At 37.8% G+C, this 288,358-nt stretch overlaps 1 pseudogene; it reads right to left on the bottom strand.

Moving 5' to 3' along the window:
• Positions 1 to 59,399: 59,399 nt before the first annotated feature.
• On the bottom strand, positions 59,400 to 257,787 carry LOC149749218 (uncharacterized; annotated as a pseudogene).
• Positions 257,788 to 288,358: the final 30,571 nt, after the last annotated feature.

The following is a 288,358-nucleotide window of genomic DNA, read 5'->3' as shown; positions in this document are numbered from 1 at the left end:
TTTTCTTTCACCAGAAAGACGTTAAGTGTTACAAGGGAGTCACTTCACACCCGAACTCTGCTGCCTGGAAGGTAAAAGGGAGTGGAGGCAGCCAATCAGCGGCCCGGGATGGCGATTTCCGCCCCCATAGCCCGCCCATGCGCTGACGTCAGGGAACTCCGGATTTCCTGGCGACGAGTCAGGCGGTCGGAGCACTGTCACATCCAGACAGCCGACTGGACCCGATACCCAGCCCATCCCGGTCCAACAAGTCAAGACCAAGGGCCCTGGAGCTCAGCCCGCGCCTCGCCGCCTGTCTGCCTCCTGCGGTTCGCCTCCTGCGGTTCGCCTCCTGCGGTTCGCCTCCTGCGGTTCGCCTCCTGTGCGCATGTGCCAAGGCCACCCGTCCATTCAACTTATTTCTGACCCATGTGGCGCAAGGGCCCACAGCGAAGAAGGTGAGTACGATTTTTTATCAAACTTCCCTCCTCAGCCTGCTCTTGGACTGTCCACTGTTTGAACAAGGGAGGGGAAATTAGAGAAAAAGAGACAAAGTCTTAGTACTGGTTTAGTTCTCCCTTGCCTAATATTGCTGGTTAGCCATGTCCGTCGTTTTAAAAAGTGTCCAGATATTTGCAGTGATTGGAATGGATTTCTAGCTCTTTAGAGGCAGTTTGCACTTGCATGTACACACGTACATGTGTGCGCACACACACACAAAGTTGTGCTCTACACAGTTTCCACAGACATCTCTAACTTCTTAACATGTCCTTCCTCACTGCACCAAAAGCTCCCACTGTCCCTCTCAGATGGGTCACATCCCCCATACCACTTAGCCCTCAGGAGTCTTGTGCGTACTTGCTTTGCTAAACGGTTGACGTACCAGCTGCCCCGTACAACTGTACTATGTCCTTACCTTGCTAACTCAGATGACTCCAATCCATTGTCTTCTTTCAGATTGAGAAGCAGTTTGCAGTCTCTCCAAATTCCAAGAGATACCCATCAAGCTCAGTCAAAACTCTCACTTTATTTCAGTTCTGTGCAACAATAGGACCTACCGTTCCACGGGGTTGGGGCTCATGAGTGATGCCAATCTCTCTATTTTGTCCTATTCCTCTATGGTTGTTTCTTTTTGGAGCATTTGAGAGACAGTTTGAAGGGAAGGGAAAATGCCATTATACCCTACGTTTGAGACATTTGACTAACCGTCTCAAAGTTGCTCTTTTTTTTTTTTTTTTTTCTCAAAGTTGCTCTTTAATCCACTTTTGACTTCACTTAAGTGGGTTAGAGGTGGTGGTGGAGGGCGTTAATAGTTAGCTGCTGGACCTGTTCTACTCTTTTCGCTGAACCTCCATGGATGGGTCTAGCATCTCTCTTTAGAATGTGCAGTTATTTATAACCCATTGTTCTAAGTTTTGGGGCTTCAGCCAAAATTCTAAGACAGGAAGAGTCCTATTCAAATTCCTGTCATATATATATATACAGAGAGAGAGGAGGGGAGAGAGACACAAAGTTGATTTTATATTGCTTATGCAGTGCTTTCTAACTTTTTAAAACTTATAATTATATCCTGTGCATTTAATCATGTCATTATATTTTGGAAGTGTTTCATATTATTTCATCTAATAAAAGTGTCATAATTTATTTCCCTTTTTAATCGTTTAAAGTGTTGTTTTTTTCCATTTGACTATAACAGTAATATATACTCATTAAAGATATTTAGAAAATACAAAAAAGTACCAAGAAGACAACAAGACCATTTGTAATCCCATGAAAAAGAACTACCTACAGTTTTGTATGTTCCCTTCTAGGTTTTCTTTCCCTGAATAGGTATAGCTATATATATGGATATATAGAGGCAGTTGTGTCTATGTGTGTATATATGCATATATCTACATATATGCATTTTTAATCTCATTAATACTTTGTATTATCATACATCTGCATTTAAAAATGAATGAGGCTTCTACTGTATACAGTTTTATATCCTGTTTTCACTTTCAATTATATTTTAATCTTTCTTCATATTCGAGGTATTTTAAAAACCTTACTTTTTATTACCATAAAATCACATGCATTAGTTACAGAGAATTTAGAAGATATAGATTAGCAAAAAAGAAAGTAGTCACAGTATTAACTTTTTGGTATTTATCCATTCTGAATCTATCAAACAGCTTTTAGGTAGAAATGAGGTCACAATAATATGAATAGTGAAATCTCACTAGCTCTTCTGCAGAGCTCTCTCTCCTGTTCCCACCCTGTCCAGTTATTTATGGGCGTTCCCCACCTTAGAATGCTAGTCATTCTGCTTCTGCTGCTCCTTCATCTGTTGATAGAAGCTGTATTGAGATGAGAGAACCTCTTGGGTGGGTGTGGTGTCAGCTGCATGCTCTAGTCCCCAGAACCACGACTTTTTGCCCACCTGGGAGCTCAGTCCAGTTTGTTTTACTGAGCTCCTTCTCTCCCTCTGATTCTCTCCGGGGACCTCATAGTTCTGCCCTGAAATCTGTCCTTTGTACTATTATCCGTCCACCTCCCATGGTCTGAGAGTTATGTCTGTGTGTATGTGCAATTTAATTGTAGATACAATTCAAAAAAACATACCCTTCCCCAGGGGGTGCTTCAGCCCTGCTGTAATTCATTAGAGTTGTTAAGAGGGAAGCTGACACTGGCAGTACATGGTTACACACACACACACGCTTTTATAATTATGAGATAATTTTTATAAAATACGTGATATTCTATACCATGTGCTTTTCTGGGTGTGTTTATCATGAAATATTTTATGTATTTAAATATTTTTATCTGCATATGTATGTGTACATAGTGGTTTTAAAGATGGGTCAATGGATTCTTAGACACTCCTCTACTCAAGAGGTACAGCTTAATTACCCTACCCTTGAATGTGGGCTGAACTCAGTGACTTGCTCCTAGTGGAAGGACATCACTTGTCATATTAGATTATAACAGACTGTGCATCCATCTCAAATGCTCCCCCCCACTCTCTCAAATCTGACTCAGAGAAACTGGAGAGAATAAAAATGATTATTGTTTTAAGCTGCTTAAGTTTGGGGTAATTTGTTATGCAGTAATAGATAACTAACACAGGATAGATACATGATAGATAGATAGATAGATAGATGATAGACATATAAAGAACATATAAAATACAAACCTGTGACCTAGCACTTAGCTTGCACATGCTTTGCCACTCGGTGTATCCTGAATAATTTTGTAAGTCTTTAAGTTTTATCCTATAATATCATTTAAAAATGATTGCTAGCATTCTATGGTATAAATATAATTCCCTTTACCCTAATACCAAAGTTTGGTTATTTAATTAATTTCTAGTTATTCATAATTAACAATCCTGTGATGAACTATACAACTGTATAGTCAAGATTCTTAATTGCAAGCAACAGAAACTTTTTCTTGCTGATTTAAACAGAAAAAGGAGTTATTAAAAAGGTATTAGACCTAAAATGACTTCAAAATAAAAAGTAAAAAAAAAAACCCTGAAAAACAAAAGAAAACAAAAGATATTAGGAAATGGACAAACAATGTACTGTATAGCGCTATGGAGTATAAACAGCTGCAGAACGCATCCAAATAAAACCATAGAAACTGTCCAGTGAGGAGAATGAAGTCATCTCAAAACCTTAAATGCTGATCCAATACCAGCAACACTCACTGGTTCTGCTGGCACGACTGCCATACTTGCCCTAGGAATTCTCCTTGTTTCAGCTGCCACAGTTACCTGGGAGGATTCTCTTGGTATCTGCTTCTTTTTGATACTGACTCCTGAGTCTGGAGTTGATGAGTGTGACTGGTGGAGCCTTTGTCACAGGCCCATGTCCTCCAAGGGAGAAGGGAAAAATGAGAACTTGGGAATTTTAGTTTCTATACTGGGAGATAGGTTGGATCTCGCAGTGAGAAGGGGGATTAGATACTGAGAAGTGAAAAAGAGTGCCAAACATGCCCTGAAATCCACGTTGGCGCGTGCAACATTGACTTGACCTCTTCCTCCAATAGTTAAAAATATTTTCCCTCCAACTTAATGCAGCTAACCTTCATGTTTCCAAAATGCATTCTCTTCCTCCCCCAAAGGGGAACACTACAAGTCTCATTCCTTACTGCATCCTGACAAATCCATTTTTCTTCTAGTTGATTTATAATCCATTGTAATCCTGTGGGGCACATTGAAAAGTTGTTCAGCACCAATACATCCTCTACAAAATAGAGGGAGGAAAGGGTAGGAAAGAAGAGAGAAGTTAATTAAATATACAAACACAGAGGAGGAAGAAAACAGGACATTGTTGCAGTCCTCTTTTTGTAACTGGTCATGAGGCTGAAAGTTGGCAGTTAAGACTTTTCTCTTCCATTGCTCATTTCATGTATCTTATAAAAAATTTAGCCAATACCTCAAATGTTCAAGGTTCTTTACCTGATGTGGTGTCCCAAACCTTCATTCTTGAGAAATCTAAGCCTTTGGTTGTCTTTCCTACATAGATGGCCATGGTCTCCCAATTAATTTCATCAATTAACAAATAAGACCAGGAAGCACCCCAGGGCATTCTTTGAGTTCTGTCAATATTTCTTACTTTCCTAATTATTGTGCTGCAGCAATTCTAATCCCTCTTGACAGTCAGGATCAATCTCAAAAGTCAACAGCTGGGTGGTATTGTCAGTTTACCAATTAATGACTCCATTGTTGTATCTTCTGAAGCATTCCTACTTTGGTTACTAGCACAACCAAACCAACAACACCCGGAGTTTCATGGATGGAAAGCTAAATTTTGAGAATGCCTGTATTTTGCGCGGGGCCTTTTGAAATCTAGGATTTCTTTTCCCTGTTTCGTCAGTTGATCATAAACACCTCTCCATGATAGCTGAGGCAAAAATAAAAGTAGGGATTAGTAATGTGGCTCCAAAAACTTGTGCCTTCAGAACCTAATCAAGTCCAGTTCTATATATCCATTTCCATTTGATGGTGGAGCACTTTGGGGCATACCTGACTTCATAGACAAGTGGATTAATACACAAATTCATAACGTGACATTGCATGTCCCATGGTCACATGTTTAGTTGTAGCCTCGTACCAGAGACAAACCAGGAACTATTCAAAATAAGCACAGACACTTGAGAAAAGGGTAGCAACTTTGCGCACAGATTTCTGCTGTTGTTCTCCTATAGGGGCTGGCCGCCAACTTAACCATTAGATTTCCTGGGTATAAGAACAAGGTAGTGAAGCTACTTCTAGAAGTGTCTGGTCAGCTGAAGAGCCTTCTTTTCCTATGGGTTCTTACTTGAAACTGGCACCCTTTAATATGTCTCGTAAATGCTCAGATGGCATACTCAAAAGTGGTTATGTTTTCTCTCCTAAAACAAAAATGGCCCAAGTGTCATGCCCTTTTGTAGTGGATATAAAATATTTTACCTTATTATCTACTTTGTTTGGGAGAGCCCATGTTGCCCTGGAAACACCTTTTAGATAAGTTAATATTAGGCTTCTGTATTTTTGTGCCTTTATCTCATATTTTCTGGCAAATGTGTATTTTAGCCAGGTATATTTTACCTAGGTGTCTTATTATTTCCCATGAACCAGAATAATGTCTGTCAGATGGTGAGTCAATCCACTTCTCTAAAGGGAGTCCAGATTATCTCTTATCAAGACTCATAGATATGGGATTTCCCATATATAGGAGTCTCAGAAAGGTGACAAATGTCTACTATAATAATGAATGATTCCCATTAGGTACGAATTTGCAGTCAAGTACGATTAACAACTCAGAGTACTTACTGATTTGAATAAGCCTGAGCAATACAGGTACACTTGATAACCAGGCTCTTAAAAAGGAAGATCATTAATTAAGTGCATCTTTCAAACATAAAACCCCATGGACTTCTAGTTACTTTTTATGATACCTTGAGTCTATGGCAAGACATCCTTCAAAATTTTTGATTTGTGTTGTTTTGATGTGGAAAAATGTGAATGTTTCTTCAAGGACAGATTCAAATTTTCTGAACAACACTAGGCTCCCGTGGTCATTTGTCCTGGGGACAAAATGGATTAATGAGTTTAGACCAGGTTGGGCAAGAGTCACCCACTACACTGAATCTATCATGCTTTTCTTCCCTTTTTAATAACAGAAAAGGGGATGGTTCCTATGTGATTAACTTCTTGTCTGTGCAGAGGTGGGGAAATATTACCAAATTGTTAGTTTGTCCATACTTTATAAGAAATTCCCTGCTTACTTTTTCCTGTTTATTCAACAAATCCTCCATCCTGTTCTTGTTTGCCCAACCCAGTCATTTGGAATTTCTTTATCTCTTTTCATACACATTTCCCACAAGACATACCAAGGGTAATTACATAAGCATAGCTTTTAATTATTAAGAGAGAACACTTAGGGAATGCCATATTTAAAACATTTTTAATTCCAATTAAGTGAAAATTTTACTACAGGACACAGGTATTTCAAGTTATGAGGAATATCTGATGGGTGAGTATTAGATCACTTTATATTATGCTTATAAGATACATACTGCACATGTCTATGATTATTTTTATAAGTGAAATTTCTGGGTCAAAGGGGGTACATGTTCATAAGGGGTTGGAATAAACTTGGCCCCAAGAAAAAGAATTAATTTATAACTCTACCAATAAGTGTAAAAAGAGCTTATTTCTTCATACCTTGGCTAAACTTAGATATTACAAATAAACACAGTCTTTGACAATTTGTTAGATAATAGGTGTTATCTCCTTTTAAAAAATGCACAAATCACGTATTTTTATAGGTTTCTTATGTCATTTTTTAAATTGAAATTTTTGTCTTATTGATTTCAAAGAACTTTTTATATATTAAGGATATTAAGCATGTACTTGTCATTTATAGCTAAAACATTTTCTCCAGTTTTTAATGTGGTTCTAGTTAGAAGAAATACAAGTATTAAGTATATATACCAATACAAGTATTGGTAAATATATTTATATTTTCCTTATTTTTTTTGCCTAGATAAATTGATAGCATGCCTAGAAAGTATTTATGCTAAATTTGTATAAATGTTCTCCTATAATTTCTAATAAAACATTTTGTTTATTGCTTCAATTTAAATCTTTATCCAATCTGTAATGTGTTCTGGGGTATATCTCGGGGGTACTGATCCAATCTTTTTCCTCAACAATAAGATACTCAATTTATTAGATAAACTGTCCTTTCTTCCCTGATTTAATGCACTATCTTATCCCACACTAAATTCTTAAGTGTGCTGGTACTTGGCCTGTATGTGGACACACTTTCTTGTTCCCATTGTTTGGTTTGATTCTGTGCCTCTACAATGTTTTGATTATTGCAGATTTTTAAACATTTTATACATTTTATTCAGTTTTTAGTTTGACTTTATTTGGTAAGAACATATTGTTTTCAAATGAAGTTATTTTCTATATTTTCTAAATTATTCAATTTGTCAAAACTATTTAATCAGGAGTTTTATTCCTAAGACATTCCTATAAAGTTGTTTTGAATTCACATTATATCCCTAATTTAAGTTGTTATTTATGACATTTGTATTCATCTCCAAAACTATATTAGTCACAGTTTTATAGTTTTAACAATGTTTAACTGGTTTCAAAGCACTATGTTGTCTTAGTAGATAACATATTCTATATTTTACAGGTCTTTGTTTTGATTCCCTTTTTAGTGAGTTCAGATTAGACCTGGACTATTTTGTTTTCCATGGATCCATCAGTAATATCCTTTATTAGCTCATATAGACACACATGTGAACATAAACACACATAAGTATATATCTAAAGCTCTATTCCTGTTGCTAGTATATAAGTTGATATTTTAGCTGGGTATAGATTTGGGGGGAGATACAAAATTTTTTTCCTTAAAAATATCTGTAGATGTTACTTTTTAGCATAATTCTTAATTTTAATTTATTATTCAGATGGCTCTAGAATACTGCTTATTTTGTCCCAGAGGACTGTGTTTTGGTATTTGACCTGTTGCATATCTTAGATATCACTTTGTTATTAGATTATCACTTTGTTATTCTCATGTAAAATGACTATTTTGATATGTTTATACTTATTAATTACTCCATTGTCTTTCATATTCTGTGTTCCTGAGTATATATCTGGGACTTTCCTAATTTCTTTTTATGAAGCATACTATTTTTCTGCCTATATATTTATTCTTTGTTTTTATAATTAAAAATTTTCTTCAACAGGGTTTAGGTAGTTGGCATCTTTTCAGTGAAACTCCCTGCAGCATGTAGTTATAAACAGCAGTCCAGAGTACTCATTGTGCTTGCATTGCAGTTTCAAAAGGTTTTCTACAGTTACAGCCTTGATTTTTTTCTTCTGTTTTAATGTTTTGGTTTTTTCTTGGTATTTTTGTTTTGGAGTCACTACATGGTGGGTTATTTTTCAGTTTTCTATGTCTCATCAATGATTTGATTTTTCTGTGCTCTTCATTATACTCTATACTGATTTTAATACAGATTTTAATTATTCTGTTGAAATGCTATTTTTATCCCATCATTCCCTTATTTCATCCAACTGAAAGCTTATACCTGGACCTTCTCTCTATTCCACACTTCAGTCATGTTCAGTTTTATTTCAATTTGATGTATATCATTTCATTTGTTTCTCTAATTTAATAGAGTACGTGCTTTCAGGAAATTTCTGATAACGTCAAATGATGCTTTCTTATAACTGTAAGTCTTCTGCCCCTTGAGTGTATCTTTTCCTTTTTGCCTTGTGTAGAATCTCTTCAAATTTTCTATTATTTAAAATTTATAATTACCCATTGTTGAATAAAACAGATTAACTCAAGCCCAATGTTTGTCATTAAGCCACTTAGCTAGTTGTGTTTAGATGTTTCTTGTTAGATCTTAAGCTAGTATTTGGATGATGTGCACAATTATAAGCTGAATTTTGGAGGGCTGTGATAACTTGGGTAGCGTCAGCTCTGTTAGACTGTAGAGGAATCTCTTACTGCTGTGGCAAGCTTATGGAAGGTAATTTTTCCTGAATAACTTGAGGCATTATATGTTTCTTCCTCTGTTAGGGGAAGTGCATTTAAAACTTCAGTCCCCTGAACTGCTCTGAGAGTTGTTATTGTCCCTTTCACTCTTGGTTCTGGCCTCGTATCCCAATGTGCCATTACCCCTTCACTTTATTTGTTTATTTATTTATTTTTAAAATTTTTATTGGAGTATAGTTGGTTTACAGTGTTGTGTTTCAGGCGTACAGCAAAGTGAGTCAGTTATACATATACATATATCCACTCTTTTTTAGGTTCTTTTCCCATATAGGTCATTACAGAGTATTGAGTAGAGTTCCCTGCGCTATGCAGTAGATCCTTATTAGTATCTATTTTATATATAGTATTGTGTATATGGGATTGACATATACCCCTTCACTTTAAATCTGACAGTTGTTACACATTACTGAAATTGTTGTTCATTAATAGGAGAAAAGTAGGAACGATTAGTGTGAGAGAAGGATGAGCAGAAGGGAGGAATTCTCTTGAGTGCTAGTAAGGAAATTTGATGTGAACATCGATTAATACTCAAAATATTACTGCTGCAACTTTGCAGCTCTGTCTGTAGTGTGAGGGTAGGTACAGTGTTCTCAGAAGAGAGAACATGTATATAGGCCAATAGGTGGGAGAGCCCGGGACTGTAAGCAGGTTGTATGAATGGACTGCATATAGAAAAGGATGAGAAGGGATGAGGTCGAGGAGGAGGCCAAAGTATTCATCACTGTATATACCTGCCTGTGGAGTTTAACTTTATCTTGAAGGATGTGTTAGAATGTTTAAAGCAGGTGTGTGACATGTTGGGACAGAAAGATCTCTTTGGCAATAATTTGATTGGAGCAGGAGGAGACTTCTGATTCAGAGAGCACATAGAAGTCATTGCAATGGTCCAGGCAAGAAAAAGGTAACATTCCGGAGGGAAGATGAAAGACTTTGTGATTGGAGTAGAAGGCAAGGAAAAGGGAGGAATCTAGAAGGATTCTTACGCAGTTGGTTCATGTTACAGGGTCAATGAGTATGGCATTCACTACAATAAACTGATTTGTTAGAGCTGCAGTATGGTGTGGTAATGAATTCAGCTTTGGAATTTCATTAGTGATTTCAGATAGACAATTTTCTACATAGGCAATGATCATTTCAACTTTAGTGGAACAAACAAACCGAAAATGTTTCCAAGGATAAAATGAACTAAGTTTTTAGCATGTATGTACTGCCTATTTAAACCATTTGGATTGTAGTATGTCGCTGTTAAGGCCAATAAAAGGGAGAAAATAACCGGCAAGATCAGTATTCAAATCAGGGTTGAGTTGGCAGCATGCGGGAGTGAGAAGGAGCTTAGCTTTGGAAGACAGGAAATTAATACCCTTGCGGAGTTCACTCATTAACAGTGGGATTTGGGGCAAGGCACTTAGTCATTTGGTTCCGCAGTTCCCTATCTGTAAAAGATAATATCATCTTTCAAATTATTTCAGAGTCTTAAGATTTGAACTAGATAACTGATATGAAATTGCTGCCATATGCTAGTTTCATATCTGTAATGGTGAGAAACAAAATATTAGATATTTATTGGAAATTTGCATCAGGGCAGACATTTTCTGGCAGATTACCCTGTGATGTAAGTAAGACTAGGCTTCTGTGCATTTTAATGCTACCTTTGATAAAAGAATATATTTAATTCATTTTTTTAACATAATAGTTTGGAGACTAGGACATTGCAAATGTAAATTATGACACATTAAAAATAAAATAAAGTTAAATAGCAGTACTTAGCACCAGAGAGGATATTTTTTGCAGTTTTTTAAATTAGCATTTTCCTTTATTAAAAATACAAGGAGAGAGAAAAGAAAATAGTTTTGCATTCAATATTAATATAATTTTCAACTCCTGGCTATGATTACATCATAAATATCACAGCCAAACTTCTTATAGAACGATATACAGAGCATTTCATATTCTTTCAAACAAGTTCACATAATTAAGAAAGTGTTTTTCAAATGAAATAGAATTATCTCGGTTACTCTGCTGTATTTACATATGTCTTTCATGAAGAGCTATTTGGCAGTAAATCTAGCTGTTCTTTAAATAAGCATACCAAAATACTTCTTCAGAGTCTAAAGTTCTGCTAAGAGGAAAAAAATCCACACCAATTTTGCCTCTGAAAAGATATTATCACTGCTCTTTTTGTTGGTCTAGAGACAAAATATTGGAGAAAATGGAATTTTACCAAAAACAAGTTAGGAATTCTCTTCTACAGAATCTTATCCTACAGTTTTTTATAAACCAATAAAAATTAATAGATTATAAAAAAAATCCCTACTTATTTACTCAAAGTATTTTGGAATAAAGAAACTGATAATTATTTACCTAGTTTCAATCCGGGGTAAGCTCTCCTTGGGCAGAAGTCCAAATGAAAGGCTTAACCATTGCAAATTGTTTTTGTCATATGAAGCCCTACACATTCAAAATGCAAAACATACAGGCCCCACATCTGATTGGTAGGTGTAATTAGCTAGTGTCCATTCAGTACTGTGGGTTTCATTACCAAGTTTAAATTTTGGGGTGGGTTATCCTTCAGAGATTCTATTTCAATTCTTTTGTAAAAAAAAAAAAAAAAAAAGATATTTTAACCGTTGAATGGTTCTGAGAGTCACCAGCTTATATCTGAGTGTCATGGACATTCCTTTTGATTCCAGGGAATTAGCGTTGTGATTGGTTTAGAGCTGGTCTTGCAGTTAGGATGCTTGGGTTTGAATCCTGGCTTGGCCTCATATTAACTATGTGACTTGAAACGCATTGCCTTCCTTTGCTGTGCCTTAGTTTCCCTAATTATAAAATGGGCAAATCTCATAGCTGTTGAGAGCATTATATTAGTAAATATATAAAGTGTTCCTGACACCTAGTTAGTGCTCAGTGATTAAAAACTATTGTTGTTATTATCAACTCAGAAAGAATTGTTATCATAATATGAAGATGATAAACAATGAAAAGGAAAAGATTAGGCTCTTTAACTGGTGCCCTTGACAGGGACTTGGGGAGGGAGGAATACATCATTGATAGGCTCTGCCAAACGATTCCTCCTCTTCCTAGTGCTTGGGATCAGTCTTGGAAAACCAAGAGGTGGGGGAGTGTATCACTATATCCCTAAAATGCTGGCGACCTAACTGGAACCTTCAGTTCTTTTCTTATTGGTAAAATTCATTCCCAAATAAATCCCTCCTCTCCTTTTCCCTGCCCCCGCAAACTAGCAAAACCCACATGCCTCATTTGAGAAATACATGTGCCAAGTTTGAAATTTTAAAATTCAAACTCCTTTAATTTTTTTGCATACACATAAATTCTGGCAAATTTCAATGCTGGTTAAAAAAACACGTTTTTGCTTGTTGGAATGCTATTATTGCTCCAAACGATTGAACAGATTTCTTCAGCCTTTCGAAATGAAATTCATTTCTGAGAAGACAGTAAGGATGAAGAATTTCTTCCTCAAGGGTCATGCTGGGGGAAGCTTAGAAAGTACTGTGCTGGTGCACATAGCACACAGAAAAAGTTTCCTCTCATCCATAACTGGTTATTTTATATGTTTCTCTTTTTCCAAACTCCTCGTGAGAACAACATAGCCTTGACAAAATGAAGGATGAGTTTCAGTTTCAACCTGTAATCCTCACATAACCCATTATGATGGATAGTTTTGTTGTCAAGTTGGGTAGGCTATATTACCCACTTTTCAATCACGTGCTCATCTAGGTGTTGCTATGAAGTTATTTTGTAGACGTGGTTAATATCTGCAATCAGTTGACTTTAAGTAGAGTATCCTTGATAATGTGGGTGGGGCTTATCTAATTGGTTGAAAGGCCTAAGAGCAAAACCGGGGTGTCCCTGAAGAAGAAATTCCGTGTGAGATCTGCTGTGTCAGCTCCTGCCCCAGAGTTTCCAGCCTATAGGCCTGCCCTACTAATTTTTGAACTTTGCCCAATCAGACCCCCTCATCTCATAAGACAATTCCTTGAAATAAACAGATCTCTCTCTCTCTCTCTCTCTCTCTCTCTCTCTATCTCTGGTTCTGTCTCTCTGGTGGAACCCTGACTGATAAACTCTTCCTCTCAATTGTGATATAAAATGTAAAGTACCAGTTTCACTGGCCCAAAACTTTTTACTTCAATTGCTTAAACAACACTTTATTTTCAAAAGTATTTGAGCATCTGACTGTTTTTTAACTTTTTCTTGAAATATTTCACACACACACACATATACACACAGACGGAGAGCACAAATCAAATTGAACGCATTTGTGTACCCAAAATGCAGATCAAGAAGCAACATAATCTGTACACAAGAGGATGCCTTGGTGCTCCTTACCATCATGCCACACACACACACACACCCAACATTTGTTGAAAGATGGATCCTTACGAAATGAAGCCAGGACTCTAAAGTTCCTGTGTACACTCTCGTAAGTACTGTTTCCTCTAGCCAGAAATCTCCAGGTGCCTGTAATAGCATCCCCTCTCTTAGTCAGTCTGAGCACACTCAATCCCATTCCTCACTTGGAGGGCATTACTCAGATCTAAATATACATATTCCCTAAATCCCTTAGGTTATAAAAAAATTTCACGGCATTTGGTTTAGTGGCATGAAAAAAGAAGTGGATCAGGGGGATGGAAAACCCTTTTTAAAATAGCTTGGCCATCCTAGCTCTCAGTGTGGTAATGAGAACAAAATCAGATTAAGCTGGCTTTTGAGGATTTCCACATTGATAAAATGTATGTATTTACATCACACTTATATAGGTTCCCGTCTTATCTCTGCTAATATACCACAGACTCCTTAAAGGAAAAAAACCTCTCTTCACAATAGAGGTTAGTGATGCCCCCATACTGCCTAGGGCAGGTGCTCAGTCAATACCTGTTACATGGATTAAAAATGATAACTTTTCATTCACTTTTTAGTATAGACCCATTAAAATTATAGCAAATTATGAGGTTTTGAGGGTGACTATTGTTTATCCTCCAAAAGAGATTTAGATTTCCTGACCATTGACTGATCTTCTAAAGCAGGAATGAGCTGAACAAATTAAGTAAAGCCTTGATAGGCCGATCCCTGGGATGCTGCAGAGTATTCTGTTTTTTTCATCTTGAGAAACAGAAGAGCACCAGAAATAATCAAGGGGACTGACTGGTTTCCTCATAGAAAATGATCAAAGAGGTCATGAAAGAACTATGGCAAAAGACGTGAACAAATCCTATAGAATTCTTGATCTCATTTCTTCCTTTAATTATCAACCTTTCCAGCAAAACTCCTTGAAAGGCTTATCCATTCTGCTTGGATCTAAATTCTCCTCCCCTTGCTCCCCCAAACCCTCCCCATCCTACCTTTTGCCTGCACCAAACCTACCAAAACTCACCTCCAGGGGCCACACTTCTCAGACCTCCTGTGACTTAACCATTTGACAAAACTGACCACTCCCTCTTTTGTGGAGTTCTTGGCTTGGCTTCTAGGACTCACTCTTCGGAAGCTCCTCTGCCTGCTGCTTCTTGGCGTTTGTGCTGATCCTCCCCCACGGCTCTCAGACACCTGGTTTCCAGAACCAGGGCTTGCCTCTTCTCCTGTCTGTCTACATCATCTCTTCAGTCTCACTGCCTGCGACACCTTCTGTATGTTGATGATTCTCAAACTTAGAGTCTCAGGCTCCCCTCTGCCAAGACTCCCAGTTCCAGCTGCCAGGTCAACGTGTTTAATGGATCTCTAGTACGCGTATCAACACTAACGAGTCCAAACCGACCTCTGTCTTCTCCCGGAACTTCCCCTGATCTTTCACCTCAAACTTGTTTCTCCTGTTTTTCTTCTGATCTCAGACTCAGGCCAGAACCTCCTCTTTAATTTCTCTCTTTCACATGCTGCATCCGATTTATCAGCAAATCCTATGGCTGCATCTTAAAAATGTTTTCAGGACTTAACTGTATCTCACCTGTTCCACTGCTAAGGTCATCTCTCACTTAGATGATTGCAATTGTCTCCTGACAACATAGCCTTTCTGCTTCTTGCCTGCCTCTGGTCTTTTCTCAATAGAGCAGCCAGAGCGATCCTGCTCAGAAGTAAATCAGATCATGTTACTCCTCTGAAAAACCCTCCCTTGGCTTTCCAACACTCTCAGAGCAAAAAGCTAGAGTCCTTGTCTAGGCCTGTAAGAGCCAACATGATCTGGTGACCTCATTTCTTACTACTCTTTTTTCTCCTTCTGGTTGTACTGGCCTTCTTGCCATGTGGTCAAGATTTCTGCATTTGCTGTTTCCTCTGCCTGAAACACCCTACCTCAGATAGCACTCCCTCACTTCCATCAAATGAGCATCTCGGGGAGACTTTCCATCTCTATCATATTTGAAATTGCAGCCACCTCCACATTCTTTGTCTCACTTTCCTGCTTAGTTTTTGTCCAAAGTACTTATGAACATGTGACATATTACATATTTTGCTTACTTAAGATGCAGAATGAATGTTTCAGGAAGGCAGGGATTTAAAAAAATTTTTTGGTTGTTGTTCTCCAATAAGTCCTATCACCTAGAATTTTAAGTACTCAAATTATTTGATGAATGATTATGCCTATTCCTTTCTCTTCCCTCCTCTCCCCCCCTCCCCTCTCCTCTTTTCCTCTTTTATCTTGTCTCCTCTTTTCTGTCTAGATTTATTCTTTTGATGATCTCACCAGCTACACAGCTTTAGTTACCACAAGAAGTATAATCCCAAACTTAAAAAAAATATATTGCAATATAAAATATATTTAGAGCCATCTGCTCCTATTGAGAAAAAGAGCTAGACAACATAGAAATAAAATGTTGTTTCAAATAGTTGGTAATTACCATATGGGACTTATTTCTGCTACCAATGACTTTACTCAGTATCTCATCATTTTTGCTTGGATTATTAGCCTCTTAGTTGTTATCTGTAACTTATGTGTGGGTATCTCCACCCTTTTTTTCACATAGTCATCAGTGTAATCATATCACACACATTGAAATATATTTCACTGGTCTCCCGGCGGGGAGAGGAGGATACAAGTGATAATGATGACAAAGGTGTAGAATCAAGTATTTTGAAACTGGATGAGCTTGTTCTTTCCCTCAAAGTCAAATACATGTTTTCTATATGAGTTAACTAACCATAAGGAGACATTCTGAAGAATGCCTGTATTATGTGTGTACATAATATTTCCACTGCTTGAAAGACACTTCTTATTTGAATCAGAAGGCCTATATTGCAACTAGAACTTTTAAACATTTCATTCTTTTGAAGAAAGTGGAAATAAAACTGAAACCCATCCTGAGGATCATGCCGTGTTCCTATAACTCTGTGGATTTTTGGTAATCATTGGGCCCCTGTTTGGGTTTGGGCGGCATCTTCTTTGCTAAGAAAGTCATCAACGAAACCCATTTTAGACAGATCCATGTCTTTGTTAAGTTACACGGCATTTTAGTGGTGCAGTACATGGATCACGTTTCTTGAAGGAAACACAAAAGTAGAAGTGTTTTCCAAATCTTTCTGTACTTGAGTGACATTCTTCACTGGCCCAAACTTCTTTGGCTAATTGATTCTCCAAACAAGACCTCAGCCAACCTTCAGAGCAGCTGTTTCTGGAATAATGGAGACTGGCAAGGGAGGGAATAACTGTGGCTTTAACAGGCATGCATTCACTCTCCACCACATTCTAAATTGCCTTCTCTGAAAGGGTTGTTTTGATGACCAAATGCATCTTGTTTTCTCTTGGTTAAAAAAAAAAAAAAGAAAAAAGAAAGAAAATACAGCCCTATTTTTCAGACCATGATAACACAAAGCAGTCACTGGAAAACTTGGCAAGAGTGAGTCGAGTTCCTAATAGGCTGGCCACTGTGACTTGGGATATTTTTCTGAGAAACCCAGTAAAGCCCATTTCATTTTGGAATAGATTCCTTTCCCCCAGTGGCACTCCAGAAGCCTCACTGTCTGTTTCAGTTCTAAATCCCCAGCCTTGTCACAGACTCTGGGCTATAACTGACTTCTGGCAACTTATGATCAAACCTAAAGGCATTTAGGGAGTGAATTGTACCATTTGTTGAACAAGTAAAAGTCTCTGATACTTGGGGCTGAAATTAAAATGTCATTTAGTAAATGAGTATGTTAATCTCATAAGAGGAAATAACAGGAATCTCATAACAGGAAATCTCATAAGAGGGATAACCAGTGTCTTACTTAAAACCCGGGAATTTTAGAGCTGGAAAGTAACTTAGTGATCATTTAGTTTAACTCTTGTTTTCACCGGTAAGGAAGCTGAGGCCAAGGGAAATTAGGTAGCTGGCTTAAGGTCACACCTGGCTTAAATAGAAGGTCAGTCACCTAGTTCCCTCCAAGTCCCTATTTCGTGACCCACAATTCTATTCTCACTCTAGTTGGCTTTTGTGAAAGAGCAATATCAGAAGCCAGACCAAAGGTCTTAGTTGATTATTTTCCTTTGTTGACAGTTTTCTTTTCACTAGCAGGGTAGGGAAAGGGGGGCTTGGGGTAGGGGCAATTGAGAAAGTTGAGAGACATCTGAGACAATATTATTTAGAGGTGTTACTGTTGCAGGCTGAGTGAAAAAGGATGGTGATGAAATTATCTTTCCTGGAAATGATTACAAATAGGTAAAAACCTTTTGGGGTCTAATAGTAGAAGGCACGAGGGTGTTTTTGACTGCTGTTTTTAGGCAGTGTGTTTGGACACACTGGGTAACCGTCAAGAGGTCCTGGGTGTGTCATAATATTCTGGATTTTCAGTTATTTTTGGTTATAGGACAGCCACTATCAGGAAAGCACGAACCTGAAAAACAAAGTTAGAAGACCCTTTGGAAAGCCCGTATAGACTGAATTTATCGTTTATGTCTGAGACACTGAAGTTTTGTAGAAAAACTTGCTAGGAAGTGAGGAGAATATTTTTGTAGTCTTATACTTTCAGAGTTGTTTGCTGGAGTCAGTCTATTAAAATGGGCCCGGTGGAGAATGGATGCTTCCAGAACTACTGCAGTATGCTATCGAAGGTCCTGGGGACCACAGAAATGTATTAGGATTTGAGTTTCCCTATAGTTGGCAATGAGACTGGCTCTGTACCAGGACTATATGTTGCTTCTAGAATAAACAGTTTTTTCCCTAACTAATCCTGAACATTCACATTTGATTATGTTATATTCATATCTTAATTATCAGGATATCAAGAGTGTCTGCCACATGGTAGACTTTTCAAATGAATGTGAAAGGATTATGAATTTAGATTTAATTCAGAGAGGGACAGGGAACCAATGAAAGGTTTTAACTTGGGCGTGGTCATGTTCTGGCTGGACAACCTCTGCCTGCTCTCTGGATCCTATCACCCAGAGGTTCATGGGAGTCACTTGTTCCTATATTTCTTTCCATAGGGTTTGGGGGAAAAAAAGCAGATCACCCATCAGGCAATCAAATAATGATCAACAATCTTCTGTGGTGGCCTAAGACTAGTGTTTTGATGTATGTAAATTAAGGACAAGCATTTGTCTGTACCCAGCTTTTTGTGAAATACTTGGCATCCATACATATGGAAGACCCCAGATGTTCCATGTAAGAAATTCAAATTAGAGTTTCTATTAAATTTTATTTTAAACTGAAGATTTATTTGAAAAGAGACAAGAGAACCTGACTTCTAAGTACTTTCACAAGCTGTATATAAAGTATAAATTGATTCGTTGTTTACTACTTTGAGCAATTCTTCCTTACTGACTGATTATACTAATATGATTATTTGGAAATACCTTGGCTCCAGTATGTTAGTTTTGGTGACTGTGAATGATTTCATATATCATATAAATGTAGGAGACAACATACATAATTTATATCACATAATGTAAGTGAATTCAGCATTTAAAGAGTTGATTTGTTGGCACATCTGATCTCACTGGAAGGAAGTGCTGATAAAGGTAGAAGGGTTTTCAAAGCAGAGAGGTATCAAGTTCAGTAACACCTCATTACCTGCAAGTGCTTTGTCTGCAGGGAGGAGAAATTAATGATATCTCCACATCTTGCAACATTTGTCTTCATAGTTCAGCAGCACAAAGATCCTGTTTCTATACTAAAATTTTCTGTAAAAGCATTTTTTCCCGGGCCCCAATTTTTAACCTTCTGTTAGTGGGACTCATTTTAAAAATTCAAAATTAGTGGAGTCATGTTGAAACATTGCCAGTTCTACATGGTACAAAAGGTTGGCTATGGAGGAATATAGATGGAGGGGATTGAGCGAGCAGAGTCTACTGGGCTGGGTAAGGAGGCAGGTGGATGGGAGTGGTTGCTAGGAATACAAATGTTTTTTGAAAAAAAGCAAAATATTCTGTCTAGTAAATCTAATGATTTATGTACTGCAGCAACTAAACAAATGTGGTGCTGAGCTTTTCTATCCTTGGAAAACTTCTGAAATACCTAAGGGTGTCAAAAAAATTGTAGATGAGGAGCATCCTTCTTATTTTTTTTTTTAATTAACTAGAACTTTAAAAAAACTAAACAAGTATTATATGGTTAGACAAGAGAGTAAACCAGCACAGCTTTTTGGATTTTTCCCCCAGATGAACCCCCAAATTCCAGAGAAGATGCAGGGAGATTTATGGAACTTGTAGGTAGCGTCAGACACCAAAATAAAATCTTCAAGAAACCTATGCAGAGGCAGAAGATAGTTGGGTCTTGGTGTGAAGGTGAAAAATGTAGGCCTGGTGGGACAGAGAATCGGGATTGGCTGAGAAAGAGCTCTCTGGTTATGCCCTTTACAGGTCTTCATGTTGCCTTGGGCAAGTCGCTGTCCTGCCTTGTTCTATCTGTGGGACAGGAGAGCCGCCATGCCAGCCAGGCACAGGGAGACATCAAGGTCATGACAGTGCTTGGGCTGGGCAGCTGAGGAGCACTTTCTCTTTGCCCCACCAGCCTATCTACCCAGTGAGTGTGGCAACCAAAGAAGAGCTACAGCAGTTATGCAGTTAATTTCAAAACTTTGACTGAAGAGGGGAATCATACAAATTGATGGGTGTACCTCAAATACACTTATTAATTAAAAATATACACAGGTACATTTATTAACCAATCTAATCATACAAGGTGAAGGCTTTTCCTTTGAGTATAGGTTTCCAGGTTAAAGTTCTATCATCTTTCTTGCATCAACCACACTCCTGTGAATAACTGTCATTTCAATATTTGATTCTTTAAATTGAAATTAAAATTGTAAAACGCTTGACAAGCAATCTGGAAGAGACTCCTAGATTTTAGTGATAATTCCACATTATTAAAAATAGTTATATTACCTGTATTTACTTTGTGTGGATTATTTTTGAAAAAAACAGAATTATTGATTTCTTTTCCCCCAATTTTTTAATAGGAATAAGTTTTTTTTCCTTTTGTCATTTGTACTTCATTAATTTATATCATATTTAACTTAATTATGTTCAGTAATAACAGCAACTGACATATATAGGTTTGGGGACAAATCAAACTAATCTGAGTCATTGTACTCAATTGGTGAGAGTAGCACTTCATGGGCATTAGAGTAGCCTACTAGTTTTGAGCATTAAGCATGCTGTTACCTTTTCAGAGGAAATAGATGGAGTCAATTTGTTTCAGGTGTTTGTTTAAATAGATGTTGCCTTTTATATTAGCCAAGGTATATCTGCTTGTCCCAAGGTAATAAAAGATGAATGCATAGGAAAAAAATAACAAGGCTAATGTGGAGAGCAAGCATTATTTTAAAAAAAGGCAACACACAGAACAACCTATAACAGAAGAAATGAAAATAGAGTATATAAAATAAAAATATAGAAAATAAGCTTAATAAATATCCTGAGAGGGATGGGAAAGAATAGTAAATACAGGAAAAAGGGTTGTATAAAATAAACAAATGGGGATCTTTGATATAAAATATTTAATTGTCAATGTAAAACAAAAGATGATTTGAATAATTGAATGTGTACAGGCAAATGATTAATACAATGTAGAGACTTAAAGCATTAATAAAGAATGAAGAGATGGTAGAATGAGAAAAGTTAACAAATGTGGAAGATAAAATTTCCACATATATCAGAAGGAAAGAAGAATAAATAAAGGGGAGAATACTTGAAAAATAATGACCATTTTTTCCCTAGAAATAAAGCAAGTTATAAAACTTCAGATAGAAAAGGCACTGAGAGTGCTAAGCAGAAAAGATGTGAAAAAACTCCCTACATATTACCATAAAACACAAAGACAAACTTAACGTTTCCAGAGAAACACAGCAGATCACCTACAAAGTAATAAGTAGTAAGTCTGATATCAGACTTCTCAACAGGATTATTGGAAACAGGAGCAGTATCTTGAAGGAAAGGAATTTTGAATATTAGACTTCTACAGGCAAATAAACTATTATTTAAATATTAAGATGAAATAAGCATATCCTCAGACATGTACAGATTTAGGTGGTTCACCTCGTGGGGACACTTTAAAAAACCCTTAGAATGCATTCTTTGATAAGAAGAGAGGTGAACCTGGAAGTGATGATACATGGAAAATAAGGACAAGTTTATTATCATAAAAGTAAGCAACACAAAAAAATGTATAGCCACAACAATCTAAAAATAAAATTCTAGTTAACAGTAGGATAATGAGTATGTTATTGGGAATAGGTCAGAGGTAGGTGTGAGGTTGTAGAAGTTTTTCTCTTATTTGTGGCTAAGACATTGTTACTTATAAACGTCAGCAGAACTGAGGGGAAAAAAACTTCATGAGTTTTATATAATGAGTGCCCACCAGAAGAATAAAAATAGGATGTATAACTGTTAAAATAGCAGAAGAAAATGTAATTAGCCAATGGAAAGTAATAAAATAGAAAAAATAAATGAAGTAAAATTATTGTAAAATAAATATAAAATAAGATGACACAAATAAGACCTAATATATCAGTAATTATGATAAATATACATCGGTTAAAATCACCATTCACCATTCAAAAGCAAAGATTCAGGTTAATTTATCTAGTAATATATTGCCTAAAAATAAATTAAAACAATAAGGTATATAAAGTTTGAATATAAAGAAATGTAAAGGTGAATATGAATGAAAAGAAAGTTGGGTAGCAGTTTTAGAAATGGCAAATATAATTTAAGGGCTAAAACGTAAAAGGAAGTAAGAGGGATGTTATATGCAGAAGATAAAATAATCATAAATATGTATGCATTTATTAATATAGCCTCAAACTACAAAAAGCAACAAAATACAAAATAAAAATATGTTACATCAGTAATTGTAGCTGGATAATTTAACTGATAGATCCAGAAGGGGAAAAAAGTAGCATAGAAGATTGAAATAATAGTATCATATTGTATGTGAATTTACATATATACATATAATTTTTTGCCCCCAAAAGAGAATACATTGTTTTTTTAGCATACATGACACATTCACAAAAATCGACTGAATACTAATTCAAAAATTAAGCTCAATGCATTCCAGAGAGTTAATACTGTATATATTATATATAGAGAAGAATAAAATTTAAAATTTATAACAAAAAGATAGCTAAAATATTTTGTGTATTTGAAACTGTAAACATAGTTTATACATAATTCTTGACGCAAGAAGAAAATCATTTGGAGAATTATTAATTACATAGCTATGAAAAGAGCACATATCAAGATTTGTGGGATGCAGTTAAATCATTACCAAAAGTAACTTCTGACATTAGATATATTTATCAAAAAGCAAACAACAATGGCAACAAAGAAATAAAAGCAAAGGAGCTAAATATTCAACTAAAGCAGTTTGAAAATGAGCATTAAAATAAATCCAAAGAAACAAAAAAGAAAGGAGCCGACAAGGGAAGAAATCAATAAAATGGAAAATAGCAAAAACAATACCACCATAAAAGGTATAAAAAGAAAACACAATTTTTTAAAAAAGCTTGATAAAATATGTTGTGAAGCCAGTCAGGAGAAATGGAGATAAGTTACAAATTTAGAAGGTGGAAAATAACTAGTAGAAACAAAATTTAAAAGATTGGGAAACAGTGTTCAGAACACTGAACTATGAATTATGAACACTGACTTACGTCAATAATTCAGAAAGCCTAGATAAAATATACATAAAATATGTGAATTTATGATTTTCATGTGTAATTTAAACATTTTATGCTTTTTTTTTTAACTTAAAGGGATGTTTGCATTGGTTGGACAAGCCAAAGAATTTGTTCACTTTGACCCAAGACCATGGTAATTTGCCAAGCCTGCTTTTGGGAGAAAAGTAGTTCAGCCTTAGGGTCTTATCCCTAATCTCTCAGGGTTTACAAGAGAAGACAGATGGCCTTACTATGTTAAAACAGCTCCTAGTTAAATACTGTATCCAGACGATACTCACCAATGCTGGTAAATAAATAGGAAAATGAATTATATAATTATGGAACAAATCACAAACAAAGCCCCACTGTCCTTGATGACCAAGGACTCATCATCAGGGAGGCAATGTTAACTGAGAATAACCCAATCATATATGGTCATTTCATGCTTAGGGGACTCTAGGTGTTTTATTAATTACTAACTAGACTCAGTAGAGTGTGTCTGGGTTCTTCGAGCTTGAAAGTGGTTTTCTGATATTCTGTGGGACCATGCTTCCCTGGATCCACCTCATCCTTTGGTCACATGGTTTATTCCATTGTTTCAAGCCCTCTAGCTTTGATACTCAGAGTTCCAAGTGACTTTCTGCTGGTATCAGTAACTTGGATTGACTACTGAGGGATTCCGTCTCTCTGTGGAGGTGGCAGAATTTATGATTTTCTCAGTGAGTACTTTTTTATGGTCCAGAGAGCTGAAGGGAATATCTTACACCAGAGTAAAATGGTAACATTTCAGAAAAAGATTGGTGTATAGTACTTCTTTTTTGCATTGTTCAGAAGCAAAAGAAAGCTTTATTCTTGGATCAGAGAATGGAGAGGTTCGAGCTGGTGCTCTAGAGTACATGCTCTCTCCACAAAGGCCCTCGCTGGGGCTGCTTTGTAGGGATCTAGTTAGCAGGGAGGGGAGGGGGCGGGGTTCTCACAGGTCAGGTGGGGCTGCGCTGCTCGTGTTCCATCTCGCGGTGCCACTGTGGGCGCAGCGTCTCTGCATATGGCCCACCACTGCCATCTTGGATCATAGTGCTTCTGCACACGGCCCACCACCGCCATCTTGGATTGCAGTGCTTTTGCACATGGCCTGCTGCCACCATCTTGTATCACAGTGCTTCTGCACACGCCCCGCCAAGCGGAGGTGTTAGCACAAAAGTGTCGCACCAGGAGCTCTGGTCAAGGGCCAGACCTCTGCATGCAGTCTTCTCAGACGGGAGGTGCACCCAGTCGCATCTCAGATGGGACTTGGGTGGAGTCAGAGCAGAGTGGCCAGATGGAGAAAGATTTCTTAAAATGTACCATTCCTCTCCCTTCCCCAAAAAGCTCCATGTCATAGGTTCATGAGCACTTCTCACCTTTAGAGAGTACAGCTGAAGTACCATTTCCACTTTCCTAAGATGGGGCCAAGAAAAGCTCTAAAATGATGTAGCTATTTGTATTCGACCCTTTGCTGTTCAGTTAGACCAGTGCAATTGCAAGGGCAAGAAATGATGCATACTATGGCTAAATGCAATATGCTTCCACAGAAATGCCTCAAATCTGATATTAATCACAAACTTTTTATTGATACCCCGGTTGAGTTTGCAGACTGGTAATACAAAGAGCGGGTCAGTTGTGAGTCTTGTCAGCACTGTGCTGGTGACAGACTTTGTTATATGTAAAAAGAAAAATCAGCTTTAGAACATTTCAAATGTGTTGGCTGAACAGACATAAACAAAAAGATTGGCATCCTTGTAGCTGTATCTTATGTATTCAAAAGCCCCTTTCCATCCATGGGGGAAAAAAAAAAACAGAGTTCATTATGTATTTATGAAAAACAAAATTACCTATTCATAAAAATCAAAAGCAATATGTTTTGCGTATATCAATGGGTAAAATTAATACAATTTTTCCTATAATAGTTCATTTGCTCTGACATGATTTTGAATATTGGAACAAAATGTCAAGAGTTATAAATTGAAATAAGAGATAAAATTCTTCAGGTAAATTATTTTCTCTATAGAGTCATAGGAATCAATTATTTCTTATTCATGGAAATGTTAGCACTTCTGATTTTTACAGAACAGGTAGTGATGGAAAAGGCAGCTTCCTACTAATGAGACAGCACTTGGTAGGATTATTCAATTTCCAAACTTGCTGCTGCTACCAAAGCTGTTAATTGGTATCAGCTATGACAGCTTGTGGTGTGACTGGACTCTTGTTCAACAAAAATAATCATTAGCTGCTAATGACTTTAAATCACTGTGAACAAGGCAGAGATTGACCCTGTGACCTAAGTGTTCCAGGGGATACTCAGAAGTTATGTGGTTTCCTGTAATGGATAAAGCTGGGTGTCTGGATTGAGAGCTAAACTTTTTTTTCTTAGTCACAGAAATAATTTCTTTGAACAAGTAATGTATGATATTGGGGTCTCAATTTACTTAATTAAAAAAATGAATGTTTAATCTGATGTATATTTTGTGTATAAAATTAGTGCCATACAAAAAATCCACACAGGAAATAAATGAAGTACTTCTTGCAGATTTTGTTTGCACCTTTGTAAGCTTTAGGAAATGTCACTTTTATTTTTCTTTCCATAGTGATTACTATGGTTCTTTCCCATAATCTCTAGATAATGGGTCACTTAAGATACGCTTGGCTGAAAGTGGAATGAATCAAAGGAAAATTAAAAAATGACTCCCTTAAGGCATTTTGAAAGATTAAAAAAATGATGAGTTGGTGATGTAGGTTTTTCTATATTTTAGATATATTTAATATCTTGTATAACAGTTACTGAATTTGTATGTATAACTAAATCTAGAGACAGACCTGTAAGAATGACCTTAAACAATACCAGAATTAAATAGAACAGAGATTTGATTTAACAAGATGAAAGTTTCTACTATAGCATAAGGAATATAAGAAATAAGAATGTAAGAACTATAGAAGTGTAATAATAACTAAAATATTTGAGACCCCCCCCCAATGGTATTGTTAAATAACTTATTATAGCACTACTCCATGCTTTAACTTCTAAACAGACTATCAGAGCATATGAATTGGCATAGGGGTAGGAGCAAGAGTCTTGGGTTCCATTTTTATTTTATTTGCTACTCGTTGCATAACAGCATCTGAAACAGTCAGTGCACAGAACCCCTCAGAGATGGGTGATTATTGCCCCTCTACCAATGGTGACACTGAAGACACAGGGTTGTCACCATACTTGTCAATAGCCAATGAATGGTGACAACATTCACCATTCACCAAATGGTGACAAAAAAATTCCAAAATGGAATTTTGCTTTTAGACAGGCACAATTGCTACTTTCCTGTGCTAAGATTCCCTATAAATTTGTATGCATTTCAAGAGATTATCATATATGGGATTGGTTTAACAATTATTAGTCTCAAGTGGAAAGATAATGTGGAACAAATAAAAACTGGAATGACTTGGAAATTTGCCTGGTTTCTTTTGGAATGACAGCTTAAGGAGGGTTAGAGACGGAGAATAGGAATTCTTAGGTTTTCCATGATTTTGGTTTCCTCGGATGAAGGTGAGGTTTAGAATTTTTATGGTAACGTTCAGTGTGTGTTCTCAGTGTGTGTTTTATTCTAACGGGCTCAACCAAGTTGTAACTTTTCTATACCACCTGGGTAAATTCTACTTACAGGAAGGAGATGCTGAATATAGTAGTAAAAACTTATATTTATTGGTTGTCTGCCATGTCCCAAAAATTCAGCTAGGTACTTTCACATATATTATCTCGTTTTCACAAACACAGTCCAAATTGATGGAGAAATTAAAAGTCAAATGTAAATGCATCTCAACTCTCACGAAGCATGGGGCTGGTTCTTGGCAAAGTTGTCGCTGTTTATCTTTGGTCTTTCCAGTCTCCCTTTTACTACATCCTTTCCTAAATCCTTGCCCCATGAATACCTGCTCTAAAGAAAGAATATGATATTGGCCATTTGCATCTTATGAATATTTAAGCAACATTAAAGACAAAAGCCCAAGAAGTTTTAACTCTAATATATAAATAAGAACGATAGCTTATTTTAGGATAAAGCCCCTGGTGCTTCTGAATTTACAAGAATCTGGAATTCTCTGAGATACTGAGAATAACAGAACTTAAGATTGCTACTGGGCCTGTGAAAAGAAATCATAGTTTCCTTGGTTGGGGGTAAAATGACGGAATCATGATCCCAGAAAAGTTCTGCAGACGTACTTTATTATTATTACAAGCTCCAGGACCCAAAGTGTAAATGTCTAAGATAGTGGGAAGTCAAAGAGCAAAAACACTTTCAGAAGTTTTCCTTTTTCATGAAGAAATTCTAAATATATGTGTTCTTGAGTGTGTGTGCATGTGGTTGTGTGTGTGTGTGTTCTCATGTCTGTATGCCCACGTCTGTGAGCTTGTGCCTGTACACTGGTGTGCATGTATATGATTTATCAGAAGATAAATTTATCACATACGATACAGAAGACCATGCTAGTTGTTACTGAGTGATAATACCCCAACAAAACAAATAAATTTTATTAAGCTTTAGCCCTTCTGTGGATAAATCCACGTCAGGTTAGATTCATACATTCAAATGAAGTTATGGGTGTGAAAGACAGGGGAGGAAAAACAAAGGAAAGAATCATTCTAAAATTGTCAGCTTTAAACCCGGGAAATGTAATCAGAGCCATAAAAGTGTCTAAGGTGTGACAAAGCCGGGAGTCTTAACTGGATAACCAGATGCTTGATAAATCTACCTGGACGCTCTTTCTATCTGTAAATTGAGGATAAACTTTGAAGAGAAACGTGGGTCTCTGGCTGCTTGGATTCTTCTTCTAGGATCAGCACTCTAATCCAGGTCAATTAAAGGAAATTGGCGGAGGTTCTGTGGTGAAAACAAAAGCAGGTTTTTATGCAACGTGTGCTGTAGGTTAAGTAATGGACCGCTGGCTTCTTGGGACAGGATGTACCACTGGATGTGTGCTGGGTTCATTACAGAGAGAGCTTGAAGCATCCACCAGGGTTACAATCAACAGTTATTAAATCCATTTCTGACTTAAGCCTGCTAAGGTTCATCACAGGCCTTCTTCCTGAAGGGACCTGATTCTCCTGCCGTGAAGGTATGGTGCGACTTGCAAAGCTTCTCTCGGTATAATAACAGTACCCTCTTTTCATTATTGTCTTTTTTTCTAAGGCTGGGCATTTTTCCCATCTGGTTCTTATTTGGCTCTTGAGAAATCAAATCCCGTCCTGGCTCTCTGTATATCACCCTAACGTTTTTGTGTTTTGTTATTATTATTTAATATTTATGGATGTGACATCATAATCATTGTGTGCCCTTTTCCAATTTCCTTAACCTCATTTTGACAGTCTGTACCCACAGGGCTGCAGATGCTCTATGAAACAAACAAAAAAAAGGTGCAGCTTTCAGAGAGCACTTCGGTGAGATATCTTAGTGAGTTGCTAATTAGCATGTTTTCTCTGTATCCTGTTGGACGGTCTCAATCTTGCTTTCAACCCTTCTGCAGTAGGTGTTATTTTTTTGTCTCTTAAGACCACACCATCAAATTTCACTTAACGTAACTACCTCTGGAGAGAAAATAGTCATTTTCCAGTAATTAAATGGGGCTATTTCATTGCTGATTTACTATCTGGTAAAACCTCAGAAATTTCTTAAGCATTATTCTAGAATCTAGCCCACAAGAAGTGTTATCACAGATACTTAAAGTTTTGTGGTGAACCTAATGAGATCTAACGATAATTTTGGTGATACTGTATTAAAAATCCCTGCAGTATAATTAAGCCCCACCATCCTGCTTTTAATTGAGGGGAGGAAATTCTGAACTGTAACAGCAACATCTGCAACCACTTTATGAAAGTGTTAAGACAGCAAAGCCAAAACAGATACAGATTACTATTATGTAAATTTAAAATTTACACACACATCCACATATGCACACATCCGCAATAATATACACATGTGCCGCAGATGAGACTTTGCTTTGAAATGGAGATATGTTAGTGAAATTTACATCTACCTTACCATCAAGTCTTATATATAAATCAGCACCTTCTCCACTACCCCCTCTTCTTTACTCCCATTTCCTCTGCTACACAGGTCCATGGGAACCCACCGATCATCAGTATTCTCGCCTCTGATTGGTTTGTTCCTCCAGCTACTATTTCCTTTGACATTGGAAGTCCTGCCCTGTCTCTGCCATAATTCCTGGAACTTCTTTTCCCTGTGTTTGAAGTCACATGGCTATAAAACCTGCTATAGGGAGTGCTAGGGCAGCAGTAACTCCACCTACCCTTAAGTCCAAACCATTAGACATGGAACTAGCTTCTGAGAGCTGGTTCCCTCCTATACCCTTGCACAAGAAATATATGCTCCATAAAAGCTAGAGATGTGTTCTGCCTTGGATCCACTAGGTCTCCAGAGGTTTTAATCTGTTGGTGAAAAAAGTAAAATAATAAAAATCTCTGGATATCATTTTTAACTGAAAATTTTGAGATAAATGTAGATTCACAGGCAGTTATAAGAAATAATACAGAGATATCCCTTGTACACTTTGCCCAGTTTCCCCCAACGGTAACATTTGTAAAACTACAGTATAATATTACAATTAGGGTATTGATATTGATATAAGCCACCAATCTTTGTCAGATTTCCTTAGTTTTATTTATACTTATGCCTGTGCATTAAGTTCTATACAATTGATCACCTGCACAGGTTTGCATATCCATCCATGGTCAAGATATTGACTCTTGTTGTCCTTTTATAATCATACCCACCTCCCTCCTTCCTCCTGATACCCTATCCCTAACTCCTGGCAGCCACTAAACCATCCTCCACTTCTAAAATTTTGTCCTTTCAAAATGTTATATAAATAGAATGATACAATATGAAACTTTTGACGACTGAGAATTTTTTTTTTTCCACTCAGTATTCCCTGGAGATTCATCTAAATGGTGGTGTATCAAGAATTTGTTCCTTTTCATTTCTGAGTATATCATAGTATGTATGTACTATAGTTTATTTATTGAAGAACATCTGGGCTGACTTTAATTTTGGCTGTTACAAATAAAGCTGCTATGAAAATTTGTGTAAAGGTTTTTGTGTTAACATATGTTTACATTTCTCTGGAATAAAAGCCCAGTGATGCAGTTACTGGCTTGTATGGTAGATGCATCTTGAGTTTTTAAAGAAGCTGTCAAGTTGTGTTCTAGAGGGGCCAGACCATCTTACCAGCCATGTATGAGTGATCCCATTTCTCCAGTTTCATCGTATCCTTGCCAGCATGTGGTTTTGTCAACTAATTTTTATTTTAGCCTTTCTCATAGGTGTATAATGATATTTCATTGTGGCATTAATTTACATTTCGCTAGTGGCTATTGATATTGAATATCTTCTCTTGTGTTTATTTGCCATCTGTATTCCCTCTTCAGTGAAATGTCTGTTAATGTATTTTGCCCATTTTCTAGTTAGACTGTTTGTTTTTTTACTGTTGAGTTTTGGAACTTCTTTACATATTCTAGATACTAGTTCTTTGTTGGATATGTCATTTGCAGATCTTTTCTCCCAGTCCGTAGCTTGTCTTTTCAACCTCTTCATATGTACTTTCACAGAGCAAAAGTTTTAAATTTCTGGACATCATTTTAACAATGCCATGAACAAGGCCTTAGGGAAAACATTGGTGTCTGTTATTTAAAGACCATCATTATGATGTAAATTAAACTGCAAGTCTATAGAAACCATAGTCCCATATCTAGTTCAGTATACAAATAATAATAGCCAGGGGCAAAATACAATATTTGAGAGCCTGTTGTGATAAGTAACTCAATGAATTCATTTATTCCTTCAATAAATAATTATTAAGTGAGTCTTATGTGTTAGGCCCTATGCTGGTGTCACGCACTGGCAATTTAAATCGTGAGAATGTATAACCAAAGCTGAGGTGAGAACTCCAAAGTAATGGGATATTGCGTGATGAGAGTATTTACCAGAGGAGCTGAAATTCCTTTTAGGAAATAATGCCTGGGTTGAGAGCTGAAGAAGGAGTAAGAGTTAACTGTGTAAGGAGTGGAAGAGAAGGATTGGCAGTGGGGCTGAGAGATGGGGAGATGGATTCGAAGGGGGCACCAGGAGCGCAGAGACCCTATGATGGGAGGGAGCACGGAGAGCTGAGGAATGAGAAAGAAGGGCAGCTGTAGGGTGTGGAGAGTGCGAGGAAAGTGAGACAAGATGGGGCTGGACTTTGGTCTCTATTCCGAGGACTATTCAAAGCCTTGATAATACTGACGAGGGAGAAGTGAGCAATGAGATCAAACCTGCATTCGGAACATAATACCCTGAATGTTGTATAGAATGAAGAATGGGGGGAGCAAGCATGGACTATGGGCTCAAAGTTAAGAGGCTTCTGTGGTTGGCCGGGTGAATGTTAGTGGTGGTTTGAGCTGAGATATTTACAGTGTGCTCTTGGTAAAGTTTTCTAAGATTTTACGGTCAACCTCGGACAGAGAAATGCAGGCAAGATTTGGACTGCATTTGTCCTTAGAATTGGGTGGACTGCTTTTGAACACACAGTGAAAGGACCACTGCTGGAACAGTTCCTTTAAGAAAAGACAAAGACTATTTACCTGCCCTTGGGGGCTGAACCTAGAATCCCCAGTGCTTTGGCCACTAAGAGCTGAGGTGACACGTATTCCAATCAATTTTGTGACGCTTCCCTTCAACCATCCCTAGACCATTTTGTAGATCTAGGGCCCCAAACACAAATGTCCTGAGTAGCTCTCCTAAGACCTAGTCATAAGAAAAGCAGTATGCTAAAAAAAAAAAAAAAAAAAAAAAAAAAATGGAGAAATGGTAAGAAAACCTAAGACAATAAGAGAAAAGGAAGGGAGCCAGGGAAAATATAAAAAATCTGTGACAAATAGGAATGAGGAAAAAAAGGTGTACATGCAGGGAGTGCCGCCCATGATCGGTTGGCATTTCCTCACCAACAGAGGTTCCCACGTGTGTTGTTCCCTTTCTCCAGCCATGATTGATGGCAGGGTTGCTATTTTGTGGAAGAAGAGTGTGGCAGCCCATAGAGCCAAATTGGAGCCATCTATGGGGGAGTCTTAGTTGCTGGACAAGGTCCATGATAAAAAGCAGCAATTATGTTACAGAAGCCACTGGAGGGATGGGGCAGGAGTGGGTGTAGGTACATCTTTAACATAAACCAAGGGCAGAATTTTACTCTAAATTCAGAGTCAGGTTTCCAAGTCTACTTGAAACATTTGGTGTCTGTGCTTGTTTATACTTGGCAAATCATAGTTTCCTCTGTGTGTGTGTTTTAATAAAGAGCTTGAAGAAAAAAGAAATACCTCTGAAGCTTTTGGATGACAAATAGACCTTACAAAACATTTTTTAATAATCTAAGTGTACTGATTGAAAAGCATATAGATGGAAGTTCTCAAAATATTAAGCAAAAGAAAAATATGTAACGAGCACAAATACATTGCTCATATCAAACATTTCAGAATTTTTCTGATTAATATGCAGAAGGTCCCTGCCCCAGATGTGTTTACCTGTCTCAAGGTTAAAAGAAAAGGAAAGGACCTCTCTATGATCTAAGAGACAAATGAAATCTAATTTACTTTGGATATACGTTAATAAACATGTATCCAGGAGGTCAATTTAGTTCTGGTAGTTTAGTCAGTGCTAAGCGTAGTTGCGCACAGAGAAACTGTCTGGTTTACTCAGTAAGTTCAGGTAAACTACTTTTGATATTGTTGGCCTTTAGGAAAGCTACTTTTTCTTTTCCCCATTATTCTTTCAGCAACCATATTCACATTCTAATTCTAGCATATGAGAAAGATAGGCCATGCTGGTGGTCTGGGCTTTGGGGCAGTAGGGGCAGCTGGAATCAAGAGAAAAGAAGTGCAGAAATGCTCAGGACAGCATTTAAGAAGTAATTGCAGTCATGAATGCTGACTCAGGCAGTGTCAGTGCAGATTTGCCTCCATGAAAATGACCCCTCCTTTTTTATGCCTGGAAAATTAAGGAAGATGCTTACTTTCCACCTAAGAGAACCACATTTTGCGCACTTCCTTTTTATATTCTACTGAGGCAGATTCAGTTGGAAACTGTGCCCTGAAAGGCATCCACAGACTAGTATTGGCCAAGTGGTTACACACATTAGCTATTCCATCTGCAAACTGTTGCCAGACCAGATTCTCTCTTTTGTCCCTTTGAATGAAAGAAAGAGAAAAATATCTGAAAGATAGGAAAATCTCAGGAAAAAACGTATGAACCAGTTAGATTTTTGTACTTCATCTCACCCATCTCCTTGATACAATATTAGATTAGAAATGATTTTATTGTTTGAACTCAGAGTGCTTTTCTCACAATACTGTTTCACATTAGGAATTCTAGTCTATTTTGTGAAAAGTCATCTCATCAGGGGGAATTTTCTGATAGCACAGGATCCTCTGTTTCTTGGTTGCTCCCGAATTTTCAAAAATGTGTTGCCCAAAGAGAGAGGTGAATAAAGTTGCCTGAGGGAGAATTTATCCATATTGAAGAACTCCGTGGATAAAGGATCCTGAGAGTAGATGCTGTATGCAGTTGGAAATCACTCTGAAGAGCCTGAAGAAAATCATGGCCACATTCACTGACATAGAATGCCAACTCTGTGGGACAATGAGGAAGGGATAGAAAGGCTCGGGGGAGTAACTATACTAGGTAAGGCTGGAAAAATCTGCCTGATGTCTGTGTTTTAAAGGAAGTCCCAAAGGACTCTGCATTTATCAAAGCAGTAAAGAATGCTTTGTTGCTAGGCACCAACATCATGGAGAAGCTCCGTGGTGGCTGTCATGGTAGGAGTTGCCTTAACAGAACTAGACTCTCTGACAGCAAGGAAGAATGACTGGATCCTAAAATAATAGACTATAATTATTAAATGTCAGAAGTCAGTTGGGCACACCTCCTGTAATGAGCAGCGAGCCTGGAGTGGTAGCTCAGAGAATTGAGATGCAGAGAGCTCTGGAGATGGTTAATCGAATATGGCATCTCTATAGTCAAGATAGAAGATAGAAGGGAAGCCTGCAAAAGAATCGCTCAATCTCCACAACGAAAATCAACCAAGAGTAGATCATCCATAGGCTAGATAACTTCCCTAATAAATGTCAAAATCCCTTACCATTTTTCTGGCTCTGAGCCAGATTACCAATCCATAACCCACTTACCATGGGAGAGACAAGATCCCTGGAAGGAAGGACTCAGCAAGAAGATGACAAGTATATATGATAATAAATTCCCTAGTTTTTCCACAAAGGAACCTATGGGCATTTACTTAGCAACCATATACTGAGGAAAGGGGAATACTCACGCATTGTTTAAGAGTGGAGGAAAAGATAATAAAGTCCTGGCCCAGGTTTGGCTCCAGGGGTCCAGAGACCCACCCAAAGATTATTTCCCCAGTCCCCAAAATATAATCGAATGTAGCAGGAAGATCCCACATTTGTGCCTAAGCCTAAGCCTGTGGGTAAGAGCAATCATACGAGCAAAGTAAAAGCCTTGGAAACAGTCGCTCAGCCTTATCTTTACTTCCTGGGACTGAATTTCTCATTCTCCCAGCTTCTGGGGTTGTTGAGGCCAACAGTGCAAAGCTGAGTTTCCTTCTCTTCATTAATTGGGTCACATCTCCTTCCCAGGAGAGCCTGAATCTAGTGGTTCATGAGGAGAATAGAAAGGCTAGCTCCTTCGCTCAATTTCTGACAACTGTGCTGTCAACACTCCCAGCTCCAGAGCTCCCCATGAGGTTGGCTGAGGTCCTTGTGGTAGCCACTTTCTCTCTCTGCCCAGTCCTACTTCTTTTACCCTCTCACAGGTGGTAATGCCAAGGTATTCCCCTATAAACTTCGTGCTTGCAAACCTCAGTCCTCTAAGAGTCTGCTTTCCAGGGACCTGACCAGCAACATCATCCTTTCCCTTTTCAAAATAAAAGAATTATGGGACTTGCCCAGAAAAATAAACTCATCAGTTTATACCTAACACAAAGGTGTTAGGTATACTAACCGATCATTTGTCGGTGACCTTCTTAATGTGAAAATTACCTTAATTTGGTGAAATAAATGAATGAGATGATTCTTTTGTTTGGGTTTAGCCTAGTGTTCCTGTCAGAATTTAACATCAAAAGATTCAAAGTATAGAGGTAGTTCTTCCTTTGGAGAGAGATGTTTACCTGCCTTCCATTGCTGGGGAATTCAGATCTGCCTTGAGCTACCATGAAATAGAAAGGAATCTCCGTACTCTCTTGGATTATTACATGCAAAATGGTGAGAACCTTTGTTGAAATCCTCCAAACCTGAAATGAATGCTTCTTTTCTCCCTTCTCTACAGTAATTAAATTATTATTTTTATAATAGTAAATCAGGGACAATTTTACCTCTCATTTGGATTTTTGCAGTTAGCTTCTATTTTAAACCTTAGGGTCTAGATTGGCTTATATTTATTGCTTTTAGAAGGCTTTACAACAACTATAACCTAAAGTGTGTAACTATATCCTAAAGGTTGTAAAACCTCAGATAAATGGGGAAAGATATTAATGTTTACTGAATATCTACAATGTGTCTGCCATGACGCTTGGCTTGTCCATATGCATTATTTCATTTAATCTTCACAACCATCATGTACTTTAATTATTATTCCCATTATATAAAAAAGTGAGAGGTAAGGTGACTTGACAAAAAAGTCAGCTCATGAACTGAATAATCAAGGTTAGAACCCAGGTTCTAAATACAAGTTTAAAGCTCATTCCACAGCTAATTTGACTGTGCTTTATGACTAAAGCCCATTTCCTCTTCCTGGCATTTTTTAAGGTCTTAAAAATTATATCATGCTACCTGTACTATTGTGACTTTACAGAAAATTACACTATGTTAAAATTTTATTTCATTTTCCAAAAATCACAGAGAAATCTGTGAGATAATTCAGAAAAGATATCCCATTTTTTTTTGCTCTGAAAGCAGTAGACTATATCATCATTCTTTTTAATTCTTTGGTCTGAATTTGGAAAATGTTTCACTTGTACATAATGAGAATTTTATATTTAAAATATAATTAATTGTGGCTCATGTATGTAAGCATGTGTAAGTTTGTGCTTGTGTGTGTATTTAATTTGTGTGACATATATTATTGCCTCCTGGAAGTGAATTAATGACTATTAGCATGGTTTAGAAATATTTGATGTATTTTGGGAATGATTCTCTACCTAATTCCCCAGTGGATTTAAAGGATACCAGGTGATGGGATAAAGCAATGGTTTCCCTAAATGGATATGAAAGCAATGACACTGACTCTCCCAGATACTGATAATACAGGGGGATGTGTTCTCTGTACCTTAGATATAGTTGACCCTACTAATAATTGTGTCAAAGGAAAACCTTTAGGAAGTAAATCCTTCTGCTTTATCATTTTAGTTACAAGAAACCCTTCTGAGAGAGCTAACAGAGTATTATAATAGCCTAGCATAGCATAGATAGGAGATAAATAAGTGATGCTAGAAACTATTGAGAAGTACTTGAATGTGTCTCCTTAAGTCAAGAGCAGAATTTGTGAGCAACACACATCTCAGTCTTCTTTCTACTCTAGAGAAGAAAACAAGGGAGTGCAGTATATCATTGATGTCAGTACAGTCAGAGCAGTTCTTATTGGTTCAAGGTCTGGAGCAGTGACTCAAGGGTTTATCAGACTGTTGTTCATCTCAGAGCATATTCTGCTTGTTGTTACTAATGCTTCATTTTGGTATCTTGGGGTCGGTGTGTTTCCCTGTGGGAAAACCCTGGGCTGCCCAATAGAGTCTATTTTGACACTGACTCCAGAGGGTTAAAAAAGAATCCAATTCTGTACTCATACAAATGGTTAATCTTACTTAACACTGCAGTAGTTCTGTAGGCGCAGAACCTTTGGTTTAGTTACTAAAGCAAACACTGCATATTATATCCAATGAAAGCCCTGATGTCCTGCAGTTAAACTATTGGAGTGATAAGAATTCGTCCTTTTGTGTTTACTTTATAATTTCTAAGGTGTGTTTCATTCTGTGTCTTGAATGTTTAATATAACTAATTGCTTCTTGCTCTGGAAATGAGCTTGTTCTTTGATAAATTGTTCAAGGGTTCAGGCATGTAAATCGAAAAGATTTAGATTCTTTACACTGTATAGAGCATACAGGTTGATGAAGGGAACCTTACTATTACATGCCAAACAGGTTCTTCAACATTATGTATTTCCAGAAAGGTTGCTGAAAATTAACATAGACTTTGGGAAGTTAACCTCCTCTCATTGCAGGGTTTTTGTTTGTTTTAATCTGGAAACAGTTGAGTCATTGTTGAACAAGTGAAAAAAGTCATAAAGGTTTACTTTACATATAATGCACACACACACACACACACACACATACAACAAGCTATTAAATATTATATATTTTCTGAAGCATGTGTGAAGGCTAAGGGTAGACATTGAAATAACTGTAGATGGTGGTGGGAGGGGGGATAAAGCAACAGTGCCACCAATTACCTCTACCAGCTCTGTCATCCTATTATGTAATTCATAGAGATATGTGGATATAACTTTATAGATCAGCTTTGGTTTATCTGTAGAGACAGGTGTTATCATCTGAATTGAATACAATACATCATACATTCATAAAAGCCAGATGGATGACACTCCCTGTAGGGGGCTTAGTGCCTGTCTATAAAGGCCAGATGGGTGCCGCTTCACAGAAAGGTTTATATTGGTCAGCTGTGGCTACCCTCCAGAGAGTAATGAAATGCTCTCATTCTCCAAAGAGTTTTTCCACTCTTTGCCCTCCATTATTATTGTCTTCAGAACCTTTCAGGACTGAGCCTTAGCATTGATAGAATCATATGCATCCTATGTTGAAAGACAGTTGTGCTTTTGGTAGTGCATAAGAAAGATAAGGCACCCAGTAACCACTTGAGCCAAAGAAAATAAACCAGTCAGATTGTAAGACGATTTTATGCTGGCTTTTTCTTTCACTTATAAATGGCTTTGAGGCCTATAGATGTAGCTAAAAATACATCCAAATGTATAAGAGACTTCTTTGATGGAAAACACCCAAAATCTTGTCTCTTCACTTGTATTAACACACAGGATTCCAAAACCTTGTGATGAGTGAAAATCAAGCCAGTGCTGAATGGAGACTGAATTGACGTTCCATCGCTATGTGGTTTCCTCATAAAACATTTATTTTTGTGACTTGTTTTCTTTGCTGACTTGGTGACTGAATTGGTCATGCTTTGTTTCTTCAATTTTCAGTCTTATAAATAGTTTGCTTATGATATATTATGATTTTTTAAAATCCTAGATTTACAACAGACTCTTTAAGTTCAAGAGAGAGACATCTTAAGGCTTCATAAATATTCAAATTTATAAATATCACAATAACAAATTATTTTCCCCATGAAACTTTTCATATTCTAAGACCCGTGACTTTCTTAGATCATTTCGCATTCTCTTTCATTTCTGCCACTAGCACTTCCCTCTCATTTGAGGATGATTTTTTCACAGGGAAACAAAATTTGTGTCACCTTCTGATTTTCATTGTGTACATGGCAACAAGTAGGGAATAACAGATCTTCCAGCTTGCAGCATGTTCAACCCAAATTCTTCAAGGTTACTCACTGTTGGTGAAGCTATGGATGTTATATTTGTTAATGCTATGCTAACCATGTTATGTAACCCAATATACTTGTACATGATAAAGGTCTTAAGGCTTTGGAGATACAAGGGTGTTTAATGGGGGCGAGCAGAGGAAAGAAGCATTTCAATAAAGGAGAGGGAAAGCGTGAATCTTTCTCCATCCTTGGGGTCTTTACTGCCTTCAGTTTTCTCCAGGTATTTCAACATAGCTTCTTTCCACACAAACCTTGAGAAACATTGAGCTAAACAATGAATAGAAGATTCCCTCAACTTTCAGATGTCTGGGGCCAAGGGTTCAGAGGGGATACACTTGGATTGTTCAGTGAGGAGGCTCAGAGGAAAGAGAGCCATAATGCATAATCAGTTCACACTGCTCATGGGCCAGCAAGCCAAAGAGGTGGTTGGTCATATATGCCACCACATTTGGCTCTTCCAGTTTTCAAAGCAGTAGAGTTTCTTTGCGGGTATCATGGGGTTGTTGAAGAGTGAATGTGGCTCTATTGCTACCCCCCATCAGGAAGCAGAACCTATGACCCGAGCAGTAATTCCTCAGGAGTACTGAGTCTACTGTGGTCTAAAGCATGAAGGACTTGAGCCCCAGCACTGCCATGTTGGCAGAACACAGTTTATCTTAGTGCACAGGGTAAACAGTAGAATGGGATGAGATCTCCGAGAGTCTGGGAATATGATCTCCTTAAATATCTTTCACAGTTAGAAAAAAAAGCATTGTGAAATATTAGAAATTGCCATATACACTATTATAGACATTATTTTCCAAACAAAAGGAGTCAGCTTTATAGATAAAACAGTATGTCTTTTAAGATCTTTTGTAAAAAGTGTTGTTACTGATCACATAAATATCTGTAGCTATTACAATCTAGTTGCTCTGGGAAATTTTATAATTAATAGTAAGTTCTTAATTGGAATGATAAAATTTTCCCTGTTACATTTAATATTACTTTTAATGAGACTACTGTTTCTAAAACTTATAACAGACTGGGATACTCTGGAAAGGGCTCAGAGTTATGTAATAAGAGGATTTAAAATGAAGTTCAGGAGGAATTGAAACTAGGCTTTTGTGTTTGTTTTTTGTTTTGTTTTGTTTTAGTTTGATGAAGAGAAACTGTGATTATATTAATACTCATTATTCAAATATCTGGATAAAAATGATACTATTTTGAAACCATAATAATATTTTGTCTGTAATAATCTGGATATTTAGGTCCCCAAGTAGACATATAAAACATGGTTCTAAAGTCCAAGACCTATAGAGGTAATTATTATAATAGCAATAGGCACTTTTTTCTTGCTTGATTTGCCTGGGTTTTTACTTCTCTAGACTGTACATAAACATGAGGAAAGTCAGTACTCATTTTTTTTGCCAATTCTTATTTGATCTTTACTGGATTTTAATCACACAGTCAGAACAAAATTAAACAAATTTTAAGGGCTTACATTTGGTTTACACATTTCTAGACTTTTCCTAATGTTCTAAATAATTATTGCTAGTTTACTTTTGTAACTGAAGCAGATGTATGGCATTGATAGTAATACAAAAGGAATGTTTTAATTTATTCATTAGAATGTTTATGGCTTCTTCAAGGCTGATACCTAAGTGTAAGCTAAGGCAGTGATCTGTTAATTAGTTTCTATTTTCAAGGTAGAGCTGCTGTGGATATTTAAATCAGATTTAACTGAAAGAGAAATTTCTCTGACTAAATCAAAACATTATAACATTTTAGTGAAGTTTAGATTTTGTTTCAGTTTCCAAACTTGCAAATGAGTTTCCCCAAGCATGAAAGGCAGAAGATGAGAAGGTTGGGAAGACCGCAGTCAGTGTAAAGTGAAGCCTAATCCCTGACTTCTGTATAACCACCCCATTCCATTTCAATCTTTATTTCCAAAGTCTGATCAGGATTTCTTTTGTTGTCATCTACAACTAAAAACATTGAACTGATAACAAACAACAGTTAAGTTTTTCTTCCGGTAGTTGGACGGCAGATAACCCATTTTGACTTAAGAGAATGGAGGGGAACTTGAGGATGGAACCAAGGCAATTCCTTTTCCACAGTTTTGTTCCAAGAATATCAGTCAAGACTGAACTTGAATGAGAAGTCCCGGACAACATTGGCACTTTCCAAGGTGGACACAGCAAATGGTCCCTAATAGGGTCAGTCACTCACTCTCTGACCAGATCTGGCCTAGATCGCCTTAACCAGCAGTGCAGAGAGGGGATGAAAGAAAATTTAGGTTAAATCTCTCCAGTATACCTATAGCAGTTTTCTCTTTTGTCTTTGGTAGACTGACAGCTGTAATTAAATTCAAGTTGGTGTTACCTTTTGTACTACTCCTTTCTCAAGGAAAGCTCCTTAGTAAGCAGGGTGTGGTGAAAGACAATTCAAGATACAGTATGCACTTCTGAATGTTCCCTGGCCATACAACAGTTTTCTGTAATGTGTGCTCCATTTCTTGTCAATCTTAGTATTTAACACTTTTCTTTAGACTGAAAATGAATGCTTTGTTGGTGGTTTAATAGAACTTGTAATTTAAATCTTTTAAATTGATAGGAAAAACATAGCAGATAAGAACTTAGTTATTGGAGAATCAAAATATAACAGAGGAGAGATGACATTGAGCCATAACAGATGCAAGTGTCCATCAATAATACTCATTAAATATGACCTTGGAAAACACTAGTGACTTCTAATTGTATGCTAACAAGTGGAATGATACAAGAGTCAAGAGGAGTCCTGCATTGCAAAACCACCCCCCAAAATTTTACAATATGAGTAAAATGGGTCTAAATTTTCAATACATCCTCATTAGAGACCTTACAGGTATGATGGCTTTATAAAACTAGTTCAAAATAACATGGAAGAGGGCTTCCCTGGTGGTGCAGTAGTTGAGAGTCCCGACTGCTAATGCAGGGGACACGGGTTCGGGCCCCAGTCCGGGAAGATCCCACATGCCGCAGAGCGGCTGGGCCCGTGAGCCATGGCCGCTGAACCTGTGCCTCTGGAGCCTGTGCTCTGCAATGGGAGAGGCCACAACAGTGAGAGGCCCGCGTACAGTAAAACAAACAAACAAAACAAAAAAAAAACCCCAAAATAAAACTCCCCTTAAAGAAAATATAAGTGAGAAGTGCTGATTGAAGCATATGAGACCCATGAGTTTTGCTTTAAAGTTTGTTAAATTACCACCACTCTAAAACTGAAGGTGTTTTCCTCATTTCTTAATGACTGAGCCTTCAACGGCTACTGAGAAAATTGGGATATAGCCAACATTTGAAGCTAATATCCAAGAAGACACAGTTGTCCTCCCAGGTGCCCTCTGGGGCCGCTGTAGTCAGCAGAACAGTGAGCTGAGGTGATGGCTGTGGGAAGTCTGGCCCTGTGTGTCATAACAGTGGGTCAGACCCAGGCACTGGTGTCAGAGAGCCTGGGTTCAAATCCTGGTTTTGCCTCAAGGAGGGTGACTCAGGGAAAGTTACCTAGTCGCTCTCTGACCCTGTTTCCTTGTTTATAAAATAGGCAAATAATATCTGTTGTTGTGAGGATTAACAGCATAGTAAGTAAACTGACAACCATAATGCTTGGCACACATAGGCGTTCAGTAAGTGGAAATAATCAGCTACTTTGTGTGTACGCTTAATAAAGCTACTGTTCGTTATATTCAATGTGAGACTCTTGAGAGGAAGCTTCCTGTGGGTGACAGTGTTGGTTTCCATCCCCTTATTTACCATATATTATTCTTGTAAACATGCATTGTGGGTGACTTCAACTCTGTGAGCTTCAGTTTTTCCATCTGTCAAATGAGCATATTTTATACCTACCTATACGCTTTTATTGGGAGCATAAATGATTTAACATGTATATGTATGAAGTACCTAGTATGTTGTTTGACATATAGTAGGAGTCAACTCAATGACAGTTACTGCTGTTACAATTATTATAATTCAGAATTCATCTCATATAATAAATAAATAATTCACTGTTTAGGGTCTGTCTTTTCTCCATAGCCTCTTCCTATAAAGAAGAATAGGGGGTCGTGATATCAGACCTTCAAGACGGCAGAGGAGTAAGACGTGGAGATCACCTTCCTCCCCACAAATACATCAAAAATACATCTACATGTGGAACAACTCCTACAGAACACCTACCGAATGCTGGCAGAAGACCTCAGACTTCCCAAAAGGCAAGAAACTCCTCACGTACCTGGGTAGAACAAAACAAAAAAGAAAAAACAAAGACAAAAGAATAGGGACAGGACCTGCACCTCTGGACGGGAGCTGTGAAGGAGGAAAAGTTTCTACATACTAGGAAGCCCCTTCACTGGTGGTGGGAGGAGAAGTTTCGGAGCCATGGAAGAGAGCGCAGCAACAGGGGTGCAGAGGGCAAAGCGGAAAGATTCCCACACAGAGGATCAGTGCCAACCAGCACTCACCAGGCCGAGAGGCTTGTCTGCTCACCTGCTGGGGTGGGTGGGGGTTGGGAGCTGAGGCTCGAGCTTCAGAAGTCAGACCCCAGGGAGAGGACTGTGTGAACAGCCTGAAGGGGGCTAGTGCACCACAGCTAGCCGGGAGCGAGTCCGGGAAAATGTCTGGAACTGCCTAAGAGGCAAGAGACCACTTTTTGGGGTGTGCAAGGAGAGGGGATTCACAGCACCACCTAAATGAGCTCCAGAGATGGGGGTAAAGTAAAAATGTCACTGTTTGCAGATGACATGATAGTATACATAGAGAATCCTAAAGATGCTACCAGAAAACTACTAGAGATAATAAATGAATTTGGTAAAGTAGCAGGACACAAAATTAATGCACAGAAATCTCTTGCATTCCCTACAGTAATGATGAAAAATCTGAAAGAGAAATTAAGGAAACACTCCCATTTACCATTGTAACAAAAAGGATAAAATATCTAGGAATAAAATACCTTCTCTTCTACCTCAGGAGACAACAGACCTGTATGCAGAAAACTATAAGACACTGATGAAAGAAATTAAAGATGATAGAAACAGGTGGAGAGATATACCATGTTCTTGGACTGGAAGAATGAACATTAGGAAAATGACTATACTACCCAAAGCAATCTAGTGTTTCAATGCCATCCCTATCAAACTATCAATGGCATTTTTCACAGAACTAGAACAAAAAATTTCACAGTTTATATGGAAACACAAAAGACCCCGAATAGTCGAAGCAATCTTGAGAAAGAAAAATGGAGCTGGAGGAATCAGGCTCCCTGACTTCAGACTATACAATAAAGCTACAGTAATCAAGACAGTGTGGTATTGGCACAAATAGAGAAATATAGATAAATGGAACAGGATAGAATGGCCTAGATAAACCTGTGCGCATGTGGTCACCTTATCTTTGAGAAAGGAGGCAAGAATATCCAGTGGAGAAAAGGCAGCCTCTTCAGTAAGTGGTGCTGGGAAAACTGGACAGCTACATGTAAAAGAATGAAATTAGAACACTCCCTAACGCCATACACAAAAATAAAATCAAAATGGATTAATGACCTAAATTTAAGGCCAGACGTTATAAAACTCTTAGAGGAAAACATAGAACACTCTATGACATAACTCACAGCAAGATCCTTTTTGACCCACCTCCTTGAGAAATGGAAATAAAAGCAAAAATAAACAAATGGGATGTAATGAAACTTAACAGCTTTTGCACAGTAAAGGAAACCGAAAACGACAAAAACACAACCCTCTGAATGAGAGAAAAAATTTGCAAATGAAGCACCTGACAAAAGATTAATCTACAAAAAATATACAAGTAGCTTATGTAGCTCAATATCAAAAAAACCAAACAGGGCTTCCCTGGTGGCGCAGTGGTTGAGAGTCCGCCTGCCGATGCAGGGGACACGGGTTCATGCCCCATTCCGGAAAGATTCCACGTGCCGCAGAGCGGCTAGGCCCGGGAGCCATGGCCGCTGGGCCTGCGCGTCCAGAACCTGTGCTCTGCAACGGGAGAGGCCACAAAAAAAAAACCCCACCCAATCCAAAAATGGGCAGAAGACCTAAACAGACATTTCTCCAAAGAAGATGTACAGATTGCCAACAGACACATGAAAGAATGCCCAACATCACTAATAATTAGAGAAATGAAAATCAAGACTATAATGAGGTATCACCTCATGCTGGTCAGAATGGCCAGTATCAAAAAATCTAGAAATAATAAAAGCTGGAAAAGGGTGCGGTGAAAAGGGAACCCTCCTGCACACTGGTGTGTGTGTAAATTGATTCAGCCACTATGGAGATCAGTATGGAGGTTCCTTAAAAATCTAAAAATAGAACTACCCTACGACCCAGCAATTCCACTACTGGGCATACACCCTGAGAAAACCGTAATTCAAAAAGAGTCATGTACCACAACATTCATTGCTGCTCTATTTATAATAGCCAGGACATGGAATCGACCTAAATGTCCATCAACAGATGAATGGGTAAAGAAGATGTGGCACATATATATAATGGAATATTTCTCAGCCATAAAAAGAAACAAAATTGAGTTATCTGTAGTGAGGTGGATGGGCCTAGTGATTGTCATACAGAGTGAAGTAAGTCAGAAAGAGAAAAACAAATACTGTATGCTAACACATATATATGGATCTTAAAAAAAAAAAGGGTTCTGAAGAACCCAGGGGCAGGACAGGAATAAAGGCACAGACATAAGAGAATGGACATGAGGACACGGAGAGGGGGGAAGTGTAATCTGGGACAAAGTGAGAAAGTGGCATGGACATATATACACTACCAAATGTAAGATAGATAGCTTGTAGGAAGCAGCCGCATAGCACAGGGAGATCAGCTCGGTGCTTTGTGTCCACCTAGAGGGGTGGGATTGGGAGGGTGAGAGAGAGAAGCAAGAGGGAGGAGATATGGGGATATGTGTATATGTATAGCTGATTCATTTTGTTATATGGCAGAAATTAAGACAACACTGTAAAGCAATTATACTCCAAGAAAGTTGTTAAAAAAAAATAGTGGGTCATGAACAAATTAGCTATATCTGTGAATTTATTATTTCTCTATTTCAATCATTACTAGAGTTGTCTGATAACATCAGTACTGCCATGAACATTGTACTCTGTGGTGGGCTAAACACCAGTTTGAAAAGATGCCACTCTGACTCACAGATGCTGTGATAGTGGGAAGGGAGAGTGGAAGCTCCCATATTTTGGAGCACCAGCTATCTCCCAAACACTCTACTGGTTTGCTTTACACATAGTTAATCACCAGCACAATCCTATGGGTAGGCACTCTTATCATTCCCAGTTTACTGATGCTTGGGGAGTTTATGTAACTTCCTCAAGGCTATAGAGCTGGTCCTAGTCTGTGACCAAGCCGAGAACCCAGATTATCTGGCGCCAAAGCCCTTGTCTTTCAGCTATTCCCCACTAAGTCCCTGTGTGAGAATAGAAGTCACATCTCTAGTTCTGCCTGGGCCATAAACTCAGTTTGTGACCTTGAACACATCATATACATTTCCAGGCCTCAGTTTCCTTATCTCTAAAATGAGATGGTTGTCTCTTCTGAAATTTGACTTCACTTCAGATCTACAGTTCTGTTCATATTGATTAGAATGAAAGTACATAATAATGATGAGAAATGTGTCTGTGGCCGGAAGGGGTGGTGGTCAGATATTGTTGGAGAGAGGGGAGGTACGCACCCCTGCCTTTCATCCTTGCCCCTGTAGTGGAAGGTACACGTGCCCTCAGACAGCTGACAAGTGATGCTTTTCAAACATAAGCTGGATCATATCACTGCAGTATGTTTCCATCTGACTCCAAGCAAAAGGTCCTTGCAGTGGCCTATCAGCTCTGCCTGCTCTTCCTGTCGCCCCTTTGTCTCTCTGAACTCACCACAGACTCTGGCCCTTGCTCACTCCACTCCACCAGGTTGGCCTTCTTGCTGCTCCCGGAACACATCATGCACGCTCCTGGCTCAGGCCATCTTACCTGCTGCTTCACCTCACTGGGCAGCCTCAAGACTGGGCCCCTCATCCCCTCGGGGTCTTTGATGCTATGGCACTTGCCCCATAGGGGCTTCCTGGACCACTTGTTTAAAATCACAGACCCCTTCTCCATCACTCCCAATACCACCCCATGTTTCATTGTCTTTATAGCACTTATACCATCTAATACAAGACACTTTGATTTCTTTATTGGTATCAATTGGCTATCTCCCCTCCTGTAGAGTGGGGAAAGATTTTGTCTCTGTTGGTCATTGCAAGGCATAGATCCCCTATGCCTTGAACGATCCTAGCACATATTTGAATGAATGAAAATCAACATTAGAAAAATATAGAATAAAGCCATATAGCATTATATATTTTTATTTATATATAAATTATATATAATATAACTATATATAATTATACATATGGCGTATAGAAATAATTTTAAAATTCATATTAATTTTTCAATATGATATAATATCTACCTTAATTTACTAACAATCTGTAATGTATATCCAAATTTGGGGGGGAAAGATGAAAGGCTTTTTAGAAGCATGCCAAATTAAGAATTTTCTGCAGATTTCACTTTTTCTAGCAACGATGCTCAAAACTAATTATAATTTATGTGCAAATAACTGCTTAAAATTCTGAGTTTACATATTCTGTGGAAGCTGTATATCGTGGCCATCAAAATCGTTAAAACATCTTCAAACTAATTAACATATATTATAGATGAACTTCATATTACAAAAAGAAAAAGTCATCAAAATTTTGGGGGGTTAAATTGCATTGAAATTATCTTGATTTGTTCCAAAACCAGTACTGGGAAGCTGCCTCGTTATGATTTCTAGTAGAATTTCTGACTGTTTTAAAAACCACTGCATCTCAAACTTTAGTATGTAGATTAATCACCCCAGGACCTATTAAAATGCAGATTCTATTGTAAGTCAAAAGGTCTGGGGCAGAACCTGAGATTTTCCAACCTAGAAGGCATAAAGGTGATACTGATGCTGGTCCTCAGACCATCTGAAGCAGAGGCAAATTTCCAGTAAATCTGTCTTCTTTTAATATTACCATTATGAGGTCAACTGAACTTGAAATAGAGACATTCTCTACAGAAGCAGCTTCATTGAGACATTGACCAACTGTTGTCATTTAGTGCTGGAATGAAAGACACACTTGCTGTTACAGACATCACATCAGCTGGGAGAGGACTGATTCACAGGCTTTAGGTGTATCTGACACCTAAAGAGATGTAGTGAGGCATCCTCACTCTAGAACTGATTTCATTGCCATATCCTAGCCTCAAACAGGGTTTTCAAAACTCTAATATTTAAAAACCGATTCTCTTATTTTCTAATGACACAGCAGAGAGGGGAAGAGAACTGAATACTTTAATCCCTAAAATATGCAGTGAAATTGAATAAGGGGCTGGGGCGGGGAAGAACAACCCCAGATTTAATTTTTAACACAACAGGCTTAGAAATTGCACAGAAAATAACACAGGCTTGCCTCTTTTTGCCATTGCTTTCATTCAGCACAGCTCAGAGAACCTTGGGGAAGAGGGTGTATTCAAGTGACTTCACACACGTAAGGCTCAGTTTTGCAGGTGGAGTGTAGCACAAGGGTGGAGTGACCCATATTGCTGCAGTAATTCTGTTGGATCAGCATCGGCCCTTGGGCTCCTCCCTGGAAGGAGTTCTGTTTATTTGAAGTGGTCATACCAAAACTTCTTTGGTAGTGGTTATTGTCAGCACCCAGAAACCTATTCTCAACTTGACTCTGGATTGACGGGAAAATTTGAGTGGATAGCAGGGTAAGATTTGTCTTTCTGTATCCAGGAAGCAACATTACTGGCATTCTGAAGGGTGCATTAATTCAAATGTACCTCCAAACTACTCTGAAACTTTGTGAAAAGAAGAGGTTTTGTTTTTTGTTTTAATTCAGTTGGGAACACTTTAATCAAATTACTCTATGTCTTGACTTCCTCCTAATTTCTAGAACATGCTTTTGAGCTAATCACAAGCAAGGTCCAGACCAAGCCATTATGGTAAAGAGAAGTAAGATATAATTTCCCTACCTGCTTTGAGGTTGGGTGGCACAAAAATCATCCTGAATTCCTCTCTTCACTGAACTGTGCAGTCTCAAATTCCTCCCTTCTCTCTGCCCAGAGAAGAGAGGGTGATGGTCTCCATTTTCTAATGTAGCCGAGATGACATTCAACACCTTGGGAACTTCCTCTGAGAACAAAATAACCTCAGCCTTTCTCACCTCCCCAGTCATGAAACCAACTCCTCAGTTTAGAGGATACCTAAGATCTTACTTTTCTTTGGTCTCTTAAGCAACGTCAGAGGTTGAGACAAATTAGTTCCTCTGTATTTTCACATGCGACACTAACCAAGTCACAAACTTTTTGCCCAGTAAAGCCAATCATGGGTCAGTGTTAAACATTACACTGTTTATATGTTTCTTCAAACAGTTTTATTTTACTAGGGTCATAACAAGTAAGCCAATATTGCCTTTGTTCTTATCCATCTTCTCTTGAGTACATAGGTTTTCTATTTGTTAAATTTTCTTAAATGTAAAGAACCAGGATTGGAGGATGATTTATGATTTTGATACACTAAACAATGTTACTACTTTGTTACAGAATTTTTCTTCTGAGTTTGGTCAAATAGTAATAGTAACAATATTAATAATAATAGTTAATACTTATGTAGCAGTTATGATGTACCAAGCATTGTATGGACTTTCAGTTTATTAATGCATTTAAACTTTAAAACCTCTCTATAATGCAGATACTATTTTAAATCCACTTTCTAGATGAGGAAGCTGAGTCACAGAGAGGTTGAGTAACTAGTCCAAGGTCATGCAGCTAGTCCTAGTATTAGAGCTACAATTTGAATTAGGCAACCTAGCACTTTAGTCCATGCTCTTAACCTCTGAGTTATAACATTTTTTCACCAACTAAATAAGACTCATATACTAGAACTATTGCTAGTTTCTATTAAATTACTTTATTCTTTCTTGAGTCCTATTTGGGTATATCAGTTCTGTGATTAGGCGATTATAGAGTGATTTTTCAGATATACCAACTGCCTTATCTCTTTTGTTTTTTTTTAAGGTTTAATTTTATTTTTTTTTTGGCTGCATTAGGTCTTCATTGCTGTGCACAGGCTTTCTCTAGTCGTGGCTAGTCGGAGCTACTCTTCGTTGCAGTGCACAGGCTTCTCCTTGTGGTGGCTTGTCTTGCTGCGGAGCATGGGCTCTAGGCGCGTGGGCTCAGTAGTTGTGGCTGGCGGGCTGTAGAGTGCAGGCTTGGTAGTTGTGGCGCACGGACTTAGTTGCTCATGGCATGTGGGATGTTCCCCGACCAGGGATCAAACCCATGTCCCCTGCATTGGAAGGTGGATTCTTATCCACTGCGCCACCAGGGAAATCCTGCCTTATCTTTTTGATAAGATTAGCCTTTGGTGTTGATGTTGTCTCAGATTTTCCCCTTAATTCTTAATTTAATAAAAAAGTCTCAGTGAAAATATTTCTGTTTCTTACTTGCTAACAGATTTCAAGACAATGCAATGAAAAATATAGTGATCTTAAAGACAACCATGAAAAATTTATCCAGGTATATTTTAGCATTTGAAAAAAATAGTCAAATCATGCAAAAATGGGCAAGATGTCAATTAAAGACAATTGCTTTACAAGTCTTAGAAGTAATTTGTGTATCAGAAATCCTACTTTCTGTTTACAGGAGGGCAGTGAGCACGCAAGCCTCATATGACTTAGGGATATATTTGCTTAATAACTTACAAGATCCAGCGCCAGTCCTGTCTGTTGCTATGTAGATGATGAATTTTAATAAATGTGTTCAGGGTCATCAGATCACATCTGCAAAGAGATTTAGAGAATATCTTCTATAGAGTGTGGAAGAAAGTTGCAAACGTTTCTGGTTACGAAAAAGCTAATTTTTTGTGGAGATTTTACTTCATCTTTCTGCCCTTTCATCTTTAACTATTTACAATTATATAATCAATTCTTTTGTCATTAAATTATCTTTCAAACCTACTACGTATATCTTAGGATGTAAGTGGCTACCATTGGATGACAGCTATGTTTGATTTCACTTCTTCGCCTTGACTTTCTTTCAATTCATTTTCATCAAGGCAACATATTGAATGAATGTATTTTTCAAAACAGTAGTTGTTGAATTCTGGTGTGTGTGTGTGTGTGTATGTGTGTGTACTACATTTAGGAACAAACTTCCGTTTCAGGGTGGACGCTTGGCATTGCAAGTTTCAGTCAGAATTATTTTTTACGACCTAGTTATCAACCCACAAAGACATGGCCTTATAATGTAAGTGGTGACATAACCTTTACGCATACCCAGCTATAAATCAAGGCGCTATAAAACATCATATTTGAAAAGTCAAGCTAGGTAAAATACTGAGTTAATGTTCGTTGGGAGGAAGAGAACACTCAACTAGTTAAATGCTTCCAGTTTCAGTTTTGGATGAAATATAGGCCCTTTTGTATCTTCGGTAACAAAACCAAATGTAAAATGGTTCTCATATATGAGTGAAATGAATGTCAAAAAAGACTCTTTATGAGAAAAAAAAGGCACTTCAATTAGGGCTTTACTGTTTTCCAATCCAAAATCAAATCTATGAATGCCATTGAGTTACTTCCCTAAGGAATTAAATTTCAGTCTTACAAGTTTTGCTGGAGGTTGAAAAGGGACTCAGTCCTCCCTGAGTGCTGAGGAAGGCCAAAGAGCACTAGAAGTCAAGTGGGATATTATGCCAGCAAAATTCTCATTGAGCATTTGATGTCATATATCATCCGGCACTGGCTTTTCTATCAGGTCATTTCAGGACAAGGTAGTACTGCAAAAGCAGAACCAACTTAGTGGGTGAATTGCTAACAAGTTTCAGGGGTTTGGCTGGCACTCCAAAGTTTATTTGAGTTAATCTTCATTCTCACTGGCCTGCAGAGCTTGGTGAAAACTGGCTTTTCAGTGAACACTTTCATTGCTTCCTGATGGTACTGGTATCAGAAACAGGCCAAGAAAGTACTCCAGAGGTTTTTATAGGAATAGTTGCTTCAGGTAAGGAAGAACTTTCCGTCAGAAGGTACAGAGACTATCTGTTTATTATTTATTTGCGACACATGGCAACTGGACTCCTGTTTACTAAAGCCAGTCTTATTGGTGTGCTGATGACTTATTTCTGGGGATTATTTGGAATTTACACTTTCTACAGTAGGTTCCAAAGAATTCTCATTGATTGATTCAACAGATAGAAGTTACCAACAGATAAAATCAATTCTATCTGTGAAACTGTAGAAATTCTAGTTGTAGTTTTGGATCTAATAGATGATGATTGAACTGAGAAAGTGTTCGGCTAAATAGAAAACACCATATTTTTCTGAATTTTAAGGCCTTAGTGTTAAAAGACATTATGAATTGTATCATGTTCCTCACATTGCTATATATTCTGTCTCACAATTTGCAGTGAAAACACTTGGATTCTTTCCTGAAGATCATCTGTATATACTTACAAAATTCTGTTTATGCTTTAGTGATGTTATGGAAAACCTCTATTCCGTTTAGACCACTCTGAGTAAGTGTGCCACTTTTGATTGTGTTTTGTTTGGGGTTTCGATTGTACATCTAAAAATAATACCTGAGCGGGAAGGGAAGAACCAACTTGGTTAATGGCAGGACAAATAGAATCACCCCTATTTGTTGGGCTTTCTTCAGAGATAGATTTGAGAACACAGTTTAATCCTGAAGACTAGGTGAGGCCTCTAGCTTCCTCTGAAGGAAGTTCCACATCCCACGGCTCTCAACCCTGCGATGTGACAAAGGCCGATCTGCTGTACCTCCCTGTGCCGGGGGAAGTGGGAAAGGCAGCACGGGCAGCCCCCTTTCTACTCTCGGCTCCTTTCACGCTGGCCTAGGCTGCTTAGCCCACTGCCAGGCTTGACTTCCTGGTGTGTCCGGAAAGGGAGCAAGGACTTCTGAAGCAAAAATTTAACGAGACAGTGGGAATGACCTGCTCTAAGTGCATACAGGAAGTGAAGGAAGGAAGCAGTACACGCCAGGTCTTTCTCAAGCTACAGTAACACTACCCTCTGTTAAAATGGGCGCCAGAGATGTCAGCCTCTGTCCAATCAGATTGGAACGTTCTCCTTCCATGGGGCGGTGGGAGGGGCTAAAGCATGGGCCGCTGTCTCCTCTTCTTGGAGGAGGGGAGGGGGAAATGTTCCTGTAACCCAACAACACACATCCCTCCTGACAGTGGAATCCTTTGCATAATTTCCAAACCAAGTCACTCTCAGAACTTTCTTGAGTACCCTCAGAAGCTGGACATTGCCCCCAGCAGCCCGTTGTGTTTCATGATCCTGGTAGTAAGCTCTCATATGAAGCCCAACCTACCCCGTGTCTTCCACCATGTGCCAATACTTTACTGAGTTCTTGGAGCAGCAAGGAGCAGGTCTAATCATGCAACTGATTTTCTGTTATTGGAGTCCGTTATCTCTCTGCACAGCCCTGCTCCCCAGACACCACATCTATCCATGAAATCCAAATGCACTCTTAAGAAAGAGAGAACCAGGAAGTATTTTCTGAAAATGCAAGGATACTTAAAATCAGTTTCCTCTTAGGAGCACTCCCCTCCCCCCCCATCACTGTGGAGGGGAAGTTCCGGTGGGAAAGGTGGCCTCGATTGGCAGGACACCTGGAGCACGGTGGGGAATGGGCGGTGGCTCTCCTCTCCCTAAACAGCAGTGAGGGTTCCTGCCACCCCCCACCTCCAACCGCATGTCTCCTTTTGCCTCTGCTCTCAAAACTGAAATGCTGCACAGTCGGGAGGGCTGGTGCAGAGTTAAGACACGTAGAGCCAAGAAAATAAAGAGTCAGATGTCCCAGCAGCTTTCAGTGCGTCCTGATTCTCACCACCCCCAGAGCAACCATGAAAGTAGGAGGGACCAGATGAAGACATTTAAAAATTGGTTCTGCTCCACAGTGATCCGGAGCAGGCTGGGGCTCGGCTGCTTTGAGGTGGCTTGAGAGGCTCCTCTCTGGTGTCAGAACATTCACGTGGCAGCTCGCCTCCCTTTGCAACCTCTCTGACTCACCCTAACCTTGAGGTAGGAAGACTGAAACTTTTTCTTATTTATTTATTTATTTTTAACACATTGAACGTACAATTGACTGAAACCAAATTCCGTGGAAATCCAACACACATATATATTCAGCATAGCCATGGCCGACTTCTGGTCTTGAGCACGGATCCATGATGGAGGGAAGTGTGTGGGTGTTTGTGTCGGATTCGTGCCATTCATTGGGTTTACAGCGAGATCTGCGTAAGTGAGCTAAGAATTCCATTTCTCTTATACGTTACGAGGGGAGAAAGGAAGTGCACTTATGGTGCAGTGTTCAAAAACAAACAAAAGGAAACAAAACAAAACCCCCTACAATGTAAAGGCCCACACTTTTTTTTTTTTTAAAAACAGACATTTATGTTTCACAGTTCTAGAGGCCGGAAGTCCAAGATTAAGATGCCAGCATGGTCTGGTTCTTTTTTTTTTTTTTTTTTAAGCATCTTTACTGGAGTATAATTGCTTTACAATGGTGTGTTAGCTTCTGCTTTATAACAAAGTGAATCAGCTATACGTATACACATATCCCCATATCCCCTCCCTTTTGCATCTCCCTCCCCCGCCATCCCACCCCTCTAGGTGGTCACAAAGCACTGAGCTGATCTCCCTGTGCTATGCGGCTGCTTCCCACTAGCTATCTATTTTACATTTGGTAAAAATATAACTACCATATGACCCAGCAATCCCACTACTGGGCATATACCCTGAGAAAACCATAATTCAAAGAGAGTCATGTACCACAATGTTCATTGCAGCTCTCTTTACAATAGTCAGGGCCCACACTTTTAAAACTGTGTACCAGCTGCTGGAGAGTGGGTTATATGAACTCGGACTTTTCTCCGAGGTGGGTCTGAGATGACATGAACTTATATTGCTGCAGGGTTGCCTATGTAACAACCATTTTGTTGGGGAGTGCCCCCCTGAGTGCTTGCATGACTACTAAAAAACATTCATAGAAAAGAACAAGTATGACATGAAATGTGTAGGAAGCAAACTTACTCTTTAGCCACCTGCCTGTGACTTGGCAAAATGTGAGCCCCTGGAATCACCTTGTAGAAATCGAAGATCTTCCAAGTTCTTTAGTAACCTTGGGAATTCATTAAGAGCGTCAGGGTCTGTCACAAGGTAAGTGTTGAGTGGCTAAGGTTGAAGGAGCAGTAGATTAAACTTCCTTTATTTGTTTCTCATTACACCATACAAACGTCTGTGTCCCTGACCAAATATATTAAGACAAAAAATAAAAGAGGAAACTCTAAGTAATGATTGATAACATGCCAAGCAACTTCAGAACTTTGTTGACATTTGCTCTCTTGAATTGTATCCTAATGACTATATAACATGTACCTCTAAAGTAATGTAACTGAAAACACACAAACAAAAGACCCTCGCAACATACAAGAAAAACTAAATATGTGTTATTTCCTTTGGGGCAGTCATTTTGGAAGGCTAGTACTTAACCTGATAATTCTGAAATTATTCAAAATCAGTTTTCTACAGTCTCTCTGCAAGATCTATAGTTCCATGTACATTACTTTGAATGTCTTATCGTGGGCCTTACAGTCTGGCATATACATTGTGTCTAGCATCCTCCTTTTATGGAGAAACTTGATCTGGAAAGTTCAAGTGATTTGTCCAGAGTCACATAAAGCTGGGATTAGAACCAAGATCTGTTTTTCAGGTTAGCATTTTTGCCACAACTTCCTTCTGCCTTTTTCCTTTGTGGGTGGACCTAATTTCTTGAAAAAAAAAAAAAAAGTGTAACTTATTCAAAGCCAAGTCTAGTGCATAAGATGGATGATCAACTCAGTGCAATGCAGCAAATATTCATTGGACACCTACTATATACAAGGCCTCCTGACAAGTGCTGCAAAGGATACAAGAGATTTTAAGGCATAGGGCGTGACCTTAAATTAACTGTAATAGGAGGATCAAAAAAAATGAGCTGTGATTACAGTAGAATTGAGAGTAGTTTCCTTGAGTTCCTGATTTTGAATCATATGCCTTCAATCAATAGGTTTAGATTTATGAAGCCAACAGAGAAAGCCCCTACTTTGGTTAAGTAGCTATTTGTTGTGACCTTCTTTCAAATTCACAGTGACAGGATTGGAATGAACAAAATTGTTAGCTTATGAAAATCATTTTGAGTCTTTAAAATGAAAATGGGACCTAACATTTTAGGTAAGGGTGCAATTATTATTTTCTGTAAAAAACTGTTAGAATTTTCAGAATATTTGTGTACTGCCAAGTTGCTATGTGGATACTTTTGGGGAAAAGAAATCAACACATCCAATCTGTGGTGACAGACCTTTAATCAATACTGTGCTATTCTAGAGTCTTTCAAATATGGTCAGCACTTAATTCTGCTGCTTTTTAAAATGCTGAAATAAAGATAATAAATACCTTGTTAATCTACTCTGTCTCAATGAATTTGTATTATGGTGACATAACTAGCCTAGAAACGTAAGTTCATCATCTATATCTTTTCCTATTGTTTATGTAATAAAACAAATACCTTTTTATAAGAATATCTTACTATTATCATCAATAGAGTTTTGAGTTGGTTTTCTAGTAATAATTTTCACTTGGGAGATTTACACTTGTGAACATACATTAGATGTCTGGCACATTTTATAAATTATTAATTGCTTTATTTATATGTTTAATCCTCATAATGACTTCCTGAGATAAGTATTACTAACTCAGTAAGGAAATTAAGGCTCAGAGAGACTAAATAAGTTACCTAAGTTCATGGAATGAGAAAGCAACTGTGCTAAGATTCAAACCCAGATCTGTGGGTTGCTAAGCTGTGTTCTTTTTATTGCATTATCTGTACATGCTTCTTTAAATCAGAGTGCTATGTGACCTTCCCCTATTATAATCAAGGACATACACTGCAAGATGTCTGGCCTTGGGGGAGGAGAGAGTTGGGAATAAATTGTTGAGAAAGAAATAGTAATTGGTTAGGTGATGTATGAACTCCCAAATCTAGCCCTTGCCCTACCACACTCGCCTGAAAGAACTCTGATGGATGTATACGCACAGAAGATCAGGTCTGTCACTTTACTAACATCTGTGCTTTTTGCACATGTCAGCTTTGTGCATTTCCTTGGGGATCTAAGCTGGACTTTGTGGAGAACCTCTAAACTCTTGCTTAGACCAGGTGCTGCCCAAATTGCCTCCTTTTCCCTCTGCCTCTCTCTGGTTCCTGATTGGCTTCCTGATTGGAAATGGAGTAGAGAGGAAGACACTTGTTCTTCAGTGAGGACAAGGCCTGATTCTATTTTACCATGCCCGGAGGAAGCACACCCAAAGAGACAGGTGTTTTTGTTCTTTCTGAAAAAAAAGTCCTAGAGCCCTGTGTGCCCCAATCCTTACCTTCTGGCGCACTCAAATTTTAACCCCTGTCCAACCTTGTGATAATTATTAGCCCAGGGACCAATGTCCTTATCTCTTGAAACTTCTGTAGTGGATGGATTAAGGATAGTGGAAATGGAGATAGGCTAGTACAGAGGCGGGTAGGGAAGCTGTTAGTTTCCCTTAGCTATCAGGGAGCAGTATGCATTGATTTCATGGACACACCCAACTCACGATGCTGTCCTTACTCATCGAGTGCACTCATCCGAGTTAGGTAGCCTCAATCTATTTAACATTAGGTGAAATCATTTCAATAAAGACAAGGATAAAAGAAATGTTCAAGAGTCACATCTGACCATATCCTTTATGCATTGTAATGGAAATGACATGCAATTTGAGATTGAGTATCTTCAGAGAAGTCACTCACAAAACACCTGAAACAAATATTTTCTAAATATGTGGCTAATGGATACAGTAATTATGACAATTCTGACTCTTTTGTTCCCAAACCTATCACTAAGGTTATGCCAAACTCCTAAACACACATATCAAAACTTACTGAATAACCTGTAAGGATAGTTTCCAATCTATATTGTATAAACAAGGCTTTACATGCATGTGGTTCTATGAAGCTAGGCCCATCTTTACCATGTATTACCCTAGTCAGACTACATGGATAAGTATAGGTAAACAGTATTAAACAAGTCTTGATAATCTGAGATAATTCTGGAATAAAACACCCATCTGAGCCCCAAGAAATAAATATAACACTTTATCACCACATATATAGTTTTTCTTGCTCCTTATATTTGACTTCCTGTTGGTATAATATTCAAGAGTGTGTTTGATATTTTTATTTTGTAAAATCTAAGTGTGGCATATACTATTACTTGGCTGTCCAAAAGCTATAGCCTCTCTCTGGCTAACAAAATCCCAAGTTTTTTTTTTAAGTAGGCCATGTACCATCTCCAGGAAATGAATCATGATTGGACCAGTTTTGACAATCCTTCCTGCTTCATCAGATTCTTGCTTTCCCAGGCTTCCTTGCACTGAGAGATGCCACAGGACAAGTTCTGGCCAACGAGGCACAAAGGGAATTCCAAGGGGCTATTTTTCCCCTTCTCTAATTAAGAAAATAGTAGCCTTCTTCCACCTGCTGCCTTCTTCCTCCTTGTGTGAGATACTGAAATGAGGATGTGATTCCTCAAACTATACTAGTTGTCTTGCATTCATAGGGTAACAAGCCTGAGGATGAAAGTCTACACACTGTGGATGGCAGAGCAGGAGAGCAGAGCTGCTGCATTCAACATGGAACTATAACCCTCCAGGAAAAGAGATGGTCCCTGTTAGTGAGATTGGGGGTATAGACAATGGCGATACACTTAACATATGCCATATAGAGGATGCCTAAGGGACTAAGAGAATGAATGTGGGATACCCATCTCAGAATTCCAAAAGGTGGAGTAGGCAGATCAGGAGTTATTCAGACCAAGGTTGGTAGAAAAATCCTGTAAGGAAAGGAATTCACTAGAAAGACAGCACGTACAAAGGCAGAGCAATGGCAGAGAACATGGCCTGATTGCTGAATACTGGCAGGTAGTTTAGGAAAGATGGAGCAACAAATGCCAGAGCATCAATGGTGAGGTTAGAGAGGGGGATAACAGCCTGATCCTAAAACAACTTTTATGCTAGACTGAGGATTTTGCACTTTATTCTGATATTTTACATTATATATTATATTCTAGAAGTTCCAGAATTTGGAGACAAAGAGATATGTTGGGATGAAGGAGAACATGAAGAATGTAATGACTTTTTAATCGTCTAATAAAGTGTGCAGACTTCATTGACTACGTCTTATTTAGAGCTAGTGATGTCCTAGGAGAAGGTCCTGCTGGAATCAGTGGGAAATTTTCATACAAAAAGATTAGAGGCTCATGCCTCTGGATATGAAACCCATGAAGTGGATTCTTACACTAAAGTGTCCAATACAAGCCAAGAGCAGGGCTTTTCTGAGAAACAGCAGCTTCCCTCTAGATCCAGGCAAGTTTCACAGTGTGTGACAGGCATCTAACAAGAAGGCTCTTCTGGCTCCCCTTGGGTGCTGACTCTGTTCTCAAGGGCCATATATAAGCAGGAATAGCGTAACCGCAGGAATGCCTTCTGATAACAGTAGAGTAGGCTGCTGCATTCATGAGCCATGGCTGAAGTCTCCCGATCCACTGCCAAGCTGTAGAAAAAGAGTCCAATAGGTCAAATCTGAAGTCGTAAGCTATGTGGGTTGGCCGCTCTTAGGGAGTGAGCAGTGGTACATGCCCGTGAGTGTGTTTATGAGAGGTGCGGACAGGGAGAGATCAGGAGCCAGCTAGAGCAGAGGCACAGATCCTTCCCATAGGTAGGTTTGTGGCACTACAGTGCCTGGCCTCCCACCCTGCAGGAAATACCACCCCTGCATCAGAGGTGGAGCCTGCCAGAAGCCTGCCTTTGCCTTCTAGGACTTTGCCTCCAGCATCTGAAAGAGTTGTGGCCAAGCTGCTCACGATGCACCTGGGCTCTCCAAGCTCTTTGCCCTCCGCTCCATCCTCCTCCCACCACTTCTCTAAAACCAAAGTACCTACAGTTCCATGAACCCAGGACTACTTTTCACAGCTGCCCACTTTCCCTGTGGTCTCCTTCCTTTCTTGTCTGCTTGTCAGAATCCTATTTATCTTTCAAACCAGCTCACGAGTCACTTTGTCCAGGAAGGAGAATCCCTCTTCTCCCAGAACCACATTTGCATGATCCTCATGCCACCTTAAATTCCTCTTATCCCGTAAACCGCTTCCCGTAACCCACTGGATTCATATATGTATGTACACACATACGTGTATAAACATATAATGAATTTTTAATTGTGGTTAAGAACAAATATAAAATTTAACATCTTAACCATTTTTAAGTGTACAGTTTAGTAGTGTTAAGTACATTCATATTGTTGGACAACAAATCTCCAGGAATTTTTGTCTTGCAAATCTGAAGCTGCACCCATTAAACAACTCTCTATTTTCCCCTCCCCCCAGGCCCTGGCATCCACCATTCTACTTTTTGTTTCTGTGAATTTGACTACTTTTGATGCATCTTATAAGTGGAATCATACAGTATTTGTCTTTTTGTGACTGGCTAGGGTTTCTTACTTAGCATAATGTCCTCAGGGTTCATCTACGACGTAGCAAGGATGAAAAGGAAGGAAATATGCCACTGTATATATTTACCACATTTTGCTTATCCAGTCATTCATCAATAGCAATTTGGGTTATTTGGTTAGCCATCTCTTGGCTGTTATTAATAATGCTATTATGAACATGAGTGAACAAATATCTCTTTGAGATTCTATTTCAGTTCTTTCAGACATATACCCAGAAGTGGATTGCTTGATCATATGGTAGTACTATATTTAGTTTCCTGAGTAAACATCACACTGGTTTTCATAAAGGCAGCACAACTTTTCATTCCTGCCAACAGTACACAATGGCTTCAATTTCTTCACATTCTCAACAACACTTGTTATTTTCTGTTTGTTTGATAAAGTATAGCTATCCTAATGAGTGTGAGTGATATTATCTTTGTGGTTTTGATTTGTCTTTCTCGGATCGTTATGTTGAACATTTTTTCATAGCTTGTTGGTAATTTTTATATCATCTTTAGAGCAACGTCTATTCAAGTCCTTTGCCCATTTTTGAATTGGGTTGAATTGGGTTGTTTGCTTTTTTGTTGTTCTTGAGTTGTAGAAGTTCTTTGTATATTCTGGATATTAACACATCATCAAATATACAACTTGCAAAGAGCTTTCTCCGATTCCACAGATTGCCTGTTCCCTCTGTTAATTGTGTCCTTTGATGCACAGAAGGTTTAATTTTGATATAGTCCCATTTATCATTTTCAATTTTGTTGTCTGTGCTTTTAGTGACACATCCAAGAAAACATTGCCAAATCCCATGTCACGAAACGCTTCCCCTGTGTTTTCTTCTAGGAGTTTTATGGTTTTAGGTCTTATATTTAGGTCTTTAATTCACTTTTGAGTTAATTTTTGTATAAGGAATAAGGTAAGGATGGAGATTCATTCTTTGGTATGTGGATATCTGGTTTTCCTAACATTTGTTGAAGATACTGTTCTTTCCCATTGAGTGGTCTTGTCACTCTTGTCATATATCATTTGACCATATACATGAGTGTTTATTTCTGGGCTCCCTATTCTGTTCCATTGGTCTGTATGTCTGCCTTTATGCCAGTACCATACTGTTTTGATTACTGTAGGTTTGTAATATGTTTTGAAATCAGGAAGTGTGAGACCTCAAACTTTGTTCTTTTTCAATATTATTTTGGCTATTTGGGGCCCCTCTGAGATTCCATATGGCTTTTAAGATGGGTTTTTCTATTTCTGCCAAAAATGTCATTTAGATAGGTATTGCATTGAATGTGTAGATCACTTTGGTTAGTGTAATGGACTAAATTCTGTCTTCCCAAAATTCATACGTTGAAGTCCTAACCCCCATTGTGACTGAATTTGGAGATAAATTCTTTAAAGAGGTAATTAAGGTTAAATGAGATGATAATGGTGAAGCCCTAACCAAATATGACTAATTCCTTATAAGAAGAAAAAGAAGAAGAGACCCCAGGGATGCATGCTTTAGGAAAAAGACCATTTGAGGACACAGCAAGAAGGTGGCCATCTGCAAGCCAAGGAGAGAGGCCTCAGGAGAAACCAAACCTGCTGACACCTTGATCTTGGATTTCCAGTCTCCAAAACTATGGAAAAATAAATTTTTGTTGTTAAAGTTATGGCAGCCCCACCAAACTGATACAAGTATTATTGACATCTTAACAATATTAAGTCTTCTAATCTATAAACAAGGTCTATCTTTCCATTTATTTGTTTCTTTAATTCTTTCAGCAATGCTTTATAGTTTTTAATATATAAGTCTTTTGCCTCCTTGGTTAAGTTTATTCCAAAGTATTTTATTCTTTTTGATGCTGTTGTAAAAGGACTAATTTTATTAGTTTCCTTTGGGGATTGTTCATTGTTAGTATAAAGAAACAATTGATTTTTGAGTGTAGATTTTGTATTATGCAACTTTGCTGAATTTGTTTATTATTTCTAACAGGTTTTTAAAATATAATCTTTAAGGTTTTCTACATCTAAAAGCATGCCATCTGTGAACAGAGATAATTTCACTGCTTTCTTTCCAATATGGATACCTTTTATTTCTCTTTTTTTTGCTGAATTGCTCTGGCAAGAGCTTCCTGTACTACGTTGAGTAGAAGTGGTGAGAGCAGGCCTTATTTGTGTTTTTACAAGTCTCTCTCACACTAGACTGGAACAAAAGCTCTTAAGAGTAGGGATGAGTCTTATTTATGCCTGTATCTTCAGTGCCTGGCATTGACTAGTATATAGTCAATGTATTTTCCTAGTGAAAATTAAAGAATAAATGAAGTTTGGAGAAAATATAAGCTATTTTGAGATTGCCTTATAAATATCTTTGGAGTGATTTTAGGAATACAAATACAATAATTGCTAAAAATTTCTATAAAATAAAAAAGTTCCTAGTACTTCACCAAAGTGATCGAGTTTAACATCAACAATGATGTCATATTGACAGTACATACCCTGCATATTATGTGATGAGAATGACACTTCACCTCTGTGGTCTTTCTCCTCCAAATCCCAGCCTAATCATGAGAAAAACGGCAGACAAATTCCAGTTGAGGGACATTCTACAGAAGACGTGACCATTGCTCCTCTAAAATGTCAAGATCATCAAAATCAAGGAAAGTCCAAGAAACTGTCACAGCCAAGACGTAAGGAGACATGACAACAAAATATCATAACAACAACAACAACAAAAGGGATCCTGGAACAGAAAAAGGACATTTGGGAAAAACTGAGGAAATCTGAGCAAGGTATAGACTTTATGTTTATAAATATTGGTTCATTAATTGTAAAAATTATGCCATACATATGTAAGGTGTTGGTAAGAGGGGAAACTGGGTGAGGAATCTATGGGAACTGTACAATCTTCAGAACTTTTCTGTAAATCCTAAACGATTCTGAAAAAATCTGTTGAGGGTACAACAATGTACAATGTTGAGTGTTCTTACCTCAATAAAATTAAAAAAAGGGGGTTCAAGTATTGACATGGGCTGTTGGAGCGCAAGAAGATCAGAAAGCTTGAATAGAGAAGACTCTGAATGTAAAGATTTTGGTTATGTTATGGTTATGTTAAATATAACATCAGGTTATGTTTCTTCAAAGGAGCATGGATTTCTACCATCATTCTCACAGGCTCCCTCCTATTCTCTCTCTCTCTCTCTCTCTCACACACACACACACACACACACAAACACAAACACACACACACACCATAATTTGTTTACACAAAAGTGTGTGGAAGGAGCAAACACCATTGGCATGCAAGGACAGAAACAACCAATTGAGGGAGAGAGCAGAGAGCAGAACGAGGCGTGAGGTGAGATAAATAGATTGTTAAGGTGCCGATTCATCTTTCCTCCAACTGGAATGAATAATGATTTAGGTTAGGATACTGGCCTGATTAATCTATTTTTTGTAAATTGAAAAGGTACACATTGATATTTGTATGCAGTGGCACAGGGCAGGAGATCTTTCCTTTGGCCTGGTTGATTCCACTGTAATACAAGCTTGATGAAATCACAGATCTTCTTTCTAGTATACTGATGTAACCTTAATACTTGGCATTGACTATATGCCCAGCATATAGCAGGTACTCAATAAAGGCTTACTCACAAATGAATATATAACAAACATCTGTGTGACACTGTGCTGATGGCAAGAAACTCCATGTATATCAGCATACTTGTGCCTCTCGAGAACTCTTAACCTAGCTCTGTCTGAGTGCAAATGTCATGTTCTTTCAAGGCTGTCCTGTTGATTTAATCCCTTTTGAGTTCTTAGTGCCTTATAAGTAATAGGTATTCTATAAGTTTTGTTCAAGTGAATACCTGCTTTGCATAAATATTATTTCTGAGGATTTAGTAGGTAATTTGCTCAAGCCTTTGTTCATTAACCCAATAACAAGTGTTTGTAGCTATAATATTCTTAAGTATTTCCTCATAATGATGGCCTTACTCTTAGGTTTTGTTTAAAGGCAACAATGAGCCTAATTAACAGTTTTGGCCATATGAATATACTTTCATCTACAGCTGTTCATTTTTTTGAATTATCATACTCAGTCCCTGCTTTATTATAATATGGGTCTTAGCATATATAATAGCCTGCATATAATATATACGCCTAAAATATACATACGTGTGTGTTTATACACATATATGCACGCATATATATGTATATATACATATATAGATGTGTGTATCTATGTGTATATTGTGTGTATGTACATATATATGTACATACACACAATACATAAATAAATAAACTGGCCTTTCATGTCTGACTTTGCAGGACCAGTGGGCTGGCATTCCTTCATGACATTATAAGATTATGAGTTGATTTTGGTTTTTTGCGCTAAAGCATGAAGAATGAGCTTTACACATATAGAGACAATAGACAGAACTGGCATAAAGTCTACATTCTTGGTCTGAAAGATGAACCTGGGGCCACTTTGAGAAAGGAAAAGAGCTAGCTGCAAGCAGAACAGTTTTTAGGAGGGACTGTGAGAGCACAGTCCTGCTTCAGTCCCCACAGACAGAACACTTGCCAGTGGCTCTGGTTCTCCAAAGACTGTGGCTCTGGAGACAATGCATGCCCTTGGCTTGGACCTTGCTGTTTCCATAGAGGGCGTTAGGAACAGGCTGTGTCAAGTTTCCTGGAGGAGGGGGTGGGAACACAGGACCATGAGCAGACATATTCCTAAGTGCTCAGGAGAAACCATCATGAGATGCCTAGATGCCTACTGGAAAGTAGGTTGAGGGAGCACTAGGTCCTACAGTTATGAAGATGGGGGCAAAGAGCTGCTGTAGTTTGGATGGTAATGTTACTAAGACTTCATATAGGAAGGATGCCCAGACTTATTCAGTTTTTATCCATTTGCCTGTTAGTGGATATTTGGGTTGTTTCCAATTTTGGCCTGTTAGAGATAAAGCTGCTATGAAGATTTGTGTCCAAAAAAAAGGGATAGGGCTTCCCTGGTGGCACAGAGGTTGAGAATCCGCCTGCCAATGCATGGGATACAGGTTTGAGCCCTGGTCCGGGAAGATCCCACGTGACGCAGAGCAACTGAGCCTGTGCGCCACAACTACTGAGCCTGTGCTCTAGACCCCACAAGCCACAACTACTGAGCCCACGTGCCACAACTACTGAAGCCTGTGCACCTAGAGCCCACAAGCCACAACTACTGAGCCCATGTGCCAGAACTACTAAAACCCACATGCCTGGAGCCCATGCTCCGCAACAAGAGAAGCCACCGCAATGAGAATTGTGCAATATTTAGGAATAAACCTACCTAAGGAGACAAAAGACCTGTATGCAGAAAATTATAAGACACTGATGAAAGAAATTAAAGATGATACAAATAGATGGAGAGATATAGCATGTTCTTAGATTGGAAGAATCAACATTGTGAAAATGACTCTACTACCCAAAGCAATCTACACATTCAGTGCAATCCCTGTCATTCTACCACTGGCATTTTTCACAGAACTAAAACCAAAAATTTCACGATTTGTATGGAAACACAAAAGACCCCAAATAGCTAAAGCAATCTTGAGAAAGAAATACAGAGCTGGAGGAATCAGGCTCCCTGACTTCAGACTATACTACAAAGCTACAGTAATCAAGACAGTATGGTACTGGCACAAAAACAGAAATATATATCAGTGGAACAGGATAGAAAGCCCAGAGATAAGCCCACGCACATATGGTCACCTTATCTTTGATAAAGGAGACAAGAATATACAGTGGAGAAAAGACAGCCTCTTCAATAAGTGGTGCTGGGAAAACTGGACAACTACATGTAAAAGAAAGAAATTAGAACACTCTCTAACACCATACACAAAAATAAACTCAAAATGGATTAAACACCTAAATGTAAGGCCAGGTACCATCAAACGCTTAGAGGAAAACATAGGCAGATCACTCTATGATGACATAAATCACAGCAAGATCCTCTTTGACCCACCTCCTTGAGAAATGGAAATAAAAACAAAAATAAACAAACGAGACCTAATGAAACTTAAAAGCTTTTGCACAGCAAAGGAAACCATAAATAAGAAAAAAATACAACCCTCAGAATGGGAGAAAATATGTGCAAATGAAGCAACTGACAAAGGATTAATCTACAAAACATACAAGCAACTCATGCAGCACAATATCAAAGAAACAAACAACCCAATCCAAAAATGGGCAGAAGACCTAAATAGACATTTCTCCATAGAAGATATACAGATTGCCAACAAACACATGAAAGAATGCTCAACATCTTTAATCATCAGAGAAGTGCAAATCAAAACTACAATGAGATACCATCTCACACTGGTCAGAATGGCCATCATCAAAAAGTCTACAAACAATAAATGCTGGAGAAGGTGTGGAGAAAAGGGAACCCTCTTGCACTGTTGGTGGGAATGTAAATTGATACAGCCAATATGGAGAACAGTATGGAGGTTCCTTAAAAAGTAAAAATAGAACTACCATACGACGCAGCAATCCCAGTACTGGGTATATACCCTGAGAAAACCATCATTCAAAAAGAGACATGTACGAAAATATTCATTGCAGCTCTATTTATAATAGCCAGGATATGCAAGCAACATAAGTGTCCATTGACAGATGAATGGATAAAGAAGATGTGCCACGTATATACAATGGAATATTACTCAGCCATAAAAAGGAATGAAACTGAGTTATTTGTAGTGAGGTGGATGGACCTAGAGACTGTCATACAGAGTGAAGTAAGTCAGAAAGAGAAAAACAAATTCCATATGCTAACACATATATATGGAATCTAAAAAAAAAAAAAAAGAAAAAGAAATGGTCAGAACAACCTGGGGCAAGACGGGAATAAAGATTCAGACCTACTAGAGAATGGACTTGAGGATACGGGGAGGGGGAAGGGTAACCTGGGACAAAGTGGGAGAGTGGCATGGACATATATACACTACCAAATCTAAAATAGATAGCTAGTGGGAAGCAGCTGCATAGCACTGGGAGATTAGCTCAGTGCTTTGTGGCCACCTAGAGAGGTGGGATAGGGAGGGTGGGAGGGTGGGAGATGCAAGAGGGAAGAGATATGGGGACATATGTATATGTATAACTGATTCACTTTGTTATAAAGCAGAAACTGACACACCATTGTAAAGCAATTATACTCTAAGAAAGATGTTACAAAAAAAAAAATAGTGATGGTTTCTCGTGGTTAGGAGTAGCAAATCTTGCATGGCTCTAACTCTTGTCCTAAAATCTATCTCTCCCTTTCAAGTGGTCATGAGGCAAAGTTATCTTGAATTTGTTTTCTTCCAACACCTTACAACCCGGGTGCTGGGATTGGCTGGTGGTCACTTACAGCCCAGACCAAGGAGTTTGAGAAAGGAAGCTTTTGCTAGAGGCACAGGACCACAAGGGAAAAAGAAAAACAATCAAACGAGGCATTCAGTACATTTAAGAAATTATTTCTTATTATTTTAAAATCCTCTTTGATTTGAAAGTATGTTAGATGGGCTGAGCTTTAGGGAAGTGAAATAGTCTTCAAATCATAGCTTTATGAAGCTTCAAATTTTGCAATGAAAATTTTAGACACTTTAATCAAACCGATTCAATTATCACTAAGCTAAAAGTAACAACTTTAATAATTTTCTGATTAAACGGATTATTTCCAGAGTTCTTTGTTTTGATAAAATATTTCCTTCGTGGCTTCCAATGACTTTTTCCTTTCTAGGCAGAAGTGTTTTGAAATAAAGATCTTTGTCACATCTTTATATAGTTCCCATTGCTTTACACATGGTAGGAACTTGGGGTACGCATCTGCCCCATCTTTGTAAGTCTCACATTGTTTGCGCATGGTAGGAACTCCATAACTAACTGAGAAAATGGCAATGCTTGCCTTATAGACAGCAAAATTCTATTGTAGTTTTCTCTCTTCCTCCCAAATGTTTGATATCTATGTACTTTTGAAATAACATTGAGTTTTGTCAGTGGAAATACAAGGATACAGTTAAACTTTAGAATCGCTGAAGTTTAGCTACTTAATGAGTTGTAAGTAATTGCTTTGAAAATCAAGAATACTTCTTCTGTCACTCGATGTCTAGAATAGGGTAAAGCAGCTTCCATAAGATTTTTTTTAATTCCAGAAATGTAAGGAGACTAAAATAGAGAGAAGCAGCAGTAATGATGGAGCACAAACTTTATTACTTTACCAAGGGAAATTGGATACTAACCTGAAAATAACTGCATCAAAAGTGTGAAAAAAAGTGTACATTGACATTGTTTTATGGTCCTTGGCTGGTTATCTCTGCTCTCCTGCACACAGCGCATTGCCAAGAATATGTTTTACCAAATTTTTTATTTCACTCTCAGGATAGTCCTGGAAGCAAGTTAATCATTATTTCTGGAAGAAACTGAAATTAATATTACTCTTGAGGACCAGAAGAGAGCAGATGAAACCCAGAAAGTATAATGTACTTCTTATGGCTGGGAGTCCAATACCGAAGCAATCGTGTTTTGGCATCTGAAATTAAACCGTATTGTTCTTATTTGTCATAGTATTTTCTCTCCTATGCTGCCTCTATGCCTTGAACAAATGAGGGTGCTCACAGCTGAACTGATTGCTATGGTTACAGGGGATCTGTGTTACATCTCCTGGAAGTAAGATATTCTTCGTACCCTTCTTTTGTGAAGAACAATTCTCTCATGACTGTACCCCTGACTCAGGCTCCCGTTGAAAACACAGGAGGGCTGCTTTAAGGTCCAGGCTCTAGTCCACCCTCTTGCCCCACTCACAAGTGATTTTCACCAGACGACCTGCTAGCTGGGTTTCTGGAGTTTGGAGGTTGGAAGCAGGTTTAGAGTTGCTGATACAAAGGAATCTGTGAGACCTGTAAAGTTATATTTATTATTATAACTTATTTGGTAAGCACTGGTATTGTCATTGGCACCAGACAACTGAGCCTTAAGACTTCCGATGTTGTAATAGCTAGCACTAACAGCGCTGGTACTGACAGAGGGCATGCCTTTCCTGGGCCGTGCCTTTCTCTCCGGGGCTGGATGGGGAGCTGGGTCTTCAGGCTCTGTTGGGTGAAGGGCTGGTCTGCAGTCAGGCTTATTTAGTTGAGTTCATCTCCCTAGTATGGATTGAGAGCCTATTGTATGCCAAGTGCTCTCCTAGGTTCTGGAAATACAAAGATGAATTGGTCTCTTCCCTCTTGGGGAGTTGAGTCAGATGATCGATATCTTTCCGAGGATGAAAGAGTAAGCTATGAAAGACTTCTTTAGATATTTTATTTAGGTTTTCCAAAGAACTTGACTGTGGCTAAGAGCAGATTTTTTTGTTGTTGTTAAGAGAAAGGTTGAAGGTGTGAGAGGTGATGATTGACTCTAGATGTTTCAGTGATCTTAGAGGCTGGAACTAGAATCCTATTGCTTACTCTGTACAGTTTTCTATATATTTTAAACTGTATCTCATGTGTCCTTGTGTCTTCTTTAAGTTCATTTTTCACTATGTTCTCTTTTTATCCTCAGGGCAATATATTTATAGATGATTTTTTAACCCCCCTTTACTCTCTCCCTCGTTTTAAGATAATTCCCTTGGTAATTGCAGCTGTGTTGAAATTGGAACTGAAATAGGGAAGTTCATGTTATAATTCATTACTAATGAGTTCATACTTTGAAGGAGAAAGATATTCATGGCATGAACTAAGCTGACTGGTTCACTCTCTGGAAGGAAGAGGTTTTTTTCTTGGTTGCAAATCCAGCTTTTGGACAAGGGTTGCTGTTTTGTACAAAGCACATTTTAAACCTGATTTTGTTGTTGTGCAGGAAGCGATCCAAGGAAAGCTCAGGGTTTTAGGTAAACTGGTCAGTACCAGATCTTGATGGAGATGTATTCATCCTCTTTCTGTTGTTTTAGAGTGGTTTGGTCAGGCGTTCAGCAAAATGTCAATCTCCAGGCTTGAATATGGGCAGAAAATCTTGCTGTCCTGACAGTAAAAGAAGAGAAGCCATTGAGAACTGGACACATATTTCAACAATGAATTTCAGAAGTCAGAGATTTTTAAAGAGCTATCTGGGAGAATTTTAATAGATGCCAGTTGCTTTCCTTTGCAAAGTGGGATAGTTTTAATTTTGTCCCAGATAACACATTGTTCAGTATTTAGGCTGCTCAGATAGGTTTGCCTCTTTGATTTCAGTAGGGTCCTTCTGCCTTTTCAGTTCATCCTGATATTATTTAGGTTACTTTTCTTTCTGGAAGGATGTGAAAAGGGAAAGTGCAGTGTAAAATTGACCTGCTTTTTTTTTTTTTTTGGTCATTTTAGGCTGCAGTGACTGTGCTTCTGTGTTTGCTTGTGACAGTAATACACCTACTAACTTAGAATTGGACGGGAGCCAGAGTATGAAGGAGGTGCACCCATTCATGGAATGGAGAAAATCTCAATTGCGAGAGATTTGGCTGAATTATTAGAAGTACTTTTTTTTGCAAAACCACTTTGGATTGCAATATTTACAGCCCTAACATTTTACTATGTCAATCTCCTTGTTTATTGAGGATAGTCACTATGAAAGGTGTTAATCAGCTTCAGGAAGGGGAATATTGGGAAGCCTAGTAGGCCTCTTAGGGTTTTACACAGCAGGTAGTTGTGCCTTAGAGACCCCACCTTCACACACACACACATACACACACACACATACACACACACACGCACACGCACACACACACACTACTATCAAGCCTCTTTGAAGCAACCCCATATGAAATTTATTCCTGGCCACATGAACAGGAAGTTACTTGTGGGGATTCACCTCCAAGGAAGCTTTGTAGAGGTTTTCAGCCTCCTTGGAAAATTTTCAGCCTCCTTGGAAAACATTCTCAGGGAGGTTTATGGAAATGATTGACGATTAGGCATGATGACTTGGTGGGTACTGAAGCAACTATGAGGAGACATTTAATGTAAAATGAATAATAATGTAGTGTTTAACTGGTACCAAACGTCAACACAAGAGTAATCCGTATTAAGAGCTTTGAGTTACTTATTACAGCTTCTCAAAATGGGTTCTTGAGCTGTGTCCTAGTTGTATTTTAAAATTAAAACAGAAATAGTGCATCTCTTCTTCCTTATTTCATTGCTCAGGCCGAGAGGACTTAGATGCCTTCTCCAGATATGGAATTCTTTCCAACACTCTGACAAACAAATTGAGGGAGATTTTGGGTTTGTTGTGCTTTGTTGTGCTGGCTGGTCAACCAGCTGTATCCTCAACAGGTTCTGTTAAATATTTTGTTTTTCTCCAGAGATTTTATTTCTGACTCTCGATTTGTAATGTGGATATTGGCTAGGTATCCCACGATTCAGAGTAGGTAGCTGAAATACTCCCAAACAGGAAAAAATGAAAAGGAGTCTGAGCTGTTTTGTTGTTGGTTGGAAAGGAGATTGTTTTATGTTTTCCACCAAACATTTCTCTGCCCTTGTTCCCCCCCTTTCCGCATCCTCAGAGTAACTATGAAGAGTGACTTTCTCTTCATACATTGAAATTTCTGTCTTAAAACTTGATAAAATGTCCATGCAAGCTAGGCTTTTTTCTTCCTCATTCTATGTATTTACTATTTCTTTATTCTTTGCTTTTTGGGGTCCCTTTCCTCTGTAATCATTTATAAAACCAGAATCCCAATTAATTATTAATGGTGTCATTTTGACAAAAGGACAGAGCCTTACGTTTCAGGTAGCTATTCGCAAGTTATTCTTGAGAGCTAAGTCTTCAAGGGATTACATTCATAGAAGAAACATGGTGCTATTAAATGATACTTAGTCTCCAGTCAGTAGGTATAAATTCTAGAATTGGAACTCCCATTCATTAGATGTCTGACAAGGTGGTAAACTTTTCCAGGCCCCCATTTTCTCATTCTGACAAATAAGAATGTTGTACTAGATGTTTTCGCCATTTTTTAAAACCCTAATATTCTATGGTTTGGGAATTTATAATCCACAGATGTTGATTATAGTAATTAAAATTCTCCATCCCTGACCAAAGTATTAACTTTAAATTAGCTAAGATGTTAGAAGTAAACCTCTATGAAAGTATTTTTAATTTAGCTAAACTAGAGCCTTCAAGCATTCCATGTTTAATCATTCAAATTGTAAAAAGCCATTCACTCTCAACTAACAGGAAGACATTTCCAGAAGGGCCGTGGTGGGTAGCATTGACAATGTGTGGACATCTGGAATGAAACCTTTCTACCTTTTCACTGCTTTTCTTCCCTCCCCAGGAATTCCAAAGCCAGCATGCTCTTGAACTTCATATTTCTGGATTGTAGGTATATAGGGAATGGAGTTTAGAGTATGTACTCTTAAATCCCCCATCATCACAAGACCCTTGAAATAGTGTTCATAACAAAAAAAAACCCTCTATATTAAAAAATAGTATTAATAGAGTACTATAGACTTTTTAAAAAAAATATTGTAAATAAAGGAATATTACTAAAATAACTATCAAGGGATGAATGTAAGAGAAATTTTCTATACTTTCTAGAATAAAATCCCTTGAGTGATTACCGTATTGAGGAAAAAGGCTGATTTAGTTAAAAGTTCACAGTCCTATTCAAAAAGTGTTGATTTAGAACCTACCATGTTCCAGGCACTCCAGCAGTTGCTTTATTTTTCATCCAGTTTAATCCCCACAGTGATACTATAAAAAATATTATTATTTTCTTTTCAGATAATGAAAATGAACATCAGTAAGCTAGAGCTTCCTTGCCCAAGGGTTTAAATTGAGTCTCCTGGCTCTTAAGTTTCAAGGAAAAAACATCATCTGAATCCTTTTTTCCCCTAGAAATTAAATTATTCAAGTTCTCATAGTCACTAATAGTATACTAAACAAGTGTTGTGTACGGCAGCGGTCCCCACATTTTTGGGACTGGTTTGGTGGATGACAATTTTTTCTGCAGACGGTGGGGTGGGGGGATGGTTTGGGCCATAATGCGAGCCATGGGGAGCAGCAGATGAAGCTTCGCTTCCTCACCCACCGCTCGCCTCCTGCTGTGCAGCCCAGTTCCTAACAGGCTGCAGACGGGACCAGTAGCAGTCCCGGGGGTTGGGGACCCCTGGTCTATGGGAAGCTTTACACTAAAAAGACAAATGATTCGGAAGTAATGAATCAAAACAGCCAGCTCATGCATTGCAATTACGTAATTTGTATATAAATGGATTCACTTTGGTAAGCATTCTACTTATAGGTTTGCCCATGCCATAGTAATTTGCTTAGCTAGCCCTTTTTTCAAGAGAAAGTGCAAAGGTGAACATCAACCCATGTCTCAGCAATTATCTGATTAATGAAATCCATGTCAATCTGGATTTATCTTCATGCCATTATGGGAATATACTATAATTATTATAGTTATACTCAAAGAGATCAATTTGTCTTGGGTGTTGAAGGTTGTGTAATATTATGTAATCTATGTCTTGGAAAGTGGTAAACATTATAGAAAACACATTTGCCTACTTTTCATAGTTCAAAATAAGTAAGCACATTTGATGTGAAAAGTGGTTTACATCAAAAAGTTAATAAAGCTTTACAATTTTTAATACCTTTTAACACTCAGAGAAAAGAACTAAGTGATCAGTGTTAAAGTTCCTATTTTAACATGCAAAAACATCCAAAAGAATGGGCCTCAGATTGGTTGAGAAGCAAGCCACACTTAAGCCTGTTTGAATGATTAATGAAATCTTTTCAAAGAGAGGGATGTCTTGCTGTATGGTTTCTCTGGGCCCTGCCTGGAGGAAGTAAAGCTTCCTGGAGGGAGTGGTTTCTTAGGAAGATGGATGAGGCTTTCACCAGGACTGTGTCTACTATTCAGCATCTTTTTGACTGCTGGAACTCACATGCTGGGAAAGCCCGGATTCTCTGATGGGAACATGCAATGTCATATGCTCTGTGTCCAGTCAGAGGGGAATGGTCCTTTTCCTTTTATCCTCATGCAGGGAGGCATGGACCAAAACAGTCTTGGGAAAGACCAAGTTGCAATTTAAAAAGCAAAACAGGTACCTAATTAAGCATGAATTAATGGAATCAAATTCATTCATCTGCACATTATAATTGGAGCTTATTTCCCTGCCCTTGAGAACACTGATTTCAAGCAAATTCTAGCCACTGAACAAGACCAGGTCTGCTCTTATCCTTGACTGACTACAACCTGGATTGAAATGAAGCATATCCATCAAAATTCCCCAGCTAAGGGGCTTACCTTTCCATGTTCTCAAATATCTGTCTGATGCTTCATGGAGTGTCTTCTTCATAAAAGTTTGATCCTACACACACACATTTCTCTGTCCCCAAAGACTGTGGAAAACAAAAATGAACCAAGACATCTCTTACTTTCATTGAAACAGGAAAGATAAGAAGGAACACCATACTTTCAGGTTCTTTTCAAGGGAATAAATGAAAGAAACAAAACAAAACACATACCTCTAGGTAAAGTCGTCCTCCTGTTTAAATCTCTGATTATGCCCTTGCTGATCTATCCTATTCCCCAGGAAACACCTGCCTCTCCAGTTGGCCCTCTGTTGGTTAATGACAGTGTGTCAAGGGGAAATAGCATTTCCTCTGTGTTAAAGGTTTCTTTGTTAGAGCTGTATCATATTCAGGCATTTTTCTTTCCTTTCTTTGATGGAGGAAAGATACAGGATGATGAGAAAGCCCTGGCTGACATCACCAGATTACCTTTGAATTATGAAGCCATTCCAGTTGGATCACTAAGGCTTGAATATGCCTTAGGCTCAGAGACATAATTGGAGTTTTCTTTTGCAGTTCCATTTTCCTCTGAAGGGTTACAGAACTAAAGCTAATAGATGGAGAAGGGGTATTCCAGAACATTATATTTAATTTGGTGGGATTGTCCATTTTGTAATAGTCATGTTTCTCAGTCCCTTCACATGCACTTCTTCTTTGGATGCTTCAATAGCTTTTTTTTTTTTTTTTTTTTTCAAAAAAGCACATAATTCTATCATCAAATATACTTTCTTTCCCTGCAATGTCTTTTCCATTTTGGAGTTGTAGAGAATTGTGCTCATTTTTGTTTTTAAACTACATTATCATTGGCTTTTTGGTAATAATACTTACACCTATCTTTTGCAATACAGTAAAATTTTGAATGTGGTTCCCCCTAAATTCTCGAGGACAGTGAAAGTAAAGATTTAAAACCAATAGTCTCCCTTTCATGCCTTTGTTTCCCCAACTTTCAGTTAACATTTGAAGCTTCCCTGCTTATATTTGGTAATCAGATGGCTTGGCCTTTCAACTCTTCTCCCTCTACTATAGATTCTGTGGTTATCGTGATTCCACACCCAGGAATCAGGAATTTTTGTGATGTGAAGCAGTAACTTGACGAAATTCCAAGGGGATGAAAACCCTCAGGAAGAATTAGTGTATGTAGGTTAACACAATGTAACAAATACTTTTTAAAACTGAGGCAAAAATGAGTTATTTTCCTCCAAAACAAATTGAGGCAAAATGGCAAAAGGGTCAAAATACAGAATTCATGACTTGGCCTGGAAAACAAAAAGAAGACCTAAAGACTGAATCTTGGACCTAAACTACTTGGACCAAGATTCAAGCAGTCAGAAGAGCTAAACTGCTTGAATCATGGTTAATTGATTAATTGATTAAATAGTTATGTATTGAATGCCAGGCACTATCCTATCAGGTACTGGTGAAAGCAATAAAAATGACAGCTATGATCCCTGTCCTCATGGAACTTATAGTCTATTGGGGGAACATAGTATTATTCAAGTAAATACAAAAACCAGTTACTTACATACGAGTATGAACAATGCTACAAAGGAAAATAGTGAACTAAGAATGGCTTTCACATTTTTAAATGATTGAAAAACTCAAAAGGATAAGAATGTTCTGTGACATGTAAAAATATATAAAATTTGAAATTTCAGTGTCCATAATTACAGTTTTATTGGAACACAGTCATGCTCGCTTGCTTGTGTATTGTCTAGGGCTACTTTTGCACTACAGTGGCAGAGTTGAGTAGTTGTGACAGAGACCATATGGTATACAGAGCCTAAGATATTTACTACCCGGCCTTTTGTGGAAAACGTTTATAGACCCTTGTTCCAAGGGAATGAGTTTAAAAGTTGATTTGGTTCCCTTGGTAAAGAAAAACATTGGTTGCAGTTCTTATAAAAATAGAGTACCTAGAGGTTGTAAGCCTTATTTCTGTAGAAATTGCAGTTCCAACTGGAACTGAATGAGTGGAAATACAAGAAAATTAAGGGAGTTTGACAGGGAAACCTGGTTTGTTCAGAAGAGAAGCCAAGGCTGTATGTTTGTACTTCTTTAATAAATTTTCTGTTTTTCCCTTAAACTATTCATTTCTAGCTCATAATATATTTGTATCTATTTGATTGAGAATAATTTTGTCTTTTTCTCACTTATCTGGTTCAATTTATAGGAAATAAAATTGGTTGGCAGCTGGTGGATATTACCAGTTTCACTGAATCATTCTTTTATTTAAATATGAATCTGTTTATGCTGTGTGTTTATTTTAATTTAATGAAGGGAAACTATGAGAAGTTGGAGAGAATGATGCAGAAGTGGAGAATAAAATGATGAAGACATCGATTTTGGTCATGGGATTAAGTAACCTCGAGCAAGTTATTTAACCTCTTTTAGCTTTGGTTCCATTACTCTAAAACCAGTATATCAGTACCTCTTTCATATCATTATGAGGATTAGATTAGACAATACATCTAAAATGTCTGGCACAGTGCCTAGTACACAGACATGCACCAAGCAAAGTTTAAACACGTGACTAAAATCTCATCTAGGTTGATTTATAAATTTGAGTTAAATTTGAATTAAAACACTAGATAAAGCATTGATTTATTAAACATGAATAGTAGTGATAAAGGTTTGTGTCCCATACAGGAATCTAAAATATTAGCCACGGAGGTGATTAGTTGTTTAGGTTTAATAACATATGTAAGTTTAATAATGTATATGTTTAACAACGTTCTTCCTGGCTTGGGAGAGAGTAGGCTATAAACGTGAATAACATAAAATTCTTGTTATCAAAGTAACTGATAATCTGGTTGAGGGGAAAAGGTGTGTTCAGGAAAAATAAAGAAACAAACAAAGAAAGGATCATTAAAAGTATAAAACATGGTTTGAATAAGGAATCAAGAAGCTTCAAAATTTCATATTAGACCATTAGTTATACAAAAGGGGCAATTTCAAAAACGTGTCAGAATTATGATTGATTGGAAAAAATTCTTCAGGTTCTGGACCCTGGAAATTACTTTGATAGAGCTGTTTTAAACATTTTCACAGTGGCACAAGTGGTTTTTGGATCATTCTAGCTCTCTTGAACGGAGCCATTTGATCTGTTTCTCCTCTCACATTCTACCTCTTCCTCCTCATCATAATAATAGCTGTCATTTATTAGACTTTTTAAAAGTAGCAGTTAATATTTGCATATTATGTATTCTTTGCAGGACACTGTCTCAAGTGTATTATTTTAATAATCCATATGCATTATTCAACAATCTTCATAACAACTTTATGAGGTAGATACTATCTTTATTCCCATTTTACAGATAGGGAGCCTGAAGCAAAGAGAATTCAAGTATCTTGCCCAAGGTTACAACTTACAAATGGCGGGGCTGGGATGTGAACCCAGGTTGTCTGGCTCTAGACTTTGTGTGCTCTTAATTGCTATGCTACACTGCCTATGACGAAGCCCTATAATTGGCGTTATAATTATCTTCATAAGATCTTCATAAGCACCTGCCAAGATAGAGATTATTATCTTCATTTTCATATGATAAAACTGAAGATTAATTAAATCTTCCAAAGTCACAGCTAGGGCTCAAACCCAGGTTTGGATGAATCTAGTACCTGTTTTCATTACCCAGTACTGTCTCTTATGGCATTTTGGATATCTTCTAAGCAAGACTTTCAACCTGAACAAAAAAAAATCTATATACTATGAATATGTAATATATTTTAGATAGGTGATTTTACTTTTAGGAAGTCTGTTTTTAAACAGATTTCAAAAGTAGATTTTTTTTTGGATAGGAATACATCTAATGCTTGATAACAAAGCCTTTCATTTATAAATACAGGATTGGAAAGGGTACATATTTCTTAGTTTACTCCCAAAGAGAAATACTGAGAACAACAAAAATAAAAGTCATCTTAATGTGTTAAACCACGCTCAACTTAATCTATAGCAATTTTAGAGCAAATGAACTGTTAGGTTTGTTATGATTATACTCTGTTATCTGGTATTAGAATAACACATACAAATAAAGGAAATTAGCATTTACATCACCATATCAAGTCTAACAAATTTATTTACTGCTAAGAGTGTTTTCCATGAAGAACACGGCGTTGGATCAAAAAGATAATTGGGCCAGTGTTCTTGAGTGTTGTATAGATGATATTGAAAAGAAACCTTCATGTAGACTTGAAGCTAATGACCTAGTAAGGTGTGTGCTTTGAGTTTTTTCCAGAGACATTAAGGTTTTTTTTTTTTTAACATGTTTATTGGAGTATAATTGCTTTACAATGGTGTGTTAGTTTCTGCTTTATAACAAAGTGAATCAGTTATACATATACATATGTTCCCACATCTCTTCCCTCTTGCATCTTCCCCCCTCCCACCCTCCCTATCCCACCCCTCTAGGTGGTCACAAAGCACCGAGCTGATCTCCCTGTGCTATGCGGCTGCTTCCCCCTAGCTATCTGTTTTACGTTTGGTAGTGTGTATATGTCCATGCCACTCTCTCACTTTGTCACAACTTACCCTTCCCCCTCCCCGTATCCTCAAGTCCATGCTCTAGTAGGTCTGTGTCTTTATTCCCGTCTTACCCCCCTAGGGGGGTAAGTATAGGTAAGTACCTATACTTCATGACTTTTTTTTTTTTTTCTTAGATTCCATATATATGTGTTAGCATACGGTATTTGTTTTTATCTTCCTGACTTACTTCACTCTAGGTCCATCCACCTCACTACAAATAACTCAATTTCGTTTCGCTGTCTCCATTCTCACTTGGAGGCTCCTGGTGTCACAGACTACCAATTTGTATGACGGCTGCCTGCCACAAAATTATCTGTGGCAAACTGGGTGAAACCAACTGGTCTGCCATATATAATCATCTTCTAGCTTCATGTTTCTTGTCATCATTTTTCTGATGGATCTATGCAATCTAGTCTATCATCCAATTTGGTTTACTCAGCTTGGCTATTTGTGTGATTCTGGATAAATTTTTTGGTCTCAGCCCTTTCTATGCATAAAGTTAAGAAAGCAACATACTTCCTTCACTTATTTTGTGTCTTCGAATAGTAATTTGAATTAACACCCTTTTTTGGTGAATTGTCAGGTAAAAGTGTTACAAAAAGATTTTTTTTTTTTTAAGAAGCCACTGTTCGCCTTGTTCAAATTTGAGCCAACTCAAGTTCTCTTTGGGTAAAAGCCAACTCAAAATATGTCTCAAGTTCCTGACATGAAAGAAGCATAAAAAGGCAGGAAATTTAAGACCACTTAGTGATTTTTAATATCACAAGGAAAAGTTTCATTGATTTTTGGTATCTTTTTCCCTTTAGAAAAATAAATTTTAAATGTTAATAAAGCCCAGGCCAGTCTTCCTTTGAAAATGAAAAAGGAACTGGGGATGCGGTGTTCATTTAATGATGGGTATATGAAAATGACAGCATCTTAGGGAGTGAGGGCAATGATGTAAATATTTTTAAATGAGAATATTAAAGGCTTTTTCCTGACATGCTAAAGGCAACATGTACAGAGAATAGTTAAAATGACTGCAAGTGGGTAAAAAGCTGAACTGGTTTGTTGGAATAAGTATTATTGGGATGTATCTTTGTTTTCCTGATAGGGCTTAAAGAAATGATTGATTAAATATATGTCGTACCTTGGTTTTTGGAAAAAGCTAAACACATTTTTATTTATCAGATGGTTATTTTTCAAAGGCTTTTTATGTGCTTACTCTTCTCTAAAAAATTTTACTTTATCTTCTTTCTTCTCTTCCTAGTTTCACAACTCTGCCATTGGTCTTATTCTCTCAGTCTTCAGCCATCTCAGCTGTTCCTGGTGGACAGAATACTGTGTTGCCCCCCCTTACAACACAACACGTAAGTGTCCAGATTGGAGCTTCAGTTATTCCTAGTTCCTTTCCTAGAGCTTTACAGAGATTGCTGAATGGCCATTTGGGTAGAGTCTCTGAGATCTGTGCTTGTCTGAGCTTATGGGCAATCTCTTATAATGTTAAAGAGGTTAAAACAAATCAAGAAAAAAATTTAATTAAATGTCATCTCTCTATTAAGGAGTAAATGTCTTCCATATTCTCAACTTCTATCTGAAAATTTTTCTTTTTGAATTTGCCTTTAATTTCACAGTACCTAAAAATTCCCTTAAGACCAACTGGTAGTTGTAAAGTTTAATTAAAAAAAAAAAAAGATGATGACATAATCACTCTTTAAAAAAAAAATCAGGGGATATTAAAAGCAAAGTATTTGGTGTACTCTCTGTACAAAATTACAGTCTCACTTTGTCCTGTAATATGTGCCACATCTATCCTTGAGTTGGTATATTCAGTTTTAGGTGGTGCCTAAAACTGATACATGAGGTGCTAACATTGATGAATGAGCTTAAAATTACACTCTAGCCATGGATGAGGGACTCATATAAACCCATTTATGCAGGAGGAAACAGGAAATGGAGAAAAAACTCTACCAGCAGGGGCAGTGCCCTGCATACTCTTGTGCATATTCACAGTTTGTGACTGGAGGAGTGGCCAGATCCAGAAAGGGCTGTTACCTGTTCTCTCATCCCCTCCCTTACAGCAGATTATTTTAAAGGCTTAAACTTGCATTATATATCAAAGCTGCATTAATTGTTAATTCTAGCTGAATAGTTTTCTGCTTGACCCAGGGGTAAGCACATTAGAAGGGAAACGTGGCAGGGTATAAAAAGAAGAGCATCACCATTCTTTTCGTTTACATGGGTGTAATAATTATACACTTTGAGGGGTGAATTGGGCAGAATATTAATATATTCCTCTGTGAGTTCTTTTCAGTTTTCTTATCTCTGTACTAGGTATACTCTTTCACCTTTGCAAAATTCAGTGTGTCATCACCTTTCATCCTTAGCTTTCCTTTGGGATGTAATCATTAGCAGTTGAGGAAACTTTCACACTGTTTTCAAGGTGAAGGGAGTCATTTAAGTAAGCTTAAGCCAAGAAAGTACTCATTTTCACTAAATATTAAAATAAAAGTCATCTCAGTACAAAGGCCTGTGTTTAAAATATTATCAATGAATGTTCATCTGTTAGCTAGAGAGATTCTTCCTGGCATGAATCCAGGCTTGTCTTCATGAGTGAAAAGAGAACATTTTGTATTCTACCTGCCAGGTGAGAATCTGAGTCATACTTTCCAAACTGCTGTTTTTGGAGGCGGGGAGCCAATGAGAAATTTAAACTGTAGCCGTTTTCCTTCTTCATAAAATGCATAAAATATTGACAGAGTGTGTAATATGGATGGTTTTTAGTTTCCAGATCTGGTTATAAAGTTCTAATGAACGATCTAGGAGAACATGAGCTAATTTAGAATGTAATTCTTGGAGGAGTGTGTTATGCCCCAGGGCTTTGGTTTTGGAGAGACCTTTGATAATATTTAGCATTTTTCCATTGCGACTCTTAAGTAGCACAATCTGGGTAGCTTTAAGTTAGGATGTTTCATTTCCTTAAAACAGTTTTTCTCTTATTAGCATTCCCAAGCTTTTTGAATGGTTATAGAATATGATTGGATTAATAAAAGGTTTTCTAGGAGACAGCTCAATTCATTAATAGGATTTTTATTATCAAAATTAGCATTTATAATATTATATTTTGAAACAGTTGATAAATGAGTTAGAGTGTGCATTTTTAGACTAACATTTTGATTACAGTTTTGAAATTGAAAACTCCACATTTTTTGGAGTAATGATGGGTTTGGTGATTCTGTTGCTTAAATTATTTCCTCCTCTTATCCATGCTATAATCAAATTTAACAGTTAAAAATAGTCATATTGTTATTCACCATTATTATGGGGATCTTAGATTCAGTGAACTGTTTAAATATTCACCTTATCCTTCTTGTTTTCCAATGAGGGTGTTTTCCAGTACCACCAAGCAATTAACTGCATTCTGACACCACCTACCCAGAGATAGTGTCAGATCCCACAGGTTAAGGGCTCAGTCCTGTAGCCCTGACCCCTCCCCCACTCCCCTGCCCCAACTTCAGACACTGTCATAAGTCCAGGCTGTCACCTGTGCTTCTGACTGACCAGCTAGATTGCAGGTTCCAAGGACTCTGCCTCCTCGGGGTTGATTAATTTGTTAGAGTGGCTCACAGAACTTAGAGACCACATTTTACTACTAGATTACTGGTTTATTATAAAAGGGTAAAACTCAGGAACAGCCAGATGGAAAAGATGCATAAGGCAAGGTACAGGGAAAGGACGCAGAGCTTCCCTGCCCTCTCCAGGTGCCTTACCCTCCCAGCCCCTCCACATGTTCACCAACCTGGAAGCTCTCTGACTCCTGTCCATTTTGCTTTTTATGGAGGCTTCATTACATAAGCATGGTTGATTAAATCACTGGCCATTGGTGGTGACTGAACTCAATCTCTACTCCCTCTCTCCTACCCAGAGGTGGGGATGGGGGCATGGGGGAGGATTCTAACTCTCTAATGGCAGGGTTGGCTCTACTGATAACCAGCCTCTATCCTTGGGTACTTTCCAAAAGTCACCTCATTAACATAACAGAAGACACTTATGTCCTCATCACAGGAACCAGGATGAAGACCCAATACATATTTCTTAATTTAAATCACAGTGTCCCAAGTACTCTGGCCCACAATTGTTTTCTCCTTTTTAGAAATCTTATTTCAACTCAAACATCACAGTCCAGTAATGATACAAGAATTGTTTTCCATTGACTACATCAACGATAGACAATTTGCTTCAGCTCTGTTCTGTGTTTCTTGCCTTGCTTAAATAAGCTTCTCATTGCCAGTAGCTTTAGACCAAGTATTAGCCTGTCCTTCAAAGACTTCTCTTACATGACCACATGCTACCCTTTGGAACTTCACTCTCCTGACTCTTCCACAGGAAACGTGTAATTTTCACAAAACAATCTAGTCACTGCCCCTACAATACCCGATATACATCTGTACATGAGTACTTCTTTTTTACATTTTCTCTAGCCTTCATTGTCTTTCCTTTCCCTTTATATATACTCATTACCTTATTAAATCCAATTTAAAAATCACTTTTTGCTTTAAGTATCTCCACATGAATTCTGCTTATAGCTCTCTGTCTCTCCTTACTTTGGATTTCAGTAGCACTCACTATTTATTAGATAACATTCACCAGGCAAATACATGAAAACTTTAAATGTATCTTTTTCTTTTCTTGGAGTATAATAAATTTAAGGGCAAAACCTGTCTTATCTGTCTTATTCATATACTGCACATAATACCTGCTCCATAGAAGGCACACACTGTTTGCTGAAAAAGAGTGGAAGGAAGGAAGGAAAGAAAATATAGAGGAAATGAGGGAGGGAGGGAGGGAGAGAGAGAGAGAAAGATTTGTGTCCTGTCCCAATAAGAATGTAAGGTTTTGAAAGATAAGGGCTATGTCTTTGGGTGAAAAGAAACATGAATATGCATTTCAGAATTGGAGATGCTTAAATATTCATTCATTCAATCAGTATCTATTAAGTTACTCCTTTTCTGTATCCATGAGGGATTTTTGCTCTCTGGGATCACAGGAAGAATCGCACAGCTCTTAGCCTCATTCATCGCAACACTCGGGAGAATAACAGTTTCTTCTCACCAAGTTTTTGGGAATATCTGTTAGCTACGTCTTCCATTTCTATATCTGCATAAAAAGAATATTTTTCTTTCATCTACTAAACAGATACTGATTATGGATGGGTCATTGTTACATTAAGAATACAGATAAGTAAAGCCTCAAAATAACCTTAATCTTTCTGTGATGATAAATACCTACTATTTCAGTGCCAGAAAACAGCAATCTAAACCTATTCTGAAGTATACTTATAAAGGATGTATACTCTTACATTAGTGGGCTAGTTGTCTGTGCACTTTCATTCTATATATTTGTTTTTCCTCCACGCCAATGCACAAGAAAGCGGGGCATATATTCACTTTCTTGTTTAATGTCCCCTATTACCAAGGTGGTGATGGATGTCCTAATCAACTCTGCCTGTAAAAAAAAGGGTCAGAGAAGGGGTAGCTTGCTCTGGAGTCTTTTCTGCCAACCCTGTATACCATATCATATCAGTTAGGATACACTCAACAGAATGTAATAAAACCCTTAAGCATTATAGTGACCAGGTTGATTAGCTTAGCCAGCTCAGTGGTCGTTCTTTCCATTTTTCTGCACTGCTGTCCTGTCCAGGTGGGCTAGCTCCTCTCCACATTGCTGAAGCTCCAAACATCATGTCCTATACATCAGTGTCAGAGAAAGATTAAGAACAATTTCTTCCTTTGGCATTAAAAAATATTGAAAATGAAGAGTCTTTTCCCAAAAGTCCTTTAATATTCTTCATGTTTTCTATTAATTTTTTTCCTTCTCCAAATAGAATCTAGGGCCCATGTGGCCAGAGATATTTCTGTTTTGTCTACTTCTCCTTCCCCTTGTGTCTGCCATGTAGCAGGTGCTCAGTAAATGTTTGTGAAATTAATGAATAAATATATGTATACGTCTTATTGGCCAAACTGGATTGCACACGCTTTCCCCAAACCAGTCATAGACAAGGACGATGAGACCCTGTGACTGACTGTGACCCCTCAGAGTTTATCTGAGTTGAATGGGGAAGGGTAAACTCCAGAACCAATCGGGACCCTGGCAGCATGAAAAGGAGGCGAGTGGGTTGGTTATACACATGGTCTGCCCTAAATGTCAGAGCAGGGGATTTTGTGTGGGGGCAGAAGTCAGCATTTGCAGTAGGTTTTCAGTAAAGTAGGGTTAATAGAGAAAGAAGCAAATGTGAGCTAAAAAGTAATAAAAACTTTATCCAACATAGGAAAGAAATGAAACAACATTGGATGCGGTAAGATGGCTGAGTCATGCAGCTTGAGATTGCCCAACTGTTTTTACATCTTTATGTACTCTAAGGCTTTATAATGCCCAATGTAGTGTTGTTTATTTAATTAAACTTTGTGGTAGAACTTTGTTTTGCTTGTCCCATTTTCCAGATATTATTAGGAATGCTTAATCATATCATTAGGAAGTAGTATCCAAAGTTATTGGAGAAATAAACTGTCTCAGATATTTTAGTTTTATTTCTCCACATTAAATTTTATCTTTCTAGATTTAGGTCTGAACATCCAGTAGAAAACTTTAAATTCTGATTCTGCTACCTACTGGATTTGCTGCAACTTGCTAACAGAGATCTTATTTTGGAAATATTTGGACAGTTAACCAACAGTCTTAGGTCTGATGATTGAAATAATCAGCTCTTCCCCAAACTCCATGTCATTGATCTTGTAGTTTTCTGTCATGTGTACCTCCATCATGAAAGGTTTTGCTAAATACTTTCCTGAAAAATGGTAATCAGAGACTTTAGCAAAGTCCAGATACATCAGTCCATCAAAAAAAAAAAAAAAAAGAAGAAAAAGAAGAAACAGATTTTCTCCCTTTGAAATCTGTAGTTCTGTCTAGAGATTTTTGTTTTATTTTCAAATAAAAAATGCTTTTAATAATCAGTCCTGGAATCTTCCTCATGTTTTATAAATACTCCTAGATATAAATTTTCAAAATTTACTTTCTCTTCTTTGAATTTCAAATCTATATTTGTCTGTTTCCTATTATCATGCATTTATTTCATTCTCCATGATTTATCAAAGGCTTAAAATTTGATTCAACAGTCTTGTTTGGTGTTCTTTTAGAATTTTTGGAAAGGTCTCAAACACGTTTCGAAGGGCTAATTTTTATTCCTTACTTTGGGCTTTAGGGCCTTTTCACCAATATTCTGCTTCCAAAAACTTGAGAATTATGTTCCCTGGCAACTAAGATAGAACTTGATAGAAACTGAACAGTTCCAGTCTTATTACCATGCATTAATAGGGTTCTATCACTTCCATCTGAAGATTTCTTCCTTGAATATTCAGAATAAAATAGATGATATCCTGTAGTGATTAGACACATGGGCTTCAGAGTGTGCCTACCTGGATTTGAGCCCTTGTTCTGCCACTTACTGGCACTGTGATCTCTTTGTGTCTGCATATGGGAGTAATAATATTCTTTTCGTAGCACTGTTGTGAAGGTTACATGAAATACCACCCAAAAGGTACTTAGCATAGTGCTGGGCACATTGTAATTGCTCAAAAATTGTACCTAAACTATGATGTTGAAAGAGAGATATGGTATTGAAGCAAGGAGAAATAAAGTTTGGGGGGAGGTTTCCAACATGATAGAAATGCAGTGGTGCTAGGAGATTGAATATTCTGCCAAGGATCAAGGTGTTACTTGCATATGACATTGCATATTTGCTACTTTTGTATATGGCACTTCCTATTAGATTCTACTGCAGTAGTTTAACACTCATGACAAGGGATGAATATAGCCATTTAGAGGGTGTGTAACCCCTAAGGAGCCAGTAAACTTATCTGAGCTTTGACCTTTGCTTCCTGTAAGCACTTGGAAAATGTCAGGTTTTTTTTTTTTTCCCCTGAATCTTACCTCAGATGCCCTTTGGCGTGTCTAATATTTCAGACACTACCCTTTGAGACATGCATTTTTCTCCTTCCAATCATCCCCTCCCTTTATAAACATGGACTTGGATCCTAGCCTGTATCTAAATGGGCTCTCTCCTTGTTGAGAGTGTATTAAGATCCATTGATCTTCACAATCTTGAAGTCATCTGTAGCCCCCTGTGTTAAGGTCCATGCTCTGTGTTGTTTTGTTCCCCTGTAGGACTTTCCCAACTCTGAATTCTGCCTCTTAACCTTGGAGATAGACAGTGAAATCTTTGTCTAGTTCTAGATTGTGTGTTTGTCAGACTTTTTAGGGTAAATGGTAAAAATAAACATGTCAGAATAATTTACGTACAAGGATGTTTATTGCAGCTTTATGTGTGATGGTGAAAAATTGAAAACAGACTAAATGTTTATCAACCAGAGAATGGTTAAATAAATTATGTCACATCCATAAGATGGAATACTAGGTAGACATTAAAATAAATGAGGTATATTTATATATAGTTGTATAAAAATTTTCTATAATGTTGGTTCTATAAGAGCAAGTTGAAGAACATTATGTACAGTATGAGCAGTTCTTTTGTGTATGAACACACACGCATATATATATGTGTGTGTATGTGTGTGCAAAATCAAAAAGGTCTACAAGTATGGCAATTAAGCTCTTAATAGTGGTTATCCTGGAGCAGTGGAGGCTGGGGGCGTGTGAGGAATAAAACTTTCACTTTTATTTAATACACTTCTGTGATGTTTGAATGATTTACAGTGAGCATGAAATCTTATGATAATTAAAATATATAAAACTTATCAAGTAGAAACTGAGTTTTAACTTTATCTGCTTTAATTATGTCACTTATTGATTTTTTAAAAAATTAAAAAATGAGAAATATTTCATATCTATCCCACCTCCCATCCTTAATCCTGGAATCTGATGATAAAAATTAATGTAATGGCCCTGGAATCATAGACTCAATTTGATGCCAATTTACATTTTAATATCCAAGATTAAAATAGTAACTAAACAATTTAATAACTGATGTTATCAATTTGCATTAAATAAAAACTTTTTTAAAGAAAAATAAGGGGAAAATCTTTTCTTACACTATAGTTAAGGTGTTTTTTTTTTAATTTTTGAGTTTTATTTATTTTTTATACAGCAAGTTCTTATTAGTTATCCATTTTATACATGTTAGGGTATATATGTCAATCCCAATCTCCCAATTCATCATACACTATAGTTAAGGTTTAAAGGGATATTTGTTCAAAGGGAAATAGCTCAGAAACCAAATGTATAACAAAGGACTCTGTGTACAAGAAGTAAATTAAATACTGGGATAGGATATGGGGAAAACTAGTGCCTGGCATACCATTGTCAGGCTTACAAATGTTTTTTGTTATTTTAATAAAGGTGATCATGGTTTGCCTAAGGACAAAGACACAGAATATATTAACTCTGTGTGTGTGTGTGTGTGTGTGTGTGTGTGTGTGTGTGTGTGTGTTAGGGGAAAGAAAGAAGGAGGAGAGGGAGGGAAGGAAAGAGAGAGAGGAAGAAGGAGGGAGGGAAGAAGGGAGAGAGAGAGAGAGAAAAGAGAACTAGAGAGAGAGATATTGAGAGAGAATTGTCCTTACCTCTCAAAGTTCACTTCTCCTTGCTTATGACCTGTATTCTGGTGTAAGGTCAGAGAAGTTAAACTCTTAGAAAACCTAGAACATGGAAAATGATAAAAGTTATCAAAAAGTAAAAACCTGAGACTTCCAGCTTCTGGTCTAGCATGTAAGAAGGTTGGATGTTGCCACTCTGTCCTAACAACAAGTAAAAGGCTGAACAAACTGAAAAATTGACAACTCTCCTTAGATCCATAAGAGTAGTGAGATCGCAGGGAAAACTGCTGTTCCCCCCCCAACTGGAGAGACTGACAGGTGAATACAGGGAATCAAGGGTTACCAAAATAGAAACACATGAACTGAAAGCCCCTTGGGAACCAGTGATGGGATAGAGAAACCTAAACTGTAATAAATGTCTCAATGTGGACAACTCTGAGAGTTAAATACCCAGGGGGGCCCAGCCATGGGGAGAGGGCACCCATGCTCTTGTGCGTTCTATTTCCTGGAGCTCTATCAGGTTCTCAGAGTACATACTGCAGAAAAATCCCCTGCGATTCTGGCAGAGGACAGGGAAAAGGAACCATTTTGAAATATGCCAGAGAATTCTGTTCTTCTTAATAAGGTCTGCCATCAGGAGAAACTAGTTAATGAGAGCCTAACCTGCTGCGGTTTAATGAGCACCTAACTGACATGGGGGAAAGAAAATACCACCTCCAGCCCCCTCTAGTCTTCCATGTGGGAGAAGGGAAATATGCAGTGGTCCCCAAGTCTAGCCATCCTTTCCCACCTAAGGGGGATGGGATGGGGAGAACTGAAAAGTACTTGTGAACTTCACAGTCTAGAGGTACAGGCTCACTGAAATATTGGGACTTAATCATGTGAGTACAAGACACTTCCCTTCCCCCTAAACCTTACTGCTGCATTATATTTGTCCCTCAGTAACTGAGGGGGATTGATTCCAGGACCCTCCACAAATCCCAAAATTCTCAGATGCTCAAGTCCCTTATATAAAATGGTGTGTATTTGCATGTAACATATGCACACCTGCACATCCTCCCATATGCTTTAAATCATCTCTAGAGTACTTATAATATTTAATAAAATGTAGATGTGTAAATAGTTGCCAGTGCACAACAAATCCAAGTTTTGCTTTTTACAATTTTCTGGAATTGAAAAAAATTCAATCCAAGTTGATTGCATTGTGGATATGAAACCCATAGATACAAAGGGCTGACTCTATTTAGGACCTATTTATAGCTGTTATTTTTACCCAACACATCATGCCCAGATATCAAGAAAAAATTACAAGATATACTAAAAGGCAAAAAAGACACAATTGAAAGAGAAAGAGCAAACATCAGAACCAGACACAGATATGGCAGTGATGTTGGTATTATCAGACCATGAATTTAAAATATTTATGATAAATATGCTAAAGGTCCTAATGGATAAACTAAACAGCATTCAAGAACAGATGGTAAGTGTAAGCAGAAAGATGGAAAATCTAAGAAAAAACAAAACTGCTAGAGATCAAAACCAACATAACAAAAATGAAGAATGCCTTTGATGGGCTTATTAGTAGAATGGACACAGCTGAGGAAAGACTCTCTGATCTGAGAATATCTCAATAGAAACATTTAAAAATGAAAACCTTAAAAAAAGAGAATAAGCACTGGGAAAAAAACCTGGAATATCCAAAGACTGAAAGATATTTCCAAAAGGTGTGACATATTTGTAAGGGGAATACCAGAAGGAGAAAAAAGAGAGAAAGAAATGGAAAAAATATTTGAAACAATAACGAATGAGAATTTCTCCAAAATTAGTGTCAGACATCAACCCACAGACTCAGGAAGCTCAGAGAACAATAAGTAGGATAAACACAAAGAAAACTGTAGCTAGGCATATCATTTTCAAACTATGGAAAAGATAAAGAAAATATTCCTGGGCTTCCCTGGTGGTGCAGTGGTTGAGAGTCCACCTGCCGATGCAGGGGACATGGGTTCATGCCCTGGTCCAGGAAGATCCCACATGGCATGGAGTGGCTAGGCCCGTGAGTCATGGCCGCTGAGCCTGCACATCCGGAGCCTGTGCTCTGCAACGGGAGAGGCCACAACAGTGAGAGGCCTGCATACCGCAAAAAAAAAAAAAAAAAAATCCTGAAAGAATACAGAGGGGAAGAAACACCTTACCTATAGAGGAAAAAAGCTAAGCATTACATATCTGACTTTTCGTAAAAATCTCATAAGCAAGAATAGAGTGGAATCAAATATCTGGTGTTGGAGATAAAAACAAAACAAAACAAAAAACCAGCAACCTAGAATTCTATACCCCGTGAAATTATCCTTTACAAAAAGGAGAAATACTTTGTCAAACAAAAATTGAAATAATTTTTCACCTGTAGACCTAACCTGTAAGAAATGTTAAAAGAGGTTCTTTAAAGAGAAGAAAAATGATATGGGTCAGAAACTCAGATAAAAAAAGAAAGATCACTGGAGAAGGACTAAGTGAGGGTAAAATAAAACTTTTACTTTTCTCATTCTTAATTTATCTAACAGATAACAGTTTGTTCAAAAATAACCATAGCATTTGACTATGTATGCTTGTGTGTATATGTATGCTTATGTGTAAGTGAAATGAATGAATGACAATGATAGAAGAGACAGGAGGAATTATTTTGTTATTATAAGGCACTTTCATTGCCTGTGAAGTGGTAGAGTGTTATCTGATAGTGGACCTGGATGAATTGTTAATGTATATTGCAAACTCCAGGGCAACCATTAAAAAAAGAAGCATAATTAATATGCTAAAAAGGAGAGAAAATGGAATCATATAAAGTGCTTAATCAAAACCACAAAGAGGAGGAGACCTTCAAGATGGCAGAGGAGTGAGACGTGGAGATCACCTTCCTCCCCACAAATACATGAGAAATACTTCTACATGTGGAACAACTCTTACAGAACACCTACTGAATGTTGGCAGAAGACCTCAGACTTCCCAAAAGGCAAGAAACTCCCCATGTACCTGGGTAGGGCAAAAGAAAAAAAGAAAAAACAGAGACAAAAGAATAGGATGGGACCTGCACCACTAGGAGGGAGCTGTGAAGGAGGAAAAGTTTCCACACACTAGGAAGCGCCTTCACTGGCGGAGACAGGGGTGGTGGTGGGGGAATCTTTGGAGCCACAGAGGGTGCAGAGGGCAAAGCCAGGAGATTCTTGTGCGGAGGATGGGTGCCGACCAGCATTCACCAGTCCGAGAGGTTTGTCTGCTCACCCGCTGGGGCGGGTGGGGGCGGGGAGCTGAGGCTCGGACTTTGGAGGCCAGACGCCAGGGAGAGGACTGGGGTTGGCTGCATGAACACAGCCTGAAGCGGGCTAGTGCACCACAGCTAGAAGGGAGGGAGTCCAGGAAAAAGTCTGGACCTGCTTAAGAGGCAAGAGAGCATTGTTTCGGGGTGTGCAAGGAGAGGGGATTCAGAGCAACGTCTAAACGAGCTCCAGAGACAGGCGCGAGCTGCGACTATCAGCGCAGACCCCAGAGATGGGCATGAAACGCTAAGGCTGCTACTGCTGCCACCAAGAAGCCTGTGTGCGAGCACAGGTCACTATCCACCCCTCCTCTCCTGGGAGCTTGTGCAGTCCACCACAGCCAGGGTCCCATGATCCAGGGACAAATTCCCCAGGAGGACACACGGCACGCCTCAGGCTCTTGCAACGTCATGCCAGCCTCTGCCACCACAGGCTTGCCCCACATTCCGTACCCCTCCCTCCCCCCGCCTGAGTGAGCCAGAGCCCCCAATCAGCTGCTCTTTGAACCCCATCCTGAGTGAAGAACAGACGCCCTCAGGCGACCTACATGCAGAGGCAGGTCCAAATCCAAAGGTGAACCCCAGGAGCTGTGTGAACAAGGAAGAGAAAGGGAAATCTCCCCCAACAGCCTCAGGAGCAGTGAATTAAATCTCCACAAACAACTAGATGTACCCTGCATCTGTGGAATACCTGAATAGACAACAAATCATCCCAAAATTGAGGCTGTGGACTTAGGGAGCAAAGATATATATTTTTTCCTTTTTCTCTTATTGTATGTATGTGTATGCTTCTTTGTGTGATTTTTTTTCTGTATAGCTTTGCTTTTAGCATTTGTCCTACAGTTCTGTCTGTCCGTTTTTTTCTTCTTTAATAATTATTTTTTATTTTAATATTTCTTTTCTTTCCTTTCCTTTCCTTTTCTTTTCTTTCTTTCTTTCTTTCTTTCTTTCCCCTTCCTTCCTTCCTTCCTTCCTTTTTCTTTCTTCCTCCCTTCCTTCCTTTTTTTTCTTTCCTTCTTCCTTCCTTCCTTCCTTCCTTCCTTCCTTCCTTCCTTCCTTCCTTCCTTCCTTTCTTTCTTTCCTTCTTTCTTTCTTTCTTTCTTTCTTTCTCTCTCTCTCTCTCTCTCTCTTTCTTTTTTCCTCTCTTTTCTTCTGAGTGGTGTGGCTGACAGGGTCTTGGTGATCCAGCCAGGTGTCAGGCCTGTGCCTCTGAGGTGGGAGAGCTGAGTTCAGGACATTGGTCCACTAGAGACCTCCCAGCTCCATGTAATATTAAATGGCAAAAGCTCTCCCAGAGATCTCCATCTCAATGCCAAGACCCAGCTCCGCTAAACAACCAGCAAGCTACATTGCTGGACACCCTTTGCCAAACAACTAGCAAGACGGGAACACAACCCCACCCATTACCAGAGAGGCTGCCTAAAATCATACTAAGGTCACAGACACTCCAAAACACACAACTGGACACAGTCCTGTCCACCAGAAAGACAAGATCCAGCCTCATCCTCCAGAACACAGGCACTAGACCCCTCCAAAAGGAAGCCTACACAACACACTGAACCAAACTTAGCCACTGGGGGCAGACACCAAAAACAATGGGAACTATGAACCTGCAGCCTGCAAAAAGGAGACCCAAAACACAGTAAGTTAAGCAAAATGAGAAGACAGAGAAACACAAAGCAGATGAAGGAGCAAGGTAAAAACCCACCAGACCAAAAAAATGAAGAGGAAATAGGCAGTCTACCTGAAAAACAATTCAGAGTAATGATAGTAAAGGTCATCCAAAATCTTGGAAAAAATAAGGAAAATACAAGAAACATTTAACAAAGACCTACAAGAACTAAAGAGCAAACAAACAGTGATGAACATCACAATAAATGAAATTAAAAATTCTCTAGAAGGAATCAATAGCAGAATAACTGAGACAGAAGAACGGATAAGTTCTTATTTAAGTTATTTAAATATACTGTAAAATAAAGACTATTACAAGAGACAAAGAAGGACACTACATAATGATCAAGGGATCAATCCAAGAAGAAAATATAACAATTGTAAAAATTTATGCACCCAACATAGGAGCACCTCAATACATAAGGCAAAGGCTAACAGCCATAAAAGGGGAAATTGACATTAACACAATCATAGTAGGGTATTTGAACACCCCACTTGCACCAATGGACAGATCATCCAAAATGAAAATAAATAAGGAAACACAAGCTTTAAATGACACCTTAAACAGGATGGACTTAATTGATATTTATAGGATATTCCATCCAAAAACAACAGAATACACTTTCTTCTCAAGTGATCATGGAACATTCTCCAGGACAGATCATATCGTGGGTCACAAATCAAGTGTTGGTAAATTTAAGAAAATTGAAATCATATCAAGTATCTTTTCTGACCACAATGCTATGAGACTAGACATAAGTTACAGGAAAAAATCTGTAAAAAATACAAATATGTGGAGGCTAAACAATACACTACTTAATAACCAAGAGATAACTGAAGAAATCAAAGAGGAAATCAAAAAATACCTAGAAACGAATGACAATGAAAACACGACGACCCAAAACCTATGGGATGCAGCAAAAGCAGTTCTAAGAGGGAAGTTTATAGCAATACAATCCTACCTCAAGAAACAAGAAACATCTCAAATAAGCAACCTAACCTTACACCTAAAGCAATTAGAGAAAGAAGAAAAAAAACCCCAAAGTTAGCAGAAAGAAAGAAATCATAAAGATTAGATCAGACATAAATGAAAAAGAAATGAAGGAAAAAATAGGAAAGATCAATAAAACTAAAAGCTGGTTCTTTGAGAAGATAAACAAAATTGATAAGCCATTAGCCAGACTCATCAAGAAAAAAAGGAGAAGTCTCAAATCAACACAATAAGAAATGAAAAAGGAGAAGTAACAACTGACACTGCAGAAATACACAGGATCATGAGAGATTACTACAAGCAACTATATGTTAATAAAATAGACAACTTGGAAGACATGGACAAATTCTTAGAAAAGCACAACCTTCCAAGACTGAACCAGGAAGAAATAGAAAATATGAATAGACCAATCACAAGCACTGAAATTGAAACTGTGATTAAAAATCTTCCATCTTTTGTTTAAAGCCCAGGGCAAGATGGCTTCACAGGTGAATTCTATCAAACATTCAGAGAAGAACTAGCACCTATCCTTCTCAAACTCTTCCAAAATATAGCAGAGGGAGGAAGACTCCCAAACTCATTCTACAAGGCCCCCATCACCCTGATACCAAAACCAGACAAAGGTGTCACAAAGAAAGAAAACTACAGATCAATTTCCCTGATGAACATAGATGCAAAAATCCTCAACAACATACTAGCAAACAGAATCTAACAGCACATTAAAAGGATCATACACCATGATCAAGTGGAGTTTATCCCAGGGATGCAAGGATTCTTCAATATACGCAAATCAATCAATGTGATATACCATATTAACAAACTGAAGGAGAAAAACTATATGATCACCTCAATAGATGCAGAAAAAGCTTTTGACAAAATGCAACACATTTATGATAAAAACCCTCTAGAAAGCAGGCATAGAGGGAACTTACCTCAACGTAATAAAGGCCATATATGACAAACCCACAGCTAACATCATTCTCGATGGTGAAAAACTGAAACCATTTCCACTAAGATCAAGACTAAGTCAAGGTTGCCCACTCTCACCACTATTATTCAACATAGTTTCGGAAGTTTTAGCCAAAGCAATCAGAGAAGAAATAAAAGGAATCCAAATAAGAAAAGAAGTAAAACTGTCACTATTTGCAGATGACATAATACTATACATAGAGAATCCTAATGACGCTACTAGAAAACTACTAGAGCTAATCAATGAATTTGGTAAAGTAGCAGATTACAAAATTAATGCACAGAAATATCTTACATTGCTATACACACGTGATGAAAAATCTGAAAGAGAAATTAAGGAAACACTCTCATTTACCATTGCAACAAAAAATTAAAATACCTAGGAATAAACCTACCTAAGGAGACAAAAGACCTCTATGTAGAAAACTGTAAAACACTGATGAAAGAAATTAAAAATGATACAAACAGATGGAGAGATATACCATGTTCTTAGATTGGAAGAATCAACATTGTGAAAATGACTCTACTACCCAAAACAATCTACAGATTCAATGCAATCCCTATCAAACTACCAATGGCATTTTTCATGGAACTAGAACAAAAAATTTCACAATTTGTATGGTAACACAAAAGACCCCAAATAGCCAAAGCAATCTTGAGAAAGAAGAACGGAGCTGGAGGAGTCAGGCTTCCTGACTTCAGACTATACTACAAAGCTACAGTAATCTAGACAGTATGGTACAGGCACAAAAACAGAAATATAGATCAATGGAACAGGATAGAAAGTCCAGAGATGAACCCAAGCACATATGGTCACCTTGCTTTAGATAAAGGATGCAAGAATATACAATGGAGAAAATAAAGCCTCCTGAATAAGTGGTGCTGGGAAAACTGGACAGCTACATGTAAAAGAATGAAATTAGAACACTCCCTAACACCATACACAAAAATAAACTCAAAATGAGTTAAAGACCTAAATTTAAGGTGGCCAGACACTGTAAAACTCTTAGAGGAAACCATAGGCAGAACACTCTATGACATAAATCACAGCAAGATCCTTTTGGACCCACCTCCTAGAGAAATGGAAATAAAAACAAAAATAAACAAATGGGATCTAATGAAACTAAAAGCTTTTGCACGGCAAAGGAAACCATAAACAAGATGAAAAGACAACCCTCAGAATGGGAGAAAATATGTGCAAATGAAGCAACTGACAAAGGATTAATCTCCAAAATTTACAAGCAGCTCATGCAGCTCAATATCAAAAAAAACAAACAACCCAATCCAAAAATGGGCAGAAGATGTAAATAGACATTTCTCCAAAGAAGACATACAGATTGCTAACAAACACATGAATGGATGCTCAATATCACTAATCCTTAGAGAATTGAAAATCAATACTACAATGAGAAACCATCTCACACCGGTCAGAATGGCCACCATCAAAAACTCTACAAGCAATAAATGCTGGAGAGGGTGTGGAGAAGAGGGAACCCTCTTGCACTGTTGGTGGGAATGTAAATTGATACAGCCACTATGGAGAACAGTATGGAGGTTCCTTAAAAAGCTAATACTAGAACTACCATACAACCCAGAAATCCCACTACTGGGCATATACCCTGAGAAAAGCATAATTCAAAAAGAGTCATGTACCACAGTATTCATTGCAGCTGTATTTACAATAGCCAGGATATCAAAGCAACCTAAGTGTCCATCGACAGATGAATGGATAAAGAAGATGTGGCACATATATACAATGGAATATTACTCGGCCATAAAAAGAAACGAAATTGAGTCGTTTGTAGTGAGGTGGATGGACCTAGAGTCTGTCATACAGAGTGAGGTAAGTGAGAAGGAGAAAAACAAATACCGTATGGTAAAACATATATATGGATTCTAAAAAAAAAAACCCAAAATGGTTATGAAGAACCTAGGGGCCAGACAGGAATAATGATGCAGATGTAGAGAATGGACTTGAGGGCACAGGGAAGGAGAAGGGTAAGCTGGGACAAAGTGAGAGAGTTGCATGGACTAATATATACTACCAAATGTAAAATAGATAGCTAGTGGGAAGAGCCACATAGCACAGGGAGTTCAGCTCGGTGCTTTGTGACCATCTAGAGGGGTGGGATAGGGAGGGTGGGAGGGAGATGCAAGAGGGAGGAGATATGGGGGTATATGTATATGTATAGCTTATTCACTTTGTTATAAAGCAGAAACTAACACACCATTTGAAAGCAATTATACTCCAATAAAGGTATTTAGAAAAAAACACCACAAAGAGCAAATAAAGTGGAAGGCAAAAATAGAAAGAAAAAACAAAGGCAACAAATACAAAACAGTAACAAATATGGTAGATATTCTTCCAGCCCTATCAATAATCACTTTGAACATCAATGGTCTCATTGCACCAAATAAAAGACAGAGATTATCAGAGGGGATCAAAGAACAAGACCCGACTAGGGACTTCCCTGGTGGCCCAGTGGTTAAGACTTCACCTTCCAATGCAGGGGGTGTGGGTTCAATCCCTCGTTGGAGAGGTAAGATACCACAGGCTTCATGGCCAAAAAACCAAAACATAAAACAGAAGCAATATTGTAACAAGTTCAATAAAGACTTGGAAAAAAAAAAAAAAAAGACCTGACCATATGCTGTCTACAAGAAATCCACTTAAAATATAAAGACATATACATTAAAATTAAATGGGTAGAGAAAGGCACTTCATGATACCACTAGCCAAAAGAAAGTAGTAGCTATATTAATTTTAGACTGAGCAGACTTCAGAGTAAGGAAATTATCAGGAATAAAAATAATGCTAAATGGGTCAATTCTATGAGAAGACATAATTATACTTAATGTGTATGTTTCTAACAACAGAGCATCAAACCATAGGGGCAAAAACTGATAGAACTACAAGTTGAAATAGATGAGTCCACTACTATAGTTGGAGTCTTCAATACCCCTCTATTAGAAATGGACCAATTCAGCAAGCAGAAAATCAGTAAATATATAGTTGAACGCAAAACACTGTCAATCAACTAGGCATAATTGACCTCTATAGACTACTTTATCCAACAACAGCAGAATACTCATTTTTTTTCTGAAGCTCACATGGAACATTCACCAAGATAGACCACACCTGGGGCCATAAACACACCTTAACCAATGTAAGAGAATAGCAATCATAGAATGCCTGCTCTCAAACCACAGTGGAATTAAACTAGAAATCAATAGCAGAAAGATAACTGGAAAACCCAAAAATATATGGAGATTAAACAACATACTTCTAAATAGCATAAGAAGAAATCTCAAGATAAATGTTTTAAACTAAATGAAAGGACAACACCAAATTTATGGTGTACAGCAAAAGCAGTGCTTAGAGGGGGAATTTATAACAGTAAATGCATGTATTAGAAAAGAAGAAAAATCTAAAATCAATAATTAAAGTTTCCACCTTAAGAAACTAGAAAAAGAAGAGAAAATTAAATCCAAAATAAGCAGAAGAAAATATATTAGAGCAGAAATTAATGAAACCTAAAACAGGAAATCAATATAGGAAAGCAACAAAACCAAAGGCTTTGAAAAGACCAACAAAACGGATAAGCCTCCTTAGCTGGTCTAAGAAAAAAGGAGAGGACACAAATTGTGTCAGAAATGAAAGCGGGACATCACTACAGATCCCATGGACAATAAAAGAATCATGAAGGAATAGGATGAACGACTCTATGCACACAAAGTTGGTAACTTAGGTGAAATGGACTAATGCCTACCAAGACACAAACTGCCAAAACACAAAGGAGAAGTAGACGATCTGAATAGACATGACTATTAAAGAATCTAATCAATAATTAATAACCTCTGCAACAGAAAGCACCAGGCCCAGCTGGGTTCACTGGTGAATTCTAGCAACCTTTAAGGAAAAAATTGTACCATTTTCCTACATTTTCCTTCAGAAGATTGAAGCTGAGGGAATACTTCCTATAACTCATTCTATGAGGCCAGTATCACCTTAATACCAAAATACAGACAAAAACATAAGAAAACCATGAACCAACGTCTTTCTTAAACATAGATGCAAAAATCCTTGACTAAATATTAGCAAATTGTAATCAGAAATGTACAAAAAGAATTATACACCATGATCAAGTGGGACATAATCAAGGTATGCAAGGCTCTTTCAACATTTGAAAATCAATTTATGTAACTCATCACATCAATAGATTAAAAAAGAAAACTGGGGCTTCCCTGGTGGCGTGGTGGTTGAGAGTCCGCCTGCTGATGCAGGGGACACGGGTTTGTGCCCCAGCCTGGGAGGATCCCACATGCCGCGGAGCGGCTGGGCCCGTGAGCCATGGCCGCTGAGCCTGCGTGTCCGGAGACTGTGCTCCGCAACGGGAGAGGCCACAGCAGTGAGAGGCCCGCATACCGAAAAAAAGAAAAAAAAAAAAAGAAAGAAAACTTACATAGATTATATGAAAAAATGCAGAAAAAGCACATGATAAAATCCAACACCCATTCATGATAAAACCTCTTAATAAACTAGAAATAGAGGGGAACTTCCTTAACTTGATAAAGATATCTACAAAAAAACCCTAATAGCCAACATGGTATTTAATGGGAGAAGCTTGAAGATTTTCCACTAAGATCAGGAACAAGGTAAGGATGTCCTCTCTCACCACTGCTTTTCAATGTCATATTGGTAGTCCTAGATATAGCAACAAGTACATAAAAAGAAATAAAATGTATACAGATTGGGAAGGGATAAATGATACTTTGTTCACAGATGACATGATCATCTACAAAGAAAATCTGAACGAATCAATAAAAAAATTTTCTGGAACTAAAGAGTGATTATAGCAAGATTGCAGGATACAAAGTTAATACATACAAGTCAATCACTTTCCTATACAACAACAATGAACAAGTAAAATTTGAAATTAAAAACTTAACACTATTTAAATTAGCACCCCCCCAAAATGTAATACTTAGTTATAAATCTAACAAAATATGTACATGATCTGTATAAGGAAAACCAAAAACTCTGAAGAAAAATGTCAAAGAGGAACTACAAAATGGAGAGCTATCTCATGTTCATGGATAGGAAGACAATATTGTTAAGATATTAGTTCTTAACAATTTGATCTATAGATTCCATGTAATCCCAATAAAAATCCCAGCCAGTTATTTTGTGAATATCTACAAATGAATTCTAAAGTTTATATGGAGAGGCAAAAGTCCCAGAATAGGCAACACAATATTGAAGGAGAAGAATGAAATTGGAGGACTGACACTACCAGACTTCAGACTTACTATAAAGCTAATCAAGACAGTATGTTATTGGCAAGAGAGACCAGAAATAGAACGATTTAATATAGGTCTCCGGTCTTTGACAAAGGAGCAAAGACAATACAATGCAGCAAAGACAATACAATGCAGCAAAAACAGTACTTTCAACAAATGGTGCTGGAACATCTGGACATTCACATGCAAATAAATGAATTTTAACTTGGACTGTACACTTTTCACAAAAATTAACTCAAAGTAGTCTAAATGTAAAACAGAAAAGTATAAAACTTCTAGAAGATAACCTAGGAGGAAACCTAGATGACCTTGGGTATGGTGATGACATTTTAGGTCCAACACCAAAGGTATGATCCATGAAAGAAATCATTGATAAGCTGGATTTCATTAAAATTAAAAACATCTGCTCTACAAAAGACAATGTCAAGAGAATAAGACAAGCCACAAACTAGGATCAAATATTTGAAAAAGACATATCTGATAAAGGACTGCTATCCAAAATATATAAAAGAATATTAAAACTCAACAATAAGAAAACAACACAATTTATAAATGGGCCAAAGACCTTAACAGATATCTCACCAAAGAAGATATATAGATGGCAAATAAGCACATGAAAAGATGCTCCACATTGTATGTTATCAGGGAAATACAAATTAAAACAGTGAGATACCATTACATACCTATTAAAACAGCCAAAATCCAGAACACTGACATCAAGTGCTGGCGAGGATGTGGAGCAACAGGATCTCTCATTCATTGCTGGTGGGAATGCAAAATGGTCTAGCCACTTTAGAAGACAATTTGGCAATTTCTTACAAATCTGAACATACTCTTGCCATGTTATCCATCAATCACAATGCTTGGTTTTACTCAAAGGATCTGAAAACATACCTCTGCACAAAAGCCTGCACACAGATGTTTATAGCAGCTTTATTTATAATTGTAAAATCTTGGAAGCAACCAGGAAGTCTTTCAGTAGGTGAATGGATTAGTAAGTTGTGGTCCATCCAGACAATAGAATATTATTCAGCACTGAAAAGAAATGAGCTATCAGGCCATGAAAAGACATGGAGAACCATAAATGCATGTTACTGAGTGAAAGAAGCCAGTCTGAAAAGGCTGTATATACTGCAGGATTCCAAAGGTATGACATTCTGGAAAAGGAGAAACTATGGAGACAGTAAAAAGATCAGTGTTTGCCAGAGGTTCGGAGTGGAGGGGGAGAGATGAATAGGTGGAGCACAGAGGATTTTTAGGGCTGTGAAACTCATCAGTATGATACCATACTGGTGGATACAGGTCATTATACACTAGTCCAAATCCATAGCCTGCACAATACCAAGAGAGAACTGTAATGTAAACTATGGACTTTGAGTAATAATAATGTGTCATGTAGGTACATCAGTTATAACAAATGTATCACTCCAGTAGGGGAAGTTGATAATGAGGAGGCCATGCATGTGTGGGAGCTGAAGGTATATGGGAAGTCTCTGTACTTTCTGCTCAAATTTGCTGTGAATCTAAACCTGCCCTAAAAAATAAAGCCTATTTTAAAAAGTATATATCTTGAGGAGAATAGGAAAATTACTTAGTAAGTTATTTTTAATTGAAGAAAAGATAATGGAAAAGTATCTTTAATTATACAGCCTCAGTGAATGGGAGAGATGGAAGGGAGCTTTTAGGTCTTCCAGTCCAAACTTCTATCCATTGAAAAGTGCTTCTATAATATTTTTGATCATCACATTTCTGTTTAAGCATTTCTTGAAGCAGGGAGTTCATTCTTTCATTTTCAGACAGAATATTCCCGAGCATAGACTTGTCCTAGAAAAAAAATAATGCCCACTCCAGTCTCTGACATCAACTAGCAGGATGAATTCTGGCAAGTCATTTAAACTCTCCAGTCCTCATATTCTTCATCAGTATGGTGAGGCAGTTAGTTCAGAGGCCACCAGTGTCCTACAATATCTTTAAAGGACTGTTTGAACTCCTATTCTCCGGGTTTCCTTTGGGGTAGGGATGTGGTGTAGCAGAGCAAGCATGGGTTTTGGAGTGAATGAACCTGGGTGTGACTATTGACTAATATTTTCTGGTTGGGTGACCTTGGACAGATCACCTGATCTCTCAGTCTAACTTCTCATATTCTTAAATTAGAGATAACAGTATCTACCTTGGAGAATTATTCTGAGTACTTATTGAAATAATGCTCTTAAAACACTTAGCATCATAGTAGGCATGTGATAGGTGTTCAGCAAATGTTAATTCCTTCTTCCCTTCTCTCTATTTAAAACAGATGATATGTGAATTAAAATGAAGCAGAAGTCAATACTTATTAGATATAGGACAATTTTTAAAAATATAAATTTGATGATTGGTATTAACTGGGTAAGATTTGTTCAGAGTTGTTTGGATAATTGTGCTTGAATCTAGAAAGACTAGATTATGTTGGAAATTTATCTCTCTTCTCTAATTTACAATTATTGCAATATAGAATGTTAAAAATCATGTCATGGTACACACACATGTTTAACACTAATGGTAATGTGGTGTAATTGTAATGTAAAGCCTTTCTTATGGTCTATTCAAACTACCCTTCTACATGAAACTGTTTCTCAAAACAGTCCTGGAGGAAAGGGATCCCAATTCATCTTTGTACACCCAGCACACAGCACAGTGTTAGGCATATATTGGGATCATTAAATATTCTAAGCTAGTAAGCATTAAATACAATTTACATCTTCAGAAACTTTAGAAGGAATGACTAATTACCATAGTGAACCCATTGACAGAACATATCAATTATTATTTCAGATCAGAAATTGGGGTTCAAAAAGATTAGTAGACTTGCCAAAGTTCAAAAACTGCATTCTTAACAAAATGAAGCTGGTGACTCAGCAACCAACTGAACTACTCAGCTTCCTCTCCCCCTTCAAGGTCCTTGTAATTCAACATAGAACACTGAAACCAGCACAAGGAGAATAAATGAACTCAAGTGTAGGCTATATGGGGAAATAATACAGGTCTAGGTATACTATTAATAAGGAGACAAAACAAACAAAAGTCAAAAATGCTCAGACATAGCAATAGAAGAAAGAAAATTACTTGAGGTTAATTAACATTTTACCAACTAAACTATTTAAAAAAATAGAGTGAGTTGAGTAAAAGAATGAAGAACCAACACTCAGGAACACATAAGAAAAGAACGGAATATAGGGAAAAAGTGAGAGGAAAGAACTCACACTGCTTTCTGAGAAGCAAAAAAGTAGTATTATGGAGCAAAATATCAGGGCTAGTTTCATATCCCATGTAACTTACTGGAAATTCTCCTCCAGAGTTATGCAGCACTATACGGAGCATGGCATTCACCCAGAGATTCCAGACCTCTGAGATATGCTTTTGTACCCATGTCACATTTGTACATTGCTTGTCAAAATTCTTCCATAGGCTGGTGATGAATGAGAATCAAAGCTAAATATAAATAGCCATGTAATACTGCTCATTACATTAAAAAGGCATTTCAGCACAACATTCAAAACCAAAGGAAACTATGTTGGCAAAATTTTTTAAAAATGAACATCTGTAAAATAAAAAAATTTGGCTGCCTTGAAGAAAAATGGTAAAAATTAACTTTCTGTGAATTTCCATGAGACCAGGCTAAAAGAACTGTGTTCTTTGCGGACGCATTGCAAAATTAATTCCTTCATAAGCAGTCTTTAAATCCTCATTGAGAAAGAAATAAATTCCTAATTGTTGAAAAAGAGGAAATAAATGTGGGAAGTAGTAAGTTTGGGGGTAATTACTACTTTTTTATATTAAAAATTTCAATATTATCCAGATGTTTGCACAGTTCCCCAGAGAAAACTGAAGGCAATTTCCTGCCAGGATGGAATAAATTATATGTTGTATATTTAACATTCATTCTGTCATTAAAAAAAAAAATCCCATAAGTTTTCAATAACAGTGAAACATTGTTAATTCTTGGAAGATAGGAAAAGCCACCTGGGGCCTTTTGTAGTTAATTTATTTCACACAGAAGACTCCATTCATGGCTTACCTGACTTCTCTGTAATGCCCTTTTGTGCCCCTTAGGGCAACTTTATCTTGATGGAACTTCCCTTCACCTAATCCAACCAGTCTACATGGACTGGGTAAAGTGTTGGATTCAGATGCTAACTGGAGTCCAACAGCAGAACACTTGGGTAAAATGAGAAGGAAAATGTAGTGACATACAAAGAGTGAAACTCAAATTTCATCCCATGAAGCCCTATTCTTTTTTTTTTTTTAACATCTTTATTGGAGTATAATTGCTTTACAATGGTGTGTTAGTTTCTGCTTTATAACAAAGTGAATCAGTTATACATATACATATGTTCCCATATCTCTTCCCTCTTGCGTCTCCCTCCCTCCCACCCTCCCTATCCCACCCCTCTAGGTAGTCACAAACCACCTAGCTGATGTCCCTGTGCTACGTGGCTGCTTCCTACTAGCTATCCACTTTACGCTTGGTAGTATATATATGTCCATGCCACTCTCTCACCTCGTCACAACCTACCCCTCCCCTCCCCATATCCTCAAGTCCATGAAGCCCTATTCTTTAAAAAGAATTTTAGAAAGTAACTTTATTTTGCAAGCTCGTCTTCATTCTGGTATTAAAACACTGCTTCCAACAATGTGTATGGAATAGATCTAAAGGCCAACACATGACCCTTTTTCCCTCCACACCTCATTAGACTTTCATGAGGTGATAATAAGAGGGGAGAGTGTCCCACATTTTGAGGCAGGGTCAGTTCTTCAAAAGCCCTGTATGAGTAAGAATTAGAATTTGGATAAAAAGATGAAATTAAATAAACATGAGCTACATATCTCTATAGAGAGGGCAAAATTCTCCCAGACTAATCACAGTTGTGATATATATGATACATTTACACCAAACATTTCATGCCTTACTTGCTATAGTTTTGAACAATCTAGTCTCATAATTTATGTCATCTGGTGTATATAATAATGTAATGAAATAGAAAAGATAATATTAAAACAAAGGTAGTGTTAAGATCAATGTGAATCTGTGGAGTCAGTGTCAGGAAAGTGAAGGGACTTGCCTAAGCTCAGCTACCACCTGGTCTGGGACCTGGCATAGAGGTGTGTTGACTATTTAAAGGTTCCATACACCGTGGTGTTTTCTGCAATTCTCTACATGGTGCCTTGAACATAGTAATGTTTGACAAATATTTGTTGAAAAAGTGATGCAACTGGAGAGGCCTGGCTGATGTATGGAGAGTGGCCTTCTGTGAGGGGAGAACAGGTGGGTCAGGGTATGTGGGGGGTTGTGGAGATGGGGGTGAAGATAACAGTTATGAGCCATTTAACAACTGCATTTGTTAAGTTCTTACTATGAGTGAGGATTGGGTGTTTTTTGCTGCCTAACTAGTTATGATATTTAGTGCTTGTAATAGTGCTTGTAAGAAATAAGTATGTACCTTCATTTTAAAGATGAGGAAGTGAGTGGCTCTGAGACTCTAGGACAGATCTCTCCAACGTGAAGACCTAGGCTCTCTTTCATGAGTCCTAGGGTTTCCCTCAAAGAGATTTGCTTAAGCAGAGTGTTAGGAAGTAAACGGGAGAATAGAGTGAGAAAATTACTAGAAATGCCAACATGCCCAAGAGATCCACTCTCCATTGAGTGCAATTTCTGCACCCCTCCAACCCCCGCAGTTACTAGCATACTTCCCTCCTGTCTCCTTCTTTGAAATTTGATGGGGATGCAGAAAGTGTAAGAAAGACAAGAATACAGGTGCACCCCATTCACAAATGGGGGAAAAGGAAGAAAGCTGAAAATGACTGAGTCTTTCCTTATGTTAATAACAAAGTGAGAGGGATTAAAGGAAAGATTTCTGGGCTTTTAGCTGCTATTTGTTCACTTGACAGCTGTAAATGCTTAACCTCAGTTTCTGTCACCTTTAAAACAAATGGAAATAATATCCTTCACATTCATAAATAATATAAATACGGTATGACATTAGAAAAATTATTTATATTAATGACATTTTAAGAAATAATATTTCATGATTACACAGAATAAGCTCAGTGCCTTCAGATATGTAAACAACTGTACATGAAGTTGAAAGAAATGGAGTAAATGATGTGTAGAGCCAACTGAAGTCATAAAAGTATGAAATGTCTTAATCTATATTTGTGCTATCCTGTAAATTCTGGGAGGAGGTTTGCTCCTGGAAAACAAAAAAAAAAAAAAGCAAAACCAAAACATTCAGGGAGTTGCCTGATCTTGACCCACTTCACAAAATAGTACCTTCTAAATATAGTGCATTGAAGTTATACATTTTTCAGATTGAATAAAATTGTAGAATGGCTCCACCAGCATTTGACCCAACAAACCTAATTTCTCATGGAGTTTGCTTTTAATCCCTTCCAATCCCTCCCATTCTGCCTCTGGATGCTCACCTGCCTCTTCCTGTGATTCAGGGGATATAGTGTCGCCATGCAGCACAGGTAAATGGGGACCAAAATTCAGGGAATCGGACATGAGTAAAATGTGATGCCATACCAGAACAAACCCAATTGCAATATTGTTGAAATGTGAAGATACTTTTTACATCTTTATGGAATCAAGCAATACACGGCATGGTACTAGTTTTTATTACTTCTTATTTCTGAATCCCAAGATCTGAAACCATCAGTGCAATGTTAATTTATATGCTAACTTTGAAATAGACCAATAGAATATATTGATATTTATAGATTTTAAAAATTATTTTCTAAGAAACAGTTCAATCAGAGGAGGAGGTATTAACATTTTATTCATTATTTCAGTGCTTTTTGCAGAAATATATGGTAGACTTGGTACTCTATGTTTGCTGTGTAGATTACAAAGCTAATTAACATTTTTACATAATCACATATTGCATCAATGAATTTTAGTTACTCATTTATTCTATGGCTTCACTAAAATCAAAAGATATATATGAATGATTAAAGATATATAAAAATTATATCTTTAATTTAATTTTAATCTATTGAAAAAGAAAGTACATTGTAGGACCTAAATTTATATTGTCATTTAAGCTTCTATTTGTTATGTAAAACTACTTACTCACTATCTATGATGCCATAAAATCCCTGGGATGTTACTCATGTTAGGCATTGGATGTTGGTTTCATGTGACCAAATACTTTACAGGATGGAAACTCATATGTAGTTTCCTTGGTAGCCATTCTAATAGATTTCACGATTACTCATTCTGGCACTGTGTGGCTATAATAAGTAATTCCATGGGAATCCTAATGTAATGCAGTAGCAATTAAAGTCCACTAAGCAGAAAAACGTTCTGGCTGTGTCAGGATACAGAGGTTAGCTGTCCACCATGGGCTTAAAAAAAAGTGTGATGTAAAAATGCAGAGAAAGCACGTGTGTAGAAGGACTTAGAAAGACAAAAGGGACAGGTTTATCTTAAATCTCTTTTCAGAATTTTGATTACTTGATTTCCACATAGAAAATACTGGTGATAACAGCTACCATTTATTGACCACTTATGTGTCTAAGTGTTGTACATAATTATCTTATTGGATTTTAGGAAAAACCCTGAGACAAAGGTATTATAGCGATTATTTTACAGACAGGGAAATGATGCTCAGAGAAGTTAATCAGTTTGTCCACTATCCCACCCTTAGTGAGAGGCAGAGCTGACATTCAAAAAGCAGGCTTTCTGAATCTGAAGTCTTCCTCTGTCCCAAGCAGCTTTACTTCTATGAAGACCATGATTTCCTTGTGCATGTATAGTCCTCATTCAGAAAACCCTATGCTTCTAAATATGTTGGGGACATTTCTTCATGACTTTTGAACACTGGGTGGTAGAAAAATATGATTGCTCTGATTCAAAGGTAGTTAGAAGCACACAGGCCATTAGCCTTGAAAATAAGATCTTTTCCAATCAGGCAGAGAAAGAGCCCAACTCAGGAGTGTGATTTCCGAAGAACAAGAAGACCCTATGTCAAAAGAAATAGACATGTCTATCAAAGCTGAACAATCACCCTACTGCATTTCTTCACTTTCTACAGAAAATTTGGTAGGGTTTTGGGGGAGAAGGGGTGAGGAGAGTAAGCTGGAGATTGAGGATTGAGGAGGTGGGGAGTTGGAGAGATGGGACGAAATTCAAGACTTTAAGCTTCATGTATTACTTCTGAATCATTTGAGAAAATGAACCATGTTTCATTCTACTTCTCTAGCCTCTAACCCAGTGCCTAACATGTTGCTCTTATCCCATTATTTTTTGCTGAGTTGAATAAGAGAGATTTTCAGATCTTTTTATCAGAAAAGATTTAGGAAGAGAAAAAAAAGACAATCTGAAAATCCTAGTGCTTGTGTTAGGGATAAGAGTTAGCCAGTAGGACTTTCAGGATAGGGGGAGAATAAAAAGAGAGTGAAAGTATAGGATACAAAAAGCAGAATAATAAAATAATAGTATAATACAGAGCAAGAATTTGGAGTCAGGTAGAATCTGTCTCTTCCTCTGATAACCAGATAACCATGGAACCTTGTATAAATTATTTAATCTAGGTCTCATTTTCTCATCTCTAAAGTAGGAACTGAGGACTTCTCTGGCGGTCCAGAGGTTAAGATTCTGTACTTCCACTGCAGGGGGCACAGGTTCGATCCCTGTTCGGGGAATTAAGATCCTGCATGTCTTGTAGCGCAGCTGAAAAGTAAAAAAAGAAGAAGTGGGAACTGATAATTTGTTCCATCCATGCATCCATGCATGCATTCATGCTTTCATGCAGTTATTTAGTTGTAGGAATGCGATAATGCATGTAAAGTACATAGTACACTACCTGAAACATAGAAAACACTTAAAAATAATACCTAGTTTTTAACCATAATCCTCACTACATCTCTGTGACATAGGTATTATCTCCATTTTAACAAATTAAATAATGCTTATAGAGAATGATTACCTTTCACAGACTGGCCTTGTAGTCTGCTGAGCTATAGATTATCATACCCATTCATTCATGTAGGTTTAGTTAGCCCTGGTAGAAGTTACTGACAAAAAATTTCAAACTTAGAAATAAACATATTCAAATTTCTATTTTCTGATTCTTGCCTGTTTTATTTCATGGCTATAAATTCTTTCCTTGCCATTTCCCTAGCCAGGTAGAAAGAGGCTTAGACTTTGGCAAGAAACTGGCTCATTACCAGCCCCACGGTATATGAATTTCTCTCCTTGCTTGCCAAGGCATTGGTTGATCCTTTGCTTTATTTGAGGTAGTTTAATTTTTCATTATGACAGGTTTTCATCTCCAATTCTTTATTTAGAGCATGGTTCTCAAAACTTTTTCATTCCATAATCCCTTTGAGGGTTTCCACAACCCTGAAACATACCTTGAACCACTTTGCTATCGAAATAAAAGTGTGTGAGAATAATTCAGCTGTTGGGAGGAGAAGCAGGTGACGTTTTTACTTTTCTGGACACTGAAGAAGGGAAGGAAGCACTCAGGGGAAGGCGGGAAGGGATTGGAATGTAGGGTGGGCAGGAAATCAAGCCTTATGATTCCAGAATAAGAGAAGGAAGGGGTGATGCAGAGGAAGAGGTTTTGCTGCAAATCTAAAGCCACCCTTGCTGAACAGATGTTAGGAATGCTGCAGCTCTGGTCCTGTGACTCCCTCGGAATATCCCTGGGGAAAGACGACATCCGCTTTGAAAAATACTGATTTTAAACAAGCAGCTCTTTCTGCCTTTGTCTCCTTTCCCTGCCTTCCATTCAAAACCTCCCCCTCCCCCCAACTCTCCCTTCTCTCCTCCGCTCTCTGGCCTCCCCTGGCCCTGGTCCTCACACACCCACTCCTACTTGGATAAATCCAGTGATTCAATCTATTCAGTCTATTTTTCTTTGCTTTTTCAAGTGGTCTCACTGAGAGCCCCATAGCCTCCTACAGCTAACTTTGCCCTCCGACACAGAAAAGCCTCCATTACCAATTCAGCTTCCCGTCTTTCATACTGAGTATAGATGAATACCGCTGGGGTTTTTGTCTTTTATTGGTGTGCAAAATTTAGCTCGCAGCAAATCTGAGCTGGCCTTCTCAAAAGAGAAAGTAAAAACTTGCTCTCTTTATTCGTACCTGGCTTTCCCGAACTGATCTAGTTGCAGCCGTTTTTCTAATTTCCTCCTTCAGTTTCAGTGAAAATAAACTACTTCCTGATCTCAGTGCCTGGCCATAGAGTAATGCTATCCTGAGTGAGTAGCTTTAAGAGGAAGTGAACTTTCAGCACTGTTTGCGTATTGGGTAACGTGTGTTTTTTCTCTTTGGGCTGAAGAACTTAATTGACTTTTAAGGGCATCAAGCTCATGTTTTGCCCCCATATAAAGATTGTGAGTCGTCACTGAAGGTTCAACTGCCACCAAGACTAAACACGTTTGCGGCTGGCCCCCTGCCACTTGTTCATTCCAGTATCCTCCCTGATGTCTGGTTCTCATCTGGTCCTTCCTAAGGCCATTTGCTTTGCGATATATCACTGAGATTTCTGTCATTGCTTACTCGATGGTTTCCTCCTCTATCTGCTGCTACGAGCTCATGCTCAGTGATGTAGCTTATGCTACATCATGACGAATCAACATTACTTCCACTTTACTGTCTTTTTATGTCTTTATACAATTTGAAATTTTTTCCTGCTCATTTCAAAACTCTCTGTGGATTTGCCACACGCTCCATTTCTATCTACTTATATCGACTGCTTAAATTTTGTCATTTTCTATACCATCTTTTTCCTCTCTCCTTGAGAGTAAAGCTTACTCTGTCTCTGGGTCTTCCATCTAGGTTGTCTATCCACCTTTTCCCTACTGGAAACAAGATCAAAGCTATTTTTTCTTCTTCAAACTTAACTTTTATCTTTCTTGGACAAACGGAAGGTACAATGTGAGAAACTTATTTTTTGCTCAACGGGTACTCTTTTTTTATTCCTCTTCCTTTCTCTTTTCTGTCTCTTTTTCTCTTCCTTCTTCCTTCAAAATAATTCCTTCTAGCAATTTCCATCCTTATATGTGCACATTAATCTTACAATGTAATCTAACACCTAAACGTAGTTCATCTTATGTTATTTTAAAATCTAAGTTTTTAGCAATGGACAATAAGACATTCAGTATCAGGTGCCTAAGTACAAAATTCTAAATCATCATTAAAAAATAAGAACACAATTTGCCATCTAACAAATTATATCCACTCATTTTCCAGTCACTGAGTTATCCTTAAAAATGACCAATATGCCAAGATTCTAGATGACTTGTTTGGCATAAACTATTCACCTGGGCGAATGGATGATATGTTCTCTAAAATATCAAACCAATACATTATTAAGTGTACCCAGAGGTTCTTTAACAGATTGGCGTAGGTATATAGAATATACAAATCACTCACTTCCCTCTTTACTCCTGAGATGATGCACATTCTTGCTTCTGCCCTTACAAGATTGCAGTAAATGTGCCAAGGGCAGCTTGTGGGTACTTACTGTACTTACTGATGTCCCCATGACATCTGAAGTGACAGCAGAAACAGTAGAGGTTGAATACGCTAGTAAATAATTTTTGGATTGAACTTGTTTGCATTTCCCCATGATAACTGGCTTTAAAATACAGAAAACAAAAAAAGAAAAAGCTCTAAATTTCTTCTACAGGGGTTACCAACCTCTCTAACAGGTTTTCTTTTTTTTTGTTCTGAGCTCCCTTTATTGTGGCGTTAATCATTTCTAAAGCAATGATCACCTTTGGAGAAGAAACCTGGGAAGAGCTGGGGCGTGAAGTCAGATTGAGGTGACAACCCTTTATCTGTATCTGCAGGAATGACTTCACCTCTCTGGCCTCATTTTCTCATAAGTAAAATGAGAATAACAGTTCCTAACTTTCCATCGGAGTTATGGGATTGACGATAACATGAAAACACACAACAGTGTTTGGGAAATGCAAGGTACGAATCACATATTATGTTAGTTCATTAAGTTGGACCGTTTGTTTTGTTCATGAACTGATACCTACATCAACTTTTTAGAGTTAAGCCCAGGCAAATGGAGTAGCACATCCTTTTTGTGATTTCTGGAATCCTGGAGAGGTCCAGAAATGCTCAGAAATCACTTCCTGACATACTGGCCTGATGTCTCTATTTTCACCTTCCATGTGTTCTTTCTTTACCTTTAAGTTCAATTCATTGTTAAAATGTAAACACCATTAGGAGGATGAATACTTTGTTTTATCAGCGATTACCCTTTGATGTGAGTAGACTTATCAGAGACTTTACTGTTCATGGGATTTGATTAGAACAAAGTAAAGAGAAAGAGAAGTTTAAGGTGCTGGAATTCTGGGGCCTGAGGGGTTAGGAAAGAGTTGATGGAGGTGGATTTAAGGAGTAATGCCTTGAGGGATACAGGGATAAAAAGTTCCTCCAAGGTGTCTTCTTCTCACATGCAGCCACTGAATCAAGACATCAGCCTCCCCTTGCCCATCAGAATCACCTCAGTAGTTTTCACAAAATACCAACACAGGCCCCATAGCTCAGAGATTAGGATTTAATTGGTTTCATTTAACTGGTTAGGGAGGGGATCTTCAGTGTTTAAAAGCCCTTTAGGCAGGACAGGAATAAAGATGCAGATGTAGAGAATGGACTTGAGGACACGGGGAGGGGGAAGGGTAAGCTGGGATGAAGTGAGAGAGTGGCATGGACTTATATATACTACCAAATGTAAAATAGCTAGTGGGAAGCAGCTACATAGCACAGGGAGATCAGCTTGGTGCTTTGTGGCCACCTAGAGGGGTGGGATAGGGAGGATGGGAGGGAGACACAAGAGTGAGGGGATATGGGGATATATGTATAGCTGATTCACTTTGTTATACAGCAGAAACTAACACAACATTGTAAAGCAATTATACTCCAATAAAGATGTTAACAAAAGAAATAAATAAATAGATAGATAAATAAATAAATAATAAAAGCCCCTTAGGCAATTCAAATGTTTTGTAGAATTGAAAACCATGGAATTAGAAGAAATAGAGGCACAGGAAACATTTCTACCTAGTTCCCCCTAACCTACCCACAGGTTCTGTTTGAATTAAACCACTGAAAACCCAGTCTCTTTAAAAAGGATTTATTTCTTATTGGTTTAATTATTTTTAAGACCTACTTTAAGAAAAAGTGAATCCACGATATTTATTGAGTCAGTTGCCACATTTTGTTGAAGGACATAAAGTTTTAATAATAACTAAACGATTCTAGGATCAGCTCAGCAATCACCATTGCAAGGTAGAGACTTCTGTATTGTTAGAGTTCTTGCATTTCGTAAACAAGCTTCTTGCTTTTCTCTTCATATCTCAAAGGAAGAGAATCATGTTAGGATTTTCAAGAAATTCCCCAAAATAACTCATTCAGGTAATAACTGTTGTTTATTGCTTTATAATATATAATGCAGCTTTTTATATATCCTAATGACTGGGTAGATTTATTATTATCACCGCCATCATTCCTATCCACAGGTGATAGAGAAAGGGTCAGAGATTCTGACTTCCTCAAGTAACATGGCAATTTAAATGCAGAATTAGAACTTGACCCACAGTTTTGATGTTAAAATTTGCATCCTTTCTACAAATTCATTATTTTGAATTTCATTCTGTGTTTCTAGATGTTTAACTGTATCTTGGTAATTTGGGGGGGGCTTCGACTATTTTCTCTCTACTACCCAGGGATACAAGGATTATAACACATAGAAAATCTCAGAGTTGAAGGTTGTTTTTCCTGTCTCTTTCATTTTAGAACACCAGAAATCAGAGTGTGCTAACAAAAGGGTGACCCTAACTCCTGGTTCAACCATTGATGGTTTTTGTTTATGCATTTGTCCTGGAGTAATTACTAAAGCATTCCCTTCAGTCTCCAAAGGGTCCCAATTAGGACAATAAATTATATAGTCAACCTACCTAATGAGTAGGTATCAAGCTTCTGATCTTTATTTTGTAGAAATAAGTTATTTATTTGGTTGGTTTTTCTTTCCATCAACAGTTTTCATAGTTCCTTTATTCCACCATGTTTTACTTAGAGCTTCACTGAGATTTGAATATATAGAGCATATGGAATAAAGGTGGTGACAATAATAATAGTAATTTGCATTTACTAATCATTGATTTATCTAAGCACCAAGTTACATACTTTAAATCCATTACCTCATTTAATACTTATAAAACCTCGTGAAATGGGTACTAGTGTTGTCCTCATTTAACAGGTAAGCAAACAAAAGTATAGAGATGCTAAAGAACTTGCCCTGGGCTAAGGGTGAGAGTCAGGACTTTAGGTCGCATCAAACTTCAAAGTCTAAGCTCCAAATCAAAACAATAAAATCCATGGCCCTCTCCTCTTACCCATTCTACAAGAACCAGCTTCTTACACAACCACAGAATAATAGTTCTTGTCCCCAATTATTTGCCAGATGAAGTAGGGCATAAAGGAATGTGAGAAAAGGAAAACATATTCAATGTGCTGCTGGAAACTTCAAATCTCCATATACAGTTGAGTCTATAGCAACAGGGATATCTGTAGAGAATATTAAAAAAGTTAGCTTAAAATCTCAACCACTGCTGTCTCGTAGACTAAGTATCCAGAAGATTGATGTCTTACACTTCATCCATGTGATTTAAAATAGCCTGAACCATTTAAAGTCAGTAACTTGGCCAGCAATTTCATAGCTTATAACTTTTGAGTTAATTGAAGCTAGACCTACCTTTGATTATTCACATGGATCTACTATAAGGTAGGGACCAAATTTAGCCAAATATTTGTCACAAGGTTGAAACATTGTAGGTATACAAATATATAGCAGAGAGATGGGATTTTCATTAAACTATTTGCTCTTCAGCAGAAGTGCTAGAAAATGGTGGAAGTTTGAACATTGGAAGTGGAGGGTGGGAACCTCTGAAATTCTGTCTCAGAAGTACTGCCACCTGACAAAGAAAATCAAAATAGTATGACCAAAATGACATAGTAAATCCAAGAGTAATTTACTGCTCAGGCTGATGGACTCTTATCTGGTATTAGGAATTTAGGAATTGCTGAATGTGAACTCCTGCCGTCAGGGAGGCCGGAGTAGTAGTGGTTATGAAAGAAACGTGCTGTTGACCATTTTGCAAAGTTTGAGGCAATATTTTTGGGGAGGGAGTTGGGAAAACTTTCTGAATGTTTAGAGTTGAACAGCAGTTGCAAAGATGAAGGGTGTTCGCTTTGTGGTATAAAAGAATGTGGCTGTATTTGGGAATAATGGGCCATTAGTGTGTCTGTGGTCAAAGGAAGGTGGTTTTTGGGGCTGTGCAGGGGGCCAGGCCAATGGTGGCAGGGTAGAGGATGGTGAGCGTGAAGGGAGCAGTCTCAATAGTAAAAGTATTTGAGGCCAGCACTGAACAATAAGTACTAAAGTGTGGGGAATGGTTGTGACAAGATCCGTATGGTGAACATGAAATGTTCCTGTTGTAGGTGCTAAAGATTCTGAAGAGTTTGGAAAACAAACCAAAGGCATTACTTGAACAGACCTAGATCAAGAGACTTTTTCTAGAGGATGCTGTAGAGGGAGAATATAGAAGAAAGATGAATATGGAAGTGCCTGATACTGGGGACAAAGCAGAGCTATAAACTATATAATTTAGCCCAAATCTAACTCTTCTTTTTACAGAGCTTCTTTTTACAGAGGTGAAATAGAAAGCAGATTTTCTTCCATTCAGCCAAACCAAACACTAATAAAATTGGCCAGCATGAATGCAGAAATAAATCATCCCAAACATGATTAATGTGAACATGGAACAGAGTTTCTGAAAGCAGGTACAAAGTATGTTTTTTCCCACCATCATGTAAACTCTATAACATTTCCATAATTTGAGATTTCAAGAGTAAGGAAACAAATAGCCGTAAATGTTGACTTCTCAGAAGAGCAGTTATTATAGATATATTTGGCCAGAAAACATTTTTTTAAGATTAATTGAAAGTAAAAAAGAGCAATTTTTGAATTTTGGGTTGTTTTTAAAATTTTTAATTGAGATTAATTTTTAGAGCATTTTAAGGTTCACAGTAAAATAGAGGAGAATGTACAGAGATTTCTCATATAACTCCTATTCTCCACCATTGTTACATCACCCACCAGAGTGGTACATTTATTACAATTGATGAACCTACACTGATACATCATTATCACACAAAGTCCATAGATTGTGTTAAAGTTCACTCTTGGTATTGTACATTCCATGTGTTTGGACAAATGTATAATGACAGGTATCCACCATTATAGCATCAAACAGACTAGTTTCACTACCCTAAAAATGCCCTGTTCTCTACCTATTCATTCTTCTCCCCCACTCTCAACCCTTGGTGACACTGATCCTTTTATTATCTCCATAATTTTTCCTTTTCCAGAATGTCATGTAATTGGAAACATACAGTGTATAGTCTCTTTGGATTGACTTCTTTCCCTTAGCAATATGCATTTATATTTCTGCCTTGTCTTTTCATGGCTTGATAGCTCATTTCTTTAGAGCACTGAATAATATTCCATTTTCTGGATGTACCACAGTTTATCCACGATGAAGGACACTGTGGTTGCTTCCAAGTTTTAACAGTTATGAATAAAGCTGCTATAAATATCTGTGCACAAGTGTTTGTGTGAACTTGTTTCCAACTTCTTTCAGTAAATAACAAGGAGCATGATTGCTGGATCACATGGTAAGAGTATGTTTAGTTTATAAGAAACTGCTAAGCTATCTTCCAAAGTGGCTGTACCATTTTGCATTCCCACCAGCAATTAATAAGTGTTCCTGTTGCCCCACACTCTCACCAGCACTTGATGTTGTCAGTGTTCTGGATTTTGGTAATTCTAATAGGTATACAGTAGTATCTTGTTGTTTTAATTTGCATTTCCCTGATGACATATTGATGTGGAGCATTTATTCATATGTTTATTTGCCATTTGTACATCTTATTTAGTAAGGGGTCTGTTAAGGTCTTTGGATCTTTTTTTGTTTGTTTAATTTCAGGGAATTCTGCAGTGGGGAGACCTTGCAGGGATTTACACTCTCCTGGAGTAGGCTTTAAAGAACGGCTGAGGAGTATAGAATTATGAAAGGCCAGCTTTCTCATCTTGGATCAGACAACACTGAGGCAAAGCTTACCCTTCAGGGTTCCCCTGTCGATCAGGCATGCAGAGTGCTTGGCCTCCTCCCTGTGCCTCTCCTGTCCCCCCATCCTTTTTGATATCCCCTGGAAATATACACATCTCTTCCACATAAATCCTTGCTGGGCTCTGCTTCTGGTGTGCCTAACTTAAGATAGTGTGTTACCTGCTTTATTATCCTTTATGTTTTAGCTGTGAATACAGAAGACATGATGCTTTAGCTCAAAGGACTTACTCTCTAGTGATGAAATAGCATGCCCATGTAAGGCAGGGGTGTGTGGAAGCATGTGCTTGTAAATAATGCCCTCAAACTCTGTAGGTGATCTGCTAATTGCCTACATATAGGCCAAGTTTTAGTTATAGGTATGAACTACATTGTATTTTTAACTCCAGGTTACTGATTTTCTCATCTATGAAATGGGAGGGGTATTTATGAAGTCTAAATAAGATAATAAAATTACTTAGAGCTTAGCCTGTGCTTAACACATAGTAATCATTCATTAGCATTTACTAATTTCTTGGGAATTAATTGTATGCGAGCTAAAATGAACAACTTTAAATTAAATCAAACTAAAATGGATTCAAATTATGGCAGCTTACCATTTTATTAAAGTCTGGCTTTGAGTAAGTACTTACATTTTCTAAATGCCTTAGTTATCACTGTCTGTAGCGTGAAAATCCTCAAATCAGAGAAACTCAGTTTGAAACAGACCAATGAGTAGAATGAGTAGATTTATAAGTAGCAGATTTGTAATATAAATTAATTAATATAAATTAATTTTGTTTAAAGATTGAGGTCTTGAAATGAATGATCCACAAAATTTAGTAATTATTAGTGGTAAATCTCAATGTATAGTTTATGGTACCACTCGATAAATTTGAGAGCTACTAGTTAGATATTAGATGCATTGAATTTACCTTTTGTTGTGTTTCTGTCTTAGGGCAATTGGTTAGCTTTATTAACAAAGACATTAATGAGACTAAGTTTACCCATTTGATCTCAGTGTGGGCCAGTAAGCTTTTCTTTGTTTCTTGATCACAGACTGAACTCCTAATCCTTGCCAGTCATTATGTGGATTTAAAATGCTCAAAATGAGAATGCTGATGAAGTTGGTCAGTATGAACACAGCAGTGCAAATTCCAAAAGGCCATTTATATGTGTGTGTGTGCATATGTATTGATATACATGTGTATGTATAATATAGTACATCAAAGTATATCCAAAGTATCCAAGAAGGATTAGGTAAGGATGAGAGTGTTAGCATAGTTATGAAATTCACAATAAACTCATGACAGTGACTAAGGAAGATACTGAAAGTGCATGTATAGCTTTATGTGAGAAGATTCATTTTCTGAAAAAAAGAGTGGTATGATTTTTGCTTCATTTCCCTGGGCCTTAGTTCTACATTTATAAAAAAACAATAGTGGTACCTTTTTCTCATATATTAAATCACGTTATTTGTTTAAGGAGAAATGAGGAGAAAATCTTTTGGGTTCTTTAGAGGAAAGGCACAATATTTAGTTAAATGGGTCTATTAGTTTTATGATTTTCTTCTGAAAACCCTTAAATATACATTAACCAAAAAATAGGAAAGTACATTTTGCCCTGAGATAGCAAATCACAAAGCTAATCAAAGTTGATTTGAGAGTTCCCAAACATAGCTAAAAGAACAATCCATGTAACTCCTTAGTGCCTAAATAGGTTGAGACTAGAAGAACTCAAAGGAACATTCTAGCTGCACGATTTTCTTCTATGATTCTGTGAAGAAATACATTTCACACATACATGGAGTGTGTGTGATTTTACACGTACATGGAGTGCATGTCTCAAGTAGCACTGATTAGTCCTGTCTTCTATAAACGATTCCATTTCTCCTACCTTTTTCCTTCTAATTCAATTAGGTCTTTTTTTTTCATTTTTAATGATGCATTGTTTTTTACTTTTATAAGCAATACATGTTCATTGCAGACAACTAGAAATACAGAAAGCATAAAATAAAAAATAGCAATCACCCATAATCACCACCCCCAGAGATAACCACCATTAGCATGTTGATACATTTCTTCCCAGTGTCTACATATTTTTTTTTTTGTAATTGAAGTGTAATTGACCTACAATACTATGTTAGTTCCAGGTGCACGACACAAGTGATTCAATATTTCTATACATTACAAAATGATCATCATGATAAGTCTACTTACCATCTGTCACCATACAAAGATATTACAATATAATTGACTATATTCCCCATGCTGTATATTTCATCCCTGTGACTCATTTATTTTGTAACTGGAGGTTTGTATCTCTTAATTAAATTAGTTCTTGATCTTCATTGTTGGCCTCCTCTATGTGTTCTTTCATATAGGATTTATAACTTTTCCTATGTTCTGAAACCATATCAAACCAAACTGGTCCATTTGCTAGTAACTTGGAGATTATTTTTAGAAATATTCCACACAGCTTTTTCTAGTATATTTCTTGAGTGCTTAACATTACTTCTCAGGGAGTACCAATACTATGGGAAACATAAAGTTTTATTGTCCTAAATGCAATCAGTAAGGACAAGGTCATAAACAATTAGAGAAAAGGTTTATTGGTCTTTTGAACTTTTCAAAAGTTATGGCACACAAGACAGACTGGGAAAAATGATCAGAGAATTTGGAAAAATCAAACACTGGTTGATGTTGCTCTTGGTCAGGTCAGGAAGCTCCAAATGGAGTGAATATATTGGGTGAAGTAAAAGGATTGACAGGTCACATGCTGCAGAATTCCTCTTGCACTTTTCCTCACCGTATAAGTAAATAACACTCGTATGAAATCTCATACGAGAATATTCAGCTGAATCTCACTTCAAAACAGCTGTCACTTTCAGACAGTTGCTCTCATGTTGGGTGTGGCTGCACCTCTGAGAGAGACCATTTTGAAAGACAAAAATAGTGGCTTCCTCCATTGCTCACTTATTTTCTAAAATCAAGTGTAGAGCTAGAGTAGAAACAAGTTAACCCAGGTAGCATTGCCAGTGCTCTTGACAGTATTGTGAAGGATGGGAAACTCTTCAGCAGAATGCAGAAAGAAAAAATTGGGGCGGGGGGTGTTCTCATTTCTATTATCTTTATTTTTTTTCTAGATTGAAGGGTTTTTTTGAATTTTAATTTAGAGATAGAAACATACTTTCTTCGTTTAGTGGTCTTTCACTGGACACAGCAGCAACCGCAATTGTCAAGTAGCTGGAAGAAATGGTTTCTCAAATAGACGGGAATGTTATTAATTCCCAACATAGAAGTGTGGTAAATTCAATGGTATTAGTTTGTAAATTTGACTTGGTAATGAACCACTAAGGCAAAAAAAGAGTGCCAGAAATTTGCCTTAAATCAATAGCTGATATTGGATACTTGAAACGCCATGACACTTTCACAGAACACTTTAAGTAGATAGTGGAAATAATATTAGTCAATTATATCATAGGACTTGACGAAGAGAGCCACAACTATTGTCTTGAAAATACAGACGTAGAATATAAATCCAGGGAATAAAATCCTTAAAGAGCTTGGAAATAAAGACCTTTTTGTGTTTTGTCTGAAGAACTTAAATTTCAAGGGAGAAAAATCCATGAATCCCCATTTATAGCCCATATTTTCCCAATCCAAATTCTGTTTCTTATCTGGAGCACCCAGTAACTAGGAAAGGGGAATCTTGCTTTCCTAATGAGAAAAAAAATAGAGGTAAGTTTAGACAGGAAAAGAGCCAATAGAAAAAGAAATAGTCAAGAGAGGCATTTGTAACTTTAAGCCAATAGGACTTCATAGAGAAGAGAACTACAAGAGTGGGGGAAAAGTCTACCAATGGCTATTTTAGGATACTTAGTATTTGACCCTACACAATATAATGATGATCAAGATCATTTTTAGTGAAACAAAAATGGTATACTATAAACGTACACATAAAATTACACCTAGAAATATAATTGAGGTTTGTGATATGAAAATTAAATACCTTATAGACTGTAATCTATTATAGTTAGAAAACTAAGATTATATATATATATATATATGTCTTATGATATATGTCATGTACATATTACTTCTACACTTTTAATCAATTAATGGTCCAATTCCCCCACCCTCCACCTATTTTCTTTATTACCCATTACCAGAGGAAATTTAACATCATCATCTAGCATCGAGGGCCTTTGATACTACCTTCTTTGTAGAGTTGAAAGAAAAACATAGCATCTGTCCTCATGGTAGATAAACAAATATACAATAGTAATTTATCCTGTGGGTCATCTTACTGGTGATGACAGCTAAAAGTTCTTGCTTATGTTAGCTTGTTAGAAATATGTATTGGGTTGGCCAAAAAGTTCATTCGTTTTTTTTCCATAAGATGGCTGTAGTCACTAAGTTGTCTTTAACTTCATTCAAAACAGTTTTGTTACATTGCGTGTGACATCTGTCATATCAGCATGCATTTAAAAAAAGACCTCAAAATTGGTGCATTTTTGTGTAGTCATTTTAATATTGGAGATGGAAGAAAAAAAGCAACATTTTCGGCATGTTATGCTTTATTATTTCAAGAAAGGGAAAAATGCAACTGAAACGCAAAAAAAAGATTTGTGCAGTGTATGGAGAGGTGCTGTGACTAATCAAACGTGTCAAAAGTGGTTTGTGAAGTTTTGTGCTGGAGATTTCTCTCTGGATGATGCTCCACGGTCGGGTAGACCAGTTGAAGTTGATAGCGATCAAATCGAGACATTAATTGAGAACAATCAATGTTATACCACGTGGGAGATAGCCGACATACTCAAAATATCCAAATCAAGCACTGAAAATCATTTGCACCAGCTTGGTTATGTCCATTGCGTTGATGTTTTGGGTTCCACATAAGTTAAGCGAAAAAAACCTTCTTGACCGTATTTACACATGTGATTCTCTACTTGAACGTAAAGAAAACGTTCTGTTTTTAAAACAAATTGTGACAGGCGATAAAAAGTTCATACTGTACAATAATGTGGAACGGAAGAGATCGTGGGGCAAGTGAAATGAACCACCACCAACCACACCAAAGGCCGGTCTTTATCCAAAGAAGGTGATGTTGTGTGTATGGTGGGATTGGAAGGGAGTCCTCTATTACTAGCTCCTTCCAGAAAACCAAACGATTAATTCCAACAAGTACTGCTCCCAATTAGACCAGCTGAAAGCAGCACTCGATGAAAAGCGTCCAGAATTAGTCAACAGAAAACGCATAACCTTCTATCAGGATAATACAAGACCACACGTTTCTTTGATGACCAGGCAAAAACTGTTACAGCTTGGCTGGGAAGTTCTGATTCAACCATAGTATTCACCAGACATTGCACCTTCAGATTTCCATTGATTTCGGTCTTTACAAAATTCTCTTAATGGAAGAAATTTCAATTCTCTGGAAGTCTGTAAAATGCAACTGGAACAGTTCTTTGCTCAAAAAGATAAAAAGTTTTGGGAAGATGGAATTACGAAGTTGCCTGAAAAATGGCAGAACGTAGTGGAACAAAACGGTGAATACGTTGTTCAATAAAGTTCTTGGTCAAAATGAACAATTTGTCTTTTACTTTTATGTAAAAACCAAAGGCACTTTTTGGCCAGCCCAATATATCATTGCCATTCAATTAAACAAAGGGAATCCTTGTAGAGGAGATGGGATTGAAGCTGCACGTTGCAGCAAGAAGGAAAGCTATGTGGAAAGCACTGTGACCTAGGAGAGCATGGCTTTGGTAGGAGCATAAACCTGGAGAGGAAGGTGTGCTCAAAGGTGATCTACATAGATTTGGAGTGAAGGTGGAGTGCTCTCAGGCCATGTGTAGATCGCTGCCAGTTTATACTCTTAAAGCATTTTAAGACAAGGAGACGTTGGATTTCAAAGTCTCAGGGAGCACTCCTCTTTTGGTCCCTTGCCCATTTAGCAGTTTGGAGCTGCCATTTGTGCACTAGATAAATTGTGAAATTGAGAGTTCCTTTTATATTTGACTGTTTTATATGTGGTCACTAAGGTAAATGTTTAATAAGCAATCATAGGTCAATTACCGGGGCTGTTTCTTTTTTACATGGATGTAATTGTGAGCTGCTGTGTGAGAAAAACAAAGCATATGCAGAAGATTTCAAAGTGAGTTTTATTGCTTCATTAAAGTTTTTACAGTGTTTTCTCCCAACACTACTAACTCAATGAAATAAAAGGAGAAGCTGCCTTCAAAGAAGGATATAGTCACTTCCTCTCCCCAGGAGTCTTTTTTAAGTGTCTAGTTCTTGTTATCTATTCATGTTTTCTTCAAAAGCTGTAGCCTCTCGCTTTTTATATGTACTGTTTGATATCTGTTAGTGGAACTACATTAAACTAAGGGGTTATTTTGTCCTGGATTAAAACAACAAAAATAGACAAGTGAACTTTCTGGATTTTCAATTCCCATGCCCAACCCCTTCTTCTGATAACAAAGGATGGCATTTTCTCTTGAACAAGTTTGTATGTTTTTCTTTACTCTTTTGCCCCTTATTTCCCAGAATTATCCACATTGGCTGGAGCTTATTTACTGTGGTTAGTTACTGAGTGATTTGGGTTTTCTCTTTACATTTTTCTTTTATTGGAGTCTATTTTTTCTTATTAAAATATGTTCTAGGCCATTTTACTTCCAGCAATACCAGTCATAAGCCATTTTGTTCTTTATTCCACTTCACAAGTGGGCAATGGTAAATGAAGTATCAAAATGCTGTGGTGGCATGCCTGTGACCTTGATTTTGCAGTTAACACGTCACACTTCCTGTCTGAATGTGGACTCCATCACTTTCTCTTGGCTTTTGCATTGCCTGCTTATGTTTTATTTTCTTTGTTTTCCTATTCTTCCTCATTAAGGTCAGGTCCTCTCTATGAAACACCCCGTTGTTGAATACTAAAGGCCTCATAGACCAAGGATCAACCAAACCCTAGGTAACTGTGTAGTTCTCCCATTCTGAAATACATACATAGCTATAAATAACATTAACATATACATAGATGTATACATACATGCATACTAAAGAGTATGTAAATATAGAATTTGTATATCTAGTATCTATCTCCCTACCAACCTGTCTACCTATCTATCATCTATCTATCTATCTATCTATCTATCTATCTATCTATCTAATGTATCTATTATCTATCTTTATCTCTTCAAAAACGAATTCAAATATGAGTATAGTTATCATTTACCTCTAAATGAAGGAGCATTTTTCTTTTTGTGGGGAGGACATTCAAAATCCAAAATGAACTTTTAAAAACCTTGACCTCCCCCTCGAACACCCTTCTAGAGGAGGACTGCCAGGATCTGACTTGTGGCTCTGTGAGCCATCTCTGAGTAGCAACTCTCCTGAGTATAAAGCGACAGTCCCCATCTAATACTCATGAATGTGTGCAGGATAGTGTCATGATGTTGAGAAGAAGGGAAAGACAGCAATTTTCTGTCACATTTGCCAGAAGAGACTCATGGTGGTCAAGACCTTCCCACCAGCTAGTGAACACCAGCAACCAACTTCCTTGGGCATGGCCTTCCCTCAGGCCACAAATCTCTATTCTAAACCTAAATACACAACTTTTGGAAAAAAAAAAAAAGAAAAGAAAAATTAGGTCAGCCCTAGAGACCCGTGTTTGCACCTACAGTATTTGGATTTCTCTGTCCTTTGTGCGAATGAATTAACTTGCATAGGTATTTGGTGCCACTAATATCCATGACACACCCTCTGGTCCCTGTGCTCCAGAAATATATTAACAAAAGGTGAGAAGATTAGGCAGACACAGCAGTGCTTCCTGGTATGGATACAGGTACTTATTAACACCCACAGACTTATTAACACCCTCATTTCTTGAGCTAAGAAATGACCAGCCTGTGCTATGAGTCAATAGTGGGCCAGGATTTTAAGTCTCTTCAGGTAGAGCCTGGTCTTTCTCAGGACATTCACCAAGTCTACCAAACCTTGCATTGAGCATTTCCAGTGTGCCAGGTGTGGACTATGTGCTTTAAATATATTGGTTCATGTAATCCTTACAATACACCTTGAGGTAGGTTCTACAAATATCCCCATTTTGCAGATAAGAAAACTAAGGCACAAGAGAGACTAAACAATTTTCCCCAAAGTCATAGACGAAGTAATGAGCAGAGCCAGGATTTGAATTCAGGCATCTGGCTCCAGACACTTTGGCCTTAACTACTCTGAGGGATGGAACATACTGGTAGCAGGGTGAGTCAGTAAAGTTGCTTTCTCTCACCATCTCTTTATGGTTCTCTGGAATAGGAATGAGCCCCCAAGGTGGCTCTGTGAAGCCCTGAGGACATCCCATGGATAAAGGTGGATGCTGTCTCCAGCACAGTAAATGCAGGTTATTAGCCATTGGTGGTAATTTGTTCCTGGGTCACTGAGATATACACCACGTGATCTAAGGAAGATGAGTGCAAAACTGTGGAAAACATTGAGTAGAATATTTTCCCCATGTGTGTGCACCTTCTCTGAGTACAGGCAGCCATGGTTGAAAATTGAGGTGAGATTATTTGAGGATAGTGGCACAATCTTACTCATGAGAGCAGTATCCGTGTGGCCAAGTGCTTAATGGAAAACTAACTTCTGGAAAGTTTTCAACATGTTTTATATGTGGCCCATATAAAATCATACTAACATTTTCAGGGAATAATTTACATAAACATAAATAAAATACTAGAAGTAGAATAATATCTAACTTTTGTAAGTGAATTTTACATTATCTCATCTAATTGTGTCTATAGACAAGAAAACTAGACCTTACAGAGATGAAGTGACTTTCTCAAGGTCACAAATGTAATAAGGACAGAACTGGATTAGAAATCAAGTTTGTCTGATCCCAAAGTCCTAGATCTTTATATATTACCGTGTGTGTGTGTGTGTGTGTGTGTGTGTGTGTGTGCGCGCTGGGGGGTGTAAAAAGTGTGCTGAATAAAATTTTTTAAAACCAACATAGGTACTTTCCTGGTGGTACAGTGGTTAAGAATCCACCTGCCAATGCAGGGGACACAGGTTTGAGCCCTGGTCCGGGAAGATCCCACATGCCACACAGCAACTAAGCCTGTGTGCCACAACTACTGAGCCTGCACTCTAGAGCCCACGAGCCACAACTACTGAAGCCTGCATGCCTAGAGCCCATACTCCGCAACAAGAGAAGCCGCCGCAATGAGAAGCCCGCGCACCGCAATGAAGAGTAGGCCACACTCACCGCAACTAGAGAAAGCTCGTGCAGCAACGAAGACCCAACACAGCCAAAAATAAATCAATAAATAAATAAAGTAAAAAAAAAACCAACATAAAGTGGTTTCCTCTTTTAGTTTCAGTGTGCTGTCACTTCTGTACATACATAGTAGAGGTCATTCAGTTAACAAATATTATTGAGAATATGTCTCATAGAGATTTGTGAAAAATAGTGCTAAAAACATTATAGGATATAAAAAGCCAATGGTCAGCTCTACTTTGTGCCAGCTGGTGGCTGGAAATGTCCAGCTCAGTATCTCTATATCACCTAATTATTTCTTGTTCATTGCTTCCTTCCTGTGTTTGTTTTTTTTTTTTTCATATCAGCTCATTTAATTCCATCAAGGTACTCTTTCTTTCAAGTTCAAGTAATAGCAGGCCTACACCAGAGAGCCCTCAGTAGGAACTAAATGGTAGAGGAAGATGGGGGAAACTTTTAAAAGTAGCAAAAGGGTATGGTTACTGACGGTATGGAGATGGAGGAAGTGGAGGGTCACGATGATTTCAGACAGAGGAAGCCCCCTTATTCCCAGCCCATCGTGTCTGGGTGACTGCAAAGATATTGCTATCAATGAATCATTTTTCAGGAGACAGATATTAATACCTATTATATATGACGTACTAAAAAAACACTGCAGCTTCTGGGCCTTATGGCCAAAATAATGATTACAGCTGTGGCCAAACTGGGTTTCACCTAGGAAGAAGAGATTATCAGGCCTCCAGTGGGATCATTGCTATAAAATACTTCTCCAGGGAAGGAGGAAATTCTGTTGATTCTCATTATGACATGGCTGTGAGGTTTGGGGTTTTCCTTGCGGCCACAGAGACTAATCAGGCTACCCCTAGATCAGCATGAGTTTGGAATCCAAAATTTCTCCATATTAGCTTGGTGTGACCATCAGAAGTCACATAGTTACATATTACTGAATGCCTTTCTTGAGAAAGGAAGGGCCAACTTTTCCTACTCCTCCCCACATATACACCACACCCTTATTTAATTCAAGAATGCTTAATCGGGGAATGACTAAATGGGCAGTAATAAGTCATATTATCAATGTGATAGGGGAGTGGTAAGTACACATTGATCGTTCAATAAATCTCTACAGCCAGTCAATAAAAATAGAAGGGACAGTAATTAAGACGAATCTGCACTCAGAGGAGGTAACCTGCAAGGGGGAAGTGTGGTAAAGAGTTCTGCTGCTCCCAGGAGGAACAAAGCCCTCCTGTTCCTTGGAACTCCAATACCTCCCTCTATAAGGAATGCCGTGACATGATGCAGACACACACTTACTTCCACCATGGCAAATTATGGCAATTGCCCAGATTAGGGGTTAGAGCTTCAGAGTGGCTCACAGAGAAGGAAGTCATGGCAAGGCTGCTGGGAGAGCCTTAACATTTTTGAGAAGGAAGCATGATGAATGATTACAGAATGAATGCTTGAGAAATGAAGACTGAGACTCAGAAGGCTGAGATCTTCCTCAAAGAAGCTCGGGCTCCACACATAACTTCAGTTTTCTTCTCTCTAAAAGGAGGAGGGTAGGCCAGGGCACTGCCAAGGTTCCTTCCTGTTTTAAAGTCCCTAGGTTTTAAACTAATGTCATTTCAGAATCTGCACAGAAGTGACACATGTCTTTGATCACCAGTGAAATGCTACATTGCTTGCTTGACCACAGCATCTCCCTGCCTGCTCTATAATCACTTCTCAAGCAATCTAGTATTCTCTGGCAGTATCATTTTTTTTCCCAAGGATGCCCTTTGGGGGTAACTTTGTATTTTGATATAATTTCAGACTTATAAAAAAGCTGCATGAATTGCATAGGAAATTCCAGTAATACTTTTTCCAGATTTACCAACTATTTACACTCTGTTCACTTGCTTAAATATTTTCTTTGTGTGTGTATATGTATATGTATTTTATATATATATATATAGTATATATTTATAGGTGGAATACCATTTGAGAGTTTAAAAGTTTAGAATGTTGTAACCTTTTATCCTTAGTTTACTGCATAATTCTTAAGAACACAGGCATTCTCCTACATAACCATAATCCAGTTATCAAAACCAGAAAATTTAACATAGGTATATGTTATAATCTGATACATAGTCCACACTGAATTTTATTTTATTTATTTATTTGCTGTACGCGGGCCTCTCACTGTTGTGGCCTCTCCCGTTGCGGAGCACAGGCTCCGGACGCGCAGGTTCAGTGGCCATGGCTCACGAGACCAGCCGCTCCGCGGCGTGTGGGATCTTCCCAGACCGGGGCACGAACCCGTGTCCCCTGCATCGGCAGGCGGACTCTCAACCACTGCGCCACCAGGGAAGCCCCCATACTGAATTTTAACTAAGTATGCTAATAATGTCCTTTATGGATGTTTTCCTTCGTCCAGGATCCAATCCAGAATCACTAATAGCCTTGAGCTGTGATGTCTCTTTAAATATGGAATGGCTTCTCATCCTTGCTTTTTATTTCTTGATCTTAATATGTTTGAAGAGTACAGGTCAATTATGTTGTAGAATGTCCTTCAGATTCAGTTTGTCTAATGTTTTCTTATAATTAGATTCAGATTATGCTCTTTTGGGGCAGTTATACCACTGAAGTTGTATGGTGTCCTCCTCAGTGTATCGTATCAGGTGGTACATGATATTGGTTTATCCCAATATTAGTGATGCTAACTCTGATCACTTGGTTAAGGTGGTGTCTGCTAGGTTTCTTTACTATAACATGATTTTTCTCTTTATAATTGATAAAATTTTAATTCACATTATGAGATTCTAATTACATATGCTTTAGACTGTTTGATATTCCTACTTCATTTTTTCACTTTTCTTGTACTGAAATTTAGATTTCTGTTGACCTGTTGTCAGTATTAATCTGTTGTACTTATTCTTTTCACTGCTTCCAGTCTGTTGATACACTGATTATGTAATTTTTTATGTAAGATATCATATATTTTGTTTCTAGCAATTTCATTTGGCTCTTCTTTTGTAATAGTTTCTATTCCTATGTCCAAATTACCCATCTGTTTACATATGTTACGTACCTCGTGCTTCCTTTTATCAAAGTTATTTTAAAGTCCCTGTCGTATCATTTTAACTTCTGGGCCATCTCTAAGTCTGTTATTATTTCTTTAAAATTTAAAAAATTTTTCTTCATGAATTTTGTTATTTTTGATTGTATGCAGGACACTGTGTGTACTAAAAAACAAAACAGTAGAGACTGAAGTAAATAACATTTCTGCCTGGGAAAGGGAACACCCTTATTCCTGTCAGTAGTCCATCTAGACCATTGTTGAGATGGGACTGGAATTTACTGTTGTTTTAGTTCACCATTAGGTTAATGATTCAGGGGTGAGTTAGTACTTTACCTTCGGCAGGGCAAGACCTTTTTGTACAAACAATCTTTAGCTTTCTGAATTAATAGGCATCTCGTTCTGCATTATAAACTGGCTTCCAGCTTTTTATGTTGCTAAGGAGTTCCCTTTGATATTGATCCCTGCCTCCTAACTTTTGTGGTTCAAGAGTTCTTTTTCTGCTCTCCTGCCTCGCTCTTGCGTCTTTGGAGTGCTGAGAAGTATATTCAGTGAATGCTCAGAATGTCTGTAGGGATTTAGCATGGCTTGTCTCTGACAGGCAGGGCAAAAGAGCTGAAAGACACTCTCAGGCCCTGGGCACCTGCTTCTCAAAGGGGTCTCTCCTGGCTCTCCTATTCTTCCTCCAGCTGTGGGCAACCTCTGAGAAGGATGGAATAAGAACCTGCAGTGCCTTGAACAGTCTCTCTCGTTTCTCCTGTCCTCCTCTAGCATTTAGCAAGCGCCTGTATTTTAGGGGTTCTGTCTCAGCTCTCTTGCTCTGCTCATCATCTTTTGCATGAGCACTAAGTGAGGGCCTATGAGAAAGATCTGATGAGTGGGTGTAGACAGAGCTCCTCAGGATTCAAACATCACACCAACTGTCCCTTAGTCTTTAAAGTTCTTACGGAGTTCAGTTAGTTTTTCCTTAAACCCATTAATGGTGTCATCTTCCTAGTCCCACTGCCCTACAAAAGATGATAGAAGCTGTAGGGCATTTCCTACAAAGGGCTTGCCACTTTCTAGGTTTTAGTTCATTTTGGCTTTTTTTATCCTCAACTATCTGATGAGTTTACAAAAAACTATGACTGTAGGTTATTAAGCTCGTTTTTGATATTAAGGTTGAAGTGGAAGCAGAAATTAGGATTTTGTGTCCTTTTGATATAGTCCCAGCATTCTTTGACCACTTTCTGAATTTCTGTATAACGAGATGTTCCAGGATTATCTTGTACTTTCTCTGTTCCATCTCTATAATCAACCTTTCCCATGGATCTCTGGCTTTTTTTTAAAAGGAGAAGCCACTATTAATTAGAAGCCAAGGGCTTCTCTGGTGGCACAGTGGTTAAGAATCTGCCTGCCAATGCAGGGGACATGGGTTTGAGCCCTGGTCCCGGAAGATCCCACATGCCACGGAGCAACAAAGCCTGTGCACCACAACTACTGAGGCTGCACTCTAGAGCCCGTGAGCCACAACTACTGAGCCTATGTGCCACAACTAAAGCCTGTGTGCCTAGAGCCCTTGCTCTGCAACAAGAGAAGCCACCACAGTGAGAAGACCGTGCACCACAATGAAGAGTAGTCCCCGCTCACCGCAACTGGAGAAAGCCCGCACACAGCAACAAAGACCCAACACAGCCAAAAATAAATAAATAAAACATATTAATTAATTAAAAAAAATTAGAAGCCAAATATTATAAGTACTACATATGCTCATTGTTAATGGATGTCATTGCTTCTAGGTCCTCTCACATGAATAGAGCTGGGAAACTTTATCTATCTCTGTTTATATTCATTCATCTATTAAAACTATGATCTTATACTGGTGCTTTCAATTCCAATCTAACACTACAGGGTACATTCTCATTCTCTGTTTTCCGTATCTGTAACTCTTCTACAACTACATGAAACTTGAATCTCATTACCCTTAATACATTTACTCATTTGTTCAAGATTAGAATACACAGAGATTAGTGTAGGAATTGGTAACCCATACCACTGTGGAGGGGTAAAAAAGAAACCTTCTAACTAGGCTTCAACATTTGTTTACTGTTTTTTTAAGGTAAAGTTTACATACAGTAAAATAAATATTAACACACAATTCAGTGAATTTTGATAAATGCATACCTAGTACAATCCACACCCCAATAGCGATATTGAACATTTCCATCATCCCAACAGTTTCTCCCTCCCAGGCAATTCTTTCTCTCTCCCCTGAGCAACTACAGTTCTAATTTTTTTCATTATATATGAGTTTTGCCTGTTCTACAGCTTTATATAATGGAATAACACAATGTGTATTCTTTAGTGTTGGGATTCTTTTGCTCAGCATAATGTCTGTAACATGCATATGTGCTGTGCATGTCAAGAGTTTCGTTTTGCTTTTTCATTTTTTTTTTTTTTTGCTGAGAATTGTCTCATTATATGTATATACTCCACAATTTGTTTATCCATTCTCCTGTTGATGGACATTTGGGATGTTACCAGTTTTTTGCTATTATGAATAAAGCTGCTTTGAACATTCTTGTACCACTCTTTGTGTGGACGTATGTTTTCATTTTTCTTGGATGCATAAGAATGGAGTTGCTGTGGCATGGGTGGGTATGTATGTCACTATAAGGAATTGCTCAACCTTTTACCAAAGTGCACCTCCAATCTGTGTTTTACTTCATTTTAACACCTTTCTTTTGCACCTAGTGTGGGGCTTTGACCTCCCCCACTGTATGAGTGCCCTCCGTAGGAAGGGCTCTAGTGTTGGACTGGTTTGAAGGCACACAGGGAGCTCTGAACTGCTTGGAATAGGCCAGTCAGGCTTCTAGCTGAGCTTCAGGGAAGTGGTAACAAACTAACATTCTCAACTCTGAGTCTCTGGTATGCCTCCAATTTCCCTCCCCCTTCTCAACTGTGCAACTAGTCAATTCTTAACACTTCGTGGAGTTGTCACACTTCAACTGCAGCTGGATCTGACATGTGCAAGGGGCATTATTTCCCCTCCCAGGACTCCCTGAGACTTTGTACTTTCAGAGCTCACCTTATCCTCTACAAGCCCTGAGATGCTGTGATGCTGAGGAGTGGGTGGGTGGGCAGGGCCTCTCTGTTGACTGATTTGACCCCTTTGTTCTTTTAGTGGCCTTCTGGCTGAGCAATTGGAGGCAACTTCATGGCTGAACCTGGCTTTAGGCTTCGTGATATCTGGACTTCATGAGCTCTGTGTGTAGCTAAGAATTGTCAGAAACAAAATGACTAAGGTGCTTGAAACTCCACAGTGTCCCAAAATACAGTAAAACATCTATACCCCAAAATAGCACTTACACAACACGGGGAGTGTGCATTACCTTGCTCTTTCTCCATCTCTGTGGTTGCTGTTGGATTTTCTCTCCCCACATCAGTTCATCCTCTTACCTCATCCCTTGCTTTGAATGCAGCATGTGCTACAGTTTTCTTATCAGATTCAGACACTTCTTTTCCCCAGCAACCTCCTCGCCTTCAGACTCATTCCTACTCTTCCTTTTCAGGTTTATTGGTGTCATAGGGCATTATCATCTATTATTGCCTAGCATGTCTCCTTAAATGCAAGTGATACTAACACTTGGGTAATTACAGTGCTCGCCTTGTGAAGGACTTTTGTGATTAAAACGTTTTATCATTGGTAGTTGTCTTGCATGATATTTTTAACGTGGCTACCTTGATGGACGTTTATACTGTAAACAGAGCTGTGATACTCATCTAAAAAAGAGCAGTAAAAATGCATTTCCTGATGAGTCAGTTCCTCTTAGGTAACAAATCAGAGCCTGGGTTATAGTGCCTGTAGCACGTTCACAGAATACGTGTCAGGAGAAAACCTGTGCTGCTGGTGACAGCAGCCTGGAGGATGTGTCAGGAGCCCTGGTTCTCTTCAAAGAGGAAAACCATTGCCACTACTGATTTCGACTCTGCCTTCTTTCTACTTCCTGAAATATGACATTCTTCTCGGGGAAATCTGGGGTCTTAGGTTGGTTCTTGTAGCTCCACCTAAGATGCTCTTTAACCCCTCTTGCCCGGGGAGGGCTATCAGAAGTGTTCTTTCTTGGGCATCCAACCGGGGACAATTTAAATAGCACTTTAAACCACAACATATTCATCCTCCTGTTACAGCAGGCAGGCAGCTAGGTATGAGCAGAGAAATGGGGGCAGGGGCCAGGTGGCAGGAAATGAAGCATCTGGCAACCAGCAGGGGTCCATGGGCAGACAAAGAAAAGCAGGAACCTCCAGACTGACAGGAAACCACACATCTTGGGTGACAAGTGTCCAGGAGGCAGACAAAGAAAGGTGAGGAAAGGCAGGAATCTCCCACATCCGAATGTAACCTGTTGCTTATTGTGCTGTCATTACAATAAAATTAGCCTTGCAGATAAGAAGTACCCATCATGCACTAACGCCATGACACTTCTGATCTAAGCTAAAAAAGGACAAAAATCTTCCCCTCGGGAAGGTGGAGCTGGGATGAAAATCAGGGATTACGACCCCCAAACTCCTCCTGACTCAGTGAATACTCCACCCCTTCATTTGTATGCCCCTCATAACCAGCTTGCCAGAGAAACCCAAGGCAGCAGCTCCTCACCTGTCTGCCCGCTCTCCCTCTGAGAGCGTATTATTATTATTTTTTTTTTTTTGTGGTACGCAGGCCTCTCACTGGTGTGGCCTCTCCCGTTGCGGAGCACAGGCTCCGGACGCGCAGGCTCAGCGGCCATGGCTCATGGGCCCAGCCGCTCCGCGGCATGTCCTGCATCGGCAGGCGGACTCTCAACCACTGCGCCACCAGGGAAGCCCGAGAGCGTATTCTTGCTTAAGTAAATTCCCACTTTACTTTCTTAACTTCCCTGCCTCTTCTCCCAATTCTTTCCGTGACTAGGCAAGAACCTTAAATTCACCAGGAACACTCCCATTTACTCATCCAGCCTTCCATTTATCCTCCTACCAAACATTTATTGAATAATCAGTCACTAATGTGCTCAATAAATATGTTTAACACAGTGGACAATTAAATGTGAATAAGATATCCCTTTCCTCCAAGAGACTGTAGTTTACAAGACATGGGGGGCCAAAAGTGCCTCTTTGTAAGTGACCAGAATACAAGTAAGAAAGTAATGAATTCCACTTAAGAGGTATGAACAGTGCTATGTCAGTTCGGAAGACTGGTCCCCACACTTTTGGTTTGTGCAGCCCATTAAAAAGATTTTTTGCATGCCTGCTGGAGATATATGATATTTATATATGTTACATGTATGCACTCCATACTAATATATTACATACATTATAATCATAAACAATATTAGAAATTAAAAAGATAATTTTAAGAGGAAACTATTTTTTGAAATGATTTTAATTTTGTTGAACAATTGAAAACTCTTCTTACTTTCTTAAGTATGCAATTTATAATTTTTTGGCAGTAAGAATGTGATTTATATGTCAGATCTGATTTTTGCATCCAGTGTGGTTGATGTAAAGCTCATATTGGGAGAGGGGAATGTTATATCTGTCATTTAATTCTTGTTTGCTGGTGCTTATATTATTTTTAATTTGTAGGGTCTTGTAGAAAAAATATTAAGCATGTTGTGAGGCTTAATTTAACTAGAAACTAGATAAGACTATCCAAAAACCTATATAAACTGCAATATGTCATAATATACTGAAAATGAATGATGGATATACATCACAGCAAATGTTTTGTCATTGTGGAACTCCAGACTTTTGAAGGCTAATTTTCCATGGAATCCACATCTCATGCATGTATCTAGTGAGGGTCCTAGTGTCAATATGTATATTAAATAATAGTAGCCTTTAACTTCTTTCTTATTTTTAAAAGGAACTATCATAGACATTCAAATATTTTCTTTCCACACTCCAATAGATTGTTTGCTCTTTTCTTGGAGTGTGTGTATACCAATTTGGAGACTTCTAGGTTGGAGGATGGTTTGAATATGAGTCCCTCATATCTGAACACATTAGAGAAAGCTTTACACAGGAGCTTAAATTTGAATGTTGAGTAGAAACTGGAGGAGAGTAAGTACTGCTGTGGAAGCGCAGGGTATAGGGAAGGAATAATGAAATTCCATTATTTTAGAGTATCAGAGGAGAATTGTGGGGAAATTAGCACCAGAATATGGAAGGCATTGAATACCTTACCTAGGGTAAGAATTTGAATTTTGCTCAGTAGGTCTTGGAAGGCATCATATATATATATATATATATATATATTTATTTATTTATTTATATTTGAATTGGGAGTTCTTTAATTAAGGGAGGCAACTTTTCCTTTATTTTAACATCTCTCTTCTTTATCTCTAAGAAGATGGTTCTTTCCTTATTTCCATTCCTTTCTCTACACATCTTGTTATTGTATTGTTACATCTACCAGTCTAGCAGTAGATAGGGTCTGGGATTGAATGGGTGGTGGGGGTGGTGGAAGAGAAATTCAATAAATTAAGATGCTTTTTACATGATCAGTGAATGTTTTAAGTCAGAGGTAATGAAGGCAAAGTGGAAGACAGTTTAGTGAAGGAAGAGAAAAACCACATGTCTGTTTATAAAGTTTCCAGCCTGGGTAACTAGGAGCATAGGGGTCAAGAGAAATGGAGAAGGAGCAGATTTGAAGGGGTCATTAATGACGTGGAGGGCTATTTAGGTAGAGGTTCCCAAGGTAAAGCTGAGAACGTTGGTATGTTAACTGGACTGAAAAATAATCTACACAGAGGGAGCATTAAAGGAATTAGTGATTCATGTGGGAACCTGGTCAAAAGAGGAAGAGAATCTAAGACAATGTTGGTGAAATACATCCCAACATTTTAACCCAGCAGTTCCACTTGGATCTGAGACTGGGGAATCTTGACTCTTCATCTCTTAATCCAATTATTCATGTCTTTGGTGATTGTAGCTACCTCATAGATTCTTTTCTATCAGTGATGAAAAGTTAACGTGTTTTATAAATCAAATTTCAGGGCTTCCCTGGTGGCGCAGTGGTTGAGAGTTCACCTGCCGATGCAGGGGACATGGGTTCGTGCCCCGGTCCGGGAAGATACCACATGCCACGGAGCGGCTGGGCCCGTGAGCCATGGCCGCTGAGCCTGCGCGTCCGGAGCCTGTGCTCCGCAACGGGAGAGGCCACAACAGTGAGAGGCCTGCGTACCACAAAAAACAAACAAACAAAACAAAGAAATCAGATTTCAATAATCTTAGGTAGCTAGTTTTAAAAAAAATACTAAGAGAGCTTAGAAGTTCTCTTCTATACTAAGAGAGCTTAAGGAGCCAAGCTGTCCAAAGGAGCTAAGCATACTCTTGGAAAATATCATAAAACATAATGAAAGGTGAAAAAAAGAGAAGTTTCTGTACACAGAACTACATTTGAAATGGAAATAAGGCAGAATACTACCAAGGCTAGATATAAGGCTACTGGCTTAAGTGATCTTGGCAATATAGACCAAACAACTGCACTAAACATGTAGTTTAATTTTTTTTTTCCTCAGAGAATTGTCCAGTTTGACTGAATTGATGAGCTGCTTTGTTGTCAACAAAAAAGCAAAATCAAAGAGATTATTTTAAAATAAATATAGAGAATTAGTGAAGTCTTTAGGACAACAAAACATCCTAGATTTGGTTTAGGAAATAGTTTGGGAAAAAAATAAAGCCAGATATAGATGCATTACTGGCAATTTATTAACAATATTACACTTAGTGGAGGAAGAAAGATAGTAATGGATATTTTGTTATGGGCTGAATTGTGTCCCCCCGCAAATTTGTACATTGAAATCCTGACCCTCGAAACCTCAGAATATAACTGTATTTGAAGATAGGGTTGTATAGAGGTAATTAAGATTAAATGAGGTCATTGAGGTGGGTCTTAATTCAATATGACTGGTGTCCTTATGAAAAGAGATTAGGACACAAACATGCACAGATGGGTAACCATGTGAAGACACAAGGAGAAGATGGCCACCTATAAACCAAGGGAGAATGGCCTCAGAAGATACCAACTGTGCCAACACCTTGACCTTGGATATCTAGCCTCCAGAACTATGAGAAAATAAATTTGTTTAAGCCATCCAGTCTGCGGTACTTTGTTAGGACAGCCCTAGGAGACTAATACAATTTTTAAAGTTAAAAATGGGAGACCTAAATGAAAGCTTATATATATATTTTTAAACGTGGACAGATAACTGAGTACTCATGAAGAAAAGAACCTGTCAAACTCATTCATTATGACCTTAGGGTTTGGAAGACTTGATACTGTCTTTTTTTTTTTTTTTTTTTAATTAAAGACCTATTTAATCTCTAGTTCTGCCCACATGGAGACACCCTCCTTGAAAAGGGGTTGAATCCTTCCATTCACTTTAACACCCTGTTATCCCCATATCTCTTCCCTCTTGCACCTCCCTCCCTATCCCACCCCTCTAGGTGGTCACAAAGCACCCACCTGATCTCCCTGTGCTATGTGGCTGCTTCCCACTAGCTATTTTACATTTGGTAGTGTAGATATGTCCATACCACTCTCTCACTTTGTCCCAGCTTAACCTTCCCCCTCCCCGTATCCTCAAGTCCATTCTCTAGTAGGTCTGCATCTTTATTCCTGGCTTGCCGCTAGGTTTTTCATGACCATTTTTTTCTTTCTTTTTTTTAGATTCCATATATATGTGTTAGCACACAGTGTTTGTTTTACTTTTTCTAACTTACTTCACTCTGTATGACAGACTCTAGGTCCATCCACCTCACTACAAATAACTCAATTTCATTTCTTTTTATGGCTGAGTAATATTCCATTGTATATATGTGCCACATCTTCCTTATCCATTCATCTGTCGATGGACACTTAGGTTGCTTCCATGTCCTGGATTTTGTAAATAGAGCTGCAATGAACATTGTGGTACATGACTCTTTTTGAATTATGGTTTTCTCAGGGTATATGCCCAGTAGTGGGATTGCTGGGTCATATGGTAGTTCTATTTTTAGTTTTTTAAGGAACCTCCATACTGTTCTCCATAGTGGCTGTATCAATTTACATTCCCACCAACACTGCAAGAGGATTCCCTTTTCTCCACACCCTCTCCAGGATTTATTGTTCATAGATTTTTTGATGATGGGCATTCTGACCAGTGTGAGATGATATTTCATTGTAGTTTTGATTTGCATTTCTCTAATGATTAATGATGTTGAGCATTCTTTCATGTGTTTGTTGGCAATCTGTATATCTTCTTTGGAGAAATGTCTATTTACATCTTCTGCCCATTTTTGGATTGGGTTGTTTATTTTTTTGATATTGAGCTGCATGAGCTGCTTGTAAATTTTGGAGATTAATCCTTTGTCAGTTGCTTCATTTGCAAATATTTTCTCCCATTCTGAGTGTTGTCTTTATGTCTTGTTTATGTTTTCCTTTGCTGTGTAAACACTTTTAAGTTTAATTAAGTCCCATATGTTTATTTTTGTTTTTATTTCCATTTCTCTAGGAGGTGGGTCAAAAAGGATCTTGCTGAGATTTATGTCATAGAGTGTTCTTCCTATGTTTTCCTCTAAGAGTTTTATAGTGTCTAGCCTTACATTTAGGTCTTTAATCCATTTTGAGTTTATTTTTGTGTATGGTGTTAGGGAGTGTTCTAATTTCATTCTTTTACATATAGCTGTCCAGTTTTCCCAGCACCACTTATTAAACAGGCTGTCTTTTCTCCATTGTATATTCTTGCCTCCTTTATCAAAAATAAGGTGACCATATGTGCGTGGGTTTATCTCTGGGATTTCTATCCTGTTAACATTGATCTATATTTCCGTCTTTGTGCCAGTACCATACTGTCTTGATTAATGTAGCTTTGTAGTATAGTCTGAAGTCCAGGCACCTGATTCCTCCAGCTCCGTTTTTCTTTCTCAAGATTGCTTTGGTTATTCGGGGTCTTTTGTGTTTCCATACAAATTTTGAAATTTTTTGTTCTAGTTCTGTGAAAAATGCCATTGGTAGTTTGGTAGGGATTGCATTGAATCTGTAGATTGCTTTGAGTAGTGTATCATTTTCAGAATGTTGATTCTTCCAATCCAAGAACATGGTATATGTCTCCATCTGTTTGGATCATCTTTAATTTCTTTCATCAGTGTCTTACAGTTTCCTGCATACAGATCTTCTGTCTCCTTAGGTAGGTTTATTCCTAGGTATTTTACTCTTTGTTACAATGTTTTCTTAATTTTACTTTCAGATTTTTCATCATTAGTGTATAGGAATGCGAGAGATTTCTGTGCATTAATTTTGTATCCTGCTACTTCACCAAATTCATTGATTAGCTCTAGTAGTTTTCTGGTAGCATCTTTAGGATTCTGTATGTATAGTATAATGTCATCTGCAAACAGTGACAGTTACTTCTTCTTTTCTGATTTGGATTTCTTTGATTTCTTTTTCTTCTCTGATTGCTGTAGCTAAAACTTCCAAAAGTATCTTGAATAATAGTGGTGAGAGTGGGCAACCTTCTCTTGTTCCTGATCTTACTGGAAATGGTTTCAGTTTTTCACCATTGAGGATGACGTTGGCTGTGGGTTTGTCATATACGGCCTTTATTATGTTGAGGTAAGTTCCCTCTATGCCTAGTTTCTGGAGAGCTTTTATTATAAATTGGTGTTGAATTTTGTCGAAAGCTTTCTCTGCATCTATTGAGATGATCATATGGTTTTTCTCCTCCTATTTGTTAATATGGTGAGTCACATTGATTGATTTGCATATATTGGAGAATCCTTGCATCATGGGGATAAACCTCAATTGATCATGGTGTATGATCCTTTTAATGTGCTGTTGGATTCTGTTTGCTAGTATTTTCATGAGGATTTTTCCATCTATGTTCATCAGTGATATTGGCCTGTAGTTTTCTTGCTTTGTGACATCTTTGTCTGGTTTTGGTATCAGGGTGATGGTGGCCTTGTAGAATGAGTTTGGGAGTCTTCCTCCCTCTATTATATTTTGGAAGAGTTTGAGAAGGATAGGTGTTAGCTCTTCTCTAAACGTTTGATAGAATTCGCCTGTGAAGCCATCTGGTCCTGGGCTTTTTTTTGTTGTTGGAAAATTTTTAATCACAGTTTCAATTGCAGTGCTTGTGATTGGTCTGTTCATATTTTGTATTTCTTCCTGGTTCAGTCTTGGAAGGTTGGGCTTTTCTAAGAATTTGTCCATTTCTTCCAGGTTGTCCGTTTTATTGGCATAGAATTTCTTGTAGTAATCTCTCATGATCCTTTGTATTTCTGCAGTGTCAGTTGTTACTTCTCCTTTTTCGTTTCTAATTCTATTGATTTGAGCCTTCTACCTTTTTTTCTTGATGAGTCTGGCTAATGGCTTATCAATTTTGTTTATCTTCTCAAAGAACAAGCTTTTAGTTTTATTGATCTTTGCTATCATTCCCTTCATTTCTTTTTCATTTATTTCTGATCTGATCTTTATGATTTCTTTCCTTCTGCTAACATTGGTGTTTTTTTGTTCTTCTTTCTCTAATTGCTTTAGGTGTAAGGTTAGGTTGATTATTTGAGATGTTTCTTGTTTCTTAGGGTAGGATTGTATTGCTATAAAATTCCCTCTTAGAAGTGCTTTTGGTGCATCCTATAGGTTTGGGGTCATCGTGTTTTCATTGTCATTTTTTTTCAAGGTATTTTTTGATTTCCTCTTTGATTTCTTCAGTCATCTCTTGATTATTAAGTAGTGTACTGTTTAGCCTCCATGTATTTGTAATTTTTACAGATTTTTTTCCTGTAATTGATATCTAGTCTCATAGCGTTGTAGGCAGAAAAGATACTTGATATAATTTCAATTTTCTTAAATTTACCAACACTTGATTTGTGACCCAAGATATGATCTCTCCTGGAGAATGTTCCATGAGTACTTGAGAAGAAAGTGTATTCTGTTGTTTTTGGATGGAATGTCCTATAAATATCAATTAATTCCATCTTGTTTAACGTGTTATTTAAAGCTTGTGTTTCCTTATTTATTTTCATTTTGGATGATCTGTCCAATGGTGAAAGTGGGGTGTTCAATTCCCCTACTATGGTTGTGTTACTGTCGATTTCCCCTTTTATGGCTGTTAGTTTTTGCCTTATGTATTGAGGTGCTCCTATATTGGGTGCATAAATATTTAAAATTGTTATATCTTCTTCTTGCATCAATCCCTTGATCATTATGTAGTGTCCTTCTTTGTCTCTTGTAATAGTCTTTGTTTTAAAGTCTACTTTGTCTGATATGAGAATTGCTACTCCAGCTTTCTTTTGATTTCTATTTGCATGGAATATCTTTTTCCATCCCTTCACTTTCAGTCTTTATGTTTCCCTAGGTCTGAAGTTGGCCTCTTGTAGACTGCATATATATGGGTCTTATTTTTGTATCCATTCAGCCAGTCTATGTCTTTTGGTTGGATCACTTAATCCATTTAAATTTAAGGTAATTATCGATATGTATGTTCCTATTACCATTTTCTTAATTGTTTTGAGTTTGTTATTGTAGGTCTTTTCCTTCTCTTGTGTTTCCTGCCTAGAGAAGCTCCTTTAGCATTTGTTGTAAAGCTGGTTTGGTGGTGCTGAATTCTGTTAGCTTTAGTTGTCTGTAACGATTTTAATTTCTCTGTCAAATCTGAATGAGATCCTTGCTGTGTAGAGTAATCTCGGTTATAGGTTTTTCCTTTTCATCACTTTAAATATGTCCTGCCACTCCCTTCTGGCTTGCAGAGTTTCTGCTGAAAGATCAGCTGTTAACCTTATGGGGATTCCCTTTTGTGTTATTTGTTGTTTTTCCCTTGCTGCTTTTAATATTTTTTCTTTGCATTTAATCTTTGATAGTTTGATTAATATGTGTCTTGGCGTGTCTCTCCTTGGGTTTATCTGTATGGTACTCTTTGTGCTTCCTGGACTTGATTAACTATTTCCTTTCCCATATTAGGGAAAGATTCAGCTATAATCTCTTCAGATATTTTCTCAGTACCTTTCTTTTTGTCTTCTTCTTCTGGGACCCCTATAATTCAAATGTTGCTGCATTTAATGTTGTCCCAGAGGTTTCTGAGACTGTCCTCCTTTCTTTTCATTCTTTTTTCTTTATTTTGCTCTGCAGTAGTTATTTCCACTATTTTATCTTCCAGGTCACTTATCCATTCTTTGATGCAGTCTATTTTGACTTTAACCTGTTTAAAATTTTATTCAATAAGAAAGCGTCATCATTCTATTAAGGAATGAGATTACAACCATCCTATGGAGGCTCACTGGATTGGGGATGAAACTCAGAGCATGCTTATGAGAATACATGCCAACTTGGGAGAGAGGTGTTGGTTGGAACAAAATGGTCAGTAATCTAGAAAAAGAAAAAAGAAACATACTCATTAAACTTGCTGCTAATAATAGGGTAGATTTAGAGCCTAGTCTCAGCACTATTTATGTAGATTTCTTACTAATGTGAACAAATGATAAGATGTTCACAAAGAATTTCAATTAATAATGTCAAGTAGCTGTGGCAGAGCAATAATTACTAATCTTTAGTCTGGTTGATGGATATTTTAGGGGTGATTATCAGGCAATGAAGCTAGAAACTATCCCTGCAAGGAGTGGAGACATCACAATGAGAGTCAGTAATAGAAGAGCAGAAATCAGGAACCATGCGGTCATCTTCCAGTTATGCCTGCCCCTAGCCAGACAGTTACTGGGTCCCATTTTTAAGCTCTAGATCCTGCACTAAGAATGTAGAGGACTTAGAAAGTATTTAGTAGTGAAGATAAAAATAATTAGGGAATAAGATCTATGAGTATAGGTTAAAATAGCTATGATGATTCAACTAAACAAGAGAGGCCTGGGTTATTTAATAGTACTTTAAAAAAAAGAGAAAAGAATGGTTTAGTCATAATTGAACAAAATCAACTATTCTTTTACACAGCAGGGGTCAAAACAAGAGGAAATGAGCCCCAACTGCAATGTGTGGGATTTAGATTAAACCTAGGGAAGAACTGGCTGAGTGGGATGAATTACTATTGAAGGATATGGAATTTCCTACTTGGTAGATCTTTAAAAATAGTCTCTCATGTGTCAAGGCTAATTTAAAAATTAAATCCTATCTGAACAGTAAGGCTGGAGACTGGTGAATTGGGAGGTGTAGGAGAACATCATAAACACTGAAGAGACCTTCTAATCTTAAAATAGATTAACTGTCTTGAAAATAGTACTAGTTATAAAGTAAGGTATTAGAAAATCAGTTAGAGCTAATATATGTGTTGTGCTGTATTCTTATTATTTTATCTTTCTTCCCCCATTAATCTGGGCAGAAGTTTGGGCATTTGCCAAGCAAGTTATAATTATCTATTGTTGAGATTTAAATCTCTTGATTATACAACAAGCAGCCAGAAAGACCGGATGGACAGGTGGGGAAATTTCTGTTTTGAGGAACAGTAATAACAACAGATTCCACTGTCCCTACAAGTTTTATTCTGTAAGTAACTTCTAGATGCTCACTAGCTGGACTAGATGCTGTGGGAGTACAGAAAGGGAATAGGTCATGGTTTCTAAGCCTTTAAGAGTGTGTGTGACATCTATGGGGTGATTGGATAGATACATGTGGAAAATTATTGCACAGTATCAGCCAGAATTACTGAATAATGTGATATGGGAAATTTGTGCTGGAAGAGTTGGATGGTGGTTTTATGGTCTGGAAGTTTCACAGAGGAGAGAGGTTTTAAAGGATAGGAAAGAATTAAGGGAGAGCAGGGATAAAGGAAGGACATTTCTGGTAGCTATGTGAGCAAAGGGATGGAAGTGAGAACATGTGTACCGGTCTTTGACACACTGAAGAGCCTTGCATAATTATAGCCTTTAGGGCAAATTCACAGTTGTTCATACATCACACAAAGCTGTTATGATTTGCCGTTGCTGACTTCTGTGATCTTATCCTATCATTTTTTTCACTCTCACTCCCTTTTCTTTGTCACAATCTAGAGTCTGAGTTCAAATTCCACTTCTGCCACTTTCTAATTCTGTGACCTTGAATCTTGGTTGCTTCATGGGAAAATGGAGATAATAATAGTACCTATCTCAAGGAGTTGTTATGAGGATTAAGTAAGCTAATCGATGCAAAGGGCTTAGAATAACACCTGGCATCAATAAAATATTATCTATTGTAATATTATCTATTATAAATATTATCAACAATATACATGTAAATAAATTATTGTAAATATTAAAGGGGTAAAATATCTATTGTAAGCATCAATAAAATATTATCTATTATTATAATTATAAATATTTAATCCTATATGCCATCTCCTCCTGGTAGCCTGTCCTTTGCCAAGCAGATTGCATCTGCATCATCCTGTGTCCTTGCTGTCCCTTGTTCTTACCTGGCTCACAGCACATCCTGTACTGCACTGTAATCCTAGGCTGACATGTTCATCTTGTCCTGGATCATAGGGTCTGGAACCAGCCATGTCTTTTCATTTCTGTATCCTGGAGTCTATAAGCAGGCAATCAATATATGTTGAATAATTAGGTGACTGAATGAATAATTGATAGAAGCATATAAAGCTATGGATTCACAAATTATACCCTCCACCCACCACCACTACACTGACTCAATCCATCTTGTTATTAATGCTAAAAAGTAATATCAGGCCCCCCCCCAAAAAAAAGTCAGTGGAATATGTAATGAAGGTATATGGGTCAAAATTCAATGATTTGAAAAAAATAAAATAAAATAAGTATATATACATTTAAATTTAGAAAACCCATCTATTGTTTCTTATTGTTTTTAGAATAATAATCCATACCTTTTACCATGGCCTAGAAAAAAAATTCAATGATGTGTTATAATTGGTCTCACTCAAGAAATCTTTACAAAATAGGTTTGCAATCATATTTCAAAATTTAAAGGCTAACACTAACTATATAATCTTATCATACTGTACTTTGAAGATTGATTCAGTAAAATCAAGACATGAGATATTTCCATAATCTAATTAGTTGTGAACTGTACTTTCTAACGTTTTTCTTCAAAAATTCTTAGACTGTAGAGGTTGAGGTGATACACGGCTAGGAATCAGGAGATTTGTGATGAACTCCTCTGGTCTTCAGACCCTCTCCTTTGAGGCTTTGAACTAAATGGCCTGACTCTGGATTCTCTTAGCTCAGTGAATCTCTGATGTAGCTGGGATTATAATGTAGATTCCCTGAATGTAGACTAGGGGTCTTAGTCACACAACCAGTCACTTTCTGATTATTTATTAATAATTTCTTTATTTGTACAGAAGCTGTAACAGATAAAATTTTGGCAGTGGAGATTTTTTATGTCTTAAGGAAAAATAAAACAGTAAAACTAAAATGTTTTGTCTAAAATAACAGGTAAAACCTTCTAAACTATTAGTTAATAATAACCAGTACTACTTGTTAGTTATCAGTATGACAATTTAAAGAACTCTAGTGCACAAACTAATCACTTTTAAAGGCAATTTTTTAATTGTTACATATTTTTATATTTACATATAAAAGATAAAGTATATATTTAGCTCAGAGAGTCCATTATTAGAAAATATAGCTATTAAAAAATCAGATAGGCCTGTTGTATGTGTTTTCAACCTAGGTCTGGTTCTCTTTGAGGATGTGGCATTTGAAGGCTATAAATGTACTAGTGAAATAGCTGGAACACCACACACAGTATTCTAGGCATTTTAAGAACCACATGGGTTAGCTGTGTGGTGGATCAGATCAATTACTAAAGAATCAACAGGTGTGGATGAAATTAGCCATGGCATATTCAGTCTGTTACTTACTCTCATCTATTAATTGAATTGTTTAGTGACTGGTCTGATCCACCATTTAGCAACTGAAGTTAATTAACATATCCAGCCTGACTCTACTATGCTCTGGTTTACTGAGACATAGATGTGGCCACTGCTGTCCTAGTTCAGACAGACAGCAAAAATAGGATGATGGAGACACCAATCTGGGAAGGTGATCAGACTCTGAAATATCCATTTCAGTTTTGCCATCAACACTCCAACACTCCAAGGAATATCTTTCCATTCCCACTTTTTTCTACTGTCATTTGTATTGTCAATAAATACAGTTAACATTATTTATTTTAGAAATATGTAAAACATACTCTTCCCCTTTCTTTACAACATCCTCCCCCCCCCTCTCTTGCACACACGTGCTTATCTACACAGTAAAGAATATTGCAAGTATTCTGGTGGTATAACACAGTAGCCAAAAGCTTTAGAGTTAAATGGGCCTGTATTGATGTTCCTCTTTCCTGCAATGGAAGTTACAATATCTACCTTCTAAGGTTGCAGGGATTAAAGACTACCATGAACACAAAGTCCTTAGCACATGGTGAATGATACATACTAAATTATCAACTAATGCTCCCTCTTGTTTCCAAGTGGTGATAGTTGATAGTCACTAGAAGTAGATAGCCATGTTTTCCCTTTCCCATCATCATTTGATGGAAAGTTTTGCTTACCTTTTACTAGATGAATTGTTGCCTGAAATGGAAAATGATACCCCAAGATGAGTGGCAACTTGGAAAAGAATAGTGTTGTTTAGAATCAACATAATTTATTTTCCTCTTTCATTGCTAATTATCAGCTGGTATTAGTAAATAGAGAAACAGCCTAACATTCACCAGCTAAATAAAACACTGGCTCTAAGGCATAAGTCTCATTACTTGAAATGTAGTTTAAAAATTGACCTGCAGGGCAGAGACAAGATGGTGGTGTGGGAAGACACTGAGTTAGCATCTCCCCACAACTAGGGCAGCTGCCGGCCACTGGTGGGGAACTCTGATATCCAAGGAGATGGGAGGAACCCCCAGGTGAACAGGTAAGATGTGGGGGAACTGAGGGGGGAGGAGAAGTGGAGGTCAGACAGGACTGGCAGTCCTGAGGCCAGGGAGATCAGGAGAGGCAGGTGGGAGGGGCCCTCTGGGAGGAGTGGGAGAGGAGCGGAGGGCAACTACATTGCCCACTCGGGCCAGGGAGCCTGCTGAGCTCGCAGGCTGGTGCCCCACTTCCAAAGCCCCCTCCAGGTCATGTGGGTCCTGGGAGCATAAGAGGGAGGCTGGGGAGAGCAGGAGAGGCAGGCAGGAGGGGCTATCAGGGAACAGAGGAGCAGGAGAGGAGAGTAGGGCATTTGGCCCACCCACTTGAGCACAGGAAACCTGCTGGGCTCCCAGGTGAGGTACCCTGCCCTCTGAGACCAGGGGTGGGGGGCACTCCTGGGCTTCTTCTGTTCCACTGAGCCGAAGCCCCAGCCCCCACTGCCCCCAGGGCCTTTTTCAGCCCTGTGGGTCTTAAGCATAGGCCCCAACCACCACCCAAAACTCACCCTTGCTTAGGCCCCACCCTCCACAGCAAAGGCCTTTTCCCCCCATTTTTTTTTCTTTTCTCTCCTCCTTTTTTTTTACTGTTGTGATACTGCTGTACCTTCTCTTGTTGATTCATCTATATTTTTATTTTTATATTCTTTCTAACATATCTGTTAGTTTCCTAGTCTAATTTTATATTTTACTTTGTTATTGTTCTTTTTTTTTCTTTTTGCCACCCCATGCAGCTTGTGGGATCTTGATTCATGAGCTGGAGGGTCAGGCCAAAGCTCCTGCAGTAGGAACTCTGAGTCCAAACCACTGGACTAACAGAGAACCTCAGACCAGGGAGTATTCATTGGAGTGAGGTCTCACAGAGTTTCTCATTTCAGCACAAGACCCAGCTCTACCAACAACCTACAAATTCCAGTGTTGTAAGCCTCAGGCAAAATGACCAGTAAGACAGGAACACAATCCCACTCATAAAAAAAAAAAAAAAAAAGAGAGAGACAGCAAAAAAATATGTCACAGATGAAGGAGCAAGGTAAAAACCTACAAGACCAAATAAATGAAGAGGAAATAGACAATCTACCTGAAAAAGAATTCAGAGTAATGATAGAAAAGATGATCCAGAATCTTGGAAATAGAATGGAGGCACAGATTGTAAAAATACAAGAAATGTTTAACAAAGATCTAGAAGAACTAAAGAACAAACAGAGATGAACAACACAGTAACTGAAATGAAAAATATACTACAAGGAAACAATAACAGAATAACTAAGGCAGAAGAACAAATAAATGAGCTGGAAGACAAAATGGTGGAAATAACTTCTGGGGAGCAGAATAAAGACAAAAGAAAGATTGTCTGAACACAATCTCAGAGACCTCTGGGAAAACACTAAATGCAGCAACATTCAAACTATAGGGGTCCCAGAAGAAAAAGACAAAAAGAAAAGTACTGAGAAAATATTTGAAGAGATTGTAGTTGAAAACTGCCCTAATATGGGAAAGAAAATATTCACCCAAGCCCAGGAAGCACAGAGAGTCCCATACAGAATAAACCCTAGGAAAAACACACCAAGACACATTATAATCAAACTAACAAAAATTAAATTGAAAGAAAATATACTAAAAGCATCAAGGGGAAAAAAATTAACATACAAAGGAATGCCCATAAGGTCATTAGCTGATTTTTCAGCAGAAACTCTGCAAGCCAGAAGGGAGTGGCAGGATATACTTAAAGTGATGAAAGAGAAAAACTTACAACCAAGATTACTCTACCCAACAAAGATCTCATTCAGATTCGATGGAGAAGTCAAAAGCTTTTCAGACAAGCCAAAGCTAAGAGAATTCAGCACCACCAAACCAGCTTTACAACAAATGCAAAAGAAACTTCTCTAAGCAGGAAACACAAGAGAAGAAAAAGACCCACAAAAATAAACCTAAAACAATTAAGAAAATGGTAATAGGAACATACATATTGATAATAACATTGAATGTAAATGGATTAAATGCCCCAACCAAAAGACACAGACTGGCTGAATGGATACAAAAACAAAACCCATATATATGCTGTCTACAAGAGACCCACTTCAGACCTAAGGACACATACAGACTGAAAGTGAAGGGATGGAAAAAGATATTCCATGCAAATGGAAATCAAAAGAAAGCTGGAGTACCAATTCTCATATCAGATAAAATAGACTTTAAAACAAAGACTGTTACAAGAGATAAGGAGGGATACTACATAATGATCAAAGGATCAATCCAAGAAGACAATATAACAATTATAAGTATTTATGCACCCAACATAGGAGCATCTCAATACATAAGGCAAATGCTAACAGCCATCAAAGGGAAAATCGACAGTAACACAATAATAGTAGGGAACTTTAACACCCCACTTTCACCAATGGACAGGTCATCCGAAATGAAAATAAATAAGGAAACACAAGCTGAAAATGACAAAATAGACCAGACAGATCTAATTAATATTCATAGAACATTCCACTCAAAAGTGGCAGAATACATTTTCTTCTCAAGTGCACATGGAACATTCTCCAGGATAGATCACATCTTGGGTCACAAATCAAGCCTCAGAAATTTTAAGAAAATTGAAATCGTATCAAGCATCTTTTCTGACCACAACACTATGAGATTGGAAATCAATTACAGGAAAAAAAATACTGTAAAAAACACAAATACATGGAGGCTAAATAGTGTGCTACTAAATAACCAAGAGATCACTGAAGAAATCAAAGAAGAAAGAAAAAAATACATAGAAACAAATGACAATGAAAACATGACAACCCAAAACCTATGGGATGCAGCAAAGCAGCTCTAAGAGGGAAGTCTATAGCAATATAATCTCACCTCAAGAAGCAAGAAAAATCTCAAATAAACAATCTAACCCTACACTTAAAACAACTAGAAAAAGAAGAACAAAGAAAAGCCAAAGTCAGTAGAAGGAAAGAAATCATAACGATCAGAGCAGAAATAAATGAAATAGAAATGAAGAAAACAATAGCAAAGATCAATAAACCTAAAAGCTGCTTCTTTGAGAAGATAAACAAAATTGATAAACCCTTAGCCAGACTCATCAAGAAAAAAAAGGGAGAGGACGCAAAACAATAAAATTAGAAATGAAAAAGGAAAAATCACAACTGACACTGCAGAAATACAGATTATAAGAGACTACTACAAAAAACTATATGCCAATAAAATGGACAAACACGAAGAAATGGACAAATTCTTGGAAAGGTACAATTTTCTAAGACTGAACCAGGAAGAATTAGAAAATATAAACAGACCTATCACAAATAATGAAATCAAAACCATAATTAAAAATCTTCCAACAAACAAAAGTCCAGGAACAGACGGCTTTACAGACGGATTCTATCAAAGATTTAGAGAAGAACTAACACAGATCCGTCTCAAACTCTTCCAAAAAATTGCAGAGGGAGAAACACTCCCAAATTGATTCTATGAAGCCACCATCACCCTGATAACAAAACCAGAAAAAGATATCACAAAAAAAGGAAATTATAGGGCTTCCCTGGTGGCACAGTGGTTGAGAGTCTGCCTGCCGATGGAGGGGACATGGGTTCATGCACCAGTCTGGGAAGATCCCACATGCCATGGAGTGGCTGGACCCGTGAGCCATGGCCACTGGGCCTGTGCGTCCGGAGCCTATGCTCCACAAAAGCACAGGGAGAGGCCACAACAGTGAGAGGCCCACGTACAGCGAAAAAAAAAAAAAATGAAATTAGAGACCAATATCACTGATGAACATAGATGCAAAAATCCTGAACAAAATACTAGAAAACAGAATCCAGGAACATTTTGAAAGGATCATACACCATGATCAAGTGAGATTTACTCCAGGCATGCAAGGATTCTTCAATATATGCAAATCAATCAATGTTATACACCACCTTAACAAATTAAGGAATAAAAACCTTATGATCATCTCAATGGATGCAGTAAAACCTTTTGACAAAATTCAACACCTATTTATGATTAAAACTCTCCAGAAAATGGGCATAGAGGGAACCAATCTCAACATAATAAAGGCCATATATGACAAACCCACAGCAAGCATTATACTCAATTGTGAAAAACTGAAAGCATTTCCACTAAGATCAGTAACAAGACAAGGATGTCCACTCTCGCCACTCTTATTCAACATAGTTTTGGATGTCCTAGCCATGGAAATCAGAGAAGAAAAAGAAATAAAAGGAATACAAATTGGAAAAGAAGAAGTTAAACTGTCACTGTTTGCCAATGACATGGTAGTATATATAGAAAATCCTAAAGTTGACACCAGAAAACTGCTAGAACTAATCAATGAATTTGTTAAGGTTGCAGGGCACAAAATTAATGCACAGAAATATCTGGCATTCCTATACACCAACAATGAAAAATAAGAAATAGAAATTAAGGAAACACTCCCCTTTACCATTGCAACAAAAAGAATTAAAATACCTAGGAGTAAAACTGCCTAAAGAGGCAAAAGACTTATACTCAGAAAACTATAAAACACTGATGAAAGAAATCATAGATGACATAAGCAGATGGAGAAATATACCATGTTCTTGGATTGGAAGAATCAATATTGTGAAAATGACTATACTACCCAAAGCAACCTACAGATTCAGTGCAATCCCTATCAAACTACCAGTGGCATTCTTCACAGAATTAGAATAAAAAATTTTACAATTCGTATGGAAACACAAAAGATCCTGAATAGCCAAAGCAATTTTGAGAAAGAAAAATGGAGCTGGAGGAATCAGGCTTCCCAACTTCAAACTACACCACATAGTTACAGTAGTCAAGACAGTGTGGTACTGGCACAAAAACAGAAATATAGATCAATGGTACAGGATAGAATGCCTAGAGATAAACCCACACACATATGGTCACCTAATTTACAACAAAGGAGGCAAGAACATACAATGGAGAAAAGACAGCCTCTTCAATAAGTGCTGCTGGGAAAACTGGCCAGCCTCATGTAAAAGAATGAAATTAGAACACTACCTAACACCATACACAAAAATAAACCCCAAATGGATTAAACACCTAAATGTAAGACCAGACACTATAAAACTCTTAAAGGAAAAACACTCTTTGACATAAACCACAGCAAGATCCTTTTTTGGCCCACCTCCTAGAGTAACAAAAATAAAAACAAAAATAAACAAATGGGACTTAATTAAGCTTAAAAGCTTTTGCATAGCAAAGGAAACCATAAACAAGACAAAAAGACAACTCTCAGAATGGGAGAAAATATTTGCAAATGAAACAACAGACAAAGGATTAATCTCCAAAATATACAAACAGCTCATGGAGCTCAATATCAAAAGAACAAAAAATCCATTTAAAAAATGGGCAGAAGACCTAAATAGACATTTCACCAAGGAAAACATACAGATGGCCAAGAGGCACATGAAAAGATGCTCAACATCACTAATTATTAGAGAGATGCAAATCAAAACTACAACGAGGTATCACCTCACGCTGGTCTGAATGGCCATTATCAAAAAATCTAGAAACAATAAATGCTGGGAAGGGTGTGGTGAAAAGGGAACCCTCCTTCACTGTTGGTGGGAATGTAAATTGATACAACCACTTTGGAAAACAGCATGGAGGCTCCTTAAGAAACTAAAAATAGAACTACCATATGACCCAGCAATCCCACTACTGGGCATATACCCTGAGAAAACCATAATTCAAAAAGAGTCATGTATTACAATATTCATTGCAGCTCTATTTACAATATCCAGTACATGGAAGCAACCTAAGTGTCCATCAACAGATGAATGGGTAAAGAAGATGTGACACATATATACAATGGAATATTACTCAGCCATGAAAAGGAATGAAATTGGGTCATTTGTAAAGATGTGGATCGATCTAGAGACTGTCATACAGAGTGAAGTAAGTCAGAAAAAGAAAAACAAATACCGTATGCTAACACATGTATATGGAATCTAAAAAAAACCAAAACAAACAAACAAAAAATAACCTGGTACTGATGAACCTAGTTGCAGTGCAAGAATAAAGATGTAGACATAGAGAATGGACTTGAGGACATGGGTTGGGAGGGGGAAGCTGAGGCGAAGTGAGAGTAGCATCAACATATACACACTACCAAATGTAAAATAGATAGCTAGTGGGAAGCAGCCGCATAGCACAGGGAGATCAGCTCAGTGTTTTGCGATGACCTAGAGCAGTGGAATAGGGAGGGTGGGAGGGAGGATCAAGAAGGAGAGGATATGGGGACCTGTGTATACATATGGCTGATTCACTTTGGTGTACAACAGAAACTAACACAGTATTTTGAAGCAATTATACTCCAATAAAGATATATTAAAAAAAAAAGCTGACGTGCAGTGCATGAAATCATGTTTTAATCTTTTAATGGATGCCTTCATTGTGAAGTAGAGAGTGGTAGATAGAAGGTAAAAACTGAATTGTAAGACTTCATCCAGCTCTGGCTTCTACAACTGAGGGGAAATACAGACAGTATGTGGAAGGTTCGGCGAAAAGACCCAGAGATGCCAAGAGGCTGCAAGGTGAAGCCTGGGAGGAAATGCTAGCAGGGTAGTGATTATAAAGCCTGGAGTGAAGCTTGGACAAAAATGACACTAAATTCATAAAAAGAGTTGAAACTCAGCTGTGCAGCCTGGTGGCCTTATGTTCAGACAAGGCCAGGTCAGACTCAGACAAGGTGAGAAAAACCCCTCCTCATCCTTTGGGGTCTTTAATCCTACTTCCCTGAAGAAGAAGTCCCTTCCCATATGTCCATCTTTCCTGCTCTTTCTTACACACCCTCCCCCTCTGCTTTTGCTTTTCTCCAGCGTATCTTTGGAAATAATAGAAGATTCAGCACTAGAAATTCTGAATATGAGATTTCAGCAGGTAATGACTAGGTGTATAAATTGATCCAGTTCTCAGTTTTACTTTTAGAAAAAAAAATGAATAAATATCTCCTACAGTGTAAAAGAAAGAGAATAATTTCGGTCTCATAGGGCTGCTGAGAGAATAAAATAAAATAACTGGTCCAAAAATCATTTTATAACATGTAGAGTAAATATGAACGTGGGGTTTTAGTATTATCGATGTATTTCCTCACTGTTTATGTCTTTCCTCTCTCCCTTGCAATTCCAAGTAGCAGATAGCAGAGAAGACAGATAGAAAAATTGCCTTCTCACCTTTCTTTATAAAGTAGCTTCTTATCTTTAAGCAAAGGCTTAGTGATAGAGGAATGGGTCTTGGGCTCTCTGAGGCTTTATTCCAGTCTTATGATTTCATGACAAATAAACCTTCACACATTTCCTCTGTGGGGTTGTTTATTGCTTTTCTTCAGGGCCCACAGCAGTCACTATCCTCTTCTCAATCTATACTTTGATGCCCTGGAAATGTTCTAAGGAGAAAACTAAGGGAACAGCCCATTTCTGAAGCATGATTATATTGGTGTGGATGATGCAGCCAGCCCATTCCAGGTTTACCACCACCAAACCTTGCTCAATGTTTCCTGCAGCCAATGTGGACTTAATCCTGCTGTGTTTGTGTCTTGGAAAAGGAGACCAGAGAGCCCCAAGCCCTCTGCATTGACCATGGCTATGGTTTCCATGGTGATCCCAACAGAGGTCAGACCTCTGCTTCCTGCTGTTTGAACTGTGTTAACTGAATGACACAAGGCTGAGTCCTAGAGCCCTCTCATTACTCTGGCTTTTCTAAAATCACAACGAACACTGACTCAGCTCTAACGTGCTGGCCTGCCAGGGACCACATTCCTTCACAGCAAAACCTGGGTTCTGCTGTGTGGAAGCTGCAAGTCTGTGCAGGAAGGTGGAGAATCACATTAGTTTTGTCCCTCATCTGTTTCTGTCATTAAGGACTGTATTTGTTTGTTAGGGTTGTCATAACAACGTATCACAACTGAGTGGCTTAAACAGCAGAAATTTACTGTTTCACAATTCTGCAGGCTGGAAGTCTGAGATCAAGGTGTCGGCAAGGTTGATTCCTTCTGGGTGCAATGGGGAGAATCTGTCTCAGGGCCCTCTCCTAGCTTCTGGTGGTTTGCTGGACGTCTTCGGGGTTTCTTGGCTTCTGCTGCATCACCCCTGATCCCTACCTTCATTTTCACATTTCATTCTTTCTCCCTGTGTGCATATCTGTGCCTAAATTTCCCCTTTTTATAAAGACATGAGTACCTCTGCAACAACCCTTTTCCAAATAAGGTTACATTCTGAGGTACTGAGAGTTAGAACTTAAACATGAATGTTATGGAGACACAGTTCTATCCATAACAGGGACAAACTCTCAAATATATCTTTATTAAAGTATATTTAGTACTCAAAATATGTAAAACGTGGTTCTGAGTACTCTGGACATTGCTTATAGATGTAAGTTATGAATGATACCTGCCTACTAAGAATTTACTTTTTAGTTAGAAGTCAACCTTGTAGCTGAGAAGAGTTAAACAAATATATGGAAAGAATCTGACCAAAATTAATAGTAGATTTCCAACTTTTTTTTAAGCTACAGAAAAATATTTGAGATTGGGGACCCAATATAGAAAATAGAGAAAACATATTTGCTGTGATTCAAACAAGGTAGAGCATTTACAGTGCCTTCTGCCCACTTCTTTTAATAGCAGCCATTGAGTCTTTTCATGGAGGAAATATAATTCAATTAGAACTCCAAAGAATAGTTTGATCTGGAAAGGCAGAGCAGAGGAAAGGGAATGTTTAAGAATGGAGCTCATAGTATGTGAGGAAAAGTTTGGAGGTAGGGATATGGAAAGAGTCTTCAGAAACTAGAGATCCAAGCTTTTTGGAAGACAGTGGAAGCAAATATAGAAAAGACTGGCATCCTATGGTGGAGGATTTCATCACGCTTGACTGAGTTCAGATCTTTGAAAGAAATTCCAGGGGATTGGCAGTTGTGCTGGTCTCCCAGTGACCTCCATATACCTAAGTCATCTTATTTCCTTGCCTGTATCTTATCCTTATTTTTTTTTAACATCTTTATTGGAGTATAATTGCTTTACAATGGTGTGTTAGTTTCTGCTTTATAACAAAGTGAATCAGTTATACATATACGTATATCCCCAAATCTCTTCCCTCTTGTGTCTCCCTCCCTCCCACCCTCCCTATCCCACCCCTCTAGGTGGTCACAAAGCACTGAGCTGATCTCCCTGTGCTATGCAGCTGCTTCCCACTAGCTATCTATTTTACATTTGGTAGTGTACATATGTCCATGCCACTCTCTCACTTTGTCCCAGCTTACCCTTCCCCCTCCCCGTATCCTCAATTCCATTCTCTAGTAGGTCTGTGTCTTTATTGCCGTCTTGCCCCTAGGTTCTTCATGACCATTTTTTATATATATGGAATCTTATCCTCATTTTGATGGTTCCCAATCCCTAGATTACTTTTTTCTTAGAAAAGAAGCATTGAAACAACAGTCTACACACAGTTTGCTTTTTCTAGTAGAACTCATATAGTGTCTTCAGGAAAGTGGAATTATTTCAGTTTTATTAATTTATTATTTATTAAGCCAATGGCTCCAAGTCCCTAAGCTTTGTCCAAGACATTAAAATGGGCAGCTGTGTGTCATCTACACAGATATTTTCTTAGATGTTTGCTGAAGCACCATTCCCCACTTTTTCTCACCATCAGTAGCTCTTTTTATACACATTTTAGAACTAAAAAGCAAAATGAAAAGAGAACACATAATAGGCAGGTATAAAATGAAAATGGGAGTGGCTCATTATGTCAGAGAGGCAAAGAGCTGTAAATAGAGGGAGATCAGGAAGAGGCCTGATAGGAAGAAAAACTGCAAATTAGATTATTCCATAGATTCCAATTACTCTAAGCGATACAGAATTAAGGAGTGGAAGATCAGCACATCCACACTACATAATGGCTAGGAAGATAGAAGAATGGAGCTAAAAGTTGTACACATAATCTTGTTCTTCAGATAGGTATATGAGCCTGGGAGTCTACTCACCCAAAAATAAATAGGAAATGGAGCTGAGAAATTTTGGATAATGAATGACTTCTTAGGGAAATTAAAAAAAAAAGAATGTTAAGTATTACAGTATATGGAAGTGAAATAACATCTCAATGACTTATAATTAAAAGAATAGAACACAAAAAGTGAATTTGTGCAAGGAAAAGAAGAAAATTTAATACAAATTTAATGAAAACACCCTGTCTTAGTACTTTTACTTTACTGGGTAAACACCCAGTTTAAAAGAAGTTAAAATTCTTATGAAACAGAAGCAAAAGCCATCCAGAAGAGCAGTGCTATAAAAATAAACATTGGGGGGTGGGATTGATTTTTTTGAAAACAACCAATAACTAATCATGTAATGACAGAATGAAAGTCTGCTGGTAAAGGGAAGAATTAATGTTGCAGAAAACCAAATGGGTAATGTCAAGGGTGGGTGTGTAAGTGCTCCAAGCAGGCAGAGGCATAGGATAAAGAAATGACAGTAATGGGAGAGAAGATAGAAGATAATGAAGACAGAGAACAAAGATCCAACATAGAAATTCCACGTGAACTTAAAGAAAATGCCAAACAATGGGAGCAATGCAATAAGCAAAGGCAAATTGAGCAGTAATTTCTGGACTGAAAAAAACAAACAACAACAACAAAAAAACTGGTGAACATGGATTGAAAAAGCTCATCATGTTCCAAAAAAATTATGAAAAGAGACCCTATGCCAGCTATATCTTAGCCAAATTTATGAATAATCAGTGACATCTGTGTCCCTACACAAAATAGATGGAGACTCAAATTAGGCTAACATGAGAATTTATTTACAGAGAGACTAATTACAAAGGAGTGGGTGAGATGTAAGAGAACTGAAAGGAATTAGGTAAGAGCTCAGAGCTTGCTGCAGCCAGTTGTCACTACCCATAGGCCCAAGGGGAAAAGAGGGTGGAGAGAGAGGTTATAGAATCCAAACTGTGAGTATGTTACGTAGAGCAGGCCACCTTGAGATGATCAGTGACTTTCTGTTAAAAAATATACTTGCTGGGCTTCCCTGGTGGCGCAGTGGTTGAGAGTCCGCCTGCCGATGCAGGGGACATGGGTTCGTGCCCTGGTCCGAGAATATCCCACATGCCACGGAGTGGCTGGGCCCGTGAGCCATGGCCGCTGAGCCTGCGCGTCCGGAGCCTGTGCTCCGCAAAGGGAGAGGCCACAACAGTGAGAGGCCCGTGTACTACCAAAAAAAAAAAAAAAATATATATATATATATATATATATATATATATATACTTGCTTGAGGCAACCTCATGAGGGCAAAAATTCGCTAATCTCACTCTCCTTTCTCCTACAAACTGTTGGCCCCATAAGCTAAATCCAACAGGAAACACAGAGCAGGGATACCAATGGTGTAAGTTATTCAGGCCAACCCCTCAGGACAGAGAATAACATGGAGAAGGGAGTGATGAATAGATGAAAGATACTTGGCACAGCAATCCACCTCCCTACACACAAAAAATCATGCAACATTTGATAATAGGAGGAATTAAAAAGAAAGAATGAATGGAATGAATAAATAAGAGTGAAATAGCAGGCTTAATAAATATTTGTTTATATAGTTATGATTATTCTTAATATATTTTAAAACAGAATGCATGGTTTTTAATAGAAAACATATATAAAATAATTTAAATTATTATTATAGCCTGTGTCTCAAGACCACAGATTAGAGTAAGATAGGATGGATAAATTGATTAATTTCTGATCTCACAAGGTATATGGGAAAGGTAAAATGCATTATTTTATTTTCCACTCTGATATTTAGAAAAAGCTATATTTATGCTTGGAAAACTTAAAGGTTAATTCAAGTAGGCACAAAGTATAGTTTCTAACTGACTGGAGAAAATTTAAGTTGCACGTAGCAAAATGTGAAGTTTTTAAAAAGATAAAATAAGACTAGAGTAAGGCAAAAAATATTTTTAACAGTAATTACATATTATCTTAATAAAAGCTGAAGATATTCAGATTAGATTTTAAAAATCCAATAGTATGCTGCTTTAACAAAATACAATAAACTAAATGAAAAAAGAAATAAAAATTATATTACTCATCATGACCTATAATAATGGTCCTCATGCTTTTTGATCTCAAGATCTCTTTACGCTCTAAAACATTATTGAGAATTCAAAGAGTTTGTGTGTGTGTGTGGATTATACTTATCTATATAGATTGCATTACAAATTAAAACTGAACTATTTTTTTAGTAAGGTTAATTTATCTATATACAGTGCAAGTCTTTGAATTTTGACAAATCTATAGTGTTGTATATCTACCACTACAATTAAGATACAGAATGTTTCCACCCCATTTTGAGGTCAAATCCCTCCCTCCTCTCCCAGCCCTATTTTCTGGCCCTATTTACTTTTGGCAAATACCATATAAATGGAGTTATACATTATATAGCCTATGGAGTCCGGTTTCTTTCACTTAGCATAATGCTTTTGTGATTCATCTATGTTGTTATATGTATCAGCAGTTAGGTCCTTTTTATTGCTGAGTAGTACTCCATTGTATAGCTACACTATGATTTATTTATTGATTCACCAGTCAGTGGATATTTGGGGTTTTCCAGATTTGGGTTATTAGAAATAAAGATGCTATGAACATTTTTGTATAGGTTTCTTGTGTGGACATATGTCTCCATTTCTCTGGGACCCAGAAAGTAGGATTGCTATGGCAGACAATAAGTGTAAGAAACAACTTTATAAAAAACAATTCCAAAGTGGTTGAATGCTTTTGCATTTCCACTGATGACATATAAGAGTTCCACTTATCCAGTATTCTTGCTGAGACTTGATTTTGTCAGTTTTAAAAAATTTTACTTTAGCTATTCTAATAGATTGTAGTATTATCATATTGTGGTTTTAATTTGCATTTTCTTAGTGACTAATGATGTTGAGCATGTTTTCAGTGCTTATTTGCTCCCTATGTCTCTTTGGTAACATGTTTGTTCAAATCTTTTACCCATTGAATTGTTTGTTTTCTTATTATTGAATCTTAAGAGTTCTCAATATCTTCTAGATACTAGTCCTTAGTTAGATATGTGTTTTTCAAAATATTTTCTTCTATTCTGTGGCTTGTCTTTTCTTTTTCTTTTTTTTAACAATCTTTTTCAAAGAGCTGAAGTTTTAAATTTTGATGAAGTCCAATTTATCAACTTTTTACTTTATGGTTCAATCTTTTGTATCCTGTCTAAGAAAATTTTGCCTAACTCAAGGTCACTGGACTTTCTCCTATATTTTCCTCTAGATGTTTTATAAAAACTGAGAAATTTTTAAAACACAAAATACACAAGCACACATACTATTAGCAATCAGATTGTGATGTATGTATGTATCAGAACCATACATCACATAGACTGGAAAGTTTCACTGTACATTCCTGAGAGTGAAGAAAGAAAATAACATCTCCTGGGAGTGAAGAAAAAAATAACATCTTAGAATTTTTCTGAAAATATTGAACTCATGAGCTTTCTGAAAGGGTCTCAAGGACTGGCAGGTGTCCCTAGACCACATTTGAGAAACACTGATCTAGAATGTGGAGACAATCAAACACAAACTATGAGTGGCAATATTAAATTTCAAATGAAGTAAAATTCAAGGCAATACATTAAAAAGTACAAAAGGGTATTTTCATATTGACAAATTCTCCTTCACCTAATGAAATTATGATAGCTCTAAGTTTTATATACCAAATAACACAGCTTTCAAATATATTTTAGAAGTCTGGAAATATAAGTATACATTAAAGTCATTGCATTTTTATTTGAAGAAATTATTGATATTATACCTCTTTATTTCTTTAGAAGATAAATATCACAGTAATATAGATACACACATTTTAAGGAGAAGGAATTATTTTGACTATATAAAACTTTATATCTTGTACACAGAAAATACAAGTTATTTTTAAGCATTTGTTGAGCATTTAGAAATATCATGCTAGATCTCAGAGTGGAATGCAGTTTGCATTCTTTGAATAAATACAATAAAATTAGAAAGTAACTATGTAAATTAAATGAAGAAATTGAATAAAATTTACAGGACATTCTTCTAAATAATTCTTGAATCATAAAAGAAACCAATACTACATTAATAAAAACTTAGAAAATAACAAATAAGAGAACATTATATGACAAAAACAGATTCACAAAGTCTTACTCAAAAGCAAATCCAGACCCTTAGCTTTTTTATTAATTAACCAATAAAGAGGGAATGTGAAGGAACTTTGTAGCATTCAGAAGAGAAAAAATAACAATAGGTAAGCTTAAGTAAAGTAGTGAAAATTAAATGATAAAATTATAGAAAAGGAAATATTTTTAAAGTGCTTTCAAAGGAAATGAAAACACTAACTCAAAAAGATATCTTCACCCCTATGTTCACAGTAGCATTATTTACAATAGCCAAGACATGGAAATATCCTAATTGTCCACTGATGAATGAATAGATAAAGAAGTTGTGGTATATAAACACAATGGAGTATGATTAAGCCATAACAATGAGAAAATCATGCCATTTGTGACAACATAGATGGACCTTGAAGGCATTATGCTAAGTGAAATAAATCACACAGGGAAAGACAAATACTATATGATCTCATTTACATGTAGTACTTATATGTAGTATCAGCAAAAAGAAACAAACAAAAAACATACAAGTCAAAGAAAATAGGATCAGATTTACGGTTACCAGAGGAGGGAAATGGGGGAGAGAAGAAATTGGAGGAACATGGTCAAAAGGTACAAAGTTCTGGCTATAAGATATATAAGTACTTGGGATGTAATGTACAACATGATGACTATAGCTAACCCTGTTGTAAGATATACAGGAAAGTTATTAGGAGAGGTCTTCTCACAAGGAGAATTTTTTTTTCTTTCTTTGCTTTCTGTTTTTATTGTATCTAAATGAGATGATGGGGAGCATATCAAGATGGCAAAGTAGGAAGATGCAGAACTCGTCTCCCCCCATGAACACATCAAAAATACATTAACATGTGGGAAAACTCTCACTGAGAAATGAACTGGAGACTGGTAAAAAGACTACTATACAACTAAGGTTGTAAGAAATATCCACATGGAATTGGGTAGGAAGGGAAGAGAAGTGATCAGTTCAGGACCTGTTCTCCTGGGAGGGAACTCAGAGGAAAAGGGAGATTACATGGGCAGAGATCCTCCTGGGGTAGTGAGTGGTTTGAACCACGTATTGGGCATCCTAGCCCTGGGGTCTAGCACAGGGAAGCTGAACTTCCTTGGCTGGTTAAAGGGGCGGTGGGACCAACAAGAGGGCTGTGGGAAGCCTAGACTCTGCTCATGATATGCATGTGCAAACTTGCTTGCCCCCAAAGTGGATTGAAAACTGCACATGTGGCTGATTAGTTTCCCACAACTGCTCCAGGGAATTCTCCAGCCTGAGCTGAGGGAATGCTTCATCTCTGCTTGGGAGCTCAGCTGTGAGACACAGACGGGATTCAGCCCCAAAGTGGTATTCTGAGCAGGGTAGGGGCAGCCATTATTGATGCTTACACAGGCAACACATCAGACCCATTCTGGATCTCTGACCCTGGCTGGACTGCCACAGCCCATATCCTGACACATGCTGAGTGCCCATGCCAGCCCCTCTTGCTCCAGCACTGCTCCCCTCTGGGACAAGGGTGTCAGTGTTGAGAAGGGAGAGATAACTCTGTTCCTCTGTTAAAGGGAACAGAGGAAGCTCAGACCCGACCCACAGGGCTTCTGCTCTAGCAACTTGAGGCCCACCATTGTCCCTGATAGGGTGGTGACAGCCACCTAGCAGAGGAGAAGCCCCAGCTTACACCCGGCTATGGCTCTAGGCCCTTCATCTCCAGCACCACCTCCTACCAAGGTAATAGCTGCCAGCACACTGTGAGGAAAAATATGACTAGTCTTCACATCAAATCCAGTTCTTCCACCAAAACCACTGGGCACATACAGACTGTATTGAGATGTTCCCACATAAGTCCACTCCTTCAAGACTGCAATAGGTAAACATTTCACTTAATTAGAGAAAGAGAAAGTTAAGTAAAGTGATAAGACAGAGGAATTTGTTTCAATTGGAAGAGCAAGAGAAACCCGCTGGAAAAACAACTAAACAATTTACCAGACAAAGAATTCAAAGCATTAATAATAAGAATGCTAACTAAACTAAGGAAAAGAATATATGAACACAGTGAGAATGTTTATAAGGAACTAGAAAATATAAAAAAGAACCAGTCAGAACTAAAAAAATATAATAATTGTAATGAAAAATACACCAGAAGGAATTAATAGCAGACTGGGTAATACTAGACAATTGCATAAGTGATGTGGAAGATAGAATAATGGAATAACCTAATCATAACAGCAAAAGGAAAGACAAACCAAAAAGTGAGAACAGTTTAAGGAACCAGTGGGAAAATATTAAACATACTGATACCCACATTTTAGGAGTCCCAGAAGGAGAAGAGAGAGAGAAGGGGTTAAAAAACATATTTGATGAAATTATGGCTGAAAACTTCCCAAACTTGAAGAAGGAAACATATATCCAAGCACTGGAAGCAAAGAGGTTCCCTAACAAGATGTACTTAACTAGACCCACATCAAGACATATATTATCTTTAAAGTGGAAAAAGTTAAAGGGAGAATTCTAAAGGTAGCAAGAGAAAAACAAAGAGTCATATACAAGGGTTGCTCATAAGGCTATCAGCTAATTTTTCTGCAGAAAGTTTGCAGGACAGAAGGCAGTGGCATGATACATACAAAGTGCTGAATAGGAAGAACCTGCAACCTGGGATACTATACCCAGCAAGATTGTCATTTAGAATTGAAGGAAAGATAAAGAACTTAGACCAACAAACACTAAAAGAGTTCACCAATACTAAACCTATGCTGAAAGAAATGTTAAAGGATCTTCTCTATGTGGAAAAGGAAAGACTATAACAAGAAGTAAGAATTTATAGGAAAGGAAAAATCTCACAACTAAAGGCAAATATATAGTAAAGGCTGAGGATCAACCACTTAAATAAGTTAGTACAAGGATCAAAAGACAAAAAATTGTAAAATCAACTATAACTACAATAATCAGTAAAGGGATAAACATGAAAAAGTAAAATATGACATCAAAAATACAGTATGTGAGGGAGGGGAGTAAAAAATGTAGATCTTTTACAATGTCTTTGAACTTAAAGGACTATTTGTTTAAAGCAAGTATAGTTATAGTTCAACCAAAAATCAAATTGATTTGGTAACCACAAATCAAAACCTACAATAGATACACAAAAACAAGAGAGAAAGGAACACAAGCATACCACCAAAGAACATTATCAAACCACAAGGGAAGACACAAAAAGAAGAAAAGAACAGAGTAGAACTACAAAAACAATTGGAAAATAAGTATTAAAATGGCAAAATGACATACCTATGAATAATTGGAATAAATGCTCCAAAATTTATTTAGTGCCCTAAATCAAAAGACATAGGGTGGCTGACTGGAAATTTAAAAAAGACCCATTTATATGCTGCTTACAAGAGACTCACTTCAGAGCTAAAGACACACACAGACTGAAACAGAGGGGGTGGAAAATGATTCATCATGCAAAAAGAAGAAAGTGGATGTAACAATACCTATATCAGACAAAATACACTTTAAAACAAAGTTTATAACAACAGACAAAGAAGGGCATTATGTAATGATAAAGGGATCAATACAAGAAGAAGATATTACATTCACTAACATATATGCACCCAATAGAGGAGCATCTAACTATATAAAGCAAATATTAACAGACATAAAAGAAGAATTTAACAATTATACAATAATATTACGAACTTTTGCACCCCATTTACTTCAATGAAGAGATCATCCAGACAGAAAACCAATAAAGCAACAGTAGTCTTAAATGACACAATAGACTAGTTGGACTTAGATAGCTACAGGACATTCCATCCAAAAACATCATAATGCACATTCTTTTCAAGTACACGTGGAATGTTCTCCAGGACAGATCACATGCTAGACCATAAAACAAATCTCAATAAATTTAAAAAGATAAAAATTATATTAAGCATTTTTTCTGACCACAATGGTATGAAACTAGAAATCAATTACAGAAAAAAAAAATGGGAAAAACAAACACATGGAGAGTAAATACCATCTTACAAAAACCAATGGGTCAATGAAGAAATCAAAGAGGAAATCAGAAAATACCTTGAAACTAATGAAAATGGAAACACAACTTCCAAAACCTATGGGATGCAGCAAAAGTAGTTCTAAGAGGGAAGTTTATAGTGATACAAGCCTACCTCAAGAAACAAGAAAAATCTCAAGTAAACAACCTAAACTACCATCTGAAGTAATTACAAAAAGAATAAACATAGCTCAAAGGCAACAGAAGGAAGGAAATAATAAAGATGAGAGAGGAAACAAATAAGATAGAGACCAAAAAAGCAATAGAAAAGATCAATGAAACCATCAGCTGTTTTCTTTGAAAAGATAAACAAAATCGATAAACATTTAGCCAAGTCCATCAACAAGAAATAGAGATGACTCAAATAAACAAAATAAGAAATGAAGGAGGAGAAATAACAACCAATATCACAGAAATACAAAACTCAGAAGAGAATACTACAAACGGTTATATGCCAAAAAATTGGACAACCTAGAGTAAATGGACAAATTTCTAGAAATATCTAACCTTCCAAGACTGAATCAGGAAGAAGTAGACAATCTGAATAGACCAATCACTAGTAGTGATATTGAGTTTATAATGAAAAACTCCCAGCAAACAAAAGTCCAACACTAGACACCTTCACAGGGAAATTCTACCAAACATATAAAAAAGAGTTAATATTTATCCTCAAACTATTCCCAAAAGTTTAAATAAGAGGATTGGAAACCCCCATTTATTCTTCAAGGCCACCATTACCCGGATACTTGAACCAGACAAAGAAACTACAAAAAATGAATATTACAGGTCAATGATGAATATAGATCCAAAAATCCTCAAAAAATATTACCAAACCAAATTCAACAATATATAAAAAGGATAATACACCATGATCAAGTGTGATTTATTCCAGGGATGCAAGGATGGCTCAACATTCACAAATCAATCAATGTGGTACATCACATTAACAAAAGGAAGGATAAAAATCACATGATCATCTCAATAAATGTAGAAAAGGCAATTAACAAAATTCAACATCCATTCATGAAAAAACTCTCAGCAAAGTGGGTATAGAGGGAACATATCTCAACATAATAAAGGCTATTTATGACAAACACAGCTTACATCACACTTATCAGTGAAAAGCTAAGAGCCTTTCCTCTAAATTCAGGAATAAGACAAGGATGCCCACTCTTACCATTTCTACATAGCACAGCTATAGGACAAGAAAAAGAAATAAAGGCATCCAAATTGGAAGGGAAGACAAAAAACTCTCACTATTTGTAGATGACATGATACTATATACAGAAAACCCTAAAGTCTCCACCAAAAAAACTATCAGAGGTAATAAATGAATTCAGCAATGTTGCAGGATAAAAGATTAATATACAGAAATCTGTTGCTTTTCTATACATTATTAATGAAATATCCGAAAGAGAATGTAAGAAAATAATCCAATTTAATTGCATCAAAAAGTATAAAATACCTAGGAATAAACTTTACCAAGGAGGTGAAAGAGCTATACTCTGAAAAGTATAAACCATTGATGAAGGAATTTGAAAATGATACATACAAATCGAAAGATATCCCATGTTCTTGCATTGGAAGAATTAATATTGTTAAAATGTCCATACTACCCAACTACAAATTTAATGCAATCCTTATGAAAATATGCATGACACTTTTCACAGAAGTAGAATAAATAATCCTAAAATTTATATGGAACCCCAAAAGACTCCAAATTGCCAAAGCAATCTTGAGAAAAAATATGGAGGTACCAGCTCCCTGACTTCAGACTATACTACAAAGCTACAGTAATCAAAACAGCATGGTACTGACACAGATACAGACACATAGATCAATAGAACAGAATAGAGAGCCCAGAAATAAACTCATGAAATTATGGTCAATTAATCTATGACAAAGGAGGCAAGAATATACAGTGGAAAATAAATTCATGAAATTATGGTCAATTAATCTATGACAAAGGAGGCAAGAATATACAGTGGAGAAAAGACCATCTCTTCAATAAGTAGTGCTTGGAAAACTGGACAGCTATATGTAAAAGATGATTAGAACATTTTCTCACACCATATAAAAAAATGAACTCAGGATAGATTAGAGACTGAAATGTAAGACCTAAAACACTAAAAGTAGAAGAAAACATAGGCAGACTCTTTGACATAAATCTTAGCAATATTTTTTTTGGATCTGTCTCCTAAGGCAAAAGAAATAAAAGTAAAAATAAACAATGGGACTTAATTAAACTTGAAAGCTTTTGCACAGCAAAAGAAATCACTGACAAAGTGAAAAGACAACTTACTGAATAAAAGAAAATGCTGGCAAATGAAATGACCAATAAGGAGCTAATATCCAAAATATATAAACAGCTCAGATAACTCAATATCAAAAATACAACCTGATTAAAAAAAGGGGAGAAGACTTGAATAGATATTTTTCCAAAGAAGGCATATAGATGACCAACAGGCACATGAAAAGATGCTCAACATCAGAAAAATGTAAATCAAAACCACACTGAGATACCACCTCACACCTCTCAGAATGGCTATCATCAAAAAACCCACAAATAATAAATGTTGGTGAGCATGCAGAGAAAAAGGAACCCTTGTACACTGTTGGTGGGAATGTAAATTGGTGCAGCCAACATACAAACAGTATGGTGTTTCCTTACAAAACTAAAAATAGAGCTACCATATGATCCAGCAATCCCACTCCTGGGCATGTATCTGGAAAAGAGAAAACTTTAATTCAAAAAGATACATGCACCCCACTGTTCACAGCAGCACTATTTACAATGGCCAAGACATGGAAGCAACATAAATGACAATTGACAGATGACTGCATAAAGAAGATGTGGTGTATACACATGAGATATTATTCAGCCATAAAAAAGAATGAAATTCCGCCATTTGCTATAACACAGATGCACCTAGAGTGTATTATGCTTAGTGAAATAAGTAAGACAGATAAAGACAAATACTGTATGACATCACTTACATGTGGAACCTAAAAAATAAAACAAACTGGTGAATATAAAAAAAAAAAGAAATAGACTCACAGATATAGAGAACAAATTAGTGGTTATCAATGGGGAGAGGGGAGAGGGAGGGGCAAGATAGGGGCAAGGGATTAAGAGATACAAACTACTATGTATAAAATAAATTAGCAACAAGGATATGTAGTACAGCACAGAGAAATATAGCCATTATTTTATAATCACTTTAAATGGAGTATAATTTATAAAAATATTGAATCATTATGTTGTACACCTGAAACTAATATAATATTGTAACTCAGCTATACTTCAATCAAAAATATAAATGAGATGATAGATACTATCGAAACTTATTGTGGTAATCATTTCACAGTACAGTAAGTCAACCATTATTTTGTACACATAAATGTATACAGTGATATATGTCAATTATGTCTCAATAAAATGGGAAAAAAATTGAAAATATACACTTTGGAAAGTTTAGTGAAAAAAGGGAGACAAAATGCTAATAAAATATTGTAAATAAAAGTGAATATACCAAGAAGTGACAAAATTTTTTAAACTAAGTGTGTATATACAATTTTCCTATTAATTTAAAAATCTTAATGACACAGATACTCTTTTGAAAAAAGGATTTCCAAAAGAATAGAATAGAAAACCAAAATATATAAATAACCATAAAAGAAATCGAAAAATCAATATAATAATCATCAACAAAAATCACTGAGACTAATTGATTTCACAGGACTATTCTTTCAAGCTTTCAAGGAAAAATTATGTGCTTTACATTTAAACAATTTCTGAGAACAGGAAAAGATGGTTTAATTTTGTTAAACTAGCATAAAACTTAACACCAAATATAGAACAAAAGAAAACTATGCCCTCTTCAAAATGTTAAACACGCAAATGTCCTGTCAGAAGTTAATAGTTATTCTATAAAGAAAATTTTCTATGTATTTAGCCAAATAAATTTAATAAACCATGGATAAAACCAGTCTTAACAGAGTACTTTAGCACAGTATTATATACTAAAATGCATTATAAGCTTCTGTAATTTACTTGAAAATAAGAAATGCCCTCCCTTATTTCCTCTTTACCACACTGTACACCTAATAACTATTTGCAATGTTTGGCCCCCTAGTGTTCCAAGCACTGGTGTATATGCTCAAGTTCTCAGCTACCAGAGAGATGTCAGAGACCAAAGTCCATGATTATCATACATGTTGAAATCTTAAATAACAGAGATCAAACTGATGCTGGCAAGATATTCACAGAATCATTCATCATTATCTTTAGATTTTATCCTAAGAATACAAGGTTGATTTACTACTATGAAGCACATTAATAAAAACTTTTAAATGTTAGATTTACAAATATGATCATTTAAACTAATGGCAAAATGGGTTCTCATAAAACAAAAGAGAGGAATATATTCCTTTATGACATTGGCAAAGATGGGGAAAGCCTGGTTACAAAGCTGGCGAGATTGCTGCCAGGTGGGCTAGCTCAGGTCCTGCTGGTGAGAGTGCCACTTGGCACAGTATTTCTGGGGGACAATTTGGTGTATTTAATCTGTAATAAATTCTTAAAAAATTACAAATTCTTAGAAGCCTTAGATTCTGAGAGAATTGATGAGAGAGGGAGAGAAGGAGACTGAGAGAGAAAGAGAAATTGACAGAGACAGATGCATGGTTAATAGTGTCTTTAATTTATAAACTTGCTCCAGACCTTTAGAACAAGTTATCCTCCAGCCTCCTTTTCCTGACTCTCACCCCCATAGCCAAGAGGCTTCAGTGTTAAGGAAAATGAAATTAATTCTCCAAGTAAAAATCATTACTGACCCCCAAGTAAGTGATATGTAAATGGTTATCTGCAATTGTGGGTTAAAATAATACTGAGGTTCTCAGGCCATATCAGGAAGACCATATCTGGCTCGGTCATCTGGGCTGCAGTAGCCAGGGTTTCCCTGAACAGCAATAACTTGAATTGCTCTATTGCCCAGGTTCCTGAGAACTGAAAGTGTGAGGACAGGCCAGTTTACCAGCTGCTTCCTTGAAAGTCCAGAGGGACAACTGAAAGGGACAGCTGTGGTTCGTTCTTCAATCAGAACTTTCTTCCTTTGGGATTCTTAATGCAGTTTGGGAAATTGTATAACGTATTTTGTTATCCATTGGCTCCCTGCCTTGGAGTGTCAGCCACAGCTGTAATGCAATAATCAAGGGGTGGGTTGTGGTTCCCCTGCAGTCCTGTAGCTACAACGTCATACTAATGCATCTCCTGCACGATCACAAAGAACTCATAATGCCGGCAGAGGAGGGGCCTGGATGCTTTTGACACCTATTTGTTACCTTCAAGTTCAGCAAGGATGCAGCTGGAAAACACAAAGGCTGTAACCTAAATCCCACCTACTCACAAAGACTTGTCTCTGATGAGGTTATCTGAATAAAACATGATTTGGGATCTCACTTTCTTATTTTAAAAATCTGGGTTTTGTGGGATATGCTAGATTGGAAAAGTTTATTGTTTACCAGTTGCACGTTTTACTTCACTTTTTATAGACTTCTGAGAGCCACAGCAATGAGACTGCTGAGAATATTTCATTTGTATTGAACATAATGAGAATGTGGATAAACGTGTAAGTACAAAAAATCCTGTGAACTTGTGTGTGTGTGTATGTGTATATGTACGTCTGTGTCTTGTAACTATGTATGTATTTTTCCATGGCAACAATAGGAGACAAATAGAGCAATTAGCAAAATTTTTCAAATTATTTTAACCAACCCTTTGCCATTCTGAAATTTACCAGGATATGTATTGATATTTACTTAGCTTCTTCCTCTTTTGACCACACTTTTAGGACTTGATGCTTATAACAAAGAATAGTCTATTAAATATTTAAAAGCATTCCAAAGCAACTTTGTCACTGCTATAGCAATTTTATGATTAATTTTTCAATTGGCCCTCATTTAAAGGCCTAAAGCAAATTTTGTTTTGTGAAGAACAGTGAGCGATGAAAGAATTCTATTGCAAAGACTTTATTAAAATAAAATATTCTGAAGTGCACAATTTAAAGAATGTGATTTTATGCTGCTAGTACAATTTAATAATGTCATTTACACTAAGTTTGATGGAATGGCAGCACCAGAATAATGGCACACACTAGAAAGTCATTAAGCTAAATATTAAAAATGTTGTTTTATACTTTTAGGGATGTAAATAATTTATAGTGTGGAACTGACAATCAGGATGAGAAGCAGGGAGTGGCTGCAAAATATCTCTGGCCAGTGTAAATGTAAGATCTGACTGATTTTAATGTATAGTCCTGTGATTCATTCATGGTACATTATGCTAAAGGAATAAAACAATGTAAGGTCTAGTTGAAGGGTCACCAAAGACTCACTTGGGCCAGTCACTTAACTTCTTAGTTCCTCAATTTTATAATCTGTAAAATGGGCTCATTTGCACAATGGAATGAGCAGAGGCACTTTGAGAATATGGCTGTAATAGTAGTAGGAAAAACAAAGGTAGTGCAGTGGACCATGGCCAGGTTAACCACATTGCTTTGTCTTAATGCTTATGAGGGTAAAATTGTGGGACAGATTCCAAGAAACAAAATTCTACTTTAAAAAAGCTCTTAGAAGAGCATGCTTTGCTGCTTTCTCCATATCTGTTACATTTTTCTCACCTTAACTGACTTTTTTCGTCACTAAAAACATCCATTCCTTCATGATTTTACTGTGTATCTGTCTCATCACATATTTTAATTCTCACTCACATCTTGCTCATTTCCATAGTGGGTCTTAGTTCAAATGTAAGAGAAAGGAAACTTATTAGTCCAGTTTATTTTCCAGTGCCAAGCCATGGATCATATGTCACTAGCAAGCAGGAAGACTGGCTGTTATTGAGATAGTGCCAACCCTGGTCAATGGAGGTCAAATGTTTATGATAGAAAACATTGCTGTGGCAGCAAGAGACCCGAGGCATGGAAATTTCACTAACAGGTGCTCGTGGACAAGTAGGTGCTGATGGAAATCATATGTTCATCTTGACATTCTGAACTACTTCCAGCTTCTTGAAAGTGATATGATCTTTCTTTTCTCTGGGTCTTTGTAGATACTGATTTTTCCTGTTTCATTTCTCTGATGTATCTTGAACTTTGCTCAATTAATAAGCTTACTCCCTTGATTTGAACCTCCAAAACCCCTTTCAGTATGGAGCTCTGTCTTGGCATTTGCCCATGCATGCTTTCAATGAGCTGTGCTCCTTGTGAGTTGGGGAAATAGAATCTTGACAAGTGGGTTGGAGAAAACTAACATGAATAAAGTGTAAATACTTTCTTTGATTGGTTAAAAGCTATCTAAGCAACATCATGCTACCCGGCAGATATTTCTTCCACTTTTTGATTTTGTGATGCATAGAAACAACCAAGCAAATAAATAAAAAGATCAAACTCTGGGAGAAAGGAAGATGAAGAGGTAAACAGAGGGTATCTCTTTCATTAGTATGCAGAGTTGGAAAAGTGAATAGGCTGAGAAAAAGAGGAGACCAAATCTTCTAAAAAACAAGCTGCTCAGGGAAACTTTGTTGGAACAAGCTTGACATTGGAGAACAAATTGCTGAGAAGTGATTTTGACTGTCTGAAGAGGTAGAACTAGTGATGAAGCTCTTGCATTTGACCTTAGATTTTTTTCCTTTCAAAAGTGTATCTAAAATGTTTTCTGCTATAATAGTTAATATGGGTTAAGTTAATTTTTTAATAACATGATTTTTGGAGCTAAAAGGAGATAAAGTCTACTTGTCTCTATGATAAGCTAACTAACCAGTAGTTGAAAGCCTTCCATCTTGGGTCATGTGACTGACACTCTACTACCACCTTTTGGAAACTCACTTGTCTGGTCCCTCTGTTTGAGTCATTATTAAACTCAACTCATTAGCTGCAAAATTAAAGATAGTAATCACAATGTGAAAACGGGTAGATGCAGTAATGAATGTGATAATGGAAAGAGCTAGGACTTCTTTCACTTCTGAAAAAAAGAAAAAGAAATAAAAACATTAGCTTTCATGTATGAGAGGGCTGAATTAAACCCCAATTTTAGGATCTACCCTTTATGTAACCTCAAAAAACTTTCTTCAGTCATTTATTCATTCATCCATCAGATATAGAATGAGTATATAAAATGAGTGTTCATTATGTGCCCACAACTCTGCTAGATACTAAACACAATGATAGCAAAACAGGGGAACCTATGTCCTCCAGAAGTCTAATCCAGAGACTACTGTCAACTTGTATTTTAAATATTAATACAGTTTTCTTTCTTTTTTTTTAAGTTGGGAGCTATATGATGAAGTAGTTTAATTCTTTCTCCCAAATTTGAAGGGTTATTATGAAAATGAGATACTTCATAGTACATGGTATAAGTACTTCACACATTGTAAATATTTATAATAAGTGGTATTTATTATTTCCAGTGTCTTCCAAAATGTTTAATATGGGATTATAGTAGTACTAGTAATAAATATTAAGAATAGAATCAAGTGAAAATTTTAAATTACTTAAGCCAGAGAGATAAGTGCAGTGGGTGAGATACAATTTGTGTCACATATAAGAAGAATAATGTTTTCCCAGTGATCCTATATGCCATAAATTCTTTTTTGGAAGCTATTGGGAAATAAACTATAAAATATATACTATTAATTGTTCTAGAAAGACTTTATGAAAAACAGGCTTTTATGAGCTATTTAAGTAAGGGGAGGGAGAAAAGTAGATGAGTTTAGATAGGGAGGCTGTTCTGAGTTTAGAGTGCAGCTTGGGAGAAGGTTTGGCTGTGGGTGGAAGTGAAATGCAAATAGGAAGAAGGCTGTTTGCACATGTGCTCATAGAAGCAGAGTTAAGCTCCACAGAGGGATAAAGGAATTTAAGGGGAATGAAGGATAAAGGAGCAGTGATTAAATAGATTCATCCAAATCCAAAGTATAATAGATGACTCCAAAGTGAAATAGTGTACTCCATGGTTAAAATGATGGGCACAGTGGAGGGAAGGGGACTACTGAAGTCAGAGGGTACCCTGGTGGATTGTGAGAGAGGCTTACTTCCTAGAGATTGAAAGGAAGACGAAAATGATAGGAAAGTGTCCGTTCTTGGGAATACTGCTTGGAATTACAGCAATTTACTGCTTGTTTTGTTCTGTTTTAATTGTGATAAAATGTATATAACATAAAAATTTTAAGTGCACCTTTCAGTACAGTTATGTATATTCACACTGTTTGTGAAGCAGATCTCAAGAACTTTTTCATCTCGGGGAATGGGGAAACTATATAACCATTAAGCAACAACTGCTCCTTTCTCCCTTGCCCTCTAGCCCTGGGCACACACTTTGTTTCCATGAGTTTGACTACTATTGGTCCCTCATATAAGCAAAACCATACAGTAGTTCTCTTTTTTTGTGACTAGCTTATTTCATTCAGCATAGTGTCTTCAACGTTTACTTGCCTGTTCTAAACCCTTGGGAGAAGTGTAACTAATCAGAGAAGCTGCCTTGGTGATGGTAATGACTATAAACTTTCTTCCTGGAAACTTGAGGGAATCAGATCTCAACCAGGGCTCTAGGAATTGGGGGGCAGAGGGAAGGATAAAGAGATGGAGGGGAAACAGCTTAGACAGAGAAGAGTAACAGTAATATGGATGAAGCTTGGGAAGCAAATAGAGCCTGAAAATATAACCAGAGGTCACCAGGAAAAGAAAATGGGAATTGGGAGCATTTTATACTGTGACCTAGATTGAGCACTGGTTCTATGGAGTGAATGGGAACTCCCCATGGGGACAGTCTATTTTGGACTCTGACACTGGACAAGGAATCTGGAGAGCATGTCTTTAAAACAGGCCATGTAAAAAACAATCCAAGCTTTTACCCAGGCAAAGACTAATTTCTAATTAAGTCCTAAAGAGGAGTCTGAGAGAAGAGTGGAGCAAATGATGTGGGAAATGAATCAACTGTCTGGTATTGTGTGCTTCTTGGAGCCTTTATATGTCACTGTCTATGTCATCTTTCATTCAAATGTAGACTGTGAAGAATTATAAAAAAAGTGGCCATATTTTCCAAGATGATATCAATTAGTGTGTATTGATGGGAAAATTTAAGATTATTGTGCATTATGGGAAAGTGTAGCTGGGTAGACACGGGAAGACTTTATAAGTATAGCACAGAGCACTAGTTGTTACTACTTGAATTATGTAAATAAGTTGTTTCTGAAGCAGACATAGTTCTTCAGGTTATTCCTGGAATTCCTAATACCGTAAACTATGAGTAGATTAGGCCAACACTGGTAGTATTCTTTAATTCATTTATTCTTCAATCTATTCTACAGTTTTTTATTAAGTACCTACTGTGTGCCAGGTCATATTCTAGGTGTTGGGAAAATAGAGAAAGATAAAGCTTCTGCTTCCATGGAGTTGACATTCCATTGGTAGTGGACAAGGAGTAGAAAATAAGAAGAAATAAGTTATTGAACACACAAGATAATTTTAAGTCATGATATGTGTGATACAGAAAATAAAATAGGATGATGTGATAAAAAGTCATAAGGTGGTGTGAGGCTTGAGTAATAATGAAAGACTCCTCTGGGGTGGTGACATTAGAGCTGAGACCCTAAAGACAAGAAAGAAGTCATCTGGCAGTGGGGGGATGGAGGGTGGCTGATGTAGGAATAAATACAAAGGCCTAAAGCAGAAATGAGTTTAAAGACGTCTCTGAGGTAGGAAGAGAGTATGGGGAGGGAGAAGTGGAAGGAGATGCAGTTGGAGAGAAAGACCTGGTCTGATCATGTAGGCCATGGCATGGCACAGAATGGGAATTTTATTCTTAGTGTAGTGGGATGCCATTTGCTGAAGAGCAACAATTATTTTTTAAGACCAAAATATCGACTTTATTACTGTTAAATTGATATTGGAGAATGTGACCGAAGAATCATTATTCCTGATGAAGTTGATATTTTCTGGAATGTGACTAAACTATCAGCTTTATTATTAATAAAACAAATATTGGAGAATGTGGGTCATATCTGTGGACAAGTGGAGGGTCTACCCCTATAGACACACGGGGGAAGAAAGCAGAAAGGGCATGCTGGAAGGTCATCTATTCCAAAGGGTTCACTGGAGGAGTTTTAAGTAGGAAGTGACACTATACAATTTCAGAAGTACAGGAAAAGTTCCTATGATTTGAATTCCACCATTAGAGATGTATTTCTCTGCTTCCTTCCTTGGTTTATCAAACATTTACTGAGAATCTGTCACCCATCCATCACTGTGCTGGGTGCTGGTGATCCAAACATGAGTTCCAACCCTCAGGGATCTTCCAGTTTCATGATGGAGATGACAAATTAACTAGTGCTGCTGGAGGTTTGAACCAACAGAGGTTCTTTGAGGGAAAAAAAAAATCCGTGTTTAGGAAAACTCTAGAATGGGCTGTTTTAAATTATAAAACATAAGGTCTCTAAGGGGGTAGTATGATGGTAGAGATTTGGACAGAAAAGCAAAACTGATCTGGATAATAAAATGTCAGGAATTTGGGGTTTTCATATTGGCCTCCAGGACTTGGAATAAAGCAGGGGGAGGAGTGGGAAGCATTTTGGAAGCAGAGGGGCCCAATATGGCAGGCGGACTGGGTTCTAGGGAGAGAGAAGCCATTTTCAAGGAACTGGGATGTAAAGTTATTTCCTGCCCTGGGCTGGAAATTATCTCCTATTATTTATGGCATTATTTTGAAAAAATCTTTCATGTACAACAGTCCCGTATTCCTGGTAAATTAGAGGCACACAGAAGAAAGGGAAATGTCTGTTCTGGGGGTGAAATGCTAGAAAGAGACCTGTAGCTCACAGAGGTAGGACAGTGAAAGGGAACAGGAAATCAGAGTGAGCAGTGGTGGGGATATAAGCCCCTTGGAAATGCAAGCAAATAGAGGAGACTGCGGGGGCTTTCCCCCTGAGCCATCTTATGTAGGTATTAAAGGAAAAAAGTGATACTCCAGAGGGAATGAGGACTTGGGAACTCTTGGGTGGCGAATATTTGGGTTACACAGAAAATTATTGCATAGAATGGTAAATTTGCATAGAATCGATAAACTTGGCACAGAAGCCTGGGGGTTAGGGGAAGTTCCCAAGGAGGGCAGTAGAAGGTAGCTGTGAAGCTGAGGACGGGGTGGGGCGCGGGGGGTGGGGGTTGGGGAGGCTTCCCAGGCCCAGGAAGGTGCAGAAGCACACAGCTGTTCAGGCAATTGCAAGTTAGTTCCTAGTACCTGAAAAATCGGGCTGAAGGTGGTGAGACTGAAGGGTTATTGAGCATCAGATCCCAAAGAAGTTTCTAAGCTGTGCTCTGGGCCCTATCCTGAAGGCAGTGGGGTGGCAGGGGAAGGGGGTTTTCTGAAGGACTTTATAAGGAAGTGACACATAAGACTTTTGTGTTGAAGTGTAGTTGATTTATAATATTATATTAACTTCAGGGGTACAACATAGTGATTCAATATTTTTATAGATTATGCTCCATTTAAAGTTATTACAAAATAATGGCTGTATCTTCCTGTGCTGTACAATATATCCTTGTAGCTTATTTATTTTATACATAGTAGTTTGTATCTCCTAATCCCATACCTCTGTGTTGTCCCTTCCGCTTTCCCTTCCCCACTGGCAATCACCAGCTTGTTCTCTGTATCCGTGAATCTGTTTCTGCTTTGTTATATTTCTCCTTTGTGATATTTTTTTAGATTTTGCATAAGTGATAACATCTTTTAAACTGTGTTTATGCAAAGGACGGCTTCAGGCAGATTGAGAGTTGATTAGGAAATGAGTGCAGGCTTCTTTGGAGGCTCTTCCCACCTCTCTGCCCTCCTGTTGTAACTTCCAATCATCCCAGACTCTCAGGCCATATCCTGGGGCCAGGATGCCCTCCTGCCCCTCGGGGCATCACATGACATGGTCTGGTCTTACTGTCCTCCCTTCTTTTCCTCATCACAGACCCCTGTTCACCCGTCTAGAGGCCTTGTTCTCTGCTAAAGAAGAGCTGGTAAAGAACTTGCTCCTTCTGAGGAGCATCTTCTCACCAGGGCCCGGGTGGGGGGTGAACTTGCAGTGACTCTGTACCTTCCCCAGACCACAGTCTGTGCTTCATATCCAGCACCTGGCACCTTGCCTGGGATGCAGTATTAGACCAACACAAAAATCTAATTAATCATTGCAACCACTTTATCTTGTTCCAATTTAGAGATGAAGAAAGATTATTAAGCTTATCCAGGGTTATATACTTGCTGAGTGGCCCAGCGAGGATTTAAAGGGAGGTGGTTGGCCTCCAAAGTTCAGGCTTGTCATTCTATCATGATGCGCTGCTTGCAGTGGCATAATTAACATGAACTTCAAAAAAGAAGCCAGCAGTGTGTGTCGTTTCCATATTCTGGTAGAGTGATGGAGAAATTCGATGTGGACCTAGGATAATTAAATGGATACATAACTTGTTGAACAACCATATATAAAGGCATTGATGGATGAGCCAATGTGGGCTTGGAGCAAGAGGCCTCATGACTAACCCAGTGTTAAGTCCTCAATTACGTCCTCCTCAGCAATTTTGTTTATGACTGGAATGAAGATATATGGGTAATATTTATTTAGCTTGTAGTCACACAAATGCCAGAGGTATAACAAAAATGACAGACTCATAGTTCAAAATGATCTTAACAAGCTAAAATATTGGGCTCAATTTTCCCCAACTTTTTGATAAGAAAAATTCCATATATGAAAAATGTTGAAAGAATACTATAATGAATACTCAGGTACTGAGTACTTAGGTTAAACCATCGTTAATATTTTATTGGCTTTATTTACCTATCTTTCTAAATATTTATTCTTTTAACAATTTGAAAGCAAGGTGCAGACCTCATAAAATCTGACTGCTAACTACTTCCCTATCTTCTAAAAATACATCCTTCTCTATCACTCTAACAATCATACCTAAGAAAATTAATAGCAATTCCCTAAGTTTATAATATCCAGTCCATATTCAAATTAAAAAAAATTTTATTGCGGTAAAATATGTGTAATATAAGTAACATTACTCTTTTGATCATTTTTAAGTGTGCAGCTCAGTGGCATTAAGTACATTCACATTGCTGTGTAACCATCAACCACCATCCACCTCTAGAACTTTTCATCAACATCCTCAATTTTTTTTTTTTGCGGTACGCGGGCCTCTCACTGTTGTGGCCTCTCCCGTTGCGGAGCACAGGCTCCGGACGCGCAGGCTCAGAGGCCATGCATGGCTCACTGGCCCAGCCGCTCCGTGGCATGTGGGATCTTCCCGGACCGGGGCATGAACCCGTGTCCCCTGCATCGGCAGGCGGACTCCCAACCACTGCGCCACCAGGGAAGCCCCATCCTCAATTTTTGATTCACTGAATTTGATATGAAATTTTGTAGGAACAGTACATATAATCTAACACTTGGATCTAAAAGCCAACTTCATAAGCACAAGTCTGAGAAGGTAGGAACATATGTGTAGCATGAATAAAAAAACAATTAGAAATTTTAGTCGACAATAAGTTTGTGAGTGTCAAAAAGTGAGTGCAAAGTTAGCCTGAAGTATAGTCCTGGACTCAGGGAATGAGAGAAGTCTGTTTTCTTTTGCTGCTCAGACCCTACGGGGAATACTGTGTCCAGTTCTGGGATCCATACCATTAGGTAGTCAGAAAACTGTTGTCAGGAAGGTGAAGGGATTTTAAAAAGGCATCATCTGAGAAAGAGAGGAAGAAATTGTGTGTTTGGGGCTTGCGAAAAAACCAAACATTAACACCTTAAGGAAGAGATGTCATTTTAACTGCCTTGGAATATTTAAAGGACTCCCATTTGGAAAGTAAATTTGTTTTGTCTAAGAGGTGGTTCGAGGGCTGATAAGAGGAAAGTGCCATGGGAAAGGCTTCAATTTGGTCTAATAATTTAATCATAATTGCTGGAGTTGATTGAAAGTGTTGCCTTAGGAAGTGGCTTGTTACCTGTCACAAATGGCATTCACTGTAATACTTGGTAGAGGAAATCCAAGCACTGAGTGGCTTTTTAGACAAGATGATTTTAGGGTCTCTTCCGGATTATGTTTTGTTTAGGATTCTTTTAGTTGCAAGAAACAGATCCAAATAGTTCCTTCTTAGGTAGAAGAGGAATTTATTGAAAGAATGCTTGAACTGTTGCATATGAGCAGTGGCAGGGATGAACACTGAAACTCAAGTAGGGCAGAGCACACACTCTCTCTCTCTCTCTTTTCCCCTTCCTCCCGTGTCTCCTCCCTCTGACTTACTCTGTTCTCTTTCTCACTCTTGTCGCACTCTCTCTCTAGCTCTGGCCTCAATCTTTCTCACTGATTTGGCAGCAGCCTGGTCAGAAAAAAAGGCTGCTGACTGTTTCTGAATCTTAAGATGCTTGGTTGAAAAATTGTGGAGACATGCTCTATGTTATCAGTCAACTCTGGCTAGGAAAAAAAATGAGGATGAACAAACTGGCTGGAGGTGTTAAATTGTGAACTCTTTCAGGTAATGAGGGACCCTATGATGGGAGTTCGAATGCTACGAAGGACACGGGTGAGTGTTAAGACCCTGTACTGCCTTCAATGTCATGAATGGCCAGTCCTGAAGGAAAATCACACCATCTGCAGAGTCCTTCATGGCAACCTCAAGCCACCCTGAAGGATAAACTGCTGGAAGGTCACCTGGATGGCCACATGAAATGTTGTAACATAGTTGGGGGCTACTGGGAAATCCCTGCTACCCACAGACCAGCCAGAAATGCAGCAAGTAAAGTAAGGCTTTCTTTTCTGAGAAAGTAGGAGGAACTATGAGACAAGGGCAGTGGTGCATACCAGCTTAGGCTCTGCAAACATTTTCATTGTGGCTGAAAGCTAAGGGAGAGGCCTGAGACCATGGGACAGTAGCTGAGATCCCAGCGTTTTAGTAGAAAAGTCCATTCTTCCTTTATACACAGGGGAACTGAAGGTCCTCAAGGTGAAACAACAATGCAGTGGCAGAAGTAATCTCAAACATGGGAGTTCCCTGGCTCCTGATATTTCTTCTGTTCTCTACACCATCCTGCCTCTGAGAAATTGAAATGGTCCTATGGTCTTTCACCCCATGTCCTCTGCCTGCCTTTTGTCTGTGGAAAAACTTCAGCCAAAGAATAGATTTAATCAGAGAAGTGAGAAAACGCAGAAACAAAGGAAAACAATCCAACAAGACTAAATAATAATAGTTTAGTCATTAAGCAAAGTCAAGGACCTTTAGTCCCTCCTCAAGGGCTATAGATAATATTCTGAGCCATATCCCGTGAGCTGTCTCACTGAAACCCTCACCAGGTGAAAGAAGTCAACTACATGATGACCAGACTGTAGCCATGACATAAGTTGCCACAATTCTGAGAACTGGCCTCAAAGAAATGGGGACAAACCAACCATTGAACTGAAGATTAATTATACTTAAAACAATCAAGATGACCCTGGTCAGACCACTGCTGACCAATTTCAAGATGATTGTAGGAGCTGACTGTGCTGTTTCCACATGTGGCCCCCTCCTTCGTCTAGAAAAGCTCTTGCCCACTGATTGTCAGGGCGGAGTTGGCCTTTGGACAGGAGTCTGCCCTCCCCACCTGTCGCCAACATCCAAAATAAAGCAAACTTTCCTTTCCACCAAACTTGCCTCTTTATTGGCTTTTCAGCGGTGAGCAGCTGGACCCCACTTTCGGTTACAAAATGGTTACAAAATGACCTTCTCTCTAGAGAGGACCCGTATAACTTCCTAGGCATTTATGGTTTGAGAAGTACCCAGGCTTCTCTCTCAGAAGGAGGACAAATGTCGCCAAGCACCAGGTCATGAGGTCATTGCCAGGACACCAACTGAGGAATTTTCCATTTTAATTTTTGTACTAGTTGTTTTTAAATTTGCTGAATATCACGTGCATGCACACTAATTTTACTATGAAATTATTCATCCCTGGGAAAATTCTACGAGTCATAGCAGGGAATTCAGAGAGAGCACATAAACATGTTACATATCCCTGGGAGCTAAGTGTCCTCCCTCTGCTACTGCCCACCTCCTGGCTTTCTCCCTCTCAGGCTGACCTGGAACAGGACAGATCCAGAAGGGGAGGCAGGCTTCAGAATGAATGGTTGTTAGTGCAGCTAATCTGGCTTTTGTATAATCCACCGTGAAAGTGGAAGTAGAATGATGCTGTTGATGCTGGCGACAAGGATGAAAATAGGTTTCAGGTGGATCTGCTTTGCTGTTCTGAGAATGTTGTCCGAGTACCGGGGTAACTGATGAAATGAGAGCTAAAGGGAGTGCATGCTGATGCTCCTCTGAAAATCCATAAGGGGAATGCCAATGGTTTGAATGTTTCATTATATTTTATATTTCATCAGATGCTGCAGGGTACAGAAAGAATGAAATGTAATGGTGAAAAAAGGAGGAGCAGGAGTGATGAGTCCTGGAATTGAAAATAATCATCACCCTTGGTTACTGTGGGTAAATAATAAAAACCTTGGGAGGAAAAAGGTGATGCCTGAAAATAGCAACCCTGACGTGGATCTAAATAGGTCTACAAAACACAATTAGGACAAAAGAGAGACAACCTTACTTTCTCTTCCCAAACATTGATGCCAGAAAATAGAAAAGGGGTACCATTTGGGAGAATTTGTTACAGAATATAACAGTGGCAACAGTGACAACGAACACGTTCTGGTCTCACAATGAGTTATGGATGAAACCTATGTCAGTGAAAAATGTGCCTCGTGTGAAAGCTACAGCACTTGCAAATATATGGCTTTTTTCCTCCCTGCATCTCTTGATATGGAACGCATAATCTATGGGAGACGTATGCATGTTCATGCACAGAATAAATCAAGAGTGAGCCCAGCAGGCTTGGGATGTGAAACAAGGCCAGGAAAGAGAGCCCACTGCTTTTCTGTTACAGCAGTCTGATAGCCCCCAAATGTTCTCGGCCATCTGTGGGAATATCTGCTTTTGAGGGTAGGCTTCTAGAGGGTAGCAGCGTGTCTTTTTAATTTCGTCAGCAATACAACTTTTAAATGACTACTTGGATGTCAGAACTTAGGCAATATGTGGGATGGTGTTACAACTTTCCCCCATTAAGTTGTGTTTTAAGCGCAAAAGGCTACCTGTTAGACAAATTGAACACCATTCATGTGAAAAGCGCTGCCACAGGTAGCTCAGGGAGGATTATGTAGATGGTGTGCAGCTTGTTAAGGCAGAGACTTTCACCTTTTTTGTCGGTGACCAACACTTAACACATTTTACATTGAGATACATTACACACACACACACACACACACGCCCATACAAACACACGAAAGATTTTTATGAAATAATAATTACCCTAGCTATGTGCAATGTTCCCTAATTTTCGCATTCCATTCCATTTTATTTCCTCCCTCCCTCCCTTCCTTCCTTCTTCTGTCTCTTTTTTTCTTCTACATATTAAATTGGTTGTGCCTTCTGTTTGAACCACTCTGCATTAAGGGGCCCGAAGAGACACAGCAGAGCATCTGTGCTCTATCAAACAGGCTGACTGTAACCCCTAGGAGGGATGAGCCATCACCAACACCTAGCACAGGGCATAGTGTATTAGTATCTGTAAAAAGATACTAATGATGCTAACTTCTTGGTATTGCTGTGAGAATGAAATGATCTAGAACAGTACTTGACACATAGTTGGCCATCATTTTTATTGGTAATATTATGATTAAAGACTCAGTGGCAATTTCTGTCAAGCACGGCCAATTTACTTGGCCGTTCTCTTATTCGTTCATTTCGGCAATGCCTCCTACATTTCCTGAACAATGCAAAGCATTTTACATTCATTACAGTTGTTATCTTCTCAACAACTCTATGAGGCAGGGACTATTAGTCTCAGTTTATAGATGAGGTTTAGGGTGGTGAGCTACTTGCCCAACATACCATATCTAGTCCTTGACTCCAAAGTCTGAGCCATTATATGGATGGAAGCAGAGTCGAGTAGAAGGTATTTTAGACAGATAGATTGGCAATTGCAGAAGTTTGGGGGAGGATCCTAACACTTTATTTCATACATGTCATTTCCCCTCTCACCTTTGGAAATACTGTGAATTGGATAAATGTAAGGAAGGCAGACAGGATACATATCATTTGCGACATAAGAAAGGAATAAGAAAAGTATGGGTTTACTTTCTTTCAAGTTCCCATACAGCTACTTCCTTTCAGAAGCTGCTTCTCCTCAGTCCTGTGAGTATGATACTGCTGTGGTGGGCAGACTGGAGTCATCAGAAGGGATTAGAACTCCAAATTTGATAGAGGTCAAGGAAATGTGGCAAGAGATAGGTTATCTGCAAAGCTGGAACAAGAGACAGCCAAGGTCAAATGGGAAAATCTGAGACAATGGAGTACCAAGTAAATAAGAACATTTAAATGGATAAGACTCTGGATTTGGTATCGTCAGGGAGTGCAGGTTGGATGGGCAGTGACTAATTTCTTAGGGTGAATTTTATCTATCCAGTTGCAACTTTTGAATGGCTGGGGCTATACCATCTTTGGCCTAAGCTTTCATTTTTGAAACCCAGCTTCGATAAGGGTGGCCATTATAGCCACCAAGTTCAAGAGCCGGTGGCTCTTCATGCAAAATTCCACTCCTTATTAATTATAACTTAACCTGCTTATTGAAAATTTCTTTTCCAATTTATATCCTCAGTGTAGTGAAGCCACATTTTCATATGTCATATGGAAATATTTCATGTTTATTGCACTTCCTGTCTGGTTCTCCAAGATGACATTTGAAAATCAATTCACTCTTGCTTGTCTTGAAGGAAATCAAGGGCTGTCTACCTGTTGATCATCTAGTTTGGTATCATGGGAAAAGAAGCTGCACTTAATGCCAATGGCCTGTTTCTGAAGGAGATGTTTAAGGTGTTCTTAATGCAGAGTGAGAAACCCTCTCTTGTGGAAACATGAAGGGAATTTCCTTTCTAAGAATGTTCTTGTTACAAGTTTTTCACCCTACTCTGATTTTCCTGTAAAGTTTGCTGGACTTTTTACTGATGTATCCTGATCCATCTTGAGTTATACCTTCCCTACTTGGAAACCTAAGATTAAATGCCCTTTGACATGAATGACTTTCATGATCTGGTGTGTTCTATATGCCAGAGATTTCCACTATTATCAATCTCCTTCTCCATTTCCAGGCAGCCTCTCACCATTCTTACCAAACTACCAAATAACCACACATATATATGTTTGTGCACATTTTCATAACATTTAACCTGGTACACCGTGAACCATGGGCACTGGCCTTAACCACTTGGTATTGACTGACTAATAGCCTAGTTCATTAGTATTTCACATTAGCATTCCAAACCATACATATCTGGGAAAAAGGAGACATTTCTTAGTACTTCCTATTGGTACAAATGGGAGGTTTAGAATCAGAATTCCTGGACTGTCCTTTGAATAACATGCTCAGCTCTAACACTTCCCTTCTGCTGGGGTCCACTCCTCACTTTGTTGGGAACTCATGGACTCCTGTCTGCTTTGTAAAGCTCTTCTTTATCCCCTGCTCATTGTTACTGCCAGCAGTTTTATTCTGTTGGTTTCTCTGAGCTGATGTTTTTACCTGTGAAATGTCCTTGCCTCCTTTATTGTCTCTTTTTCTGCTGATCTCTAATATATCACCAAACAAAGTTGCATGGGAATATATGTTTACTGAAAATCTAGGGAAGTTAAAGAACACGGCAGTGACTTAGGAAGAGTACGTTAAATTCTCCTTTAAATATGACATTTACCAAAACTCTGTCCATTTTCTAGGGGAAAAGCACTCAAAAGTTAAACCCTTCAGAGAAAGTTCTCTCTAGTAGGGTTTCTCAATGTCAGCACCATTGAAATGTTGGGCCAGACAGTCCTTTGTTGTGGGGCTGCCCTGTGCATTGTAGGGTGTTTAGCAACATCTTTGGTTCTATCCTCTGGATGCTGATAGCACTTTCCCAGTTATGATGATCAAAAATATCTCCAGACATTACCAAATGTCCCTGGGGAGGCAATATCACCTGTGGTTGAGAACCAATCCCCTCAAGAGACTTACTCTTCAAAATGTGGTCTACAAAGTAGCAGCAGCAGCATCACCTTGGACCCTGTTAGAAATGCAGACTCTTGTCGGTGCCCCAGGTGTACTTCATCAGAGTGCATTTTGACATAATCCCCTTATATGGACCTTAAAGGTTTTGCAGCCCTTCCCTAGAGAATGTCTCCCATTCGGTACCTCTTCTGCTCTATGATCAGATCCATTGTTTTCTCAGACCTCCTAATCTTTTCTGGATAAATTCCTACATTTTGAGGAAAATTCCTCAAGCTGCTCACAGGTATTTGTGTTGACTCAAGAGCCATAGCCTTCCCCCTTCCTTCTAACAGATCTTTCCCTCAATTCTGAGTTATTAAAGCTATAACAATGCTCCAGAGGCTCTAGAATAATATCCCAGAAGACGAGCCTGGGTGGGAGAGGGGAGGGGGAATTTGGGTCAACAGACCTGTAGGGAAAGCTCGGATGGGTACTGTCACTCCATGTCTGTCCACTTTGATGTTTCCTTGCTTATAGGATTTGAAATTAAGCCTAGGCTGGTTCTGTAGATAGTGCTGTTATCCAACGTGAACTTATAAGCCACTTGAAACACTGAACATTGAAACATTGAAAGTCTATCAGTCTTTTACCAATTACTCTCCTCATTTCCAGCAGTCTTTAAGTTTTAGAGTACAATATCATTGGTTAACACTCCTTCCCAATGAATTAATTTACACACTTGAATACTGTACCAGCAGGGCTAATATACCTGTGTTATTTTGACACCTAATATCCATTTTCTTTTAAAACTGTTGTTTGGTCATCTATTTTAATATTCTTGAAATTTAGAACTGGGGCATACACACACTTTCAAATACTTATACCCTTTACATCTCAATTCATAGGTCATTGTTTAACAGTTAAGGCAACTAGTAGAATACACACCCACACATGTTCACATACACACAGTTGTCAGTTGCTGGGAGACAGTGTGAAAATTGGGAGCCATATAATTATAGACTTAATAGGTCTGGGTATAGTGTGAGACAAGAAACTTACCTAGGGCACAAATGCTGTCTCCCAGGTTCCTGAAAGTGCTGACTCTGGTTCTCACCCTGAGACCTAGTATCTCCATTCTGTGAGTGGCTTGTCTTCTTCCAGAGTCATTTCTGTGTCATCAAAGTCATGGGTAACAACCAATGTCCCTGTTGTTTCAAGATTTTTGCTTTTTGTTTTTATTGTTCCCTACACTGTTTTCCTAGTCTCAAACTTTAGTCTTTTAATTTCATGAAGTTTGGCCATCCTGATTTATCTTCGATGAAGATAACCCCAGTAACTTGAAGATTAGGAAAGATAGGATTCAGAAGACCAGACTTAGAATTTTGTTTCCCAGATTCATTATCCCCATATGCCAATTATCAATTTATTGCCATCTCACTCCAAACCCACTCTCCTTTGCACTGTTTTTTGATACTGAATCTGGATCCTATACAGATTTCTCTTTTGCCAACTAGCTTCATGTTAAGCTTTATCAGTAGAGGATGCTAGAGGAGCTCAGCATGCATCTCTGGTTCTGTTGCCTTTCTTCTTGCTTCTACAATGCAGTGGCTGGCAGGTACTTTCATGTGTACCTTCATGTGACAGACCAAGTGATACACATTCTCCAGCAAGGTTTTCTGGCACTTTAGCCAGCATCTTCTCAGTGAGTTTTGCAGGCACCTCAGCAAGGGGCTTTTCAATGAGTACCAGCACTCCAGTGGGCAGCTTCCTTGACAGTGCAGCCAGGGAGACTCATGAGTGTTCACCCACGTCAGTGCCCACCCCCAGCGAGTTTCTCTGGCACTCCAGCGGGCTGTCTTCTGCTTGACAGTCCCACCCTGTGGTACCTCCGTGAACTTCAGTGTCTTCCAGGGGTCTGCAGCTGCACCCTCTCCAGCAAGGTCTACATCTCAGTCTTGAGGAGAGATGAATTGGGACTTCCAAGTTTGCTTCTTTCTTGAGAATTCTCTCTCATTTCTACAAGTAGCAGCTAGTCCCTTCATCTGCTCTTTCAGTAATCCTTAGGTTTCTCTTTACCCCCTTTTAGTATTATTCCTCTTTTGCCTATTTAATAATTCTGTATGTAAAATTTTTCTGTTCAGATTGTTTGGTGTAGTTTCTGTCTCCTGACTGACTCACCCTCCGGTCCAAAAGAGAGGGTTTACTAAAACCTGAATCTACTCTGCTTTTAGAAGGTGTCTGCAGGAGAGACAGAGCTCTTATAAGGATCCTCACCCATTTCCTTGTAGACAGATTAGAAATGGCAGTTCTGAGTGGAACTACTTGGAAGTAATGAGGGGTTCATTAAAAGGCGGTGTTCACCAGTTAAGTCTTTGCTACTTCAGCTTGTCTTTCTGGTTCCTTCCTTGTTCACCTTCTCCCCTTCTCTAGTTGATTAGAGTATCTGTTTGGATCCTATCTGCAGACCTTTGATTAAGACTTAGGCTTTCCCTGAGATTGATTATCTATCTATCTATCTATCACCTCAGGGAAATATATAAATCTATATGTATAGATTAATATGCATTACATATACATTTATATGTACATGTATTCGTATATATAGATAGATATTTCAGGGAAAGCCTAAATTATATATATATAATAGATATGAGCCTAAATGTTATATATATATATATATATATATATATATATATATATATATATATATATATACACACACACACACACACGCACTCACACAAAATCAGGGTCTCTCTGGAGGAAATCACAGACTCTAACTTTTGTTTATTTTATTTTGTTTTTGACAATTCAGAGTCACTGGGATTGGTTTTGTCCATGGTTTTCTGCTCTCAGTGAAGAGTCTTTCTGAGTAAGTGCTGTGTATATCCAGTATTAATGTTTTCATGAGTAACCATTCTGAGAATAATTGACTAGCCATTCTCATATTGCTTATGAGGTTTAATGGGAAAATATAAGATTTTTCCATTCTTCAGTTATGATTTTCTTGCCGGTTGGATCAAGGGGCCATCTGCTTTATAGAAAGAGTTTTTGAATACTAACTTTCACGGGACTCTGATTAAAGTGATTGGCTTGAAAATATACATTGGCTTTACCGTGTCCTTAATTCTGAGTTTGGATGCAGCTAAAAAAGGAGACGTTAATACATTTTAGTTTTAAGAAATAGGCCTCATATTTAATATGCATACTTAGGAAAAATAAACTATATATCAGCATTTGAGCCAATGGCCTTAGCCCTAACTTATAGCAGTAATGTATTGCAACACTGATTCCTGACTGATAACCTTCATAAATGGACCGCATGCCTTCCAATATGTTCTTGGCAAGTATACCTCATTTTATTTTCCTGTTAATAAAATTGGCATAGAATTACATTGGGGGGGAGCCATATAGCGGCTGCATGTATATTAAATGCAAAATATTGTTGCTAATAATAAGTACACTGAAGTTGGAAGGTTGACAGCTATCTAAACTCACACACTAACCTTAACACAGCTGCTCAAGTAAATGTTTGGTTTAACAAAGTGGCTTTCACAATCTACCATATTTCTTATTCTAAACTTTCCATGAGCATTTTCATTTGTACTTTGAGGACTTTTATCTCAGGATCTTAGAGTAGCCTATGTTATCTGTTACCATTATACTGTCATGCCAGGAAAAGACAACTGTTCCATACATTTATTTGATACAGATATCTTATTGGAAATTTTTTTAAAGATAGTGTGTACTTTCTAGATTGTGAAGATGTAAAATAGAGGCAGAGCTCAATTTTTTCCATCTTTGTGGTCAGCAGCTTCATTCACTGATTTTGCATCTTAGTTATACTTTAGTGTGGAACAACCATAAAAAGTTCCATGCCAAATAAAAACAGCCAGAAAAATGATGTTTTCTGCTTACGGCATTAGTGCTGTTATGGAACACAATTCCTCATTTTGAAAAACAATAGAGTTTGTTATGAAAATGAGCTTCCCCAGAAAATGCCACATGACTGTAGGCTATTAATTATACAGTTTTATTATTATCTTTTGTTCCGAACAATAGTGCTCCTGAGGTCCTGTGGAACTTTTCTCCCATGCGATCATGTCGAGTTTTGATTAAGCATCATTATACACAGTTCATTAACAATGTATCTTAAAATGAGTTTTTGATTGAACATTTTTACTGGTCATTTTCTATAACTGATGGATTCTGTTGAAATTTCGCATAAAAAATTTGCCAGGATAGTTACAGTATTTTCCATTATGCATCATTATGCCCCTTTTCCCTAAAAGAACGCAAGTTTCTTTAAAAAAAATTAAGTTCCAAAAATTAGATATTGATCTGTTGCCAAGGCAGTTGCTCCTTCCATAGTTCAATTAGGAGAGAAACAGAAACTGGTAATGTTGACTAGGAATAAGAAAAAAATGGGAAATTAAATAATCCTGTTAACTTAGCCCTCTTTTCCCTAGGGCCCAAGTCATACTTTAGGAGAGAAAATGAACTCTTTCAAATTGATAAGGGTCCTTATAATGTATTACTGAACTTGATCAGTTTCACTGGATTCTCCAATATTATAATATTAATCTTAATGTTGACAACTTCTACTCTTAGCTTAATCAAATGGTTAAAAGTAATTTGGCAATTGGTCAACTAATTACTTTTTCTAATACCTTTATACTTAAAGAAAACTAGAAACCTCTTAGAAATTATTTAATGTATTAGTAAAAACTGCCTTATAATTCTTTTATACTGAATTTATTGTCACTGGAGGTATTCAAGCAAATGCTTGATAGCTACACACTGGGAAGGAGAAAATGGTAAAATAGACCATCTTTAATATTTCTTCCAACTCTAACCTTTCATGTGATAATAGTATAAAAAGTAGGACAGAGGTAGAAAAAGAACAGGAAATGGAGTTTGAAGACTGATATTGTTTGGCTTCAGGCAAGTTACTTAACTTCTCTGGGTTTCAGTTACCTTACCTCTGAAGGTAAGGAAATTGAATTAGATGATGTTAAAGGTTCCTTCCTACTGGAGCATTCCATGATTCTCTATTTTCCTAGTGGCTGAGGAATAAATGAAAGTCCTGCAAGAACCTATTTTTCATTGAGGAAACAGAGACACGTGGGGTAGTGGAGCCCACTAGCAAATGATGGCAAATTTAAATTATAAAATTCCAATGATTTTATAGTTTTGGTATCTATTACATTAACTTAAATATTTCTAACTTATCTAACTTTTTGCATAGATTTTCTCCTACTGAACATACGAATAAGAAAAAAGGAAAAAAGTTTTTTCTTTGAAATAGGAATTACTGCTGCCACCAGAAGCTTCTATGAGCTGGATCATGCTTTGTCAATGTCATCATAGAGAAAGGGTCAAATTAAAGTTTTTGGTGCTGAGCATGGGATATTTTTCAGAAAGGGAAGAGCTAGTCATTGCTTACTTTCTTAAATCTCATCTACTTATTGTCATTATCCTTCCCCTCATATCTGTTTTCCTCGTTTTCCCTTGGGCAGAATATAAGGACTATTAGCTCACAAATACATTTCTAACCCTGGTGAAATCACATAGATCGAACAGTTAGAATTTCGTCAACCACCCAGACATTTTGGGGGGCCAAAAGTGCTCAGTCTTCTAAAACTTGAAAGAAAAGGAACCCTAAATGTCAAGTCCATTTTTTTATCTGCTCTAGAACTCTCTCTTCCTCCTCTTTCTATTTCTCTGTCCCAACATCCTACTCCTTTAAACTGCAAGGCACCACTGCAAGGAAGGAAAATGTGCCGGGAATTCACTCTGTAACACTGAGTGGACCACACTTCCTCATTAACTTGTGTCTCAGAATTTATTGATGATTACCTAAAGTGGTGGTTAACTAGGACACGTTCTCTACCACATCTTCTTGCCCTCTATCTTGCAATTTAGGTGGGAAAAAATTATGGAAAAATATAATGTGAAGAAATTTAATCCATTGTAACATCAAGTTCACAGGTCAAGTTTAAAACTATATTGAAGTTCATTCACATGATATTTTGATTTATTTCCCACATGTGAGGTGAATGAGCAAAGCAGATTCGTGAGCATTTAATGTTGTAACCGAATGGAGGATAATCACTGTTTCTGCTCAAATGTAAAACAAAGTGATAAGATACATTTTATTGCCCATTTTATTGTGGGTTGAGGTCTACTGAAATAATAAGAATTTCCTATTCCCCTAGTATATCTTAACATATTTGGGTAAAAGAAAAATGTTCCAGAGTCAAGATGGCAGCTTGAACACCAACTAGTTATTTGTTGGTGTTCTTAGCCAGAAGGGGAAAAAATAGACAAGTGTGACTCTAAGCAACATCTATTGAGCAGCTATATATACATATGCATATAGGGCTGTTGCTCACTATTATATTCTTCATGTAGAAAGAGCAGAGTATGAAAACAGAGTTCAGTGATCCAACCTGGGTATGAAATGGAAAGACCAAAGTGTCTTATCGTTGGCCACCAGTAAGGTCTTCTGGGGAAAGCATAGAACTTGATACTTAATAATCCTGGATTCTAACCTTCAGCCTGTCTTGACCAAGTAGTCAATCTGTCTTGATCAAGTAGTCAAGGCAGACCTAGGAAAGTTAACTCATCTCTATCAGCTTTACTTTCTTAGTCAGTGTACGGACAAAGAATTGAGACATCCTTGGAAATCTCTGGCAGGGTGCCTAGCAGCCAGCAGGCACACACAAGGTACTCATGGGTTCTTTCTCAGTTTTCTCACCCGTGAAGTGAGGGGTTTCATCTATAACACAATCATTTTCAAGTTTTCTTTTTCTTTTTTTTGAAGCAGTAGAAAAGCTTTTCAATAACACCAACAAACTTTACGTGGAATCTCAACTTTCCACACAATCAGCACACAATCACCAATCTATTCAGCACCTTAAATCATTAGCTATTTCTTCAGCCAATACACAGTCTGTGTGGGTTACACATGACAATGGTCTCTAGTGTTTCACATTCTGTTTCCTCAAGGTAATTCGCCTGACATTTTATGATTAAAGGGGGTTAATACTGATGTGGTGAATGATAACGATCCTTTGAAATTGTGCTGGAGGTCATGATTCTATAAATAAAGAGTGGCACATCTAACTGCAGACAAGCCTGATTTAGGCAGAATCCTATAACGGATGTCATTTATCTGTGCCACTGACTGTGGGTGCTGGAATTTTTACTAAAATTACCATTTGGGGCCCACCCTGTTCAGATATCTATTTTTAACAATACACTAAAAGTTTCTTTTAATTCAAGACTATATAAAGGCAAAAGAAGCATTTGGTTTAGCATAAATCAGACAATCGTAATAACTATATATTTTACTAAATATTTAACTTACTTAGACAATATCTATACTTAGCAGCACGGCATGGTTGGGAGAGCCTTCAGACTCAGACTAAACTAATTTTAAATCCCGGCTCTTTCATTTATTAACTTTGTGACCTTGAGCAATTATTTTATCCTTGCTAAGCCACATTTTCCTCATTAGTGAAATGGAAATGAGGATTCATTCCTCATTTGGGTTGCTGTGAGATTGAAAAGACAAAACCTGTTCTGGAGCCCAGCATTGGACCCAGCTTATAGCAGATGCCCTTTACCTATTAATTCATTTTTGCTTAAAATGTGGTGCGGTGCTGACGCTCACTTACAGTCCCTCCTCAACCAAAAATTGGAGAAACTTGACAACCAAGTTTGGCTAAAGAGCTGCACCGGTACAGCTTGGTTCCTTATCTTATTTTACTTTTCTTTTGTGTCAGTTATTGGTCATTGCCAGAATCTTGAACTGATTTTTTCACTAATTTACAGAGACGCTCAGGTTCTGTGTTATTAGTTGTTAAACGTTTACACACCACAAAGAAATAAATGTCTGCATTAACTGTGTGCCTATCATCCTCTCAGCTACTAATGCTGCTGCACAGATTCATGCAGTTACAACAAGAAATCAGCTTTCTTTCAGAATGTGCTCTGCAGAGTACCTGCTATTGTCATAAGTTTACCTAGGAATGTGCCATCTCTCTCTCATTAGATATTTTTTAGGTAGTAGTGACTCCAATTTGTACACCACGTGAAAATTTTGGCTCTTCTGTGCCAACAGCACTAACTCTAGACTTAAACTCTCACAAATTTAATGTGCAGACAAGACACTTGGGGATCTTGTTAAAATGCAGAGTCCAATTCAGTAGGTCTGGTATAGGGCCTGAGCATCTGCATTTCTCACAAGCTCCCTGATGATGTTCATGCAGCTGATCTACAAACCTCAGTTTGAGTAGCAAGGCTCCAGGTCCATCCTAGGTCACCTTGTCAACCATCCACTGTGGCCCCTCCACCATCTCTTCTGCCCACCCACTTAGAATAAGCAGATTTGGTTTTGTGTTTATATCTGTTTATTTCTGTATTACAACCCAGCCATGTTTGAAATACCAACAGAACCAAGAAAACCCTATTGCAAACTTGGAAATTTTCGGCTGTTTATCTCCAAAAAGTTATCTTCTAAAAGAAAAAAGCAAACAAAAACAAACTCACAACGTTGTGTCAATTTTAAATGCTGACCTCCTTTTATACAACTTCCTTCTTTGTGAATTTAATCATTTTTCTGACGATCTTGTAAGTTGATTTTCTAACCACAAAGAAAGTAAAAATCCGTCATGGAAAAAACCCATTCTTATGACTTTGAAAACTATTAAAATAACATTGGCTTGTGACTACAGCTAGCCCCCCCGCAGGCCAAGCATTTATAATAACACACACTCTTTCTTCCCAACTTGCCTTCAACAGTGAGCCGTCTGTAAGCCCTGTTTAATCAATGAGAATGATGCAGATGTGAAATGGATCTTCATGGATTTATTAATTCATCAGTAGCCACATTAAAGGCATATCAGGTAACCTGTTGGTCTTTCTCCGAATCTCCCCCTCCCACCCCTAATCCTAAAACATGAGGATATTCAGAAATGTCATAAACTTCATTATTTTAAGAGCTGTTTCTTAAGAAAACTCTGGGCCAAGCGTTCTAGAATATATTATCGCTTAAACACAGATTTTCATTGACAACATTCTGTGGGCATTCATTTAATATTAATATCAAGCCAAGGAAATAATGGTCCTTGTTTCTTTCCTTTAAAATGACAGGAATAGTGGGTACTTGTTCCTTCTGAAAAACAGGAAATATCTAAGCCAGCAGTATTCACACTGGTGTCATTACTTGCATTACTTCAGTTATCGATTGAACCTTGCCAAGTTCTCCACGATGCATCTGTCTACCAGGAAGGGAGAAGCTTGTGTGAGAGATTGACTTGTAAAGGTTATCTCAGGATCAGATGATATGTAGCTCCCTGCCTTTTAAAAAGTCTTGAAAGGCTGGGAAAACCAGATAGTGACCGAGGCACAGAAAATGGGGTGCCTGGCTGTAATTTTCTGAAATTAGTAATGTAACATTTTAACATAGTTGGTACAGAATTTGGACTTAGTTCTTCAGAAGGGATGCCTACACCAAATAAACACTCATCAGTACTCTTTTCTGTCACCTTGAAGCAACTGAAGTCTGAGTATTTTCCAGGGGTAGAACTCAGGAGTCCAGATCCTTGAAGTTCTGCCTTCCTAGTCATTTACAGGGTGAGAGGGAAGGGGGACAGAGCAGCCAGAACCAGAGGTCTTGGATGAGTTCATCCGCAAATCTCAGGGAGACTTCTTATTGGCCCTTTTGCCAACATTTGAGTGGGTTGTATTTTATTTTGTCCCTTCTGTTGAATCTAGACTGACAATACCCCCAAAATCTTGCCCTGGGTTCTGCACATTTATAAACACAAGAAAAGGAATTGTGGAGGCCTCAGTTAGTTCTGTCGGTTTGGGGAATGCTGCTGGGAGTCCCGAGATCAATAAAGTACTGGCTTCCTCCCTTTCACCTCTTCCTTGCCAGTTTTTATTGCCCCAAATTTGAATTTGTCCTTTTCTTCCCTTGCTCTTGGGGATCGGTGCCATAGGCATCTGATCTCTCTCTTCCTCTCTAGGGGAAGAAAATAATCCTAAATGCTGAATGATTACATTTTAGGATTTTGCCAGCAATACATTTCATGCTGGAGGAAAGAATGTGACTGCCTCTAGGTCCACCTTTCTTGTCTCTACCTTTACCTGCAACATGGCGTAAAGTGCAGGGCTTTAGGCTTTGTTTGGACAGGTTTGGCTATTGTTTTTCCGGTTTTGGCAGAGGCTTCAGTATATATTAGTCCACATGGCTGTGCGCCCACCCAGTATATTTCTTTCTGTGTGCCTGTTCCCCTTTCTGTTTGCACGTGTGTGCAGGTAAGGGGTTGCCTACACATGTGTAAGCAAAATATATGCACCGTGGGTGGCTTCTGTATGAGAGAGAAGGATATTTATTTAAAAGGTCAAAATAAGGATGATAAAACTCAAATGAGCGTAAAATAGAAGCCCAGCCATAGGACAACACTGTGCTACTTTGATAATTGGCTTCTCCTCAAGATCCTCCTCTCTCTCTCTCTCTCTCTCTCTCTCTCTCTCTCTCTCTCTCTCTCTGGAAAACCACCTTATGCTGGACAGGCCTTCTTTTAGACCAAAAACTAGACAACCAGTAGGTGACAGAGAACAAGGAGGTATTCTGAAGAAACTTCCTTTCATCTCCCATGGACTGAAGATGAGTTTCACTTATTAATTCTGCTGCAAGAAGACCCAGAAGCAAGCATGAAGTTTCTCAGATGCAGTTCTATACTCCCACTTAAGATGTCCTTAGATTTCCCTGAATCTTTCTCTTCTCCTTATCCCCAGAACTAATACAGAAAAGCAAGAAAGTAAAAAAATATGCTCAAAATAAAAGGAAATTTGGATAAAGCCCTCTTCCTAAGTAAAAGGAATAAAAGTTCTTGCTTCTTCTACCACTACAAACTACTCTTGCCCCTCAAGAATAAATTACTACCGCTGGGGCATATATATCTTCCAGAATTTTCTCTGAGAACTGTTGTGGCTAGCCTCCAAGGGCACCCTCTCCTCTTCAACTCTGTGACTTCTTTCTGGATTCTGGTCTCACCTCAGGGGAATGGCTGTTCCCTGCTGCTTGAGAAGAAATGCAGGTGGTCTTGGTACCCACCCAGAGTGTACTTTTACATTAGAAATAACATTTCTTCAATGATCAATCAATGGCTTATCCAAACTGGATAATGGCTAAAGAGAGGCACAATGAACAGGGTAGTCCCCATCTGGTTGTTCATTTCCCTTTAATTTTTTAAAAAGAAAATTCAGCAGTCTTTCTGATGGGTTGAGGAACTCCCTGAGGGTGAATAGACATGGAGTTGATACATTTTAACTTCTGATATTGGACCCACGTGAGGCATGCTCTTGATCCACACTCCAGCCTCACGTTTAGCCCTCTTCTCCATGGCTGAGAGTCCTTACCCTGTTCTGAGGCACCATCTGTCTCCACAGCTTGCCTACACAAGGATGGAGTCGTCCTTGATGCGGCAGCCAGGACTGCAGCAACAGGCACTGATGCCAGACGACACAAGTGGTTGGGAGCATTGAGAGTCACCAAGGAGACTCGGAGAAGACCAGCACATTCATTATTGGGGTGGGATGCAACTCAAGGCAACCCAATACCGTCCTGATCTAAAAAAATTGGAGACAGGTGATGGACACTGACTCCAAAAATGTGTCCATCACATTCAGAGATGTGAACAAATGTAATATCAGTTACCATTCACAAAAAATTTACTATAAGTTTTCACTGTAAACCACCAGACTTCAGTGCTTCTTTTGACTTGTGGAGCTAAGATAGGATGAAGAATGTGTTTTCTGGTGGCCAATGCCTCTAACTCTAGGATTCACGGTAAAATCAGAAAAAGGTACAGACATTTTCCAACTGTTTTCTCCCAGAATGACCCACTGGTTGATTATTCAGATGCTAAGAAACCATTTCCCAGTTGCTATGATATTGCTGGCTATACTGAACTATCTCAGGCAATTTAATCTATTTAGTACTTCTTGTTTCAAAGAATGAAGAGAGGTAAAATCTTCTATTGGTCTAAGAGTGGTTAAGAGACATATGACTGTAATGAAATTATACAACAACTTCTTTATCTTTCCTTCCTAATACTGACTCAAAGTCTGATGAGAATACTCAGCATAATCTTTATCCTTCATTTTCTTCTTCAATCTAATACAGAGTTCATCCCCAATGGAGTCCTCTTGATGTTTTGAATCTAACTCTTTCTCTTCATTCCCTCTATAATCTCAGTTCCCAGCCTCATCATACCTGCCATGACTGCTTTAATGGAACCTTAGCTTGTATCCTTGTCTGCAATCTCTAATCTCTTCAAATAATCCAGAACTGGTTTAAAATACAAATCTAATTTCTCGCTTCACTCTTTCCTACTTTATTTTTCTCCCTGGCACTTATCACCTTTAAATTTACTAGACACTTTTCTTATTCATTTTGCTTATTATCTGCCCTTCCCCATTTGACTACCAGCCCCTTGAAATCAGGAGTTCTTGTCTGTTTCTTCATGGCCATAAATACTGGGTCTAGAAGAGACCTGGCATATACTAGGTGTTCAATAAGTACATTTGAATGTTTGATTTCCTCTGCTTAAAAATCTACCCTGCCTTTCTGTTTCTTCCAGAATGTAGTACAAACACCTTAACACTGGATTTGAGAAACTTTGCATGCTGTCCTCAACCTAGCTTTCTACTTCCTTTCCTTGTATCTTCCTCTGCACACACCTTTTGTTCAGGTAACTTGAGTATCCTGTCATTCCTGAAGCTTGCCATGTTTTGTCCTACATCTCTGCATTTGCAAATGCTACTCCTTTCATCTGGAAAACCCTTCCCAAAGCTGCCTAGAACACAGCAGATGCTGATAACTGTCTCTTCTGTCATCCCGTCGAGCACTTCATTCACCCATTTATTCTTTCATTACCTGACCAACCTCTGTACATTCTTGAAGACCCAGGTGAAACTTCATCATTCCTATGAAGGCTTCCTAAACTCCCTGAGTTGGGATTGGTCACATTGTTTCAGTGCTTTCATAGTACTTTATATGTAACTCTATTTTTGTTCCTATCACACTGAGTTGTAATTTATCTTGTATGCTTCCTTTGTCCTCCTCTGGACTATGAGATACTCCAGAGTAAGGAGTGAGTCATTTACCAACTGGCCCCCAGTACATTTTACAGTGCCTGGAACATAGTAAGTACTCAATAAATGCCAAATGAATAAATGAAGAACTAAGATATTCGGAATAGATACATGTTTGGAGAAGAAGGGGTCATTGTTTTAGATTGAGGATTCAGCAGATGAACTCCATAACATTCTATCCAGATACCTGAAAAATCTCAAGGATTTCCTTTACCATTTTTATATGAAAAGTATATTTAAGTATTACTAAAATAATAATATACCTTATATGAAATTCTTAGAATAGCAGCAAAATAACAGAGAGATCTTGGAGCTATGGACCAAGTAATATAATAGTGAATTATGTATACTGAGTAAAGGACAATGAAGTCAGTGGAAAAATGTTTAGAGCTCTTTGGGTCTCAAGGATCTTCACATAACTCTCTAGGAAGTCAATGAGAATGATGAATGACTAAGTAGGACAACATATTGTTTCTAGAGCAGAGAAGTTAACCATTTCAAGACAAAAAAATACTATACAAACGTGATGATTATCCTCATGTTTATTTTTTAAAGTGATGAATGTGCCCAAAAGTGACTTACTTAAATTTAAATGTAATTTTGTTTTTAAAGTAGGTACTCGTGTTTCCTGAATGCCAAAAAAGAAGAACTACTCAGCCATTTTGTTTTCCAATCTGTCATTCATGCCTCAAATCCATGTTTTTTGTTTTATTTTTTTTCCAACCTGAAGCTGCCCACAGAGAAAACAAAATAGAACTTTTGAAGGATATTGTGAATGGGCAGATAATAGGGCTTTTCCCAAGAAAGGGTACTTCTTAAATGAACTGACAATTTTCTTGGGTGGCACAAATGAAAAAACTAACATAAAAATCTCTAAGCTTCACTTTTAGTGTTTTATAAGAATGGACACTGGCTTTGACATATTTCTGTGTGCTTATCTTAATCCTCCAGGACTGAGAATTCCAAGCAAATTGCTGAACCTGCCGTGTTTGCCTTTTTATCTGTCTTCCATCTGCACAGACTATAGACCTCACATTGTTCATTTGGGAGTCCCTGTGATTGTCCAAATGTCTATTACAAAATAGGGTGTCTTAGTCCTCTGGGGTAACTGGCCATGGTACCGACAGACACAGATGGTGAATGAATGCACTAATATGCTCTGTTCATGGTGGCAATTGCACAGAAATAATATATTAACTTGGAAGGCTTGCTTCCCATCTTTGTTACAGAGTTTTTGAGGCTATGTCCACATGCACAAAATGAAATAGAAATTTAAGGCAATTATCTGGGTAATATTTTGGGGGAAAAATTACAGTCACTTGTTAAATAATCTGTGATTAATTTTAATCTGAACTTGCTCAACCAGCAGACTTTCCGGATGGATTTCACCCCAGTTATTCTTTAATTTACCCTGCCACATTTCCTGTGTGGTCAAAATCATAGTATACTTGGGTGCTTGAAATGCAAAGCTGTGTTTCCTGGCCCCTAAGGAGAAAAAAGAAAAAAAAATGGCAACGTTTCACTATAACTCAATTATTATTTATAGGATGTTAAATAAGAGCTTAAGTTTTATTTATAAAGTAGGAAGCACAGTGTCTATCCCCACATAGGAACAGGACTGTGATGAAAGCAGTTTGTAACCGTACAGATGTAATGCAATTCCCTGGCAGTACAGTGGTTAGGACTCTGCACTTCCACTGCAGATGTAATGCTGTTGGATATATTTGCAGATGGAGCAAGGATGATGATAAGGGATAACTAAAGAGATCTGGATGTATATGAAAATTTCAGCAGGAAATGAATCCTCTCTTTCATTAATCAGATGCTGACAGTCTGGAGGTCATTTTGACATGTTGTAAAAGTGCTATATACATATATAGTAAGGCAAGGATCTCTGCTCAGTATTCATTCATGTTCAGTACGTGAGTGTTGGCTGATCTTGCATGAGAAGGCAACACACGTGAGAGCCATTTCTGGTTCCGTTTTGCCTTTGCACTCTTTTAACCCCACTTCCTTCTGTTTTTCTACTTTGCTGTCCCTTCTGCTGACTTCTGGTGCAATTTTTTTGTCTTTTTTTAAATCAGATTTCCGTTGAAAATTTTAAGAGTAACTCATGTTTCCTGTAATGAATAAAACAATGTAAATATACAAAGAGAAAAATAATCAAGAATCTTCCCTCACCTGCTCACTCTGTACCCCTGTTCTTGATGGCCGTATCACATCAACTTCTACTAAGTGGTGACGTTAACAGCCTGTGTGCATCTTTGCATTCTTCTTTTCATGCTACACATCTATATGTAGAGAAAAATGTATATGCACATGTACATTTTTGGCTGTTTTTGCTTCTATGAAATTTGTATTATACTAAACACATCATGCTTCAATTTGCTTTTGTTACTTAAAAAATCATTATGGATTCAGAGGACCGCCAAGATGAAGGCATTGAAAGTTCCTGAATTCACCTCCTCCAAGGAACACACCAAAGCTACAACTACATATGGAACAATTACCACTGGAAAAGAACTGATAACTGATTGGACAGGTCCTCCACAACAAGGAATAAAAGGGCCACATGGAGACAGTTAGGAGAGGCAGAGACATGATCTCACCAAAAACTCCAACCTTGATGTTACAGGGTTGACCTACAATAGGGAGGGATCTCACAGGTATAGAGCTATTCCCTGAGGAATGAGGGATCTGTGCCCCACATCGGGCAACCTAACCTTTGGGACCTATGCTGGAGAAAAAGGCCCCCCAAATTTCTGACTTTGGAAACCAACAGGGCTTATGTCCAGGGGTCCCAAGGGCCACATACAGACACAGCCTTGTCAAAGCCATGGGCAATGTCCCTGCCCCACCCCCAGTGCTCTTCCTCTGTGTCACTAAAACAACAGGCATGCCCCAAACTCAGCATGCTCTCACAACAAGTTGATGAAAATAGTTCACACACGGGACGCCCCTTGATCACCTGGCGTTGGTGGCCAGAAATGCTTGCATTCCAGGGCTCCACAGGACTCAGAAGAAGACTGGATGAACACATAGACAACTTCATCAAAGGGATAGAAAATATGAGAAAGTAACAGATAGAAATCACAGAACTGATGAATACGATAACAATTAAAACATACACTAGAAAGATTCAACAGCAGATTAGATGAAGCAGAAGAACGAATCAGCAACCTGGAAGACAGAGCAGTGAAAAGCATCCAAACAGAGCAGCAAAAAGAAAGAAGAAAAAGTAGAGATGGCCTAAGGGACTTACGGTACAACATCAAGCAGAATAACACTTGCATTATAGGGGTCCCAAAAAGAGAAGAGAAAGAGAGAAATGGGTAGAAAAATTATTTGAAGAAATAATGGCTGAAAACTTCCCTAACTGGGGAATGAAATAGACATCCAGGTTCAGGAAGGCCAGAAAGTTCCAAATAAGAAACCAAAAAGATCCATACCAAAACACATTATAATTAAAATATCAAAAGTTAAGGATAGGTCAAAGAGAGAATCTTACAAACCTCAAAAGAAAAATAATTTGTTATGTAAAATTGAACCCCATAAGATGGTCAGATGATTTTTCATCAGAAAGTTTGAAGGCCAGAAGGATGTGGCATGATATAGTCAAAGTACTGAAAGAAAACCTTCCAACCAAGAATACTCTACCCAGCAAGGTTATCATTCAGAATTGAAGGAGAGAAAAGCTAAAGGAGTTCATCAACACTAAACAGCTTTGTAAGAAATGTTAAAGGGACTTCTTGAACTGAAAAGAAAAGAAATTGACCAGCAACAAGAACACATATGAAAATAAAAATCTCAATGGTAAAGGCAAATATACAGTAAAGGTAGTGGATTAACCACTTATAAAGCTAGTATGAAGGTTAAAAATGAAAGTACAATTAACTATAACTACAATAATTAGTTAAGGGATACAGAAAATTAAAAGGTGTAAAATATAACATCAAAAACATAAAACATGGGGGAAAGTATAAAAATATAGAGTTTTTAGAATGCATTCAAATTTAAGTTGCTATCAACTTAAAATAGACTGTTGTATATATAGGCCATTATATGTGAATCTCATTGTAACCACAAAGCAAAAACCTATAATTGATAGTTGATACAGAAAAGATAATGAAAAAGGAATCTAAACAAAACAGTAAGAAAATCATCAAACCACAAAGGAAGCAAGTAAGAGAAAAAAGAAAGGAACAGAGAGGAACTACAAAAACAAACAGAACAATTAACAAAATGGCAAGAAATACATACCTATCAATAATTACTTTAAGTATAAAGGGACTAAATTCTCCAATCAAAAGACATAGAGTGGCCAAATGGTTAAGAAAACAAGACTCATCTATATGTTGCCTATAAGAGACCCTCTTCACATTTAAGGACACACACACACACAGACTGAAAGTGAATGGTTGGATAAAGATATTTCATGCAAATTGAAACAAAAAAATCTGGTATAGCTATACTTACATCAGGCAAAATAGCCTTTAAAACAAATATTGTAATAAAAGACAAAGGAGAATTACATAATGATAAAGGAATCAATCGAAAAGGATATAGCATTTGTAAATATCTATGTGCCCAACACAGAAGCACTTAAATATATGAAGCAAATATTAACAGATTAAAAGGGAGGAACTGATAGCAATAATAGTAGGGGACTTTAATACCCCACTTACATTAATGGATAGATCACCCAGAAAGAAAATCAATACAGAAAAATTGGCCTTAAATGACACATTAGACCAGGTAGACGTTATATATGTATAGAACATGCCATCAGAAAGCAGTAGAATATACATTCTTTTCAAGTGCACATGGAACATTATCTGGGATAGATCACATGTTAGGCCACAAACAAGTTTCAATAAATTTAAGAAGATTAAAGTCCTATCAAGCATCTTTTTTAACCACAATGGTAGGAAACTAGAAATCAATTACAAGGAAAAAGCTGTAAAAGTCACAAATATTTGGTGATTAAACATTATGCTACTGAACAACCAATGGGTCAAGGAAGAAACCAAAGGGAGAATTAAAGAAAAACCTTGAGACAATGAAAATGGAACTACAACATTCCAGAATCTATTGGATGCAGCAAAAGTAGTTCTAAGAGGGGAGTTCTTAGTGATAGAATTCTACCTCAAGAAACAGAAAAAATCTCAAATAAATGATCTAACTTCACACCTAAAGGAACTAGAACAAAGCCCAAAGTTAGAAGGAAGGAACTAATAAAGGTGAGAAAGGAAATAAATGAGAGAGTAAATACACAACAGAAAACATCAATGAAATTAAGAGCTAATTCTTTGAAAAGATAAACAAAATTGACAAACCTTTGCTAGACTCACCAAAAGAAAAAAGATAGAGGGCTCAAGTATATAAAATCAGAATTGAAAGAGGAGAAATTACAACTGATACCACATAAGTGCAAAGTATCAGAGAGATTGCTATGAAAAACTATATACCGACAAATTGGTCAACCTAGAAGAAATGGATAAATTCCTAGAAACATACACTCTTCCAGCACTGAATTGTGAAGATATAGAAAATCTGAATAGACCAATTACTAGTAAAAAGAACAAGTCAGTTATTAAAAAAACCTACCAGGGCTTCCCTGGTGGCGCAGTGGTTAAGAATCTGCCTGCCAATGCAGGGGACTGGGGTTTGAGCCCTGGTCCAGGGAGATCCCACATGCCGCAGAGCAACTAAGCCCATGCGCCACAACTACTGAAGCCTGTGCGCCTAGAGCCCATGCTCCGCAACAAGAGAAGTCACCACAATGAGAAGCCTGCGCATCGCAATGAAGAATAGCCCCCACTCTCCACAACTAGAGAAAGCCTGCACACAGCAATGAAGACCCAACGCAGCCAAAAATAAATTAATTAAAGCAAAAACAAAACCAAAAATAACTACCAACAAAAACCCAGGACCAGACAGTTTCACTAGTGAATTCTACTAAGGATTCAAAGAAAATGTAATACAACCGTCCCTCAGTATCTGCAGGGGATTGGTTCTAGAACCCTCTTTGGATACCAAAATCCACCGCAGTCATATCCCTTACATAAAATGGCGTAGTACATATAGCCCTCCATATTTGTGAGTTTCGTATTTGCAGATTAAACCCACTGTGTATTGAAATTGATCCATGGTTGGTTGAATCTGTGAATGTGACACCTGGGAATGAGGAAGGTCAACTGTGTTTATCCTTCTCAAACTTTTGCAAAAAATTGAAGAGGAGGGAACACTTCCAAACTCATTTTATGAGGTCAGCATTATCTTGCTACTAAAATCAGACAAAGATACCACAAAAAAGGGGAAATTACAGGACAATATCCCTAATGAACATAGGTGCAAAAATCCTCAACAAAATATTTGCAGACTGAATTCAATAATACATTAAAAGAATCATACACCATGGTCAAGTGTGATTCATTCCAGGGATGCAAGGACAGTTTAACATTGCAAATTAATCAGCATGACACACCATAATTAAAAAACGAAGAATAAATATCATATGATCATCTCAATAGATGCAGAAAAAGTATTTGACAAAATTCAACCTCCGTTTATGATAAAAGCTCTCAACAACGTGGGTATAGAGGAATGTGCCTCAACACAATAAAGGCCATATATTATAAAACCATAGCTAACATCATACTTAGTGGACACCATACACAAAAATTAACTCAAAATTGATCAAAGACTTGAATTTAAGACTTGAAACCATAAAACTAGAAGAAAACATAGAAAGTAAACTCCTTCACATTGGTCTTGGCAATGAATTTTTGGACCTGACTCTAAAAGCAAAGGCAGCAAAAGCAAAAATAAACAAGTGAGACTGTATCAGACTAAAAGGCTTCTGAACAGTAAAGGAAACCATCAGAATGAAAACGCAACTTACCGAATGGGAGAAAGTATTTGCAAATCATATATCAAAACATATAAAGAACTCAAGAGTAAAAAACCAAACAGTTCTATTTAAAAATGGCTAGAAGGGCTTCCCTGGTGGCGCAGTGGCTGAGAGTCCGCCTGCCGATGCAGGGGACACGGGTTCGTGCCCCAGTCCGGGAAGATCCCACATGCCGTGGAGCAGCTGGGCCCGTGAGCCATGGCCGCTGAGCCTGCGCATCCAGAGCCTGTGCTCCACAACGGGAGAGGCCACAACAGTCGAGAGGCCCGCATACCGCAAAAAAAAAAAAAAAAAAAATGGCTAGAAGATCTAAATAGACATTTTTTCAAAGAAGACACGCAGATGGCCATTAGGAACTTGTAAAGGTGTTCAACATCACTAATTATCAGGGAAATGCAAATCAAAACCAGCTGTCAGAATGACTGTTATCACAAAGATAAAAATAATAAGTGTTAGAGAGGATGTGGATAAAAGGAAACCCTCATTCATTATTGGTGGGAATGTAAATTGGTACAGCCACTATGGAAAATGGTATGGCGGTTTCTTTAAAAAATTAAAAATAGAACTACCATATGATCCAGCTGTCTCACTTTTGGATATTTATCTCAAGGATATGAAAACACTAATTTGAATAGATATATGCACCCCTAGCATTATTTACAATAGCCAAGATATGAAAACAACCTAAATGCCCATTGATGGATGAATGAATAAAGAAGATATGGTGCATATGCGCGAGCACACACACACACCCACCAATGGCATACTACTCAGCCATATGAAAGAAAGGAATCTTGTCATTTGTGACAACAAGGATGGACCTTGAAGGTATTATACTAAGTGAATAAGTCAGACAGAAAGACAAATACTGTTTAATTTCACTTATATGAGGAATAAAACAGATGAAGAAACAAAACTAAACTCATAGATACAGATGCAGAGAACAGATTGATGGTTACTAGAAAAAAAAGGGTCTTGGGGGATGGATAAAATGTGTGAATGAGGTCAGCTGTATGGTGATGGATGGTAACTAGACATTGTGGTGATCATTTGTAGTGTATACAGATATCAAATTATTATGTTGTACAACTGAAACTAATATAATGTAATAGATCAATTTTACCTCAACTTAAGAAAAGGGAAAGAAACTGGCATTGCATAATAGAGAGGTAAATGGTAAAAGTCATGTTAATTACCATTTAAAATTTTAGTTTTCTTTGCTTAGAATGACAATAGCAAATAATAGCAAAGAGCAAACAAATAGCCAACTCAAGAGACTGTGGAAATAAAGCAATAGCTTCACACTGGTAGTATCTTTAATAGCACCTTTTCCCCCTACTTTTTGAACAAGGGCCCCCACGTTTTTGTTTTCCACTAGGCTCTGAAAATTATATAACCAACGCTGCCTAGCAACATATCTTATGAGTACATTGAGTTGGAGATTGAGGAAAGCTCAAAAGCTGAATCTTAAGGGTCTATCAGAAGTAGCTGGGAAAAGTGAGTTGAGGGAAATGGAGGAAGACATTACAGGCAGAGGGAATAGCATGTACTAAGTCCTACAATCTAAAGAGAACATGAATCCTACAGAAAACTAGAAACCATTTAGTTTATCTGAAGCTTGAGTTGAGCAGTAGGGTTGAGGGATCTGGCAAAAGATGAATCTGAACAATACAAGACAGGCCAGATCATGAAGGTGCTGATACATACTTTTCAGGTGATGGGAAGCCAATGGAGGGTTTTAAACCAGAGTGTTACAAGAGAAGATGCATTGTAGAAGCATCTTTAGTACCAAATTTGATTTTATGGGTCTTATGCACAGAGCTCTGCTGTTGCCCTATGAGTCCTACATTGTCTAAGCTCCTGGTCATTGACTTCTCCTTTCACCCAAATGTTACGGTCCTAGTTGTCAAGCAGAGTACCATGCACTTGTTATTAGCTGTGCACTGGTTAGCAATCCCAGAAGAGAGCTCTAAACAATTCTACCCATTGTATTTTGGTTTCAGATTCATCAAGGAAAACAAAATTCAGTCAAGCATTGGATGGAAAAGCAGTTTCCTTACACAGAAAAGAGACAGAGCAAGATCTGCCTCAATCATGGGCATTGGTCTCTCCCAGCAGCCAATGCAGGGAAATTTGCCTACATGCACCCCTCCTGTGCCACAGTGCCACAGTGGAAGGAAACCTACCCCTCCTCATGGAGGACAGGTATAACAGTGGGGTTGGCCAGGTGTCATGTGACGTACACACTTTAAGTAGAGACAAGACTACTCATTATGCCTGAAACTGGGAAAGATATTCCCACACAAGGTAATAAACACAGCACAGGGCTGTGTGGGTTCTTTAATGATTGGTAAGGCCCAAGGCGCATTCTTAGGTGGTTGAGTGGGAGTTGAAAAGCTACTGGGATGAGACTGCCTTTACCAAAACTATTTATCCTTCAAAGTGCAGTTCAAATGCCATCTCCTCCTTGACTCTTCCCGGATCATTCTACAAAGTATAAAGGATATTCACTGGAGAAAGGATAGTCTGTCCAACAAATGGTAATGGAATTATTGGATATGCAAAGTAAATAAGCTTTGATCCATATCTTGCACCATATATAAAATTAAATGAAATGGATCTGAAATATGAAATCTAAAACCAAAAATTCTAAAAGAAGACATAGGAGAAAGTCTTCGTGATCTTGAGTTAGGCAAAGATGTCGTAGATATGACACAGAAAGCATGATCCAAGAAACAATTGGTAAATTAGACTTTACTAAAATTAAACATTTTTATTCTTCAAAATCCATTGTTAAGAGAATGAAAAGACAAGCCATAGACTGGGAGAAATGTTTGCAAAGTATATATCTGATAAAGGACTTGAATTCAGATATATAAAGACATAAAAAATAAATAGCAAGAAAACAAACAACCCAACTTTTAAAAAATGAGCAAAAGACTTGAATATGCAGTTCAACAAGGAAGATAGATTGATATCAAATAAACACATGGGAAGATGCTCAACATAATTAAAATTGTAATTTCAGTTATATTTATTAATATTTTTATTGAAGTATAGTTGATTTACAATGTGTTAGAGTGATTCAGTTATACATATACATACATTCTTTTTTTATATTCTTTTCCATTATGGTTTATCATAAGATATAGAATATAGCTCTCTGTGTATAATTTCAACTACAAAATTGAAAATAAAATCTCAGTTAGATACCAGAACTCTCATATACTGCTGGTGGGAATGTAAAATTCTACTACTACTTTGGAAGACAATTTGGCAGTTTCTTAACATGTTAATCATACAGTGAAACAGTTAAAATATGATCCAGTTAATCCACTGCAGGATTTACTCAAGAGAAAAGACTGCATCTGACCCCACAAAGACTGGTACATATCTTTTCATATTTATTTGTAATAGCCAAAAGCTATAAACAATGCAAATGTTCATCACCAGGTGAATGGATAAACAACTTTGGTATATCCATACAGTGGAATACTACTCATCAACAAAAAGGGAATGAACCACTGATACATGAGACAACATGGATGAAGCTCAAAATAATTATGCTGAGGGAAAGAAATTAGCAACTAAAAAGAGTACATAATGATTCCATTTATATAAACCTGTAGAAAATGTAAGCAAATTTACAGCGACAGAAAGCAGATGGTGGTTGCCCACAGACAGGGAGAAGGGAGGTGGAGAAGAGATTATGGGGAGTTACCCCAGGGAGAGATTACAAAGAAGCATGAGAAAATTTGGGGCGTGTAAAAAATACATTCATTATCTCGATTGTGTTGATAGATTCACAATTGTGTGTGTATATGTCAAACTTTTCAAATTGTACACTTTAAACGTGTGCAAGTTATTCTACATCAATTACATATCAATAATGATTTAAAAAATCATTCTAGACAGTTTTCCTGTCCAGTAACTTCATAATACACCAATTTTTGCTCTACCTATTATGCCCTTTCAGCCTATTTATAGTTTTTCTTAAACCACTAGAAAATTATGCTGTAATTAACACACTTGTTCATATATATTTATTATTTAAATAGATATATTTATATTATTATTTATTATATATTCTTATTTTGTGTAAATATTACATATTTATATATGTTACATTAGAAAAAATGACATAGGTCAGAGAATGTGTATTTTTACTTTTTATGTATTTTATGTGTGTTTTTTACTTTTAATACCTATTAGCAGAAAAGTTTCCAAAATGTTTTATAGCAATTCACATTCCCACCAAAATGAGAGTGCCACAAATAAACTTATTTACAAAAAGGAAATAGACTCACAGATGTAGAAAACAAACTTATGTTTACCAAGGGGGAAAGCGGGTGGGGAGGGACAAATTGGGAGATTGGGATTGACATATACATACTACTATATATAAAATAAATAACTAATAAGAACCTACTGTATAGCACAGGGAACTCTACTCAGTACTCTGTAATGACCTGTATGGGAAAAGAATCTAAAAAAGAATGGATATATGTATATGTATAACTGATTCACTTTGCTGTACACCTGAAACTAACACAAGATTGTGAATGAGCTATACTCCAATAAAAATTAATTTTAAAAAAGCACTTAATTTAATCACTCTTAATTATTTTGCCAATTGGTAACATTGAAAATGTTATCTCATTTTATGTTAAGATGGTATTTCTCTGTAATTTAGAGAGGTTGAGCATCTTTTCACACATTTATTGGCCTTTTACCCCCCTACTTTGCTGATTGTTCATATCCCTTTCATAAAGCAACAGTGCTCTGTACATGGGGTCTTAATAAATACCGGTTGAATGAATAAAAATGTTCTCAAAAATTAGAACTTTCTTTATCAATTGATAGGAGCTGTTTGTATACTGGGGGTGTTGCACATTTTTCCACTAACTGTATTGTTTTAAGTTTCTTATTTGTCTCTTGACATTGTTTATGCCATACATTTAAGGCCACAAGAGATCTCTTGGTACATGATGAGTACAAAGCTGATAAAACTGTAAAACGCTCCATAACTTGACATGTCTAACAACCGTGTTGCTGCCCCATCTCCTCTCACACACAGCATGTCTAGTATATGTCCCCAGGTTAGATGAATGACTCTAGAACAAAGCCTTTCATGTCACCTGTGGGCCTTATTTTACTAAGTCAGAAAGCAAGGCACAGGCAGAAGAACAGCCTTTTCAGCCTTACAGACTGGAAATAGGAATGAGGGTGACTGTTAGCCAAAATGAGGGGAGAGCAGATTTTTCAAGATATTTAAAATGAGTAGTTAAGGAACATAAATGTAATAATAATAATAAATATATCCTAAAAATAAGTTTTGTTTATCTGTATAATGGAGTCATTGATGTTTTTTTTTACTAATTTAATCTCATTTATATGATGTTCCATTCTCAAAAGAACTTAAAAAAAGATGGTAAACTCAAATACTGATGTTTAAAATTGCTACTAACTGAATTGTCTTCAGAATCCTGAATCACTTTGAGTTGAGATTTATAAAGCAGCAGTGCTGTGCACATAGGCCCTCACTAAATACTGGCTGAAGGAATAAATAAAAGTATCTCAAAAAATTAGAAGTTTAGAAATGGTTGGAAACTTTATGCAATCTGATCCCCTCACTTTTCAAATGAAGAACTTGAGGTCAGGAAGAGTAGGTGACTTGCTGATGTCAGCCAATGGGTCTGGGACAGGGTCAGGACAGAGAGAGACTCTGTTTTAGGAGTCCCTGCCCAGCACCCTTAGTTAATTCAAGACTTAATAAAACTTACCCACTCCTGGGCATATATCCAGAGAAAATCATAATTCGAAAAGACACATGCACCGCGATGTTCATTGCAGCACTATTTACAATAGCCAGCACATGGAAGAAACCTAAGTGTCCATTGACAGATGAATGGATAAAGAAGCCATAAAAAAGAACAAAATAATGCCATTTGCAGCAACGAGATTATCATACTAGGTGAAGTAAGTCAGAAAGAGACAAATATCATATGATATCACTTATATGTTGAATCTAAACCAAATGAACTTATTTACAAAGTAGAAATAGAGTCACATGTAGAAGACAAACGTATGGTTACCGGGGAGAAAGCGGAGGGATAAATTGGGAGATTGGGATTGACATATACACACTACTATATATAAAATAGATAACTAATAAAAACCTGCTGTATAGCACAGGGAACTCTACTCAATACTCTGTAATGGCCTATATGGGAAAAGAATCTGAAAAAGAGTGGATATATGTCTATGTATAACAAATTCACTTTGCTGTACACCTGAAACTAGCACAACATTGTAAATCAACTAGACTCCAATAAAAAAAAAAGTTTTAAAAAACCCCAAAATTTACCCACTTGACTCTAACCGAGCATTGGACAAATGGTGGAGAGAAGCTTGGTTTTGCTGTGTGTTTAATGGGAAGAACATACCATTGCTTCTGTGATTGATTCTTTGATAATAAGAGTGTGCTCTTACTTGTTCCCAGCATCTCAACTCAGCAAAAGAGGAAAGCTGAGCTGAGGGAGGCTAAGAGACTGGTCCAGTCACTTGCCAATAAAGTTTTTAACCATCTTATAAAATATATGTGTTCTTCCTTTGCTGGCCCCACTTCCGGCACATTTCGGATGCCTCATCCAGCTTTCCAGCTTCATGAGCAAAGCAATCATGGGCTTCCTTGGCCCCATAGCCCTACTCAGAACTCCCCAGAAACTCAGAATCTCATGTGAAAAGAGGCAGCTGTAAGCACGTTCTACTTTAATTCTTTAAAAATAAACAATTTAAGTCGCTTCCATTTTATTTTATTTTATTTTAGTAATACATGTGCATGATTCAAAGACATTCAAAAGTAAATAAGAGAAAGTATACAGGGAAAATTTTTCCTTCTGTCTTTATCTCTTTGCCAGCCAGTTCTCCTTGTAGGCAGATTAGGTTTCTTATACATTCTTCCAGAGTTATTTTGTACATATACAAGTGCATGTGTATGTGTGTGTACATATATGTATACTTATGTTTATTCATATTTTCTTCAAAAATGATTGCATTCTTTTTTTTATAAATTTATTTATTTATTTTTGGCTGCGTTGGGTCTTCGTTGCTGCGTGCGGACTTTCTCTAATTGCCATGAGCAGGGGCTACTCTTTGTCGCGGTGGGCAGGCTTCTCATTGCGGTGGCTTCTCTCATTGTGGAGCACGGGCTCTAGGATTGCAGGCTGCAGTAGTTGTGGCATGCTGGCTCAGTAGTTGTGGCTCACAGGCTCTAGAGCACAGGCTCAGTAGTTGTGGCACACCGGCTTAGTTGTTCTGTGGCATGTGGGATTGTCCTGGACCAGGGCTTGAACCTATGGCCCCTGCATTGGCAAGTGGATTCTTAACCACTGTGCCACTAGGGAAGTCCCCAAAATGATTGCACTCTATACATGCTGTTCTGTACTTTGAGTGTTTCATTTTATAGTATAGCTTGGAACTCTTTCCTTATAAGTCTGTAAAGTAGTTCCTTATTCTTTTCATGGATGCAGAGTATTCCATTTTGTGGATATATTATAATTTGTTTAACCAGTCTCCTACTAATGAGCACTTAGATATTCTTTTCAACGTGTTATTACAAAAAGGTTGAAATAAATAACTCTCTACATTGGTTGCTTCATTCATATGTGAAAGCACATTTCAATTGGATAAATTCCTAAAAGTAGAATTGCTAGGTGATGGCATAAAGTGTGCTTATTTTGATAGATATTGCCAAATTCCCCTACATATAAGTGGTAGTTAACTGATCACTATACAGAACTTGCTTATTTTCTTATGATCCTGTGAATCTAAATATATGTGCTTCATTGTTTTTGGTTTAGGAAGAGAATTTTTATCAACTAAAGGAAGAGTAAACTAAGAGTAATACCAGTAGCAAATATTTCCATGACATCAGTATGTGCCAGGAATTGTTCTAAGAGCTTTACATTGATCAACGGGTGAATATTTCATCTACTTCCTCCTTCATTCCCCCAAACAAGAATTCTCCACATTCAGCTCAAAATATTTTCTAGTAATTATATAATAAAACTTAAAAATTGAGGAGGGTTTTTCTTTCAACTTTTTTAATCTTCAAATCTTTTCTCATGGAATTATTTGAAAGAATATAGGTTTCTTCCTTATTTACAGCCTGCTTTCTACTTCCTTTTGGCCATCTTGCCACTTTTCTTCCTCCTAACCTTCCTCTGAGAGGCAGACTTCTCCAAATACCACTGCAGCACATCACTGTGTGGAGGAGAAGCTACTAATAGAATTTCATGAGTAGCTTCTTTTTATTTCCATGTAAAGCATGTAAGTGACTTGCTCTTATCATAGGGTTGGGCAGCTACTGATTTCTCTGTCCTCTTTAGTTTATCCAGAATTTCTTTTTCACTCACCAAGAATGAGTCATTTTCCTAGATCTTAATTTTTATTTTCTTTTATTACCAGCACACTCAGTTGACTGTCTTTTTTGAGCTTGTTTTCTCAATGAAACACAGCTCTAATCTCTCAGTGGTTTACTCCCAGGAGCAAGCAGCAGTGAACAAGAATAGGCAGCACTTCACAGAGCTGTTCATTTGCCAGACTCTGTTCTAAGTACTATGCCCACTCTTCTTGGGGTACAAATCATATGTGCCTTCTCACATCCCTCAACCACATCTTTCTCTTTCAACATGAAGCTTGCGCCAGGCATCTCTCCATTCTGAGACCTGACTGAGGCATGGGGTGTGGCTTCCAGGGTGTCTGCCAAGGGACCAGACAAGCTATTAGTAGAATAAGAGAGTTGGCTCTCTGCAGAGTGAACCAGTGTCACTCAGGTGGCAGAAAGGAGCCAGAAAGGTGAACCCCCTCCATGATCTCATTTGTGAACGGCTGTGAGGTCCACATAGCCCAGCTCTTTTTTTTACAGCCCTTCCACAGAAATCCCTTTAAAGTCCCCTGTGTTCAGTGAACACCTGCTGAGCCATGTGCTGTGTCTCCTTAGCTGTTTGTAGAGGATCAAATATGGTAGGAGTCATGCTGCATTGCATCTAATCTTCTCTTGTTTCATTTTCCTTTTACTCTCACTGTGGCCACCCTAGGCTTGCAACACCCACATGAACTATCCTCACCATTATGTTTGCCTCTGGATCTTCTTTCCAGAGGACCACAGCTCAGATCTATACATCAACTAATTTAGTCCTCAAAAGAACTCTACTAGGTAGCTATTATTCTTCCCCATTTCAAAGATGATGAAACTGAGACACAGGGGCTTCAATGACTTACCCAAGGTCATGAAGTTACTTTGTGCCAGCACTGGATTTCAATACAGTCTGCCTCCAGAATCTATGCTCTTAACCACTGCTCTCAGCTGCCTTCCAGTATAAAACCTCTTGGAGCTGAGATGTGGAGCAAACACTAGGTTCGCTCAGTAGCTAAGTGACTTGTCCCCGAGTAACTTCTTTTCATCGTAAGATTCAAGTTTCAACCTCAGCAAAATGATAATTTGTTATACATCATGGACTTTTGGAGGTTGTTTGGGGAATGTAGGAGCTGACTGTCGAAACTGAATTCCAAGGGATTGTTCTAACTGCGGAAAGCTTTTACTTTTCTGAAAAGTGTATGTTGGCACATACACACACAACCCGTATGATAATCATGTTTTCTGGTCTAAGCATTAGGATGTATGGCCTGACATATGTGGCACCTCAGTTCCTCTTCATTCTGGATGAAAAGTAACACAGAATATCTGAGACACATGGTTATAACACATATACATTATATTGTTAAAGCTAGTGGACATGGGAGAAAAGGTCTGGAAGAATTATTTTATAGAACTTCTGTTAGGATTAAGTTACCCTCCCTTCCACATTTGACCTTCAACTCCCAGGAAACCTGGGCTTAACTCCTTTGATTTACTCTCATAGTAAGGTGATCGATTAATGTGAGAGGCTGACTTTAGGAGGCCTGTCCTCAAATGCCGATGGAGATTGCTGTAGTAAGAGAGTTATAAGGCCACTACTCTAAAAAAGGTCATTGGAAGAGAATAAGCGACAGATGGTTTACACATCGGAAGCCTCTCTGTAGAACCGACAGAGAATGCTGAACATCATACCTTTTGGGGTTTGGTGCAGGCAGTTTGTAGTAAATGTAGTTTGAATTGTTGCTGTGTAGATTCTTTCACTGTCAAAAATTATGCTCTTTGAGGCCAATCTCTGAGGGCCTGTCCTGTGATTAAATGAGAAGACGCTAGAGAAGCCTCAAATGTTACTGAGTGAAATGCACTTGACTGTAATTAGGGCCTGTCGGAGCTGTGTCATGACCCTAAATGACCAGTTCCTGGTGTCAAAGTTCAAACTGACACAGTTCTTGTTAACTGACAGTTCTTGTTCCAGAACCAGATATTTTAAACAAAAGGGAGCAACGTTAAAGTGGAGCCCAGTTAGAGATGATCTTGACTCCGTAGTTTGGCATTCACCAACCACTGAGAGGGGCAGAAAGGCTCCGATGTGTTTCTGGGTTTGTTGGGCATGAGAGCAGCTTATTTGTTGTTGGGTCTCCAAGCATAACATTATGTGGGTATGTGTGTGACTCGCTGGCCATCTGAGAACAGGTGTTGGCTTTCTAAAGCTGGTGGTTCTCCCCAACATCCAAATTCCTCCCAGGCTCTGTGGGCTTGCCAGGGCTATTATTTGTCATTTGTTCAGTTTTCATCTTTTTGAGATAATATGGCAATGCATAAGACCACAGCTGTGCCTCTTCTCAAATCCTTTCCTATTTGGGCTTGGTTTTTGTCTGATGAGGAGAAATTTACCATAAAACATGATGTCTTCTGGGTATGGCTGGGAGAGCCAAATAAGATGGCAGTGTCACCTGGCTTTTAAAGAGGCTTAAATACTGAAAGGCCAGTTTGCAAGCCTCACATATTTTGTCACTGACACCAAGCTGGGAAAGAAGCTAAAATATTTTGATCACTGGGTATGGGCCTTTGTGGCAGATGGCCTCTTCAGCAGTATTCCATTTGGGGGGTCAGCTGGGGAGAGAGGAGGATATCCAAATAGAATATATAAAGTCAAAGAGATACAAACTTGGCCTCATTTTACAAGGTTTTATGCCAAACCTTGGAACACCCGTGTGTCTCCAGTCCAACTAGTAGAGGTTCCCTGTCTGAGCAGTGTGACAGGGATGACAGTTCATTTAAACAGTCTGCTGGGACGATTTGCTGTGGAGGGAACCCAGGAGCCAGGGAGCTTGAACAAGATGAGAAAATGTGTATGCCCATACCATCGGGCCTGAAGGGGTGGGCTTGCAGTTATGCCAGCATAAACCATTAGTAGGAAGAATGTTGTCAGAGGCATGTGTCTATGGAAAAGGCTTTGAGAAATGCAGCCAAGAAAAGAGCTGAATCATCTGACTTCACCTTAGGTGACTTCGCATAGGACTGAAATCCCCAGCGCAGCTTCCTGTCCTAGGACCTGGATACTGCTGGCTGACCAGCTGGCTGGCAGGGGTCCAGAGACTGAGCTGCCCAGAAGGTTCGGCCGCACCCCACTCTCACCAAACAACCATTATGATAATGCAAATGCACTCAGAAAAAGCATGGGGCACTACAATCTACCAAGCAGAACTGGGGCTCTTTGAGGTCATAGGACTCTGCCAATTCCAGCTCACTCAGTTTTCTGTCTTGATATTATTTATTTATTTGCCTGGAAACTGCAGCTTTTTTGTGAAAACTCTTAGGCAGAGGCAAGAAAATCATTTTGGGGAAAATCATTTTTCCCAAGGGCCCAGTGGGTACAGAAGTTGAAAGAGGGAGGGCCAGAGAATGATATCAGTGTCAATTATGATGGCTCACCATTGCCCACTGGACCTCCGGGTTGAAGATATCTTTCCTGGTTGGCTTTAGTCTTTGGTGGACTTGAACTTGGACTAACCTTTGTTGTCTCGGACAGCAGAGGCCAGTTTGAGGACCCTCACAAGGTGAGCTGGTGAGCCATAACACACCAGTGCCCACCTGATGACCAACTCAGACAATTGTTAGCTCCAGGGATAACATTTCTGAGCAATAGCTGTGTGCCAGGACATGTTCCCCTCTTAGGGGAAGAGAGGAGAGGAAGCTAGTCCCCAGGGAGTACATTGCTTGTAACTTAACATAAATCATGATTTGCTTCTTTTGTTCTTGACATAAAAAGACTGACTGAAGCCCCAAGGTAATTATTCAGAGCCAGTATTTTAGGACACCTGGTTTTCAGTACCATCCCCCTTAACTATACAGAAGAAGTGACAGCAAGAGAAGACGAGTCAGAAGATGAGTTTTCTTTCTTTGGTACACACATAAGTAAATGATAACATAGAGTACATTACAGTTTAGTGTGCCTTCACTAATAAGGAAACTAATGTTTACTAAACATTACATTAAAGTGCTTCACTTTCACTTGTAGATTTTATCTTGGCAACAACAAGCATGGAAGCCTCTATTTTACAGATATGGAAAATGAGTTTAAAAAGGTTAAGTGATTTACTCAAAGCAAGACAGCTCATTAATAGAGAGCTGGGACAAAGAGGCACACAGTATTTCTTTGTTTTTTTTTTTTTAAACATCTTTATTGGGGTATAATTGCTTTACAATGGTGTGTTAGTTTCTGCTGTATACAAAGCGCATCAGCCATACATATACACGGCACACAGTATTTCTGAAACAAAGCTCGGCATTCCTAGTCCTTTTCCACAGCTGCTTTTTTCACTTTTGGAGAGAACGTGCAAAGTGAGTACACCACTGTGAAACCTGTAGATTTTTAACTGGGGAACTTTGAAACTGGAAATAGCCTAGTACAAAATGAGGCTAATTTTCCCCCTTTGCAGAGAGAGAGATTAGCTCGGGAAAAGCTGTAGCAGCAGCCAGGATGAGTCCTATCTGAACAAGAGACATCCTTTCTTTCTTTTTTTTTTTTAACTTTGCATTACATTTAATAAAAGTTTAGGGAGATCTTTGTGGTATATTAGCGAACTTACTTGTGGAAATTTAGCCATGTGCGTTGTGTTGGAGAGGCACCAAGAGTTCAAGAATACTTACAATTTGAGTACACAATTGCCTTCCATGTAGGCATGGTGGCAGTCATTTCATTACAGTGAGAAACAGAAACTGTATTTTTATAGAGCTGTATGCCTTCCCCTCTCTTTTGTTTTTATTACACTTATATATGTTACATACTTAACAACATATTATTATAATTATTACTTCTGAGACATCCTTTCTGGCCCTCCCTCCCTGCCTCCCCCCACAGCCTTCTGTAGCAGAGAGGCGACTGGAGGAAAGGGTATTTTTGCATTATCTCTGGCACGTGTTGCCAATCAACTTTGAACCCTTGCTGCAGTTGTACAGTCTAGGTCCTGGGTAGGAGGTAAGACAGGAACTTTGAGCTTCTGTGTCTTTCCTGAAGCTTCCAACAGAAGCTGCTAGAAAACTGAAAAGGGGGGTGTAAGATGTTCAATTCTCTTCTATTTTTACTTTCAACTTTTTATATAACTTCAGGCCTACAGAGAAGTTACCCAAACAATATACAGAATTCCAATATATATTTCACCCAGTTGTTAACATTTTATTTTCCTTCTCTTTCTTTTTTTCTATACACATACAGATGGATGTATCTATCTATATCTATATCTATCTATTACAATGCATAATTTTTCTGAACTTTATGAGAGTTGCTGATATAGTACCTTTTATCTCTGGATACTTTACTGTGTGCTTCCTAAAAATCAGGACATTTTCTTACATAACAATAATGTAAATATCAAACTTAGGAATTTAACCTGGACACAATAATATTACCTATAGACCTTATTAGCTGTTGCTAGTTGTCCCAATATTGTCATTTGTAACATAAGAAACTACTAAATCATGCTTTGCCTTCAAGAGCCATGTCTTTTTAGTTGTCTTTGATCTGGACATTTCTCAGTCTTTCTTTTAGCCTTGATATTTTTGACGAGGGCAAGTCAGTTATCCTGTAGACTGTCTCTCAGTTTGGGTTTGTCTGATGGTTCATTCTGGTTGCATTCTAGAAGTGAAGAAAAATGTCAATAATAAAAGTGTAAATAAATAAATAAATATCCCAGATTGAAAGGTTGTTTCTTTTCTCTTTTTTCCCTATTTTACTGTTTTCCATCACTTAGTGTCAATTTTCTTTAGACCAAGAACTCTATATATAAATACTAATTTTTAAACTAATATATCCTGCTTTGTCACTCAAATTTTAAAATTTTCTAACCACTTTTAAAATTTTCTCACCACTCTCTCCTTTTTTGAAGTGTTAACGTGTTTGCTCCTTTGTCTTCTTTTCATTAGTTTCTTGTGTATTTCCCAGAATTCTTTTTGCATGTCCAATATCCCTAGATGTGTAAACTATACTCCTTTCCTTATGGACTTCCCTAAGTGCCTTTTGTACCACTCTTAAAACACTCTTCTGTTTCCAGTGATTGTTTCTCATTTGGTTAGTGAAGTGACACTAAGGGCGTGAATCCATGTGGTATTTAGCGAAGTGTGTAAGCCTTGTGACATCTCTTGGAAACGAGCTCTGAAAGTCTAGAGTCATTAGCAGAGCTGGGGCGGGGCGGGCTGGCCAGAAAGTGCAGTGTGGAACAAGTAGGTTGCATTCATTTGAAAGTGAAGCACTTTCTGCTTTTTTTTAATGCTGCCAGAGAAGGTGGCTTGCAGAGGAATTGAGAGCAGCTTCCTGGGAGCTTTCCATGTCCCCTTCCTCTACCAACTCATCATACACACCCCATCACACACAGCAGAGTAAATACAAAGGAAGAAGAGGAATTATCAAGAGTATGTTCTGAAATTACTGCAGAAAGAGAAGCTCCAGTCTGGAGGGTAGGAGAAAATAGAATGCAAATACATCCATTCTGATCTTACTGTTTTATCATGGGATGCCAGTTAGGGACAGTGACAAAAGAGAGTGAGGTTGTGGAAGTTACAGTTTGCTGTAGAGAGAAAAGGGTAGGAACTGTAGAAAAAGTACAGTAGTTTAAAATGAAGTGTGTATTTCCTATGCCCCCACAGACTTGGAAATGCTTACAAGTGGTGTCATGCAGAGTGATTGTGTGGGTTGTCTCTGACTCATGCCCACCATCCTGCATACTTACTCTTGGAGATGATGTATCAGAAGGCTGGTCAACATGACATAGGTTGATTAATGGGCTGTTATCTAAATGTTATTAGAACTATTGCTGTAGAGCCAAATTTTACTCCTTCCTTTCTACTGTTAATTCAAAATTTAGGATCTATGATTTGGAAGGAAACAGAAAGTGAGTGATGGAGGCCCTGTGAAAATACAGATTCCCTTATTTTATGTTCCTGAGTTCTTCGTGCTAGATGTGTTTGTCTGCACATAAGACGGAGAGCAATGATGTAACTCAATGATGTTGAAGGATTCAACTTCTAAAGGTCACAGACATAGAACCAAATTTTGGTTGTAAAAAGAAGAGACTAAAAACATTTTTACATGAATAAAAATGTTATTTGCACCCTTACTCTGTAATAACCTCTCTTTTTATTCTTGACCTTCCATATGTTTATACTGGTCTTTATCTGTTTTAGTGCAGCGTCATATGAACTTTCAAAGTTTTAATGTTTTCACGTTCTTCAGAATTCAATTCAATTCACACTGACTTAGCCTCTAGTATGCCTAAGACACTGGGCCAGGTGTGGTGAAGCACACAATAAAAACCAAAACATGGTCTCAGCTCTAACAGCATCCTCTTGCAGTATAAGGAGAGCAAGCTAGAGATCTTGGAAATGAGCAAACATAACAAAGTAAGAAAACTCAGGGGAAGTCAGCTTGGCTTCCTCATGTTCAGAGGCAAAGTCCCGGTAGAAGATGCTCCCAGCTCCTTCCAAGTCCCTCTTAGCCTGGAACACTCTACACTCACAGCTTGTCTTTCTGTCTGCAAAAAAAGAAGGAGAAGAGAGGTGAGGAGGTTTTATTGATGAAACAGGAAATGGGGGTCAAATCATCCAAGTCTGGTGTTTCTAGAACTAGGAAATCTAAGGCAAATCAGATAAAGTTTTACAAACGTAAAACATCTTTATACATAAAGATATTGAGAAGCAGTAATGATATGGCCTTGCACTCATCATTTTTAGTTATTAAACACCTACCCAGTTTAAAACTCCAACTTGAGTCCAGAGAGTTTTTCAGAGGGCCCTATAGGGACCACTCCAGGATGGCGTTCCCTGCTGTGGACGAGCAAGAGATTGAATCTGGTCAAGCAGCTTCCAAGCCCTCAGTTCCTACCTCCTAAAGTCTTTGCTCCCAGGCAGCACTCTGGAGTGGGGCACTCAGGCATATGGGCCCCTCAGAATGTAGGGTATGCAGGTTGCCTTTTTGGCAGCCTCTTCCTCCTTCTACTCTGCTACTTCCAATTTCTTCTTTCTTGGGTCAGGTAGTCACAAATTGATCAAAAATTAGCTTTCAAAATGCCAACTTCCCCTTCTTATAGAAATCCCTAGTCCTTTCAAGTGATTCATTTGATGCTGTTTTAGTCTGTCTGGGCTGCTGTAACAAAATACCACAGACTGGGTAACTTACAAACAACAGAATTTTATTTCTCACAGTTCTGGAGGCTGAGAAGACCAAGATTAAGGCCCCTGCGAATTCAGTGTCTGGTGAGGACCTACTTTCTGTCTTATAGATCACATTTTTTCACTGTGTCCTCACATGCTGGAAGGGTTGAAGTAGATCTCTGGGTCTTTTTTATAAGGGCAGTAATCCCATTCATGAGGGCTCCGCCTGCATGCCCCAATCACCTCCCAAGGTCTCCACCTCCAAATAACATTGCATTCAGGATTAGGTTTCAACATATGAACTTTCGGGGAACACAAACTTTCAGTTCATAGCAGTGTCCCGCCTACCTAACCCCTCCCCAACTTAGTTAAAGCCCCTTGGTGGGAGGAAAAAAAACTATAGTCATGCCATCTCCTTTCCTCCCAGTAAGATGACAACTCATTACTCCGAAGATTTTCTTCTCTTTTCCCTTACCTCTCTTTTGCTTGTATAGACTACAGTTTATAGATGGTCTGGGCAAGTGTTTCTCAAACCTTAATACGCATGTGAGATGAGTCACTCAGGGAACTTATTAAAATGAAGATTTTAACTCCACCGTTCTGCAGTAGGGCCTGAGATTCTGCATTTCTAACAGGTTTCCAGGTGAGGTTGATGCTGCTGATTTATGAACCACACGTTGATTAACAGAGGTCTAATTATTATAGTTGATTGTGGTCAGACAGTTTTTGGGAGGCCCTGGAGGACTTTGTGGACCTGATTGCTGACTGCACTCCTGCAAATATGTGGTTCTAAGTTTTGGCCCTTGGACTGGGGGCCCATTGTCAACTTCAGTTGACCCAAAAGTCTCCCTGCGTGCCTTCTTTCACATGTACTACTTTAGTTCATCTTCACATAAACATTAGTGTTATTATCTTTGTTTTGCAAATGAAGAAACAGAAGCTTTGAGAAGTTAAATAACTCATTCAAGCTTACATAGCTATATATATAAAACTAAGGAAAAAACTTAGTTCTGTCTAATCTCTCTTCAACTTTTTCCCCAAGGGTTATTCTTAAACCAACAGTATCTCACACCTTGGTCCAATTTTCCCAAAAACTGCCATGGAGTTTCTTTGCTGTAATAATAATAAAAATTAAAAAAAAAAATAATAATAATAACTGAAGTTTATTAAGCATTACTAAGTGCCAGGCCTAGGGCTGAGGACTTTGCCTGCAATATCTTTCTAATTTTCACATCTACCCAAAGAGGTAGGTACTTAGACTTGAAGAAGTTAAGAAAGTAAAGAAGCTGAGATTAGAGCTATAAGCTGCTTCAGTCCAAAGCCCAAGCTGTTAACCATAACCCTATGTCTGGGAGCTGGGAGCTGGGAGCTGGTATATACTGCTACAGAAGTATCTTTTTTGTTTTAACCCCCCCAAAAATAGAGATAATTCCAGTGGGCTGCAGAAGGAAGTAAGGCTAGAGAGGTGGATATTAGTAAGATAATTCTGCAAGTTGTAATGAAGAGATTTGCCCCCAATTAACTGGAGTTTTCTATAAACTTCCCGTACACATTCACGGAGATGCGATGATAAATTTTTAGATCTGAACTGAACTATTGCATGGACTTAAGTGTCTGGCATTTCATGAGCTGGTCTTCCTGGAAGCACACATTTCTGCTAATTTGTGGTATGAGTTGGGGTTTGTCACTTATAAAATTGTGAGGGTGTTTTTTTCCACTTGTAAATTGTAGAAAATCAACATCAAATTGAAGATCTGATAGCCCAGTGGCCTGGGAATGTGAGGTGCAGAGAGTTTAAGTGACTTTTCCATGCTGACCAGGAGATAATTGTAGCGCTTGACTCAGAATCCAGGTCTCCTGGTGTGCACTTCAGGTTTTATTCAACCAGCCTGTGCTGTATCTCCCTTTGCACCTGCCTTTGGGAAAATGGCTGATTCTGAACCTGGTCTCTATAACCTGTTAAACATCTCTCAAGGGAATGGGTATATTACGTCTCTACTCTGCAATTTGTACAACTTCTGCTCTCTGAGGCCAGCTCTTTGCCAATATGTGACTTCTTGGAAGGCACCAGGGGAAGCCAGCACAGGGCACAGCCACTCCTGGAAATGTGAGCCTGCTCTTACTGTGTACCTATATACTTGTGTTCGGGCATCCTCTCGCCTTTAATGAGAGTTTGCAATGACAGGATTGGAACAGATTGCTGACATTATGGCAGCCAGGATATTGTCAGGAGGAACTTGGCAGTGCTCATAGGTGTTATGATGCTGGCTGTTTGCTCAAGGGCAAGAATAACAAAAGGAAGATTAGAGATGAAACGGAGAATAAGAGGTAATGTCAGAAAAGTTCAGAAGATGAAACCGGTAGCAGTAAATACATTGGAAAATTTTTGAGGCTTATATACTTTGAGTCCTTGGTGACTGAAGACATAGCCAAGAATTGCTTCAGTGATATTCCTTCATAAATCTGCATAATAATCTCTTAGCGGGGATTTGGTGAAATTACAAGTATTCATTTACTAAATTGGGTTCAGTGTCTGTATCATGCACACCATATGAATATTCAGTACAGTGAATGCTTCCCAAGCTATGTTGAAGTTAACACATAAGCTGAATATAACTCAAGTAGAACTCAAAACTGCATGCTTATTTTAACCTAACAGAGGTCCTGGTGTCTTAAAGAATTGGACCCATCCCCACCCCCAATATGTCGATTAATACTTATTCTATTAAAACAAAATGTAAAGACTTTTCAGTATTTGTATCTGATTTTTGGCATAGTTTTCTTTATAATAGGGGATTATACCCAGGGCTATGAATGGTTCCTTAGAACACAGTGGCAGCCACCAAGCAGATTCAGGAAGAATGTTTAATTGCAATGCTCAGTAATAACAATAAAGGAAAAGTTCAATGAGAAGAAACGGTTATTACGAGACGGAGGTCTGTGCTGAGTGGAGGGGGTACAGTGAGACTTTTCCAGACCATTGACTTTGGTTGTAGCTGAAGGTTCCTTGGCAGCTGATGGGCATATTCCCTTCAAACTTTTTTTCTTCTTAAGCAGCTCAGTTGGCTTTCCAAGTTAAGCATACAGAATTACTTTTATTTCCAAAATTTGCATTTTTTTCCTGAAATGAAAACTATTACTAATTTTCAGAGAAGATTTGATCACCTCCAGTTCTGTATAAGAAAAGAGCACTTAACTAGGAGTCAGGCACTTTTGAGTTCTTGTCCATGACTCTGTAACAAACCAACTGTGAAGCCTCAAACAGCTAATTAGTCGCTTTGAGCCTCTTTCACCTATGAAATTTTCCATGACATTCTGATTATTAACATAGATATATTTAAAATATTCCTTTGGGAATATTCTTGCTCATAATATTTTATTTTACTCTAAAATATAATCTGATTTTAGATCTACCATATGTGGTCAAATGTAGTATGTGAAATTCTATTGGTAGTTTTTATACTTATTTTATGGAAGGTATTGTACTAAATGTGCTTCATATGCAAAATGTCAGCATATAAGATACTTTTATTTATTTATTTATTTAAAAAGTTTTTTTTCCCCAATCTGTTCTCTGTATCTATGAGCTTGTTTTCTTAAGATTCCATTTCTAAGAGAGATCATACAATATTGTTTGTCTTTCTCTGTCTGACTTATTTCACTTAGCATAATGCCCTTGAGGTTTATCCATCTTGTTGTAAGTGGCAATAGGGTAGCTTTATTATTATCTTCACTTTATAGATGGAGAAATTGAAGCTCAGAAAGTTTAAGTCACTTGCACAATATCATATAGTTAGTAAGTAGCAAAACGGATGCAAACTGAAATTTCTCTGACACCAACAAGCGCTCACCATCCTGCACCTCCTTCTTTTAAGACAGCTTCTGGATGCAGGGTGAGCTTCCCGTGTCCATCACTAATGTGTGTTGAGGGAGTTGGCTTGGGTTCTTAACTGAATGTGTTACTCACCTAAAAGGGTCTAGAATGAGAGATGGAAGAAGAATGTTGGTTAAAGGACAAAGCCTTGAATTTCAGAAGAGCTAAAAGAAGGAGATGCCCTAGTTCAATATCACTATGCTTAACAATAGTAAACAATTAGTGAGGTCAGTTTTCCTGTCTTTAAGGATGTTACTTTCATATCTCTGTGGCTCTGGGGCAAATATGACAGATACAGAAACATATAAGTACACGAATGGCACTTGGGAAGATAGTACATGACAGTAGGTTGCAGATACAAAGCAGAACGTAGTCTCACTTGTACTGGTCTTGCTTCTTGGGGAAAGCTTTGGAAAGATAATGCAAGGATTTGGGGAAGGAAATAAATGTTAAATCTGAAAGATTTCTTTTAGCAGAGACAGTATGTGCTGATCAGAAGACTTAGAGGTTGCAGCTAGAGAACTGGGTGTGGAGTTGTCTTGATGATGTAAGACAAGCCAAGTCTGAGGGAAAGAATTTCGTGGTAGTTCTCAAGAGACATGAATAAAATGTCTGGAAAGAGATTCATCAGTCTCGGTGGTGAGGTGTCAAGATGCCATCCCATCATAAGGAATGCGTTTCAATGGGAATCTTTGTACTTGGAGAGGTGCCAGCAGGGAAACTGTGTGCTGAAGTTACCTTAAGGTTATGGCAACTTATGTAGAAAATTAAACAAAATTCCCCAAGCATGAAATTAGAGAAAATATATTTTTTGGTAAAGAAGTTCAAATTTAGATCCTATCAAACATGATAATCAGATAGGATGGAAATAGCTATGACTTGCCAAAGAAAACTATAGAAGAAAAAGAATAAAAAGGTCTCTGGGGATTCTTATAACTCTTGAGAAGACTCAAGAGTCGAGTCTTTTGAAGAGGTAGAAGGTGAGATTTATTATGGCAAAGTAGAAAGACCTGTAGAATATTATGTTGGAAAGCAAGCTTTGGCAATTGCCTGAAGGGGTTAGGAGAGACCAAAGTGGTCGGGGCAAATTGAGTTGACATATGTTTCTCCTTGGATATTTTTTACTAACATACTCCATTGGGAAAAGTGTCATTGTTAAGCTACCACAAAGATTAAAGCAATAATTTTTGACTCTTAAATTTATAAAACTCAAGTCCAGCATTAGAGGGAAGGTCTTTCTCCCTTCACAGGGCAAATAGAGAAACAATCATGTGCAAATGAAGCCATCCATCTCGTACTATTTAGAGGCAAAATATACATTTTTTTTAAAAATAAATTTTGCCTGGGCAGCATGAATGGACACAGCCAATCCTCCCAGGTGTGGCCTTGGAGGGCAGATTTGGGGGAGGGCCATTTCCTTTTTTTCTTTTTTACATCTTTACTGGAGTATAATTGCTTTACAATGGTGTGTTAGTTTCTGCTTTATGACAAAGTAAATCAGTTATACATATACATATGTTCCCATATCTCTTTCCTCTTGTGTCTCCCTCCCTCCCACCCTCCCTATCCCACCCCTCCAGGCGGTCACAAAGCACTGGGCTGATCTCCCTGTGCTATGCGGCTGCTTCCCACTAGCTATCTACCTTACGTTTGGTAGTGTATATATGTCCAAGCCACTCTCTCACTTTGTCCCAGCTTACCCTTCCCCCTCCCCGTGTCCTCAAGTCCATTCTCTAGTAGGTCTGTGTCTTTATTCCCGTCTTACCCCTAGGTTCTTCATGACATTTTTTTTTTCCTAGATTCCATATATATGTGTTAGCATATGGTATTTGTTTTTCTCTTTCTGACTTACTTCACTCTGTATGACAGACTCTAAGTCCATCCGCCTCACTACAAATAACTCAATTTCGTTTCTTTTTATGGCTGAGTAATATTCCATTGTATATATGTGCCACATCTTCTTTATCCATTCATCCGATGATGGATATTTAGGTTTCTTCCATCTCCTGGCTATTGTAAATAGAGCTGCAATGAACATTTTGGTACACATGACTCTTTTTGAATTATGGTTTTCTCAGGGTATATGCCCAGCGGTGAGATTGCTGGGTCGTATAGTAGTTCTATTTGTAGTTTTTTAAGGAACCTCCATAGTGTTCTCCATAGTGGCTATACCAATTCACATTCCCACCAGCAGTGTAAGAGTGTTCCCTTTTCTCCACACCCTCTCTCAGAATGGGAGAAAATATTTGCAAATGAATCAACTGACAAAGGATTAATCTCCAAAATTTACAAGCAGCTCATGCAGCTCAATATCAAAAAAACAAACAACCCAATCCAAAAATGGGCAGAAGACCTAAACAGACATTTCTCCAAAGAAGATATACAGATTGCCAGCAAAATATACTTTTAAATAAAAACAATCTAATTCTAATATCTTTATTTTTGTCAAAATTGTGAATGTCACTATGGTAAAGTAAGAAAATGTCAATGTAAATCAGGGAGGAAAACATAAAGGGGGTCATTAGAAAAGGTTCTAAGCATAGTATTGTACTGCTGACGATGCCATTTGTAAAGTCAGAGGACAGAAAACAGGATACTCCTTCCGTATCTTGGTAAGTCTTGTAAGCATGAATGCAGGCAGCAATCTTTGGAAATACGTATCCGGGGTTAGATGGGCCTTCACTATGCTCTACTTAGCCAGCTAACAGAGCATGGAGCTCAGCCCCAATGAGATCAGGAAACTGTTTATGGTCCTTGGTGACTTTACTTAGATTACAAATGAAGCATCCTGATTTCAGGAAACAACATTCAATAGGAGGCCTGACAAAGTTTGCAGACAAGGAATGAAGCTGGAAAAATGCCCCCGTAGGCCAAAACATTTTCAAACAAGTTGACTTATGTTCTTTAATTTAAATGGTTTTGTTTCAGCAGACATTTTTCGTTCATCTATAAAACAAATGTTTAAAAAATACTTTGAAAAATAACAATAAACAAGCCAAACAAGGGAATTTTTAAGTTTCTTCTCTGGAACCTTCTCCTTTGTTAAGGTCACTTCTTCTGTGGGTATAATTATCAGGTCAGTAAGCTGCAACCGTGAAAGACTGCAAAACCAAATAGAATTGTCTGATTTAAAAGGCTAAGTTGGTTCATCTTGATTTCATACATTTCATGTATAATACATTGAATTTAGTGTTTATAAACAATTTGGGGTAACATGTCTAGACAAAATAATTTTCCATGTTGCAATCTTTCAAATGGAAATGGCTAGGTGGCATGCCCTTGCCAGCATTCAATAGTCCTTTTAATTGTTCTAAAGGGGCTACAAATTTTTGAGCCAGAGACCTATAGAGGCTTCAAAGTTTTCATCAAATGCCTGTCTTGGGTTCCTGTTGACTTCAGCAGAACTTATTTTAGCACTGGTTTAACAGCAACTGGCCATATCCAATGATCTTGAAAATTATTTGGTGGGGAGTAGGTGGAACAATTCATATGAACATTTTCATTTAAAGTTTAGTAAGCAGAAGTTAAATGCTTTATGAAGGAGACTAAGTTATAATAGAAAATTAAATTTTTAAGAAACAAAAGATGGATATGTTGTGATTTGTTGGAAAAAGAATAATGGATTTGATCCTGAGTCTCAAATTTCCCATGACTGAGTGATTTACTGAATATTTACAAGTATTTATTTGTCTATAAAGTGGGAACAATAATTCCATCCTGCCCTATGTTAGAAAAAAATAACATGTAAATGGACACTGAGATCATGAGATTAAAAATGCTGTATAAATGTGAATAATAAAGAGTCATTTAAATTGAATCCAACTGAAATTTTACTTTTTAAAAGGGTTTTTACATATGAATTCAATCAGTTGAAATTTTGAAAACCATATAGCAACATACTCTGAAGGAAGTACTTTTAGGAAGCTGAGCTTTATTCTAATGGCTGTGAAAAAAAAAATAGAGAAAAGTCAATAGATTAACTTTCATCTAGGACATGGTTCTGTCTTTTTTTTTTTTTTTTCCAAATAAGAATTATTTTATTTTATTTTATTTTTAAAATTTTATTATTTTGAATTTTATTTTTTATACAGCAGTTTCTTATTAGTTATCCATTTAATACATAATAGTGTATATATGTCAATTCCAATCTCCCAATTCATCACACCATCACCCCACCACCACCACTTTCCCCCCTTGCTGTCCATACGTTTGTTCTCTACATCTGTGTCTTAATTTCTGCCCTGCAAACCGGTTCATCTGTACCATTTTTCTAGGTTCCACATATATGCGTTAATATACGATATTTGTTTTTCTCTTTCTGACTTACTTCACTCTGTATGACAGTCTCTAGATCCATCCACGTCTCTACAAATGACCCAACTTCATTCTTTTTATGGCTGAGTAATATTCCACTGTATATATGTACCATATCTTTCTGTTATGTCTTGACCTCAAGTTAGAGCCAGTATTTCTAGGAGTTTTAAATGACTGTTGATATGTGGGAAGAATTCTGCAATATAAGTGCATAATATTGTTATTAGTTCCTCCATTTAAAAAAAAAGCACTTATGGGACTTCCCTCGTGGTGCAGTGGTTAAGAATCCGCCTGCCAATGCAGGGGACACAGGTTCAATCCCTGGTCTGGGAAGATCCCACATGTCACGGAGCAACTAAGCCCATATGCCACAACTACTGAGCCCACACACCGCAACTACTGAGCCCACGTGCCACAACTACTGAAGCCTGCGCACTGCAACTACTAAAGCCCACATGCCTAGAGCCCATGCTCCACAACAAGAGAAACCACTGCAATAAGAACCCCATGCACCCCAATGAAGAGTCATCCCCACTTGCCACAACTAGAGAAAGCCCGTGCGAAGAAATGGAGACCCAATGCAGCCAAAAATTTTTTTTTTAATTTTTAAAAAGCACTTATTATGTGCCTCCTGTGTTCCAAGCAACCTGCTAGGCACTGGGAATACCACAGGGAGGAAAAAAGAGATGGTCTTGGGCCTAGACCCAGGCCATCATGGAGCTCTGACTTGAGTCTCCATTTTCCATGGCAGCTAGAAGAATTATCAAAATTCCACTGATGAACAGGTTATGAGAGGATAGAGCATCATCATATAAAAAGTTTCCAGGACACTAATGGTGAGTTCTAGACTATGGACTCAAGAAGACATAGAGCGTGGCCAATGGACAAATTAAGGAGCATGTTGTGATGTGTATTCTGCAGCTGCCTTTCTGTTTGTTGGTTGGTTGGTTTTTTCCAGCTTGTCTACAACCCTTAAAACTTCAATGCTGAGGATAATATAGAAATGCAAAGTCTGAGCTGCTCTGTAACCAGGTAATATAAGGAGCTGATCACCTTGGAGGATTTGGAAACCTTAAAGATAATTTTTCAGGTCCTCCATCTGAAACATGAAATTCATTAGAGGGGTCTGAAGACCACAGAGAGGTTTTTCCACCCCCATATGGGGAAGGCAAATATATCATGTCTACCTGACTTCAAGTAAAATGAGGAGACTCATTTGTACAGTTATAATGATCTTCTCTATGCAGAGATTAGAAAGGGGAGGTGATGAATGCATAGCCTGGATCACAGACAACTTGTCTCTGCCCCTTATCTAACTTCACACAACGTTGGCAATTTTTCGCTTGTTTTTCTATTTGAAAATTGGGGTAGGTGAGTATGGGGGGTTATTTCCTCTAATGTCTTCTGGTTGTTAGGAGGTCTGTTGAGATAACACATCAAATTTGTTCTCATCTCTGAAGTAATCCTGAGTCCTTTCTGAGGAGACTGAGAGATTTGCAGAGAGTAAGGAAGACCTCTCACTTACACGTCATGTGCTCACGGTGCGCCACGTCGGGCCGTTTAGAATTAGTGAAGTTGTATAATCTTACTTGGGTTTTCTTGTGGTTAATCCTAGTCCAATTTACCTCATTAATTTGATCTTAATGAGTTCACCAGCAATGATTTAATACAACTTTGAGGAACAGCTTTCTTTAGTCTTTAATTTGCGACAGTTCCCCTTCTATTTGGCAGTACATTAATGGAAATGGAAAATTGCCTCATTCTAAATGTCAGAATAATACTGCACCAAAAACAATTCAGTCATGTCTTTCAAACCACGCACATATGGTTCATCACCAAATGTCACTGTTCTTCCCCCCTCCCCCCCATGCCCCCTCCCGCCTGTACCTTCCCTCTGTATTTTCTTTCTGTTCGCCTGTCTCTGGTGATCATTTTTTGGATTAAGTTTCTAACATCTTTGCATAAGCTTCGTTTCTCCTGTTGTCCAGGAACCAGTTCTCATTACACTGGTTTTACCCAGATCCTTGGAATTGGCAGAGTTCACAGATCAGGTGAAAGCTATTGCTTTTAGTATAGCAAATGTCTTTCATCTGATCTCAAAATTGAAAAAAAAAAAAAAGTCTATGTAAAGTGTCTTCAAAATAATTTTTGTCCGTAAAGTTTGGACTGTTTTGTGAAGTTCTCTAAGTAAAGCTATATTCCTCACTCTGTCTACACCAGGGCATTCTTTTCTTTTTTTTTTCCCTAGCACCATGTTCAAGCAAGTTTCTCTCTAGAACAAACACTTTTCTTGAGTATTTTAGTTGTGATTTATTGGGTAAGTTCATAATGCAAACACAGCACAATTTCTCTTGCACTTTAGGATACAAACTTTAAATTGCAAATCTTAATTCACTAATACTTAAAAGACATTTCAGTGAATTTTTAAAATTAGTCTATAAGCTAAACTACCTAAAGACTCTCCAGTTTTTTGTAAAGAGAAAGTTGAAAGGTAAAGCAATTTCCAAAGTTATTGATCAAGCATCAACTTTCATGGTTTAACCTCTAAAGAGTATTTTAAATGATAAATTTTTCTTTCTGTAAAGGGCCCCTTCTTCAGATAATATCTGAAGGAAAATGAAATGTTAAGAAAAAAGAATCTCCACTTTCAATTGTTTTTTTTTTTACATCTGTAGATTTATAGTACTTGTCTGAAACTAGATTTTTGAATTTTAATTAACTTATTGGTTTTGCTTTTTCTTTCTACCAGCAAGCTGTGAAGTATGAATATTTTAATTCAAGTAAATCTTTTCTACAGATGGAGGTTCACTTGCTGAGGTAGTCAAAAGGTCATCAGAGGGTGACCTGTAGTTTTGCATTACAGAGATAGGATCAGAAAGCACTAAGGATATTACTTTATTTCTCTGTGTTTCTTTTCTTCTATCTAGTGGCGGATATTTAAGAAATTTGCCAGTTTTACTCGGTAGAGACTGTATCACTACTATCATAAGAATTATATATTTTTCCATGATTTATTTCGCATCCACTTTGTGACAGGTGGCTTACACATGTTATTCAATCTAACTTTCCTGACAACAGTAAAGTAGGTTTGAAAACAGTTTTCACAGAGGTTTAAAGAGCTGTCTGACAATATAGAGATGGTGTGTATGTGGATACATGCTTTTCTGACTCTACACTTTTTCTATTATCTGTGCTATTTACCCTAGAGCAGAAAAGGACTTAAAGAATCTATTATCCACTCCCCTTCATTATCCATAGTCATCCAGCCTTTACTAGAGGCTGGCGGTCCTCACATCCTGAGGCCGGCTGACCATTGTTGAACAGCTCTATTGACAGACTATGATTCATTATATTACAACTGAAGCATGTCCTATACTTTTGCCCATTGCCTTTCTTCTACATTTTATAATAACACAATTGGTCAAATCTTCCTCCATGTTATACCTTCAGCTGATTAAGGACACTACTGACACCCTAAATTGATTTTTCCTCTGGGTGAAACCTTTCCAATTCCTTGCTTCAGGGTCTTTCATAATGAAATTACTACAGGGCACAATAGCCCATACAAAATCTGAACCAGTATAGAATAAAAGAGGACTTAATTTGGGCATTATATTTTTTTACATGTAAACTCAGGTGATAGTGAGTGTGTGTGTGCGTGTGTGTGTATGTGCGAGCCTGAATTATATAGGTTTAGGATCAAGTGAAAAATAAATGGCAACATAAATTTCTAGGACCTGGATCACTATCCTGACTTTTGGAACCCAACATAAAACTTTACACTCTTTGTATCAGTTTAAACACACCAACTTGGCCAATCAGCATAATTTTTAATATGTTTCCATCATTTGATGCTTGAATCCTCTCTTTTCCCCCACATCTTTCTGACATCACTGCATTTCATAGAATATTTTTTTCTATATTGTCAGTGAAGTAATTGATGTAAATGTCAAACTAGGCCATACTTAAAACAAATTTCTAGAACATGACCCCGTGGGCTTTCCCCTCCAAGTCAGCCCATCAGATTGGCTGTCATATAGGGTCCACTGAGTCATCCTGAACCCTCCAAAAAAATGGGGGCTTCCCCCAAAGCCTCTGCCTCTGTCTTCAGATACCACTTAAGCCATCTTTTTCTTGTGATCTCTAGTTTTTCTGTTTTGTTTTGTTTTTAAAGTCATATCTGGATGTTCAACTTCATGCCACTATTCTGACTTATTCTTTGTTCTAGGTTCTCTGTGTGTGATATTCATCTTTGGTTTCACAGCCCATTTGTTCACAATTATCAATTCACAGGTTAAGTAAAACACACAAAAACATGTTCATTTACTGGAGACTTTCAATGTGTATTTAAAAGTACAGGCCAGGTACTCTGCACACTTATAAATACACCAAAGTCTTGTTCCCTGGGATTTCTTATTAAAGCTGAGTTCAGTCAGTTGCACCATGCATAGACACAAAAGTTCTTCAGATTCCTCCCTCTTTTTAAAATTTTTTTAACATCTTTATTGGAGTATAATTGCTTTACAATGGTGTGTTAGTTTCTGCTTTATAACAAAGTGAATAAGTTATACATATACATATATTCCCATATCTCTTTCCTCTTGTGTCTCCCTCCCTCCCACCCTCCCTATCCCACCCCTCTAGGTGGTCACAAAGCACGAGCTGATCTACCTGTGCTATGCAGCTGCTTCCCACTAGCTATCTATTTTACGTTTGGTAGTGTATACATGTCCAAGCCATTCTCTCACTTTGTCACAGCTTACCTTTCCCCCTCCCCATATCCTCAAGTCCATGCTCTAGTAGGTCTGTGTCTTTATTCCTGTCTTACCCCTAGGTACTTCATGACATTTTTTTTTCTTAATTTCCATATATATGTGTTAGCATTCGGTATTTGTTTTTCTCTTTCTGACTTACTCCACTCTGTATGACAGACTCTAGATCCATCCACCTCACTACAAATAACTCAATTTCGTTTCTTTTTATGGCTGAGTAATATTCCATTGTATATATGTGCCACATCTTCTTTATCCATTCATCTGTTGATGGACACTTAGGTTGCTTCCATCTCCTGGCTATTATAAATAGAGCTGCAATGAACATTTTGATACATGACTCTTTGAATTATGGTTTTCTCAGGGTATATGCCCAGTAGTAGGATTGCTGGGTTGTATGGTAATTCTATTTGTAGTTTTTTAAGGAACCTCCATACTGTTCTCCATAGTGGCTGTATCAATTTACATTCCCACCAACAGTGCAAGAGGGTTCCCTTTTCTCCACACCCTCTCCAGCATTTATTATTTCTAGATTTTTTGATGATGGCCATTCTAACCAGTGTGAGATTATATCTCTTTGTAGTTTTGATTTGCATTTCTCTAATGATTAATGATGTGGAGCATTCTTTCATGTGTTTGTTGGCAATCTGTATATCTTCTTTGGAGAAATGTCTATTTAGGTCTTCTGCCCATTTTTGGATTGAGATATTTGGTTTTTTGTTATTGAGCTGCATGAGCTGCGTGTAAATTTTGGAGATTAATCCTTTGTCAGTTGCTTCATTTGCAAATATTTTCTCCCATTATGAGTGTTGTCTTTTGGTCTTGTTTAAAAGACCCCGAATAGCCAAAGCAGTCTTGAGAATGAAAAATGGAGCTGGAGGAATCAGGCTCCCTGACTTCAGACTATACTACAAAGCTACAGTAATCAAGACAGTATGGTACTGGCACAAAAACCGAAATATAGATCAATGGAACAGGATAGAAAGCCCAGAGATAAACTCACGCACATATGGTCACCTTATCTTTGATAAAGAAGGCAAGAATATACAGTGGAGAAAAGACAGGCTGTTCAACAAGTGGTGCTGGGAAAACTGGACAGGGACATGTAAAAGTATGAAATTAGAACACTCCCTAACACCATACACAAAAATAAACTCAAAATGGATTAAAGACCTAAATGTAAAGCCAGATACTATCAAACTCTTAGGGGAAAACATAGGCAGAACGCTCTATTACATAAATCACAGCAAGATCCTTTTTGACCCACCTCCTAGAGAAATGGAAATAAAAATAAACAAATGGGACCTAATGAAACTTAAAAGCTTTTGCACAGCAAAGGAAACCATAAACAAGTCTTCCCTCTTTTCTTTCTCAAAGAGATTCTAAGTGTTTTCTAGACTATGGCTCAGGGCTCTTTCACCCATTGTTTTGCTCATAAGAGTTGCTCAATACAGGTTTGTGGATCTCAGCCTAACTGAATTCTGATCACTTGTGATTGTCTTCATCAGAATTTCACTTATAAACCCTTCTATCCTTATTTCTTCCTTTTCAGAATTAGTACCCTTGGGAAGACACCTGCTATTCTTCTTCATCTCTTTTAAAATCTTGTTTTAAGATTGAAGTCCATTTCGCTTGGCTTGAAACTCCCTTTCATTTTGATCGTCACATCCAGCGTGACCCCATCATGTCCACAGAATCCTGACACTTCCGTATCACCAATAACGCTCTTTCTGGATGCTCAAAATCAAGGACAGTTGTGAATAAGCTCAAGATCCTCAAGGAATGATAGTTTCAGCCACATTCATAGTAACTAATACCAACAAGCGAATGAATGATTAAATTCAAAGGAGCTGTTCTGAATGTTAATTTTCTTTTTTAATCCAGAAAAAAGCAGCTCTAACACTTCCTGAGTGCCTCTTCTGTGCCAAGCACCATCCTAATATGTTCATATAAGTTATCTTTAAAGTATATGAAAGACATTCTGGTCATCTATTGTTTTAAGCAAAATTGTCCTGTTTGTACAGGCTAATTAGAGAGCTGAAAGGTAGATCATAAATATTTTCCACAAGTAGAATGAAATTGAATTCTCCTTTTGAATGTTTCAAGCAATTTGATTGCTTTAAAATTTAAGTAAATTTTATTTATGTAAATACATGCACATGATAAGTGCTCAGTAATATTAACTGATGACAAAGGTGAGTTAAAACGAACAAACTTCATTTCCTGTTTTTTGCCATGACCAGAAGATCAAGTGCCAAATAAAACTATAACATGTCTCGTGATTGTTAACTGGCTGGGACCAGTATATATCAGAGGTCAGAGGCTTATCCTCATAAACAATTTTAAGAGCAGAGTTTCAGGATACATCGTAAATTCTTAGGTACGTACCCACAGTGTGTACCTTAGACCTTCTGAGAACCTTTTCTTGTCAGGTAAGTTCTCTGGCTATAAATAGTAAAGTGGAGTGGACAGAAGCTACCCTGCGAGTCAGGGGAACTAGAGTCTAGTATTGCCTTTCATACCATGAATGGCTTCCCCTGGAGGGTGTGTTGGATTCATTACAATAGACCCGTGGAGAAGGGCATGGGAGTCAGGTCCAACAGGACTAAACTTGCTGGCACAAAGGCCTGATAGCTGAAATATAGTATCTGCATTAGGTTCTTAGGACTGTGGAGACTAATGACCACAAACTTGGTGTTAGTGTAGCAGAAATGTACTCTCACATACTTCTGGAGGTTAGAAGTCCAAAATCAATGTGCCAGCAGGGCCATGATCCTATTGAAGGCCCTAGGAAGGGCCTTTCCTGCAATTCCAGTTTCTGGTGACCCCAGGTGTTCCCTGGCTTATAGCTGAGCTACATTACTCCAATCTCCCACTACCAACCCCTACCTCTGCCTTCATAGGACCTTTTTATCTGTCTCTGTGTGTCCTTTTCTATCTCTTATAAAGGCATTCTCATTGGATTTAGGGCCCACCTTAATCTAGTATGATGTCATATCAGTTCTTAAGTATGTCTGCAAAGACCCTATTTCCAAATAATGTTTCTAAATTCTATTTATTACCAAATTCTAGGTTCCAGGTATATATGAATTTGGGGAGACACTATTCCACTGACCACAATATTTAAAGATACATGGTAACTCTTGATTTAAGCCAATTTCAAGTCATTTATTGATCCATGATTCATTCATTCAACGAAGATTTATCAAAAATGTGATCTGCAGCAGCTCAGTGCTAGGTATGAGGATGCTGGCCACAAACAAACATGAACCATACTGTTATGGAGCTTACAGTCTAGAAACAACCAAAGGGGTCCACTCAGGTGGATGGGACTCTGCTGTACATATACGTAAAGTGTTGATCTCCACATTTACTTGATCATGCATAGTTTTTTCAGCATGCACTTCTAATATAAATTCCTGTATTTATTTATTAAATTATTATATGAGCCACTCTACCAGTACATATGTGTATTATACAATATACCCAAAATATGACTTTAAAAAGAATCAATATAATAAAAGTAAACAGGAATTAAAGTGCTAATATTGTCTTTCAGATCTTATCATTTTATGCAAGTCATCCTCTTTTGCAAGAATGCTGCCTAGATACCTGTTACATTCAAAGCCTTGGGAGCAATGTCATAGTTCTAGATGTGTCTTTTGTTTGGAGCAACACCCCAACCAGAACTGAGGATCCAAGAGGCAAGCAGTAGCCCCTGGGATATTGGGATGACAAGTGATGTCCAAGTGTCAGCACTGCCCCTCAACCCCAAAGACAGACTGAGACTCAGGCCAGGCTTCAATCACACAGAAGGAACAGGATACATATAAAGGCAGGGGTCCACCTGTAATGATTTAACAATTATGACAAAGATTGGGAGAAATCTGAAGTTTATGGATCTGCTGGTACTTGGGTCTATGCTACGAAACTGGTACTTGGATTCTGGACAGAGCTCCCAATGTGCTGTCAACATCAGTTAGGGATGGCTTGGGATTTGGATGAGGCTGAATCTGAGTGAATTCCTCTGTGTTTGAAACTGGGCTGACACCGTTCCTGCCTCTGACTAACTTGACGACTTTATAAGAGAAATTTAATCTCATAAGCCTTACTTATCCCAGTAAAATGAAGCCAATAACACTTAAACTATTTGAAATCAGGGTCTTGGATGAGGAAATCTTTTGACACCTCTTCCAGAAATAAGACACACCATTGCAAGATCTCAGTGTTGTTCAGTAAGTTAAAATGTTTGCAAAGGAAGGGACAGTTGACTCTTCAAATGAAGACAGTTAAAATCTCCTACTCCAAGTTGAAGGAGGAGCATTTTTGGGTAACTTTATTTATTCATGAACTCAGGAGTGTCAAGGAGAACATTAGGCTGTGGAATGTTTTCCTAAAGAGGTGTGGTTGATTCAAAACTGAATATCTTTGAAGGAACTTGACAGAACAAACAGATGTAAATGCTGCCTTCACGAGCTTTGTGTTGTCTGGGAGCAATGCTGGGACTGTCCCATGTGTTCAGAGGGAGAAGGAGATTTGTTGAGAACAGAGGTAACCAATACGTGTTTATTAAAAATAGGCAATAGGAGAATGAATACTTACTTAGTGGTTAGAATAATTTGATTCTCATCTACTATCATTGAGGCAACCCATTTCAATAAACCTTTGAAAGTAGTTTCTGCTCATTTTTAACTATTGCGTTAATCCTTTAAAAACTATCCACAGAAGTACAACTGTAACATACTGACATTTGTGGTGATTATTTTAGATAAGAAGTGAAATGACTAGATACTTCTTCTGAGTAATTTTTTTTGACCACACCTCGTGGCTTGCCAGGATCTTAGTTCCCCGACCAAGAATTGAACCCAGGCCCCTGTAGTGGAAGCACAGAGTCCTAACCACTGGACTGCCAGGGAATTCCCTGAGTAATTTTGTTTAATAAAAAGTACAGGATCACTAAAGTTGAATGATCAATGGATTGGACATCAGAAGATCTGGTTCTGCCCTCAGCTCTGCTGTTCTCTGGACTTACACCTTCTCTTTGTCAGGTGAAGTCCCTTCCCTCTTTGAGAGTCTTCTTCCTTATTTTAAAGTAAAGGGGTTAGAGTGGATCTTCTCTGCGTTTCCTGATATAAACATTCTGTGATTCTATGAGTCACTACAATGCTCTCAGGATTACACTAAGTTCTTCCACCCCTCATCTGCCTGGCTCAGTTGGGCAATTACCTTTCCATTAATACTTTCCTAACTACTCTTTACCTCTGGGAGAGACACCTGCTCTCTTTTTAGTGTCTTTACTCGATTCTCTGTGTATTTGCACCATAACCTGTGGATCAACCACGGTTCAGTGCAAGATAGAAAATACCAGTGCTTTTGAGCAGTGCTTCAATCAGGTAGCTGGATGCTCATAGGGTAGGAAGAACAGAAGTTAGAGAGCTCTACTGGACATTGATTTGAAGGTCACACCACCATAAATACTACCCAGAGGTCAGAAAGTGGTGCTGCTGCCACACCCTCTCCCATGGCCAGAAAGCTGGTGACTGGGCTCTGGGGCATGGAGTCCACTCACCACAAATGTATCTCTATAATCTTGCTTGCCAGTAGCAAGAGAGGCAGCAAGATGGTTGTCACCTCATGTTCATTTTTAAACTATCATTCAAGTGCACCTGGTGAGTCCTTGTTCAGATGTAGAGACTTCGCTTCAGTTACATATGGAAAACATGGGGATCACCTTTTCAATCTCTTCACATAGAAGGAGGGTGGGATTGCAGTTAGGAGGGCTAATCCAAATGTCTACCATATTGTGTACAATGCTTAACATGTTGAACTTATTTATTCTACATGTATGTTCCTACCAGACTGTAAGCCCCCACAAAGGCAGGGGCCATGTCTTATTAACACAAAAATCAATAAATTAGGGAGAAGACAGATCTTGAAAGGATTATAGTCCATTCAGAAAATGTGTATCAACAGTAAACAATGGGAAAAAACTAAACAAAGCTATGTGATGGGCTAGTAAACTCTAGTTGAGAGACCAATGAAGGCTGGAGTGGTCGGAAATCTTAAGAAAAGATACAGATCACAACAGGAGTTTGAAGAATGGTAGAATTTGGATGGACCCAAAGGTAAAGATAAGATGTTCCTATTAAGAGACTAATAGCTGGCACCATGGGTGCCTGGAGCTACCTCTTCTTAGTTAGGAAATTCCTCATATACAAAAATCATTTTCATTTATTCATTAATTCATTTAGCAAATGTTTATTAAGTGGCTACTCTATATTCCATCTATTTTTTCAGGGGCTGGGGGTATAGTGATGAACAAAACAAACAAAAAAAACCAGAGAAGTATTGAACTTTAGTAGATAGAGCAAATATTTTCTGATGTTGTTTGATACTTGCTTTTGTATTTTGGAATATAAAATTGGTTTGTGTGATTGAATAATTCTCCCCTCCTTTTTTTCTTACATGTGTCATTCAAATGGTTCCTAGTATGTTTGGCAACATAGAAATTCTCATATAGCTCTTCCAGATGGCTTCATTGTCTAAATGTTTAATAGTTGCATTACACTATAATAGATGTTAACACAGTTGTGGAGAGGAGAGTAATGAAAATACATTAAGTAAGGGATGTAGAGTGTAGTAGGTCTATTTATTCCCTACCCCATCCCCTACCTTTTGGAAAACATGAGTTAAAGAATAAGGGTGCTTAATTGGCAGCTTATGTAAAGATACTGTTCAAAGTGAAAATGAAATCTTTCTAGAGAATACTAAATTCGTTCAGACTCATATCTGTCATATGTAAATATAGCATTGCCTAATCTGTTAATGTATTTGTATAGTAAGATCGAAGGCATCACCCTGACTTAATTAGCGTCCCAGGCCTTATCTTCTTTAGATTGTAATTTCTTTAATGGCAGCGACTATATAAGCACTGTGAATGCTACCTCAACTTTCCTTTACATTGCCTACCCTAAAAGTCATTGGTCACTTTTCTGCCAATGACATATTATTGTGTGATCATTCTGCAAATTCTTCCCATCACTTTGCCATTTTATTTCTATTGTGCAAACTATTCTGAGCCATCTACACTCTTGAAAAATGTTCCCCTACATTCCTAAGCATTTATAAAAGTGCTAAACAAAATTTGTTTCCTAGGGAAAATTCCTGGGTGAAAGACTGTTTATTTATACAATCAAAGGAATGATATTTATTTTAACCTTAGAAAGGATAATCCCAGAATGGTGCATATATGTATGTTTTATATTCTGCTTTTGTTTCAAAGTATTTGAAGCAAATTAATTATGACAATATTAAATCAGTTCATATTTTATTATCATTTCTAATGTGTAATCTTCTTTTATTTTATAAAGAAATGTTTATAATATAAAACATACAAAATAAAGAAAAATTGAATTACCATAAAGCCCAAACAACAAAGATAAACCATGTTATTCCTTTAATGTATTTCTTTCTAGTCTTCTCATATAGCCATGATATAAAAAAAAAGCTCCATGTATTCTTATATTCTTTTTTTCTTAGACTGGTTACAAATGGTGCCCTTCCTCCAGCAGGTTATTTTTAGACATTCTAGCTTTTTATTGTGGCTCCCACTCAGAACTGTTTCTGGTTTATAGTAATTGGGGTCATCACTCCAGACTTTGTGCTCTGGGAAGATCCATAATTCAATGGAGACCAAATTCTTGAAACTTTTGGGAAATAACTGTAAGAGAAGAGGAGTATGTAATCCCAAATGGGGGTTAAAATTACCTGAGACACTCCTATGGTGACATTCAGCAGATATACTTTGGGTGTGTGAGGGGTGTCAGAGGAGTCAGGACTTTGACTTCCTTTAATTAACTTATTTTTCCTCACATCTCAGTCCCTAAGTTTTAAGTGGTCATTTTGGGAAATGTTGTCTTCTTTTCCCTTCAAGATACCCTTGATATTGCTTCTGATCTATTTCAGTTGAATACATTTAAGGGGATGTGTGTACAGTGGAGGCATGTAAAATACTGCTTTCCATGTATCCTATGGGCTGCTAAGTGTGGGCTTGATTCTTTCAGTTTATGAATCCATCAGTTGATACTCATCTTCGGCACTCCCCAGAACTTTCTCTGGTGATGTTCACACACAGTGGAGGTATGATCACCAGCCTCAGGCCCTGTGGCCATCTCTGCCAAATTATATATTATGGTCACTGACTCTATCCCTGAAGTTGTCCTAAAGACCTGAGACTTATCTCTATCTAATTGATCACTCAGTCTACTACACGTGTGCATTTTCTAATGTTAGAACTATAATTATTAGCTTCTGTGGTAGGTTGTTTGCAAAGAGGGCCACAATTATTCTTCTCATTCCTATAAGTACACCCCTTTGCAATGTGGCTTGGCAGCTTCTCCCATTAAGATATGGAGTTTACTTCTCCCCACCCTTGCATGTGGGCTTGGCATGTACTTGCTTTGGCCAATAGGATATTAGCAAAGTTGTGCAAACCGAGGTTTGAAAAATATTTGCACCTTGTGGCATGCCTTCTTTTCCTGTGCTGGGAAAGCTACTGCCATGTGAACAAGCTGGATTTTCCTCCTTGAGGATGAGAGACAAGGTGGAGAGAGGCCCAGCTGTCAGGCCAGCTCAGCCCCAGGTATCCAAGGGAGGCCATCCTAGACTCTCCAGTGCCCGGTGAGCCAGTTCCAACCAGAACTGTCTAGTCAACCCACAGACTCATGTCCAGCACATAAATGTTTGTTTTCTTTTTGTCAGTTTCCTATGGGAGCGGTTTACTACGCAGTAAAATAGACGTGGGCACCGGAAGTGACAGGCTGCTTTAACAAAACTCAAAACATGTCGTAATTGCTTTGGGATGAGACAGCACATGGAGGCTGAAAAAGCAGTGAGGAAACTGCTGGCAAAACCTGAAGAAAAGGCAAACGAGCTGTTACTAGAGCCTAGGAGAACGGTGAGGAAGCAGCAGTAGTTGGAGGAAAAGATGGTAATCCATGTTTTGTAGCTGCAGAACCATTGACAAAAGTGTCACAGGATAAAAAGATGTACCCGAAAAACTGGTCGTTATGCCTAAGACAATTTTATGGCCAGTGGTTAAAGCAGTCATTAGCTTCTCCCGCTATGATACTGTGAGAGAAAGATGAGCTAAGGAAAGAATGATTTGGCAAGCAGAATTTAGAGGGGTACAGGGAAGCCAAATTCCCTGAGTTGGAAGGTAAACCTGTTTTTCATCTCTAGTCTTTCCACACAGCAAAAGATTCTCAAAATAAGAAATGGCTTCTTGGTAAAGGGTAAATCGAGGGTATGGCTATCAGATCCTCTTGAAAGTTCTCTGGAAGATTGAAGGTGGTGTCTAGTAGACTATTTCAGCTAGACGAAAGGGCTATTAGTAATTTTAAGGGTACCTTCCCATGTCATCCTGGCAGAGGGATGGTGCCTAAACAGAGAGATGTCTGTTTCCAAAGAAATTGTAGATATGCCTTTGGGGGCATGGAATGGACGTGATTCAGCTTCATAAAGCTTGGAGAAAGCACTGCAAGATCTTGCTAAAAAGAACAGAAATAGTCAATATCAAAGGAGGCCTCTGGGCCCCAACTTCCTATGGATAGAACTTTGGATTCAAGAAGGAAGAGTCAAGAACAACACAGAACAATGGACTTGGGAACCATTCCTGGGGATTAGAATTGCGTCCCAATTAGGGAACATACCCTGCTCCAGGAGTTGGGCCTTTGTTAATATTTGCTTGTTAGGATTTCACAATAGCTCTGAACCAGTGTGACTGCTCTGTACTTCTCATTTTGAGTGGGACTGTTTATTGCTGTTACCTGTCCCCTCTCACTATTATATTGTGTGTGTGTGTGTGTGTGTGTGTGTGAAGTAGATGGATAACTTTTGTGTATAAGTCTTTGGATAAGAAGGAGCCACACCTGAGGAGCAGCACCTGAAGATCTTCATCTAGATCTGGACCTGATTTAGATGAATATCTTGTACTTCAAGGCTGGTACCATAATGAGATATGACTTTTGAGGAAGAGAGAGAATGTATTTTGCATGTGAGAAGAAAGTTTATTTTGTGGTCAGAGGGCAAATTGTGTTGGATTATTTGCAGAGATGGCCATAATAACTCCTGCTGTCTTTATCTACACATTTCTTAGTATTGTGACTGTGTCATTCTTCCCAAGTGGTGGAGTCTGGTTCTTGCTCTTTTGAATCTGGCCATAGCCAAGTGACCTGCTTTGGCCAATGGGACATGAAGGAATAAGGCAAAAGCCCAGGTTTGTAAATAGTTGCACATTATGATGTGCTGTCTGTGCCTGCACATGTCATCCTCAAGCAAGGATGCAAGGACCTGTGCTAGCTGCTGGAGAGACCACATGGAGGAGAACAAGGGAGAAGAAGCCCAGGATTGCCAGGCTGGTGAGTGAGGCTGTCTTGACCATCCAGCTCTAGCTGAGCCACCCGCTGACTGCAGACACTTGAGTGAGACCCAGAGAAGACCAGCTTTACAGCTCAGTGGATCCCAGCCCAAATTGCCCATGGACTGACTCATAATCTATTAAGTAATTGTTTTCTAAGCAATTAAGTTTTGGAGTAGTTTGTTAGGTAGCAAAAGATAGTTGATCCAGATTCTTCACTTAAAATACAATTTAAAGTTGGAGATCTCCATAAAATTACTTTTTAAAGTTAAATACTGTGACAAATAATTGTTTATTGTTTTTTTTTTTCTTTTGCCTTCATATCTTGATGACACTTGAATATACTTAAATCTCAAGTAGTTCCGTTATTATTCTATCTGCTTTCCTTTCTTTGTCAAACACTTTAGTGTTTGATTTTGGATTCCCTTGCAAGGTACCCTGGTAATTAAGCAGTTTTGACCTATTCAATTTTGTTTAAATTTGACCTGTCACATTTATAGGATTCCCACTCTTCTTCCTGGAAAATTCTTTTCCTCCCTAAAAAGATTCTTTGTCCTCACCTCCTCCTTTTTAAAAACAGCCTTCTTTCTTTTGCCATTTAGTGTTTATTTTCAAATACCTTTTCTTTTCGGGTTGAGTCAAACATTTTCCCTGAGTTTCCAATAAGTTGTTCTTAAGCTGTCTCCAGGCTTCTTCATGGTTATTTACTTTCAAAACTATTTCTTTCAGGTTTTTTGCCCTAAGAAAAGCTCATATCTTGTCATAGTTCCCTTTTCTAAAACTAGCTTCATGAGGAATATTTTTGGTTTCCTTTCTTGCCAGGATGTTGGACTTAATCACATAATAATTGCTGTTATCCAGGCACTCCTTGGGGGACAGTATCTCTCTTATGAACTTCCCTATGGAGGAGCAGGGCCATCGCCACCCCTCTTCTGAGGTGGTTGAAAACCAAGGCTTGTCTGTCTACCTAAAGTGTACCCTTGAGGGAAGATTCAGATGGAAATAAGGTAGAAGAGAAAATGCTATTTTGTTATTTCCTTTGGCCTTGTTCAGATTCATTAGCCCTCTTCCCTGAGGACATGTCTTTATAGCATTTCTGTTACAGTTATTTGTAGAATCATTTTAGTTTCCATCCTAGACTCAAGATATTTGAGAATAGGGTCCAGGTTTCAGCCATCTTTCTACCTCTTGGAGTGAACCTAGCGCATGGGCAGTACATTATAATATTATAAATATTATATTATAAATACCTGAGTAAATGAATAATTAGAAAATTGATGAATGAAGACAAGCTATGAGCTGGGTCATGAACTCCTTCGGTGGGAAAAGGGGGAGGTTAAGTCAGATAAGTGGTCCTTCTGAATGAACTTTTTGTCTCTCCATGGTTGTCTCGTCTTACCCTCCTCCCTTAGTATGCCTCACTTAAAGGAAAGAGACAAGGTTGAAGACATACAAGCTCCATAGCAACAAATGTTCTTTCCTCACCTTAACCTGTATCTACTACAGAGCTATTATGTATTGCTCAAAAGGAGTTGGACCTGCCATACCTAGTTCTTCTGCTGATATCCTTAAAAGGTAGAGGACATCTGGAAGATGGCAGTGGCATAGATTTTGCATCTTTCTGATTACCTATTGAAATAAACAAAGCAATGACTATAGCAAAACCAAAGACCCATATACAGGCATACCTGTTCCAGACCACTCCAATAAAGCAAGTCACACAAATGTTTTGGTTTCCCAGTACATATAAAGGTTATCTTTACACTATATTGTAGTCTATTAGGTGTGCAATAATATTATATCTAAAAACAATGTACAAACCTTAATTAAAAATACATTATTGGAGGAGGCAGAGTCAAGATGGTGGTGTGGGGAGACGTGGAGTTAGCGGCTCCACACAACCAAGGCTCCGGCTGGCCGCTGGTGGGGTACTCTGATGCCCAAGGAGATGGGAGGGACCCCAAAGTGAACTGGTAGGATGTAGGGGGACTGAGGGGGTAGGAGAAGTGGAGGCTAGACAGGATTGGTGCCCCTGAGGCCAGGGAGATCTGGAGAGGCAGGTGGGAGGGACTCTGTGGGAAGAATGAGAGAGGAGTAGAGGGTGGTTGCCCCACCAACTCAGGCCTGGGGAGCCTGCTGAGCTCTCAGGCCAGTACCACCCCTCCAAAGCTCCATCCAGGCCGCATGATTCCTGGGGGCATAGGAGGGAGGCTGGGGAGATCAGGAGAGGCAGGTGGGGGGAGCCATCCAGGAGGAGTAGGAGAGGAGCAGAGGGTGATTGTCCCACCCACTCAGGGCCTGGGAGCCTGCTGAGCTCCCAGGCAAATCCCCTGCCCTCCAAAACCCCCTTCAGGCTGCGTGGGTCCTTGGGGGCATAGGAGGGAGGCCACAGAGATCAGGAGAGACAGCCGGGAGGGGGCCTCCCAGACTGGAGGAGGAGAGGAGGTGAGGGCATTTGCCCCACCTACTCGAGCCAGGAAGGCTGCTGGGCTCCCAGGTGAGGTCCCCTGCCTTCTGAGACCAGGGGTAGGGGGCATGCCTGGGCCCCTTCTGTTCCTTGAGTCTCAGCCCCACCCCCCACAGCCTTTTCCAGCCCTGTGGGACCTGAGCATTGGTCCCGCCCACCACCCAAACCTCACCCTTGTTTAGACCCCGCCATCCACAGCCAAGGCCTTTCCTCCCTCTTTTTTTTCCTCCTCCTCTTTTTTAATATTGTGGTAAAGTTGGACCTTCCAGTTGTTGATTCCTCTATATTTCTATTTTTATATTCTTCCTAATATATCTGTTAGTTTCCTAGTCTAATTTTATTTTTATTTTTTACTTTGTTATTGTTATTATTTTTTTTCTTTTTTGCCACCCCAGATGGCTTGCAGGATCTTGGTTCATGAGCCCAGGGCTGGGCCAAAGCTCCTGCAGTGGGAGCACCAAGTCTGAACCGCTAGACTAACAGAGAAGCTCAGACCCCAAGGAATATTCATTGGAGTGAGGTCTCACAGGGTTCCTCATCTCAGCACTAAGACCAAGGTCTACCCAATAGCCTAAAAACCCCAGTGTTGGAAGCCTCAGGCCAAACACCCAATAAGCCAGGAACACAATCTCACTCATTAAAAAAAAAAAAAAAAAATGAGATGGCAAAAAAAAATATGCCACAGATGAGGGAGCAAAGTAAAAACCTTCAAGACCAAATAAATGAAGAGGAAATAGGTAATTTACCTGAAAAAGAATTCAGAGTAGTGATCATAAAGTTGATCCAGAATCTCAGAAATAGAATGGAGGCACAGATTGAGAAAATACGAGAAATGTTTAACAAGATCTAGAAGAACTAAATAACAAACAGAAATGAACAACATAATAACTGAAATGAAAAATGCAATAGACGGAATCAATAACAGAATAACTGAGACAGAAGAATGAATAAGTAAGCCAGAAGACAAAATGGTGGAAATAACTGTTGTGGAGCAGAATAAAGAAAAAAGAATGAAAAGAATTGAAGACGATCTCAGAGACCTCTGGGACAACACTAAACTCACCAACATTTGAATTATAGGGGTCCCAGAAGAAGAAGAGGAAAAAAAATGTTCTGAGAAAATATTTGAAAAGATTATAGTTGTAAACTTCCCAAACATGGGAAAGGAAATACAGAGAGACCAGGAAGCACAGAGAGTCCAGGAAGCACAGAGAGTCCCATACAGGGTAAACCCAAGAAGAAACACACCAAGACACATATTAATCAAACTATAAAAAATTAAATACAAAGAAAAAATATTAAAAGCAGCAAGGGAAAAACAAAAAAATAACATACAAAGGAATCCCCATAAGGTTATCAGCTGATTTTTCAATAGAAACTCTGCAGGCCAGAAGGGAGTGGCAGGACATACTTAAAGTGATGAAAGAGAAAAACCTACAACCAAGATTACTCTACCCAGCAAGGATCTCATTCAGATTTGATGGAGAAGTCAAAAACTTTTCAGACAAGCAAAAGCTAAGAAAATTGAGCACCACCAAACCAGCTTTACAACAAATACTAAATAAACTTCTCTAAGTGGGAAACTCAAGAGAAGAAAAAGACCCACAAAAATAAACCTAAAACAATTAAGAAAATGGTAATAGGAACATACATATTGATAATAACCTTGAATGTAAATGGATTAAATGCCCCAACCAAAAGACACAGACTGGCTGAATGGATACAAAAATAAAACCCATATATATGCTGTCTACAAGAGACCCACTTCAGACCTAGGGAAACATAAAGACTGAAAGTGAAGGGATGGAAAAAGATATTCCATGCAAATGGAAATCAAAAGAAAGCTGGAGTAGCAATACTCATATCAGATAAAATAGACTTTAAAATAAAGACTGTTACAAGAGATAAGGAGGGACACTACAAAAGGATCGATCAATGAAGAAGATATAACAATTATAAATGTTTATGCACCCAACGTAGGAGCACATCAATACATAAGAGAAATGCTAACAACCATGAAAGGAGAAATCAACAGTAACAGAATCATAGCAGGGGACTTTAACACCCCACTTACACCAGTGGATAGATCATGCAAACAGAAAATAAATAAGGAAACACAAGTTTTAAGTGACACAATAGATCAGGTAGATCTAATTGATATTTATAGAACATTCCACCCAAAAGTGGCAGAATACACTTTCTTCTCAAGTGCACATGGAACATTCTCCAGGATAGATCACATCTTGGGTCACAAATCAAGCCTTGGAAATTTTAAGAAAATTGAAATCATATCAAGCATCTTTTCTGACAACAACACTATGAGATTGGAAATCAATTACAGGAAAAATAATTGTAAAAAACACAAATACATGGAGGCTAAACAGTGTGCTATTAAATAACCAAGAGATCACTGAAGAAATCAAAGAAGAAATAAAAAAATACATAAAAGCAATAACAATGAAAACAAAATGGCCCAAAACCTATGGGATGCAGCAAAAGCAATTCTAAGAGGAAAGTTTATAGCAATACAATCTCACCTCAAGAAACAAGAAAAATCTCAAATAAACAATCTAACCCTACACTTAAGACAATTAGAGAAAGAAGAACAGAGAAAATCCAGTCAGTAGAAGGAAAGAAATCATAAAGATCAGAGCAGAAATAAATGAAATAGAAATGAAGAAAACAGTAGCAAAGATCAATAAAATGAAAAGCTGCTTCTTTGAGATGATAAACAAAATTGATTAACCCTTAGCTAGACTCATCAAGAAAAAAAGGGAGAGGACATAAATCAATAAAATTAGAAATGAAAAAGGAGAAATCACAAATGACACCACAGACATACAAAGGATTATAAGAGACTACTGCAAACAACTATATGCCAATAAAATGGATAACCATGAAGAAATGGACAAATTCTTGGAAAGATACAATTTTCTAAGACTAAACCAGGAAAAATTAGAAAATATAAATGGACCTACCACAAATAATAATATCAAATCCATAATTAAAAATCTTCCAACAAACAAAAGTGCAGGTACAGATGGCTTCACAGTCCAATTATATCAAACATTTAGAGAGGAGTTAACACTCATCCTTCTCAAACTCTTCCAAAAAAATTGCATAGGGAGAAACAGTCCCATATTCATTCTACGAAGCCACCATCACCCTGATACCAAAACCAGAAAAAGATATCACAGAAAAAGAAAATTATAGACCAATATCACTGATGAACATAGATGCAAAAATCCTCAACAAAATACTAGCAAACAGAATCCAATAGCACATTAAAAGGATCATACACCATGATCAAGTGGGATTTATTCCAGGAATGCAAGGATTCTTCAATATATGCCAATCAAACAATGTGATACACCACATTAACAAATTAAGGAATAAAAACCATATGATCATCTCAATAGTTGCAGAAAAAGCTTTTGACAAAATTCCACATCAACTTATGATAAAAACTCTCCAGAAAATGTGCATAGAGGGAGCCTACCTCAACATAATAAAGGCCATATATGACAAACCCACAGCAAGCATCATACTCAGTGGTGAAAAACTGAAAGCATTTCCACTGAGATCAGGAACAAAACTAGGATGTCCACTCTCACCACTCTTATTCAATATAGTTTTGGAAGTCCTAGCCACAGCAATCAGAGAAGAAAAACAAATAAAAGGAATACAAATTGGAAAAGAAGAAGTAAAACTGTCACTGTTTGCCAATAACATGATACTATACATAGAAAATCCTAAAGATGCCATCAGAAAACTGCTAGAACTAATCAATGAATTTGGTAACGTTGCAGGATACAAAATTGATGCACAGAAGTCTCTGGCATTCCTATACACCAACAATGAAAAATCAGAAAGAGAAATTAAGGAAACACTCTCCTTTACCATCGCAACTAAAAGAATAAAATACCTAGGAATAAACCTGTCTAAGGAGGCAAAAGACTTATACTCAGAAAACTATAAAACACTGATGAAAGAAATCATAGATGACATAAACAGATGGAGAAGTATGCCATGTTCTTGGATTGGAATAATCAATATTGTGAAAATGACTATACCATCCAATACAATGTACAGATTCAATGTAATCCCTGTCAAACTACCAATGGCATTCTTCACAGAATGAGAACAAAACATTTTACAATTCGTATGGAAATACAAAAGATCCCAAATAACCAAAGCAACCTTGAGAAAGAAAAACGGAGTTGGAGGAATCAGGTTCCCTGACTTCACACTAGACACTACCACAAAGCTACAGTAGACTTCACATTACCACAAAGCTACAGTAATCAAGACAGTGTGGTACTGGCACAAAAACAGAAATATAGATCAATGGTATAGGATAGAATGCCCAGACCTAAACCCACAAAACATATGGTCACCTAATTTATGACAAAGGAGGCAAGAACATACAATGGAGAAAAGACAGCCTGTTCAATAAGTGGTGCTGAGAAAACTGGGCAGTTACATGTAAAAGATTGAAATTAGAACACTACCTAACACCATACACAAAAATAAGCTCCAAATGGATTAAAGACCTAAATGTAAGACCAGACACTATAAAATTCTTAGAGGAAAACATAGGAAGAACACTCTTGGTCATAAACCACAGCAAGAGCTTTTAGGACCCACCTCCTAGAGCAATGGAAATAAAAACAAAAATAAACAAATGAGACTTAATTAAACTTAAAAAGTTTTGAATGGCAAAGGAAACCATAAACAAGACAAAAGGGCAACCCTCAAAATGGGAGAAGATATTTGCAAATGAAACAATATAGACAAAGGATTAATCTCCAAAATATACAAACAGCTCATGGAGCTCAATATCAAAAAAACAAACAATCCAGTTAAAAAATGGGCAGAAGTCCTAAATAGACATTTCACCAAGGAAGACATACAGATGGCCCAGAGTCACATGAAAAGACGCTCAACATCACTAATTATTAGAGAAATGCAAACTACAACGAGGTATCACCTCACGCTGGTGAGAATGGCCATTTTCAAAAAATCTAGAGACAATAAATGCTGGAAAGGGAGTGGTGAAAAGGGAACCATCCTGCACTGTTGGTGGGAATGTAGATTGATATAACCACTATGGAAAACAATATGAATGTTCCTTAAAAAACTAAAAGTAAAACTACCATATGACCCAGAAATCCCACCACTGGGCATATACCCTGAGAATACCATAATTCAAAAAGAGACATTACCACAATGTTCATTGCAGCACTGTTTACAGTAGCCAGGACATGGAACCAACGTAAATGTCCATCGACAGATGAATGGATAAAGAAGATGTGGCATATATATACAATGGAATATTACTCAGGCATAAAAGGAAATGAAATTGAGTTATTTGTAGTGAGATGGATGGACCTAGAGTCTGTCATACGGACTGAAGTAAGTCAGAAAGAGAAAAACAAATACAGCATGCTAACACATATAAGTGGAATCTAAAAAAAAAAAAAATTGTAGTGATGAACTTAGTTACAGGGCAGGAATAAAGAGATAGACATAGAGAATGGACTTGAGGACATGGGGTGGGAGGGTGAAGCTGGGGCGAAGTGAGAGTAGCATCGACATACATACACTACTGAATTTACAATAGTTGGCTGGTGGGAAGCAGCAGCATAGTGCAGGGAGATTGCTTTGCAATGACCTAGAGGGGTGAGATAAGGAGGATGGGAGGGAGGCTCAAAAGGGAGGGGATACAGAGACATGTGTATGCATAGTGCTGATTAGCTTTGTTGTGCAACAGAAACTAACACAGTATTGTGAAGTAATTTTACTCCAATAAAGATCTATTTTAAAAAAAACCTACCTCATAAACCTGAAACAAACAAACAAACATTATTGCTAAAAATGCTAACCATCACCTGGGCCTTCTGCGGTTGGTAATTTTTTTGCGGGTGGAGGATCTTGCCTGGATGTTGATGCCTGCTGACTGATCACGGTGGTGGTTGCTGAAGGTTGGGGCTGCTGTGGCAATTTCTTAAAATAAGACAACAATGAAGTTTGCTACATCAATTGACTCTTCCTTTCACAAACAATTTCTCTGCAACAGGCAGTGCTGTTTGATAACATTTTACCCATAGTAGAATTTCTTTCAAAATTGGAGTCAATCCTCTCAAACCCTGTCATTGCTTTCTCAACTAAGTTTATGTAATATTATAACAATATTTGTTGTCATTTCAACAATCTTTACATCTTCACCAGAAATAGATTCTGTCTTAAGAAACCACTTTCTTTGTTCATTTATAAGAAGCATCTCCTTATTCATTCAAAGTTTTACCATGAGAATGCAGCAAGCCAGTCAAACCTTCAGGCTCCACTTCTAATTCTAGTTCTTTTGCTATTTCCACCACATCTGCAGTTACTTCCTCCACTGAAGGCTTGAATCCCTCAAAGTCATCCATGAGGGCTGGAATCAGCTTCTTCCAAACTCCTTTTAATGCTGATATTTTGACTTCCCCATGAATCTTGAATGTTCTTAATGACATCTAGAATGGTGAATCCTTTTCAGAGGTTTTCAATTGACTTTGCCCAGATCCATCAGAGGAATCAGTATCTATGGCAGCTATAGGTTTACAAAATGTATTTCTTACAAAGTAAGACTTGAACATTGAAATTACTCCTTAATCCACGGGCTGCAGAATGAGCTTTACATTAGCAGGCATGAAAACTACATTAATCTCATTGTCCATCTCCATCAGAGCTCTTGGGTGACCAGATGCATAGTCAATGAGCAGTAATGTTTTGAAAGGTATCTTTTTTTCAGAGCAGTAGGTCTCAACAATACAAACCATTTGTAAACAGGTGTACTGTCATCCAGGCTTTGTTGTTCCATTTAAAGAGAATAGTCAAAGTAGATAGCATAATTCTTCAGGGCCCTAGGATTTTCAGAATAAGTGAGTATTGGCTTCAACTTAAGTCACCAGCTGCATTAGTCCCTAACAAGGGAGTCAGCCTGTCCTTTGAATCTTTGAAGCCAGGCATTGACTTCTCTCTAACTATGAAAGTCCTAGATGGCATCTTCTTCTGATAAAGGCTGTTTTGCTTACAGTGAGAATCTGTTCTTTAGTGCATCTACCTTTATTAATTAGCTTAGCTAGATCTTCTAGATAACTTGCTGCAGCTTCTACATCAGCACTTGCTGCTTCACCTTGCACTTTTATGTTATGGACTTGGTGTCTTCCCTTAACCCTCATGAACCAACCTCTGCTAGTTTCAAACTTCTTCTGCAGCTTCCTCACCTCTCTCAACCTTCACAGAATTAAAGAAAGTTAGAGTCTTGCTCTGGATGAATCTTTAGCTTAAGAGAATATTGTGGCTGGTTTGTTCCTCTTATCCAGACCACTAAAGCTTTCTCCATACCAGAAATAAGGCTGTTTTGCTTTCTTATCATTCATGTGTCCACTGGAGTAGTAAAATAGAGGTTCATAGAGAAGGTTCAACATATTTATCATAGGAGTCCTTATATGAAAACAAAGTCAAGGAAACAAAATATACTCTAACAACTAAAAAAATTTTAAGTTCTTGAAATAAAAGTTTATTTGAAACTTAGTAAAGTGTATGCCACATACCTGGGAAAATCTAAACAGAAAGGCAAACATCAAGGCATAGTCTAGTAAAAATATTGGGTTAAAAAAATCCCTTGGGCATTGAGATAAAAACAAAGCCATTCATAATAAAGGAAAATAGGATTGTCATTGACATTTTCAACAGCAACACTTTATTCTGTAGATCAATAGAATAACATTTAAGATACTCAAAAGAAAGAAAATGTGAGCCACATTTCCTATGTAGACAAACTGCCAACATAAAGACGGCTAACAAATGGTTATGAACCTGTAGTAATTCAGAAAATATTTTTCCTATGAGCTCTATCTGAGTAATTTGTTAAAGAATGAACTTCAGCCAACCAAAAGATTGGAGAGACATTGAAGTTAGCAAGGTAATGCTTGTACTTTCTGACAATGTAGATATAGGACAATGATCAAAAATGGGGAGAAAATAGGGAGCATTTATGAAAAGAAGAATAAACTTGCTGACTGCTTTAAAGGTATTAACTGGGAGTAAAAGAAGTGTTACTCCATGTAGGGTATTGTGTAAAAGGGGAAGGGGGAAGGAAAGGTTACTAGTTAATTTCAACATAGCTCATAGTAGGGAATCAATAAAAAATAGCCAAAAATAAAACTAAGGGTACTATAAAAAGATATTAGTACATATTTTAAGGTATTAGTTTAATGTGTTTACATATATATGTATATATACATATTTATTTATGTATGAAATGGAACTAAGGCAAAACACATTGACATATTGATCATGTCAATAAATGTAAATACACTTAACTCACCTATTGAAATAAAAACGATTTCAGACTAACAAATTATAAATTGAACACTATGATAAATACTAGATATCAGAGGAAGTAGAAATAAGACCAAATGCATTAAGAGATACAAAATGAGACTTTACAGTGCTAAGAGCTACAATTCATCTAATAATATAGTACCAACTTCCATAAAGCAGAAACTACACCAGTAGGGAAGTCTTTAACACCCTTCTCTAAATTCAAGTCCCACCAAGTGGACAAGATATTGGTAAAGCTATAGAAAAGCACAGTGTATTCAGTAAAGTAGATCTTAGTGATTCGTACCAAAATCAATCCCAATAATGAAAGAGACACTTTCTATGAAGTACACATGGAACGTTTATGAAAATTGACTATGTCAATGTACAGAAAAAGAACTCAATAAATTCCAAAGACTAGAAATAATATAAACAATATTTTAGACCATAATAAAAAATCTAAAAATTAATAACAAAATCAAAAACCCAAAAGATGCTTCTATTTGGAATTTTTTAAAAATCCTATTAAGCAACTAATGGGAAGTGAAAAATTAAATTACAAAATTTCTTTAAAATTATGATTTAAAACATGACATATCTGAATCTGTGGGAAACAAAGAAGTTATTAGAGGGAATTTATAGAATTAATTATTATCTAAATAGCAATGTAAACATCCCACCTCAAAATCTTAGAAAAAGAAAAACAAACACACAAAGAGAAAACAAAACAAAGTGGGAAAGAATTAATGAAGATAAAAGCAAAATTGGTGAATTAAAAAACTGAAAGAAGTGAAATTATTAAATAAAATTATATGGTAGTTCTCAGGAAAAAAACCTCAACAAAATGGGCAAACCATTATATAATGTAACAGCAAAAGGGAGAAAGTACAAATATGCAAAATGAGAGCCAAAACAAAAGAAATTTAAAATAAGAATTATGAGAAACTACTTTTATTACTTTATCAAATAAGCTTTAAAACTTTGAGCAAGGTTCTGTAAAATGTAGGCTATGAGCCTGTTGACAAAAAATTAATCAATAGTCTAAGAAAGAAATAGAAAAATTTATTCAAGCCAAACTGAGGATTCTGGCCCGGGAGACAGTCTCTCGGAGAGCTCTGAGAACTGTTATGAATAGGTAAGGGGAGGATGTCAGTATATATGTGATTTTGGAAAAAGGGGTACATACAATTAAGCACACATCTCTGTAAAAGGTTACTGATAGTTGCGGGGAACAGACATCTTACTTAATGGCTTTAGGGCTTTTCTAAATATGGGAAGATGCAATAATTTCATGAAAAAGTTTCTCCTGAAAATATCTATCTGAGGGCCAATTTTGCCAGTTTTTCCAGAGCACAGAGCACGTCATCCTGATCTTCACCCTGAATTCCTGTAGGTCAGTGCCCACAGTGGCTAATGACTTGATTCTTGTAGAACTGGGTGATGGGCAACATTCTTTATTTTACGATCCCCTCCTTTTCAGTCTTAATTTCAACCAAGGTTTTGGAGACATTTTGTGACCAGTTTGTCCCATGTGGCTAGGAATGCTTATTCCCAGGTCAGGTGAGGATTTTGTTGATAGGCCACTCAATGTGCAATTACTGGACTAGGCCCTGTTAACAGTAAACCAAAAGCCTCTGGGCCTCCTATCTTACTAGTCTATTATGGTTCAGGAAATTGTTCCCTCTTGTTGCTTCTTCCCACATCTAGAGATTATGCTATTATAATTATTGATCTTATAGAACTATATATTTGGTCAATTGTTTCAAGTTATATAATCGTCATTAATTTTATCTGAGACTCAGTCACACACTTGTTAATGCAAGAAACGATAATCTTGTAAAACAGGCAGAATACAAGTAATATCATTGGTAACAATAATAAGGTCATAAGTAAGTATTTAAGCCAAGAGCTTTCATTAGGTGCACCCAGTATTTTCCCAGGTCATCTAGCCAGTCTGTTCAGCACCAATCACCATGTTTAAGGGAATGATATATTGGCATTGCACATAAAGCTCACCAGAGATATCTGCATGTACAAGGTGAATGGTGGGTCTTTGTGATCCCTTACATGATTGAGAAAGGAATGTTATGTTTCTTTGTTTTTGGCCGTGCCCTGCAGCATGTGGGTTCTTAGTTCCCCAACCAGGGATCTAACCCCTGCCCCCTGCATTGGGAGCATGGAGTCTTAACAACTGGACTGCCAGGGAAGTCCCAAAAGGAATGTTATTTTGTGAGGAGTCACATGGTTGATGCTAGAAGGAGAAAAATTTATCTTTATGGTTGATCAGGTATTTCTGCCATTAGGGAGGTCTGGTTAATACCTATTGCAGATGCACAAAGCAACTTGAGGGGAGGGTAGATGCCAAAGCATATGTTTTATGTGTAAATTTTTCTTGTCTTGCCTTAAAATGTGAATTTTTATTTCATCAAGCCAAATCTGGCCAGTTGCCTGTTTTTGTAAGTAAAGTCTTATTGAGACACATCTGCTCTTTTATACATTGTATATGGCTACTTTTGCTAAAATGGTAGAGATGAGTAGTTGTGACAAAGACTTCATCGTCTGCAAAAACAAAATATTTACTATCTTACCCTTTACATAAAAAGTTTGGGGACCACCTGACCTAGAGCAGTAGTTTTCTTTTTGGAAAAAGCAAACTTCAAAAACCTTTACTTGAAACAGAATTTCACTGATTATCAAAGGAGAAGTAGAGAAAGTAGTTAAAACATTACTCCACATCCTTCCTTCCCCATGGAGAGACACCAGGAAACAAAGGGTTATCAACAAGGATGATCTACAACAAGTACTCAGCCCACAAAGACTTTTTCTCTGCATTCCTGAGACTCCCCTTTCCTACCAAGAGACACTGGTGGCTGGGTTCCCTCATAAGGTGGATCTCACCATAACAAGCAGACTGTGAAATCTCTTTATCTCTGTGGACTAGAGACTTCCTTCCCCTACCTAATGGCACCAAGTGCCTGGCCCAGCCCTCAGAAGCTCCTTCTGTCTCAAGCAGCATTCATCAAAGACTAGTAGCAGCCTCATAGCACTAAATAAATCAAGCAGATCAAAAATAGCACCTCAAAGGCTCTGGAAATGATATTGTTGTTGGAACCACAGTCTATGAAATTAGGTCAGGATCTGCTTGCTAAAGCTAAACATGGTGAATACCTCTTAAAATAAAAGATTTAAGTAGGACCCAGAGACTTCTAACATAACAGCTAAAATGTCCAGGATGCAACTGAAAATCTTCCATCAGACCAAGAACCAGGAATTCACAAATTGAATGAGAAGAGATAATCAATTGATACCAACACGAAGGTGAATTGAATATTAGGATTATCTGAAAAAGACTTTAAAGCAGCCATCATAAAAATGCTTTAACAAGCAGTTACAAATTTCCTTGAAACAAATAGAAAAAATAGGAAATCTCAACAAGGAAATAGAAATTATAAAACAGAACAAAGTAGAAGGCAAAACTGAAAAATACAACAGAGAAGTGGATTTAAACAAGTGGAAAGATATATCATTACTTTGGATAGAAAGTCTCAACATCTGTAAAGATGTCAGTTTTACCTAATGTATAAATTTAATACACTTCAATTGAGGAAATGTGAGTGTTTATTTGATGTTTAATTTTATTATGAAATAAGTATCACTTTTTAAAAGTATGGTCATTGTTTTTATCTCTTGGAAATAAATAGTGAAATACAGAATAGAAAATAGAATGTTTGAGATTTGCTTCAAAATAATGAAAGATGGTAGTGGGTGTGAGTAGGGATGAAACAAGATCAGCAAAGTATAAATTTATTGATAACTGTTGAAGCTGAATAACAGGTATGTTGAGTCTATTACACTATTTTCTCTACTTCTGTATGTGTTTGAGATTTTCTAAAATAAAAAAAAATTGTTTTAATGTCCTCAAGACATTAAAAAATGTCTTGCTTATATCTTGATTATTTTTTGTTTTTTGTTTTTTTGCAGTACACGGGCCTCTCACTGTTGTGGCCTCTCCCGTTGCGGAGCACAGGCTCCAGATGCGCAGGCTCAACGGCCATGGCTCACGGGCCCAGCCGCTCCATGGCATGTGAGGTCTTCCCAGACCGGGGCATGAACCCGTGTCCCCTGCATCAGCAGGTGGACTCTCAACCACTGCGCCACAGGGAAGCCCTATATCTTGTTTTGGTGGAAAAAAATAAATAGAGGTGAAATAGAAGAGGCTGGAATTTGAGTGAGATGAGGGTAGAAGAATAAGCTCAAATAAGAGGAAGAGTAATTATAGGAGCCTGAAGAGGAATTAGCCTAGATAACCCCACCAGAAGTATCTAGAATACAGTTTTTTAAGAATATAACATCAGAATAATGACCCACCCAGTCTTCCCTAAAAAAAAGGGCTTTTGAAAGAAAAGAGACTCAAAGGAAATAATACCAAAATCCCCTGAAATACTCTAAATTCTATTTCAAAATCACCCTTAATATTTTCTTCTTCTACCTTCTTTATTTTTTCTTAATGTTGTTCCTTTTCTTTGAACACATAAAAGTAAAGAGATAAACATTTTAGAGTACTTTACTCATTTTCTGCTTTGTTTGATTACTTCTGGTGGACAATAGTATTGCTTTCTGATTTATTTATTTATGTTTTTAGTGTTAATTATTTGAATATTTGTGTGGTAGAGCCTGTTTTCTGAAGATAGATTGTATAGATTTGATTCCAGCTTCTATTGTTTATGAGTTGTGTGACTTTGGGCAGATTGTTTACCCTTTCTATGTCTCAGTTTCCTTATGTGTAAAATGGGGAAACGCTAGTACCTAAGATTGTGGTTAGGATCAAGGATATCACACACTTATTGTGGAGCTGAGAGAATGTTAGAAACAGTCTATTCCTATGTCTGTGGTCTTTGGTTAAGCTCAATGCATGGAAGATGTGAGCGACTTATTTCCTTAACTAACCTGAGGCTTGGAACTAAACATGTGATGGTTTGGTATTTGATTCTGTAATTCTCCACTGCCCATCAGCATTCGTTTCCTATGGCTACTGTAACAAATTATCATCAACTTGATGGCTTACAACAGAAATTTATTCTCTCAGTTCTGGAAGCCATAAATCTGAAGCAAGGTGTAGTCAGGGCCAGACTCCTTCCAGAGGTTTTAGGGAAGAATCCTTCCTTGCCTCTTCCAGCTTCTGTTGGCCCAGGCATCCCCTGGCTTGTAACTGAGCTGCGTTCCTCCACTGTCTACCTACAGCTGCCTTCACATGACCTTTTTCTCTGTCTCTTTTTATCCTTTTCTGTCTCTTATAGATATTGGATTGGATTTAGGGCTCACCCTAATCCAGTATGATCTCATCTCAATTCTTACTGTAAGTAGATTTCCAAATAAAGCCACATTCTAGGTCTCCAGGTAGATACGAAATTTGGAGGACATTATTCAATCTCCTACAGCATCTAAAGATACATAGGGACTACTTTGGTTTGGTTTCCTTGGCTTGTGGTTGCATCACTCCAATATCTGCCTCCATTTTTACATCACCTCATTTTCTGTCTTTGTCTTCTCCTCTGTGTGTGCTTGTTCCCAAAATTCCTTTGTGTCTTTCTTATAAGGATACATGCGATTGTATTTAGGGCTCAGGAAGATAATCCTGGCTAAGCATCTTTTCTCAAGAACCTTAACTTAATCACCTCTTTTGCCACATGAAGTAATGTTCACAAGTTCTGGGGATTGGGATATAGACATGTATTTTTTTTTGGTGGGGGGGGAGTGGAGCACCATTCAGCTCACTACACAATCTGAAGAAGACAGTCCTGTCAGAGGTACCTATTGAGGAGCCTAGGTAAACACAGGTGAAGACTCAAATTCAGAGGCATCAGCTTTGCAGGAAGATGAAGAAGCAACAGAATTGTTCATGAAACTGCTGGAACAGTGTTTGTTACCTACCACATCAGGCTGTGACAACCCTGGATTCGGAAAATGTTGCTGTTTTGAATTTCTATTGCCAGAGTCAAGGTTCACTGAAAGAATGCTACAACCAAGAACATTACCTTTGTTTGGCTACCTGACTTCAAGGTGCCTAAGCCTGCTGGACCACATTCCTGACTTATTCTGAACGTCTAGAGCATATTTAGATGAATGACCTTGACATTTTTATATTATTTTACATTTAATTCCAAAGGTAACCCATGTTCCTTGTTAAACATTTAAACAGTTTGGACATATATAAGTAAAAAGTGAAAAATCTTTACCCCCTCTTTCTGAATTACTTTTCTTACCCCATCACCACTACATCAATCTCCAATGGGACTATTATTATCAGCTTAGGGTTTGTCTTTCCATACCTTTTCATGTATAGGTAAATGCACACAACCAAACTAAACTCATACCATACCTATTATTCTGCAACTTTTTTTCAGCTGTAATTTCTTTACCCTTTATTAATAGTACTGTTTGATTTTTCCAGGAAACAATATTGTTCTGAAAAGTAAATTACCACTTCTAATATCACCCATCTATTATAACAGTCCAGATAAGAAATGATAGCGGATACTGTTAGCAATAGAACTATGAAAAATGGCCAAATAATGGAGATCTAGATGCTTACTGCGATCCAAACACCAAATCCACAATATTCTTTTTATCCTAAAAATTAAATTGCTGCTTCTAATATCACCCATCTGTTGTAGCAATCCAGGTGAGAAATGATAGTGGATAGGGTTAGCAATAGAGCTGTGAGAATTGGCCAAATGATGGCAATCCAGATGCTTACTGAAATCCAAACATCCAACCCGTAATATTCTTTGAAACACTTTTGTAAATTAGGAATTAAATGATTTGTTGGTTTCTATTTACTACTTAGGAAGTCAAGTACATTTTCTTTACTTTTGCTTTGACAAGAAGCAATCAACTACTTTACTTCCAATTTAAAATGATATAACCACTAAGATAAACTCTGAAGTCTTCCCACTCCTGTTAAATACTTCTAGCTCTGTTATTACACACATATGATTTAAGTATGGAATTTTCACCAACAGCAATTTCGTGTTGTTTCTTTGTCATGAAAATATTGTTTCACTATTACTATCTTTCAGCATCATCTCCACTGTTATTTTCATCAACAGCATATGCTGTTAGTAAGGTCTAAGACCTCCACAGCACTGTGCTGGGAGATAGAGAAAGATATGAACTATCCATCCTTTTCTTAAGGAACTGAATATCTGGATGGGGAGTTAGGCTATGGCTATAGTAGTTTGAGTATCACAAGTTGGTGAATTCCTTTATTATTCAAGTATTTTCTTGAATACTTGTATATTAAATAGTTATGTACCAGGCACTGTTCTCAGCTCTAAGATAAAACATTGAACGAGAGAAAGATTTCTGCCCCTATCAATTTTATATCCTAGAGGGAGAGCAAGGCAATAAACCAGAAAAATATAAGGGATATTAGGAGATTATCAACACTCTGGAGACAAATAAAAGAGGGTAACAAAGATGCAGAGCGCTGGGTGTTTTATACGTGCAATTTTAAATTAGAAGAGCAGGGTGGACCTCACTGAAAAGGTGATATTCGAGCAGACTTGAAGGAAGTATGCGAGTTAAGTCATGCCAGTTTCTGGGGTAAGAATATTTCATGCGGAAGAGATAGAGCAAAATCCTTGAAGCAGGGCCAAATCTGATGGCCCTGCTTACCAGCAAGGTGGTCAGTATGGCAGAGTAGAGTGAACAAAGGGGCAGTAAGAGATAAGAGTTGTCCAAAGGAGTCAGTACCTTGGCTTTTACTCTGCTAGAAACAGGGAGATATTGGAGGTTTGAAGCAGATGAGCAACATGCTGTGTTGAGAATTGACTCAAGTATGAGCTATGTAAAGTTGAGTGATCAGTTAGGACGCTGTGGCAATAATTCAGGTGAGGGGTGATAGCAGCCTGCACCAGGGCGGTAACAGGAGAAAAGTCATCAATAGATATATTTTGAAGGTAGAGACAGCAAGATTTTCTGATGAACGGTGATAGAGCATCAGACCAACTGAGGATTACTTCAGAGTTTACTGGTCTGGGGAACTGGAATAATGGAGTTGCTATCAACTGTATGGCATCAATGTTAGGCATTCAGTTTGGCACAGGGTAAGCTTAAGATGTTTATTATGCAGACAAGTGGAGATAGGCAATTGGATATAGAAACTAGAGTTTAGTAAAATGATTGGCTAGAGATAGAACTCTTTCAAGTCTTCAGGGTATAGATAGTTTTCCCAGTGGTGACGTTAAGAAGAGAAAGAACATCAAGGTAGAGAATAGGTCTGAGGACTGTACCCTGGGGCACTTGTATGTAAAACTGAGAAAAGGAGAAACCTGTAAAGGAACCAGAAATGGTCAGTGAGGTAGAAGGAAATCTCAGGAAGCCATGAAAACTTGTTTCAAGGAAGAGTGATCAATTTTGTTGTGTGTTGTTGATAGAACAAGAAAGAGAAGAAAAATAAATACATGTAACTATGGAAACTTTTTATAGGAAAGTAAAAGGAGCAGAAATATGGGAAAGAACCTGGAGGGAAAGGGGGGTGTCAAGGACTTATTTTTAAAGATGGGAGAATTAGCACTGTAGATGAGACATTTTGTTTAGTCTTCCCTGTTTTAACACATTTTGAATGTGACTGTGTAGGGGAGGAAATCATTTCTTTTTCTCCTACCCATCTTACATTCATTGGCTGGGGCCCTGTAAATTAGACTGACAAAAGACAGATTAATAAGAGAAAAACAAACGGAGGTTTATTAACATGTGCACCTCATATACACATAGGAGTACTCAGTGATGAGTAACTCAAAGGGGTGGTTAAAACTTGGGCTTATCTTAAAGAAAAAACAATAAATTTTTAGAGAAATGACCAAACAAAAGAAAAAGGTTTTGTTTCAATGGTGGCAAGTTGTGCGAAGGTAAATACATGAGGGAACTAATGAAAGACAAGGGCAAGTTGTAAATTTTGTTATGTAAATTCCTCTGGTGCTGTCTCTGGGTTGATAAGGGTCTAGAGTTATCTCTGGTGAATAACTTCTGTCTTCTTAGAAGAGCAGGGAGGGGAGACACCTTTACAAATTTATGTCCTGCTTTTAGGGAAATATGGGAAGAGCAAAGAACTTTCCTTGTATCTATTTCTTCTCGATTGCTTTCAGCTCAAAATAATCCTTATGCCAAAATAGCATAATTTGGGGTGGCATATTCTGCTACCCTTCAAATGCCTTTGAAAGGGCATGTTCTCTTCAGTTCTCCACACTTATCACTTACTATCTTTGTCCAACCCCTATAGGTATTCAGGTTTGCAACTCCTGTAGGAAACTGTGCCATTGTGGATTTAATATTGCAATTGTAGTATTTGTAAATAACCCTAAAAGACATGTAGTCATTTGTAACTATACTGAGTCACTTTTTGTTGATTTTTTAAAATATAAAATAATTTTTTATCCTTTGTAAAGTTATGAAATAAAAATTTGTTTATGGTATACAATTTAAAAAAACATATAAAATCAGAAAAGAGAAGTAAGTGTTAATCACAATCTACCAACAGAGATAATCTCCTGTTTACACTTGGGCATATATACTTACATACAGTCTTTTGGGTTTTTTTTTTAACGAAACTCTATTTAAGAAAAATGGGGTCCATACTATAAAAATGTTGTGTGATTTACTTTTTACATTCAGCATAGCATTAAGTCTTGTGAAATCACTAAGTATTATTATTATATCTTCTTTAGTGATCTATAATATCATTTTTATAAAGACATAGAATTTCATTTTATGATGGATGAATCAAAATTTGTTTGATTACTTGTTTAGATATTTAATTATCTCTTTACTTATTGTGAATAAAATAATGTGACAATGAATATCCTTGTAACAAATTTCTGCATGCATTTTTTCCTGAAAGAGGATCATAAGTGCCTCAAGGCTGGTGTGAAAATGAATCACTTGGCTGGAGAGTGAGCTAGCTGACTTCCTCATGCATGGCTCCATAAAATTCTGTTGTCTTATTAAAATAAATTGTTGCACTCAATCTTCACCAAATGAGGTAAATATTATAAAGTTTTTCTTTTAAAAAATGGGGAGGGCTTCCCTGGTGGTGCAGTGGTTGAGAGTCCGCCTGCCGATGCAGGGGACATGGGTTCGTGCCCCAGTCTGGGAAGATCTCACATGCTGTGGAGCAGCTAGGCCCGTGAGCCATGGCTGCTGAGCCTGTGCGTCCGGAGCCTGTGCTCCACAACAGGAGAGGCCACAACAGTGAGAGGCCCATGAACTGAAAGAAAAAAAAAAAAAAAATGGGGAAAGTCACATGTGTACTGAGATAAAAACCCTCAAATGTAGGAAAACATCAATGATCCAAATAAGAAGTATGCTTTGCATATAACTTTTTCAAATATTTCTTTAGAGTTTGTAAATACTTGGCACCATGTCTAACTGGGTCTTTTCATGCATCAAGTCTTCAGTGACAATTTATTTCAAGGCTTTCTTTGCTGCCAAGCATTAAAACTCATCCTTTTCATTATTTAGGCTATTTGCATTAGTATAGACTACTGCACATGTTGACTTGGTTTTTTTAATGCAACTTCTCACACCCATCATTTGTTTAATTAGGTGAGTTGATTACTTTATCATCTCAGCTTTTCTCAGAAATGGCATAAATTCCCTTTCCACCATTCTGGAAGTACTTTAATTAAAGCCTTGGACCTTCCACACCAAACTCCATCAAAATTTTTAACTTTGTAGATTCCTTATATGATTTTCATGTAGTTGGTGCCCATCTTTTCTTTGTAAATTCCACCTGAAGCCCCTCATTCAAAGACAGCAAAAAAAAAAGAAATGCATTAAAGACTCTAAAATATAAGGCTTTTCCTTTTTGCAGCAGAATCCCTCTCAATGTGTCATGACTCTTTTTATTTGCTTTTTAATGTCATTCTAGGTAAAGAAAAATTAACATTTAAATTATCAGTATAAATAATATAGTTAATCTTTATATTGTACAATGCTAGTTTTAAAGGCAAATATAAAAACCTTCACAGCAATCAGAGAAGAAAAAGGAATCCAAATCAGAAAAGAAGTAAAGCTGTCACTCTTTGCAGATGACATGATATTATACATAGAGAATCCTAAAGATGCTACCACAAAATTACTAGAGCTAATCAATGAATTTGGTAAAGTAGCAGGATACAAAATTAATGCACAGAAATCTCTTGCATTCCTATACACTACTGATGAAAAATCTGAAAGAGAAATTAAGGAAACACTCCCATTTACCATTGCAACAAAAAGGATAAAATACCTAAGATTAAACCTACCTAAGGAGACAAAAGACCTGTATGCAGAAAACTATAAGGCACTGATGAAAGAAATTAAAGATGATACAAACAGATGGAGAGATATACCATGTTCTTGGATTGGAACAATCAACATTCTGAAAATGACTGTACTACTCAAAGCAATCTACAGATTCAATACAATCCCTGTCAAACTACCAATGGCATTTTTCACAGAACTAGAACAAAAAATTTTAAAATTTGTATGGAAACACAAAAGACCCCAAATAACCAAAGGAATCTTGAGAAAGAAAAACGGAGCTGGAGGAATCAGGTGCCTGGACTTCAGACTATACTACAAAGCTACAGTAATCAAGACAGTATGGTACTGGCACAAAAACAGAAATATAGATCAATGGAACAGGATAGAAAGCCCAGAGATAAACCCATGCACATATGCTCAACTTATCTTTGATAAAGGAGGCAAGAATATACAGTGGAGAAAAGACAGCCTATTCAATAAGTGGTGCTGGGAAAACTGGACAACTACATGTAAAAGAATGAAGTTAGAACACTCCCTAACACCATACACAAAAATAAACTCAAAATGGATTAAAGACCTAAATGTAAGGCCAGACACTATAAAACTCTTAGAGGAAAACATAGGAAGAACACTCTATGACATAAATCACAGCAAGACCCTTTTTGACCCACTTCCTAGAGAAATGGAAATAAAAACAAGAATAAACAAATGGGACCTAATTAAACTTAAAAGTGTTTGCACAGCAAAGGAAAACATAAACAAGACAAAAAGGCAACACTCAGAATGGGAGAAAATATTTGCAAATGAAGCAACTGACAAAGGATTAATCTCCAAAATTTACAAGCAGCTCAATAACAAACAAACAAACAACCCAATCCAAAAATGGGCAGAAAACCTAAATAGACATTTCTCCAAAGAAGATATACAGATTGCCAACAAACACATGAAAGAATGCTCAACATCACTAATCATTAGAGAAATGCAAATCAAAACTACAATGAGATATCATCTCACACCAGTCAGAATGGCCATCATCAAAATATCTACAAACAATAAATGCTGGACAGTGTGTGGAGAAAAAGGAACCCTCTTGCACTATTGGTGGGAATGTAATTTGATACAACTACTATGGAGAACAATATGGAGGGTCCTTAAAAAACTAAAACTAGAACTGCCATATGACCCAGCAATCCCACTACTGGGCATATACCCTGAGAAAACCATAATTCAAAAAGAGTCATGTACCACAATGTTCATTGCAGCTGTATTTACAATAGCCAGGACTTGGAAGCAACCTTAGTGGCACATATATATGTGGGAGGGACAAACAAGAGGGAGGAGATATGGGGATATATGTATATGTATAGCTGATTCACTTTGTTATAAAGCAGAAACTAGCACACCATTGTAAAGCAATTATACTCCAATAAAGATGTTAAAAAATAAAAAAACCTTGAACTCATATGTGTAATCACTGAAATTGCACAATTCCTGATTTGTGGCTCATATGTGTAAACTTATTTTGTACTTAGCACAATGGTAGAAATGCCGCACAAAACTAACTCAGCTGATCTTTTTTCTCACCCTGTGATATGTACACATTCTCCTAATACTCTCTACTTTGAGGTACTCATTAGTAAGTAAAGACTGAAAAGGAAGAGGACCTATCAGTTGCTTTACCTTTTCCTTTCCTGCTGTGCCATCAATTTCAGCCTAAATTGTTGGCTAATACAGGGAAGCAACACAGCAAGAAAAGAAACGATAAACTTCCTTGGCCGTTTATATTTCCTGGAATGACACTGCCTTCTTCCACATTTGCAGCAAATTTTGGTTGCACCAGAAAGTGTGCCCTATCTGGGCTGTCAGCTTACTCAGGGAAGACAGTACATGCTCACCTCTTAGTTGCTTTGAGTCTCCCTGAATTCCTACAGGGAGTAAGTCCACCACCATTCTGTGTTCATGGCCATCACCCACACTCTATGTGGAACAGATAGATGCCACATAAGGCATCTATCTCCTCTGCTCAGAGTTATGCTACATTGTTCTATCAGCTTTCACTTTCCAAACATGAGTCCAAAAACAAAATCAGTAAGAATTTCAAGACCGTGATCACAAAGCATAAAACCAAACATGAGGTCGTTCTGACCATCAGGTCCTGTGTGACTGCCCAGATCATATGCCCATGAAGCCATCTCTGTTTCCAGTCTTTTCAAATATCTTCTTGATCTTCACAGTGCAAAAATGTTAGGAAATTAGGTGCTCCTCTCTTCTCATGAAAGACTCTCTTGCCTGAAAAGTTCATCTCTCCTCAAAGCTACAATATCCACCTCTCTGTTAGTGATTGATGCCCATTATCTATATCTTCAGCCTCTACTGTCCTTCTGAATTCCAGAACCACATATCAAACTGTCCACCTGACATCTCTACTTGGATGTCTCAAAGGAACCTCAGACTTGAAGTGGCTAAAACAAACTGCATACATTTTCTTTTCATTGCTCCCCTTCCTTCCATCTTGCCCCCAACACTTCTAGATTTTATCCTCTTCCAGTGCCATGGGTCTCAATGAAAGAGATCACCATCCAATCCATTACTCAAGAAAATTCAGGCAGTCATCTTTGTACCTCCTTCTTAACTTCAGTGCAGATCCATCACAATTTCTGGTCAGTTTTATCTCCTGAATATCTCCCTCTTTCTTTACTTTTCTCTCTCTCCATTGACACCATCTCCGTTATTACAATAACCTCCTAATTGCACTTACAGGATTCACTCTTACCACATCTGGTCTATTTTTCATGTTGCATCCAGAATATTTGTTTGTTTGTTTGCTTAAACACAAATTAGATTTTCCTACCTGCTTAAGACTATTCATTTCTTTCAATATAAAAAGAAAATTCTTTAATGTGATATGCAAGGCCATTTATAGACTGACCACAACCACAACTTTATTATATTACAACTCCATCTTCCTTGCATTCTGTATTTCAGGAACACCAGCCTGTTAAAGATTTAAATACTCCCTGTTTCCCAGCACAACTTCTGGGGTTTTTAAACATGGTTCCCCTTTGTCTTGGAATGGCTTTCCCTCTAACTTACATATTTGTATCCTACTCTTCCTTTAAGTCTCTGCTCAATCTTAAATTTTATAGTATAGAATTCCCTGACCCCCAATTGGGTCAATTCTTTCTGTTATATAATACTGTAGATGTCACATGTATAGTACTTTTACATATGTACATTTGTGTACAACAATTTATAACATAGCCTTTGTAATGTGTCTTTGATCAAAATCTATCTCCTTCCCTAATGAGTAGACTCTGTCAAGTCAGAGAGTATGTCTGGCTCACTAAGCTCAGCTCCTTGCTTAGTATTTGAGTCATACAAGAGACTCAATAAATATTTGTCACATCATTGAACGAATACTTACCTTCTTCCAGGCACAATACTTGGCACTTTACATGTTTTATCCCATTTAATCCTCTAACAAACATATGGGGCAGATTCTATTATTATCTCAGTTTTATGGAATTTGAGATTTACAAGCTTAAATTATTTGTATAAGGTCATATAGACTTTAAGTAGCAGAATCAGAATTTGAACTCAAATAGTGTACTCTGTCTTGAATTGTAGTGAAGGAGACAATTTAAAACTAGATTTAAAAGGGGTGAAGAAAACAAGAAATTGAAATCTGAGTCAGCATTATGGAATGAACCATATATGGTTTATCAAAAAAATCTATTACAACTTCAAATAATAAAGAAATGAATATATGATTCCAGTGTTAATGGCCAACCCTTTCTTCCAAGATATTGTGACTCACTTAGGCAGGACTGACAGAGGAAGAAGGTGTGTCTGCAAGGCTCTGGAACAAACTTTTTCTTTCTCTGTCTTGCCATTCACTCCTTTTCTGAGCCTTTGATAAAGTGTGTCCCAACCAGATCTCCCTCACCCTTTTCATGTTCCCTGCTTGATAGATCCACTGCTTGGAGGTCTAAATATCCGTCAACAGTTGCTCAAGAATCAGGCTTTAAAGTACAAAGTTTTCATCAGTTAAAGTCCTCCAGCTGTAGCTATTTCTCCTACTGAACAAATGCTGAGCCTGGAAGAGTACAGCTCTTCCCCAGAGCCTGCCCTGCCAAATATGTCTGGCAAAGCTGCCTGGGAATATCCTTTTGGTCTGCACACTGAAGTGATGGGAGTGATTTCAAGTATCTTCTTAACTTTTTGCAAGGAGAATGTAACTTCTATGCCGAGTGCCACCTCAGCATAGAGGTGGTTTCCTAGACCACATAAAATATGTAAAATACCATTATTTTCCAGGCACCTCCCAGGCTCCACTCTTCAACAGCTTCTTTGTCAGTAGCAGGGCATTTAAAGCTGTCACTGACAGCCTGACTTGGGGTTTGTGCTTTAACCATTTCATGACTAATTTTGGTGTGTGTTTGGGAGGGGTTCTATGAATTTAGCAATTGTCTAAAAATATTTTTCTTTGGCTCTTTAAAATATTGATCATTGGTGTAGCCCCCCCTTCCTCATTCCCTAAATAATTATGATTATCCATATTGCCTGGTTTGCCCAGTCATTACAAAGATCTTACAGTCTGGAAAGTTAATGACAAAACTCATAATAATGTATGGAAGCTTTCTTTTGAGAATGGGTATAGAAAAGAAAGATGGAAAAGAAGAGGTTTAGAAATAATTGAGGGAATAAGGTTGGCCTCAATGGATATACACACACATATAATTACTCATGAAATATAGTTTTAACCTCAAAGTAGAATCCTCATGAGTGGACTTGGGAGAGGGTGGTGATGTAGCAGTTAAATATTTTGTTAGCAGATTGAACTGGCTGAAAGAGAACTTAGAGGCTGGAAAATCAGAAGAAAAAAAAAACCACAATAAACAGGTGGCAGGAGCTAATATGAGGCAAAGATAAGTACAATATTCTTTTAAATAAAAGCCCAGTAAATATTTCTTTTTTGAAATGTGAGATGTGGCAAGGCACGTATTGCTTTGACACTGACACCTTCCAGCATTGGTAATGCCATTTGTAGTCTATGAAACAAATAAGTGGTTTCTGATCCATGCTGGCATTAACATATAGGGAAATAGTCAATGCAAAACACAAACACAAAGGAACTACTGTAAAAATATTGTATTATTTGGATTCAGTCACCACCAATCTTGCCAAATCCCTGTAAATTCCCATTGTCCTGCATAGCAAGAATAAAGGAAAATACAGAGGTAGGTGCCACATTGTTTTAAGTTGAATGTTTTCCAATTTTTTTTCTTGAGCTGTCAGTCATTATTTAAAACCCAGTTAAGGGTTTTATTACATTCTTATTTTCCCCATATGCACTTAACAAATATATAAATTTTAGACTCTGCCTTAATTTTTTTAGCTATCATTCTCAAGGAACTGATTTCATTTGTGAATATGATGAAACTCAAAAGAATGGAAAAGAACAAACATTGGTGTGAAAATGATGCTTTAAATGCATGCTTGCCAGACAGGAAAAGCTCTTGGTTTTTTCCTATATTTAATCAATTAGCTTGTCTAATCCATTTGACTGTGGAAGGTTGGCCTGACATGACTTCCCATCAGTTTAATAAGGATTAAGGTAGCATGAAGTGTGCATTTGCAAGTACAAACATGCTTAGAAATTCATTTGTCTTTGGGGGAGGCTGGTTCAAACTCCAGATATATTTACAAACAAGATTCTAGCCACAGCCGAACAGCTTGGAGCTGGGGAAAGTAACTATGCCTTCTTTTCCTTAAACCCACAGGACCTTTGATTCCTACCCAAATAAAGATGGCCTTTGGCATTCAGCTCTCTTAGCTGGCAAGATATCTGCATAATGTCTGCAGAATTTAGAATGGCCAGGAGGGACAGGTCAAAGACAGCCAAATTATGATATCACACCCATAAAACCTCATCAGTAGTGACATACAGAAAACACTCAGTGAATTGTTTTCATTAACTTACCCTTATTAAGATGTTCTAAGCAGTGTCTTTATTTTTTGGCAGGTTTCAGATTCTGCCCTTTCTCCTTCCTTCATTCATTGCTTTTCCTTAAAAAGAATGGGCTACCATGGGCACTGATTGACAGTAGCTGAAAAAATGTAGCTCAGGAGAGTCAAGGATACTCAGACAGCCCAGGAAGAATGTTTTATACATGCTTTGTTTTCCTTTGGGAAAGCCAAAAACTTTCCAGAGTCTTCTGGGATAGGTTAGGATGAGAGCTGTTCATGCAGTGAAGTAAAGGGAAGCCTGACTATAGAGAAAATCCTGCATCTCTTCTCTGGGAATCAGGATGAGAGCTCTGCCATACCACCCAACCAAATCCTAGCCTGGTCCTGGGTTGCAGTGAGCAGACCCTTCCGGAAAGAGAAAGCAGGGATGGTTGTCAAGCTGTCAGGATAGAGAGAATCAGGGAGCAGGGAGGGGGGACATGCAATTGAACTCAGGCCCAGTTTTTCTTCAGGTCACACATGTTTCTAAAGCTGAAAATCTGGCTAGTCTACAAAAACGACATCAGGAGGAACAGAGGGGTGTGAGGAGAACCGACAGGAAACATTTTCTAATAACCAGCTGACCCTGTCGGGAGTTTAGAGGATCATCATGCGGGGGCAGATATTCAGAAGACTCAGATGCTTGTCTACCTGTCTGAGTGGGGCCTGGGAATCTTGACCTGAAAGCCTTACTTATGGAGCAGAATTTATAAGCTATCACAGTGCCACGTGGCGGAGAATTTTGCATAAAGATAGGTAGTAAGAGAAGGAGAGTGTAAGAAAGCCGAAACCAAGAGAAATAGAAATGAGGACAGAAGACTTATCAAGGGGTGTTTAAGATTGGAATGAATGGAGAAGATGTTTTGAATATAAAAGAGAGGAGCAAAGATATTACTTTGTTTCACAGGCAAATTTTAAAATTGCAAAGACATAGTTTATGTACTACAAATGAATCCTTGTTCTTTTGTGCTTTTTCCTTATTGTGCTAAATTTCATTTCTCAGATATGTATACTTTGAAAATTTAAGTTCTTAAATATATTTTAATTCCTTTAGATATAATAGGAACTAAGTGAACTATGGGGCATTTTTGGATAGTTGAAAGTATTCTTTTACTATAACCTTGCTAGTCACTGGCATTCTTGAGGATTTCCATGTTGAATAAGCATGACAGATGGACCCTTGTCAATGATGGCCATTGATGTATGATGGGGAACTCCATGCCCTGAGAGTCATGCAGGCAGTGAACCTCAATGAGGGAAGTGCCCAAGTGTGTACCTTATCCACTTCAAGAAGAGATGAGAAAAACAAAGACCCCAAAGTGTGACTCAAAGAAGGAAATCAACCGTGAAGATAGCAGCTCTTCCTCACCCTCAGCATCTGAATCTTATTGATTTGACCAAAATGTTGCCTGGAAAAAGCAGTCCTGTACCAAGCTAATGAAGAGACAATCATGACTCTCATCCCAATTCAATGTAAATGAACCAAATTAGAACTATGCTGTGCTTTACTAAGGATGTCAGAGTCTTAACTGTTTTTGACATTACCATATGAAGACTTAAACACATCCACACTAATTCCATCCAGATAAAGAGTCATGATATTCAGTAATGGGAGGTAAAACCAAAAGATGAAGAATGGACACAGCTATTTAAAACAAAACAATGCAAACAAACAAATGTAAGTAATTGAGAGAAAGGCACCCTGGTGACCGGAAGTCTGGGGACTTGAAGTCTAGTGCAAACTCCACTGCTGACCAGCTGAAAAGGAAGGGAATAGCTGACCTCCAGGTTCCCTTTTAACTCTGCATTTTTATGATTCTGATTCATCTTCCTAAGAAATACAGTTAAGTCTCAAGAGCACTGAGCAGCAGTGAATAGTGGGTGAATCCAATTTCTTTTAGTGATGGAAAAGTTCTGCAATTCTGTACAAAGAATTATTTGGGTTTTCTTTTGTGCCTACAACTTTTATTTTATTATCTTGAAGACCAAAATTGTTGGTTTGTTATATTTGTAAAGTTCAAATGTAAAATGACTATACTTGCTTAGGTGTTTTGTTTTTTCTTTAAGTACAAGTGATGAATCTACTTCCTGGTGCCAGTCAATATTATTTCTTTACTCTGGCCAGTTAGATCTGGTGTCAGGTCATTTGAAGAGATACGATCTAATTTTGTTAGTATGTTGAGATTTTCTGCTTATGGTCTCTCCCTTTAACAAACAAATGAAAACCCATGCAAGCTTGTGAGAGCCAGTATAACAATATTTTTCGTTTTAGTATTTCTATTTTTCTCCCTGGTGACAGGGAAAAATAAATTAGAGAACTCTGGGTCAAAGTCCTCAGATTTTTACAACTAGCAGTTTATTCTATTCAACTGTTTAAGCACATATAAGTAAAATGAAAGGAAGTGAAAATGAATCACAAGCTAAAAGCAAGCTCTTGGCTTTCAGGAGTCTCTGGGCTGCTGATTCCAGGCAGCACTGAAATAGAAACACTGGAAGAGATAATAACCATGAACCAGTGCCTACGGCAATTCCTGCCTCTCCAGAAGAATCTAAAATGGTCTTGCTCCTGTTGATATCAATATGTGTAAAATAGCAACCAAAAAACACCTCACCTTTCAATCTCTTTGAACACTTCTGTATGTTGATTGGAAAGAGAATTTGATTTAAAAAAAATGACAGTTTCTCACCACTAGAGATAGAGTAAAAATAAAAACAATGTGCTTGTATACGTGTGTGGGTGTGTGCTTGTGTGTATTCAGACACGTGGGCGAGAGGTGAGGAGATATCCACACGTAAGTTCTCTTGGTGTGAATCAGGAGACTAACATCTGACCCTTCTGAAGTTTAGAAGGGCTTCCATCTCCAGAAGAAATAGAAGCAATATCCACCACTATTTTTGCCCTGTTTATCTCTGTACAGGTTCTCCAGTCAGTGTGATCTGTCTAATAAGGCTTCTCTCATCCCCAGTTGAATTGTTCTTGGAGATCTTTCTCTACGTACTGCCAAAAAGCTCCAGCTTAATTTAGATAACACTCCGGGGATTCTGATTAGTTGTACTGTCTGAAGGTGGCCCAACCTGTCAATTTGTCCTTCTCTGCATTTGTCTTTCAAACCTAGGATTTCTCCCATTCTTTCAGTTTGGATCCAGAACGTGAGAGAGGGAGCTGGTTGTGCTTGTAAACCACTGTGTGAAGTCCCAGACTCCCAGATGGTTACGCCCACGCCTGGAAGAGAACTCATTAAAGACTTAATCAAACAGGCTTCACTGTGCTATACTGTTGCTGGTGTTGGGATTTTTTTTTTTCTTTCCTCTAGCTCTTTTATTATTTCCTTGGCACTTCTAGCATGGTATTGAAGATCATCTGAGACTGAGACTGGATGTTGCATGATGTGAGGAAATTGGAACCGAGTGTATTTACTGTACTGGCATATGTATCATGCATTTCTAAAGCTGACAGTCTTATCTGAATAGCCTATCTTTCTAGGTCAGAGCATATTCCTTTAACCCCTGGATGCCTACACTTCCCTCCTCCCAAAGCAAGAATGTCAGAGGAACTTAAAGAACTTACCTTAGTAGTTGTATTCATTCTGATTGGATTGAATATCAACGGTGGCTTTCAACAAGAGCAAGCACACCAGAGGTAAAACACTGAATTATTTAGAACAGATTATATAAATGAAAGAATAAGATATTTTCTGTTTGAGGTAGTCTGAAAAAACAAAACAACACAAAACAAAGCTAAACATGTACGAAAAATGTTATAATTCTACTCTCTTTTGCACAACTTTCCTGGTTTTGGAAATGTGGGTATCATTCTCATCTTTTCCAGGAATATATCATAAAGCTGGATTTAGACAAGTTGATGTGAGGTTGGACGTGGTGGCATAAGAAAGTCTGAACAGTCAACTCTGGTGGGCTGGAGAGTTAAATTACATGAGAGTGTCAACCACTCTACTGAGTTTTGTACAAAACAGGTAATAAGAAGATAGAAGCAGAAAACATTTCTATGCAGACGAACTTTGGGTATGGGTTCAGATTCACACAGCAAAAGCAAAGAGAACACAGTAGCTTGTAAGACAGTAACCTGGAGCTCCTTCTAGCTCCTGACTTTAAATAGATTAATAAGAATGTTTGTTTTTAAATGAGGAAGGCAGGCTTTGCTGGTGTAAATGACATTTGAGGGGTCTGAATAGCAAAGAAACTAAGAAGTTGAAGGATGGCTGGAAGTGGTGAGTAGAAGGAGGATATATATTAAAAAAGAAAAGTCCAGATATATACAAAATTATTTGGGTCTCTGTTTGCCAAGTCACACCCCAAAAGGCAGTCAGAGAGTAAGACAAGGTGACTCCTCTTCCATGGGGTAACCTCAATTTCTGTATATGCAGAGGTGGGTCAGCTGGCATCCTGTGAAACTTCATCACTGGATTGGCTGGATTGGCATCATGGGAATTTGCCCATCCTGTGCCAGAAAATTTGTTAAATCCCATTCATGTGTCCCAATGCGTGATTAGGGACTTCTAGTAACCACCCATGTTCACACATCTATCATTCAGACACAAAATAAAATACAAAACACCAAATGTCTCTAGAGTTGAGCCAGATCTTTCTTATCTTTGAACAATCAAAACTTATAAAAGCCTTAGGGAACTGAAATGATTTATGAATGTTCAAAGTTGCTAAACTTTTGACAATTGTTCTTGCAAAAACAAAACTGTCTACATTATCTTGTATTACCATACTGATTTTGAACAAAAAAAAATTTGTTTCAGAAACAGAATGTTGTTTTCTTGTTATTTTTTCCCCTTCTATTTAGACTTTGTGTTAAAAAAAAAAAAACCAAAAAACTTTCTTTGGTTCTTTTCTTCTGAAAGCTGTTCTAAGTAAGAGCATCTGGGGGAAACATAAACTTCTCAATACTGTGTTAGTAAAATCTCTGTCCTGGTCTGGGGTACAAATTGCATCTTGTCACCAGGCTGACCAAATAGACATTTATAACCTCTTCAACTACCAAAGGAAAACTGTAGATTGTAGAATATGTGGATTCAAGCCTGGCAAAAAGAACAGGTCAGTTAAGAATCCTAGACAAACCTTACTCTATCATGAATTGCAATGAGAAAGAATCAAGATTTATATTCTCTTTACTCATGTCTAAGGTAAATTCAAAAGGTGTGAAAAGTGGTAAACTAAAAGTAGAACTGATCCACTGTGGTTAAAGACAGACTTTTTTCCCTTTTCAGCATTAATTGTTTGGTATGGTTTCATTCTTTGTGAGATATTCAGGATTAAGAAATAATTGTGTTTCATTAATGTCTGATGAGTATCTTGTCAACCTCAGATGACAGAAGGTAAACACCTTCAAGATCTCTAGACCATCGTTGATATCATTGCTGACAGTTCCATTCTGTCAGACTTCAGTTACAATAGACAGTGTCTTTAGGCATCCTTGTCCAGTGATGGTGGGATTAAAATTGGTGCAAGCATTTTGAAAATAGCTTGGCAATATATTGTAAGAATCTTAAAACCATATCCCTTGAGCTAACCATTCCTCTTCTTAGAATATAACATAAGAAAAAAGTACCAGATATAGAATAAAAAATCAATTTGTTGATTTTTATGTAATCTGAGGATCCCCGGGTCCCCCAACTATCTGGGATGTTATTTTGCTTTTAATATCCAAGTAAATAAGTCACCCACATTAACTTCAGAAGGTCCAATGACTTTCTAAAATGTCTAAGAATAGGAGGGTAGAGGGTAGGGGGTAGGGACAAGGTATATTACCTTGGTTTTCTCTCATGCCTTCTCCAAACTCCTGCACCAGGCCTTTACTGAATCCCTGGGGTATCTCGTCTCTGCCTTTCCGTGTCACTCAAGTCTTACTGGTCCATTTCATGCCATTTCCATCATTCTTCCCAGCACCCCTAAGATAACTGAATGTTTGGGAATAGTGGAAAAAGGACTTACAGCACAGGATAGGAAGTAACTTAAAAATGGATCTTGGTCACATTGTGTTGTTAAAGGTAGTTGGCCATCCCGGAGAGTCCCTTCCTGGCTGGCTCTCAGGCTCTAGACTGTCACCCTGTTGATGGCACTGGTCTCTCCTTTCAAAGCAGCCTCCTTCCCATTTCCTGGTTTCTCTGAGTCCTGCCACCCCAGCCTCCTGTCACCCCGCACCCCCACTCCCTCAGCCTCAACTCGTTTCTCCAAGAATCAAACAGAGGTGCTTCAAACTATTTTTAAATCTCAAAACGATTTTCCCTCGGAGGAAATACACTTTTACTTTATTTTGCAGAGCAGTTTAGATTCCTTAATTTTAACATCCCCATTCGAAACTTTGCCTGGGGCCTATCTTAACTTTTAAACAAAAGTGTCTGTTAAATGTTTTTGTCAAATACAAGAGCAATCTTTTTGTAAAGTTGGGGTCTTTTATCATTTTCCCCTGCAAATTCATGAAAAAGAAATTCTTTTTCTGATGAACTGGTAAATTGATAATACAGAAATTAATATCCCTCAAAAGGAAAATGAATGAGCAAATTATAGTAAATCCATAGAGTAAAATAATATCTCATAATTACAAATTGTATTCATAAAGAATTTTTTGGTTTCTATGTCACTATTTTAAATGACACGAATGATATAAAATTAAACTATATGATTTTAACCATGTAAAAATACTTAAATAAGCAGAAGGAAATATACTAAAATATAAAGAGCATCTATTCTAAATGGTGGAGTTATTGGTGATTTTTATTTTCCTTTAAACATTTTTAATAGTTTCCAGCTTGTCTACAATAAGCATATACTAGCTTTATGGCTTAAAATATACATTTATGTAAAATTCTCAAGAATTTGGACTTTTAAATCTATGTCTTCTTTTTTCCTTTCTCCTGATACTGTTCATTGTCTATTCACAGTGATGGTGTTGGTCTGGGCAGCATGAATTCAATTACAGTTCATCTAGGGTGAATGGGGGAGGGCAATAATCAAAGAACTCAGATTAATAACTGTTTAGCTTATTATGAAAAAAGAATGGAAAACCATATGTTCTCTAGGGACATCCAGTTTGAAAAGTCTCCAGAAAGAATATTAGACAATTAACTACTAAGAAGTCATCATCTATATATAATTTTCTAAATTGTTAACCTGGCCCCAAGTTAGAAACCAATTACAATAATCTCACAGACTGGTCACATTCTGTTCATGAGGATACAGGCAAACACTCAACTCTTCCACTGCTTACTCATATATAGACTAGGACCCCTGAATTTTATATGATGCAAGCCATCTATTGTGATTAAATTGTCCCTGATCTGGCATTTCAGGCTGCTGTGCAACCACACGCTACATGTTCCACCAGATTTGTGGTGAAAAGTCCCACCAAGATCTGAGGACGAATCTATTGTCTTGTGTAGCCTGTTCAGTCTTGGGAAATGCTTTTAAACTGTTCTCATAGCCTCTATTAGATGCAACTGTAAACACATTATTCTCACAGTTCAACATCTTTCTTCCTAAGATCAGGCATTGCATCTGATGATATTCTCAACAAGCCGAGTAATATAAAAATCAATGATATAGGCGACCTATTTATTGCACAAGGGTAAGTGTGCACTTGGACATACTACAGCACCAGAACACTTTACAAGAGTAGGTGCCCCTCACAGGCAACTACATTCTCCTTAGATGGGTCTTTCTTTGTGATAAATTCAAACTGACCTCTTATTAGATAATAGATGTGTACTATTTCCCTAACTATTCAGACGTCCTTAGCAATAAATAATGTAAGACATGAAGTCCTTTTTGTTTTTGTTTTGTTTTTTTATTAAGAAGAAAATCCTTCCATCAAACATAGGATATCTGATTTGAAATGATGTATCTCTTATCCCTCTCCCTTGGATCCACAGGTCTGAGGAACAAAACAGTAAAGACTTTCTCTAATAACAGATATTTGATGGCTCACTTTAACTTGCAGTTTGAGACAGCGAACTCCTCACCTTCTGCACTCTGAGTTATACCTTATATCTGACAGTCACAAAGAAAAATAGTGTGTAGCTATGTAGAGGCCATGATAAGGTTAACTTTAAGGAAATTTATGTCATGAAGGTGGCAGGATTGTTTTAGGGAGCGAGTAAAGTTTAGAATTTAACACAGGAAAAAGTATATTAAAGGATTAATTTTGCAAAAAGTTTTTTTCAGTAGAGAAGGTAGCATAACTGAAGCATACCTCTATAATTTAATTTTCATTAAGAAGAAGAAACTATCCCTACAAGGTCAAATACATGCACCAAATCTTTAAAAGCATATATGACAAAACTAAAAATAATGGAAATGATTGTGCAGCAGGCTTAATTTTAGCATGTGTGATTGCTGGGTAGCTAACATGACAATGATATGAGTTCCTCATGGATAATGGTTAAGAACACAGACTTTGGAGTTAGATGGCCACCAACTAGCTGTGTGACTTTAGGTTTATTATTTAATTTCTTTAAGCATCAATTTCCTCAGGAATAAAATAAGGGCTATGATACTATTTATTTCACAGTATTTTTGTGAGAATTGAAGAAAAGATAATATGCATAGAATAATTAGAACAGTGCTTGGATGATAGTAAATGTTCATTAACTGGTGGCTCTTGACTACCATGATTTCCAAGGGTATGTGTGTGAGTAGGGAACTAAAAGCTACATATGCTATAAAAGTCAACTCCTATTTCCAAAGGCCATATGACCATTTTCTTTTCATTTCTAAATATTCCCTTTGCGCATCTTACTCTAAACACTTAGATGTTATCTCTGTGGTTAATAAAGTAAATTCTTTTCTTATTTAAAAATATAAGTAAGAGAAGTTAAATGGTGAAGTAAAGAATGAAATGCAGATTTATTTTCCCTCGAGAAAATACCAGCCGTTGTCACCCACAGAATATCAATTGCCACTATATCCATGCATCAAAGCAAAAATTGACAAAATATATCCTCTGCCAGGGCTTCAGAGGTACAAAATAAATAATACAAGAGTCTGTCCTCAAGAAGTTTTCTTCTGTAGGGGAAATAGAACAAATATTAAATCACTCCATTGTAAGTTATAAAGGAATAAATGCCTGAAACATAGGGATAAAGTGTTTTGGGGGCTCAGACGATGGCATCATCCCTTGAATCTGTTGATAAAAGAAAAATTCATGGCAGAGGTAGATTTTGAACTAAGCTTTGAGAGCTATCAAGATTTGTGTACTATTATGAAGAAAATGCAGCAGTAACAACAATTGTATTAGTATATTTTTTGTTTTCATTTTTCTAGACATAGGTTTGTATAGCAAGTTATTTTCTGCATGTGTTTTGCCTAGGAGATAACTCACATTTAAGATAATTAGATTCTCCATGCTGAAAATTGTGGAGAGATTGGTGGAGGAATGGTTTCTTATTGTATCTGCCTCCCCTCAAAATTCACTCAGAATGGGTCAGGAATAGACATACAAAAGTTAAAACTATAAAATTTCTAGAGGCTGAACCAAGATGGTGGAGTAGAAGGACGTGCTCTCACTCCCTCTTGTGAGAACACCAGAATCACAACTAACAGCTGAACAATCATCGACAGGAAGACACTGGAACTCACCAAAAAAGATACCCCACATCCAAAGAAAAAGGAGAAGCTACAATGAGATGGTAGGAGTGTTGCAATCACAAAAAAATCAAATCCCACAACTGCTAGGTTGGTGACTCACAAACTGGAGAACACTTATACCACAGAAGTTCACCCACTGGAGGGAAGGTTCTGAGTCCCACATCAGGCTTGGCAATGGGAGGAGGAATTCCTAGAGAATCTTTGAAGGCTAGCAGGATTTGATTGCAGGACTCTGACAGGACGAGGGGAAACAGAGACTCCACTCTTGGAGGGCACACACAAAGTAGTGTGCACATTGGGACCCAGGGGAAGGAGTAGTGACCCCAGGGGAGACTGAACCAGACCTACTTGCTAGTGCTGGAGGCTCTCCTGCCGAGGCGGGGGGTGGCTATGGTTCACCATGAGGACAAGGACACTGGCAGCAGAAGTTCTTGGAGGTAGTCCTTGGTGTGAGCCCTCCCAGAGTCTGCCATTAGTCACACCAAAGAGCCTGGGTAGGCTCCAGTGTTGGGTTGCCTCAGGCCAATAACCAACAGGGAGGGAACCCAGCCCCACCCACCAGCAGACAAGCATATTAAAGTTTTTCTGAGCTCTGCCAACCAGAGCAACAGCCAGCTCTACCCACCACCAGTCCCTCCCATAAGGAAACTTGCACAAGCCTCTTAGACAGCCTCATCCACCAGAGGGCAAACAGCAGAAGCAAAAAGAACTGTAATCCTGCAGCCTGTGGAACAAAAAACACATTCACAGAAAGATAGACAACATGAAAAGGCAGAGGGCTATGTACCAGATGAAGGAACAAGGTAAAACCCCAGAAAAACAACTAAATGAAGTGGAGATAGGCAACCTTCCAGAAAATGAATTCAGAATAATGAGAGTGAAGATGATCCAAGACCTCGGGAAAAAAGAATGGAGGCAAAGATCGAGAAGATGCAAGAAATATTTAAAAAAGACCTAGAAGAATTAAAGAACAAACAAACAGAGATGAACAATACAATAACTGAAATGAAAACTGTACTAGAAGGAATCGACAGCAGAATAACTGAAGCAGGAAAATGGATAAGTGACCTGGAAGACAAAATGGTGGAATTCACTGCTGCAGAACAGAATAAAGAAAAAAGAATGAAAAGAAATGAAGACAGCCTAAGAGACCTCTGGGACAACATTAAATGCAACAACATTCACATTATAGGGGTACCAGAAGGAGAAGAGAGAGTGAAAGGACCTGAGAAAATATTTGAAGAGATTATAGTTGAAAACTTCCCTAATATGGAAAAGGAAATAGCTATAAAAGTGCAGGAAGTGCAGTGAGTCCCATACAGGATAAACCCAAGGAGAAACAAGTCAAGATGCATAGTAATCAAATTGGCAAAAATTAAAGACAAAGAAAAATTATTGAAAGCAGCAAGGGAAAAATGACAAATAGCATACAAGGGAACTCCCATAAGGTTAACAGGTGATTTCTCAGCAGAAAGTCTACAAGCCAGAGGAAGTGGCATGATATACTTAAAGTGATGAAAGGGAAGAACCTACAACCAAGAGTACTCTACCCAGCAAGGATCTCATTCAGATTCGATGGAGAAATCAAAAGTTTTACAAACAAGCAAAAGCTAACAGAATTCAGCACCACCAAACCAGCTCTACAACAAATGCTAAAGGAACATCTCTAAATGGAAAACACAAGAGAAGAAAAGGGCCTACTAAAACAAACCCAAAACAATTAAGAAAATGGTCACAGGAACATACATATCGATACTTACCTTAAACGTGAATGGATTAAATGCTCCAACCAAAAGACACAGGCTTGCTGAATAGATACAGAAACAAGATCCATAAATATGCTGTCTACAAGAGACCTACTTCAGACCTAGGGACACATACAGACTGAAAGTGAGGGGATGGAAAAAGATATTTCATGCAAATTGAAATCAAAAGAAAGCTGGAGTAGCAATACTCATATCAGATGAAATAGACTTTAAAATAAAGGTTCTTACAAGAGACAAGGAAGAACACTACATAATGATCAAGGGATCGATCCAAGAAGAAGATATAACAATTATAAATATATACACACTCAACATAGGAGCACCTCAATATATAAGGCAACTGCTAACAGCTCTAAAAGAGGAAGTCAACAGTAACACAATAATAGTGGGGAAATTTAACACCTCACTTATCAGAATGGACAGATGATCCAAAGTGAAAATAAATAAGGAAACAGATGCTTTAAATGACACAATAGACCAGATAGATTTAATTGACATTTATAGGACATTCCATCCAAAAACAGCAGATTACACTTTCTTCTCAAGTGCGCATGGAACAATCTCCAGGATAGATCACATCTTGGGTCACAAATCAAGCCTCAGCAAATTTAAGAAAATTGAAATCATATCAAGCATCTTTTCTGATCACAATGCTGTGAGATTAGAAATCAATTACAGGGGGAAAAAAAGTAAAAAACACAAACACATGGAGGCTAAACAATACATTAAAATATAACAAAGAAATCACTAAGAAATCAAAGAGGAAATAAAAAAATACCTAGAGACAAATGACAATGAAAACACAACAATCCAAAACCTATGGGATGCAGCAAAAGCAGTGCTAAGAGGGAGTTTATAGCAATACAGGCCTACTTCAAGAAATAAGAAAAATCTCAAATAAACAATCTAATGTTACACCTAAAGGAGTGAGAGAAAGAAGAACAAACAAAACCCAAAGTTAGC

Source organism: Delphinapterus leucas, chromosome 5 (assembly GCF_059928025.1).
Source record: "Delphinapterus leucas isolate spDelLeu-1000000601 "Yukka" chromosome 5, BTC_Dleu_Yukka2, whole genome shotgun sequence".
Taxonomy (NCBI): domain Eukaryota; kingdom Metazoa; phylum Chordata; class Mammalia; order Artiodactyla; family Monodontidae; genus Delphinapterus; species Delphinapterus leucas.
The sequence above is the reverse complement of the archived record's forward strand: the minus strand, read 5'-3'. Positions and strand labels throughout refer to the sequence as shown.